Raw genomic sequence first — 288,358 nt, forward strand, 5'->3', positions numbered from 1 at the left:
AGCTGATGGCCTCCAAGGAAATGTGAAAAAAACTATGTTCTGGTCCAAATTCTGTCATTAAATATAATGTGACTGTGGCCCACTCAATTTATCTCCCTGGGCCTCAAGTTCCTTGAGCTCTCACATGGGAGAGCCGGCCTGGATGGCAGAAAAGGTCTTTTTATGATGTTGTCTACAGTGGTAAGATTAACAGACTACTGTTTCATCGAGAAGTCCCTTGAGTCTCAGACTTTCTATTTATTTTAATTAACTTATTTTTTCAAAGATTTATTTTTCTCAAGTAATCTCTACACCCAGCGTGGGGCTTGAACTCACAACCCTGAGATCGAGTGTCACATGCTCTACTCACTGAGCCAGCCAGGTGCCCCACAGACTTTCCACTTTACATGGGAAGAGCAAAAATTCTAACACAAGTGATTTAAGAACATCAACATTTATTTAACATGATAAAAAAGAAATGAGATATGAACATTTGCATTTAAACAATAGTAAGGAGCCTTTAATACTTACATGTGCTCATTGTATAATATATACACAATGAACATAATTACATTTGTACACAAACTAAGTACTGGATTTGAAAACTGCTTATTGCTGTACACATCTATCCCAATTGAAGTATAAGCCCAGTCCTTTAAAATACCTACATTTTAAATTGTATTTTTAAGAAAAAGTAAGCGGTAACATTTGTGTTTAAGCTGACAAGAGTGTGGCAGTAACTGCTGACATTGCAATCTGACTGAGAAATAATTATAGCAGAAAACAGGACGTACTTCACTTAGCAATAATAAAATGACACATTTTAAATATATATATAAAATTTTTACAAATCAAGTGTGAAACAAAGCATTGCAGTAGCCAAAATGGGAAGAAAAAAAAAAAAAGGAAAACAAGCTTCATTGGAAATAATAACTAAATTTCTGTACTGAAAAAGCAGAAAGAAATATAAATCCACCTAAACTTTAGAAACATCAAAATCTGTAAATCAGCAACTAAGTAAGATCTGGCTGTAGACAGCACATTAAAAAAGCACCTTTACTTATGTGCTCTGAAATCATAGCAGCAAGCTGGTGTCAGAACAACAACCTTGAGATTATGGAGTGTACATATGATCCATTAAAGCTGTTTGGAATAAACATTTTCCAGAAGTGATAAAATGATGCTCTGTGGCCAAAAGCATCAGAACTATGAATTTCATAGATTTAAAATATACTGTACAATATCTTCTCACATTGCTGAAGGTCCATGTCTTTAGTTTTGAATGGTTTCAACAGGAGTCGGTATAGCTGAAAAATAGAGACCGGGGAAAATTACTTGACATCTGCAAAGTTAATGAGTGACAATTTCCTAGAGTAACTGAGGGCGGTGTTCTCTAACAACGGAACTGACGAGCATGGCCACGGAAATCCTAAGACATAATACAATGGAAGGACATTTTCTTGTCATTTCATAGGTTTAATTCACAAAGCCAAGAATGCAATTAAATAACAATTCAGAATAAAAAAAAAAGTAACCAAATTTGTGGCTGAATCCAAAAGATCAACAAAATGAGCAAAGATTTGCATAACTTTGCTAAGATATATATTAAGCTGCCTATGCAACAGCGTCATTTATAAACCTTTCCAAAGGTTTATATAAACCTGCCCAAACGACTAAGTCAGCGGGATTACATACACACAGTGAGAAGACAGAAAGTAATACCGCTTTGAGTGCCGAGGCAATAACTGGACCCCATTCCAGTAGGTCATGCCACTAGCTCTTAGAATGAAAGTAAAACGAAACAAAATCCAATAATAACAACTTAAGGAACCTGGAAATGTACTTGAGTTGCAACTGTACATACTCTTTATTGTCAGACAACATTCTTTATTATCACTGGCTGTGTACGAAGAACGGTAACCTGTTTATTGAACCAAAAGATAATGAGACTGGATTTTAATGTACACTTCTCCACTAAGATGGACAGAGGCCATCTATCAAGTCCTTGCACAAGATGAATCAAATAAGCATGCTGACTGTTCCTATTCTGGTATTTTTCTGTCACTAGTGGCAACTGTCACTTCAAAACACAGTAAGTTTAAAAGTTTAAATGCCTGAGTGACAGAGGTAAGACTCTAACAAACAGGTGGTTTGTAACTCCAGAAAGGATGTCAATCCTGCATAAATACCAACTGACAAACAAAGGCCTCTTCTAGGCTCTATGTAGACATAATCTTAAATAGAAGTTACAAATATGACGAGACAGACATAAATCCTTCCGGATGAACAAAAGGACACAGGTTATAGTTGCTACAAAAAGGTATGAATGGAAGAAGATTCTAGAAAATAAGCACTACTGGGTAAGTCAATTTAGTATTTGTACAAATTTATTTTGAGAATCTAAAAGTCAAAGAATATGTTAGCAACAATGTTTGTAGTATCTCTATGTATTTTTGCTGCTTATAATTGTTTAACAGAAACTGGTGATAACCCTAAAGCATACAATATTCCTAGATCTGGTAGATGGTATGAGAAAAAAAATGCAGAAAAAGGCATAACTAACTCCATATCTCAGTTTTCCTGAAAAGTAAAAAAAAGAGTATATATCTACAAATCCAAAACTGCAAATAAAATTTAGCATTTTTCTATAAAATTATTAAAAGACCTTAGGAAATTATTCTCAGCTCTTAGACTGTGGCCCAAGGAACAATGTTCAAGTAAGGATTCCTCCTTTCCCCGGCCCCACCCACAGCTTTTTTAGTAGTGATCTCCCTTACTTAAAAAAAAAATAATTATTTCAAAATAATTTCTGATAGATCTTAACGACTCCATGTAGCTGGCCGCACCACAAACACTCCTTTGTACTTTAAGATAATTAACAGACTCCCCACGCGGTAGACATGTCACATGAACTGTAAAAAACATTACTTGATCAACATGTAATTGCTTCCACAGAATTCTCAGATCCGACTATGGAAAGTAATGCTAAGTGGGAGCACAGCTACAAAACACCGTGAGGCTTGTCTTGGCACAGGCCATCCGCTCTTCGTTTTGCTGTTTTTATGCACGATGAAATAAGAGACAGAGAAATTTTGTCACGTAGCAAATCACTGGAAGGGCTGATGTTGGAGATCTGAGTGATTGGCCATGGCCCAAATACACAGCCTCCTTGCCCTGCCAGCGATCCCTAATGCACAGTCCAGGATCAATCTCAAGTTTTTGTTCACCAAACCAATGAGTGAATAAAACTCCAGTTAAAAACTCAAGTTCAAGCACAAATGCAAAGGGTAACGGACGTACTTTTTCCGGGACTACACACACATGAAATGGGATCCCTCTGTGAGCTGCGGCTGAGTAGCTGGAACGGGCGATGCTGAGGACTCAGGAGATGGGGACAGACTTTGCACTAAAACACACCAAGAGAACGCAAAAGGTAAACATCTTTAGGACACATCTGGAGAAGGAAATCTGGATGCTGTGATCCCATAAAATAAGAACATGCTTCAGGAAGGAATTAATAGCTGTATCTGGGTTCTTTGAAATTGACAATTGATTATTATTTAGCATGAAATGTCTCTTGAAGACTATTTAAAAATTCTTCTTCCTCCTATACCTTAAGCTTAGACATTGTACACAATGTTTTATGTCAATTGTACCTCCACAAAATTGGAAAAGAAAATTCTTGTCGTCGTCCCCCCGCCTTTTTTTTGGCTTTGAGGTTAATTTTTAGGTGTCTACCTATGAATCACTCTTGTTGGGTCTCACTTTTTTTTTAATTAATTAAAACAATTTTTTTAAAAGTACGCTCTGCCTAACATGGGGCTTGAACTCACAACCCTGAGATCAAGAGTCCCATGCTCTACTGGCTGAGCCAGCTGGGAGCTTCTGGGTCTCACTTGTTTTTTTTTTTTTAAGATTATTTATTTATTTATTTGAGAGAGAGAGAATGAGAGATAGATATTTATTTGAGAGAGAGAGAATGAGAGAGAGCACGAGAGGGAAGAGGGTCAGAGGGAGAAGCAGACTCCCTGCTGAGCAGGGAGCCCGATGTGGGACTCGATCCCGGGACTCCAGGATCATGACCTGAGCCGAAGGCAGTCGCCCAACCAACTGAGCCACCCAGGTGCCCCTCTGGGTCTCACTTTTAAAAGCCTTTCTAGGGGGCGCCTGGGTGGCTCAGTTGGTTAAGCGACTGCCTTCGGCTCAGGTCATGATCCTGGAGTCCCGGGATCGAGTCCCGCGTCGGGCTCCCTGCTCAGCAGGGAGTCTGCTTCTCCCTCTGACCCTCTTCCCTCTCGTGCTCTCTCTCTCTCATTCTCTCTCTCTCAAATAAATAAATAAAATCTTAAAAAAAAAAAAAAAAAAGCCTTTCTAGGGGCGCCTGGGTGGCTCAGATGGTTGAGCGTCTGCCTTCGGCTCAGGTCATGATCCCAGGGTCCTGGGATCGAGTCCCGCATCGGGCTCCCTGCTCCTTGGGAGCCTGCTTCTCCCTCTGCCTCTGCCTCTCTCTCTCTGACTCTCATGAATAAATAAATAAAAAAACAATTAAAAAAAAACCTTTCTAGTTCCATGCAGCTAAATACCATCGACAGTCTAAATGTTGTGATTTTAATACACTCACACGCTTTATGCAGTCGTGCCAAAACAAAAACAGAAAGTGGTCTTTGACAATTAAAAAAAAAAGTGAGAATTCCTGTGCATAATGCCTTATAAATGAGAGAGGCAAAAGACAGTGCTTAATATCTGTTACAAGGAAACATGACTTATCACATAAATTTGCACGTTATATGTATATAAATTGTAGAGAATACTGCCAGACTCCCATGTTCTTCCTAAGAACAGTCCCAAATAATTGAATTTCACTGTATTTGCCCTTTTGCAAAATGATGGGGAGGAGGGTGAAAGTAGGGAGGATTACTATTTTTTTTAAAGATTTTATTTATTTGAGAGACAGTGAGAGAGAGAGAGACAGAGAGAGAGAGAAAGAGAGTGCACAAGCAGGGGGAGGAGCAGAGAGGGAGAAGCAGACTCCCCGCTGAGTGGGGAGCCCAATGCGGGGCTCGATCCCAGGACCCTGGGATCATGACCTGAGCTGAAGGTAGACACTTAACCCACTGAGCCACCCAGGCACCCCAGGAGGGAGGATTATTAAGAATGGTTTTTTGCTTATGGACTATGAGAAGCAATGTTGATAATGTGCACTAGTTGTATGATTCCCCCATCCCCATCCCTTCCCAAATATCATAAAGAAAAAAAGAGAAAATCAAATCTGTGAAGGGAAAAAAAAAAGAAACCTGAAAGTAGCATAGACATTTTTATTATTTTATTTTTTAGTTAAAAAAATTTTTTTAGAGAGGGAGGGAGGGTGAGGGGACGGGCAGAGGGAGAGGGAGAATCTTAAGCAGACTCCACGCCCAGCACAGAGCACACGAGGCTCGATCTCATAACCCTGAGATCATGAGTTGACCTGAAATCAAGAGTTAGTCCGTTGCTTAACCGACTGAGCCACCCAGGAGCCCCTATCTTCTGACATGGATGGATGATGGTCTTTGAGAGAAGATCACGATCTTCTATCAAAGAAAAACCTAGGGCGCCTGGGTGGCTCAGCTGGTTAAGCGACTGCCTTCGGCTCGGGTCATGATCCTGGAGTCCCGGGATCGAGTCCCGCATCGGGCTCCCTGCTCAGCAGGGAGTCTGCTTCTCCCTCTGACCCTCTTCCCTCTCGTGCTCTCTGTCTCTCATTCTCTCTCTCTCTCAAATAAATAAGTAAAATCTTTAAAAAAAAAAAGAAAAAAAGAAAAACCCAGATGTGGATTATAGCAGTGGCTAAACAAACCTGTTCTACTAGTTTAGGTATTAAATCTTGTACAGTTCCCAAAGTGGTAGTTTTGTGACTATTCTGAGAATCCAGCCTCAGAGAAACAGGTATGTTTTCCAAGTTCTGGAAGATCTTTTTAGACAAAATTTATGGTATACGTGTTAAGGTTAAGATGAAGAGAGAGTGAGAGAGAGAGAGAAAGAAGTGATCCCCAAGCCAGGACACTCTGTGGATCTAGACCGAGGTCCCCTTTCCATCCTTTCCAGAAGTGGCATCCTTCCTGAAGGTGCATGTGGGAAGGCAAAATATGAATTCAGAGGTTCAGAGGAAACCCCAGGGAGAAAAGTATGAAATGTGTAATATCTACCTGCCATTGTTTGATTTCCTCTAGAAGCCTCAGGAGTTTGTTCATAGGAAACAATCGTTTCTTCCTGCTCATGAAGATTGCCCTTTATATTCTCTTCAGGGTGGCTTTCTGCTTTATGATTTGTGATCTGTATCTCATCTTGAGGGCTACTGAAAATAGATTGATATTTTAAAACTTGTTATTACAAAATACAGTAAATTTTTTTCTTCCAATTTGTCATTATGAAAATGTTTGACCATACACAAAAGATGCCACCATCTATAGCTAGTAACTGCTAACACTTTACTTGTAATCTCTTTTCTCCCCCCTTTATAGAAATTTTTAAACATAAAAAAATGAGAGCAAATAATACACGAAACCTGTGCACTCAGGTAATCCACATTTTACCAATCTTGTTTCACCTAAACTCCCAGTCCCCTACTCTCCAAATTATTTTAAAGCAGATTCCAGACATATCATTTGATCTATAAACACTTCAGTTTGTATTTACAATACCTTAGTGTCATCAAATATCCAGTCAGTGCTCAAATTTCCTGATTGCCTCATTATAGCATTTTACAGTTATTGGTTTCAAAAAGATCTGAAGTCTAGGTATTGTATTTGCCTGACAAGTCTCTTAAAGTTAACTTTAATCTAAAATAACCCATCGCACACATCCTTTTTATTCTTTGCCACTTAGGTGAAAGAACCTGGTTTATCCGTCCTACATAGTTTACCACATTCTGTATTTTGATGATTATATTCCTCTTATTTTTCATAAACTGATAAGGACTTTGAGGCTTGATCAGATTTAGATTTTAGGGGGAAAGGTAATATATTTCATTAGGTGGGGTTCATGCACTGTTGCATGAACAGGCTGTTTCTTTTCGTGATGTTAAAAATGATCAGTGAGTTCAAGGTTTCTTGATCCACTCAATTTCCCTGTCAGATTTTCAGCTTTTCCAGCCATTGAGGAATATTGTTCAAATCCTTTATTTCATTAGGGTTAGCAAAACAGTGGTATTCTCAGTCTTTCACTCCTTATTGAATGAAATTCTTCTAAAAAGAAAACTATTTCCTCGAAAACTTTCTGGCTGCAGTTTATTTGGGAAAGGCAGGATAAACACTTGATTCTTTGCCTTTATGTAGCAGGTTTTGGAATAAGAAGTCAATTCCTTAGCATTGTCCAAAGTGGCCAACAAACTATTTTTTGTTGTTGTTGGGTCATGAAACTCACAGGTTTTAACATACTAGATGTGTTTTAATCTATGCCTATTGACAAAACAGCAGGTTTTTTTCCTTATCAGCTATTGCCAAAAGTTTTTCAAACTCGATCTTGCTATTCATAGAAGAAATAAAGGCATTCCAAATAACATTAAATCACAGCATTTCTTTTTTCCAGCTCTGGTAATTTTTCTAATGAAGGGTGGGATTGAGGACATACACATAAGAAGGCCAGTTAAGAAATACAGCTAAAAAGTAAATAGCGTATCACACTAGCTTTTGGAATACATCAGATACCTTGGTTTTCTGATGTGTGTCTATACGATCCATTATGCAGGCAATGCTGAGGTGCTGGCTTTGATACAGAGCTTATGTATCTTTCTATGCTTTTTAAAGGTCCTTACTGAACTCCTAGGTGCTAAGCATAGAGTTAAGTGCTATACCTGTGTTTTCTTAATCGTCGCAACACATTCGTGATATAGACGCTATTATTATCCCATTTTTACAAGGAAGGAACCTGCAGTTTAGGGAGGTTATGCAAGTTGCTCAAGATCCTACAGCTCTTAAGTAGCTAAGCTGGCACAGGAATCCAAGACTTTTTGACTCCGAAGTTCCCCATTCTTAAGTGTTACATAATTTTGGGAGTGATTCCTTTCTCACTTTCCCTAATTATTACCTGTATGAAACATCCTCGGGCATTTTCTCTTTGTTTCCCTCTTTATCCATCACTTCCTCCGAACTTACTCCATTTGGTTCAGGTTTGAAAAGTGTTTTGGAAAAAATGTCCTCAGTTTTTTTAAACTATAGAATAAGAAGAAAAATGATTCAAAAGAGAAGTTTGTTAAAAAATGATATCCTGTCAAATAGTTACTGAAATACATCTTTAGATTCAAGTATATGAAAAATATTTGCCCAGAGGGATGATGCACATTGCTAATAGCTAGCAGCTCTGAGATATAAGATTCTTTAATTGGGGTTAACAGTAATTTATTCTAGCCTTGATTATGTTTTAAATGTTCAATTAACCCATTTTTTGATGTAGTGAATACATCACTCAAGTTAAACAAAACCTATCATTTCACTTAGACTTATGGTCTCTGCAATGAAATGAAACGTAATTATTTTCAACATTACCACTTGATCTAATGTTCAGAAATCTACCCCTGTGGAATATTTGTTCTAAAATAATCTCTCTACCTCTTTGCCGAAATCCGTATTTGGAGGTTCTGCTTCTTTTAGTCGAAGAATTTCTGCCGTGGGAGTTTCATGGTTTGGCTTGACATCATTTTCTCTAATGACGGTATCCAATTCCTTAATGTTATCATCCCTTCTTCGAGTCTGTCCAAAAGATATATAGCAGAGAGTCATACCACGAAGCCATGTACAGTTTTGGATAGCACCTGTTAGTTTTCACTCACAAGGAGGTTTCCTTATGAAAACCAACAGAGGAAAAAAAATATATACATATATATCAGTATTTCACACATTTTTTCCCCATCTCTTTTAATCATCCATCCTGTACTTTGTAGAATGTGTAATTATTCAACCGTTATTCTGTTGGATCTTTAGTAGCAGTGCCCGCCAGCTCTTGATTAGATGGCAAGGGGATTTCTAGGAAGGAAGAGCAACATTTCAGCTGATACATGTGTACTAACAGGGACAACCAGACAGAAGCCACTCAAACAGATTCCCTAGTCTGCTATCTTTGTATTTATGAATTGGGGTAACAAACAAATCGTAAGAAATGGAATGGTGTCACTTTACAAGGGTGGGGTTGGGATGTGATGAATAGTAGGCTGAGAACTTTTATTTAGAAGCTCTCTCCTATTACAATTTAGGTCATGTTAAATTAGGACAAAGAGTAATACACATTATATTGGAGGGGGAATTGGGGACTATCTTGGCATTTCACAGTTGCTGAAAGCACTTTTATCTTCTTAGTATCTCTGTGAAGTCGATGAGATGGGCTATATCGTCATCTGATTTACAGCAGAGAACAGTGAGTCCACAACTGGTACAAGGACACCCAACAAGTAATACAGCTCTGACTTTTTGAGTTCCGGGCTATTTCCATTTGATTAAGCTGTCTTAGCTTATTATTATGGGAATTAAATAATATAAAATAACTATCCATACTGTAGACATTTTTGAAAACCCATCAATCATGTAACTCCATGATCCTGATTCAAGTGATGTTAGATTTACACAGAAGAATGATTAAATGCAATAGATATACCTGGGTAATCCTAAAGGGATTATCCCTGAAACCTGAAGGACTCTGTAAGGGTGACTGGTCTAAAGCACCAATAACATTTAATCCTTTTTTCTTTTCCCTCAAGCATGCTTGTTGATGTCTCCTTATTCTTTCCATTTGCTCTTCCACAGTCATCCTAGGTCGGGTACTTTCAGCCAAACAGAGCTGTTCCACTGCACTTCTGGGCCTTTCCTTTAAGTTAAACATAGACATATGAATACAAGGATGCAGAATAACTTCTGAAAAGTATGTTGGAATAAAAAATGTTCTAAAATGCATTCATTTTGTTCTCTAAGTCAAAAGTAGAGGCTTGTTAACACCGGAAAGGCAAACTGTTTTATCCTTCACTAGTAATTGGTGATGCATGGTCACTGTAACAGGAAATTGTATAAAACTCAAACTAGGAAAGGGCACAGCTTCTAAATATAAGAGATTTATTTTATTTTTAAAAAAATTTTCCCCAAGATTTTATCTTTAAGTACTCTCTACACACAATATGGGGCTCGAACTTATAACCCCGAGATCAAGAGTTGCATGCTCTACCAACTGAGACAGCCAGGCACCCCAGAGATTTATTTTAATGAAAATGTGATGTTTTAAGTGACACATTTACTGTGAAAAGACCTGCAGAGAAAAATCCTTAGTTCGTGATCAATAACATAACTATTAAAATATTATTTTCCATAAATCAGATGGTTTTATTTGAAAACTTTACATATATATATATATGACCCATTTTTATGGTTTACTGAAGGGTTTAAAAACATTTGTCACATTAAATAACCAATTCTTACTTCTTACTTTCTTACTAAAGATGTAAAACAATATTGGTATAAAATGCAAAAGAAGAACTTCAATATTAGTCATAAGCAAATTTTAGCTTATTTTATATAATAGAACATTTAAAGATTAAACATATGCTAGAATTCATGGCACAGAATCCATAGGTTTCTTTATGTCTCTGGTCTGAGTTGGTAGGGACTGACTGTGAGACACTGGTGAAGCTGCTTGCTTTTGAAAAAACCCAGGGTGGAGGTAAGCATTTCTGTGATGAAGCAGTATATCAGGCAAACCCTCTAAGATCTTTTCTCACTCCCGCAATCTAAAAAATGCCTGGAGGCGGGGAGCAATAGCTCTAGAGCCATTTTCTTTTTTTTCTTTCTTTCTTAATAATGATTTTCTTTTTTTTTAAAAGATTTTATTTATTTGAGAGAGCGAGCACACACATGAGAGCACAAGCAGGGGGAGGGGCAGAGGGAGAAGCAGGTTCCCCACTGAGCAAGGAGCCCCACTTGGGGCTCAATCCCAGGACCTTGGGATCATGACCTGGGTCGAAGGCAGATGCTTAACCAACTGAGCCACCCAGGCGCCCCAACTAGAGCCATTTTCAATTGTATAGAAAAAATATCTTAAAGAGCTCAAATAAAAACTAAAAGGGAGAGGAAAATGAAAAGCCTTAATGTGCAGAAGTGATGGTGATTCTCTTTCATATGTAAAATAAAACACATTTGCTTTGGAAAACAAAACACCAAAAAACCAAAAAAACTATTAAAAAAAAGCAAATTCTAGATACAGATTGGGAATTGGCTACTATAGCATCCCTTTCCTTTTGTTATTTTAGATTTTATTAAGTTTATTATTTTATCCTTTCATTTTTAGTAACTACAAACATGTAGCCTTCCTCGCTTTTCTACTCTTATGCAAAAATGTCACACTGCAACTTCGTTTTCCAAGTTGTCATATTGTAAATATCTCCTGTTTTTAAATGTCAAATATTGTCAATTTTTAGATTTTTTTCTCCAGTGATAACTGGAAAAGAGTATCTCACTGCAGTTTTAGTTAGTATTTATAAATTATTATGGGGTTGAACAATTATCATATATATTTTCCATAAAGAAACTCTTAAAAATAACTGACATATATTCATTCCTCATATATTATGGAACTTGTCTGTTATAGTCCAAGTATTTTAATCTAGCACTGATTTTGCTTATAAAGGTCTTTCCTGTACCAATATTATATAACTGTAGTCTTCCATAATTTTCCTACCTGTATTTGGTTATGTACAATTTTCTACTACTTAAGATAGTTATGTTTTAAAAAAAGATAGTTATAGAATACAAACTCCACTAATATCTTTCTTCTTCATCTCAACACACATTTTTTTTTTTAAGATTTTATTTATTTATTTGAGAGAGAGAGAATGAGAGATAGAGAACACGAGAGGGAAGAGGGTCAGAGGGAGAAGCAGACTCCCTGCTGAGCAGGGAGCCCGACGTGGGACTCGATCCCGGGACTCCAGGATCGTGACCTGAGCCGAAGGCAGTCGCTTAACCGACTGAGCCACCCAGGCGCCCACATTTCAACTTTTTTTTTAATGTAAGCTCTACACCCAATGTGGGGCTTGAATTCATGGCTACGAGATCAAGAGTTGCATGTTCTACTGACCAAACCAGCCAGGCATCCCTTAACATGCATTTTTATTTTAAATTTTATTTTATTTTCTTAAGATTTTATTTTTAAGTAATTTCTACACCCAACATGGGGCTTGAACTCAAAACCCTGAGATAAAGAGTTGCATGCTCTTCCAACTGAGCCAACCTTTTTCTGTTTATTTTAGCATTATAATTTCCAAAGAAAATAGCCTTTCAATCAGTAAAAAAAATGCCTATGAACAAATGATACTATTATAAAACCATGACTGCTAATGGTAATATTGATATATAGAAATTCATTAATTTTTATTCTACAATAATTATTTTTCTAGGTCTTTATAATTTTGTACTAATTAAAAATATATTTCTTGTATATAAATTTGTCAGATGTTTTGGGCATATATTTTGTAGCTGTAGTTTAATATCTTTCAAGAATAACCATAAATCTTATCATTTGTAGTACTTTTCATTCTTACAGTTTAAAATTATCAAATTACTTCATACCAAATTAGTAGAGAATTTATAAAGATGAAAAGTAAAAGTTCTGGGGGCACCTGGGTGGCTCAGTTGGTTGAGCATCTGGCTCTTGATTTCGGCTCAGGTCATGATCTCAGAGCTGTGAGATCGAGCCCCGTGCTGGACTCTGCACTCAGCTTGGAGTGTGCTTGAGATTCTCTCTCCTTCTGCCCCACCCCTGCTAATGCTAAGATAAATAAAATCTTAAAAAAAAAAAAATTCTTGGGCACCTGGGTGGCTCAGTCAGTTAAGCGTCTGCCTTCAGCTCAGGTCATGATCTCAAGGGTCCTGGGATGGAGCCCTGTATTGGGCTCCTGCTCAGCGGGAAGTCTCCTTCTCCCTTTCCCCCTGCCCCTCCTACCTCCCCCCTCCCCTGCCAGCCCCACTTGTGCTCTCTCTCTCAAAAAAAAAAAAAAAAAAAAAAAATTCTTTTGCAGTCCAAATTTCTAAGACTACCTGGTGAAAAGGAGTTAAGTACCCTGATAATCTTCCCAAAATGACCAAGATTAGACTGGTTTACAGCAGGTTGAATTAAATGGATCTCAGATAAGTATGTGAAATATAGAATTTATTTCCCAATCTCAATTCACATTTCTCAGGGTCACCAGAGGACTGGCAAACTCCAAATCTACCACAGCTAAAAGGCCCGCTAAACTCAGGGTAGTCTGGAAATCCATTACCTTGTTGCCTGAAGGACATGTCCATCAGTCTCACCAAAGAAATTCTTAGAGATGACAAGAGATGTAATATAAGGCAGCTATATTCCACAAACTGTGGACGTCAACTCAAGGCTGATCAAAACAAACCTAGATTAGGTACTGAGTAGGTCTGTCCCCTAGGTGCTAATTTCCTGAATGTAATTAAAAAAAAATTAAGATTACTAAGTTTTTCTTAGAGTATGTAAAAAAAGATTTTGGTGAAACACTAAAAAGGAAATTATGTATGAGAAGACAATATATAGGATTAAAAATCCTTCTAGAAATTAACTTCTAGTTAAATACCGTTCTTGAATCCATCATCTTCTTAGTTTTCCTTAAGGTTACATAGGAGGCTATTGTCGAAGATTCAGGTGTTGGTGATTTTGTTCTGGGAGGGACTACTCCAACAGGAAAGTGGGAACCTAAAAATCAAAACAGCAGTGAGTTCTACAAAACATCCTTCACGCAACATAATGCTTTCTTTTGACATACTCAATTCCTGAGGTTTTTATTTATTTATTTAATTTTTAAGTAGGTTCCGTGCCCAGTGTAGAGCCCAGAGCAGGGTTTCAGCTCCTAACCTTGAGATCAAGGGCTGAGCTGAGATCAAGAGTCTGCCGCTTAACTGATTAAGCCACACAGCCACCTCTCTGAGGCTTTTAAAATCAAAAGGCAAATTTATTGGAGCGCCCGGGTGGCTCAGTCAGTTAAGCGTCCAACTCCTGATTTCCACTCAGGTCATTTTCTCAGAATCGTGAGCTTTGTACTTCCTAAGATTCTCTCTCCCTCTTCCTCTGCACCCCCCCTTCCGTTAGCATGCACGTGCTCTCTCTCTCTCAAAAAAGGGGCAAATTTATTTTTATTTATTTTTTTTCAAAATGTCTCTAATTGCCAGCCTCATGTTTATTTTATTTTATTTCATTTTTTAAAGATTTTATTTATTTATTTGACAGAGAGACACAGCGAGAGAGGGAACACAAGCAGGGGGAGTGGGAGAAGGAGAAGCAGGCTTCCCGTTGAGCAGAGAGCCCGATGCGGGGCTCGATCCCCGGACCCTGAGATCATGACCTGAGCCGAAGGCAGATGCTTAATGACTGAGCCACCCAGGCGCCCCTGTTTATTTTTTTAAAGATTTTATTTTCAAGTAATCTCTATACCCAGTAGGGCTTGAACTTACAACCCTGAGATCAAGAGTTTGCATGCTCTACTGACTGAGCCAGCCAGGGGTTCTCTAGGGCAAATTTATTGTTTGAAAAGAGCCAGGGAAAATGTCGTAGCCTTTCATTAATGTACCCCACCTACGGTTCTACAGATTAATAGATGATATCAAACAATTATAAAATTAGAAATACACAATGGATAATATATCCTCACAACAACCTTCTAAAGGAAAGGTAAACGAAGTGCAGTGTCTGCACTGATTTACTTCCTCAAGTCCATATAGCTCAGCAGCAGCGTGGCTGGGTCTTCCCCTTTAGCCTTCTTTCTATTCACAACATTTTCAGAGATTGAAAGGACCTTAATCTTCTCACATATTAATGATCAGGAAAGGCATGGCCCAGAAAGGTTAAGTGATTTACCTAAATGTCCTTAATTTCCATTTGGTCTCTTTTCAGTCACACTGTCTCAATAAAGAGGCCACTAACAACATTATCAATAGTTACCTATAGGTAATCACTGCCACTTCCTCTTTTGTAATTTTAAAACTTTCTGAAATGAACACACACCATAGAAAACAAAACATACAACACAAAATCATTAACGCAACAAAAATAAAAGCTAAAAATAAGTTAACATATAAAATGTATGCATTTATATTGTAGTCATCTTGTTTAAGCAAAATATATGCACTATTATCCACTGAGGACATTAGTAAAAGAACAAATTGTTAATATCTCAATGGTTTCCTTAGGAAAAAAAAAATACCACTCTCTTTGGGCTCACTTACAGTTACAACAATTAAGTAGAAAAAGGAAAAAGGAAGTCTAATTTCTCCCCCAAAGACAAATGATAGGTCAATCATCCAGAACTCCTTTAATTTATACACCAATCTGTAGCTTAGATTTCTTTCTTTTTTTTTAAAATATTTTATTTATTTATTTGACAGAGATAGACACAGCGAGAGAGGGAACACAAGCAGGGGGAGTGGCGGAGGGAGAAGCAGGCTTCCCACCGAGCAGGAATGCCGATGTGGGGCTCAATCCCAGGACCCTGGGATCATGACCTGAGCCGGAGGCAGATGCTTAATGACTGAGCCACCCAGGCACCCCTGTAGCTTAGGTTTTAATATTGTTTATGAACTCTATGAATATTATAAGGTTGTATATTTAAGAATATGAAGAGCTGAACTGATACACAATATAGGTAATTTTGCAATTCAAAGAGAAAGCCTCTATTATCCCAGTTAGTGATCCATTTTTAAAAGCCCCACTTTAAGTCACGTGGCACAAATTATACCATAATTGATCTGTGTACTTCAGACATTTATATTTAGATGAGAGCTTATGATTATAAGTTAAAAAACAAACAACCCAAACACCTAGGGGTGCAAAGCTGGCTCAGTTGGGAAAGCATGCAACTCTTGATCTCAGGGTTGTGAGTTCGAGCCCCATGTGGGTATAGAGATTACTAAAAATAAAAAATAAAAAACCAAACACCTAAGTTTTAAGAGGGAAATTTTGAGGAAGAATTCAAACCGAATAGAGAACATATGTCAGACAAGGTATTTTTTTGTCAGTAAAGACATGCATTGATGGAACAAATAATTATCAACTTCTTTACTTTTTTCAATTCAATTAAATTCCTACTGATGAGTTAAAGTCACTTATTAAATTGCTAAATTTTGTAAACTTGACTGGTCACATTTACCCAATACAGATCATGGGGCATTATGACTACATAGGAGCCAGAAAAAAGAATGGAATAAGATATAAGGTGTAGTTCTTATTTTATTTTATTTTATTTTATTTATTTTATTTTTTAAAGATTTTATTTATCCATTCATGAGAGACAGAGCGAGAGAGAGAGAGAGAGAGAGAGAGGCAGAGGGAGAAGCAGGCTCAGGGAGCCCGATGCGGGACTTGATACCAGGACCCTGGGATCATGACCTGAGCTGAAGGCAGACGCCTAACCATCTGAGCCACCCAGGCGCCCTGTAGTCCTTATTTTATATATGCTCTAAACACTTTGCCCATAGGAATTAAAAATGTTATATATGTGATATACAGCAACTTTCCCCCCATACCCTACCCAAAGTGGGTAGATGCTACTCAGGTCCAGGAAACCAGTGTTGTTGAAACAGGCGCATTCTGGCTAGGTTTATTGAGGTTTTTTTTTTTTTTTTAAATCTTTTATTTTTAAGTAATCTCCACACCTAAGGTGGGGCTCGAATTTACAATCCTGAGATTGAGAGAGTTGTATGTTCTACCCACTGAGCTAGCCAGGTGCCCCTAGATCTATTGAGTTTTTAAGAAAAGCTACAAAGTCCCTATTTTTTTTTTAACCACAGGGAATGTTCCCTTATTTTTATTTTTTTAAGATTTTATTTATTTGAGAGAGAGAAAGAAGGAGCAGGGAGAAGGGGTAGAAGCAGACTCCCTGCTGAACAGGGAGCCTGACGTGGGGCTCGATCCCAGGACCATGATATCACAACCCAAGCTGAAGGCAGATGCTTAACCTACTGAGCCACCCGGGCACCCCAAAATCCCAATCTTTAAATGTTGGCAACCAACAGGGCACCTGGGTGGCTCAGTGAGTTAAGTGTCTGCCTTCGGCTCAAGTCATGATCTCTTGGGTCCTGGGATCAAGCTCAGCTTCAGGCTCAGCACTCAGTGGGGAGACTGCTCCTCCCTCTTCCTCTGTCCCTTCCTCTGCTCGTGCTCTCTCTCTCAAATAAATAAAATCTTAAAACAAAACAAAACAAAATGGTGGCAACAACACATTTTTTTTTTTTTGTGGGCTAAGAAAACTCCACCACATTTATTCATAAATATTAATACTTACAAATATTTATAACTATTAATGCAAAAGTATGAAATAAATCATTATCAAATAGAATCTAGTAGCACCTTAAAGGAAAAATATACCATAAATGAGGTTTATGTTAGGAATGCAAATGGATGGTTTTTAAAAATTCTTTATTTCTCTCTCCCTCTCTCTCTCTTTCTTTCTTTCAGCAGGCTCCATGCCCACTGTGGAGCCCAACATGGGGCTTGAACTCACAACCCTGAGATCAAGACCTGGGCTGAAGAGTCAGACCCTTAACTGACTGAACCACCCAGGCGCCTTGCAAATGGATGGTTTAATTTAGAAAATCTAGTAAATGTAACTCAACACATTAATATATAAAGAGAAAAATGTGATCGCTAGCGAGGCATTTAATGAAATTCAGTATCCTTTCATGAAAAAGGAAAACTTGGGGCACCTAGGTGGCTCAGTCAGTTGAGTGTCTGCCTTCGGCTCAATTTGTGATCTCAGGGTCCCAGGATCAAACCCTGCGTTTGGTCCCTGCTCAGCAGGGAGTCTGCTTCTCCCTCTCCCCACCACTCATTCTCACTCTCTCTCTCAAGTGAATAAAATCTTAAAAAAAAAAAAAAGGAAAGCTTTAGTGAAATGCAAATGAATGGATACTTCCATAATATGATCAATGTAGATAGCCCACACCAAAGCCAGTACCATGATCAATGGGAAAAATTTAAAAACATTTCCACTTAAGTCAACAACAGAATTAGGATATCCACTACCTTCTCTATTAACACTATTGTGCAACTACCGGCTCCAGAGAAGGAAGATACATAAAATGAGGAAAGGAAAATTACAATTATAACATAACTGTATATCTGGAAAATCCCAGCAAAACCACTAACTACTACAAACTACAAAACTACTAACTACTTCAACTACTACTAAAAACATTTAGATAATTTAAAAGGGTAATGCCACTCTTAACTGGGGCAATGTGGTATGCCGTAAGTGGAATCTCACCGTGGTTTTAATCTGCATTTTCCTGTGACTACAAACACTGTACTTTTTTTTTAAGATTTTATTTATTTGTCAGAGAGAGAGACACACAGAGAGAGCACAAGCAGGGGGTAGTGGCAGGCAGAGGGAGAAGCAGGCTTCCCGCTGAGCAAGGAGCATGATGTGGGGCTCGATCCCAGGACCCTGAGATCATGACCTGACCCGAAGGCAGACACTTAACCAACTGAGCCACGCAGGTGCCTCAAACTCTCCAGTTTCTGTCTTTACTGTTCTTTCCTAGTTTTATTGAGGCTAAATGTATAACTAAGATGCAGAGATCTTAAATGCACAACTGGTGAAGTTTGATAAATGCATTCTTATCCCTAGCTGCATATGCATACAACATCTGTATAATCATTTCAATCAAGATAGACCATCTTCGTCACCCCACAAAATTCCCTTCCAGTCAATCCCACCCTTCTGCCAAAGGCAACCGTTTTGTTGTTGTCTATCACCAAGAGATTAGTTTTGTCTATTCTCAAACTTCATATAAAGGGAATCATATACCTGTCTCTTTATGTCTGACTTCTTTCACTTAACGTAATTTTTTTTCATATTTATACATGTTGCTGAGAGTCACACATGTACATCTATCAGCAGTGTTTTTTAATTGCTGAGGAGTATTCCATTATATGAAGATATCACAATTTGTTTATCCATACTCTTGTTTACAGACATATGGGTTGACCCCAATTTTGTTTATAATGAATTAAAACTGCTGTAAAAATCCTTATATGTTTTTTTGAGGAATGATGTTTCCATTTTCCGTAGGTAAATATATAGGAGCAGAACTGTTGGATATGATAATTGCATATTTAATTTAAATTTTGTAAGAAACTACCGAACTGTTGTTCTATCTTATACCACCATCAGAAGTGTGTGTGAATTCCAACTGTTTCATGTCCTAACAAACACTTGGTAGTAAGTCTTTTTTTTTTTTAAAGATTTTATTTATTCATTTGTGAGAGAGACAGAGAGGAAACAAGCAGGGGGAGAGGCAGAGGGAGAGGGAGAAGCAGACTCCCTGCTGAGCAAGGAGCCCGATGCGGGACTCAATCCCAGGACCCTGGGATCATGACCTGAGCCGAAGGCAGAGGCTTAACCATCTGAGCCACCCAGGCGCCCTTGGTAGTAACTCTTAATTTTAGCTATTCCAGAAGGTGTGAACTGATTTTAATTTGCATCAAAACTGCATTTATGACTGATCAGTTGTAAACTTTTTCGTATGTTTGTATACTTTATTTGTTTCCAAGTCTTTTGCCTACTTTTATTGGGTTGTCTTTATTATTGATTTGCAAGAGTGTTTATATATTCTGAATACAAGGCCTTTGTCATATGATATATATACTATTTTCTTCCATTCTAATGGGGAGGAGTTTTAAATTTTGATGAAATTTAATTAATCAGTTTTCACTGAGAGTACAAGCCCTCAGAAGTTTCCAGCTTTACCCGAGGGGATGTCCTATCAGATTCCTAATTTGTTCAGGTTCTGAGCTTTGTACATCACAAGGCATTTTAGTGCTCCACTTAAATTACTGGATTCCTCCTGTTATAAACTCACGACTCCAAGATCAAGAGTCCACATGCTCTATAGACTGAGCCAGCCAGGTGCCACTGCATATAACTTTTGATTCCTCAAAAACTTAACTATTAATAGCCTACTGTTGACCAGCAACTACTAACACATTATTTTGTATGTTGTATGTGTTATATACTGTATTCTTACAATAAAGTAAGCTAGACAAAAGAAAACCCTATTAAAACAACCACATGGAAAATACATTTACAGTACTGTACACTATTTACTGAAAAAAATCTGCATTCAAATGCACCCTCATAGTTCAAATCTATGTTGTTCAAGTCAACTGTGTATTAACACACACACATACAGTTTTTTGTGAGACATGTATACATTTTCCTATATAACCACAATATCACTTACTGTTGATAATCTCTAGAACACACTTAAATTTCCATAATTGTCCCAAGAATCTCTTTAGAGACTTCAAAAAACATTTACTTGTAATTTTTTTTTTAAATCTCTTCACCCAACATAGGGCTCAAGCTCACAATCCTGAGATCAAGAGCTGCATGTTCCACTGACTGAGTCAGCCAGGTGCTCCTAAAGATTTTTTGAAAACCACAATCTAGGCGCCTGGGTGGCTCAGTTGTTAAGTGTCTGCCTTCAGCTCAGGTCATGATCCCAGGGTCCTGTGATCAAGCCCCACATTGGGCTCCCTGCTCTGTGGGAAGCCTGCTTCTCCCTCTCCCACTCCCCCTGCTTGTGTTCCCTCTCTCACTGTGCCTCTCTCTGTCAAATAAATAAAATCTTAAAAAACAAAACAAAACAAAACAAAACCCACCACAATCTAGGAGAGATAGTCCAAGATGGTGGAGGAGTAGGAGACCTTAGTTTCGTCTGGTCCCAGGAATTCAGCAGATAGCTATCAAATCGTTCTAAACACCTGTGAACTTAACCAGAGATCTAAGAATAGCTGCAACTCTCCAAATAGAAAAGCCACCACTTTCTGCAAGAATGACAAGATGGAAAAACTCACCTCAAAAAAGATAAGAGGCAATACTGACTGCCAGGGACCTAATCAGTATGGATAGAAGTAAGAAGTCGGAACTAGAGTTCAGAATAACGATTATAAATTTACTAGCTGGGCTTGAAAAAAGCATAGAAGATACTAGAGAATCCCTTTCTGGAGAAATAAAAGAACTAAAATCTAATCAGACCAAAATAAAAAAGGCCACTACTGAGATGCAATTAAAAATGGAGGCTCTTAACTGCTAGAATAAATGAGGCAGAAGAGAGAATTAGTGATATAGAAGACCAAATGATGGAGAATAAAGAAGCTGAGAAAAAGAGAGGAACAACTACTGGATCATGAGGGGAAAATTTGAGAGATAAGTGATACCATAAAGCAAAACAATATTAGAATAATTGGGATCCCAGAAGAAGAGAGGGAGGGAGAGAGAGAGAGAGAGAGTCAGAAGGTACACTGGAGCAAATTATAGCGGAAAACTTCTCTAATCTAGGGAAGGAAACAGGCATTCAAGTCTAGGAGACACAGAGGACAGCCCCTCAAAATGAATAAAAATAGGTCAACATTGTGGAATATAACAGTGAAACTTGCAAATCTCAGAAACAAAGAGAAAATCCTGAAAGCAGCTAGGGACAGGAGGTCTGTAACCTATAAGGGTAGAAACATTAGACTGGCAGCAGACCTATCCACAAAGAACTAGCAGGCCAGAAAGGACTGGCATGATATATTCAGGGTGCTAAATGATAAAAATATGCAGCCAAGAATACTTTATCGAGCTAGGATGTCATTCAAAATAGAAGGAGAGATAAAAAGTTTCCAGGACAAACAGAAACTAAAAGAATTTGTGATCACTAAACCATACCTGCAAGAAATACTAAAGGGGATCCTTTAAGCAAAAAGAGAGGCCAAAAGTAACACAGACCAGAAAGGAACAGAGACAATATACAGAAACAGTGACTTTACAGGTAAAACAATAGCACTAGATTCATATCTTTCACTAGTTACTCTGAATGTAAATGGGTTAAATGCTCCAATCAAAAGACACAGGGTATCAGATTAGACAAAAAAAGCAAGACACATTGATATGCTGTCTGCAAGAGACTCATTTTAGACCCAAAGACACCTCCAGATTGAAAGTGAGGGAGTGGAAAACCATTTATCAGGCTAAAGTGTATCAAAAGAAAGCTGGGGGGCAATCCTTATATAGACAAATTAGATTTTAAACCAAAGACTGTAATGAGGAAGGACACTATATCATAATTAAAGGGTCTATCCAATGAGAAGATCTAACAATTGTAAATATTTATGCCCCTAACATGGGACCAGCCAAATATATAAGCCAATTAGTAACAAAATCTAAGAAACACATCTATAATAATACAATGATAGTAGGAGATTTTAACACTCCCCTCACTGCAATGGACAGATCATCTAAGCAGAAGATCAACAAGGAAACAAGGGCTTTGAATGACACAATGGACCAAATGGACTTCACAGATACATTCTGAGCATTCCATCCTAAATCAACAGAGTACATATTCTTCTTGAGTGCACATGGAACATTATCCAGAATAGATCACATACTAGGTCACAAATCAGGTCTCAACTGGTACCAAAAAACTGGAATTACTCCCTGCATATTTTCAGATCACAATGCTTTGAAACTGGAAGTCAATCACAAGAGGAAATTTGGAAAGAACTCAAATACATGGAGGCTAAAAAGCATCCTACTAAAGAATGAATGGGTCAGTCGGGAAATTAAAGAAGAATTTAAAAAATTCATGGAAACAAATTAAAATGAATACACAACTGTTCAAAATCTTTGGGATGCAGCAAAGGTGGTCCTAAGAGGGAAGTATATAGCAATACAAGCCTTTCTCAAGAAACAAGAAAGGTCTCAAATACACAACCTAAAGGAACCGGAGAAAGAACAGCAAATAAAGCCTAAATCCAGCAGAAAAGAATAAAGATTAGAGCAGAAATCAATGAAATAGAAACCAAAAGAAAAGTAGACAGATTAACAAAACTAGAAGCTGGTTCTTTGAAAAAATTAATAAGACTGAAAAATTCCTGGCCAGACTTATTAAAAAGAAAAGAGAAAGGACCTAAATTTTTATTTAAGAGGAGAGATCAGGGGCGCCTGGGTGGGTTGGTTGGTTGGGCGCCTCCCTTTGGCTCGGGTCGTGATCTTAGGGTCCTGGGATCCAGCCCCACATCTGGCTCCCTGCTCGGTGGGGAGACTGCTTCTCCCTCTGCCTGCCGCTCCCCCTGCTCGTTCTCTCTCTCCACCCTCCTCTTCTCTGTCAAATAAATAGATAAAATCTTAAAAAAAAAGAGAGAGATCACAACCAACACCAAAGAAATACAATTATAAGAACATATTATGAGCAATTATATGCTAAAAAATTAGGCAATCTGGAAGAAATGGATGTATTCCTAGAAAGTTATAAACTACCAAAACTGAAACAGAAAGAAATAAAAAAGCTGAACAGACCCATAACCAGCAAGGAAGTTGAAGCAGTCATCAAAAATCTCCCAGTAAACAAGAGTCCAGGGCCAGATGGCTTCCCAGGGGAATTCTACCAAACATTTAAAGAAATATTAATACTTATTCTTCTAAAGCTGTTTCAAAATATAGAAATGGAAGGAAAACTTCCAAATTCATTTTATGAGGCCAGCATTACCTTGATCCCAAAACCAAAGACCCAACCAAAAAGGAGAATTAAAGACCAATATCCCTGATGAACATGGATGTCAAAATTCTCACCAAGATACTAGCCAATAGGATCCAACAGTACATTAAAAGGATGATTCACCATGACCAAGTGGGATTTATTCCTGGGCTTCAAGGATGGATCAATATCCGCAAATCAATCAATGTGATACACTACATTAATAAAAGGACCAGAACCATATGAACCTCTCAATAGATGTAGAAAAAGCATCTGACAAAATACAGCATCGTTTCTTGAATAAAACTCTTTACAGTGGAGGATAGAGGGAACATACTTCAGTATCATAAAAGCCATACACGAAAAGCCCACAGTGAATGGCATTTTGAGAGCTTTTCCCTAAGGTCAGGAAGACGACAGGGATGTCTACTTTCACCACTGTTGTTCAAATAGTACTAGAAGTCATAGCCTCAGCAATCAGACAACAAAAAGAAATAAAAGGTATCCGAATCAGCAAAGAAGTCAAACTTTTACTCTTAGCAGATGACATGGTAACTCTATGTGGAAAACCCAAAAGGCTCCACCCCAAAATTGTTAGAACTCATACAGGAATTCAGCAACGTGGCAGGATATAAAATCAATGCACAAAAATACATTTCTAGTTGCATTTCTATACAGTAACAATGAGACAGAAGAAAGAGAACTTAAGGAATCGATTCCATTTACAATTGTACCCATACCTAGGAATAGACCCAACCAAAGAGGAAAAGGATCTGTACTCTAATAACTACAGAGCACTTATGAAAGGAATTGAGGAAGACACAAAGAAATGGAAAAACATTCCATGCTCATGGATTGGAAGAACAAATATTGTTGAAATATCTATGCTACCTACTGCACTTTATTTTTAAAGATTTTATTTATTTGAGAGAGAGAGCACATGAGTGGGGGGGAGGGTCAGAGGGAGAAGCAAACTCCCTGCCAAGCAGGGAGCCCGATGCGGGACCCGATCCAGGGACTCCAGGATCATGACCTGAGCTGATGGCAGTCGCTTCACCAAATGAGCCACCCAGGCGCCCCCCTACCGCACTTTATAAGTTCAATGAAATCCCTATCAAAATATCATCCACTTTTTTTCCACAGAGCTGGAACAAATAATCCTCAAATATGTATGGAACCAGAAAAGACCCCAAATAGCCAGAGGAATGTTGAAAAAGAAAACCAGAGTTGGTTGCATCACAATTCTGGACTTCAAGCTCTCTTACAAAATTGTAATCATCAAGACAGTATGGTACTGGCACAAAAAGAGATACACAGAACAATGGGACAGAATAGAGAACCCAGAAATGGACCCTCAATGAGGGCACGTGATGTAATGAGCACTGGGTATTACGTAAGACTGATGAATCACTGACTTCTACCTCTGGAGCTAATAATACATGATATGTTAATTGAATTTAAAACAAACAAACCACAATCCAATCAAGGTTGAATCACTGCACTGTATCTGGCCTTTTCTATCTTTTTATTCTTGACTACTGCCCCCTCTATCCTTTTTCTTTACAACCCTGAAGAATGATCAGTATTTAAAAAAAAAAAATCAGGGGTGCCGGGCTGGCTCAGAAGGAAGAGTGTGCAAATCTTGATCTCAGGGTTGAACTCACAATCTCCTATCTCCACGTTGTGTGTAGAGATTACTAAATACTAAAAATAATTAAACTTTAAAAAGTCAGAGTACACCCAGTAAGAGTACTACGTCATGGAATTTGTTTATTTACGTGTTTTTTTGGTTAAGTAAACCCTACGCCTAATGTGGAGGTCCAACTCATGACCCCAAGATTAAGAGTCACATGTTCTACTGAATGAGCCAGCAGGGTACCCCTCAGCCCTTGATCTTTTATGTACAATTTTCAAACAGAAGAAAACCAAAATCTCCCTACCCCAAAATCTCAGAAAATGGAAAGCTTTTCAAAAGTTTAGAATGTACTTATTTCTCAGTAAAACCTAACCTGGACTGATATGAAGCTTTTTAGTCTTTATCCCTCTTTGGGTGAATATTCCAGAAATATTAAGTTATTTCAGAAGGGGATGTGGCCTCATGCCTAGCTGAGATGACATGTAATGCATGGTTTATGGGTCATGTTACCTTCCTAATATGTGAAACTTCTGATTTCAGAAGCTCATCAGATTCCAAAGGTTTCAGATAAGGGATTGTGGACTTGTATATATACATACTGGGCCAACATGTAAACTGATTTTATTGTTAAAATGTCTGAAAAACACAGGAGATAAAACATATCCCAAATGCTGACCTTTAACGGAAGTTTCCATTTCTGAAACAGGTTCTGATTTTTCTTCTCCATTAGATTCATCAACTTCTGCCACTGTTGTTAACTCTGGTTCACTCTTGTAGAGTCTATAATCTGGACCCTTGAAAGGAAGACATGTAATTTCAAAAAAAAAAAAAAAATTGGCACAAGTTTCTTTTATAATGTTTACCTCTAAAGCCTCAAATCAAACCCCGAAAACTGAAAGCTTCAGTCAGCTATCTTGGGTACAGGCACAATTGATATATATATATATATATTACAAATAACATAGGAAAAAATCTGAAATATTTTTAACCAGTAAAAGTTCTGGTTTTCAAATTAAGAATATTCTTATTAGGGACAAAGTCATTAGAACATTTTTATCACAGTACATCTGAGGTCTGAAAATAATTATATCATACTAATTCAATTAGCCCTATTCCTTGCCTCCTTAATTCTCTTCTAGCTTACCACATTTTACATTTATTTGTTTAATCCCAAACCTCTTATTTCCAGCTTCCATGGGTAACATCTCTCCTTGGCAATGTCCACATCCTCTAATAGCTTTCCTAGATGAAACTGCCTATATCCCAACCCTTTGATCATTCCTAGCAACAATCTTTTTTCATTCTCACTTCTTTCTGATCCAAAGATATTTTACCTCTAATATCCTGAAATGGTTATTTAAAATATGACTTCTTAGGCAAACGCAAAGTAACCATTTTACAAAAACATTTATTAAAAATATGAAATCATGAAGTATTAAAATTGTAAAAATACAAAAAAATGAGAATGGTAAAACCGAAACAGGAAAAGCACAAATGATAACTACATATAAACAAACAGAAAAACACTGGCTAAAAGTGGGGTTATAATTAACAAAAAGTTTGAGTGTAAAATAAACTTTCAAAAAATGAGAGGGCAGGTACATGATTGATTATTCTGTGGCTGCTGAAGCCACTTACACAGTGAGATCCATTTCTTGGATATCCTTGAACTTGATGACTCTTCTTTTCTTCAGGCAGATGGACTGGGCCCCTGCTATAACAGAGCAAGGAGCTGCTATCACTGGGCAGAGGGGGGATTATGGGAGGCTGCTCTGTAAAGTCATAGGACCGAGGAAGTGGAGGACGAGGTGGGACTACTTCCTCTTCCTAAAGATTGTAGAATAGTCACCTTATTTAGATAAGCATATTGAATTAAGTATATCTAAATTCTTTGCAATGGTAAGTTAACTTAAATTCACTTTAAGATAATTAAAGGGACACTGCCAAGCCAAAAGTCTCATATTGAAAAGTAAATAAAAAATGCAAAGTGTGATAGCCAGTAACTGGGTCTTAAACATTTTTTTTTTCCTGTAACATATGGGTTATTAGCGTTCATCTGAAGCTTAACATCAAAACAGATGTACGAAACTACTGTTATTTCACTTTTAAAAACAGAAGAAAATAATTAATTTAAAAATCTTTTTTTTGGTAATCTTAAGAGACAAAATAAAGAAACATTTTTTTCATTGGTTTTAATACAAAATTCAAGACCACAGATGGTTTCAATCAGGTTGACAGTATCTCTTTGTAGTTGTAATTTCTCTATGGTATGCATGACACACAGCCAACTTATCTATCAACCATCCTACAAATTTTACCAAGAATAAGAAACAATGATAAATATTCAGATTACTTGTATTAGAAAAAGTATGACAATGTTAAAGCTCTAACATAGATGAAAAGTAGTGATTCAATTTTTTTTTTTGCATTAAGGGAAGAAAAATCACATCTGTTAGAAGTATCAAATTACTAATCAGTGAAATTTCAAGATTAAAACAGTAACTTAAATATATTTAGGAAACATTTTTGTTATGAAGAGAAAACAAATTCTAATTCATGTGTTACACATTTAAAATAATTTAGAGATAGATAATCCAAACTTACCTCATTTTTGTACTTAACTGTTGAGAAAGGCTTTGACCCTGCCATACCTAAAAAAAAAAAATGTAACTACTTACACTAAACATATTCTTTAAATCTACATAAAAAGGAATCATTTCATCTCATTTATTTTGTTTTATTTTTAAAGATTTTATTTTTAAGTAATCTCTACACCCAAAGTGGGGCTTGAACTCACAACGCTGAGGTTAAGAGTCGCATGGTCTACTGATTGTGCCAGCAAGGCACCCCCATTTCACTTATTTTAAATGAAGCCTTCAGTTTCTAATCCCTTGTTTATTAATGTTTCCAGAATCTGAAAGCAACTGCATTTAAAAACACAAATTAAAATATCTAGTTTAAACAAGAGTATAGGGAAATGGGTTTTTTTGAAGCACTACTGATGTAAATATAATTCAGTACAATTATTTAGGAGGGCAATCTGGCTGTGCCTTTCAAAATGAAAGATGTGTGCTCATTTCCAACTTCTTGTAATCCCTAGCCTTCGCGTTTAGCTATGTATACAATAACACACACACACACAACATGGTTTATGACAGAAAAAAAACAAACCCCATACCTGGAAACAACCTATATGTCCAACAACAGAAATGGATAATTATAGTTCATCTATACAATGGATTCTTACAGTTATTATTGCACTGTAGTATTAAGGAGGAAAAACCAAATTGTTGAAAAATAAGTATACTATGATTCCATTCTTTGTTGTGGGGAAAAAAAAATCATAAAAGCAAAACATTATGCAGGTGTACAATTATACACAAAAAACAGTAATTTATTTTTGCTGTGGGTGAGGCTGGCAGAACTTCTGCTTTTTACTTTATAAACTTATGTACTTCAATGTTACAAGAGTGCTTGTTTTCTGATGTCAAAAATCCATTCAAATAACAAAAGAAATCCAATTCTATGCGTCATCCTATTTACTTATTTATTTATTTAAAAAGTTTATTTATTTATTGTAGAGTAATCTCTACACCCAACACAGGGCTAACACGGGGCTCAAACTCACGACCCTGAGATCAAGAGTTGCAAGCTCTTCTGCCTGAGTCAGCCAGGCACCCTGTGTCATTCCACCGAGATATAAGATTATGGTCAATTACTGCAGAAAAGCTGATTTACCTGTTTCTGTAGTGCCTCTTTGCTGCTTGTGTTTACTCAGTCCTTCCATGACATCCTGAATTCTCCAAAGTTCTTTCTGAATCTGTGCACGCTGAATTCCTGCTGATTCAGTCTTTCACGAAAAAGAGCCCACACAGAAGGGGAAAAAAAAAAAAGTTGTAAATCCCACTAATTATATATTTAAAAAAATGAGAATTGCAGTGGATTAAGTTTTGAGAATATTTAACATGCTCTATGTGACTCTCCCAATTTTTCAACTTCTGTGGCCTTTGATGAAGCAGAGAAAGAAAAAATTCAATTTCTCAGACTTAAGTGTACTATTTCACATCTCTTCAATAAGCTCTGGCTTGCATTATTGCTGATCACAAGGAACTAAAAAATGGAAAACAAAAAGAAAACAGAAGAAAATAGAAACTCACAAACTCAAATTAAAAAAAATATTTTTAAGGGAGAAGAAAAAAGAAATGGGAAGTATACTAATTTCCTAAGTTCTAGAAATTCTAGAAAATGAGATCATATTGGTTTTCAGTAAGATTCTAACAGAACTCTATGACTTATTGATACTTTGGATAACAAGAAATATCATTTTTTGGAATGTAAATTTATTTATTTATTTATTTAAAGATTTTATTTATTTATTTGACAGAGAGCGAGATAGCGAGAGGGAACATGAGCAAGGGGAGTGTGGAGAGGGAGAAGCAGGCTTCCAGCTGAGCAGGGAGCCTGATGTGGGGCTCGATTCCAGGACCCTGAGATCACAACCTGAGCCAAAGGCAGATGCTTAATGACTGAGCCACCCAGGCACCCCAGGAATGTAAATTATTTTTTAAAAAAAAGGGCAGTGAAGTACAAAACTGTCACATTAACCAGAAAAAAAATATAGCTAAAAAGTCCTCTGAGGGGTGAAAATATGCTTTTAAAGTCTATAAACATAAAGACTATGTGCTATGCTGCTTCAAAAAGGCACTACATAACCTTAGTTACCCAGTTTTCCAAGCCATAGGGCTAGAAATATCAAAATAAAAGGAAGTATTCACACAAGACCCAAACACAAGGATAACCCAGGGATGTGAATACTGATAGAGACTTCTAGGGAGGGAATTTCAATTATAAAAATCAGATATTAGGATACATATTATTTTTGCAATAATTAAAAAAATGTATGTAGTTTTACCTTTCTGAAAGGTGTACAATGAAAATCTCATTTTTGTATTATTTTGCATTTCTCTAATTATGGTGACTCTGAACAATATTTAAACACTTGTTAGCAATCTGAGTTTTACTTTCTATAGATTGACAAGTCACGTTCTCTCCATTTTTCTAATGTATCGCTTCTCCAAATCAAAAAGAAATTTCCTTGAAGATCAAAATAGTCACTCTTGTTGAATTTTAGTGGTTAACAATACTTTTTGCCAGTATGCCATCTTTTAAGTTTGTTTATGTTGCCTTCATTGTTTGCTTATTTAATTATTATTATTATTTTTAAAGTAAGCTCTACACTCAATGTGGGTCTTGAACTCACAACCTCTAGATGAAGAGTCACCTGCTCTCCTGACTGAGTCAGCCAGGTGCCCCGTTTACTTATTTATTTAATAAACATTATACAGTATGTTTTATGTGCCTGATACTATTTTAAGTGCTTCAAAAATATCAACATATTTAGTCATTATAATAATCTGATAGAGGGAGGCACTATAATTTTTATTTTATAGTTGTGAATACTGAAGTGCAGAGTCATTATGTAACTGGTCTATGTGCGATGTTATAGCTCATAGAGTGAGCCTTTTAGTTCTTTATTTTTTCAAAACAAAACAATATTGTGGTCTTCATTATACCTTTAAATATTAGTACTATTTTGATAATTTTTTCACAGAATTCTGGAGGAAATCTGATTAGAATAGAATTTGAGTTTATATGAAGAATTTTCATTGAGAGAATGTTAAATTAGGCCATCCATGAACATGGTATACCAATTCCACTTTTCTATTTATTTAAATCTTATGTCCTATAATATAGACATTACATTTTCATGATGAACATTTTTTGTTAAGTTAAATCAGGTAAACTGCTGTGGCCTGAAAGCTAAAAATGAATTTTCACATCTTAAGGGGTTATAAAAAAAAACAAAACTGTGCAAGATTATGTGACTGAGTATATACATCTGCAACATCTAAAATATTTTAATATCTGGTCTTTTACAGAAAAAGTTTGTTGACCCCTGGGTTATTTCTTAGATATTTCAGGTTTTTTTTTTTTTTTTTCCTACTGTAGTTAGTATTGACCTCAGTGTTCAATATAGAATTCACAACCACACATGTGGGTACTTAAATTTAGATAACTAAAATGAAATACAATTAAAAATTTAGTTTCTCGTCACACTGGCAACATTTCAAGCCCAAAAATAGCATGTAGCTAGTGGCTACTATACTGGACAGCCCAGATGGAGGACGGTTGGTTTTCTAAGAGTCAACTTTACTAACCTTTATTCCTTGTATTGACTTGTCTGTTGAGTCCATAAGGTTTCCAAGGCAGATGGCTAAATTTATCGTCACAAGCATGAAGTGACTTTTACTATTTTCTCGAATATATATTGTCTTCCCTTTCTCAGAGCAACACTTTAAGACAGGTAATACTGTTTCTATTTTACAGACAAGAAAATTAACACCTGGAACTTAATTCCAGATGTGACTTTACAAAACTGGATTCTTTATGCTAAGCATTGCTGCATCTTTCCCTATCCAATAACATATCAAAAGTCAATAGGCCAAAATAGTTTGATAAAAAAGAGGCATTTTATATAGAATGCATTAGGATAAATTATTTTTTTATTTTTAAGTAATCTCTATACCCAACATGGAGCTCGAATTCACAACCCCAAGATCAAGAGTTGCACACTGTACTGACTGAGGCAGCCAGGTGCTCTGGATGAGAATAAATTTTATGAAAAGGTAAGTTATCCTTTATTTGATAAGTCCATTTAAATTCAACACTTCAGTATTACCTTTAACACAGTTAGGCAGGAGCAAAAACATCACAGGGATCACACCATGTGCCCAACAGAAAAAAGAACTTTTAAACAATGAGAAATGGGCTACTTCGTGGGATAGTAAGATTCCTATCATTGAAAGTATTTAAACCTACGTCTTAGGTGGCCAATAATGTAAAAACTGTTAAGGGCATGCATAAATCTTTTTTTTTTTTTTTTTTAAGATTTTATTTATTTGACAGAGCGAGAGCAGAAACACAAGTAGGGGGAGTGGGAGGGGGAGAAGCAGGCTTCCCGCGGAGCAGGGAGCCCGATGCGGGGCTCTATCCCAGGACCTTGGGATCATGACCTGAGCCAAAGGCAGACGTTTAACGACTGAGCCACCCAGGCACGCCATGGGCATGCACAAATCTAACGATGTGGGTTGTACAGTACCAGTCAAAACCAGTTGAGACAATGCAGAAAAAAATTCACTTCTGTACCTGAACTTCACCAAGGCAATCTAGCTGTTCTTGCATCTGGTTCCTGGTAACAGTTACATCGTATTCTAACTTGTCATATTCTCTCCATGCTCGTTCCAGTTCCTAAAAATCAAAGAGCATTAATTACTTTAATGGGGAAAAATGTGCTTTTATATTGTTATCACTGCAACTACAAGCTTTCTAGGCTTTAGAAAATTGTGTAGTTAATACTGGGCAAAATAAAAACTTCTGTAATTCATTTTCCTTTCCTTATAATTCATTTTTCCTTTCCTTTCCTGTTTAAAGCATTATCTTACCTACCCTGGTTAAAATTTCTCCAAAATAAAAAATACTAAATAGGTTCTATTTTAGCATGTTGGATTTTCAATAACACCAGAAGCCTGAGATATCTTTACTTGTAATAAATTTACAGTAATCTAATAAACCTATTTCAGCTAAATAAATCAGTGAATCCTGCTTATAGAGACTCAATATAGACGCTACTCACCTATTTTTTTCTCCTTTGGAAATAAAATCACCCCCAACCCTAAAATCACAGAGAAAATTTTCACATTGGTCTTTAACCACCTGTCATCTACTGAATATGGAATGATTCTACAAATGGTCAAAAATACACTGTCACTTCACTGTTTCAGGATGCTATTCTATGGGAGTGCAGGTACTCTTCTATAGGTTGTAATTACTCTTCAGAGAGTTCAGAGTGGTATGAAGTCAACAAATTGATAAAGTAAGGCAAGGATTTTGATCAGTTTTATTACTAGTATATAGTGTGGTGTTGGCACATGTAACACAAACAACAAAAATATAGGGAGCACTGTTGTAAAATGAATTAGTAACTCTTGTCTAGGAATCTTCCACAACCAGAGATTTCATCCCCTGAACTGTGCTGAATGAAGCCCGCCCTGGGAAACGTCAGTTTAACAACACTAATAGTCTTGGGATAAGGAAAGAAGGTATGGTGTATGGAGGAAAGGTTATTTAAAATAATCTAAACAGTTTTTTTTTTTTAATTGAAGAATAGTTAACACAATGTTACATAATAATCTTAACAGTTTGTTCCTAACGGTTCTCTTTTAAAGTTATTTTACTTCTGGGGCATCTGGGTGGCTCAGTCGGTTAAGTATCTGCCTAAGCATCTGCGTTTGGCTCAGGTCATGATCTCAGGTTCCTGGGATCGAGCCCCAAGTTGGGCTCGCTGCTCACTGGGGAGTCTGCTTCTCCTTCTCCCTGCCGCTCCCCCTGCTTGGGCTCTCTCTCTCTCAAATACATAAAATCTTTAAAAAAAGTTATTTTACTTTGTATATTGTATAACTAGCTTAAAATTACTTGAAAAAACGCAGGCAATGAGGGGCGCCTGGGTGGCTCAGTCGTTAAGCGTCTGCCTTCGGCTCAGGCCATGATCCCAGGGTCCTGGGATCCAGCCCCACATTGCGCTCCCTGCTCGGTGGGAAGCCTGCTTTCTCCCTCTTCCACTCCCCCTGCTTGTGTTCCCGCTCTCACTCTCTCTGTCAAATAAATAAAATCTTAAAAAAAAAAAAACTCAGTCAATAAAAAATTATTCAAGGTACATACTTTTAAAAATTAAAATGAGTGTTAGAGTTTGGCCATTTGGGATAATTGTTTTTTGAATCTAAGATATCTCCTTAAGCAGGTTTTACAGTGAATTTTATTTTTTAAAAAGTAGAGATAAACCACTGGAGATTTTTTTTTTATCATCTCTATATTATATAGATAACTTAGGGAGTCTATTTAACTGATTTCACAAGAATAAAATTTTTAAAAGGCAAAGTGATAAAGGACTAAAGGTTTTTACCTCTTCAATATGGTGTAAATATTAGTCTTCTTACTTGGTTCCAGCAAACTTTTACCTGAATGAATAAGGGTACTGATCTCCTTATTTATTTATCTCCAGATTCCATGGTGGCTCAGCAATTAAGATGGCATTGCCAGGGGTGCCTGGGTGGCTCAGTTGGTTAAGATGGCATTGCCAGGTTAACACCTAACCTCTCTTGGAGAAAAGACAGGTGTGGGGTCGGTTCAAAGACTATAGAGGCATCCAAATGTAAGAACTTTTTTTTTTTTAAGATTTATTTATTTATTTGACAGAGAGAGAGATAGCGAGAGCAGGAACACAAGCAGGGGGCAGTGGGAGAGGGAGAAGCAGGCTTCCCGCAGAGCACGAAGCCCGATGCGGGGCTCGATCCCAGGACCCTGAGACCATGACCCGAGCTGAAGGCAGAGGCTTAACGACTGAGCCACCCCGGTGCCTCTGTAAGAGCATTTTAGGAAGGTAAGAATCCTTGCCTTTCTAATCCTAGAAGTACAGGAAACATTAACTCTAGAGCTAGAAATTATTTTAAGGGTGAAGAAACACAATACACTTCCAAGTTTTCTAGCCTGGAAAGTTCTGCCGTCACTGCACTATAACATTTGGCTTGAGACCCGTAATCCTGATGGGGTTAGCTGTTTCTGCCTTTATCTCTGGGCTCCTCAAACATGATTATGGGTGGGCAGGACACAAATCAACAGAGGACAGCAAGAAAAGTGGCAGCACTGGCATAACATCAGTTTCTTCCAATACCTGGCTGAGCATTTCATTAACAAATTCACAAATACCATTAACAAATTCACAAATACCATGTTGAATATCTTTAAATATGACCTTATGGGGTTTTTTTTTGTCAAGAAGATAATATAAGTTTGATAAGGTAATTAAAAGGGGTAGTGACTTTTAGGGGTGCCTGGGTGGTTCAGTCGTTAAGCGTCTGCCTTCGGCTCCGGTCATGATCCCAGGGTCCTGGGATCCAGCCCCGCATCAGGCTCCCTGCTTAGCAGGAAGCCTGCTTCTCCCTCTCCCACTTGTGTTCCCTCTCTCGCTGTGTCTCTGTCAAATAAATAAATAAAATCTTTAAAAAAAAGGGGGGGTAATGACTTTTAAACATTCAATTATTTTAAAATCACAGGCATTAAGTCAGGAGACAGTACTTTTGATAAAAAGTATGGAGAGTTTCATGCTATATACAGTTAAGAGAATACATGAAACCTTGCAATCTATAGCCACATGGATGACTCTCACAATGTTTTAGTATATGTGCTGCTGAAGCGAGCATGACTCTCACAATGTTAAAAGAAGCCAAAGAGTATATACTATATGATTATACATGATTTATATATATCTGTGATTTATAAAGTTCAAAAATAAGCAAAAAGCTAATGTATAGTTTAAGTCAGATAATGGTGTTCTAGGAAAGCAGTCATTGGGAGGAGAGTTTCTGGCATTCTAGTAAAATTCGGTGTGTTGATAAGGATGTCAGCTACATCTGTGCACTTAAATTGTGTCCTTTTCTGAGAATATGTTATACTCTAACAAAGGTAAAAAAAAATGTGTGTACACATGTAAGATTGTTACAGGGATGGCAGAAGATTTTCAAAAATTTGACTCAGTCTAACTTTAGGATGTGGAACAAGTAAAATGAGGATTTTAATATCTACCAGTAGAGCTATAGTGAATACATATTATCATTTTTATTAAGAAAGTATTAGGACTAATAATTCATTTCCAAGTTTTTAATGTAATAAGACCTTTCCTTTCCTTTTTTTAAAAAAGATTTCATTTTTAAGTAATTTCTCTACACCCAATGTGGGGCTCAAACTTACAACCCCAAGGATCAAGAGTTGGATGCTCTAATGACTGAGCCAGCCAAGCACCCCTCCTTTTCTTGTCCAATATCAATGGCAATTTATAACCAAATCCAGCCATGGGAACAGCTATATAATATGCTACATACACATAAATGTGTAATCTATTTTTATAATCTTTAACTCGTATCTAGTTTCTAATCTCTGAAATAAAAACTATATTCCATCTCAAAGAAAGTGGCTATTTATTGTACAAATTTTAGATGTAATAAATTTGTATAATTATAAATGTAGAAATGCCAAATATAGGGAAAGAAAAAAATACCTATTAATGTACTACACTTTTGTTAGCAATTTTGTGGATTTTCTTTTAATCTTTCTCAGACATACACAACGGAAATTTACAAATATAGGCAAAAGTAGGGCCCACATATTCAACAGTATGGATACATGGCCAGTCTGGTTTCATCTACAGTACTTACATAGTCTATCTTTGTGGGATTATTTTAAGGCAAACATCAAGCATCACATCATTTCATCTATTAATACTTCAGTATGTATTTATTTTTAAAGATTTTATTTATTTATTTATTTGAGAGGGAGTGAGAGAGAGCACCAGTGGGGCGTAGGGGGGAGAGGGGCAGAGAGAGAGAGAGAGGGAGAAGTAGACTCTCTGCTGAGCAGAGAGCCCAACATGGGGCTTGATCCCAGGATCCCAGGATCACCTGAGCCCAAGGCAGATGTTTAACTGAGTGAGCCACCCAGGTGACCCTCAGAATGTATTTCTAAAGAAAAGAAACTAAAATGAAAAAATAACACGGAAATTCTTGCTTTAAAAATCATTATTTATTCCTTAGAATTTTTTTTTTAAGGATTTATTTATTTGAGGGAGAACGAGAGCGAGAGTGAGTTAGAGCGAGTGTATGAGTGGCAGGAGGGGTAGAAGGAGAGGAACAAGCAGACTCCCTGCTGTGTGGGGAGCCCAGTGTGGGGCTCGATCTCAGAATCCCGAGATCATGACCTGAGCTGAAGTTAGACGCTTAACCGACTGGGCCATCCAGGCGCCCCTTCCTTAAAAATGTTTTAAAAAAATTATAACAGTTTCGCCTATCATCCTCTCTATGCCCCTGCTACTTATACGGGGATGATATTGGGTCACTTGATCTGCAGAATTTCTCCTATTCTACATTTTGCTAATTGAATTCCTGGGTATTCCTTACATGCTCTTCTGTTTCCTTTCATTTCCTATAAACTCGTAGTTACATATTGAGGCTTGCTGAGATTTAGATTTGATTTTCTGGTAAAAATGCCTCACATCTGTTGCTAGATACTTTCTACTGCAGCACATCAGGAGGCATATCATACCTATCTCTTTTTGGTAGCATGTTGTATTGTAATTATAAAATAACCATGTATTTAAAAATTATATTGGGGCGCCTGGGTGGCCCAGTTGGTTGAGTGTCTAACTCTTGGTTTCGGCTCAGGTCATGATCTCATGCAGCCAGGCATCAGGCTCAGCTCAGCGGGGAGTTGGCTTGAAGATTTGTTTGCTTGAAGATTCTCTCCCACTGCCCCTCCCTCCACTCATGCACGTGCTCATTCTCTAATAAATAAATCTTTAAAAAAAAATTACCTTAAAATCTTTCAAAACAGATTCCATGCAAATTCATGAATATTGATGGAACTACCAGAAAAAAAACGGCACTATTGTTACCATGATTCTCAGAAACTCTTTATTACCTGGAGAATTGAATGAGTATATGAAGATATTTAATGTGCAAGCTTTTCCCCAGGACAGTTCCTTTGTCCTGCTTCCCTGTCCCTGTAAGTTTATAATCCTAAACTCTAGTATATCCACTGGAGTCTAAAATCTGTTTACTTATGGTTCTCCTAGCTTGAATCCAACTAAGAACACAAATCAGTTTAATGGAAGTCTATACATACAACTTATTCACTGTAATACTGGGTAATCTCTCTGTTTTCCATTTTTAACACAGTAATAATGGTACCCATGCCAAGGGGTTATGTGGATTAAGCACATGTTAAGTACTTAGAATCTGGTACCCAATAACTGCTCCAAGAAATATTCCTGATTACTGTTATTACTTCATATATTGGTATTATTTTTGCAGTGGATAAATGTATAAGCTAACTACTAGCATGATTCAGGATGAATGGGAGCCATTTATACCTGCTTTATGATTTCTGAAATTCCAATTTTGGATTGTTGAGTAAGATAATTTGATTTCAAGTTCCAGAAAGTACATGTTATGTGACCACATAGTGAAATGGACTAGAAAGTACAGAAGTCTAAGAATTTAAAAGTACTTGATTTAGGTGTTGATTCTGTTCCTTACTAATTATGTCACCTACACAAGTCATTTAGCCTCCATGAACCTCAGTTTCTTCATCTGTGCAGTGAGGATAACAAAAATGAAAATAAATGGAGATAATTATTTATTTTGCATAGGATTTTCTTAAAGATCAAACTAGATAATGTATGTGAAAAACACAGAATTACAAATATATTTTGCTGCCATTCTTAGATGAGTCACAAATTATCTGGTTCCTTGAATTGCTGGGTAGAGTAAGAGAAGTACCCATTGAGCTGATAAAGCCCAAGAATAGTTCTCTTATATATGGACATAAGGCCTAATGGAAATTCCAAGAGAGGTGACTGTAGCAGATGTTTTATGGAGCTCCACACTATATCCCCTTTGCCCACCTAATTTCAAGGGACTGTGGTACATTCCATGCACACCAGAGTCTCATGGCAAGCCAGCTACGGCAGTTTGGATGTGTGGGTGAATTAAGGACACTGGGGTAACTTCAACCAATGAATGAGACATAGCCTCTCAGCCTTCAGTAGAAAATTCTGGGGCATCTACTCATTTCCTCAGTTGCAGAGAGTGGAAACCAGCTCAGTAGGGAAACCTTTCCTAACTTTTCTCCCTTCCTGTCTTATTCTCCACACACCCTCATTTCTGCTTCCTGGAATCATCTCCTAAATAAACTATCTTAACCCAGTCCCTCATCTTAGGCTCTGCTTTCAGAAAAGACCCCAAACTAAGATAATGACACACTGAAAAATTTCAAGTGTAACTGACTGTTATTACAACCTTTCTCACTAATCAGGCTTAGGTAAAAAGAAGTAGAAACAAGGTGAGAACAGAGGCACTATGTGCTTAAAGCATGTACGTTTGTTGGATGGGGCTTACAGAGAAAAGATATAATATCAAGAATTAAATAAAACATAATAGGCACACTGCTTTACATGATGCCTTGTGTTAATCCTAATTTTACATGCCTAAATGGCCAACTAGGTGAGGAGAAGATGTTCTCAGAATCAAAGCTTTGATCTTTGGGAGTGTTAATGTTATATGTCTTGTGTCTTTTATACCTCATGACTTGGATTTGAACCAATGACCTCAATCAACTGTGAAAGAATTAGAGGAATCCTCTGGGATTCTGCTAGCATAAATGTAATTCAATTTTAAATCTAATCAACATCGACTGACTGTTAACCATATGCTGTTAGGCTTGAGCTACAAATATGAACAAGTTTACCAAGGCAATGGTATAGTTTGTATTCTATGTAGTAAGACACAAAATATGTTAGAAGAACACACTGAGGGTCTGTAATGACCAATGAATAACGCTGAGGGCAAAGCAAAGAAACCTGGAAAGTGATTATATGGGTAACAACCAGAAAATGGGATATTCAAACATGATTAATTTCTACTAAAACATTTTTAAGCCTACTGGTCAAATTTAAGTTACTAAACCCATTTGGTAAGGGGAAAAAAATAACAGTTCAATTGAACACTCATCCTCAGAATTTTCTAAAACAGACACCAAATCATGAAATAGTTCTCAACTACATTTTGATTTGACTCAGGCTGCCACAGGGATACTGAGCTTTTCATTAGCTTGGCATTGACAACCTAGGCCCATTTTCCCCTTCTAATGTCATATTCCTAATCCTCTACTCCAGTCAGTTACTTTCATTTCTTGTTTCTCCAAACACATCTCTCACATTCTCATCTCTTTGTTGTGGTTCAAGGCATTTTATCCTGTATGGACTACCCTTTTCTGTCCCTTCCCATCCAAATCCTACCCCTGGTTAACTAAGTGACTACTTCCTTTTAGACAACATTTCAGGTGCATATATTTTCTCTGTGACTCTATTAGAGAAAATCTATGTAAATTTAAGTCTTCAGGGTTATGCTCAGAAGACATGGGCTTGAATTCTAGGCATAGCATTTATTAGCTTTTAACACTGGGTAAGTCATTCAGTTCAATCATCACTTTTTTTTTTTTTTTTTTACAGCAGGCTTCTGCTGAGCATGGAGCCCTGGACGGGTCTTGAACTCAGGACCCTGAGATCAAGACCTGAACTGAGATCAAGAATTGGACACTTAAACCAACTGAGCCATCCTGGTGGCCCTCAATCATGAAATTTTTAATGCACATCCTATAGCACTGGATGCTAGAGCTACAAAGATGAATGAGATAGGGTTCTGATTTCAAGGAGATCACAACTGAAAGGATATTAAATTCTTAAAAAATTTATGAACATCACAGTATAATTAAGAGAATCAAATGAAATAATGGAAATATCTAAACTGAGATCACACTGCAGCTATTAAATGATAATGTCAATGGCTTCCTAAAAAAATCATTTCACAGGTGTCTTTTTTTATTGAAATGGTTGGTTAAATGAATCCAATTACCACCTTCCCAAAATTATTCTAACTCCCCTAAAATCCACAAAATACATTTCTTCTCTCTCTTTTTTTTTAAAGATTTTATTTTTAAGTAATCTCTACACCAAACAGGGGGCTCGAACTCACAACCCTGAGATCAAGAGTTGCAACCTCTACCCACTGAGCCAGCCAGGTGTCCCGAAAGACTTATTCTCTTAATGCAATAAATGTTAACATAATAAGTTTTCATTTTAATAATACATAAATGGAGTATTTATCTCCCTTATAAAACAACTATTTCACAAGGAAAAGAATGCTTACTATAAGAGAAATAATTATATTTATTTTGCATCACAAATCACCTCTTAATTTTTATTAGTTAATAACAAATTAATTTCTTGTTATAGTAAAGAATAATCCTAAAGACAGTCAAATTACATAGAAACAAATAGGAAAAAAAAGAAAGAAAAAAGAACCACATGGTATTTCAGTGACTCTTACTAGAAAAAAATCTGCTACTTACGGCAGTGGCTCGAGAGAGTTCTCTACATGTACTGAGCAGTCCGTTTTGTAAATCATCCCTCTGTAACACCACGGTCTGAATGGCTGCTGGGTTATCTGCATTCATTTCTATCTCTTGGCTGGCTGATAGCAAAGCTTGCTCAAGCGTGTACTATTATAATAAAAATAATTACACTTAATGTTCTGCATCATTGAATTAATTCTTTTTACTTTAGTTTTATCAGTGTCCTGATAATAAGCATAAAAAGTAACATCAATTGTAGATAATAAACATAATTGTCCTACTTTCTCCTTGTGGAGTTGCTGAAGTTTCTCTTCCAGGGCATGTACCACTTTATCTTGTTCACATAACCGGCTTAACTTGGCCTAGGTTTTAAGAGAAAATCTGTTAGCAATTTTTTATTTTTCCTGTAATTGGCAGTAGGTAGTCCTGTAACTGAAGGTAGGTGTAACAAGAAAACACATTTAAGATAGCCACAGAATAATACCTAATTAGGTCAATCTTTATTTCAATCAGTAAAATAAAAAATAGCTTTTATTTATTTAGTTTAAAGATTTTATTTAGTCAATCAGAGAAAGACATGTATCATATGACCTCACTGATATGAGGAATTCTTTTTTTTTTTTAAAGATTTATTTATTTATTTTGAGAGAGTGAGAATGAGAGAGAGAGAGTACATGAGAGCGGGGAGGGTTAGAGGGAGAAGCAGGCCCCTCGCCGAGCAGGGAGCCCGATGCGGGACTCGATCCCGGGACTCCAGGATCATGACCTGAGCCGAAGGCAGTTGCTTAACCAACTGAGCCACCCAGGCACCCTGATATGAGGAATTCTTAATCTCAGGAAATAAACTGAGGGTTGCTGGAGTGGTGGGGCATGGGAGGGATGGGGTGGCTGGGTGATAGACATTGGGGAGGGTATGTGCTATGGTGAGCGTTGTGAATTGTGTAAGACTGATGAATCACAGACCTGTACCTCTGAAGCAAATAATACATTATATGTTAAAAAAAAAAAAAAAGAAGATAGCAGGAGGGGAAGAAAGAAGGGGGGGAAATCGGAGGGGCAGATGAACCATGAGAGACTATGGACTCTGAGAAACAAACAGGTTTCTAGAGGGGTAGGGGTGGGAGAATGGGTTAGCCTGGTGATGGGTATTAAAGAGGGCACGTTCTGCATGGAGCACTGGGTATTATATGCAAACAATGAATCACGGAACACTACATCAAAAACTAATGATGTAATATATGGTGATTAACATAATTAAAAAAAGATTTTATTTATTTACTTGAGAGATAGAAAGACAGAAATAGCGACAGAGAGCACAAGCGGGAAGGTAAGGGAGAAGCAGGCTCCCCGCTGAGCAAGGAGAGCTGAAGGCAGATGCTTAACTGACTGACCCACTCAGGAGCCCCCAAAATAGCTTTTAAAGATACAATGCTTAACATGCATATAAAGTGAAAAAGCATTTCAACCGTACTATTTAATCTACATAATTCGAGATACTGTAATTGAGCAGTCTCATATAACTTTAAATCATTTCAATGTGGTTAATATTTTTTTGCCTACCAACTGCTAGGTATGTTAAGTGATATATACAGTCCTTAATGAAAATATAAACTGAATTCTGTTTTTATATTTTAAAATTATGCTCTTATATTTATAAAAGAATAGAAGGAAAAGATTGCTTCTAACTGCAATAATACAAATAAAAATTTGCTAAATGGAGAAAAAAATCATTTTCAATAATTTAAATGTTTGAAACTCTTGGTATTACCCCACTTTTTAAACTATGAAAATATCAGAGGATACTCCATGAAAATTTAAATACTACAATAAACCAGTTGTCCAGATGTCTGAAAATAAAAACCCTGGATAAACTATATATATGCCCCAAACTTGACTGCATAATGACAAGTAGGCAAGAAACTGGAGATTTCACTTTCTTTGCCATAGCTGTTAAAATAATTACCCTGTTTTTGTTAGATGACAAAACTCAAGCTATACCAAAATGGAATATACTGAAATGAGAAAGTATAACGACATGGTAAGTCAACCAATCTAAAATATAATAAAAAAAGAAAAGACTACATTTTAAAAAGTAGTGATAGAACTTTTAGAGGCTGATACTTTCTCTAGAAGACAGGACAATTTTACTTTGTTTCCAGTCCTCCATACTTTTTTTGATTAGAAATGTCTTTTACTTTCCTTTAAGTGATTCTTAGTATGCTCAACTGTTAATTATGGGGGGGGTTGTTATAGAATACATAGAGGAGTGATGATTTAATTTAACCTACGTGTAAAAGAAAATGCTACTTTCTTTGATGTCGTTTTGGAGGGCAAGGGAGGAAGAGGAAGCTTTTTGTCATGCTTATTTCCAATGTTTTGGCAGGGAATATAACAGAGTACTGACAATATATATAGCATACTAACACTTACATCAATATCCACTTCTTCAGGTCTGTATTTATATAATGTGCCTCTACATTCATCTTGTGACAGCTATAGGAAAAAATGTCAGGTAGCAAGTTTAAAAATAATATTTAAAAAATATACTTAGCCTATGTTAACATTTTAGATTTATATAACAATAACAAAAATGGGATTTTAATGATTCTTATACTTTAAGAAATTTAATTCAAACACAGATCATTACAAAAGCAGAAAAATATTTAACAGTGATACAATATGCAAGATACATAAAAATGTTAACTTAAGCTTGTCAAACAAAATAATAACTTGGTCAAACAAATTATAAAGCACCTTACATTTTCCATTTGTAAGACACACATTATTTTAATGAAAAATTGACAAATACAATCATAGCAACTGTATTGAATCAAATATTCAAACCAGGCATATTTCAGCAGTCAAAACCATCCTTCACGGTATACACATAATTACACAACTGTGTATGTGTACACTCAAATGCGAACACATCTTAGTACAACTTTATTAACAAAACCCATAACATACTGTATACATATACATAATATATAAACACACATACACAATATAAACTTATCTTGTTCTTCTGTCTTAAGAACTAAAAGATAATGGGGGAAAAGGATGGGTTTAATTGAAAAGAGGAAACTCATTCAAAACCTCATAAAACTGAAAGCCTATGTTGTAAACTATGGCTAGTCAAATTTCATAAAGAGTTTATATGTGTTCATTGACACCATTTGTCTTATGATACTACAAGAAATTACTGCTTAGTGCATTTAAACATCCTTTCTTTGGCTTCGTCCCAATATCTTTTGGTCAAACAAACCTTCACTTCTGCTTGTGTTAATCAAGATTTCAAAAGCCATCCCTGTCAAGTGATACCACAGGCAACACCATAGCCTTTGCAGGCAATATTTCATGCTCTCTTGTCTTTTGACTTTATATTGACTGCTAAGACAGTAACAAAAACATAGCAGGAAAAATTTACTTGGGCTCACTGCATATTTACTAAATGGCACACTTCTTCTCTAAGTGGGGATGGGAGTAATGTATCCCCACTACATTCTAGATTGGGAAATTAAACTTCACACAAACACATATAAATGAATAAAAATGATAAAAAAGTTATAACTATATATGCCCACTGTAAAAAACTGCTTGCCAGTTACATCTTTAGAAGGAGACATAATTTAAACAGTAAGTATCTTTGGATGGATCTAGAAATGTGGGTATCAGGAGGTTAAAAATGTAAGCATTACAAACATACAATAAGAAATCCTGGATTTATGTGTTTCATTTCAAGACATTACTTTCACGTCCTCATGCAAATGAATCTGTGACTATTTAAGGATATGCAGTGATTAACAAAACTTTCATAGAAATGAATTACCACATGAAAAATGAATTTAATGACAAAAGTCAGAATACTTATGCACTATTTTAAAATAAAGTCATTGAATATGTCCTAAGTGTCAATTGTCTTCTAAATTAAAGCACCTAGATCCAAGAAAATAATTTGTACTCTTATCTGAAAACAAAAGTGATGAAAAATAAGTTTTAAAATGCTTAGATCCATGATAAAAAATTAAGATAATGCCAAAATTAAATTTTCTCATTTATAAGAAGTTAGAGATGTAAAGCCTTTAGCTCCTAAATGTCAAAACACACTTTACTTAATATTTAAAGTTAAATGCAAAACAGCTTTACTAAACCAGGGAATGTAAAATTTTGATGTAACTAGTGGATAGTGCTACACCTAGATTAAAATATGAATTGTATCTTCTATCCCAGGGTCAACAGAAAAAAGCCTAGTATTTTAAAATGGAAATTTAGCAATGTGTAATACAAATTTAGGGTATTGGTATACTATTTGTATTTAGGGAATCTTACTGCATATTCACTTTCACATCAGTTGGGAAATTAATAAAAAATGTGTACTGTGTTGTTACAGTTTAAGAGTGATAGATCCTTATAGCCATATAAATATACTGCACAATACATTAGATTTATTTTGTTGTTTCTGTATTTTTAGTACCACTGAAAAATCTATTTAAACCTTTTATCAAATTATTCAATAAAAATATTCATTATTAGACACTAACAAAATCTTAATATAATCAGCCTTCCACTATACATTGCTTTTACCTATCAGAAGAAAAGAATAAGGAAACAGGATTATTCTTTAAATAATTAACTTTTAAGCATGGCCTATTTTTCATTACTGATAATAATTACTGAGGCTTTTCTAAAGAAAAAATGGATATAGTTTATTTAAAAAATTTCCACCTAGATTTGAAGAAGTGTGCTACTTAGTCCTCATTATGAAAATCCTACTAATAAGAAAAAAGTCATTTCATGAATATTCTCATTAAGTTCTGCCTAAAATGTTTCATGGTAATACTTTTTTATCATTTTTCAAATTCATCTTTAGCAAAAGAAAAAAAAGTTCTGGGTTTGAATACCTTTTTCTGAAGTACCTTAGCAACACTAGAAAAGCAAATGAAAATGGGCTATGTAGAATTATGAAAGGTTGAGCAGTGGTCAAGCTTCAATTTGAGAAGTGTATTATACAGACTTTATTGACATACATATAAGGCTATGTGCTTTATTTAGAAAGCTTTTTCATAATAAAATATCTAACAATATTTAAAAACACTGGGTTGGCATTAGGTTAAAACAAAATTACTTTTGTTAATCAAAATATAACTTTCTACAGTATCCCTTTTAAATATGTATGTATATATTTAAAAATTTATAAATAAATATATATATATAAACCCAAAAAGGATTTTTGGGAAATAAATTTGATAAAATTAGACATTTTATGAGGACTCAAAAATGCTCACAGGACTGTAGGTATTTGCTAATATTAGTCTGTACCTTTAAAAAATAAATAATATTTATTATTATTTTATAAAAACTCTAGTACAAAAATGTAATTGTGAAAGATGGTAAAATGATTAATAAATGTAGAGGAATTTTTCAACACAATGTGGATTGATTTAGCATTTGTTTTGATTCAGTTTTACGTCCTTTTTATATTACCAATTCTAAAAAATTCCCACATACGTAATTTTTCAGGTGTCCTCTTTTTCCTAAGAAAATGCAAACATAAAGTTTCTCCTGCAAGAAAACCCAATGGCTATGATTCAGAATAACAGGTCATAAAACATGACAGTGCCACCTTATTTTCAGGTGTATTTCAGGAACCTATAACACAGCACTGTAATGCAATGTCTGAAGCAAACTGTTAAGAGTGTACAATATAAACTTCCATGAAGATTTCCTTTGCATAATAACACAGTAACAGAAATCTGAAGAAAAAAATAAGATTTAATTTCAATTTAGGCAAATTAATAATATAGTTTAGGAAGTGTGTCTGAAGGTCACTATTATCCACCAGTGGTGCCCTGTAACATTTAAGTACTTTATTAATGGCTGATTTTTAAAAAAGGACTGACTGAAGACACCCCAACTTGACAGGACTGAGAGTCAACACGGATTACCTGGTAATTGGTTGCCTAGCTCATGCCCAGGAATGGCTGCTGATGTTAGCCATTCAAATTTTTCTGTTTTGTACAATTTTAAGTTTTTTTTCTTTCAAGTATTCATATATTTAATAAGGAAATATAATAATGAGGAAATATATTTATATAAATCTATAGGTCTGGTCAGTGACACCAGTATATAAGACCACTCTCAGATATCGCCACACTTTTGGAAAACTCCAATTAGAACTTTTAGTGCAACTAAGTAATTTCAATCAGCAATGACTTCTGCATCATCAACCCTGATTACTGATCAATATAAAGAAGAAAAAGCAATCCAAACCAAACTGAAAACCCACAAATGAAAATATACAAAATATGAAAAGTGAAAGTATAACCTATTACAACAAAATGCTTTGATCTCTTGTCATTTAGCCTTACATAAAATGATGAAGTGACAGCTTCAGATACTGAGAAAGGTATTAATTCCAGGACAAGGGCTAAAGGTTCTCAGCAGTGGAATTTTGGAATGAAGTGTCTAGGTTCTGTAATCTGGTTACTTTAAAAATACAAAGATTTCATTTTCTTTTGAAAAGTAAAGCTGTTTAACTTTAAATATTTAATACTTTGTTTCTTTATTGATAGAAAACTTTGTTCAGAAGTAAGAGTCACCTCACCCTCCTACCAACTGTTTCAAGGCCCATCCATGATGCTGATCCCAAGATGACTAAAGCAAACCCGAGGCCTGTAAAGCCAGAGAGAGTTCAAGGTGCTTTTTCTTTTTTCTTTTTTTCTAAATAGGTGCTTTTTCATATTTTAATAAAAATACATTCATTTTTCATGTTAGTTAATTTTCTTCTTCTGTATGAATTTTAAAGTATTATAACAGGTCATAGGCCACAGTAATTTGAAGGTGTTGAAGTGGAAGAAGCTGATGTTGCAAAACACACAGCTAAGAACATTTAGACCATGAAATACAAAAAAAATCGGATAGGAATGTATAAAATGACTTCTTTTGCAGATCTGCAGATTACCAAGCTCCTAAAAGTAAAACCAGCCAGCTCCATGGCACATATTTTGAGTTAGGGAAAAGAATGAGGTAAGATGATGCATATGATGGCATAAGAATGTAACAATACAGGGAGAAGATATTCCCAGTAGGTCAAGAAGTGGCTATCTTTAGGTCTTACTATACCACAGTACAGAAACTAGATTTAAATAACTCCCATATAAATATTATCTATTCCTAAAACAGTATGGTGGGGTAGGGTGGGATGGGGGCTGCCCCTACAAGGAAAAAAAAATATTTTTAACTTTTCCCTAGAAATCAGTTCTAATGCTTTTAGAGTTAATCGAAATTAATGGCAAACTTGTAAAAATTTTGCAAATGTACTGCAGACCTCCAAGTACATATCAATCAAATACTCTGCACAAAAACTTCAGGAAAATGGCACACTTAATATTCCACAGCAAAATGTTCAGCAAAGCCATGCTAAGAATACTGCAGCATCTTAAAAAGCATGGATGAATTGCACTTTTCCAAATAGACAGAAACAAAAAATGAAATAAGAAAACACTAATGTTATGAGTAACTCTGAGGATAAACCAAAACTGTCACTGAGGGATTTTGCAGATGATAAAGCAGTATCATTCACTGTCCAAGACCTTACTTGCTGGTACAGTTGGGGTCTTAGCGCCGAGTTCTCAATCATTGTGTGAACCATGGTGATAATAGGTTCATTTTCTTTCATCTATTTCAAATCAGGAGGAGCATACAGCAAACATCAGTTTACAGCACAGCTAGATTTGAAAGACGACACTGTAAATATAGCCTCTACTTTAATATCTTCCTGATAGTGCAGTTGTTTACATTTTACCCCACGGTTGTACAGATGTTAACTTATATAAACCATTTCAAGCAAGTATTAAATGCTGTAAAATACTTCCGAGGTTACAGAAAAGCTTACTCATTGCAATACTGCTGCAACTAGGTTTTACTTTATAAATATATTCAATATAGTCAATGAATATTCTTACATATACTAGAATAGATAATAAAGCAGCATGACTTATTTAAAGAGTAAATTACAGGGTGAAAACCTATTTAAAAGGAGAAAACAGTATCATTTTTTTAACTGATTACTTATTTAGTAAAAAAGCTTAAAATGATATTCAGTTCTTTGTATACTGATCAGAAAAATATTAGTTCTCTTGTAATATTAAAATTCTATAATAAGCAGTATATCTCGTCATTTAGGTAATCACATATTTCATTAAGGTTAATTTTGATAGACATCTGTATACACTGTTTTGGATTTTCTTACAGTATAACACAACACGTAGAATTATTTCAAGGATATACAAACTAAAATTTATTTAGCAAAGACTCAATGTATCTCCCTAGTTCCTAAAAAGGCTGAAACCATGTTTCACATTTCCAGCTAATGTTGTACTTAATTACTGCCTCTAGAAAAATATTTGTTTTAGGCGGTCCTGGACTTAAGAGCTAAAGCATTCAAAAGAGAAGCACCATAATATATAGAGAGTAAAAGGCCAATGATGTACCATTTATAAGCAGACAAGTCTGTTTATGATTGCAATTTGCAATATACACTTTACATAATTTTCATCCTGCATATTATAGAAAATAAGCATTTTTATTATGGTTAACAAATATTACTTTACTGACTCCGTTAAATCTACAATAAAAGTTTACTAATCCTGAGACTAATAATGCATAATGTAAGTAAAAGATAAATCTTGAAAAGTGTACATCTAAACAATTTTATTTTCAGCCTAGTTACCAATGTTTCATGTCAATAAACTGTTTTGATTGTCAAATTAGAAACTGGTGACTGGTTTATTTTTTTTTAAAGTTTTATTCAAACTAAATATTTTTTAAAAAATAATTTATTTTAAAATCTCAACATCTGCATATCAGTTAAACTCAAACTTCTTTTTCTCCCCTGCAATGCTATCCAGTAAGGGACTAAGGCATATTTATAGGTGACATTTCATGTACACAGGAAACAGATGTGTTGATATGCAGTTCAGGGCAATTTTTTTTTACAGTGTTAGAAAGTAACTTATAAACAGACAACTACGGATGTAAATTTTCCTTAGGAGAAAAAAACTTATCATGGAAATTTAAGACCTCTTTATGTTTTCAAGAGCCTTCTATGTTTTTAGGGAATGTTAGTTATCTTAGTCAAATGTGAATCTTGGAATAAAGTGTAACTGCTTTTACGTTTTGGCTTACTCATTTGACTATTGATACACACACCTCATAAAACACAAGTAAGCATAGGTCTCTATCCATTTTAAATTTTAATTTTCAAAGCAATTTCATCATTACTATTTTTTAACAGCATACCATGGAAATTAGTCAAAAGAATACTGGACTCAAATTTTTTTGCATTGGGTGGAGGTCAGGAACGTGAATGTTTTAAGAAATAATGGAGATCAGAGAGTATCCAAATGTAGACGATACTCAAGGTCAAACTGAAATTGCCCATTGAGTCTTGGAAATCTGGCACTACAAATTAGCCCCTGTGTCAAAAGGCTAGGTCAATAAGGCTCACACCTCTAAGTGGAGCTTCAATATAGTACAGATTAAGGACAAATGTTCACACTCTAAGCCTGGCAAATTTACTTGAAGGGACAATATGGTTTCTATACAAGGGAAATCAAGCCTGACTTATTTGTGGACTACTTTGAGAGGGTAAATATGCATGTGTGTCAAGGGATGACATATTTGTGATTTAAAAATGTCTGTTTAATTTACATGTCAAAGCTTATTAAATATTGAGTCACTGAGAAGGGTTTTTTTTCCACGAAGAAACTAACTAGGAACAGAAAAACTAAAAGCAAAAATAGTATTTAAATTATACAAACTGTAGGGCGCCTGGGTGGCTCAGTTGGTTAAGCAACTGCCTTTGGCTCAGGTCATGATCCTGGAGTGCCAGGATCGAGTCCCACATCGGGCTCCCTGCTCTGCAGGGAGTCTGCTTCTCCCTCTGACCCTCCCCCTCTCATGCTCTCTCTCTCTCTCAAATAAAATCTTTAAAAAAACTGAATTATACAAACTGTAAAAGTGTTTCAGAGATCATTTCTGAAATGGACCATTTTTCATTATGAAAAATTTCATACATATTAAATCCTAAGTATTAAAATTAGAAGTCATCTCTAGAAACTGACAATTTAGTACAACAAAGGAATAAAAATGTTAGCAGCAATTATTTTGAATTGTGGGACTGTGATTATTTTTTCCTATCTCTATACTTTTCTGCATTTTCCAAGTTTTCCCCAGGGTAGATACTGCTTTTCTAATTAAAAAAAAGTTACTAAAAGTGAGTCAAGGATAAAAATATATAAACATGAAATAAACAAAATTAATGGAACAGTCATATCCTCTGGCAAATACTCTTTGGTGATGAAAAGCTAAGAAAAATCTTAGCACCATGTGTTCATATCATGTTCAAGGGTGGGAATTTAGTGGATGAAACCTACTGGAGTTGTCTAGTGTAGTAAGACCCTGATCTAGAAAACTGTTCTTATAAACCTTTATTCTGTCATAGGAATCTGTATCTACATCCAAAATTTATTAGAAAAAAACGTTAATTAAAAAAAGTAAGCTACCCAACACATTTATAAATACATGTTAACTATTCTGTAATTACCCACCCCCTTTCATTACTACTTCAGAAATCAAAATTCAAGTTTAGACTAGGGGTTCTTAACCCACATCCACAACACTTGAGGAACTTGAAAAGAATACAGAGAGCCTGATTCCCAGATAACTTTTTTTTAATTTTTATTTTTTAAAAAGATTTTATTTATTTATTTGACAGAGACACAGTGAGAAAGGGAACACAAGCAGGGGGAGTGGGAGAGGGAGAAGCAGGCTTCCTGCCGAGCAGGGAGCCTGATGCAGGGCTCGATCCCAGGACCCTGGGATCATGACCTGAGCCGAAGGCAGATGCCTAATGACTGAGCCACCCAGGCACCCCCTGATTCCCAGGTAATTTTAACGAGGAACTTGAGAATCTCTGATGTCATTAAAACACCAAGGTGACAGGATGGTCTAAAGATTCCTTTGGCAGAACTATGATGTTCTCATTAAAGTAAAATATGACTGGATAACAGTGCATGTTCTTCAGCTCATATACTCCCTGGGATCCTGTTTTACTAATAATAGTCCCATAATTACTCAGATGGGATAAGACTATCTATGAAAGGAGAAGCAGCAGGATCATTTCAGAACTCCCCAAGGCACCAAACCTACCTAACCAAGAGCTGTTAGGACAGCTGAGTAGTGGGCTGTTAATGATTTGAAAGTGAGTGGTCCTGTATGTGGTGGCTCTCTCTTTGCGTGTGGTGTGCAACACCTAAAAACGGAATGTAATAATCAGGATCCAATACAATGAGAGCTCGGTCCCTATTAAGCAATTTCACTGATCTGACTGAATTTTCACTCTTTCCAGATTTATTAAATTGGAAATACTAGATGTGCTTTATCTCCAAATACATTCTAGAAATAGGCTAGCGGTTCCTTTCATTAAAACACCTCTCAAATATTCTATATTTTAATACTTAGAAACTAACTTTAAAAAAAAAGATTTTATTTATTTATTTGACAGAGAAACACAAGCAGGGGGGGAGTGGGAGAGGGAGAGGGAGAAGGAGGTTCCCCGCTGAGCAAGGAGCCCAAAGCAGGACTCAATCCCAGGACCCTGGGATCATGACCTGAGCCGAAGGCAGACTTTTAACCGACTGAGCCACCCAGGTGCCCCAAAACTAACTTGTTTCTGTAACTTACATTGAAACAGCATATTCTGACTTTGGCTGTGTAAACTTTATGACAGCTTTTCAGTTAAAGTAGTAAATAATGACATAAAAAATACATAATGCTCCATGAGCAAGTTGGAATTTCATGCTCAAGTTCTTAAAAGTAAAATCCAGTAATTCTCTTCTGATTTGAATACAAGGATCCTAGACGGTATTATGATAGTGATGTTAACAGTTGACGTATTTTGTTTTAGGGAATCAGAGCAAGACTAATTAGTACATGGAAAATGTTTAGTGATTCACTTGAAAAGGAGTTAAATGCTTCACTTTCAAATACTTAAATTCCTTGTTTGAAGTAACAGGTAATATAAATTTAGGTTTCAGCTAATTGATAAATTTAAAGCTACTAGTAAGACTCATCATTTTATACTAATAAAACATAAATGGAAATATCTTGGAAATACACTTAGGTAATGTCAATCTATTTGTTTACAACAAAACCACAAATTTTTACTTGAAGTTTTTAAGTCCAAATGTTTAGACAAACTACCTAGAAAGTCTGGCACTTCATTCCAGCCTCTTTCACATTTTTGAGGTATGCTGGGCTAATATGAACACAAAGTATTCTTTGATGTTACTATCTGAAATCCTGACTTGAAAGCCCATCACCAAAAAGCCTTTTCTTTTTTTTTTTTTAAATTTTATTTATTTAATTGACAGAGAGAGAGAGAGAGAGAGAGAGAGAGACAGCGAGAGAGGGAACACAAGCAGGGGGAGTGGGAGAGGAAGAAGCAGGCTTCCCGCCGAGCAGGGAGCCCCATGTGGGGCTCGATCCCAGGACCCTGGGATCATGACCTGAGCCGAAGGCAGTCGCTTAACCAACTGAGCCACCCAGGCGCCCCCAAAAAGCCTTTTCAACACAATCATATGTAACTAGGTCATACTTACTAGGGTCTTGAACCGAACTTCCCAACTGACACCTGTGGGCTGGGAATGGATTACAGGTGTGGAGACGGGGACCACCTCAGCCCTCAGTGGGCCTACCATGCTGCTGCTAGCACCTCCTCTAGTCCCCACCAAGGTGCTGTACAAATATTGCCACTTTCTTTGTGTGCCATACATGAAAAAGGTTAGAAAGCACTGAGATCGTGTTTTCATTTCAGAAAAACTGGACTTTACTTCTTTCTTTGGTGTTTCTTGTGATAAATCCATCAACCTCAATAGCTCTCAAACCTGACGGACAAAAAAAAATCACCTGCGGACATTTAAAACCAAAGGCAGGGCTGGGCTCTTGGCAATTCTAACTGGGGACTCGAGGAGAGAGGGCCCTGAGTACTGCACTTTCTTTCCGTCTTTCTGAAGATCCACTGATAGTTCTTACAGGAAATCAGCCTTGATAACCATGGTTCCCATCTTGGCACTAACTCAAGTAACTGAGGACTAATTCAACTGTCCCCCAGTAAAGACTTTTTCAAGGTCTCGATGAGTCAGTACTAAATGTTAATCAAGCTATCTGCACAAATATCAAAAGATGAAAAATTCCAAACTAATTATCTAAACACAAGTATTACATTTCCATTAAAATAACTATCTTTGTATGACATATAGCGTTAAGATATTAACCCCCTTAAAAAAAAATCAACTGAGTCTCATTATTAATAATACTGGTGGACTCAGCAGAATCATGGGGGACATGGGGTGTCAGGAATCCAACTGCCAGTTGTTCTATTTATCTAGCAACTCCTAAATATTAGTTTCAAAGTCTTTATATTAGAAATTAGACCAGCTACTAATGCAGAAGGAACAGGATATTCTAACTCATGAGATAAATGCTCCTGAATAATTTTGGGGTAAACAGCAGGAAAGAGAAAGATTAGCAGTGAGCAGAGCCAAGACAATCATTCATATAATTTATCCTTGGAAAAGATTAATTCTTGAATCCTCCTTTAAGTATAAGAAGTGGTTAAGTAGAAGCACAGACCTGTACCTCTGAAACAAATAATACATTATATGTTAAAAAAAAAAAAAAGAGAAGAAGAAGAAGATAGCAGGAGGGGAAGAATGAAGAGGGGGAAACTGGAGGGGGAGACGAACCATGAGAGACTATGGACTCAGAAACAAACCGAGGGTTCTAGAGGGGAGGGGGTTGGGGGGATGGGTTAGCCTGGTGACGGGTATTAAAGAGGGCACGTTCTGCATGGAGCACTACATCAAAAACTAATGATGTAATGTATGGTGATTAACATAACATAAAAAAAGTGGTTAAGTAGTGGCTTAATTGGTCTTTAAAAAGTTTATGTAATAAATCATCTAGAACTGTGTTGTCCGACAGAACTTTCTATGATGATAAAAATGTTCTATATTGGTGTAGCCCAATATTGTAGCCATGTGACTCTTCAGTCCTTTAAATGTGGCTAGTATGACTGGGGAAAAGAATTTTACTTTTATAAAAATATAACTATTTTAAATGTAAATTTAAATAATCACAAATGGCTAGTGGCTATGATATTAGACAGTAGGCTTAGAAATTCTAGACAAGTAAGTTTGATCTAATTTTTTCCCTGATCTGGATCTTATTCCCAGAAGGGGAAAACATTTGGTCAAGTTCTGTCTTGTAACTGAGTTTGAGTCTGAATGCTGTGCTAACAGCGTCCTTCTTTTTGGGAGGAAGCCGTCTGAGATGACTCCTATCTACCCTACAGAGCTTTTGTCCTGATAACCAATGAGAAGACTCATTTCTGTGCTGTCATTTTCTATTTAAATGGAAAATGGACTTTTCCCAAGTTCCTAATGACTTCTTAGGAAAAGAATTTTTAAGGATGAGAATCTGTCTTAACAATAGCAAAAACCCCTGATGGCCTAATCACTGAAGAATTCATTTCTCAAGAATGTCCTCCTGCGTCTAGATCAATAAACTCTTAAGAAGTGTGGCAAGACTAAAACGCTAAAGAATTTGACATGCCTAGGGTGAAGCTTTGAGGAATGCGGGGTTCTTTATAAACAGGTCATTTAGATAATGACAATGTAAATGCCTTAGACTCTCACTCTAGGAACATCTCAAAGTGCAAGAACCTGAGATTGAAGGGTATGACTACCTATTGAAACTACTCATTGTTTAACAGGGAGCAGGGAAATTTGAAGTGACTTTTTAAATAGAGGAATGTAAATAAGTCTCTTTATAACTAATGGGGCAAAGTATGGAGGTCTACTACTGTGAAAATTTTAAAGCAATCTGAATAAACTGTCCATGCTATATAGGTTCTCTAAAAGTAAACTTAGGGAAAATATTACTAATATATTCAGAAGAATCAATGGTACTTTAAAAGATGCCACTAGACAATATATTTTCTCTTTTAGTTCAAGGGAGAAAGATGGATTAAAAAAACAAAAAACAAAAAAGGGACAACAAACTGGGACACTAATATAGGAGTCAAACATATCTGACATTCCCTTAAAAGAAAAAGCAGAAGCATTTCTAAACTGGCTGATGCAGTAAGTACTGGCTTCAGGATCACTGATAAGGCCCACTTATTGAGAAACATTATAAAAATAACCTGAACCCAGCAGGAAAAAAGAAGGGTAATCTCTATACTCACAACCTCATTTAAATTGCTGAATTTTTAGAGCCTCCATTTTGAGAAATATATATACCTCTGATATGTTTTGAAGAAAACTTCGAAGGTCCCAGGTAATGTCTTTCTAAACAATTTACTTATTTAATTTATTCACAGAGAGTTTCACCCCTTTTTACCAAGGGTCTTTTAAGCTTTTTTTTTTTTTAATTAAAATCCTTTTGGCTACAGGATGAACTTTACAGATCTGATTTTTACTTCAGTAGCTTAAACTATTTTCCTTATTTAATGACTCATTCTTTTTCATTTTTTATGAGCCAAGGTGACATTTTAGTGCTCTATAAAAAAGCAAAGTTACATATCAATATTCACTATACTAAGAGGATTTAAGGACTCATTTTTAATCACTATTCCTTTAGGTTCAAGGAACAGATTATTATCTGATGCTACTACCATCTTTATTCCTGGGATTCACAGGAAACCAGAAATATTAAAAGAACTCAAAATTCACTTTGTAAAAATGTATTATTGTGGATATGATGTTTCATATGGTTATATTTTTCTCTTCTTTGCATGGATTTTAACGATACCATTCTTAATTTTTAAAAAAGATTTTATTCATTTATTTGAGAGAGAGAGAACAAGAGAGAGAAGGAGTGTGGGGGAGGGGCAGAGGGACAGGGAGAGGGAGAAGGAGACTCCGCGCTGAGCACGGAGCCCCAAGTGGGGCACTGGGCTCTCCTGGGCTCAGCCCAGGACCCTGAGCTGAAGACATATGCTTAACCGACTGAGCCACCCAGGTGCCCCACCATTTTAAAGGGACAAACATTCCAAGAGTGAAAATCTGGTATCTCTGGTTAGTAAAAAAGGTGTTCGTTTTGTCTGTGGGTAAATCTGCTTGAAAATATATTTGAGCTTTATTATTTTTTTTAATTTTTTTAAAGATTTTATTCATTTATTTGACAGAGAGCGATAGGGAACACAAGCAGTGGGAGTGGGAGAGGGAGAAGCAGGCCTCCCGTGGAGCAGGGAGCTAGATGCGGGGCTTGATCCCAGGACCCTAGGATCATGACCTGAGCTGAAGGCAGACGCTTAACCGTCTGAGCCACCCAGGCGCCCCTAATATATCTGAGCTTTAAATCAAAGTTAAAATATCTTCTAGATACAAGGACCTGGGTTTTATTAATAGCAATTGTATTCTGAGTGACAACTGGTACTGAGTAGCAGATTTCCTACCATTAATTTAAAGATTTATCAGCTTATGTTTTAACTACATAATCACACTCTTAGGTCAATCTTAAAAATGATTTTGGCATTTATGCTCAACTTTATTTCCTTCCTGGGCTTTGAAAATAATTAAAGAATTCTACTTTGTAAGCACTAACTTCCTGCCTTACACACTGAGCTCCATAAATCTTTGCTGAACATTCTGAAAAAATTAATAAAAATGAGATAGAAACAAAAGCTAGTCATTGAACTATAAAAATATTTGCTTTTGTAAATACAAAATAGAACTCTATAAATATTGTGCATTTAGGAGGGGTGGCGAAATTGTTTTCATTTTCCCATCTTGTTAGATAGGAAAATAGAAGAACTCCATTAATTTTGAAGGAAGTCAAACAGATTTAGGAAAAAAGGAAAGAAAACTCCTTAATACAGTGTACTCATCCCAGCTTTGTGATTTTGGGTAAGGCATTAAACCTGACTTATGGGAACAAATGTAACTGGCCCACATGCTACAGAGGGTATATATAAGCACCCAGGTGTGATGACAATGCTCTGGACTGTAAAGTGTTACTTAAGCTGTAGGATGAACAGGTACTGGACAGGTGTACAGTGTAGAGAATGGGATAGCTTTTATTTATTTATTTATTTATTTATTTATTTATTTATTTATAAAAGATTTTATTTGACAGATAGAGACACAGTGAGAGAGGGAACACAAGCAGGGGGAGTGGGAGAGGGAGAAGCAAGCTCCCCGCCGAGCAGGGAGCCCGATGTGGGACTCGACCCCAGGACCCCGAGATCATGACCTGAGCCGAAGGCAGATGCCCAACGACTGAGCCACCCAGGCGCCCCGGGATTGCTTTTAAAGTAGTATTGAGAAACACTGACCTGCTGGCTGGAGAAAATGGGCTCTAGGGTAGGAAGTGTTTCACAGGCTGGGGTGGTGGTGGTAGAGGAGTGAAGGTTTGAATGACAAAACAAAGAGACCTTATTTTGTAGCAAAAAGTTTGGGAAACTTTTGGAGTTAGCTGAAAGACATAATGTGGCAGGTGCTTTTAATTTGCCAAGATTTTGTGATTCAATGGTAACGAGGAGCTTATTTGTACCATTAAGGGTGTTATGATGGCCTCTATTATCCTTACTAAACACCATGCAGATATTGTGTATTCAGCTAAAATAACCTGTTCAGATAGTTCTACAGAATCTCACAATTTTCCTGTTTTCAGTAAAACTGTTCTGAAAGTACTTTAAATTTGAGTTTCATGGTATTTTAAACTTGAACTGTGGTGGTGGTGGGCAGATAAAATATTAGGAGAACATATTGTAACTACAGGAAGCTGTCGGACTTAACTCTTCCGTTTTTATAAATTTGTAAAATTTCCACGCTTAGAGTGGCGGAATAACAGAACTGTCATACCTTGGATCCTTCTAGGTAGGCTGCCATTGGTTTTTCTTTTCATCCTCTAGGCAATCAGACCATCCAAGACTGGTGTCAGGTTCTCCCAAACACAGCTGGAGGAGAAGACTGGGTTCTACTTTTTTCTTTTCTCTTGAGGGCTTAAACCACTTTGAGTTCTAGGTCTAAGCCAATAGCTAAAGTAAAGGTCCTGACCCTTCTCAAAGCCCAGGGAGCTCTTCCCCAAGGATGATGAGTTCAATACATGTTACACCAATGATGTTAAAGGTTAACAATATTTTGAACCATTTCTGCTTTTAGTTTTTTGGTCAGGGAACTGAAGGATAAGATGACAATTCAAATTTTGGACACGTTGTGGTTGTACTGAAGGCAGAATGAGAATGTCCAAGTGCAGATTTCTACAAGCAACTAGAAACACATAACTGGAAAGGCAGAGTGAGAACTTTTAGATACCTTTTGTGCCCTTCTCCACATCCTATTAGCCCATCTTTTATTTCCATTCTTGCTGAGCCAACAATCACTTTGTGCATGGGAACCCACTAGGTGCTCATGTCTGCATAACCTCAATATGCTGGAGAGATAGTCTTGAGGCAGCCCTTGGCCAAAGGAGGATGGGAGTACAAATGCTCCACCTCCTGTTGTTCAGTTGGGCAAGTCTGCAGTGCTTCTTTCATCAACAAGTATCAGTCAGATGAGGCCCAAGTTGCCTCTGGCAGTTGATAATATATTCCCTCCTTCCCTGCTCACTTTCTTTACTCCTGTACCTTGGTATCACTTCCCAAAGTAAACTTCCTGAGAACAAGCCCGTATCCAGGCCATCCACACCACAGACTCTGTTTCCTGGGAGAAATCCAGGGGTTAGAAATGAATAACTAAGAGACAACTAGTAAAATGATGTGTAGATGAATGCTTAGATGAGAGAACACTAAAAACCAGAGAACTTCTACGACGCTTGGGTGGCTCAGTTAGTTAAGCATATGACTCTTAATCTCAGTTCAGGTCTTGATCTCAGGGTCATGAGTTCAAGCCCCACGTTGGGTGTGGAGCCTGCTTAAAAAACAAAAACAAAAACAAAACCCAAATCAGAGAACTCCCCCAGTTAAGGTTGAGGTGAGTGAAAACAGTTAGCAAAAAGGGATAGATTAATTACTAGTAAGAAATAGGAAAACCATGATAATAATGTATAGGCAGTGGACAGGCTAAGAGATCAGAGTTAACACAAAGAATTTTCAATTCTAATCTACCCACTGTCTATTTATTTATATATGATGTCATACACTGCTTAAGAATTTTCTGGGGATTATCTCCCTCTCCCCACGACTTCTGTGATCAAATATGCAGAGGAAGGGAGAGACGGAAAAAGAAGAAAGGAAGAAGGAGGTATAAGGGAGAGAGAGGAAGGATAGCTCTTAATAGCAAGGCATAAGAAAATACAGATATTCTTCATCATGTAACTAGTAGCATTAATGTTAAATAACATACTTTAATTTTTCCAGTTTCCTTTTGCCAAAAGCCTATTCTATATCCCCTAGAAACATGATCTCTCCATCATCCCTGAAAACAGAAGTTCCAAGACCCCTTGAAATATTAGAGAAAATGGGATCTTGCTTAATAGCTCCACAGAATGAAGTTGCTGAATTGACAGGAACAATGAAAGCCATCAAGAATCTTTTCAATCATCTTGTTAGAATTTTTTTCCCTTATAGGAAAGCTGTCTTTCATGAACACAAAGAACAAAATGCAAAAAAGTATTCTTGGATTTTTACCTTGAATGGTTTCAGTACCAATTACATACATTCCGTTAATTGTTCCTTTCTACATTTCTCTTGGCATAAGTATGTTTAAAAGTGGTCAGATTGTGTCTACATAGAGTTTTCTTTCATTATAGTTCCTTGAAAGGATATCGCAATGCTACTACAAAACTTTTGCAAATTAGGAAGTTTAGCTTTCTCTTCAAGATGTTTTAAAAGTTAGTATTAAACCAAAATGAGTTTATCTTCCCCACAAGCATTTGAGGATACTTAAAAAAAAATGTACTGATAAAATAAGACGAAGATTTCGCTATTGAGTCTTGCAAATCTTAAACATTTTTGTACAACAAAGAACACCAGAGGTATGCGTGGGCTGTATTTTTCTTTTATTGTACTATGGCAAACTGGTTTGTCAGGAGAAATTTCCAGTTTTTCTTTGAGAATTTGAGGATAATGAGATCCTTTCGTCATCTGATGTTAAAGAATATACTCTTTGATGCTATATTCGGAAACTTGACTTAAGTGTGTTCTAGCAGCAGGGAGACAGCTCTAGCTGGGTAGAGGTAAATCAGTTTCATTAATTATTGGAACAGAGGCATATTCTTTTCACAAAGAACTTTTGAATACATGGGGAAGAGGCAATCCCCAACACAAATGTGGCTGATTCCTTTCCCATTCCCAAGCAAATGTTTCTGGTACAAGTAATTATGATGATTCCTGAAGGGAGAGGGGTAAAGGCAGAATGCCATAATTTTAAGGGCAATTTGTAAAAGCACATTCAATGTTACAATTTTATATCTGAAAGATGAAAAAAATACTTGCTGCAGTACCAGTGCAAGTAAAGCTCAGATTTGTAGAAGTCAAATTCCATTTTCTGTAGCAAGTATTCTTAAAGGAGGAGGTTGGCCACAGGAGTGCTACAATAAAATCAAGAGGGGGTGAGGAGCCGTGGTGCTGGAGAGGGTTGGTTACATGTTTAGTTTGCCCACAAGGGGGCAGCACACCGACAAAAGGCTTGTGAAGCCCAGCTTCAAGTTCTCTGATCCTTGTGCCCATTCCTACCTACCCTCCTCATTCCCTAGTCTCAGTTCATAGCATCTCATTTTGTTATCCCTGCCTACATGGCAAGCTGGCAGGAAGGTTTTAGGAAGAAGAGAAAGAGAACATCATCTAAATTTTATCACGGTTCCTTTTTACTCACTAGCAGGGAGAGTTAGAAAAAGCATGTGAGGAAGAAAGGAACAAAGGGAGGGAGGAGCTAAAATAGGGGTGAGGAAAATGGATAAAGGAATGGAAAAACATGCTCATTTCCCCATTCCTGTTCATCTTCCCTTCATGACTGACCAAAGAGTTAGGTACTCACTCATTTTCTAAACAGAACCTGGATGAGGTACATGAAGTATAACCAGTTAGGATTACTGTATGTTCACAGGCTATCTTAAAATTCACAATGACAAATAAACCTAGGCTGGTCTTAATAAATGTAGACTGTGAAAAGTCTACTAACTGGGCTGTACAAGCACAAGCAGACGATAATAGGATACTTCAGAATGAAATAAAAAGTAGAAGAAAATTCTACCGTATAATTAGTATAGCTTTTTTATTGTTAAAAACACTTCAGTACAGGACTCATCTTCAAAATGGTGCTCAATTAGAAGCCAAATTATATTGCTCAAGCTATAGGGACCAGGAGTCAAGATTTTTGGACTGACTGTGTAACATGCAGATCTTCAGAATTTCAGAGAAGGCACTTTAATTTTTTATTTGTTGTAAGCACTCTGGTAATATCAGAAGTGAATTTACCTCTGAAGCAGCTCAGAGACTATACTTGGCTCTATTTTTCATGAACAGTGATAGGAATTAAGAGAATTTCCATCAACAGAAACTTTATTTTGACTTTCTCACAAGGGGTAGGAGAAAGACTACATTTTGTTGCTGGCCTTAGGTTATTCTAATGATTTATTTGAGCTAGAATAAGTATTGAAAGTGGGTATTAATTAGTATATGTTCATTTGGTATGATATGTAGTATAAAATGTGACTGGAGCCTTTTCCTCTGACTTTCAGATTTTAAAATCTATTTTTCAATTTGTAGTTATATAAAAACCAGGCAACCACTAATGCTAATAAAAACAACAGACTTGTTAATCTAAAATAGGTTACTGGCAGTAACAAGATTAGAAGCTGGAAATGTTTTTGTTTTTTTTTAAAGCTGGAAATGTTTGAGTGAATGAAAAAAATTTCATTAAAATTCAAAATTAAGAATTTTTTATATAACTTAATAACCTTACTACTGATATAAAGTAAAATATAGAACAGTTCAAAAGTAAATATTTCATTTACATTAAATGTAATTATTTAAAACCATAAAAAAACTTTCATTTATTTAAAGAGAGATTTTCTTTAGGAAACCTTAAGGTATGATACATATATTTAGGCATATGTGAGTTTCTGGGCAAAGCCACCACCTTGTTTCTATATATTGTCTAATTACAGTCTAAAAATGGCCCATTTTTTCCCAACAGAAATAGTCTTATTTCGATTGTGCAAATAAGCATTCAAACAATAACTGTAATTCTTTTCATTACCACAAAATCTCTGCTGACATGTAGAGGGAATAGAGTGGATCAATGAAAAATTGAGATTTTTGGAAGCCACCTACCCTACAGGACCATTCAGATGGTCCTTTCCAACAGCACAGGCTCAGCAGAGCATGCTTAGAGAGGACCAAGGGGAATAGAAACTTTAGTCGGATCTGGGTCTCTTGGGCAAAGGGGAGAAACAGAGATCAACCTGGGAAAAGGAGCTGAGGAAAAGCATCTTAGTAGCAAATGGTGGTATCTTCAATATATTTACCTGAACTTTCCAGGTTTTTTTTTTTTTTTTTTTTAAGTTTATTTATTCAAGTGATCTCTATGCCCAACTTGGGGTTTGAACTCACAACTGGGAGATCAAGAGTCACATGCACTGACTGAGCCAGCCAGGAGCCCCCTGTGATTTTCTAAAGGTCTGTGTCTCTGTAATTCCAGTTTTGATTTATTGAGGTAAGTAACAAATTACAGCAAACCACTAGGTTTATTTCCAGAGATACTATATAACTTCAGATTCACATTTATATCCTTGTTTTTTAAACCTAATTTTTGTAGTATCCCATTATTTTTCAGAACTATCTCTACCTTTATAGGCAAAGGAGCTTTTATGAAAGTTATTTACCATGTATCTTGGAGGCTTTCTGGCAATGTCACATTTTGAGGGAAGACTTATGTTTACCATTTCATTGGCTAACCTGTCTTTATTATATTGCTTTCAAAGTGTACAACGTAACACCGTGGTTAAATTTCAATAGTACCAGTCCCTGGAGACTGGAATTTGGAGTCATGAGATGCTGATTTCTAAAGCATTCCTCATAGGCAAAATCATTATGAAAACATGTTGTGAGAAAATAAATAAACTACATATTAAGAAAAGTATATTTCTTTTAAAAATTAAAAAAAAGGACTGAACATCTTTTAAAGGGTTATCCTAATGCAAAATCCCTCTTTAAATATAACTAAATTAAAGCAGTACATTATTGTTTTATTTGAAGCAGGGAACTATAAATATGTAAACATCTGTCCTACATCCTTTTCCATAGTAACTTCTTTCATTTGGTAAAAATGTTCAAGTTTGAACATTTTGAAACAAACTAAAACAAGTTATGGCTTAATTTATATAGATAAAAAAATGCATTCACTGGAAGAAATTCTGTGTAAGAACATATCAAAAATTCTCACCAAATTAAAATTAAATATTAAGAGAGAGTTTCATAAAAACTAAAATATGGAAGTGTCAGTCCCTATTCATGAACTGCCATTCACCCTAACCATCCACACCCATTGCTACCACTGAGATAATTCGAGGAACGGTAGGCCACTGTAAAACTGACTCTACATAGCTTAGCACAGACCAAACACCAGGAGGAGATGGCAAACAAGGACCCAAGTTACACAATTAAAAATGACCATCACACTCTTCACCCAGAGTTAAACTTCCCTTTGGGAAGTTCCCTCTTGGTCTTCCAACAAGGCATTCATGGCTTGGTACCTATTTGTTTAATTAGGTCAGCTCCAAGCGGAGAGAAGCCTTAATGAGTATGAGTGTTCTTGGGATAAGAAAAGGGAAGTCTAGAGAATTCAGGCTCTCAATTTTCTGGTGACCCAGTATCTGTATTGCCCCTAACACTCACAACTGTCCTTTCTACTTGTTTTTTTATTTTGTTTTATATTTCTGAATTCCCCCCGTTAAGAATCTTATTCTGTCACTTGAAAAAGTCATGCTATTAGCTCTAAATGAATAAAATATCGGAGTAGCCTGGAAAACTGCACTACATTTCAAAGGTTCTATTAGGTATTATAAGCAAAAAAATTCTACAAATCCCACCTGGTGATCCAAATATATGGTGTTCCTTTGAAGATGATGTGAAAGAATTTCATTCTAGTAGGCATCGATCAAGAAACAAAGGGGATAGGGAAAGAGGGTGTAGAATTCATGAAAAGGTCAATTTTGAAATAAAAAAACAGGTAGTTTACCCCAACCTACTATGTCACAGTACACAACTTTCACAGACATGCTCCCCTGTAAACTGTACAGATGACATATTAAATTATAAAATCACACTTAGTTTTATAAGAAATTAAGTAGACATGCACAGAAGCTAAGATATTAAGCAGAAAAATCCTTCAAATGGCTTTAGCAGACTCAGTGTTACAAGTTTTACATGTTAATACTTTTCTGTGACATAGAACTACTTCTTTGGATGTTTCTCATATAACCAGAGGCTATTAAACCCTTTGAGAAATGTTTACGTGTGTTCCTTCTTTTAATCAAGAACAAAACAAATATCTTGAACTTAATCTCTGACATTTAAAAGGCAGTATTATTACAAGTATAACGAATTTTCAACTTACTACTTTCCCGGAAATTATAGGATTTTTCAATATGCTTTATCAGATGTGGAAGCTACATATACGGTGAATGATAACCCTGTTTTGCAGTCTGTATGTGTTTCCTATCTCACGACCAGAAGCTGGTCGGTGGGTGAGCGGGTTGGAAGGCTAGGAAGAATTTCATCCTACCCCTATCTCCCTTTAATGACGTATAAGTGAAATCTCAAAGGGTCAATAAGAGATCATAATGTCGCTGCAATGATTGCATGGGCTCATGCTCAACACCAATGACACCGATCAAACTGATTAATGAGTGGCTCAAAGTGAGTGGTAATGGGAGACGACACATACAAAACTCTTCATAGCTGACCTTTGGGCTGTGGGCCTCAAGTTTCAGCTGCATGAGCTGTGCTAGCGTATGGTCCCGGACACTGTTCAGTTCGGCCTGCTGCCGTCTCAGCTTTATTAGCAGCAGCGTAAGCTCCTCTGGCTGAAGGAGTACAATTTAAGAATCCAAACAGTGGAAAACAGATTAATTGTTGTCTTAAGTGACAGATATTAAACCAAGATTTCTTGGCAAGTTTCCTCTTATGGTTGACATCAAACATAGTGCCGAGGCACTATGAAGAGAGGTCCTACATAAATGCATAGATATCTAGAGAAATAGAAGGAACAGTGTTACTTAGAAGATACAGCAAAACAACAGTGTATTAAGGCATTTTCTCAGAACTCAAGAGAGAATATTTAAATGTTAAGTATAAAAAAACACAATGCCAGAAAACCATTATAAAGGTTTGTACATAAGAGCTATTATTAAAAGATATTTTAAAATGACACCTAAGACTTTCACAGCAACAGAACAATACCTGCATGTTCAACACTCTATTTTAGAGAACAGAAGGCAAATAAAAAGAATTAAAATTCATGTAAAACTTGGATGATATCTTCATATCATTAAACTAAGTACCTGGGATCTATTAATTGCTTCCCAGTTATATTTTTAAATGTCACTGTCAGTGTGTTCACAGGATATTTTAAATGACCAAAAGATCAGTTTTTATTTTTTAAGAAAAAAAAAAAAGACAGCACTTACTACAAACAGAAACATTCCTTGAGTATATAAACCCTCCTCCCACACTCTGGGGAAAGCAGAGAACCTTTTGATTTTTGATTGGTTTCTATGATCCCTAAGGGAGATAAATTTTCAAAGGCAGAGATAACATTCCTTAACAGGCCAATCTGATATATTTTTCTTTGTTAGAAATGCAATAAAGTATGGTCATTGGCAATCTTACAGGTCATAAAATATTATTTGGTGTTTCTCTGAACTTTGTTATGATTAAAAACTGCAGATGGGCCAGAGGGAGACTCTCATCACCTAAGGGCTACGGTGTGCTCTTAAAACTTCCAGGCCAAGAAGCGTTCCTGAGATTGATCTGTCTTGCCTATACCACAGTGCTAATGCTAGCTCTCTTCTGTTCATTTGCTATTGCTCTTTATTTTCTACACGACGCTTCTATACAACGCTTTTAAGGGACAGAAATAATTTTTAACTGTTATCTGAAATTATATTCAAAATTATTGCCTTCACGTGAGAAAAATATCAGAAGTAAACTATAGTTACTATAGGATTCTTTAGAAAGAGCGATCTACATGGATGAGACAACAGTCTTTTATATTAAAGAGTCAAAGAACGTGTATGTGTGGGACTTGAAGAAATTTCACAACAGGAAAAGAATAGCTGCTTTTGCTCTAATGCAAACCACATCTGGTGACCTCATGACTATGGGACAGTCTGTCTTATGACCACCATATCAAGCTCTTGAGGTCTTGCCAAGGGGAAGGCAGGGTGGTGTAAGGCAGGTAGATATTGTAAGACCCAGAGTGATATTTGAAAGAAATACCAAAATAAGGAATCTAGAGACTCTGGTTTATTATTTGCTGAGTTAAAAAGATAAAGAGATTTTCAAAAGGACAAAAGGTTCCAGTAAGTTTCTGATATATTTAAACTCTGAGGCAAAATAAAAAACAGGCACATTTTTGACCGGCACAAAAGGAGGTGATAATTAAATTTTATCCTAAATATCCACTAGAGGGAGCAAGGCAGAAGATAAAAATTCATAATATGATACTTAGCATTATCTTAATGCTATAATGCTCTGTGTCTGTCTCTTTGTCAGATCAACAATCTCATATTTAAAAGTTTTTAGTTTTAATCAAGCAATATTTATAACCTTTAATAAATAAGCTGCCAGTAGTTCAAAGCCAGAATATCTTCCTTATATCTAAGCATGTAAAGGATGAAAGAGGAAATAAAACAATGTCTGCAAAACACATACAACATGAATTTGTTTTGATTCCTTCAGGAGGGGAATTTTAAATGATGAACAACTGTATAGATCCTCAAATCACATCTTCACTAGAACTGAGACTACCTACTAATATTAAAGCACAGATAAAAGAATGCCATTAAAATTAAACGAAGTAATGAAAAGTTGTCCTTTCTCTTTAATGTGAAGAATAATAGAGTCCTGGTGACAGAACTCCTTCCCAATTTGAACATAATACTGAGGATGAAATGATAATGGTAAGTACTTGCTAACACCTCGTGTATTATTATAGTACCTCCCTGCATAAATATGTAAATCGTTTTTTTTTTCCCTTCTAAAGTTGTTAATCTACATAAAAATTCATGGGAGAAACTTCTTAAGAGGCCCGTAGTGGGACTACACACACTACACCACCCTGCCTGGATTTGTTCCACTAATCAACTACTCCAACTTCTGTTTTAAGAACAAGGGAATAAACATCCAGTGAAGTAAAGAAACCCACCCAATTTATACAATAAACTTTGAAAATATAATCCTATATTTAGGCATTCAGACATTTAGGGAGAGTATCCAGTCCAACAATGAAATGGTTACATGATCCCAAATTCTTTTGATGAGCATCTCTTTTACAGAAGTAGCAATGGTTTTTCTTTGGGAGGAATCCCTCTAAAAATTCAAACTTAGAAGCTCTGTCAGAGACGTGCTATTGTATGTAGCACATATATAAAACATGACATGGTAAATAAAAACATTGAACTCACCGTTTTGCCTTGGAGGCTCTGGGGACTGATAGACTGTAAAGTCAGGCCAGCCGGCATTGACCTCCTGTCAGGCACATAGACATGCTAGGAAAAGGAAGGTACAATATAGAATCTGTGGTCAATGTCAGTGACGAGAAATCTGAAGTTTACATTACAAAATATCACTTAAAATTTGCTATTACTGCTTATGAAAGTAGATATTAAAAGTTAGTTGCAGAGTGGTATCTGAAACTGCATCAAGGAGCTTTTCATACTGTTACATTAACACCTACTGGTTTACAGGCATACCTAGGAGATAACTGTGGGTTCGGTCCCTGACTAGTATAATTAAGTGGATATTGCAATAAAGCAAGCCAAATGAAATTTTTGGTTTCCCAGTGCATGTTAAAGTTATATTTAAACTATGCTGTTATTAAGTGTGCAAATAGCATTATGTCAAAAAAATGTATATACCTTAATTAAAAGATAGTTTACTGTAAAAAATGCTAACCATCATCTGAGCTTTCAGTGAATCATAATCACTCATCACAGATCACCATAACAAACAGTAATAAAATGGTTTGAAATATTGTGAGAATTACCAAAATGTGACACTGACATGAAGTGAGCAAATGCTGTGGAAAAAGGGCACTGACAGACTTGCTTGATACAGGGTTGGCTGCAAACCTTCAATTTGCAAAAAAAATGCAGTATCTGCAAAGTGCAACAGAACAAGGCATGCCTGTGTTTATGCTTTAAATGAATTTTTTACCCATCTCTGATTCTGTAATATCAAACACTGGTCATGTGGAAAATACTGGTTCAGGGAGTTATGCAGATGTTGCCACATATCAGTATACAGTTATCAGTAACACACATTTGTTAATACCACCACTGATCTTGAAGCACCGGAACGCTGTCAAACTCAGTGGCAGATACAAGATTTCCACAATTCTAATATTTGCTTGAAAGCTCAAATTTGTCATCAGTGACAAATACTGTTAGTTGTTTCCTAGAAGTGACAGGGTAACATTTCACTTTGAGAAGTGTCTGTCAAATACCAGGTCTGAACAACTATAGTTTGTCTGTCATTCGTTCTTTCAAGTAAAAATGGTGTTTCATAAAAAAAGGAGCTAGTTCAGCTTGCAACTCAATCACACAAATCTCTTTCTGTGAGTCAACCGTAATATTAGTTAGTACTTTGGTACGCAAGAGAAATGCCTTAAGCATATTTCCCATTTCATCAAAGAATATTAAAATGATATATAATGAAAGGTCAAGATGGAATATATTTTACTGCTTCATCAAAGGGTTTTTAAAGTGAAACTGCTACTTTATTTCTACTGCAAGTATGTGGTGCCAATACCCACCATTGTTCTTGTGATATCTGAAAATGGAAACACAATGAATAATGCCTGATTGCCATTATAAAATAGTTTTGAGCTTATTTATAGACTCCCTGAAAGGGCCACAGGAACCCTCAGGGAATCCATGGACATACTTTGGGAGCCACGGATCACACCAAGGAAAACGACAGGATAGTTTGAAAAAATTTTTCTGGCAATGTTTAAGAAGTTTTTGGAAAGAGGAACAGTAGACATTAGTTGACTGGTAACTAGATAGAGAGCACACGCTCATTTATATTTGTTGTTGAAACAGATGATAAATTTTGACCAAGACTATGAAAAATACTAATACCAGGAGAACACTTTTCAACCACACACTAATAAATTGTATTACAGCAGATTTGTCTTAAATATTGTTACTATTTATTTTATTTGTTTGTTTGAGACAGAGCGCATATGCACGCGCACGGGAGGAGGGCCAGAGGAAGAGGGACAAAGAGACTCCACACCGAGTGCGGAGCCCCACCTGGGGCTGGGTCTCCTGACCCTGAGATCATGACCTGAGCCGAAATCAAGAGTTGGGTGTTTCGGGCGCCTGGGTGGCTCAGTCGTTAAGCGTCTGCCTTCGGCTCAGGTCATGGTCCCAGGGTCCTGGGGTCGAGTCCCACATCGGGCTCCCTGCTCCGCGGGAAGCCTGCTTCTCCTTCTCCCGCTCCCCCTGCTTGTGTTCCCTCTCTCACTGTGTCTCTGTCAAATAAATAAATAAAATCTTAAAAAAAAAAAAAGAGTTGGGTGTTTAACCGACTGGGCCACTGAGGTGCCCTATTATTACAATTTTTTTAAAAATCAAACTTGATTTAGCCTTTGGGTATACAAAGTGTTAAAACATCGAACTTTGTTACCATGGAGTTCAAAGTGAGCCTTTTTTTGTTGTTGTTGAGGCAAACTAAAGCTTCCTCCAAAAAAAAAAAAAAATCCTGATTGACTTACTCATTTCTACCTAATGCTTATTTATGGAAAAGTCAAACATAAACTTTATGCAATGTTATAACTGAAGGATTCAGTCTGTCACAAGGATAAGAAAAGGTACATTTTAAAATGGTATAAAGCAAAAAAATTCTTTAGAATTAAAAAAAGAAAATGACAGATTCTTTTTCTTTAAATGATTTTTTTTTAAAGATTTTATTTTTATTTATTTGACAGAGACAGACACAGCAAGAGAAGGAACACAAGCAGCAGGGGAGGGAGAGGGAAAAGCAGGCTTCCCGCTGAGTAGGGAGCCTGATGTGGGGCTCGATCCCAGGACCCTGGGACCACGACCTGAGCCGAAGGCAGACGCTTAACAACTGAGCCACCCAGGTGCCCCGAAAAACTCTTTTTCATTTTAGGATAGACATTAAAGAAATGGCTGCATGTAGGCTGACTGATCAAAATGAGCGCTTTAGTATTATAAAAAGCTAACTAACACAAACCACTCTGAATTCACTCCAAGTAATTTACTAAGCAATGCTTAAACCAACTGCATGTACAAAGTAGATCATGATCTCTATGTATATCTTAATTTTAAAAAAGTATATAAACCAGTAAGCATTATTATTCTAATATTAAGTTGGGCATCTAAGGAAGTATTTCAATAAGCCACATATGCAGCTGATTAGAAGATGAGGCTAGCACTTATCTTAGCAAAGAGCAGGATGAGCTTGATATATGAATGCAGGTATGCTGTAAGGGGGCAGGTGTAGAATTTTCAAGTGTGTGAAGAGCCAATAAATATGCAAGTGGTCTTAACCTACATGGAAAGCTGGTGAGATATGCTATCCAGCACAGAAGAATGCATAAAGCATCTGCCACTTCTTTGCTCTTGAGGGACGATGCATTGCAAGCTTAGGTTTTTATATGTGAGATTTTGATACTGCAGATTATTTTTGCTTACTTTTTAAAACAAAAGAGCTGCCTTGCTTACCTGCTCCCTATTTTGTCTTTTACATTTAAAAGAAGGAACAGTGTGGCCAGAAACAAAACACAGCCTCCACAAAGTAGTAGTTAGCACAAGCTGAGCAGACATCTTACCTTAGGGTGGTGGGCTCTGTGCCTGTGGTCTACCGTCACATCTGCTCTCTGAATTGGGGAAGATACTTCTGATCTGTATGTTCGTTGAGGGGAGTATCCCTGATAAGCAGCTATTGACCCATGGGAAGGTGATGTGGGAATAGAGTGCATTGTCTGATCAGAGATATTAACCATGGTTTTAGGACTGGTCAAAGTACCATGACGAGGGAGGGTGCTCTGCTTATTATAAAACTGGCGCTGCTGCCACTCGTAAAGCTGCCACATCGTGTCATCTCTCATTGATCTCCGTTTCTCTTCTGCTCCAGGTCCCACTGTTTTGTCATGAGTGGAAGGGGTGATGCTGCAGATACTCTCAGGCCTGGTCTTGCTGTTTCTTGGGAGTGTTCTATAACCTTCTGGATAGCGCGCCATAACCTGTGCTCTGTGGCTTGGCATATTTCTTGGTAATGTTTGGTAAGAAATTACTCTAAAATTAAAAAAAATAATAATTGAAATGTAAAAATGAAGAAGAGAGTTGTTTTCCAGATTCTAAATGAGAGTACATTCCCCCCTCTTCTGGTAAGTAAAATATATATCGGGACTTACTTTTAAAAAGTTGATCATGGGATATAAAATATTAATGAACAGATTTTAACCTTTTTATGAAATTCAGTTTGATGAATTTACTACATTAAGTAAAAAAAAAATCTTTGTTACTTACATAAAAGACTATTCCATACAACATACAGTTTGGTTAAAAAAGGGAAAACACTTATTAGGAAGAATGTCCAAGGTCTAATCTCAAGTCTGTCTCCTTATCTTGTTTTCATTATCAACAGACCCCTAGAATCTTTTCATACATCTCACCAGAACAGGTGAGTGGGAATCACTGTGTAGGAATGGAGTACTGAAGGGTGTGAGCTGAGCCTACATGGCCAAAAGACAGGAAATGAACTACCACAGGTGTGTGTGATTCCTCCATTGCAATGCTTCCTTCATAAAGCATCACTATTTCTGGGAAGAAGTACATCAGTACATTTGTGGTTGGAAGAGAAAATTCCCCTTGATAACTTTTTTTAATTTGAAAAATAAAAATGACTCGAAGCTAAAGCTCAAAACTGAACGTAAAGACAAAAATACTCCAACATAACAATATTTAGGTATACAACTGTAAATCTCAGCAATTTCACGTTTCTAGCATAGAAATGAATATTCCACCTTGGTATAAACATTTGTGGGAGGCTTTTTAAAGCAATCTAAAATTTCCCCATAGACATTAAGCATCTAAAATAAAGTTCTTTTAAAATGCCATAGTTTTGGATATGGATACATTAGGCATATTACTAAGCAAAAATTATTCCAGTTTCCTAAAATGAAAGAATAAAGTAGAATTTTAGTTTACAATTTTTTTTAAAAAAGGCACTGTGATAAAAACACTGCTTTGAATTTATCAAAACTATCCTTTTGCTAACCTCATGCCAGTAGATAAATAAAAAGAATTTTCAAAAAGTCAATTAAAATTTTTAAATAAAGTTAGCATTTGTGTTTCCCCACTATCTTCAGAGGTAGGCATAAGGTGCAATTACAATTCAAATTCTAAATGCAAACACAACATTTTAATTAACAGTAACCACAATAAAATCTAGATTTAAAAGATCAATATTGAATCATAAGCATTCATCTTATGCTAGCATCTATATTGGTTGGGCATAAACTTATATCCTAATATAAAATGTAATTCAATAAACCAAATGTGGGAGAGTTGGGGCCCCATAAGCCCAGGTTATCTGACCTCTTCTTTCAATGTTTAGTTAATACTTTTCTTCTGTGTACTGTATTTTCAACACAGAATATATTTTGGAATTGTGCATATATAATTGCATAATATTTTGCTGCCTCCTACTGGATGTTAAAATGCCCAAAAGGTTGGTGATTACATAGACCAGAAAATTTAATGTGTAAGTTACTTGACCATACTCTTCAATCATCTGAGAATCCTTGGCTGACAAGCTGGATGTCAGAGCTGTTTGACCCAAAGACTGTTGTCAGTAACAATGCATACTAATGTACTGCAGTAAGAAAAGACTGCATTGTGATTAGGTATAATGAGCTGGGTGCATTTGAGCTATGAAGTATGGGGAAATAAAAACCCCTGCATAATTTGTGCCCACTAGGGCAATGAAATGATGTTACCTTTACACAAACACCAGAGGTAGTCTCAAATATACCTTTTTGTGGCTTAAAGCACCCACAGAGGGGATAAAGCTGTGAAAACCACAGCAACACAGTGGAAAAAGAGTAAAGTGGAAAAAAGCAGTTGATCCAAAGCCAGGAGGGCCAAGATCCTTGCTCTTCTACTAAGTACAAAGACCTTGGAGTTCATCTGGGACCCAGAGAATGTTAAGAGTGTGTGGTGGGTTTTTTTTGGGGCGGGTAGTATGTGTTTTGAGAACAGGGTAGGAAAGACCAAGAGCACATAACTCCTTTTAATTTTTTTATTATTTAAAGTAATCTATACACCCAACATGGGCCTTGAACTCATGACCCTGAGATCAAGAGTCCCAGGCTGTACTGACTGAGCCAAATCTGGCAAACTGAAACTTTTGGAGATTTGGTTTTATCATCTATAAGATGATCCAATCACAAAACTATCTTATAGTTCTAAACTCCATGTCTTATTATGTATTTGAAATATTTCCAATTCCTTCAACCATTTCCCTCTAAACTAAATCTCCTTCATCATGCTGGTTGTTCTTCAGCTTCTCAAAGTTTTCACTTGTAACAGGCTTGCTCAAAATTGAACATTGTGCCTCCCCCTCCCCTCCCCCCACAATCCCCACAAGAACTATTGCAAGCAAGGCTAATCATCTGATGCCTTTGGAGCTGGAGTAAAGGAGAAAGGTACCCAGTACTCTGGTATAACCAGCATAAAAGTTCACTTCTTTGCGGCTTTCTTGCCACAAATATTTCCTATTTTTTTCTCTGCTTGGTCTTCCTTCCTTCCTATCCCCACCTTCTCTGTTCACACTAAAGCTAGAAAATGGAAAAAGTCCAGAGTTGGCAACCCCAAGGCAATCTGCTTGGGAAGCACAGAAATAGATTCCATCCTAGAAATTCTGTCCTACTACTAAAGCAATTTACCCCAACATACCTTGATTTGGTCATTCACAAATTCAAGAACTATTATAGAAACCTTAATATGCAAAAGGCTCTGTACTAAGCACTGAACTATATCATAGAAGAATATACTAATAATATAAATATTAACTTTATATGCAGTTTGGAAATCTGGGAAAAGATTATTTATAAACATATCAGGATGGGACATACATTGTTAATCTAAAATACTAAAAACTGTCTATAAACTAATGTTTAAATTCCATTTCAGAAAATCTATTGCACTAAACACCCCCCATCAGTGCTCTGAAGCATTCACAACATGTGAGCTGGACCCCCCTCTTGTAGAGAAGTATATGGAACTTGAACTGTTAACATACCATACGATCATTAAGAGGAGGCTAATTAATGATTACAAAGTTTAAAAGGCTCTTCTGCCATCTTTGAAACTACTTTTGAAGAATTTTAATAGAAAGTTAGGTTATTATCAAGTAAATTTATTTTTAGCCCATACACTTTCTAGCATTTTGAGACCTGTTTTTCAAAAACTAGTTTCCTTCAGTGGTTCTCCCCAAAGAAATTCAAATTAAGCAAAGTGTGATTTACTTTTAAGTGAAAGCTTAAGAAATGAACACTGTAAGCTCCTTCATCAGGTTTGGTGCTCCATTCACCAGCAGCTGCCTGTCAAACACCATGAAAACCGTGTCCCTGTGATTCTGCCAGGCAGAACAATGGATTAAGGCACCATGCATCTTAACAGCGCCTGCCACTCACAAAGAAACTTTAAAGCTCTGTTCACAGATGCAGGGATCTACTATTTGATGAAATATTAAACTTTTCTTTCCATCAGAACTTTAAAAGCAAGCCTTTCATAAAGTTTTACAAAATGAATTATACTATGAATAACCGGTAATGCTTCTTTCCACCAATAAAAATTATTTAATTACAAAACATCAACTGTTTTTTAAATTTGAAGTTCATATGATAATGTAGAATTGATCTATCTCAATGATCCAAAGTAGCTTCTAGCCAGTGAATCCAAAGTTGGAGGGGAGAAAAACACAGAGAAAATCTTAGCTCAAAATAAACTTCAGAAGCTGTAGGTCTGCATTCAAAAGAAAGTCACACAGAAAGCCTTTACGTATGTTAATTATAACCATCAAGAAACCCAAAAGTTCTTGAATTCAACTAATATTTATGCTCAACAATTAAAAAAAAAACCTAACTTCCAGATGTCTGTCGAACCTCCTTAACTATACAGTTTCAACTGTAAGAAAGTATGAAATCATTGAGGAACGTGATTTAACTAAGAAGTGAGATTTAATTTGCTGGGTAGAGATTCAGCAAATTTTCTGGCTGGGATTTTTATTATTGTTTCCCTGAAAATGGTTACCTTAAGTACTATCAAACATCCGTTCATCCCCACCCCCTCCCCAAACTAACTCTGGCGTCTCTTCAGCCAGAAATTAACAAATATGTCTCACAATTTTCCCTTGGGAAAATCAGAAAAGTGAGTGCTGCGGGTGGAGAAGAAGAAAATGAAAGTGAACATATTGCGGGAGTGTTTTTGCAGTGCTGGTTGAGATAACAAAAAGTGCACCCAGGCCTTTGAGCTGTTCCTGAAAGGAGAGAGACTTTGGCTCACAGCCGCAGACGTCAGCCACGCCAACTGAGCAAACTGGAAGAACGTTCCTATACCTCACAAGTTTCACTGTTAAGTTAATCTTCATTTAACCGAAACACATTAATGTCATTGTTTTGTGGTTTTCTACTACTGAGAAGTAAGAGTCACAATAACTCCTCAGGTAATTCTTCCCACTACATTAAAGTATTTTTAAAATTTTGCATCACTAAATTCCTGCCTAATGATAGCACACTGTTTCTCATTGGTAGGTGCCTGCTTTTCCTCCCTCTCCTCTGGCCTTTATTTTTCATCTCCTTTGCAGGCCCCCACAATCCGCTTGTTCCCTTAAATGTAAATGTTCTTTCAGGTTTTCCTCTAGAATCTTTATTTTATCCAGCCTCCAGCTGAATGAATTTATCTTCTCTCATCCTTCCCTGTAAGTACTTTTGATATAATGATGATGTCCCAAACCTTACTCAAGTCCAGATTTCTCTTGGGAGCTACAGACTACAGGCACCTCAAATTTAACCTGTCCATTTATTACTTTCTCTCTTTCCAAATCTTCTCCATGAGGTTAAAGGCACCAAACCACCCTTGATGATCAGAGGCTTAAAAGCAGGGTTTCATTCTTGATTTTCCCTAACACTCAAACCAGACTGCGTGTGTTCAGCTTGCAACACTACCTCTTACTGGCTGTGTCTCTGGACACGGTGTGGAAATTTACTGTGCTTCAACCTCCTCTTTGGGAAATGGGGATAATTGTAGCATCAGGGTTATAGGATTGTGTAAGGACCAGATGAGTCAAACTAGACTAGGACTAGTTTGCAATCAAGCATGTCCAAGCACTCAACTAGTCTTGTCAGTCCTACCTCAAATACACCCCCCTTTCTTTCCTTGTTTCACTTACTCCTATAGCTTTTGAACTTTCTCTAATCTGTTCTCCAGATTCTGCAGCTAGACAGATCTTTCTGAAACACCAATGTGAACACATCTCTTCTGGCTTATCTCTCCAGCCTCCTTTCTCCGACACCATCACAGCAGATGCATCTAAGCCATACTGGATTTCTCTGGATTCCTTTTCCTGCTCCCTATCAACTCTGCAGTTTTATAGATCTAAACCAAGATAAATATGCCACTTTTTTTACATTTCATTTTGTATTTCACTTCCTGCAGAAGGGTTTTCCTGGACCCACAGGTTGTGTTGGTTGTCCCTGTTCTTGTAAGTATCATGTTCTTCCTTCATTTTGTCACAGTATACTGGACTTGTTTATTTAATTTTCTTCTCTACAGGGTAAGGACCTCTTTGAGAAATCTGGACAGAACAATGGGAGACAGAGAAAAAACACTCATGTCTGATTACCACAAAGAAGGGAGACAGAAAGCTATAATGTCTAAAAATGCAATTTAAACTACTATTTTTCAATAGGTGTGTCAGAAACCATCTCCACTGACATGGTGTGAAAGAAATCTGGGTTCAGAACACAGAACAAGAAGACACTTACCCCCTGGTTTCTTCTTCATGGCCCCTCCCCTTCTGGATTTTAATCCACTGTTCCAACTGTTGCATTGAGTTTGTCCTCTGGATGACTCGATCAGCCTCTGTGTGTAAGGGCCCTGTATTTGGGTGATTTACACCTCTAAGATCTGCCAGGCTAACATTGACTGTTTTGTTCTCCGAACTATTCACATTGACTGGCCTATAGTGTCCAGTCTGAGCTGGGCATGTTGACCCGCTCTCATATTCAGATGGCAGAGAATTCAACTTTACGCTATTAATTTTTGTTAAAGGTCTATCTTGACCATTCTTCTGAAATCCATACTTTTCAGCTTCCAATGCCTTTTTCTCTTCATTTTTGCTTATTTCCTTGTTTTTCTGGTTATTTTGGACCTCTGGTTTAATCAGCACTCTATGATTGGGAAAGTTATTGATTTCTTTAGTTGGTGCATTTTCAGATGTAATCTTGTCCACTCTGAAATCAGAGAAGAAAATCATAGTAAATCAGCTGAAACAATGCACGTGTTATTTCTTGGATTCAATCTAGGAAAAATGCAAAATTACGTTTGACTTTATGAAAAAAACTGAAAGGGTCATAGAGGATAAGCCTATATAAATCCCTAATGTTGTGATATGAAAATTCAAGTACAACATCAGAATGCATAAATAGAAAGAAGGTGGGGGGAAGAAAACATAAAATACACAGTGTATAAAGCACTGAAGGATAAAAAGTGATGAGTGTCCCCGTTAGAAATCTGGAAATAAAGCAAATTAGGATTACCCTTTGAGAGTAAAACCACAAAATCCACACTTAAAGGACCACAGCAGCTAGTCATTTGAAATAAACAACGTGGCTTCCAGCCAGGAGGGTTTAACTCATCTTGAGACAAACATGAGTCTGGTTTGTGGAAATGGCTACACCAAGAAATTATAGTCTGATGCTGTCGAAGATCTGCACCATATGACTAACTAGTGTGTTTGCATTCAAGAGGACCTGATTTTTGGTTAAGGGCTCTCACAGCCAGACTGTGTGTGTTCAGCTTGCAGCTCTACCTCTTACTGGCTGTGTCTCTGGACAAGGTGTGGAAATTTATTGTGCTTCAACCTTCCTCTTTGGTAAATGGGGGTAATTGTAGCACCAGGGTTATAGGATTGTGTGAGGACCAGATGAGTATATCAGTGACTGCCACACACTTTATTACTATTATCATTCTATCTTATCACACAATTTTGAATTAGAATGTGGCATTCCGTGTCCATCTCCCCACTGGAAGAATGTACTGCTTAATAGTACGTGACCGGGCCACCAGTTTTATTGCTCACCATTCCAGTCATTTTACCTAGGTCTTTTTGATGAGAATCAGCTTCTCTGAGACCAATCACTTCCAGACTCTGACAAGACCAAGCTGAGTGTCTGAACCTGCACGAAATCGCCAAGATCGTGCCATGCTGGGAGGCCTTTCCGGAATTGGCCAACCGTTCACATTTCAATATGTACTAATGCTCCTATGGGATCCTAATGTGGTACTGCTGCCAGTGTTAGTGACGAGTGGGAAATATATAACTCGCACATATACAGTATAGATAGTTTAGAATATGATGAGTGAGGAAAACAATGGAAGGAAAGGTGACTACTTTTTGTAAATTTGTGTATGATCCATATATTTAGGTTGGATATAACTCATAGCTTGTAGATTGGAAACCATATTAGACACTGAGAAAGTTTACTAAGATATGCTATGGAGTTTCTTTCTCTTAAAAGATAAAAGATTTACACTAAAAGCACATTTATCCTTATTAAATTCTAGGAGTGAAAGAGTGGATTTAACACAGAATATTACATACCTGAAAAAAAATTTTTTTTATCTGAAAAAGAATTTTAAACTTAGTTACCTCTAGTTAATTAAAGCTATTTTTTTATTTTTTTATTTTATTTTTTTTAAAGATTTTATTTATTTATTTGACAGAGAGAGACATAGCGAGAGCAGGAGCACAAGCAGGGGGAGTCGGAGAGGGAGAAGCAGGCTTCCTGCAGAGCAGGGAGCCTGATGTGGGACTCGATCCCAGGACCCTGGGATCATGACTGAGCCGAAGGCAGACGCTTAACGACTGAGCCACCCAGGGGCCCTAAAGCTATTATTTTAAATTAGAACAGCATTGCCTTTTTTATCTTGATTTTTCCAAAGACTTATCATTTAAGAAATGTAATAAAAAAAGACATATATACTGACTTTTCAAATGGGAACAAGCGAATTTAAAAGAAATGAACTATCTAGTTAAAAGCTAGATGTTTTATCTCTTAGGTGATATGCTCTGATAAATATCTGTTAAGTATTCTAGCCATACAGGAAAGAGAGCCCATTACCTTAAAACCAAGCAAACAAAATCTCCCTGTACTTATGAAATATTACCATAATTAGGTTCCTTCAGTTTGGGAAATATTAAGTGAGACCAACAAGGCGGGATAAAAATGCCAGCAGCGAGAAGTAGAACAAAAGACATAATTCCTACAGGATAATGGTGACATCAGGCTGGGCACATGGTTGGTCTTCAGTAATTTCTGGCTGAGTAAATTATATCAACACAACATGCTAAAAATTATTACAGGCACATAATCAACTAAGAGCTTGTCAGAAGTCCAACCAAAATACTATCATTTTTATCACCCTAAATTATGAGTAATTATCAGTTTTTAGAGTGGAAAATTAAGAAAAAAATTGAAGTTGAAATTCTGAGATAAGGAAAACATACAATATGAGATTATCTGGAAATCATATATTTAAATTATGACACTGATTTCTTTATTTTAAATAGTTTCTTGAAAATTTTACTCTAAGGTTAAAATTATCTTAAGATTTTCAATTAATTCTTTTCACCTACACATTTTCCCTAGCTATCTGTGTTAATCATCTCCTCTTTATGTCCATTTGGGTAATTATTTTTTTTTAAAGTAAACTCTACACCCATACACGGGGCTTGAACTCATGACCCTGAGATCAAGACTCCCATGCAGCACCACCAATTGAGCCAGCCAGGCAACCCCCATTTGGATAATTTTTACACATGAAATTCCAAAAGCAAATTTTCCTTTTATTAGCTTTCAACTTAGAATATGCAACTGGTTGAGTTTTTTTTTTTTTTAATAGGTGTCCTAGTGTTTAATCCGGGTCTTCCTTTCTTTTCTCTCCTTTTTCCTAGCTCTAATGACCAGTGATTGGTTAAGTTGATTTGAACCTGATATTGAAAAAAAATAAACACAAATATATTTATATAGCATCAACTTCATTCAGTCTTTTAACCAGTCAAAAGACTTTTATTAATATGTACACTAACCCTCCTCCCCATCAAAACTAAAGATTTATATTGTAACAGCCCCCTAATTCCCTGAGAAGAGAGAAAAAAGACCAAGCATGCAAGTAAGCATCTTCCTTGTATAAGATATATGCTCAATTGCTGCTGACTGGAAAAGAACTTAATTGTGTCACAGATTTTTCTTCAAATTACAGGAATACAATTTTTTTAAAGCACATTATTCAGCTGCTATTTAAGTAGTTTTATAAACCGATTTCCTCTCACTAGTTCTTAACATAGTTCATTATTAAAATGATTTAGATGTTCAAGCAGAGAAAAAGAAATCACAGATCAATTTTAGTAGTACATATTTATATTATCAAGGACTCTGAGTACTGAAGTTTCAAAAGAAAGAAGGTAGAATTCATCAAGAAATAGACATATTTAGAAATGATCTTAATGAGTTGTTTTCTGGAGACATTTATCATAAAACCATCAGAATTAACCAGCAAATGCTGAAGAAATGAAACTCATCAAAATTTTTTATTTCTATTTATTACACTCCAAAAACATACAACATAATATAAAAGCACAATAAAATTAATTTCATGAATATAAATTCTATTTGAGGATTTAGGCCTTAAAAACACTGTCTTGTGCAGGTTTAAGATAACAATTAAAAATGTACTTACCGGAAATTAAAGGTAATTCTGTAAGAAGAAAGAATATTCAGTTTGAATGTTAGGATTCTGTATTCACCTCAGTACACTGATAGGTGAAAATGAATAGAGGAAATGTGGAATAAAAATGCAGGTGGTATCTCAAATTAACTAAAGGTGTGTTAATTTAATACAGAATATGAATTAATCCTTGCTTTCTGAGGAAGAAATGATTTCATATCATGACTAATAAAATGATATGTACTATGATAACGATATATACTTGCAGGGCGTGGATTAAAATGTAAGTGACAATCACCATTATTTTCCCTACAAGCCTTTACCTTTTCACAGGTTCTGTCTGTACTAGGGCAGCATCTAACATGGCTTTCATCCACAACTCCATTTCCTTTCCTGTATCAGTGCAGAAATAATAGGTCCGCATGTTTGGATGGGCTGCCTGATTGAAAATGACAGGATCATTGTAGACAGATACACGGGATCTGTAAGAGAAAAAGAAAGACAGTTAAGTGGTTCCCTACATGGATCATTACTATCAACTTTCAAAGAAAGCAGACTTGGCTTATACCTAGTTACAGAAATGACTGACTTAAAATAAATTCAATCTTGAAAAAATATAAATATTAAAATGTCCTCCCAACATTGCCATTTTTCCTTTGAAAATCAAAACGAGGAAAAAAGGTGTATGGGAAGGAAAGGAGGTAAGAAATGAAGTCCCTTGTCATACCTCCTTGCCATGCCTGTTCCATGTATACACCCCTAGCAATTTCCATTTACTACAATTCACACCTCTTTATTCAAGAATGTTCCATAAAAATAGAACTATCAAACAATCCAGCAAATCCCCTTCTTATTCAAAGAAGAAAACACCAATTCAAAGAGAAATATGCATTGGTGGCTCAGTTGGTTAAGCATCTGACTCTTGGTTTTGGCTTGGGTGGTGATCTTGGGGTCATGGGATGAAGTCTGGCATCGAGCACCATGTTGGGTGTGGAGCCTGCTTGGGATTCTCTCTCTCTCTCTCCGTTTGCCCCTCCCCCTGCTTGTGCGAGTGCTCTCTCTCTCTCTCTCATAGATATATAAACTCTTTAAAGACAAAACAAAAAAGAGATATATGCACCCCCACTGCAGCATTATTTACAATACCCAAGATACGGAAGCAACATAAGTGTCCGTTGATAGATGAATGGATAAAGCAGATGTGGCGGATAAACACAGACACACACACTGGAATACTACTTAGCCATAAAAAAGAAATGGAATCTTGCAATGACATGGATAGACCTGGAGGGTATGATGCCAAGTATTACAAGTCTGACAGAAAAAGACAAATATTGTCTGATTGTACTAATATGTGGAACCTAAAAAACAAAACAAATGAACAAACAAAACAAAACAGAAACAGACTCAAAGATATAGGGAACAAACTTTTGGTTACCAGATGCAGGAGGGATTGGAGGGTAGGCGAAAAAAAAGTGAAGAGGATTAAGAGGTACAAACTTCCAGTTATAACATAACTAAGTCACAGGGATATAATATACAGCATAGGGATACAGTCAATAATACTGTAACATCTGCACGGTGACAGATGGTAAGTAGACTTACTGTGAGGATTCTTTCATAATATATAAAGATATCAAATCATTATGATGTACACCTGAAACTAATTGTATGTCAATTATACTTCAATAAAAAAAGAATGTTCTAGAGCAACCAGCAATAAAATTAATAGAAATGTACATGTCATAGTATTTCCCCTTTGTGTTAGCAATTTCTTTAGTCTTCAAAAGGTGCTGCTGTGAAAGCATTTTGTTTAATCCTCATAGACATCTACACACAAAAATAAAAGATTTATAAATGATCCAAACTGGTATTTCCCTTTTGCTTTTCATCTCAAGTGTCAGAGTTAAATAAAATGTAAATGTTTTGGGTTTGAGGAAGGCCTATGTAAGTGGTAAGTGGGTTTTTATTTTTATAGTGGTTCAATCTGCCTCTGTTCCTGAGAAATGGAAGAAAAATGAAATAAAGGCATCAATGAGGGACTGCTATCCCAGGTGTGAGCACTGAGAGCTCAGCTGAGCACGTGGGCTAATGGGGCAAAGAAGGACAGCAGTAGTAGCTGTATCAAAGTAGAAAAAAAGGCCAAGGTAGAGAATTCTGTGGAGGAAACATTCTTAATTTCCATGCAAAAATGCCTGTGACAGTTTCCTATCATACACGGAAAGACAAAGAAAAACAAACAAAGGCTATTTCAGCATACAGTGAGGTAAAGGAGAGTATGAAGTACAGAGTTAGTCCGCTAAATATAAAAATTGGAGAGGAATAAATCTGGAGCCACACACTTTACTCCGAAATCTTGACTATCTGCTTTGTTTACAGTGTCAAATTAGCTTTTTCTAAAAATTTCTTTCAGAAAGAATTAAGACAGAAATAAATTCAACGAACACAGCGATCCAAGTAACGACATAAGCAACAAATCTCACTTGACCTTGTTGGAGATATAGTTTTATATCTAAAACTATTATGGAAACAATTTAATAGAAACAGCTCAAATGCTACGTGTTGTTAAAATGATTAAAGGCACGGCAAAGTATCCCTGGACTGCCTGAATCGGGCTTTAGAGAAATGAATGAAAGACCACTGTCCACATCTGTGATCAAGGGAAGGAACGTGGGGCTAGTGCTAAGAAGCTCGAGGTACAGCCGTGACTCCTTGCTAACAAACCACACCCATGCTTGCCAGGGGTCAAGCAGAAATAGTTGCTAGATGATGATGGAGTCTGCTCTCTAGCTTTAAGTTCCACAATTGTCCATGAAGTTTCTACTCACCATTGTGATAAGCAGTAGTCTCAATGTCAAAAGTGGCTCATAAATTTGGAGGAAACAAACATTGCAAAAGAGAGAATTTGAGAGAGAAATTACTCTCCTTGTTAACAAGTAAAATAAAATTAATATCAAACCAAATAATTACAGAGAAAATATACTTAACATGCATGGTCACTGTTACTGTGATTTCAACATTCTAATATTTAAGAGTCTAAGAATCCAGCAAAAGGTCCTACAAAGAGTACATTCAATGAACTTTTGCCAAATTGATGAGCAAACACAAAAATTGAATTCAAGATCAAATAACAGTATCATACAGTCTTACACGTGGAAGTAACTTTTATCACATTATTATTTTAAGTTAACAGTATTAAATTTTGTTACAGCATCATCAGTACTTAATTCTGTTTCTCTGGTTCACATTGTTAATACAATTTATTGAAATTTCATGCCTTTCCCTTCTTACCCACAGTGTCTGCTCAGACATCACCTTCTCCTTGAGGCCATCCATCACCCCACCCCCATTCTAACTTTCCTGCTTTTTTCTTCCACAGTTAATGATGCAATACGTTAATTAGCAAAAGTTGTAAATCAGCTGCAGTCCTGAGTATTCTTTAAAAAAGTGGATGGGCAGTGAAAATGGAATCAATTTTCTAGGGGTGTAAACATTTTCACTGTTAAATTACAGCATGTGTTACCCTTCCTTTTCCCCTTTCCCTTCAAATGAAATTTTTACATCAAACCTTTCAGAGTTGTTAATTTAAAACTGACTTAAAAAAATAGGCGACCTCTAAAATTTATTTTAGCCACAGCCATAAAGCAAAGAATGCAGTAGGGCTTTTGAAAACAAAAATAACCAAGTTATCATTAAAGTGGCCTTTAACTTGAGGTATTTCACAAACCAGCATATCAGAAGTGGGTGGGTATTGTTAGTCAGAGGAGGGGGGCTCAGGTCTGCTTGGATTTAATACTTTTTAATGTTTCAACATCAATATTATCTCAAAAGTACCCAATGTTCATTATGTACTTAGACCCAAGAACATCTTTGCAAATATTCTCTAAGATCATAAATGTACATATGTTAAAAAACCACAGTTGTTATCTCTTACAGTACTCTTCCCCCAAATTTATTATGAAAAAATTCAAACATACAGTAACCTTTAAAGAACAGTACAGTGATTGCCAGGACACCTACAGCTATAGTTACCAATTATTAGCATTTTCACATATTTGCTTTATCTAAAATCATTCTGAAGTACAGACATAAAGATGCTTGGCCCTTAGATATTTGAGAACATGCTTCCTAATTAAAAGGGTCATTCTCCTACTCAACCTTAAGACTATTGACTTATTTTAAAAATAAAAATGACCATCACTAAAATATCTTTTTGTAATTATCTATGGGTCAATATCCATCTTTTAAATCAGGGCAAGATTCAAATACAGAATTAAAATAGTATGGCTATTTCCTTACCTTAAAAGCGTATTTGCGATTAATGTGATCCTCAGAGGTAAGCATAGCTATTTGAAAACTAGGTAATAGTATGCTTCCCAGGATACCCTCTTCTTTCTCATCTAAGACATAATTGAACATCTGATTAGCATTTTAAATGTTCTCATGAAGCAGAATAAATTTTCTCAAAATTTATTTTGATAAAATCAAAAGGTTCTTATATATAAATGAACTGGACTCATGTGTCGTTTAGATAGTTCTTTATAAGGTTTTAAAGGAAATATTAAATAGCACAAGTGTATATACTTCTTCACTTTCATAAGCTTCCCCATCCTAAGCAAATCAGAAATGGTTCTCACACATCAGAAAAATGTCAATTAGACATAAAAACAGTATACATTTGTTTGGCATATATACCACATTCTACAAACCCCTTCACATGTGATTCATTGAAAATATATTAGCATATAAGTAACAACACAGAAACCTTACAAAGTCAATCTACCCACATTTCTGGTAGGATTTAAATGCCCAACCATTTCAAGCCAAGACAAACACGCAGCTCACTTGCTCATGCCCTCCAGTCTGGCTCAAATGTCTCATTATAAAGCCTTCCTGGACCACACTATTTTTAACTGCTTCCCATCCCAACCCAACCCAGAGCCCTGTCTTCTCTTTCTGGAACTTTACTGCCCCTACCTCCTCAATATCTTAGACATACTATTTGCTTTATTATGTATTTATCAACTCTCTCTCCCCTCTAGAATGTCAACTGAACGAAGACATTTAGAATGACAGTAGATGCTAAAAAACATTTGAATAAATATACATTTTAAACTATGCTGTAAGAATTATATGATTTTTAAAACATATAGCTGTGGTTAGCTTTTACTAGTCATTCTGATACACAACAAAGTTATGGGAATAAATTACAGACCTACAAGGCAAAGCAAATAAAACACACCCAGGAGAATGATAAAACATTAATCTTGGCACAGTATAGATTCACATTATTAACTTGCTGCTTGGGGGCAGAGATGTTTATGAAACTCGAAATATATAGTTCATTGTTAGAAACCCATAAGACAACTTAATTAAGCTGTACATTAGGCTGATGAACTCAGCAATGAGAAAAACCATAAATGAGAAATAATTCCTTTTATTATGCTTGCCATGTTTTTTTATTATCATAAACTTAACAAGGAATTTTATTTTCCCCTCATTTCTAATATATATGGTGAAACTTCCAAAAGAAAGTTGCATTCAACAGAGGTTATTTCTGTAGCTTTTCTCATAAGGCTACAAAATTCTGCCTCTTACTATACTAATAAATGGAAAGAATGAACACAAGCGCAGATTTAGTCTAAAAGGTAAAAAAAAAAAAGAGGTAGAAAGCAGTCATCAATTATGAGAATATGACAATTTAAAAGATGAGTCACATTCTATTTTAAATCCAATTTTGTTTATATAAAGCATATAATCAGAAACCGCTCATGAAGTCATCTTTATTAAAAGATCATTTTTATCAAATAATACATTCTCTTATGTTGCATTACTGGAAATGGTGACTTTTCCTAAAGTTCTTTCAGAATATGCACAGGCACTATGGCATAGGCTGATTTCACTGGATCACCATGAATGGTTTCCCAGATGGACACTAGCAGCTATGAGATCTTGGCAAGTTATCAATACTGGGTATCTCAGTTTCATCAACCATAAAACTGAGGAAAACAGGGCTTACTGCAAAGGACTGTTGTGAGGCTTAAATGAGCTACCAGACATGAAGAACTCAATAATGCACTCAGCCCATTTGAAGTGTTCAATAAATACTGCCCTTATTATATAAAACTAAGGGCACTGCATATATAAAAAATCTTCATCTTTTGTCAAATGACTATCCTAAGAGTTTTTCACTAGATTCTTCAAATGTTCCTAATCATGACATTCTTCTGTTTAGTTCTGTCAAGCCTGACCTAAGTAACTGTCTTTTACCTAAAGGGCTTCATACACTGACAAGCAAAGAGTGGGTACTGATTATCTGTAGAATGAACAAACTCTCCAGGGGGGGTGAGCTGGACCTTTGTTAGACTGGATGATAGCCCAACTCCCTCTGTCCCAACATACTTCCTTCCCTTTCCTGCAGGTATAATGGTCCCCTGAACACTCCCCAATGAGCCTCTTGCACATTAACCTCCATCACAGAGCTCGTGTCCTGGGGAACATAACCTGGGACAAGAACCATAAGAATCTCAACATTGATTAGATTCAAGTTAACATTTTAGACTCCCCACTTCTACTTCAGCTTTAAAGATGTTTGGGTAAAAGACAAAAAACACATATATAATTACAGCTGGGTACGTAAGTTACAGACTGGAATATTATTACTAATTATTATTACCTAGAATACTTCAATACTTTGTTAATTGGTCTCCTGGCTTGTAGTTCAAGTGCTAGGGTGATTTTTCTAAAATGTGCATATGATCCTATTATTATTCTTGCATTTAAGATTTAAGAGTTAAAACTCATTAGGATGGTAAACAAATGACTTTTGTGCCTCAATCTACTTTTTAGCCTTTACTCCTGCTATGTCTGCAGGCATAACTTTCATTCCAGCAACATAAGCCCCATGTGCAATTTTACAAATATGCCATCCTCACACATGCTTTGAACATGCTAAGTCCACTGTCTAGTGGACTTACCCTTCTTTCCTAATTCTTTCCTTGTACATCTGGTTAACACTCATTCAACATAACTGAATACTATGACAGTCTTTCTTAGACTCCTTTAGCTAATCTGTGAGTTCCATGAAGAGAGGAGTTTATATTGTTCACTTCTGTATCTTACTACCTAATAATATATCTGGTATACCAAAAGTGCTCACTGCTAGCTACCACCTTACTCCGGGCCATTATCATTTCTACCTAATAACCCCTAACTAGTCTCTGCTTCTTTCCTTCCTCCTTATAATCCATTTTCTAAGAGCAGCTTGAGTAAGCTTTCCACAATGTAAATCAAAGCATATCATTCGTATACTGAAAAACATCCCACTGTTTCCTTACGGTATTTACAGTAGAATCGAAATTCTAGTAGAGTCTGACATTGGTGCAATCTTCATTCCTCCCACCTGCCTCCCTATTGCTAGTCCTCCAGCTGTGTACAACGGTTTCCTTCTGCTCCTTCAATGTTCCACTTTCCTAACGTCAGAGCCTTTGCACTATTGCTCCCCCTGCCTGAACATTATACTCACTCTGGCTCTTCATCATCATTTAGACCTCGCTATCTAAAACGTCTGCTCAGAGAACTGATCCAAAGAAATCTTTCCTCCATGCGTGTCTTTCATATGATGACCTTATTTTTCTAAAAGGACTTACCATCATCTTTTTTATTTATCTGAATTTATTTACTGTCTCCCTGATTCCTCTAGAATGAAGCTTCATGAGAGCTTTCTTTCACTGTTTTGACAGCACCTGGAATGAAGCAGGTCCTGCTCAATAAATATTTGTTGAATGAATTAAGTCCCATAATAAGTTTTGTCAGCAGACTGTAAAATAAAGCAATCTCAGTGTTCTGTCATAATATGCCCGCTACTTTGCAAAGAACAGTGGGAACTGAGCTTCCATCTGGTATTGGCTGCTAACCTATTATAAAAAATAGCAAATCACTTATTTTGTCTTACTTTCCATATCTGTGAAATGTGGACTGATTTGTCAAAAAATTCTGACAGTGCACTGTGTATGTCACTATACTAGACACTTGGAAAGATACAGAAGAAATGAATGGAGCTGCTGTATTCAGGCCGTTAAGAGAAGAGACCTGTGTAAGGAAAAAACCTGTGGTTAAGAGAAGTGCGTATGTATAAATCCTGGCTCTGACACTTGCTAGTTGTGAGACCTCAGGCAAGCAATATGACCTCACTGTCCTTTAGGGTCCTCTTGTGTGAACAGGCGAAGTAAGACTTCCTACCTTGTTAAATGGCTATAAAGAAGAGATGAAATAGATCATCTATGTTACATGCTCAACATACAGTAAATGCTCAAAAAAATGCAAGGTATTATAATCATCTCACTAAAGTCTGGTAGTTTTTATTTCAAATATGACAATTCCTGTTGATAAAATAGTGAAAGTGTATAATATCATCTACTCATTTCCAACCACCAAAAGTGCAAAAGTGAGTTAAGTGATATTTCTTCCCTTTTTATATTTTCTTCTTTTTTACATTGCTTCTGTCTGGCAAACCATACTAAAATTAATAAATATATTAGGTGTAAAATGCATATGGTTAATAATAATATGGAATCTCATATTCAACATGGCTTCTGAACTCAACATTTACATTTTTAAAATTAGGTTAAAAGTTTTTCTATTTTAGTAATAGTCATAAGCAGTACCTTTCCATGAGCAACGATAGCAAGTTATAAGGAATTCAGTGTTCTTTTTGTTGTAAATTAACATTAAGGAATTTTATATGAGAATAGTAATAAATATTTTCTTGTTCTTATTTAAAGCTCTAAGTAGACTATAAATAAACTGCAAAAGAGAGAACTACAAACTGTAAGCTTAGAAATAATGCCTGAGTTATATATAACTCCTGACTTTCTGAAAGAGTGGGAAAACCTTTAAGGGAAATTGTAGAGTATGGTTGGTACTTAAACTAAAGATAATATCAAACCTGCTGCCTGACCAACATCTCTATGACAAAATGAAATTTTATAGGTTTGGTTAATTCCGACTCAGCAATGCTTCTCAACCATAGTTTGCAGTGGGGGAAAAATAGATGAATACAATTCTAGTAATTTCTAATTTGAAGGTTAACATGCATTACATTGCTCTGACAGATGACCACAGAATTTCATCACACTCTTTTGGTATAATCACAAATTTTAAAGTTGTTAATCAGTTCTAAAATCCTGTTATAGTTTGTGAAATACTTATCTAGAAAAGTTATAAATTATTAAACATGCTTTGACAATCTAATCCTTTAGTGACTGTTTCCAACTGGACTTTAAAAGTAGGAAAGAAAGAGCTACTGTCCAGATTAATGATTTTATATTACAGCCGAAGCAGACTTTTCTTTGCTAGGTACCAAACATGTAGTATCTAACAGATCCATACAAGCACAGAGCACAGACTTCTCTGGACTTTGCTTTAAAATTGTATTAATCAATAACTTACTAACAAGAAAACATATTTAAAAAAGGAGTTTATGATATCCATATAGGAGAAATGAAGACCATTACCCCATACCTAAGATAATACCTTTATTTCCTCTACACCAACATTAACGGCCTGGTATATATCCTTTACACAATTTTCTCCATGTTTCAGGGAGGCTGTCATTGTTTTAAAAAAGAGGCGGGGCAAGGAGGGTGGAGATCATAATAAGTACATTTCTTTGCACTTTAAAAAAAAATTTGCCAATATATCAGAGTAATCTCTGATACTCTCAAGACATTTACTGGGGAGTGTGTTCAATGAATCAATAGCTGGATCTAACAAAGCTGACACATAAAAAGAATCTCAACAAACTAATGACTTTTATCTAGTAGGCACTGAATTCAAGGATAACATTACAGAGTGAAGATTCATATGTTATTTACATAAAACAAATAAGATTAACACAAACTATAGAAACCAGACCAAAACTCAAGACTAATCTGCTTGAAGCACTATACTGCCTTCAGTCCTACCTCAATTACTCAGTATTATATATGGATGAAGAAAAGGTTTTCTGGATACGGTTTGTTGATAATAAAACAGCCAAAGAACTGTAATGATTTTTTCTTTAAAAAAGCATCCATGGGGCACCTGGGTGGCTCAGTCATTAAGCGTCTGCCTTCGGCTCAGGTCATGGTCCCAGGGTCCTGGGATCGAGCCCTGCATCGGGCTCCCTGCTCAGCGGGGAGTCTGCTTCTCCCTCTCCCACTCCCCCTGCTTGTGTTCCCTCTCACGCTGTCAAATAAATAAATAAAATCTCAAAAAAGATTAAAAAATAAATAAAAAAGCATCCACTATTTAACACATTCTGTTGCAGTTATGAAATAATACGCTAAGACAGTTTACGGGAAGCTCACCTCTGTAATAAAAGAGGCAGAGGTCGGAAAGCACGAACCAGCGTTTCTTCCACAGCTTCATGCCGGTACTGTCCTAAATTAAACCAGCATATTAAAGGTTTTTTTTTTTTTTTCATTTCAGAAAATTCAAATTCATTCCTGATGCATTTATTTAAACTAAGTTTTTAAGACAAGATGTATTAGATATAGGCTGGACAGAAACCTAACTAAAAAGCCAAAATATGGAGGACCTTTTCTAGAGACTTGGATCACATGAACATGAAGATATTCTCAAGTATACAGGTTTCTGAAGAGTAATACTCTCACGTGAAAAATACTTTTGACGCAATCTGATTCGGCTTCCTATTTGTAAGCAATTTGAAATTCACTTTTCTGAACACACATGTCTGCTAACATGAGGATGATGTAACTATGCAGCATTGTGGGTATTCTGGTAAACCAGATTTAATAAGTATGTTAATCTTCAACAATAAGAAAAATATGTGATTTGAAACTGTCCCAAAGGTAATGTGATTTAAAATGACTGTGAATAAAGGAAACTTAGCATACAAATACATTTCACAAACATTTGTTCTTCTTACATGTACAGTTTGGGTCTTGCTCATCCTGCAAAAGAGAGTGCCTCTGTGGCAGCTTCTTCTAAGTAATTCAGTTTATAAAAATACCAAGCTCAAATAAAATTACAATTTTAGTAAAAATTACCTTCCCCCATGCAATAAGGCAAAACTGCAAGAGAAAATGAAACACACACACACACACACAAACGCAAAAAAGAGGCCAGTTTGGATATGCGTTAATATTTATTTATTTCTAGTTGTAACCACCTAAAAATGACTTCAGAACTATATATAGGTAAAAATCTCAAAACAAAACATTTGTCCTTAAAATTGACAGTTACACCAAAGGACCAAAAAAAAAAATCTTTTTAATGGTATATGGTATTTTCAGTTTCCTAGTAATATTCTTTAATACAAATAATTAAAAAATTTAGACTTTTAAGTGACTCTGCAAACAAACTCTCTATAAGTCACACACCTATTATAAAATAAACACTCATGGTAGAGAAACTGGTTGGTAACACTTTTCCAATACAAATTAATCAAGGCATCAAGAAATGAGAACAAAAATCATTTTAAAGAACTCCCATATCCTCTATTAGGCTCAATATTATGCTAAGCTATGCGAACATAATTTGGACTCATTAGAAAGACTACTTTAAAAAAAAAATCTTTCAGGGGCACCCAGGTGGCTCAGTTGGTTAAGCTGCTGCCTTCGGCTCAGGTCATGATTACGGGCTCCTGGAATCCTGGAATTGAGCCCTGTATCACAGGCTCCCTGCTCAGCGGGGAGTCTGCTTCTCCTTCTCCTAGCTGCCCACCCCCCACCTGTGCCCTCTCTCCTGCACACTCTCTCAAATAAATAAATAAATAAATAAATAAATAAATAAAACCTTTAAAAAAAATCTTTCAGCTTGGATAAGTTTAAATGTCAGTTAAAATATACAGGATTTTAAAATAAAAATTAAAAATTGATATTCAGGTTATATACTCAATCAACTCAGTGGACACTGGCAAAACTAATTTGCTTGAATGATTGGGAATTCTCTGGATTTTAAGAGGGCCTTCTCTCGGTATGTGTTTAGCTGTCATCCCAACTTTCAGATGGAACAATGAACGTTTCATAACAATTTCATTATGAATTTTAATTACTATAATTATTAGGTAATCTGAAAGCAATTAGCAATATTTGACCGAATAACTAGCACCATCAATGACCTAATATTTAACTTGCTTTGTATCATCTATGTACATGTAGAATCAGAGATAGAGCAAAGACAAAGGTCTTGAGTGCCTAGTACATCATCTCAGTTATCTGGTGGTCACTTGGAAACCCAGCTGCAAACCAGAAAGTAAAAAAGAAAACAGCCTCCAAGCAGTCAAAACAGATGTCGGAAAGTCCAATGTACATGCACCCTTACTAATTCTCAAAGTAATGGCAAGGTTCCAAAAAAGCTTAGTTAACCAGGTTTTCCAAACAACAGAACAATATACACCCCCAACTTATTAGGGTGTCTGAGACTGAACCATGCTGAGAGAGTAGCCTTGAGAGCCTAAAAGCAAAAATTTGAGAAAAATCTGAAAAATCTCAATTATGATCAGATTTCTCTGTAAATTAAAGCAAAGAAGTATATAATTGTACATTTAATGATTTTTATATGAATAGAAAAATGAACAATACCTCTGTATGTTTTCTTCCCCCATTTAAAAAATGTTTCTGCCTGGATAAATTTAGCATATTATTGCTAACATTTTCATGCAGCGTATGTTTAATTTCAAATCCAGAAATACCTATAACAAACACACACAATCTCTGTTCTAAGTAACCATTACCTTTTCTTTCTTTACTGTTCCCCTAACAGTCTTTGGTGGTAATAAAAAGAATCTGATGACTACTCTACAGTTCCTTCTCCAGTTTATATAATTGTCCTAGGTGCATTCAGTTGAAAAGGTCTCTTTTGATTCCATCTTTCTTTCACATCAAATAGAAAATAAACAGAAAATACCTGTTTATAAAGCCAACCTCGTCTGACCACAGGTGCATTAGGATTCCTTTTAATTGAATTCGATCTCTTTCCAAAATTGTGAACTTTTTTTGAAGCCCGTGAAGTCTAAACAGAAAAAAGCAAAACAGAAATTGTGTTATTAGTGCGTAGGTACTTATATTTCACCTTCAAAGTTTTATCTCTTCCGATTTCTCTGAAACTTGTAGGACTTAATCTTTTCAGGTGAATTATAACAACTCTGCATTTGAGGACTTGTTTATTTTATGTGTAAGAATTCACAAAGAATTTTTCCGTCAGGATATTACAAAGAATCACAAGTTTTACAATCTGTCCTTTAAAATTGGGACGTACAATTTTTTTTTTTAAGAGAGGGAGAGGGAACAGAGTGCACATGCACACGAGTTAGGGTGGGGGGAGTGGGGTGGGGTGGAGAGGCAGAGGGAGGAGAGAGAGAGTCTCAAGCACACTCCATGCCCAGTGTGGAGCCCAGCCCGTGGCTCTATCCCTTCACCCTGAGATCATGACCTGAGCTGACACCAAGAGCCTCTTGGTTAGGGTAACTGACTTTTGTCTTCAGCTGAGGTCATGATCTCAGGGTCCTGGGATCAAGCCCTGCATTGGGCTCCCTGTTCAATGGGGAGTTTGCCTGAGGATTCTCACTCCCTCCTTCTGCCCCCACGCCCACCCGTGCTCTCTCTCTCTCTCAGAATAAATAAATCTTAAAAAATATATAAAAAGGCACAATGTATGGCAGTATTTTGTCCTACCTGCTATATAAATTGAATAAACCTTGGGTAAAAATGAACAAATCTTTAAGGATTAATGAAATGTAGAATTTTTTTGCTTGCTATCTGCCTTTAATAGTGTTGTTTCAATTACAGAAAGTGAATAGTGTCAAGTCAGGTGTCAAGAGAAATACTCAGATATAAAATATAAAACATGTCACATCAAGTCAACAAAAACTGGAAGGATCTGCTTAATGTCATGTAGTGTTTTCTCCTTTATGGGCAACTCTGAACTTAAACGATATGAGACAGATGGTGTTTACTGTATTCTTAAAAGTCTACATAAGGATATACAATCTTCTGAAATACTGTTATGTTTAGCATGAAGATTTATTTTGGCAGGAATGGTAGTGGTAACCAACAAAAACAAAGAAGCTGAATTTGAGTTCTCTATAAAAGTTATATTAAATTGTTTCTAATTTTTCAATTTATCTAGAATCTAGCATATTCCACTAGAATTTGTTTTGAAGCTTATATTAGTACATAATAGAATGTTAGACTCCAAGCATGTTTTGTTGATTAATTTTAACTTACTCTTGAACATATATATGCTTAAACACAGTATAAAACTCAAACGGTACACCAGGACCCGTCTACTTCTCACCCCTGGGCTCCAGCACCCAAACAACTTCATGAGGCAACCAACATCAACTGTGTGTATGTGTGCATCTATTCATTTAAAATAACGGTTTTCATAGGTATGGAATATCTTTTCTTCGTCAAATGACTACATATGTTCTACTACTTCTGTTCCACTATTTCTTGGAGCTTATTACATAAAGAAAATGACTATTTACCCACAGTGTTGTCAATGTACTGTGCAAGAAAACTTTTTAACCTCTGAAAATCAGGTATGTGAAAAATGGTATCCTTTTTTGATTTTAATTAGCATTTTTCATATTATGAGTATGAACATCGTTTTCATATATTTAACAGTAACATTCTGTTTTTTGGGAAGTGATTTTACATAATTTTCCCATTTAAAACCTAGGTTGTAAGCCTTTTCTTTATTGATTCACAGAACTTCTTTAATTATAAAGGTATTATTCTTTAATTGTTATATGAATTGCAGATATTATGCATGCATGATAATTAGGTATGGTTCAATCTCTCATTATTTTTATTTTGATTTGTGGGTTTTATGTCATATTTAGAAAGCCCATCTGCATTCTGAGTTTGTTCGATTTTTAAAAATCTTCCATTGTTTTTTGTAGTTTGTTATAGTTTTGTTCTTAACATTTCAGCATCTGATCCATCTGGAAAATTTTTATTGTAAAGTTTGAGGCACAGACCCAACTTTCTTTCCAGATAAATGATTTGTTGGCTGGCCCTCAACCTACCTATCATTTCTCTAGATTTTGATGAAAATATATTAATGAAGCACTATAATGCTCAGTTATCCTACTAGCATTTTATATTATATAAGAATTTAAAATTACATTATTTGGAAATTTACATTAACTTATAATACTCTACAAAATTTCATTTTAAGAACATTAAAACAAAAAATGTTAAAACAGGCATTTAAAATCACTGCCTATTATCCAGTTCTTTACAATAACCATAATTTAATATTATAATTGTCCTACTATATTTATTTATTTATTTTAAAGAGAGAGAGAGAGACCGCACGAGTAGGAGGGCAGAGAGAGAGAGAGAGATAGAATCTCAAGCAGACTCCACACTGAACATGGAGCCCAACGCAGGGCTCAATCCCAGGACCCTGACATCATGACCTGAGCTGAAATCAAGAGTCAGATGCTTAACTGACTGCACCACCCAAGCACCCCTATATTATTTTTTAATGAATATTGTTCTTGTATTATCCCTCGATTCTCTTGCTATCCATTAATTTAAGAACTGAGAAGCAATTTTAAGGCAATTATTTATTCAGATTTAGTAGCATATTTTCCAAGAGTTTGTTAGAATTTTCATATTAAAATTCTGAATTTAAAATATCAACATTGTGGTTTAAAGTATAAAAAGCAATAAGTATAAATTTTTATAGACACAGAATATAGGATCATAGATTAAACAATTAACATTTTTCTTTCTAATTATAAAGGAAAACCACCCACCTCTATTCCCATTTGACTATGGCACTTTCTATATCATGGATTCTAAATACATCAGAGTCATCAAGCACACTGGCATAGGGTTTCCCTTTGGCAGTAAGGGATTTTACATTTATTTTTAAAAAGTTTGTCTGCTCGGGTGCCTGGGTGGTTTAGTCGTTAAGCGTCTGCCTTCGGCTTAGGTCATGATCCCAGGGTCCTGGGATCGAGACCCACATCGGGCTCCCTGCTTGGAGGGAAGCCTGCTTCTCCCTCTCCCACTCCCCCTGCTTGTGTTCCTGCTCTTGCTATCTCTCTGTCAAATAAATAAATAAAATCTTAAAAAAAAAAAAAAGTCTGTCTGCTCAGGGGCACCTGGGTGGTACAGTTGGTTAAGTGTGTGACTCTTGGTTCCAGCTCAGATCATGATCTCATGGTTGTCCGGCTCTGTGCTTTGCACAGAGTCTGCTTGAGATTCTCTCTCCTTCTGCCCCTACCTACCCCTCCCTGTCTAAAATAAATAAATAAATCTTAAAAAAAAAAAGTTTGCTCAACCTAGGCATATATATAACAGTCAGAAAAAGGGATTTGTATGCCATTATATTAACCTTCATCTTTAAAACATCAGTTAATTCAATAAACTGCCATTTTTTCACACAAACATCCATTATATTTGTAAAATTATTCAAAATCTGAACTCTACAATATTTTTTAAAAAGTCATTAAATTATTAAAACATAATCTTATTAGTTTATATTCCACACACCATTGCTTAAGTCATTTACCTCAAATGTAATTAGGTTCATATAAGAGTAAAAATGACATGATTATTCTATAATTTTAAGTCCATTAAGAGTAATAGTAATAGATGCTACCAATTATACCAGTTATCAAAAATTAATAGTTAGTAAAATAACTTACTCTGCCTACAGGACTCATTGGATGCACTGCATAATCTGAAGTCATGTTATAGTTAGAAGCTTCATTTATCATGCTTATAGGTCGTTCCTTCTTCTCTTCAGATGTCATGGTTGCAACGGTCCTGCAAATACGTCAGAATGCTAAAACTTGCTGTATATGTTAACTGCTTTACAATGAAGCTTCCGTAGAGATAACAATGCTGGTGTCCCACTTTTTCAAAATATCTGGATACCAGTTAGAGCTTAATAAGCTCTAGAGTCAGAGCTTAATATTTATAACTACTTTAAATAAAATTAACAGTTCTCCTAAGCACAACATAGGTTAAAATCATGTTTATTTTAATAAGCATTATTACAGATACTCTACTTGGTCATCTAACTGGAAAATTAAAGCTTCAGTTAAAGATTAACTATTCTAATATTGAAAACAATAATGATACCAAGAACTATTTTTTTGTGAACAGATTTATAGCATATAAAGTATTTAAAGTATTTTCACACATACTTCATTGGTGCTTAAAACAATCCTGAGAAATAATTACCACTATCTCTGACTTAAGGATGAGAAAAACTGGGCTCAAATGAGTTTAATAATTTGACCAAGTTTATAGATTTTCTGACCTTAAATTTCAGACTCTTGGGCTTACTATCTATGCTTGAACTATTGTAAAAAGAGTTTCTGAGATGATCTTCGTCAAGAAAGTAAATAGATGGCTTTCTGTTACACTTGACCGCAAATACCCAGATAAGAAAACTGTTAAACCATACTGTACTGAAAATATGGATAAGAGCAATCTTAATACTAATGACATTTAAAATGAAGGCATTCCATGAAATTCTTTACTTACTGTTCATTCACTACAAAAATACAATTGTCCTGTGATGGCTGTCCTGTGACTGGATGTTTACAGGTCACTTTCCTTTCATTATGGCTAAAAGAGAAAAAGAGAAAATGTATGCATGTACTTCTATTATGACAAATGTTTCTCTAATATTCTGGTAGCAAAACAGTGATTTCTTTATTGTAACATTAGTAAAAAAAAAAGCGATGACATTCGTACCTCCCAGGTATGCAATATCCAAATACACCCTTTCTACTATCTACCATGTATACAATACATGTGTGTGAATGCTATTACAGTTTTACCATATAGTTAAATGCACCTCCTACTCCCCACGCCTGACCTCAAGTCTTTCTTCTCACATTTTATAAATAAAGGTAAGCTGATTTGGCTCCATGGTCATTGCATTTTATATTTGAGAGGTGGGCCACCAAGAATGAGTATCTACCTACCTCCATTATTTTGTATCCTAATTTAGGCACATTATAGAGGACTAATGCCAAATTCACATACAGAAAAAAAATGAACAGTACTACTATATGGGTAGTAATAAAAACAGTACCACAGGAAGAGTAATATTTTATGGTGTTTTATTTTATTAAAGAATCTTTATATAAATAATGTAATGGGACTGAATTTTACAATACTTCAGGAAAGTATGTTATAGAAAATGAAATCTGAAGGAGAAAACAAAAAAATGTACAAACAACAGAAAGAAAGAAAAATCTACTTGTTGTCTTTGCTGAAAAAAAATTTGCTTTGAATTAAGGATGGCTATTTCTTGGAGAAATACTATCCTTTTTAGGTGAGTGATAAGATTAGGTCTCCTGCTGTCTTCCTGAAATGAGAGGGAAAAAAAATTCCCAAACTAATTATCTAAACCAAAAATACTAGATGCCAAAAAAATATGTAATATACATTGATAAATTAAATAACAAATATCATCCTTTGTAAATTAATATTTTCCCCGCTGGGTCACATACAATAAGGCAATCTGTAAGGAAGATGTATTGGTGTGCCCGACCTTAGAAAATTTACTTTTATTACAGAGAAAAATTTCAAGATGTTATAACTGAATATTGCTTTGTTAATCTTCAGAGATTATATGTGCTCTGTATTTCAGGAAGTCTATAACCATAAGACACAAACTTTCTGACAGACTTTAGATATTTAAATTCCTTTTCTATATCCTAACTTTCATTAATATTACTTTTATTGGTAACATAGTACTTGAAAGTTTATCCATGAAGTAAAACTAAAATCACAAAAAAGAAAAGGTACAGATACAATTTAAAAGATATTACATATTGACTATTAGAGTAGAATGACTGATGGAATATAATGTGTTTCTATTATTCCTTTAGATAATTGGTTGTTATAACAAGTATATAGGACTACTAAATTATCAGCTTTTCCTTTTTTAAAGAAAATTTAAATTCAATCAATTAACATATAATGTATTATTTGTTTCAGGGGTACAGGTCTGTGATTCATCAGTCTTATATAATAACCAGTGCTTATTACAACACATACCCTCCCCAATGTCCATCCCCCAGTTACCCCATCATCAGCCCGCCCTCTTCCCCTCCAGCAACTCTCAGTTTATTTCCTAAGATTAAGAGTCTTTTATGGTTTGTCTCCTTCTCTGGTTTCGTCTTGTTTCATTTTTTTCCTCTTTTCCCCTATGATCCTCTGTCTTGTTTCTTAAATTCCACATACCAATGTGAGATCATATGATAACTGTCTTTCTCTGACTGACTTATTTCACTTAGCATAATACTCTCTAGTTCCATCCATGTCGTTGCAAATGGCAAAATTTCATTTTTTTGATGGCTGCATAATATTCCATTATACACCCCCCCATCTTTATCCATTCATCTGTTGATGGACATCTGGGCCCTTTCCATAGTTCGGCTATTGTGGATATTGCTGCTATAAACATTGGGGTGCAGGTGCCCTTCTGATCACTACGTTTGTATCTTTGGGGTAAATACCCAGTAGTGCAATTGCTGGGTCATCAGGTAGCTCTATTTTCAACTTTTTGAGGAACCTCCATACTGTTTTCCAGAGTGGCCGCACCAGCTTGCGTTCCCAGAAATTATCCGTTTTTTGTGATGGTTTTGTTTTTATACAAGATTTCATGGGTTTAGAGGCGCCTGGGTGGCTCAGTCATCAAGCGTCTGCCTTCAGCTCAGGTCATGATCCCAGGGTCCTGGGATCGAGCCCTGCGTTAGGCTCCCTGCTCCGCAGGAAGCCTGCTTCTCCCTCTGCCACTCCCCCTGCTTGTGTTCCCGCTCTAGCTGTGTCTCTCTGTAAAATAAAAAATTAAAAAACAAAAAACAAAAAAACCCCAAGTTTGGTGGGTTTAAATATTTATTTGGAGTGATATTTTCACTACAGAAAAGGTATGTGAGTGACTTTCTAACTTGTTGATTTACAAAAGTACAGTGGTAGAAACCTAAGGTCTCATCATGCGGGATACCAGTTTATGTAATAAGCAATAAATTGATTAACAGAACAACTAAGAAAGTATAGCCTCTGGAGATAAGTGGAAAATACTAAAGTACCCAGATGTGATTAACACTATGAATGCGTTGAGGTATGTAAATTCTGATTTTTAACAGAATAAAACACTGTAGGGGCAAAGGGGAAAAGTAATCTGGGATAGGGACTGGGATACCTTAATGATAAAAAATGGAGGATAGCACCTTTTTTTCCTTAAAGTCTCTCCTTGAAAGCATTAAAAAGCCAATGTTGTTGCGTGGTAGAAAGAAGAGAAATACACGAATTCTTAAAAATAAAACAAAACAACAACAACCCAATGTTGCAAAAAGAAAGCAAATAAACCCTTATATATTGCATTTTCCCCCTATGCTGTGTCGCCTTGCCTAGGAGGAATACAGTAGACGCTCTAATCCCAATATTCTGGAAGCTCTAAATTGTAACAACATGGCTCTGCAATGGTTATCTGGCTAACAGACGTCTCTGACATCCTGACCATTAAACAGATATGGGTACACATCAGAAGCATTAGACAAAGACATAAAGGAATGGAGATATTTAACAATGAATGGTTAAAAAAAGAGCACATTCTTTTCCCCGAAGTGGATGCTATTTTCAATTAAATTGATGTTTTTATTGTCCAAGTACTTTTCAGATCACAATGTCTTAAAATAAAACTAAATAAAAATCTTAGTGTTTCTATTTTAAAAGACCAGTGACGAAAATCAATATGAAATATGAATATATTTATGTTCTTTTATTTCTTCGAAGTATCCCATGTATTTTCTTTTATATAATGTTGATATTATATTGACATAAAATTCATATAAAATCTACAAGGACACTCTAACATGAAAGTCTTTTACAGGCATATTTTAGAGATATTGCAGATTTGGTTCCAGATGACTATAATAAGGTGAATATCGCAATAAAACGAGAAATGAATTTTTTGGTTTCTTGGCGCATATAAAAGTTATGTTTACACTATTAAGCACGCAATAATATTATGTCTAAAAAAACAATGTACATACCTTAATTTAAAATGCTTTATTGCTAAAAAATGCCGTCATCTGAGCTTTTAGTGAGTCACAATCACTGATCACAAATCACCACAACAAATGTAAAAATAATGAAAAAGTTTGAAATATTATGAGAATTCCCAACATGTGACAGACATGAAGTGGGCAACTGCTGTTGGAAAAATATTGCCAAAAGATTAACTCAATGCAGGGTTGCCACAAACCTTCAATTTGTTAAAAAAAAAAACAAACACATTATCTGTGAAGCGCAATACAGAAAAGTGCAATGAAACGAGCTATGACCATAATATTTTTTAATGAAAGATATAACTTTTCCCACTACATATATATAACTGTAACATAAAATAAGTCCTCTCAAATGTTTGTTTGTTCTGTCTTATAAAATACTCCTAAAATCTGGCTCCTGAGAACTAATTTATTTATTATTATTTTTTAAAGATTTTGTTTATATATTTGAGAGAGAGAGAAAGCACAAACAGGGGGAGGGGCAGAGAGAGAGGGAGAAGCAGGCTCTCTGTTGAGCAAGGAGCCTGATGTGGGACTCAATCCCAGGATACCAGGATCATGACCTGAGCCAGAGGCAGACGCTTAACTGACTGAGCCACCCAGATGCCCTCCTGAGAACTAATTTAAACAACATATTTATCAAACAGGAAAATCATAGTAATGTTTTCTAATTATTTCATCAAAAACAAATTAAAACAAAAGTTGACAAGCCAAAATATCAATTCCAGCTTTAACTGTTTAAATGTGGTAATTTTCCACCACCTGATAGGACTGTCAATGCTTACTGCTCCTGCAAAAATATATTTTTATGTACATTTGTATATATTTAAAAATGTATTTGCAATACATTTTTAAATTTTAAAATCATTCCTTCTTATGTTGGCATTTATACTAATATTGCATTTTAAAGTAAGTAATGGTAAGGGTAAACATAATTTCTTTCTTTCTTTTTTTTTTTTAAAGTAGGCCCTATGCCCAGCAGGGAGCCCAACCTCACTGAGGCTTGAACTCACGACCCTGAGGTCAAGACCTGAACTGAGATCAAGAGTTGGCTGCTTAACCGAATGAGCCACCCAGGTGCCCCTATAATTTCTAAATCATACACAGAAACTAAAAATACAAGTTAAATGAATGCTGAGAGCCAATTAGTGAAAGTGCTGTAAATGAAATCCAAATGAGTCTTGATAAAAAATCTCCACAAAGCCACCTCTGCTAATGTACAGAATTCTTTGAACACATGATATACTAATTCTTTATTTTATACATATATACATCTCTATGTATATATTTGGTGTTATGCACATATATGGACTGGGCACTGTGGGAGGTGGCTGGCCCACTGTTTAAGTCTCAAGTCAGAGTCGTTGCCTTTGGCACAAAGGAGGACTGACTGTTCAGGACCAGGAGAGAGGGTAGGGAAGACAATGATTCTCAGCCTTCCTTCAATTCTACCAAAGTTTGTTCCTTGCACTGTTTACAAAGGCAGTGTTTTCATCCTACACAGGCTATCTTTTTTGTAGTCCACAAGTTTTTTTTCTTTTTTGGAAGGGGCTCAAAACTCAAGTCAGGAGTACTATCAACTCTGCTGTAACACTTGTGGAAAAGTGAGTTCTCCAATGCGATTCACATGTTAGGGAACAGCTTGAACATCACATAAATTCCGTGTTTATTTAACATGATTTTGTCTGTGATCTCGTTTGTGCACATAGAGGAGTACACCAATTGTACGACTGCACAAGCTCAAACATCTGCCAGTTACTGTAGTTTATCACCTGTTTTATGAAACACACTCACTCACACATAGTGATACAACTTTATAGTTTCAGATATCCTTACTTCCAAAACTTCCCCAAAACTCACAAGCTGAAACCCTCCCAATGTTCACTTCCACATACAAATTGCAGGTCTTTTTCAAGGTGAAGGATATCTGTAGTATTTTTGTGTTTCTTAACCATTTAACAGTAAAACTGTGTAACCGCTTTTATTAGATTCCTATCTTTATTTTTATGTGTAACTAATGAAGTTTTTGAGTGGTCTTCTAATAAAATCATCTTCTACAAAAGCCCCCTGCTTTTCATTGACCGATACTGCATAGTGAGGTAGCTTTTAAGGAGCATATGTGTTGTGTTATAGCAAAACTTACTGTACCCCTAAGTTACAAACTAACATACTTCTATGCTGCCAAAAGTACATTTGAATCTTTAATAGAAAAGATGCCACTTAAAAAATCCTTGCCAGAGGTTTTATACTTTTCATGAATTAAAAGGAAAAACTGGAAAGGTATGACGTTACATAAATTTCTAGAAGTTTCTAAGTTTCTAGAAGAATCCTTATAAAGAAGAGATAAAATTCAGGTCTTGATGTAAAAAACTCTTATGGTCACAGAACAAACTAATTCCCATCTTGTCTTCAAACTCTGTGGCATAGCAGAAGTCCTAACTTAAAAAAAAAATATGACACCAGGTATTCACCTTCTCTTACTTCCAGATTTCTGTGAGGTTTCATTTTTTTTTTAAGATTTTATTTTTAAGTAATCTCTACACCCAATGGGAGCCTAACCCACAACCCCGATATCAAGAGTCGCATGCTCCACCGAATGAGCCAGCCAGGAGCCCCCGTCTGTGATGTTTTAACGTTCTAAGTTGAGACCAGGGGATCTCAACTGGGAGTGATTTTATCTCCCAGGGAACATTTGGAAATGTCTGGTAATATTTTTGAATGTCTCAACTGGGACTGCTATCTAGTGGGTAGAGGCCAGAATGCCACTAAATGTCTTAAAATGCCCAGGAAAGCTTTCCATAGGAAAATGTCAATAAGCCTCCACTAGCCCATCATAGCCCTCTAACAGTGAACTCTGCTGAATAAGCCACATTTATTATTTCTCTAGGTTCCTGTCTTTCTCTCGAGACAACAGACGGAGCAGGAAATAATGGCAGTTGAGAGCACAAGTTCTGTTATCAGACCCCCCAGGCTTGAATCTGAGTGCCCCCACTCACTGCTAGGTATCTAAATTACCTTTCCACACCTTAGTCTCCTCAACTTAGTAGCAGTAGCTGGGTCACATGTTGTTACAAGTTTGTGTTTCAGAACTGCTCTAGGTACTGGGGATAGCAGTGAACAAAACCTAAGAATCTTTGCCCTCACGAAACTTACTTTCTAGTGGAGACGTTTATGAGGATGAAAAGGGTGAGCAGCATAAACATGGCCTGAGACAGAATAAGTCCTTGATAATTTTGCTTATTTTAATTGGAACTACAGGACTTTCAGCATATCACTGTCATTAAATTACTGTTCGGTCCACTGTTTACGTTAAAACAGTTTAAATTAGTACCCACCCAGTAGGCCACGCTCATTCATGGTTTTTCGCTTATTAAGTTTCAGTGACCCACGGGTCAACGGCAGTGATGATCCTTCCGACCTCTCCCCCGGGAGGTCACTGGTAGCCTAATGCTCTGTCACAATACCTGTGTCATTCCCCTCACTTCATCTTATCACATAGGTATTTTATCATCTCACATCATCCCAAGAACAAAGCTGAGTACAGTACAAAATATTTTGAGAGAGTCCGTATTACCGCAGACTGTTATAACTGCTCTATTTTATTATTGGTTATTGTCGTTACTCTCTCTCTCAGTGCCTAATCTATAAATTAGGCTCTACCATAGGTATGTATATTAGGAAAAAACATAGTACACAGAGCATTTGGTGATATCTGTGCTTCTAGGCATCCACTAGGGTTCTTAGAATGTATCGCCTGCAGATAAGAAGGGGCTACTATACTCAGTATTTGTTGTAAATGAATAAAGTTGTAATTTCTCTTAGTTTTCATGCTTCTGGTAAATGCTTCTGCCCCTAATATGTCAAAAAGACAGGAGAAAAGTAATTCTAATATAAAAGTTCTGAAGAAAGATTAGCTGTGTTTTTATGCTAGCAAAGGCAGTATGTGTGAAGGTTCTTAAATAGTGACAACACTTAGAAAAGAAGAAGAAAAAAATCCGAACCAAAGCAAACCAAAAAAACGGATCCAGCTATTCCAGAGTTCAGGGCTGAAAAGAAATAGGTCATATTCACTAGCTCAATCTGAGGATCATGCTCTATCGAAAGTCCAGATAAAAGGATTGAATCAAGGCCATTTTTAGAAAGATATGAAGTAATCGACAAATAGCAACACCAATGGCTTGTTCCTTGGCATTATGCCCTCATCACTATTTATTACCAGACATGTAATCATTTACTAAACTAGAAGGTCAAATGCAAGACCTGCTTATTTAAAGCCTCTATGGAACTACTTCATTCAATAATAATTAGTTTTAAAAGATCTTAAGATGAATAAATTAGTGTGTGCGTGTATAAAATGGTTATGTTTCTATCAAATTATAAAAATAAGTTAAAAATGACGTCTGCTGGAGATAGAATATATTCATTATCCTAGCTTATTCCTTTTCAAATCTTGTATTTGTGACTATACTAGAAAATCTGGATGAAGCTGGGCCATTTTAGGCAGTACTGAGCTTTCTAGCAGCCTACGTAAAAAGGGAAAGCTGAGGGGCACCCGGGTGGCTCAGTCAGTTAAGCGTCTGCCTTCAGCTCAGGTCATGATCCCAGGGTGCTGGGATCGAGCCCCGCATTGGGCTCTCTGCTCAGCAGGAAGCCTGCTTGTCCCTCTCTCTCACTACCCCCTGCTTGTGTTCCCTCTCTCTGTCAAATGAATAAATAAAATCTTAAAAAAGGGGGGGGCAGAACACTGATAAACTACATTGCTCCTATAGCCTCATTACGGAAACAAAGCAATTTACTGGGTTTGAGTCAACTCTTAGTGGCAGGTGCTTTTATATGAAGAATAACTTAAATTGTATGGCTGACACTGAAGATAGAGGATGCTGGTATTTGTGTCCCTTTCCAGGGTCACTGGAGCAGGCATTTTTTGTTCAGTCCACATTGCCAGTCTTCCCTCAGCAGGAGACTTGTAAGGGAGGATGCCACTGACATTGCTAAGGAAATACCCTCTCCACACACGAAGTAGGTGCATAAAAAGCACAAAATTGCACATTTCATATATAAACCTCAATAAAATTATGGGTTTAGAAAGAGGAAAAAAAAGATTTTAAAATCGGATTGTGTGTGTGTTGCTACTGAGTTGTAGGAGTTCTTTATATATTTTGGGTATTCACTCCTTATCAAATATATGATTTGCAAATATTTCCTCACTTGGTAGGTTGCCGTTTTGTTTTGTTGTGCAGAAACTTTTTAGTTTGATTTAGTCTCACTCTTTTTGCTTTTGGTGTCAAATTTTTTTTCTAATGTTTTGGCCAACTAATTGCATTGTTATAGATACTTCTTAGTATTGCAATTTTCTCCTGTGGAAATACTTGTGTGTGTGTGTGTGTGTGTGTTTTAACATCTTTGTTTCATGGGTAATTTCAATGACTGCTTTAATACAAAATCCATTGTTTTTAAATTTAAGAAATATCAAAATTGCTATTAATATGGTCAAAAAACAATAGAATTCTTCTGAGTAATACATTTGACAAAGCAAGCTTTAGTAGTGTTTTATATGTGTAACTCTGGCAATAACGTTGAAAATTCATCCACTGTGCACAAAAAAGACATAGTTTTAGAAAACTGTTCCACAGAGGAGATTTTGGTTGTCTCTTACAAAACTCCGATGCAAACCCCTTTGTATGATTTGTTCTGAATCATGTGTTTCCCTTACGGGGAAGAAAGGAGGATTTAATTTAGTGTAAGAAAAACAGGCTATCATAGTGGTTTGGCAGTTCCTCTGGCAGCTCTGGCAACGAAGGCGGTATCATGACTTGGGGACTTTTACAAGGGCCCAACCCGTAAAAGGTGCCACATAGTCACAGTGTTGTTACACGGGAGCAAGGAGGGAGAGATGTGGGAACTAGGGAGGCTATTTATTTCTGAAATTAGGCTCAAACCTATAGAACAAACAACTCAGATGTGTACTTGTTAACTCTTGGCTTTAGTATCCTTCTACTTAAAAAGGAGTACTGTACATTCTCAATTTATCCTTGGTTTTGGTACACTTTCAGACAATAATCCTCTCCAGCTTGTGTTAGGATTGAAGAGCTTTTATCACTAGAAATCATACAGCTTTGTCACTTTGAGACTCAAAAAGTCTCAAATTAGGTTTTAAAAACATGTTTGCAACAGTGACTTTAGTTATTCAATCAATTGGTTCTATGGTAGTTCACAGTAATTTCTAAAATATTGTTAAATGTTAAGTTTGTTAATGTTTTATACAGATAACTACTTTGTTTTTCTTTTAATAAAAAGGAGAAAATGTTATGTTGAAATCTGACTACTACAATGACTATGTGTGCAATTTATTTTTAAACTGAAAATATGCTGGCATGGAAAACGATGCCTACAGTTAAAGGCAATGTTTTAAGAACAAAAGAAAAACACTACAAGTGCCCTGCCTTTCTTGAGAGACTCAATTCTTGAACCTTAGTTATGTGAAGAAATAACCACTGAGTTAGCAATCTAAAAGGTTGTAATTTTTTTTTTTTTTGTAAAACATGAAAAGTATATATTTCCTTTCCCCGCATTTCGTTCTAAATACCATTTGCCTTTAACTTAGAACTAACTGCTTCCAGACATCCTGCTCAAACCTCAGTGATTCATTTACCCACCATCTCCTAAGGTCTTAACTCTTTATCTTCTGCTTTCTTTTCTCATCATTTAGAAAATGGATCATCTCCTATTTCGGTGGGGGCAGGGGGAGTGGTTAAAAAAGAAAGGATTTCTCAGGTGTGAGTACCTCGTTCATCCTCACTTCCAGCAGTAGGTATTAAAATCACCACCTTCACAATTGCTACCACTTAAGCAGGACAGTGTCACAAGTGTACTTAAAATATGACCATTGATCCCCACATAGACCCTTGAAGGTATTACTATCTTCACTTATATCTTCATTTATAAATGAATAAACTGAGGCCCATAGCATCGACACAGTTGTCAGAAGTCACACAACGACAAGGTGAGGAAGAGACGGCCCCCAGGCCAGAGCGGTGTCCTTTCCAGATCCCCACCTTTCAAGAGCTGCCCCTGCCGTGGCTCTTATCCCAGCCAAAGAGACCTTTCAGTCCTGCCCTACATCTCTGTTTCTGCCCAGTGGTACGAAACAAAACACTCTGCCTTCCTTAGAGGTCCTTCCCCTCTTCCACAGACCAGGGGCACGCAGCCTCCCTCATGGCTCCTCGTCTCACCTCCTGCCTCCCTGCCTAGCATCACCTCAAGACCACATCTATCTGAAGCACAGTAATGACACCTTTCTCGATTTCAATTTAATTTTAGATTCCCCATTTCTTTTCTATCTTCCTAATTCTCTAAGGCCTCACATTTTCCACTCTTAGATGCTCAGACAAAATTATCACAATACAATCATAAATGTTGCCTCACATTTCCCAATTATAGGTACCCAAGACTTTAAGTAGAAATAGTAGCAATTGTAAAGCCTGGGTTTTATAAAAGGCATCCCAAAGGAACTGAAAATCTTGCCTTTTCTCAGTGGGAAAATATGAACATGATGTAATGCTGCAAGTACAAAGATGAAAGCATTATTATGGACTAGGAACACTAAAGAAAAATAAAAAATACAAGGCTTACATACAAATTCACCTGATATAGTTTTGGATTATTAATAATTTCTAAATCACCTTTTAAACAAAACCTCAAATAAAACCAACATATTCATTTATAATCTATAAACACTTTTTAATAGATTTTAAATAATTTTGGAAGGCAAGAATAATTCAATTAACTCCATGCTAGTTATAAACAAAATGTACCTATCACATTAATAACTGCTACATATTCTGACTGTTATGGCACGGTTATGTTTAAGATCACTTGATAAATTACATTATAAGCAAAAATACCTAAAATAACTTAGATAATTCTTTTACTCGTAAGTCATTTCAGTGACTCTTAAGAAGCTTTTAAATGGGAAGGTTAAATGGCACTTAATGGTTAGAACAGAAATATGATTCTTAGAATATACACAGTAACCCACCAAAGTAATTTCCTGCCAAGCATTCAAGAAGGTGACATTTCTGGTTGCCACCCAGAAATCACCCTATGAGAATACACAACTGAAGACATCTCCATCACTGCCCTAAGTGACGACTTTTATGTCCCCAGAACTCTTTTAACAGCATTCAAATTCACCTCATTTTAACTAGGCTCTCTCCTATTTGGAACATCCTCCTCACTGAACCTTAAGTATTTTTTGTAAAATGGGAACTAAAACCCAAACAACAATAACAAACCCTACCCCATAGGACCTTTGAAAGAATAAAGTACTTGGTAGCGCAAAGCTACATTACCTGGACCTAACGAAGTACTCACTAAATATTAGCTAAACTTGAAAACTAAAATTATATCACCTCCTTGCTTTACAAAGTTGTTGGGTCTCTGCTCTGTCTTAAATGTGAAGTACAGTGGTTTGCATATGAGTATAATGAATGAAGAACCTGATAACTTGATCTGAGGTTAAAGTTTACTGTTGAATAATCTATGCAAAAAAGCACTTGTAAAACTACGTAAGGGGGAAAAAAGTGTTAATGGGATATTATAGTGGTTTAAGAGAAGACTTGCTTAAAAAATTACAGTCACTTGTATAAAAAAGTTTTATTTGCAAAAGTCTAACGGAGTTTTAAAATAAAACTAAGTGGAACTCCAACTCAGAAGCATGTTAGTAGTCAGAATATTCTTCTTAGCATTTAAAAGCAATAATGTGGCATTTAAAAAATATATATATATTAAAAACCTGGAATTGCATTAATCCAGGTAACTCTAGTATCCCCTAATGAATGCCAATTACTAATGTTTTATGGTAACATGCATTAAACATAAGTTTACTGTATCATCGGTAAGGAAGCAAACAACAAATTAGAAAAAGCTGAATTTAAGCACTATCTCTTCTGCGTGTGGTCATATACCACTTTAAAAAGTTAACCTAATTCTAACCTACACATAAAGAACCACATAGTTTCAAGATCCAGTTGTTTTATTGTAAATGAAACATTCTTCCCTATAGTCAAATTGACAGAATAGCTCAATTCAAACAGAAAAAAATAATCAGTAATCACTGAACTTTACTCTTCTTCATTGCACAGTGTTTAATCAGTTTGGTACTGCAAGAGCTTTATCTGAACAATCACTGCAAGAACAAAAAGGCAGTTACTAAGTCAAATACCTCTGTGAAACAAAGACTTTGTAAACAAACCAGAAGAGTAATAGAACCATAATGAAAATACAAAGGGGAGGCCAAGTCAGGATTGGTCTTGCTTAGCAAGGGGAAGAACAGGGAAGATGTCCCAGAAGTGCTGCCATTTGAACTAAGCCTGAGAAGCAGCAGTCGGATGTGGCTGGGATTTAGCACCAACCGAAGGGGGGAGCGGTACAGAAACGGGGCAGAAAATCTAGGCTTTGAGTAACAACATACTTACATATAAAACATTTACATATAAGTTTTGTATTTTTTTTTTTTTTAAGATTTTATGTATTTATTTGACAGAGAGAGACACAGCGAGAGAGGGAACACAAGCAGGGGGAGTGGGAGGGGGAGAAGCAGGCTTCCCGCGGAGCAGGGAGCCCGATGTGGGGCTCGATCCCAGGACCCTGGGATCATGACCTGAGCCGAAGGCAGACGCCTAACGACTGAGCCACCCAGGCACCCAGTTTACTATATAAGTTTTGAAGCAATGTATCTGCTTCACTCTTAGGAGCAAATATATATTTTTTAACTCTGAAAAGGTTCAATGCACTTCTGTGACGCACACAGCAGTTAATTAAGGCACCGTTTAGTGAACAAATCATTATCCCTGAGGAGTGAGAAATTTCTCACTTACAGATGAGAAGGGACTGGGGCAGAAATCTGACCCAGAATGGCAGGGTAAGGCCCACTTCCTACAGCAGAGACAGTAAGTAGAGCGACCAATGAAATCGAGTGGCCACTGCAGGCCACGGTGACGGCAGTACTGAATTCCAGAGACACATCTCTTTCTAACAGAGTACCAGGCTATGTACTACCCTATTAGTTGGTTTGACAATTAGTAGGTTTTCATCATCACAGTGAAAATGAAATCTCTCCAATACAAGGATCAAGGGAGTCTCCTCATTCATTTAACTTGCTTAATCAATTCATTTACTCATGGTCAAATATTTACTAAGCATCTATGATGCACAGGTTTTGTACTGTACACCGCTAGAAAACAAATGTATGGTTCAAGACTATGAGCTAAAAGAATACGATTTCATCTGAGTTTTACTATAAGCTAAATTTCAAAAAAGAATAGCACAATTATACTTTTCCATCAGGCTTCAGTATTCATGGAAAGAGTTCCTTAAAGCGTTTATCTTATTCACTAGAAAAGAGACAAGTACTTTATTCTCTACTGTTTTAGACTTCAGTAAAACTTTTGTGTCAATTTCAGGTTATTTTCGCCCTGCAGTTCTGCTTGTCCCTCTCCCCACTCCCTGCTTTTGGCTAGATTTAATTTCCTGTTCATACAAAGAAATTTAAGTAACTTCCCTTCACTTGAACTTTAGCAGCATTTAGGCCAATGACCTCTGATGTCATAATGCCTCAAAAACATCTTTGTTTAAAATGTATACTGAATATATTCCGATTCATCATTACTATAGTAACTTCCTGATAAAGTTTAAAATATAGACTATTTTAAAACCATGTTAAAATATTTTAAGTGGGCTCAAGATAAATTTTTAAAGGGAATAAAAATATTCATGAGTTCTCCATATACTTAAATTTTCTGGCTTTGGGCAGAATTTTCAGCTTCCAGCTTAAAATTTTGCAACTCAATTGAAAAACCGTGAATCTTGAATTAAGGCCATCAAGTCAAATAAAATGAACTTGAGACCCTCCTTCTGTATTTCCATGCTTCCAAAACGCAGAAGTATAATGTATACTTGGAGTCACATATGAGGAAGTGATTGCAAATTCCTCAAATTTGATATTTTTTAAATTCACATATAAAATGATGACTTAGATAATTTCCTTTCAATACTCAATTATGTAATTCACACAAAAAATATGTACAGGCATCTTATTCTTTCAGAAAACTGATGTGAAAATATTTAAAATATTAAGAATTTCCATATTGCCCTTTCTTCAACTAAATTTAAAAAGTAGAAAGTGCCTGTTAAGAGAAAACTTTGTTTGAAAATACTAAAAAACCTTGAAATCACAAGACTACTACTGAACCCGCATAAAAAGAACTATACCAGAAATGGCAAAATGTAAGATTTTAAAGGCTTCAGTTTGTACCATACAAATAGTATGAAATTAAAATAATATCATCCATCTCCTCAAAATGGAGAAGTTATAAGCAAAATAGCTACATACATACAAAAAAAAGTCTTTCCCAGTCTAATCTACTTAAATTAATGCCTTCAAAACAACTAAATCAATAGTGAAACTCAAAGAAAGATGAATATTGTTAATAAGAAATAAATCTTTAAAGGTATGTTGCCCAGCTTTTATAACCAGTGGCAGTAGTAACTTTATTTCTTTAAATGCCAAAATGTTGTCTGTAATAATCTCCTACCATTATATTGCTTTCAAATTTTAGGTTAATGAGCATTCCTATTTTTGAATCACATTACTGAAACAGCCCAAAGAATTAACTTAAATAAATAAACAGCAGCTTCAACCAATTGTTAGTTTAAACTAGTATTAATATACATTTTAATAAAAACATTATGTAATGAATACTGTTAACATCTCCACAGGAATTTCTGAGAATTATTCATTTGGTTCTCTTTAAGGAAAAAAAATATACAATATACAAGCTTCTCTTCTAAGTTAAAAAATAAACAAGATAAATGTAAAAATTTAATTAAAATCTTTAGGCTTGAAAGCAATATACAACTACTATGCATTTATGTAGCTTAAAGTTAAGGAGAGACTAAGAGGAAGACTACATTTTAAAATGCCCAAGTCATTTGAAAACCTAATGATGTACAGTATTTATATTTTTACAAAAACACAATACTTCAGTTGTAGAAACATTTATAATATGTCAATTTTTTTGCATTAGGCACTGTGCCTGGCACTAAGGCCACAAAGATTATTTACCACAGGATCATTAACTGAGAAAAAAGTCCTAATGCTCATTTAGCCATGATTTATTTGTTACTAATACATAAATATATAAAAGTAACAAGAATTACTTACCAGCCTTCATCAAAATCACATTTGTGAACAGACATTTAACTACAGGCAAAAAGGATACTGGAATGAGAATCAGACTCAACTCCTTTGTCTTTGAGCTGCTCCCAAATGAGCACTGTGGGGACTAAGCACTAAGGAAATGCACTGGGGCTGTCAGGCCAGCCTGCCACCCTGCAAGTCTGACACCAGACTGACGTCACGCACCAACATGTCACTGCAGCTGCAAATTCAAGCAGCTTCTCTAGGAAGACTCTTGTGACTATGCATGCCTTCCAGCTGTAAGAGTGAAATATGATTTCAATTCCCTTTAAGACTGGCATACAGCATAGGGTAAAATACAAGCATATACGGTTGCAAACAGTTCTTGAAGAAAACATTCCATGAGTTATTTTAAATAACCTTAGCTCAAAATAAATAGACGTTTCCTGTTAAAACTGTAAGCATACCAATTTAAACGACTCCTCTAAAAACATTTTTTGTTATTGCTTCCAAAGTTTATACACACTTATTTCAAAAAATTCAACCAATAAAAGGCATAAAGTTAAAACAGCTGCTTAGATTTACTGATCACTTACTATGTCAATCACTTTACAAACTCATCTGAGCCTCATAACGCAGTAATATAAGTTCTTCATTTTACTGAAGAAACAGACACAAACTAGTTATGGAATAATGCTACTAAGTGGACTGAACAGGATTCAAACTCAGATTGAGTGTTGCTTACTGCCTACATATTTGATCACTAAATTATACTATCTAGCAGTAAACATACCAGTTGTTTACCTTCTGGTAGACCAGAGTTTGTATATATAAACATATTTCAATATAAGGAAATCAAACTATATATGTTGTTTGCAACCTGCTCTATGCCACAGTTTCCCATGTCAATAAATATATTCTTAACTGTTCCTTTTTTGATGGCTACCCATCACAATTACCTAAACCTGATTCCTCCTGGACACTTATTAATTTTTTATTATTGTAAACAATACTTAATGTATACCACTGTCCAGACGTCTTTGTGCTTTCCTGTGTTTAGCTGTATAGGATTAATTCTTAAAAGTGGGATGGGTAGGTCAAATCATGTGCACATTTTCAACATTTACATGCTTTGTCCTCCAAAAAGAGGTAAAAACTTGTGTATCTCAATGCATTAGATTTCTCCTTTCCCCACAAACTGGGTATTGACAATTACTTTTCTTCTTTACAAATCTAATAGAAAATACATGCCATCACACAGTTCTAATTGAGCATGTGTGTTTGTGTTTTGAGTGCAAGTGATGTTAGCCCTTTCTTCATACGCCCATTCACACAGAAGGCTGTCCCAGCTTCATGGTCACAAGCATGACCATGGAATCAGAGACAGGAGTTAAACTCTTTTTATCAATAGTTCTCTGGGGACAGGTAAGTTACTTTGCTTCTGCATACCTCCACTTCCTTATATAGAAAATAAAGTAACAATTTAATCTTCATGGGATTTTTGTGAGAATTATATGAGAAAAACTACATAAGCAACTGGAACAGTGCCTACCACATAATAAATGTTGAATTAAATGTTATTTCATATTTAAAGGCCAACCAGTTCTTCTGCATTTCATGCCCTTTGCCCAAAATGGTGCTTTTTAAATGAGTACATGAACAAACCATTTTACAAAACATTGTAAATATCTTGTAGGAATGCTAATGTCATAAAAATGTTCAGTTACCTCAGAATGAGTTGAGTTGTCTTACAACTAAATCTAGCATGTAACATAACTGGCGCTACAACACTCCTTTCATATGAAACTGCTACAGCAAAAATTGAAAATAGCATCTCACGTTGAGAAAACAAAATTGTTTCATCATGTAGTTTGAAATACAGACAAGCAAGCCAACACAGTTTGCTATAACCAGAAGGGTTTGCATATGTTTTAGAAAAGTAGTGATTCACAATCTTCCCCATTTTTTCAAAGTGAAGATTTTGCTAGTCTCAATTATGTTCAGTTTAAACTTCTTATACGAAGAAAGAAAACAAAACCCATTCTTGAAAACATCAAAGTAAACAATTTTTCCCACAGTTCTAAAAGTTCCATAGCCCCCTTTATTTTAATTTTTATTAAAGATGTTATTTATTTGACAGTGAAGAGAGCGCACAAGCAGGGGGTGCGGCAGGCAGGGGGCGAGGGAGAAGCAGACGCCCTGGCTGAGCAGGGAGCCCGACGCGGGGCCTGATCCCAGGACTCTGAGATCATGACCTAAGCTGAAGGCAGATGCTTAACCGACTGAGCCACCTGGGCGCCCCTACCATAGCCCCCTTTAAATGACACAAATCATTAACAACCTATAAACAGAATATATGGAGATTAAAATGTATTAAGCTTATCACAGCCCCACTCCCAAACCCAAACCAACCTTCTATTATATATAATGTCTTCAACTGTTCTCATTATCAGGCTGGTTATAACAGAACACCTCTAAAAATACTAAGAAGGAAGTTTTATATTATTCTAGCAGATCTGGTTTAGGTGTATTTATTGTTGTAGATGCTATAAAATTATCCTATGCAAAGGCAGACATTTCTGTAATATGTTTGTAGAATCACAGTGACGTGGTTCTGCATACGGTTGCCAGGAGAAAAACAATAATGAAGCAGTAGAGGTCTGTCAAAATTCTAGAAGATTAACAGGAATACTGAGAACTAACAAGTCGACCAAGCATTTGGTTTATGAAGTTACCAGCACCTTGCACTATTTCTCTAGAACCTGGCAGGCTCGGGGCCCCTCATCACCCACCCACAGCTTACAAGGACTTCCACAGGGAAAAAGAGGGAGTGAGAGAAGGTCCCTCCTCTCAAGGCCTTAACACTTGGAACTGACAGTTTCATAGGGAAAGGAGAGCTGTAAACAGATCATTAGAACATAACCTGGTTTGCACAGCACTGAAAAGAAGTGGCTAAATGCCTGGGGGGAGTCTGGAAAAGGCGTAACAAAGTAAATGACAGCAGGCCTAACTGCTTTGAGAGGAGATTTCAGTTAGAGGTAGCAGTATTGTAAAAGTACATATTTAAGATGAAATCTAAATTTTACACCTACAAAAGGTACCCAATTAACAGAGAAACTGTTCATTTAAGGGAAAAAAAAATGCCAAAAAGACAATTTTCCCAAATGCCTTATAAGAGTCTGCCCTGCTTTTCCTAAATGTCAGTGATAGCTAGTTTAGTTTTCTCAATTCTGCCCAAACCACGTTTTAGAAAAGGAAGCTGAGTTAGACTGTGGATGTATGCCTCACTACTATATCAGAGCTAGTAAACTTCTTTAAATCAGTAGGAAATCTTAAATCTAAATTAATCCTGATTTTCTTTCCATGCATCTCTATGCTATAGGGCATGCTTCATTAAAAAGCCACAGAGGAAAAGTCCAATGAGGGCCTCCTAAGTATTCACCGGCAAATAATGTGTTTCAGTGTATTCTTTAGGGATGTTTATGATAATGACTAAGGATTCAGTTGTGAGGACTATCATTTTTCATGTCTTTTAACTTCACTTCTCAGTGGAATTTAAAACTCTTGACTACACTTCTTAGAAATGCCACTTGATCTTAACCTACGTAACCTGGTTCCCAGGCTTCCCTCTGCAAAACAAGGTGAAGTCCAAACGACTTGATCCAGCACACAACTGTCTCCATAATTTGGTGCCAATTTACTCATCACTAACACCCAAAGGAGTAGTCCTCTTAATGGGTGAGAAACAGATCTACCAATCCCTTTTCCATACACTAATAGTGCTAGAGAACAGAAAGCACTCAAATGTTCCATCAGCTGATTACTGATTTCATCTTCTAGGTCAATAATGCAAATCTCTCAGATGAGAAAAAAACTAGTATAATGAGAAGACCACAAATGCATGTTTCTGACGTGTTTTTTCCAACACCACTAAGCATTGAACTCAATTCGACACCATGTACCTGGAGATGTGTCAGAACCCACAGGTTAAGTAAGGGCTCTGGTCCCACAAGACTGCCTCCACCTTAGATAACAATCTTAAATCCAGGTTGTTACCCGTGCTTCTGACCCACTGGGTATAAACTGGAGGTTCCCACAACCCCCTTCTCAGCTTTGATTAATTTGCTGGAGCGGTTCACAGAACTTACAGAAACATTTACTTATGTTTAAAAATTTCTTATAGAAGATATTATAAAGGATACAGTTGAATAGACAGATGAAGAGGTACACACAGCAGGGTTTGGAAGGGTCCTGAGCACAGGAGCTTCTGTCCCTATAGAACTGGGGTACACCACCCTCCCCAGCAAGTAGATGTGTTGACTAACCTGGAAGCTCATCAAATCTTGTTAAGAGTTTCTATGGAGCTTCATCTGCAGTATGGAATCCCCCAATTTCCCTCTCCCTGAGGTCAGTGAGTAGGGCTGAAAGTTCTCATCATTTGATCTTTCTGGTGACGAGCCCCATCGTAAGGCTATCTAGGGTCCCCACTCTTTTTTTTTTTAATAGTCTTCCAAAATATATTTTATTCTTTCTTTGTTCTTAATTTTTTATTATGTTAATCACCATACATTCCATCATTAGTTTTTGATGTGTTCCATGATTCATTGTTTGTGCATAACACCCAGTGCTCCACGCAGAACGTGCCCTCTTTAATACCCATCACCAGGCTAACCCATTCCCCCACCCCCTCCCCTCTAGAACCCTCAGTTTGTTTCTCAGAGTCCATCGTCTCTCATGTTCGTCTCCCCTCCAACTTACTCCCCTTCATTCTTCCCCTCCTGCTATCTTCTTTTTTTTTTCTCAACATATATTGCATTATTTGTTTCAGAAGTACAGATCTGTGATTCAACAGTCTTGCACAATTCACAGCACTCACCATAGCACATACCCTCCCCAATGTCTATCACCCAGCCACCCCATCCCTCCCACCCCCCCACCACTCCAGCAATAGGGTCCCCACTCTTAATCACCTCATTAGTGTAAGCTCAAAAAGGGCTCCTTATGAATGACAAAGGGTACTCCGATTCCTCAGGAAATTCCATGGGTTTTGAGGAACTTTGTGCCAGGAACCAGGAACCAGGAACAAAGAACGAATGTATTTCTTACACATATCACAATACAATATTCAAAAGCAAAGTTACACCAAAATAAAGTAATAACACCAACAGCCTCTTTTTCCTTTCTCCCAAATTTCCAAATGCATTTATCTCGGCATCACACCGTATCTTTATGACTTAAAGAGAAAGCACCAAAGTAGCACTAATTATAAAAGTATATTAAAAGTAATTCACAAATAGAGTATATCTCTCTCACATATCCTCATTATCTTCAGTTAAAAGGTGGTAACCAGGTAGAGAGTAAATCAACTCACAGAAATTAAACTCACACCCAATTATAGCCTGAGAGGGATCCCAAATGTCCCACAAATTCACTGCACAGGTAAGCACTACAAAACTTGAAGTTCAGTATAAAAACAAACTCTTGTACCACCAAGGAGACAGTCAATGTGAATGCCGGGCCAACAACTTCTAACACTAACTTATTTATCATCATTGGATACTGTGAAAAATTAGTAATGGGAATCCTCACTAGAATGGAGTCAGGAGGTTTTGGCACCGGGAGCTCTCATACCCTACTGTTACTGAATGATCTAACACAGCCACTAACTCCAGAATCGAATGGGTAAGACCTGGTGCACTGTGTGGTCAACCGCTCTGTCCTGTGGAATCCTGGGGAGGCTGGACAAATTGAAAGCACAGCTCCTGGCTGGGTTTGCCAACAATGTTGCTGAACAAACTCGGACAAACCGAGTTTGAGTTTGCAGGAGAAGCCAATAACTTAAAAGATGAGTATTTGGAAAAAGAGAAAAGGGAGAAATTTATTTTAGGTGCTGGCAGCCAGGGAAAGCGGCAGGCTCAAGCCTCCTTCACCGGCAAGATGGAGTTTTATAGATTTTTCTAGCGTCTTAAAGATTTTATTTATTTTAGAGAGTGAGCAGGGAAAGGGGCAGAGGAGGAGGGAGAGGGACAAGCAGACTCCACTCTGAGCACGGAGCCCGAAGCGGGACTTGATCTCAACCCTGAGATCATGACCTGAGCTGAAACCAGAGTGGGCCACTTAACTGATGAGCTGCCCAGGTGCCCTGACACTTAAGAGTTTTGTAAGGAGAGGTTGGGGTGGGGGTACATGCAAGACAGCAGGCAGGGAGCCTGTGATCATGGGTGGGGGTGGGTGTGTGCTCAGCCTATGATCATGGGCAGGGAAGGGGACGTGCTGGGTGGGTATGGTCTTCTAGGCATTCTGCTGCTATCAGAGTTTTTCTGGTCTCCGGTGGCTATAATGTTCTGGTCATTGCAAAACATCTTCATCAATGCCTCAAGAAAGTGTGGCAATAAGAACAGAACAATAAGAAAGAAAAAAGAACAATGGGTTGCAGTTAGAGCGTGAGGTAAGTGGTCTTGTTTATTTCTGGTTTTAACTATTAGGGTCTATAGTTTGAGCATGAGGGCTCACTGACACTACCACTCCTGGTCCACTGCAGACCTAACAGGAACTTGGACTTTGGACAAATGGACTTGACCTTGCATGTGGATACTATTCTACTATTCCAGTGGAGGAAGAGAGGCTTTCTTTATCTCCCCCCACTAACCCCAACAGCTCAGCCAATGAAAAGTCACATACTTCCAACTCCCAGGTTGCTCCAATGGGCTTTTGGTTTGGAACACCCTTCCCAACAAAGCATTCTGCTCCTTTGTTGCCGGGTTTTTCTGCAGCTAGTTTGTCTTGGATTGCAATTTTCTTTTATCCCCAAATAAACTCATTTTTTGTTGGTAAAATAACCGGCAGTTCCCATTTTTAAGGTTAATAATGCTGACATTAGCAGTTCAGATATTCTCCATTTACTACCCATGAAATGTTCAAGGGTTGTTCTATATTATAATCTTGGTTTTCTATTAGAGCTGAACTTTCACAACACAGCAAACTCCTGGAAAAATTGGAAGAACTGAATGATTTAAGAATCAAATTAACCCATAAACACCTGCTTAGGAAGGGACCAATTAAAATGAAAGTCCTTCATACCACTAGAATCTTCTTCCCCAGGGAGTGGTAGCTACTAAAATATACTTGCTTGCTAACAGAACTCAGAGCCTTCTAATTTGAAAATATCCAGTTCGCAGGTCATCAGTGAACAAGTTTGGCTCTTGAAGGCCAGTTTAATAAGATGATAACTTAGCCATTTTATGCTCTAATTTATTTCTTCTAATCCTTTCTAAGTTCTGTCCATTTTTTGTGTGAGATTGACAGCCACAACTTCCTCTTTCTGAACTGTCATAACCTGTGTTATGACAATTTATAGGATTTAGGTGTAGCTCAGATGTTAAGTCTTCAGAGAGATTTCCCTCAATATCCCTCACTGGGGTAGTTCCAGTACTACATATCAGGAACAGTTAGCATAACTGACAAAATATGCAGTCATGCATACTTACATCTCAAAGAATTTGCCAATAGGGATGTATATAAACTAATTTGCACAATAAACAGAAGGTATATACCCATGGAGAGTGGACTAATTCTAATACGTTCATTCATACAAGCAAATACAAACCAAAGTGAAAGATACAATCAAAGAGGCAATAATGATGTGGCCATTAAAACTGATAATCTGTTTCCCTTCTTCTATTATCATATGACACATCAACTTCTGAGCTGTGGGTGAGATGCCTGGTCATATTTACAGCTCCTTTGAATATATGAACTCTTCTCTGGATGCCTGAAGACAATTTCTTTTTTTTTTTAAAAAGATTTTAGAATTATTTGACACAGAAAGACAGCGAGAGGGGGAAGCAGGCTCCCCTCTGAGAGAGGAGCCCCATGTGGGACTCGATCCCAGGACCCTGGGATCATGACCTGAGCCGAAGGCAGACGCTTAACCGACTGAGCCACCCAGGTGTCCTGACAATTTCACTTGATAGGAAAAAAACTGGATTTTGAGTGGTGAATTCTTTAACGGGCTCTGGAATCTTTAACTACATTTTTACTTTAACCATTACAATTCTGAAAAATTCCAAGTCAAAGTGTGTGTGTGCAACAAACATATGATGCAAAATTTAAATTTACTAATTTCATATTTAAACGTGCAATGGTAACTAATAGGAAACTGGATTTGGAAGTACTCGTGTTTATGAAAGATAATCTGAAATTCTAGCACAATAAAAAAATTCAACCTCAAGAACATGTTGATGAATATGATATAATAAATCAACAACCAAGTTATAGTAGTAAGAAAACAAATACAAATTTAGCTAACTTTAGTTTCCTTGCCTAGGTCCTAACTTCAACTCTGGATGAGTATACATCTTTGAACGATAGTTTGTGGCTTATATTCTATCTGCATATCTATTGATTTTCGTTCTGAAAGAAATTATAAAATCTACTACAGAGCCTGATTTACTAACAAAGCATTTATTATCCAAGTATTAAGTCAATTCTATACTTGTACCATCTGCCTGGAAGATACATAGTCTGTTTTTGATGCAGGAATAAAATCAAACATATGACAGTGTTACCAGTTTCATTATCATCAAAAAATAGGCCTCAAAGAAACAATTTTCACGGTTTTGTGAAAACAGAGGAAATCTCCTAAAATGGAGTCAGGAAACCCTGGAAGGGGAGCTCCCATGCACTTCCACTCACATCCCAAATAGGAGGAAGCTTACTTTACATACCTCAGCAGGAGGAGGAATTTCTCCTTGCCCAGCAACAGCTCAGCCAATGAGAAGCTGCCACACTCAGTAGGTGAGAAGTTGTCACCACCTTGAACTCTGTGAAACAGCCCCTCCCAGTGGTCTCCTTTTTTTCATGAGAGCAAGCCCTTCTCCTCTATTCTCCACACTTGTCTATGGTTTGCCATAGTCTGCTTCTCTGGAATTGCAATCCTCTGCTACTCCCAAATAAACTCATTTTAGTGGTAAAATATCAGGCCCTTTTGTTTTTTACAGTCAACAGCTGCTTTGTGTGTTGGCTTGATTTACTCAATAAGAAACTCCAGCTTACTCTCTTGAAAGGAGGTGAGAAAACATGCATTTTTAAAAAAGATGTTATTTATTTGGGGGGGTGCACATGTGAGTTGGGGGAGGAAGAGGGAGGGGAGAAATCTCAAGCAGACTCTGTACCAAGCACGAGCCCTAGCCCTGGTGGGGCTTGATCTCATGACCCTGAGATCATACCTGAGCTGAAACCCAGAGTCAGATGCTTAACCGACTGAGCCACGCAGGCGCTCCAAAAACATGCTCATTTTAAAAAAGTTTTACTACCATAGAACAGGACAAAATAGATTATGGAGACTCAGGATTCAGACATAGCCTTGGGACCTAAGAGATACTTTGATATCTACAACTGACTAGATGAAAGCAACTGACTTCCTAAGTTGGTCCTTTCTCATCATGAGATTTCATTGAAAAATGACTTTACCTCCATTTTGACCTTAGTCTGTACTTTCTAACCAATTAAGTTTTTCTTTCTTTCCTGTATATCTTTTAACTCAGGCAAAAGACCCGATATGCAAAGCATCCCGTGATGGGAAATGAAACTACCCCTCAAGCAATAACAACTGCCCTGATAGCCCACAAGACCCCACATGACTGACCCCAAGACCATGATGACCTGACTGTTACCGCCCAGCTGTATGTACCCACTAACGTTTGTCTCATACTTTCCTTATATAACCCTGGAAGTATTTTCAGCACTTCAGAGACAGTCTTTGAGACATGAGTCAGCTGTCCAGCTGTCTTCCAGGTGTTGGCCTCACTGAAATGAACTCCTTTCTTGTTTCACCACCAGGTGTCTCTTTGCCTTTGGATTTTGTCAGCGGCAAATGACCGAACCTGGGGCCCCCAGAGCCAGGCGCTTTTCTTGTACCCTTGTGCCCCAGTTACAACATAACAAACACATCAGGTGGTTTTATGGCAACAACTCCAACCAAGATCATTTGTTTATCAAAGCCAAGTTTTATTAAGGTATGAGGAGAATTCCCTTAAAACCAAAAACAAAACTGGTTTTAACTTGCCAAACTTCTACACTTACGTTTCTGGCACAGGAGTGATAATTTCTTTTTTTCTTTTCTTTTAGAAAGGAAACAGGGTTTGGGGGAGGGGCAGAGGGAGAAGGAGAGAGAGAATCCTAAGCAGCCTCCACGCCTGGCATGGCCAGACACGGAGCTTGATCTCACAACCCTGAGATCATGACCTGAGCTGAAATCAAGACTGGGACACTCAACAGACTGAGCCACCCAGGAGACCCATCTTTGTGTGTATTTTTTTTTTTAGATTTTATTTATTTATTTGAGAGAGAGAGAGAGAGAGAGAGAGAGAGAAATAGCATGAGAGAGGAGAGGGTGAGAGGGAGAAGCAGATTTTTATATTTCATTTGTACAAATTCCTTGGCCCACAAGTTTTTTATTTTTTTATTATTTTTTAAAGATTTTATTTATTCATTTGAAACAGAGATACAGAGAGAGAGAGAGAGAGAGTATGAGCAGGGGGAGAGGCAGAGGGAGAAGCAGGCTCTCCACTGAGCCAGGAGCCCAATGTGGGGCCCGATCCCAAGACTCTGGGATCATGATGCGAGCCGAAGGCAGACACTTAACCATCTGAACCACCCAGGTGGCCCAAGTTTTTTATTTTAAATGAAGATAGTTTATTTTGGAAGTTTACCAGAAATGTTACACATACTGCTGTACAGTATTAAAAAGAAAAATCAAACAAACAAACTCGGGGTGAGATTTAATTTCCCTGACTATGGTCATTGCCACACACTGCCCACACTCCCTTTCTTGCTCAGCTTCAGGGCAGCAATGCACCCAACTAAATTATTCTGTTTCTGGGCTTCTCTTGCAACTAGGTAAGGCAACGTTAATGAGCTGTACCCAATGAGAGATAGATTAGGAGTGTCTTGTGGGACCCCTGGAAGGGATGCTTAGAGGAAGCTGGCTCAACTAGGAAATAAATGCTTTTGCTCTTCTGATCTTATTCCTTTTGGACATAAGGATAGCCACTTTGGTCCATGAAGTCATCTTGACAAAAGAAGTCTCATGTTAGGATGGTGAAGCAGGAAGATGGAAAGATCTAGGGCCCTGACTCCAATCTTAGAAGGCCTATCCCTGAGACTACTCTACTTAAAAGGAGGAACTACTTTGTGTTTAAACCACTCTCAGGTCATTCATCAGAGCCTAACAGATTTCCCAACTTACAGTGCTAGTTACTAACTGCTGTTAGTACAATTAACTACAACTAAGTTAGTTATCACCACAGTGTCCCTAAATTCGGGAATATGTGTAGCTCAGGCAGACTCATTAGACTATTACAATTTTCAGATGTCCAGGTTCCTTGTTGTATTCCTAGTACCCGGCACAGTGCTTGTTACAAAGCAATCATTCAAGAGAGGGCCCTTCGGGGTGATGAAGCTGTGGGGATGGGGTCTGTGACCTGCTAGGAGCCACTGTTCTACTTCTGGGGAGGAAGCAGGTCTGAGATAATGAGGCCAACCAGCAGTGAGAAGCAGCAAACATCCAGCAGAGTTAAGGGTCACCGTTTCTAAACCTTACTGCCATGCCCCAGCCCAGCCGCACTCATGTCCTCTATAGGGTTTGGGTATATAAGGCATTTATTTTTTTTTATTTTTAGAAGATTTTATTTATTTATTTGAGAGAGAGAGAATGAGAGATAGAGAGCACAAGAGGGAAGAGGGTCAGAGGGAGAAGAAAACTCCCCGCTGAGCAGGGAGCCCGATGTGGGACTCGATCCCAGGACTCCAGGATCATGACCTGAGCCGAAGGCAGTCGCTTAACCAACTCAGCCACCCAGGCGCCCCATTTAATTTCTCTTTTTGCTTAAAAGTTTGAGTTTGACTTCTTTAACAAGAGTCCTGACTAAAACAATGTATTGAGGGGAAAGTGGCTTATTAGGTACACAAAACAGAAAAAAAAAATTAAACAAAAACTTCCTTTTCTCAAATTATAAAATATTTGCCCTATCTACATAAAGCTGCTAAATAAATAGTGCAGAGAAAACAAAGAACAAATTCAAGAACAGCACTTTCACATATATTGCGTATCCTTGATGGTCAGTGTTTTAGTATTAATTTAGCTTCTGAAATGTGAAATTCAAATACTTATTACCAGCAAAAAAAGGTAGCAGTATTTAGAGTTCCGAAGCATTGAGAAATTTAGACATTTGCCCTAGGGTCAGTGGTTCCTCAACTCAAAAACTGGTCGCCTCAGAATCACGGGAGAACTGATTAAAAATACACATTACTAAGCCAAACCTCAGGAGATTCTGATTCAGCAGGTTTGGTTCGGGCATTACATTCTAAGCCACAAAACTACTTTCAGGCAAAAACAGGCTTGAGTAGCTCATAGGTATATGTGAACAAAACTAGTGAATATTTCAATTTCTTTCTTCATTCAGGTAAACCCCTTTATTTATAATTTATATGATGGACTACAGTTACCTCAACTGTAAATGTAAAGATTTAAATAAAACGTCTTACGTTTTTCTACCTATAAAATTATTGAGTTTCACATGTAAGAATTATAAAGCATATTAATAGGCTTTTCACATTTTAACAAAATAGTTCTCATCTTTTCTTTGGTATGAGTTAGGAAGCTGTCGGTAACAGAACGCCCAATTAAAAAATGGGTCAAACAACGAAGAATTTAGTTATCTCCTATGACAAGAGGGGGAAGAGCAGTGTCTGGTCAAATTCAGAGGCTGAGATGCCTCTGTGATTCTCTTCCTTTTCTCTCGTTCCACAGCTGCCACTGCAGCTCCAAGCATCGTGTTCTTCTAGTAAAGGAGGAAACAAATTCCTATCGTAGGGGACTTTTTTTTTTTTTAAAGAAAATGAAGAGCATTTTCCCAGAAGTTCTTCAGCTTATCACTGGCATAGAGAATAGAATTAACTCCCTAAGAATAATTATTATTTAGGGGCGCCTGGGTGGCTCAGTCGTTAAGCGTCTGCCTTCAGCTCAGGTCATGATCCTGGGGTCCTGGGATTGAGCCCCAGGTTAGGTAGGCTCCCTGCTCAGTGGGGAACCTACTTCTCCCTCTGCCCCTCCCTCCTGCTCTTGTTTTCTCAATCTCTCTCAAATAAAAAAATAAATAATCTTAAAAAAATAGATTGAATATTTATACCTTAAGGCTTGGAGGCTAACCTTTCCAAAGTATATGGAAGAAAAAACCATCAGAACAAAACCTGGACTCTCCAACAGGAAGAAAGTTGGAGGGAAGTGTGGAGAGCAATAGCAGTTTGTGAGGCACCAACAGTGGTCCACCACATTCTGTGACAAACTAAGCAACTATATTTAAAACAATCAAAATGTAATTTAGCATGGAGAAACCAGTTCAGTGCATTAGGTGACTTGAAAACATTAACAATGAGCAATAAAAGGAAGATTAAGTTGCTAAAACTTTAAATCCTGCACAACAGAAAAATAAACAAAAGACGTACCCAACTGGAAACTGGAAGGATATAACCCACTTCTTTATGCAGTAAAATTACTGTCAGTCAAATAAAAAACATCTTTAAAATTACTACTCAGGAATGTTCTCCTACTCTAAACAATCTGTATCCATTACTCTCTGATTTCTAAATCTGCTAAATGTTTCAAACGTGTTACATATTAAAGACAAAACAAGAAAGAGAATAGATATTTTAATTTACATAACAGCGAGTTCAGTTTTTCAACACTGATCTTGAAAATTCTGTTCAGATGCCAGAGGATCCATGGCATAACAAATTATGGAAACTCAAACACAAACTTTAGAAATGGACCACTTTCATAGGCTTCCTTTGAAAATCTTCATGAAACAATATACACTAGTGTTACCCAAAAGTAAAAAATCCTGATTGTTCAGAATTTAATCTGGGAGCCCCAGAGACAGTTCAGGATCCCAGCATAAATATTTAGTATTTGCAGTAATGTAAAATAGCACAGGTGCTATGGAAAATAGTTTAGAGACTCCTTAAAAAGTTAAACACAGAATTACCACATGACCTAGCAATTAAACTCTTAGGTATAAATCCAAAGAACTGAAAATAGGTATTCAAACAAGTATTTGCAGACAAATCTTCCTAGTGGCACTACTCACAAAAACCAAAAGGTGGAAACAACCTAACGGTCCATCAATGGGTTAATGAGTAAACAAAATACAGCACATACATAAAATTTATTCAGCCATTAAAAAAAAGCACTGATAGATGCTACCAACATGGATGTACCTCAAAACCATTATGCTAAGTGGAAGAAGGCAGACACAAAAGGTCACATACTATGATTCCTTTTGTAAGAAATTCCTTTTATAAGAAATATTTGGAACAGGTAAATTCCCAGACAGAAAGCAGATTTGTGGTTGCCAGGGGCCAAGGGGAAGAGGGAAATGGGGAATAAGAGCTTAATGGGTACAGGGTTTACTTCTGGGGTGAAGGAACTATTTTGGAATTAGATAAGGGAAATGGCTGCCCACCACTGTGAACATACTAAATGCCACTCAAATGTACATTTTAAAATGGCTAATTTTATGCTATATGAGCTTTATAGCAATTAAAAAATAACTGATGTAGCTGTAATATGAAATATGTACAAACGTGAAGGAAGATGTGCATTGGAATTGAATCAATCCTGGTCAGTACTATTTCCACTTGCTTTAATACAGTATGGTATTCTACAATTCTTCTGATTAGATATAGTCTGGGATCTTCATTCCACCCAGCATTCTCAGATTTAGAATGTTAAGTCTACATACTGAAGCTCAGATTAGTTCCCAGACTACAAATGGAATTGCCCACACAACTTGCTCAGAATAAGGGTAAGTCAAAAGAGCATTCTGATCTAAATCATAAATGAAAGAGACCCTAATTGTTAACTATATGGCGATCTTGGGGAAGTTTCTTGGTAGTTTATAGTTGAGGCCCCTCTGACATCACCTTATTGCTTCCCGTGAGAAGGATGGGGTAAACAGATTGTTTACTACTGCTGTTTTAAAGCGAGGGTCTACAAGGATCAGAGAGCCCTTCCCAGGAGGCAGACCACACAGCCTAATGTAACAAGGGAAAAGAACAAGCTACACTTGCAATTTTTAAACTCCACAAATTCTGTTATTAAAACTCCATTTTTAAATCACTAATTTTATTTGTTTGCAAATATTTTGGATGCAATAAGCAAGTTCTGCCCTGGTCCAGAATTTCTGCCCTAAGAAAAGTAATGAAAGGAGTCACGCACTCCCATGGGAACTGGCCAGGGCTTTGGGGCAGGCAGGAGATACCCCGCCATCATCTCTCCAAAAAGATGGAGCAAACACACGTAGTTCTGGGGTCCTGAAATATTTGGACATTGCAATTCTCACCCTTAGGGAAGCAGAATGGAATTGGCAGTACACCCAATGGCCAGGTACTAGCTTGGCATTTCCTATCGTGTGGAATAAAGGGATTGCAAAAACTCTTCTCAGTGGTTCCCTTATTGTCTTAAAATTGCTGTCCCATTGAGGCTGAAAGAGAGAAAACCCCAATTTTGACAGATCCTAATGTATCTATAAAATATAAAGCATACATATTTCACAAGTTAATGACATATTTTACTCTCAGAATGTACATATATATTTTAAAGCCATATACTTTTTTTTCTAAAAAAAGATTTTATTTATTTATTTGAGAGAGAGAGAAAGAGTGATGGGGAGGGGGAGAAGGAGAGTGAGAAGCGGAGCAGGGAGCCCGACACAGGGCTCGATCCCAGGACCCGGAGATCATGACCTGAGCTGAAGGCAGACACTTAACTGACTGAGCCACCCAGGCGCCCCTGCAGCCATATACTTTTGAAGGATTATCATATTAACTCTAGTTTATTAGACTACTGACTGATAATTATGAAAATGCTTTAAGTGGAAATAGTCACTGAGGTAAACTGTCTACAATTCCATAAGTTAATCATATATACTTAGAATATTTTATAAAACTCTAAATCTGAAGAGCATTTACGTTTAAATTTCTGCAACAAATTCTTTTTAAAAAATTTCCTATGGACACTATTTCGTTATAAAGTTAGGTATAGGTAGGTATTTTCCTTGGGATGATATCCTACCAAGAAAGTAGTCCAAATATAGACAATTGGCTTATCTACCAAATAATAGCACCATCATCCACTGACATTATGGGCATGTGAGAAAAGGAGTTAATTGTAGAATTTTGTCCAGAGAAGCCATTAAACCAGAGTTCTGTCCACTTCTGCCACATCAGAATATCACATATACTATTTATTAAAGATTTTATTTATTTGGCAGAGAGAGAGAGAGAGATAGTGGGAGAGTGGGAGAGAAAACAAGCAGGGAGCAGAGTGAGGAGGAGGCTTCCCACAGAGCAGGGAGTCCAACACAAGGCTTGATCCCAGGGCCCTGAGATCATGACCTGAGGCCAAAGACAGACGCTTACCGAATGAGCCACCCAGGCGCCCCGCCCCTCACATGTACTATTAACAGTATTTAGTTTATATTTAAAAAGCAACTTCAGAAGCTTTATCCTAAACAGCATGTGCAAAATTGCAGGTTTTATCCATTAGCTATATTTTCCAACATGGAACATATATTAAAAGGCAAAAATTTCATTCACATGTTACCTTGTTACATTGTAATTAACTTTAAAATTCTTTCATATAAAGGAGAGGAAGACAGTTGGTTAATATTTTAAATATCCTATCAGGTATCCACACTCAAGGCAGCTAAGACGATCACACAAATACTTCAAATATCACTATCTAAATCTGCATCAGATGGCTTATTGGCATAAGGGAAGTTGGAACTATTTTTTTCATGGTGAACTATTCACTCACGGTGAAATAAGTGATATTCAAAGTATGTGGATAGCTAGAAGGTCTTTGCATAAACAGGAAAGAAGAATTTGGCTAACCCAGCAGTAAACACTTTTGGAGTAGTGCCCATTATAAAATCTCATTTGGTTCTTTGTTCCTCTCAGTGAAGGGTTCTGCTGGCTGAATTCATTAAGTTAGCTGATCCTTCTGTCAGAATGTTGTTTGTTTTATTTGGAGTAAATCTTTCATGTTAAGGTGTTTTTTTTTTTTGAATGCTTAAAAAGGGCACAGAGTAGGGACTTCATTATTCTTTTTTTTTTTTTAAGATTTTACTTATTTATTTGACAGAGAGAGAACAAGTAGGCAGAGTGGCAGGCAGAGGGAGAGGGAGAAGCAGGCTCTCCGCTGAGCAGGGAGCCCAATGCAGGGCTTGATCCCAGGACCCTGGGTTCATGACCTGAGCCGAAGGCAAACACTTAACCGACTGAGCCACCCAGGCGTCCCGGGACTTCACTATTCTTACAGGAATAGGTTAAATGACTGTTTTGTATCTACTTGCTAATAGTGTGTGTGGCAGAATTCAGCCCAGGACTTGTTTTCATGTGCTAACATACCTGGGAGCAAGGCTGCAGGGAAGGAAACACATATGGGTCACGTCTACTTATAGCTGTCAGAGGCTATAGGTACTTACTAAAAGAATTAACAAAGGTGAACGGCCAAATTGGCTTATCTCACCTCGCAACATGCCTAAAAATTATTTTCTATACTACCAATGACATGGGTACGAGGCTCTGAGAAATGCAAAGTTAAACCTTATGTAAAAAAAAAAAAGAGCAATTATTAAATCTAACAAAACAAACAACTATGGCTATAGACTGAGAGTTCCAGATTTCCTAGATGAGTTGCCTGTGTTCAAAACTATTAGCGTATCATCTCACAATAAGAAGCATGCTAAGAGTACCCCTATTTAAGAAGCACTTAAAAAAATCACTTTAATAGTTTTGAAATTGGGAAACTTCTCACATCTCATGGCGTTTTATGATCACTGTCCACTAGGCAACAGTTGTGATAGTCGCATTACCGGTATGCTCAATTGTCAGAAGCATAGTGTGTGTATCAACATCTTGGAATAAGAGCCAAGAGACAAGTAGCAGAGCAAACCTTTACCCTAGGATCCAAAGGTTATGGGGTGGAGGCACTCAGCAACATTTTGGATGCAGGCATCAAAATTAGGCTTGTACTATCTAATTGCAAAGCTATCTGGATAGCATCATAGATCTGACACACTCATTGAAAGAAAAAATTAAAGAAAAAACTTCACTCATATCTACTGCTTCCCCATTTATCTAATAACATCTTTTGATATGAGCTGGTCCACTGAACAAAAACTTTGGCCAAAGCAAACGGGCAGCTACCTCCCTGAAGCATGGTGCTTGATAAAGGGAATGGCACCAGTAGGGTAAGCGGAGGCTCTACCACTTCCTACTATATTACATTTCACTCAACTGTATATATTTATAGTATCTGTCTGGCTCTCACAGGCATTGACCTTGTCATTCCCAGAATTAAAGAGTTATTAAGAGAAAACCTGATGTGCTTATATTTCAAAAATATTTACATATAATTCTGGGTCTGAACCAAACATACATTTTCTCTGGAACTGATTTTCCACCTCCTTTATTTTTTTTTTTAAAGATTTTATTTATTAATTCATGAGAGACAGAGAGAGAGAGAGAAGCAGAAGGAGAAGCAGGCTCCCAAGGAGCAGGGAGCCCGATGCAGGACTCGATCCCAGGACCCTGGGATCATGACCTGAGCCGAAGGCAGACACTTAACCATCTGAGCCACCCAGGCGCCCTCCACCTCCTTTATTTATATATTATTAATTTATTGTTTTTTTGTTATAAGCTATTTCAAATCCTTCATGGGAAAAGGCTGGTTACGAATAAATGGAAGTTTCTAGGACCTGAGCCAGTTCTTCACTCATTCACTATTTTAATCAACAATTACTGAGTGTGCATGGCAAGCAATAGGGGGTGGTATGTGTAAGGTGTGTCATGTGCACTATGTAATTATTACAGCTGAGAACAAAATCATTAAATCAGGCACTGCTTTCATTTTTTTTTTTAAGATTTTATTTATTTATTTGAGAGAGAGACAGCAAGCATGAGAAAGAGGGAGAGGGAGAAGCAGACTCCCTGCTAAGCAGGGAGCCCGATGTGGGACTCGATACCAGGACCCTGGGATCATGACCTGAGCCGAAGACAGACGCTTAACCAACTAAGCCACCCAGGGACCCCGCACAGCTTTCATTTTCAAAAGACAATTCTATCAAGATTTTTATAAAGTATAAAATGTAGCTTTGTTTGAGCATGTTTGCACATTATAATCTCAAAGCTGGACAGATAAAAAAATATTGTTTACTAACTAAAGTCCACAGTTTATTCAGATTCTTTTAGTTTTTACCCAATGTCCTATATCCGTTTCAGGATCTCAACCAGGGTACCACATTATATTTAGTCATCTTGTCCTTAGGCTCCTCTTGGCTAAGACAGTTTCTGAGCTTCCCTGTTTTTGCTGACTTTACTAGAATAAAGTATTTATGCACAGTCTTTTGTCTTTAGTCTTACAGACTCCACTTCTTCCCAAAGTTACTTAGGTCAGCATCTTTTTGCCCCGTCTCCTCCAAGTAAGGTTGTGTCATCCATACAGATTCTTTTGTCACAGCCTGCATTCTATCCTGGGGTCCCTTGATCTCCTGAATGACTTCTTAAATTTGCATAGAGTCTGGTGTCATTCGTTGTGCTGTAAAGTTTAGTGGGTTTTGACAAACGCACAGTGTCACACAACCACAATTACAGTATAACGCAGAATAGCTTCATCAACCTAGTCCCTGATCTTTATATTGTCTCTATAGTTTTACTTTTTCCAGAATGTCTATGGGAATCTTACGCTAGGTAGAATTTTTAGATTGCCTTCTTTCAGTTAGCAATAGGCACTTAAGATTCACCTATGTCTTTTTATGGCTTGACCATTTCTTTTTACTGCTGAGTAATATCCCTATTATATGGATGTACTACAGTTTGTTTAACACCTATTAAAGGATATTATCTTAGCTGCTTCCAGTTTTGGCAAATATGAATAAAGCTCCTATAAACATTCATGTGCAGGTTTTTGTGTGGACATAAGTTTTCAGCTTATTTGGGTAAATACCAAGGAGTATGACTACAGGATCATATGGTAAGACTATGTTTAGCTTTATAATAGACGGCCAAACTATTTTCCAATTTTGCATTCCCACAGGCAATGAATGAAAATTCCTGTTGCTCCACAATATTGCCAGCCAACGGTGTTGTCAGTTATTTGGATTTTAGCTATTCTAATAAGTATGTTGTAGTATCTGACTGTTAATTTAATTTGCAACTTCCCAATGACAAATGTGTTGAGCATCTTTTCATATGCTTATCGGCCATCTGTATATTTTCTTTGGCAAGGTGTCCGTTCAGATCTTTTGCTCATACTTTAATTGGATTGTTTTATTGTTGAGTAAAGACATTTTAAATAAAGGAATTATGTTTTTTTCAGATTTATATAATTTACTACAGAATAGGTTATAAATCAATCTCATCATTTCATCTAGGTCAGCAAAAGTGGAACCAATAGCAAACTACTTGAGTCTTTGATTTTCTTTTTAAAAGCAACACATAAAACTGAATCACCCCAAATGTCACAATCTCACATGGAGAAATGATTAAAGAAATTAAGGCACATTCACAGAAACAGTGAATAGTGAAACTAAAAAGCTTCTAAAGTGCTCATTTAAATTCTGACCACATTTTGGCTTTATAAAAGATTGAGTTGTACTGTTTAAAATATGAGCCATGTAAATGACACAGCGTGTCCACTATCAGGACTTTGGCAAACATCTATGCTTCATTTTCATACTTAAGTCAAGTGTGATGACGCAGATTTCAAGTCGGTTAACTGGTAACTTTCCTCAAGGAGTACCGGGCATTTTATCTGAGATGTGGCTAATAACAGCTTAAAGGAAATTGACTTATTTTCTGTAGAAATTATTAACTGCATTCAATGAGTCAATGTGATGGGAACATTCAACCGAAGGTTAAAAAAACAAACAAAACAAACACAAACTGGAGAGTTTCTTTGACTTCCTTTGTGTTAATTTGTTTTTTAAGGAAAAAAATCAACAAACTTTGGCAAGTGTATGTATTAACTGCTATTCTACCGTGTGTCTGACACAAGCACAAAGTACTTCTACTGTTCCCATGTTTTTAATGACTCCCCCCTTTCATATTCACCAAAACCAAATACATACGGTCTCGTATCAAACATCTAATCCTCCTGAAAAATCCATAGGGGAAAAAATTCAATTAAAGTCTAAGACTAAAAACAATCTAACTGTATTTTTATTTTTTTATTTTATTTTTTTAAAGATTTTATTTATTTGACAGAGAGAGACACAGCGAAAGAGGGAACACAAGCAGAGGGAGTGGGAGAGGGAGAAGCAGGCTTCCCGCTGAGCAGGGAACCTGATGCAGGGCTCGATCCCAGGACCCTGGGATCACGACCTGAGCCGAAGGCAGACACCCAATGACTGAGCCAACCAGGTGCCCCTAACTGTATTTTTAAAACAAGGGGATATATAAAAAGTTATACTAGTAACGAGTACCTAAGTAAGCTTTTTAAATAATAGGTAACTATAAGCATTCACTATAAATTGGTCTTTCCATCTAAATTATGATCATCAATTCAGAGCAGGAAATAAAAAAAAGAGAGAAACAGAAGTAATCGGGAGCAGGACACATCCAAATGATTCACAAATCTTTTATAGTTGTTTCTAAAAACAAAACAAAACAAAACAAAGCACACAGCACATACCCCCAATCAACAACAAACAGAAAATAAAAATAAATGCAGCCCTAATGGATCAAAAACAGAAGTATAATTGACAGATGTGTTAAGAGGAGTGACTGGATTAAGGCTGAAATTACAATTATATTTTAAAGTGTTTTATATTTTATCTCACTACACACATAGTTTCTTTTTTTTAAATGAATATATACCAGTTTTGTTTTTTTTTTAAATACAGAGACATATAGAAGAAAATGGAACAAAAGAGGCCAATGATCCCAATGCCCCAGATAACCTGCTGACATACAAAAATAACTAAATTTGGTAGTTCAAAGCTCATTTAGGTAGAGTGAAAAGTGAAATGCATTTAAACCCTATCTGCCCAAACCAAGCAACCTTTGTTATCAACTGCTTCAGATATACAAATTATTGAAATCCCTTCTTCCCTTTCATAGAGCAAAATTAGTCATACAACTTTAGACATACTTTTTACAGAGGAAATAGTTCATTTTACACGGAAACATTTCTATTCTACAGCATTTTTGGACACAGCTACTAAGATCATGAATTTTTAAATATAAAAGAATAGGTTTTCTCTTGGTCTTGTTGGGTCTAATGAAATTAAGGTTCCCTCAAGTATCATCAATAAAGTACAAACTTGTAATGAGTAGTGAAGAAGCCACAAAGATCTAAAGCATGGTATAATGAATAGACACAATACTGTACTATACTATGTACTGTGGCAAATAGCACTACATCAGCAATCATGTCACAACATATAAATATATCAAAGCAACACACAGTACACCTTAAACTTACCCGATGTTACAGATCAAATTTATTCAATTAAAAAAAAGAAATTAAGGTTCCTTTCCCAGAGAATAAAACATACTTATTTTGGTGTTTAGCATCTAAAATCCTCATCTTGTAGTATTCTTGAGAACTAGATTAAATAGTTGGTATTATAGGGGTGCCTGGGTGGCTCAGTTGTTAAGCGTCTGCCTTCGGCTCAGGTCATGATCCCAGGGTTCTGGGATCGAGCCCCGCATCGGGCTCCCTGCTCCGCAGGAAGCCTGCTTCTCCCTCTCCCACTCCCCCTGCTTGTGTTTCTGCTCTTGCTGTGTCTCTCCCTGTCAAATAAATAAATGAAATCTTAAAAAAAAAAATGTTATTATAAAAAAAAAATCACCAGTCTCCCCAACTTTTTAACTTGCAAAGAAGGTTAAGAGATGGAATTCAGGTAAAAATAATTCAGTTCTATTATGTGACACTGCAGGTTTACAAATTTTGAGCAAAAAGTACCACTAACCTCTGTTACAGCTGTCTTTGGAGCTGTGTCTCTAATGCCTCTCAAATAATACTTATCCCATTCCTAGGTAATTCATGTCCCAACTCCCAGAAAAGCTACTTTTCTGCTAGTCTCAAGTCTCTCAAAAAGTCTCAGCAGATGATCTTTCTCATTTACTGAGAAGACTGAGATAACTGAAGTCATCTAAGAGGGGTCCTCTCAATTACTACACTTACCACCTGTGGTAGTCAGCCTCCAAAATGGCACCTGATGATCCCAAGCCAGAACCACCCAGCTGACCTATAGTAAATTCCTGATCAACAAAAATGTTTGTCACTACTTTAAGCACTACATTTTGCTCGGATTTGTTTTACAGCAATAGATTAAGTTAATGTAATCCGCTTAATTTTCCTATTAGCTTCCAAATATTATTTAAGTTTTTGCAAATATCATTTAAGTTTTTCTCCAATGTAGAAAGCACTTTTCCTTCAGTTCTTTTATCCTTCTCCTTCAGCCAAACTTTTCCAGAAACTCCAACCTCACACGTGCTACTAAAACTGCTTTCTCAAAGGTCAATCGATAGTCTCATAATTGCTACAATAATGGTCTGTTTCTTTCTCATCCCTTTGATGTGTGTGCAGCTTTTGACAATTAAAAATCTTTATATCCCTGGCTTCCACAACGCTGAATTCTCCTTAGTTCTGACCCAGGCTCTGTGCACTAATTTTCTGACTTTCTTCATGTGCTATATTATTTGGGCATACCCCTTAAACACAGGCATTTCTCCAAGATTCTGATTTCAGTTCTCACCTTTCCTTCAAAATAGGCGTAACAGCAACAACGAGCATGACTAAAATTTACTGAACACTAAGGTGCTAGGACTTATGCCAACCTCTTTACGTATCTTATACATCATCCCATACATGTTTAGCCTTTCCATTATAACCCGTGGAGCCTAAATATATTCTATAGTTTGGGTAATCGACCACATTAGTCAAGCTTCTTTCCCTCTCCAGGATTAAACTGTATTTCAAATGCCTTATTCTCTGGTTTACCATCATCTCCCCAATGTTTAGAACAGGGTTTCATATTACAGTAGGTGTTTATGGAGCACATGGTAGGATATTTGTAGCATAAATGACTGGAAAACTCACACATATCCCATTTCTTTTTGAGACAGGGTGGGCTGCAATAAAAAATAAGACTACTGGCTTAGGGCTACAACTATTATAGTAAGTAATTCAATCTGCTTATTGCATTTCTAAAGCATTTATCTCATTTGATCTATATTATAAAGTACCAACATTTCAAAAGTTGTACAAGACTTCTATATAGAAAACTACAAAATACTACTGAGTGAAGTTTTAAAATTTCTTAAGAAATGGAGAAATAAAGCAATGCATAAAATGAAAGCTCAGTATTGTGAAGATGTCTAATTCTAACTAATCTACAGATTTAGTTCAAGCCCAGTCAAAAGTCCAGCATTTTTCTTGTGGAAATTATAACTGATTCAATAGCTTATATGGAAATGCAAAGGACCAAGGTAGAATAATAGTCTTTGAAATGATGATTGACAACACTGCCCTGGTGAGGCCGTGGAACAATGAGAACTTTCTCACAGGCTTTTGGAAGCCTAAATTGATACAGGCACTCTGAAACAATGTTTGACAGTATTTTCTAAAGTTGAACATACACCTATTTTGTGATTCAGCAATTTCTTGAAAATAAATTCAAAGAAAGGTATAAATATGAGCACTGAAAGACATGTAAGAATGTTAACAGCAACACTGCCTATAATAGTTTTAAACTGGAACTAATCCAAATGTCCCTCTACAGGAGAATAAAATGAATAGTAGCATATTTATACAGTGGAACACTACACAGCAATGAAATTGAAGAAACTCCTGCTACGTGCAACCTGGATAAATCTCAAAAGATGCTAATGAGTAAAACAAGCTAGATACTAAACTGCACTGTATCACATCTCATGATACCTTCTTCATAAACAGTTACAACTATACCTTTGGTGTTAGAAGTTAAAATAGAGGTACTTTTAAGACAAGGAGTAGGGCGCAGTAATTGGGTGGAGACATCTAGTGGTCTTTGGGATACAAGCAATATTCTTATTTCTTGAGTAGTAGTGCACAATTATGTTCACTTTGTGATGTTTATCAAGTTATATACTTAAGATATGTGCACTTTAATCTTTATTATACTTCAAAGCAAATGAAGGAAGCAATATTCAGGGAAGACCATGTACACCTGTGGTCCTTGATCAGTATGTATGTATGTATGTATGTATGTATGTATTTATTTAAGATTTTATTTATTTGAGAGAGAGAGCAAGAGCACAAACAGGGGGAGCATCAGGCAGAGGGAGAGAGAGAAGCAGGCTTCTAGCTGAGCAGGACCCTGGGACCATGACCCAAGCCGAAGGCAGATGCTTAACTGACTGAGTCACCCAGGCACCCCCTTGATCAGTTTTTAAACCAGCAATCACAACACTGAAGATGCAGGATTCTTTGAGAGAAGCCACACCTACTTTTTAATTCTCAAAATCCTTTTGTATATATGTATTGACTATAGTAAGCTTAAAAATCATAATGATAACATAGGGTTGAATCATATGGCATTGCCAGTTTTTAGGTCAAAAGCAAGCACAGACTGGCAACTGCTGTTAACTTAGCCAATACTGTTATAAGACAGTTTTACTGGTATGACTCTAAAACACAATCAAAATAATCCCCCATACATGTAATAATAGTATTGAGAAAAGAAGTCTTGGAGGACACTTTCCGGACTGGAGAGAAAGGGGAGAGGTACTAGAAACATGGATAAGACTCCAAGTTATGATGATTAATATTTTAAAAGGTAATAGTTGCAGTAGACAACTGGCAGTAGATCTAGAAAACAGCAGTCCTAACCACAGGCAAATATGCTATGTCCCACTTTCACCTCTTCCCTGTTTTAGAAGGGGGCGTGGGGCCACAGCCACCCAGTCAGTGAATCCCTTATGTGGTCTAGGCTCTGCCTTTCAGTCTGGGCCCTCTAAGATTCCCCTCTATTAAGAAGTGTCCAATGTTACTCCCTTAGCTTTTTCCAAAGGCAGCTGCAATGAAAAGCTATAGGAAGTCTGCCTGTTCAGCTGCAGAAATTTTGTACAGCCAATTGTCTATTATACCACTAAGTGTTCCTAAACAAAAACACACAAGAGAAATCCTTTTCAAGGGATAACCATCTTCTGGATGAACTGACATGCATCTTCTTTCTGAGAGCAAGCTAACATATTTCCCTTTTATACCGAGAAACAGAGGTAAAACCAAAGTCCAAGTGGAGCAATTCTGACTAATGTTGAGCAAACCTGCATTTTATTATTTTCTTTGTTTTATTGGTCATATTGTCCCACCTGACGTTTCCTAGAAAAAAAACAATATAAATAAATCTAGTTTATACCAAACTCAGTATTATACAACTTTTTCTATATCTTATTTATAAGTTGGGGGTTAATTGTTAAATTAACATTTTACCTTTGAAAATACAAATTTAGTCAAAAAACCCAAAACTCAGCACCTCACTGAGCTACAGTGAACTCAGCTCTTGAGCACCAAGTGGTTAGAACAGATTTCTTTAAGCTTGCTAAATAATGAGATTTCTTTAAAAGTGCTAAATGAATTTTCGAAAGAGGTCTCAGAAGATAGGATTAGGTCCTTTATATGGTTTACTATGACATTTTTCAGAAGGATATGAATATATGGTTTCAAATACAAAAATGCTTTAAAAATTTTTTAAATGTAACTTGAAGTGGAGTGTGTCTGTGGATACTGTTATCTGACCTACTTATCTGTACCCCCCTTCCCCTGGTGAAAATCTCAGCTATTAACATGTCAGAGTGCATATTACCCTGGCCATCTCTACATGCTAGAGAGCATTAAACACCCAATAAATAGTTATTCGATGTGTGGATTCTGTTATAGCTTCTGTATTATTTATAACTCATAACATTTTTATATTTCACAGTAAAAATTTTTTTTGGCTAAACTAAACAAGCTTAAACTGACAGGGGTTCCAAGTACTGCACAAGAAGGAATAGTTTTCAGTAAGCAAATAAGTTCTGGAGGGAGAAAAAAAGAAAGAAATATGCTTGCTTTCAAATGAAAGCCAGCATCTACCCATGCAACACTGATGTGATGAACAATTCCTGGTTTCCAGCTTCAGATGGGTTCTTTTTTTTTTTTTTTTTTAAGATTTTATTTATTTGACAGAGAGAGACAAAGCGAGAGAAGAAACACAAGCAGGGGGAGTGGGAGAGGGAGAAGCAGGCTCCCCACTGAGCAGGGAGCCCGATGTGGGGCTCGATCCCAGGACCCTGGGATCATGACCTGAGCCGAAGGCAGACGCTTAACGACTGAGCCACCCAGGTGCCCCTTCCTGTATTTCCTAATCTCACTCCTCTGATTCTCTCATGCTAATCATTTCTTCTAGGTCTCCTCTGCCCATCATCTAGACATTTGGCTTCCTTTAAGGTTTTATCTTCAATCCTCCTTCATTTATACTCTCCATCCTTAAGCGATTTAATCCACTCTTCAATGACTCCTGTTACTATTCAATAACAATATTGGTGTTTTAATTAAACTTGTACATTCTAATCTACATCTGTTACCCTTGTATGTTTTCTTGCTCTGTAGGACTCTATCTAATTTCTGCTCTCTGAACAAAAGGAATATCAAACTCAAAATGCCCAGACCTCTTTATTCCCAATTTCTTTATTCTCTTTATATTCTCTCAATTTCTCATCTCAAATATAATCCAAATGCTGGAGTGCGGTCCTTCCCCTCTCGTTTGCTAACCCCCATCCCAGCTTATGCAACCCTAAGATTCTGCCTCCTTAACTTCCACAGCATCTATCTTCTCTCCCTTTGTGCTGCCATAGTTTAAAATCTTTGTCCCATTTTCAATCATACCAGTTCAAACATTAAGGATTCCATGCTCAATCTCCTCCACCTCCGATTTATCCTCCACACTGCTGCACGTTTATCTTTTTAATACACAGACTTGCCTTTTTCTGTTCTCCTACTTAAACTCTTAAAAATGGCCCACCAATGCCTATGGGATTGTCTGTGCTCTTTGGCATGGCTCATAATATGACTCTGATCTACCTTCCTCATCTGCCTGAGCTTCCTGCCCCCAAGCATCTCACAACCAATACGCTAAAAGCATTGAAGTTGGTTAACTGTTCTTGAAGAGACCTAGAAGACTTTAGTCTCATTCTCTTTAGAGTGCCCCCTTGCCCCTGCTTTTCTGCTTAGTAAATTCTTAATCATCCTTTGTCAAAACCTACCACAGACCCTATGTGCTCTGGGAAGCTACCCACACTCTCACGTCATTGGGCAGGAGTAATCACTTCCTTCTCTGTGGCACCTCTAACTGTGTACACGTCTCCTACTGTCCTCAGCACTTGCCCCAGAGGGATCAGTCACCCATCTTTGTAGACTCAGTCACACCTGGGTCGTGAATGTGTAGATGTTCTTGTGTTTATTTATTTGACAGAAATGATCTCTTTCTAGGCCCTATTCCCCTCTGTTGGATGGGTCAGGAGCTGTCTGAGGCTCACAAGAATCTAGCACAGGAACTGGAATATCAAAAACACAGAGTTTTTCAGGTTAGTGAGAAAAAAAATTTGTAATTACACAAATCTTGGTTTAAATCCTGGCTCTGCTATTTACAAGTTCTATGAACTTGAAACAAAGAGCCATTCTCAACATGTTTTCCTATTTCTGAAATGGGGGTATCTTTCTCATAGTTATATCAGAAAATGGGCACTCATAACTACTTAACATAGTATATGTAATGTTTGGTGAATTTATGAATACATTGGTCATGTAACATTTCAAATGTGACAAGTATTTAAGATTAAAACTAGACATGTGAGCACACATTTTTTTAAAAACCTACTTATCAATATATTTACTTAAAGTTAATATTTTAACAGACACTTTATATTTCTACTAAAACGAAACTGGAACTTTTTTTCTTTTGACTTTAGTTGATGGCTGCTCCATGCTTAAAATCTTTATAATCCTTGTAATAGAAAAGAAGTATGAAATCACTAATTTAATCTATTTCCTCAAACTCAACATGACTGGGTTTCAATTACTTCTTCTACTTCACTACTGAGTAACTCGGATGCTTCAAAATAAAATTAAAAAGAAAGTGACTGAAAGACACACTAAGTTAACAGGCATTAGAAAAAAAAAAAAAACCTGATATGAAAATGTCATTTGTAGTCAAAACAGCTATTACTCAGTAGCAATGGGTTAAAGCTGAGAACATAAAAATCAAGAGTCACCAAAACATTGGTATTAAAAGAGTAGGGTCATGAATGATTTTTTCGTCCCTTTTACTTGTTCATGTTCTGTAACATTTTCTACAATAAGCATGTTCCACTTTTTACAATAAAAAATTTCAGAAAATCTTTTTGAAAATGCTGAAAACAAACTGTCAGGTGAAAATGTAGAATTATAACACTGTATTCCATATGCTCTCAATTACAGAAGAAAATGTATATGCATGGGATCTACATAATGGGGAAGAAAAATGAAAGGACAATGTGCAAAAAACGTTTGGTGAAATTACCAGTAGTTTTTATGGCCTTATATACAGTTTTCTGTATTTTCCAATTTCTTTATAATAATAGAGTACACTTCTTAAAAATAACTGCTTTTTGATTCACATACCATAAAATTCAACTATTTAAAGTGTATAATTCAACTATTTTTGGTATATTCAGAAGACTGTACAACCATCTCCACAATCAATTTTTTAAAAAGATATTATTTATTTATTTGAGAGAAAGAGAGAGAGGGAAGACAGAGGGAGAGTAAGAGGGGGAAGCAGACTCCCCACTGAGCAGAGAGCCCGATGCAGGGCTCTATCCCAGGACCCTGAGATCATGACCTGAGCCAAAGGCAGATGCTTAACCAATCAATTTTAAAACATTTTCATCACCCAAAAAGAAAACCTGTACCCATTAGCAGTCACTCCTCATTACCTCCCTTCCCCAGTCCCTAGCAACCTCCAGTCTATTTTCCAGTCACTATGGATTTGCCTATTCTGGATATTTCGTATAAGTGGAACCATATAATATGGTTCTTTGTGAATGGTTTCTTCAACTCAGCACAATGTTTTCAGGGTTCATTCATGTTGTAGCATGTATCAGCACTTCCTTTCTTTTTGTCACCAAGCAATATTCCATTATATGGATAGAATGCATTTTATTTGTCCATTTTTGAGTTGGCTGTCACTTGCGTTGTTTCCACTTTTTAGCTATAATGAAAAATATGATGCCATGAATGTTCACATACATGTTTTGCATGTACATATGTTTGCAAATCCGTTGCATAGATACCCAGGAGTGGCACTGCCTGGTCATTTGGTAACTCTATGTTTTTTGTTTTTTGTTTTTTTTAAAGATTTTATTTCTTTATTTGAGAGAGAGAGAGAGAGAGGGAACACAAGCAGGGGGAGCAGAGGGAAAGGGAGGGGGAGAAGCAGACTCCCCGATGAGCAGGGAGCCCGATGCGAGGCTCGATCCCAGGACCCTGAGATCATGACCCGAGCTGAAGGCAGATGCTTATTGAATTGAGCCACCCAGGCGCCCCTGGTAACTCTATGTTTTAACTTTAAGGAACTATTAAACTGTTTTCCAAAGCAGCTGCATCATTTTACATTCCCCGCAGCAATGGAGGAGAGCTGCAATTTTTCCATATCATTGCCAACACGTGTTATTGCCCATTTTTTGATTATAGCCACCCTAGTGGGTTTGAAGTCATAGTTCATTATGGATTTGATTTGTATTTCTCTGATGGCTAATGATGTTTAGCATCTTTCAAGTACTTATTGTTCTTTGGCAAAGGGTTTATTCCGATCTTTTGCCCATTTTTAAATTGGGTTATTTGTCTTTTCATTATTGCGTTGTAGGAGTTTTCAAAAATATATTCTAGTCACAAGTCTCTTATCAGATATATGATTTGCAAAATGTTTTGTATTGCATTATAAAGACAAAATAAAAACCCTCCAACTCTTCGGAGAAATCAATTAGCAAACACTGTGGTCAGGGGGTATAACATGGCAATGGCAATTATAAAACAACTTAAAATGTGAGCAGCACTTTATAATTTTCTACTTAATCCTCACATGGATTTGTAATCCTAGATCTGGTTCTCAGGTCAAGAATCGAAGGTCTGTAGAGGTTAAGCTGATTTATTCAAAGTCTTTCCCGATTTACTTTTCTATTACTCTTTTTCTATGCTTCATCTTTCTTACTTGTTTTATTCAAATTAATGTTCCCCCCTGTGTTGTTTCCAAATTTGTAAGCAAACTGTCTTAAATGCTTTTTAGAACAAAGCAGGTACGTTTACACAGAAATTTCCCAAAGACTTATAGCTAAGTAGTTTTAATAATACCCAATACTCTGGGTATCTGGTACAGATCTTCCTCTACTATGAGATTACTCACACACTCTCTGACAGTGTGATAGGTCTGATAGAAGGAACTGTGTAGCCTGACAGAGACTTGTGAGGACTGACATGACAAAGGTGGAAGGTGAGTGATCCCAATGAACCCAGCTCTGTGGCGTTCTATTAGTTTCCTATGACTACTGTAATAAATTACCACAACCTTGGTTCTTAAAACAACAGAAATTTATTCTCTCACAGTTCTGGAGGCCAGAAATTTAGACTGGAATCAGTTTCACTGGGTCAAAATCAAGGTGCTGGCGGCCACAATCCCTCAAGAAGCTCTAGAGGAGAATCAGCTCCTTGCCTCTTCTAGCATCTGGTGACTGCAAGCATTCCTTGGCTTGTGGTCCCATCATTCCATCTCTGCCTCTAGAGTCACAGTGCCTTTTCTTTTTGTGGCTGAAATCTCCCCCTGCCACACTCCTACCTTCAATAAGGGCACTTGTGATTGTACTTAGTCCTGCCCCCATGGTCCAGGTCCTCATCTCAAGGTCCTTAACATCTGCGGTCTTTGCCACATAAGGTAAGCTTCCTGGTTCCAGGGTTTAGGACATTATCAGTACACACTGGAGGTATATGTATGGGTTGGGGGGTGTCCTTACAAGACCCAAGAACAAAGTGCCAAGGGGCAACTCTTCATTATCTTCATAGTTCGCTTGGTTCAGGTAGAAAAACTGCTCTCCCAGGTATGTTCTCTCCTAGCCCTGACACTATCCCCCAATACTGCTAAAGTTACCATCTTAGTTACCCGATCAAGATCATGTAGCTTCAATTACTAAGAACTCTTTCCTACAGGAGAGAACACTACCTAGATGCAAATTTGTTTTAACAAAATAGTTGCAGGAGGAAAAAAGAAACTGAACAAACTACTTTCTCAAAATCATTTACAAATATATGCTATAAACCTAATATTAAGGAGGAATTAGATATTCAATATTAAATCACTCCTCTGCGACCTGAAAGTAATTGAAATGTGCAATACTGCAATAAATGGTTCACATATAGTACAAGTTATGAAATGTACTGGCAATTTCTTTTCTCTTATGCTAAACAGTGAGTATATAGGCATTCTTAATTCATATCCTTTTTGTGTCTGTAATATTTTTACAATATTATTTTATAATTTTAAGTATTAAAAAAGAAAAAGGATACAATGTCATCCTCCCTGAGCCCTAGAAAGCATCCCATGCACTAACCTTCACGTTTATCTCTAGAATTACAGCAGTAATCCTATCAAATGCCATTGTTAAAATCTACAAACAGGTCAACTCTTTGGTTAGGAAAAATTCTTGCTTCTTTATTAACTCTTTAGGGAAGCAGAGAAAAGGTAGTGAAAATGAGAAAGTTTCTAACCAGGGAACAGATATGCTGATTAAGTTGCTGGTCTCCACATGCTCTGCCCTATAATTTCCTGTTTGTTTACACAGAGATTTTTGTGCTATTTACTAAGATTAAGTTATCCATCTCCCAGATGGATTTTGCTGGCTAGATGTTAACTGCTGCAATTCTCCTTTTCTTGCCACAATCAACTTGTCCTCAAAGGAAAGATATGTTTCTGAAATACTTATAAAATCGCTTTTAGAAGACAAATCATACTTTCTCATTGACTTAAGCTGTAATTTCAGAGATTTATTCTTAAGGAAAAAGTATAGCTCCAAGGAAAATTTATGCTTATATCCAAAACATTCTTTCTGACAGAGAAAAAAAAAAATTCCATCATAGTTCATCTCAACTGGGAAAAAAAACCCGAAAGATGTGTGCTAGACAGCAGACAAGCTATGTACCAGACATTAAGGAGACCAGGAGAAGGTCCTGGTTACTAATCCTAAACCTTTTCCATTGGAAACTGTCCATGCTAAATGATGGCTAAGGGGAAAGTTACATCTGTATTAAATTAGTCATAGATCCTGTGCTCAAACTTGTGGTTTGTGGTTTTCTATCTTTACAAAGTAGATTTTAGACTTACACTTCGAAACGTCAGTAATAAAAATCATAGAATATTTGTAGGATTTTACTAACATATGCATTTTCCAATAAAGATTCTCTATATTGCATATTCAATGTCTAGTCCTTTACACTGGATTACACTCCAGTGTACATGGCTTACTAAACCACCAAAATACTGATTCTACATTAAAGCTTCATAAGAAACCCAGTCTATCTCCATTCTCAGAGACAAAACAAGATCAACACTGAATCTGCAGAAGATCCTGGGGGGGTCAAGCAACCAGCCCATCTGAGGTTCCTAAGTAGCTCAGGGTATGAGTCCTCACTCCCGTATCTGTTAATATGTGTACCCTCCCTTCTAAGAATAAATGAGGATTTGAGAACATGTGTACTCATTAGGTTACAGCAAGGAAAACCGCAGTTAATCAGGTTTCATATTTAACAGAGGTGCCAGAATAAGAGCCTCTAAGCTGATAGTTAATCAAATGATCCATTTTTAAAAATAAAATCAAAACGAAAAGTCCTTAAAGTGGGTGGGCCAGGGGAGCAGCCAACAGATATTTCACTTTCATATAAGTCTGATGTGTTTCACTGAAGAGGCAGAAGGCTTGAGACTCAAGTAAAATAAGGGAATGATGGCCATTCTTTAACCTCCTGAGCAGCATTCGGGGTAATGGGGAAGAAACAACACATCCTGAGGGAAGAGAAAAAGTTAAGAAATCCATTTCAGGGCCAGTGAGCTGAGGAGTTGTGGAAGAGAAATCATTCTGGAGTTATTATCGTAAACTGAATTCAAACCGTTTTAAGGCTTAACCCCTGTAAGGAAAATTTGTGACAATTTCGCAAGAAGAGCTTGCCAACGGTTAGTCACTGGAAGGAAACAAAGGCATTCTAAGAACTGCAGAGCCGGAGGGGGCTTGTTTGCATTCTAGCATCAAGCTTAACATGGGTGGGAGGAAGTGATTTCTGTTTGGAAATGATGTAAGGCTATTATTGTTACTGCTGCTGTTGTTATTTTAACTTTTATTCTGACCTGTAGTCTTTACTTTCTATTAATCAGGTAGATGACACCTCAGGAAATCTAGGTTATAGGAAACTGAAAATGTTTATTTTTTTAAAGACTGTATTTATTAGAGAGAGAGCACAAGCACGGAGAGGGTCAGGGGGAGAGGGAGAAGCAGACTCCCCGCTGAGCAGGGAGCTCAATCCCAGGACCCTGAGATCATGATCTGAGCTAAAGACAGGTGCTTAACTGCCACCCAGGTGCCCCAGAAACTGAAAACGTTTCCAGTGAGTTAGGCAGGACTGAACCTGCACATGTGGCTTACTGAAAGATAAGATGCTGGCAAAGATCTGGATATGTAAGTCCAGGAGTAATGTGGAGAAACAGCAAAACAAACTAAAAAACAGAAACCCCAAACCCTGATTCCTAGACTAAATGTCTGAGCTACAGATGCAAGAGAGGACTTGATAAAAGGCTGCTGAGAAGACTCTAGATGAGAAAAGAACCAGTAAGTCAAGAGTGACAACTAAGAGATTGTGGATGCAAGTTCAAGACAATGTGAAATCGAGTGGGAATTTGAGCACCATCAACAAAACATTGAGGAAATTGCAGATGGAGGTTAAACTCACATGAATTTGCTGAGTATCTGTTTAGTGGCCATCTATTAATGGCCTAATTAAAGAGATAAGTTATGTCAAGTTAGGGTAAGTAATGACCACTGTATATATACTTTTGATGTACCTGTCTTAGATCATGGATACCCCTGAGAGCTCATTAAAATAAAGTAGTTTTATATCAAGCCAGCTAGCTGACTTTGAATTTGCCAAAAAGCCATTGTTAGAAGAAGGGTATTAGGGAGAAGCTAATGTACGAGGGCCATGGCCCCAATGACACAGTATTTGACGTGTCTTTCCAACGCCAACCTATGCATCCATTCAATCTCTAACAGCTGAACAATCTTGCTATATAAGGGCTACAATAGGCCAGATTTCACCAAATTTTCAATGGATGAGCCAGAGAGTTCCAGAGTTCTGGGGTATAAGTAATTATAATATTCTATCAAGGTCAGCAAAGAATTATTTACAGTTTAAAAGAAAAAAGTGATATTATCTGCTCACTTACGAAGATTACAGTATGGGATCTAATAGTTTTAATGTGTTTCTTAATAATGGTATGAAAAGGGTTTTTTTGTTGTTGATTGGTATCATCAAAATCTTTTTTAAATTTAATTTTATTATGTTATGTTAATCACCATACATCAGTAGTTTTTGATGTAGTGTTCCATGATTCATTGTTTGCGTATAACACCCAGTGCTCCATTCAGTACGTGCCCTCTTTAATACCCGTCACCAGGCTGACCCATCCCCCCACCCCCCTCCCCTCTAAAGGGTTTTGCTTTTAAAGAACAGCAATCTTCACAAAAATAGAGGCCACAGACACAGAAAATATAAGCTCTAAAACAGTGGTACTGATATGGATTGAAAAGCATGAAAAAAAAATTAATTCAATAAACATTTAGTGAGGCCAATTGTGTGCCAGGCACTGTTGGGTTTCCACTAATTTAAGAGTTCATATTTCACTAAATGTGATTTTATTTATAATAACATTGTTTGTATAGTAATATGAACACATTTGAGGTATTTCTTTAGCCTAAATATTCATCACTTTGTCTACCAGGCCAAACACAGCTGAAACACACAGGTATTTAGCAATTACTCTTATAAAAAGTTGGCTAAGCAAGTGAGACTCTTTTAACATTTTATCATGTATTGAACACTTTGTGAGTGACATGCTGGGTTCTAAATTAAATACTCATAATCTAAAAGAAAAACATTGATGTTTCTGTTTACTACTGAAAACACAAAATGGAGAAAAGAAGATACTTGCCTAGAGTCACAAGTGGCAAAGCTAGATTAGAACCCAGGCCCACCAGATTACAAATACTATACTTATTTGCTATTACAAACCATATTTAAAAAATTAATTTGTCTCTCTATAGGAGTAATCTAGGAGTAACTTTAAGAAAATGGAAGAAAATTGTGAGAATTATAAAAATCTTTACTTGGTCATATCGCCCCCCAAATCCCTCACATAGTGTTTACTGCTTATACTTTCAGTGTTTGGGGGTTTCAAAAATGTAATTTTAGCTTATGTCACTAATACTGTTCCTAAATCTAATCATACCTCTAATCGTAAATTTACATTGTATTTCTAAGATTGTTCTTCTAAATGTAAAATGAGAAAAGAACTGAGGCAATTTTCTGGAAGATCTAAGCAAACCCATAATTCTCCCACTTATCCATGTATTTCAAAGGTAAGGGCTCCAATCAGGATTATTTAAATGTTTGCTATGTGTTTATATCATATATTGGTTTTTCTTTTCAAAAGTAAACCATATTTCAGAGAAAATTAAGTTCTAGAATAAAGTTCTGAACAAGACGTTAAAGGTCAAGAAGTTCTGCTATGAACAAGCCTTTATGGCCCATTATTCCCCAAACTTACTTGACCACTGAACCCATTTTCAGGTAAGACCACTTGGGATCTTTAAGCACTACTGAACTTCACAAATGTTAGGGAACTAAATTATCCTTAATTGGTAGATGTTAAGTTAAATAAGTGAGTAGGCAAACTTAATGATTTGGAAATGAAAAATAACGGGTATGTGCTTCATCTTTAGAACCTGGCAAAGAAACCCTTGTTCACTCTTCTCTTCATATTTCCCTCCTTTCACTCTCCCAGTATTTCTCCATATTTTTCTTTAACAGACTTCAATTGGTTATCGATTTATCTCTAATTGAAGATCTATGATTAGAGGCAAATGAAGATCTATGATTAGAGGACCAAATACATAAGAGAATAGTGTAAAGTATAATTCTGCCATGAAAATTTCATGATTATTCACAGACTAGAGTAAATATGTATTAGCAAATTAGTTTCAAATCACAGAGGACTTCTACATTTTTATTTTTACACATTCAAAATATTTTTTAAAGATATTTATTATTTTTAAGTAGTCTCTATGCCCAATGTGGGGCTCTAACTTGCAACCCTGAGATCAAGGGTCGCATGCTCCACCGAATGAACCAGTCAGGACCCCCGAAATATTTTTAATTAAAAAAGAAAACAGCTGATAGAGGATTCTGTAAAAGCAACACTTGTTTTTTTTCCCCAGTGGCTACCTGTGAATGGCTTACAGCCATCATGAATCTTTGCAATAGTCCCAAGAAGTCATCTTATTACTTTAGAAATCTTAAATGAGTCTCCTATTATTACCACAGTGAAGTACTATACTGAAAATAAGTGGAAATAAAGAGTGTGCCTGCTTCCCAAGGTCACACGAGTGAGTCAGTATGTAAAAGTGGAACAGACTTCTTGAGTACTGTCACTTTAATCCTCATCTCTAACTGCTAACCCTCCCTTTTCATGAATATACAAGTTTAAGTATACACCCACCTCCTTCACATGTGCCAATCCTGGAAAATGGCATAGTGGGGGCAGTTCACAAAATAAAGCTATTTCAGGAAAGCATCACATAAATGCCTGGCATTTGAAGGCACTAAGCCTTTAGTATTCCCCTCCCATTCCTTCCACCCCACCACATTGTTTTTCTAGAACTCTTTAAAACACCTTCTATACCTCAAATCCCCTACCTGACATGGACATTTAGTAATAAACATGATTTTTGCCCAAGGAAATAAATTTGGTAATTTTATGCCTTTTCTTCAAATCTTTAAAACATAATTTATCTCATGCAGAATATGCAATTTTAATTTCCAGAATACCCTGAAGATTTGGCTGCCAAGTTTATCTATGATAAATATAAATCAAAATCATGTTCATTATGAAATAATAATGTATAGACTTTAAATATTATTTGATGAGAACATAATATGGAAAAAATGCACAAAAACTTCCCTCTTTAACTTCACGGTAAAACATGAGCACTTGGATAACACAAACAACCACAAAACATTTCCTAGCAATCACCATGATATGAGCTCAAGAGAAGTAAGAAGAGCCCAAAATGGCAAAACTATTATTATACTCCAAATACTTCCACAGCTACTTCAATAACTAAAAACAGAACGGATTCTAAATATGAATACTGTGTAACTGGAACATATTTCACAAAGTGTTATCAATCTCATTTTATTTTCGGGTACTGTAAATGACCAATTATATTATAAAGCCAACTGATTTTTGAATCATCTATATAAAAATATGTACATATAGAATTACATATCCTCATTGTCTTTCAAAAATTCTTGCTTTTATGCTAAATGAGTCTTACCCACTACTTTTTTTAAGATAAAATGTAGAAATGTAAAAGTAAAAATTACAATTTCATCAAAATACAAGAACAAAAATGCTAAACTGTCCAAACAGACAAATCCTGAGCTCCCTCAGCACACAATTCTGCCAGCATTATTCAGCACCAGTGAGCAAATGAAATTTGTGGAGAACACGAAGGAGTATCATCATAGCAATTTACGAACTTGTCACTTCAGAAATGTACTGAAAATATTTCAAAAGAGTGAGATCTGGGCAGCAGAAACAATTTTCTCCCAATTTCAGCTAAGTTACTTGCTACATAAAGCTTCAGCTTAGTACAAAACAAGCAGCAGATATAAGACACAGCCTTGCTAGGAATTACAATATAGAACAAAACAGCTAATTAACTCACCAAATAGCCTTCTGCTAAAACCCTGCCGCCTTCTTTTTGTCTCAGGGCTCTGGTTTCCAAAGACAAATTACGTGCCCCCTGACAGAATGATGACAAAAGGGCAAACGGTGAGCTCTTTCCTGCTCTTCCCACTAAAAGAAAACTGAACCTCACTGCAGTCTCCAAGAGTAAGTACTTCATATGAGCATGCTCGGTATCTAATTTAAATGACTTGGTATTTCATCTCAGCATGTGATGGCCTACTTCCAAACAAACCCAGAGAGCTGCAAATTCAATCGAAGATCATTAACTGCAATAAACTAAACGGAACTGCCAAATGATAATTGATGTGTTTTTGACTTCATGATTTTTGTGGTTCGTTTAACTTGATATGCCTGGAAATAATTATTTCTATACTTTAACAACAACAACAACAACAACAACAAAAAACCCCCAAATCCCTAGGTTTCAGTATGTCATTAACTATGTCAACACAGGTATTTCCCAAAATACTGGAAATATCAAGACATGCAGGACATGACCCCAAAAAGTAAATCTGACCACTGATAAATTAGGCAAACTATAAGCCATTCATATTTCACTTTTTAACCTCTTATTCTGTACTCCTGGCTATTCACCAACTAAAACAATCTGCAAACTATCTAGTAGTATTTTAATTTTTCCTTTGGAAATATTAGTAAGTATCAATAAACTGAAATGTTCAGTATCTTTATATTAAATAAGTCTGCTATCTTCAAAATCTATCAATAAGGATTTTTCTCATCTACAGATTATACATAATAGCATATAATAGATTATATGCTTATATAATAACAGACCTCACCCAAATGTTGATAGTGATAAATAGGATTAATAATTTTTTTTTGCATTTTTAAGAAAAATTTTTACAAATATGTCACACACACAAATCAACAAAATAGTTTGCATAGGTATGCTTACATAATCAAATAACTAATTTGCCTGGTATGCTGAGTAAGTTGCTGCAAAGGCATATAGTTTTGCATGATGGATATATGGTCAAGAAGCTCACGATGACCATTTAAATCTTTCAGGGAAAAAAAAGAATCTAGCACAGCAGATGCAGCCCCACCAAAAGCAAGCAGATGATTCTTACGAATCCACTTCCCATTTTAACCTTGGGCAGACAACCAAAAATAGGAAGTGTTCGTACAGTTGACACACACCACGCTTGGGACAGCAAACCACAGGCAGAGTGGGGCTAATACGTGTTCACCAGGGTCCATACACTAATTTATGATTTTCCTTTCTTCACAACCAGTCTGAGGTCTTTAATGCCTGAGAAGTGCAGAAGTAACCAACTACCTCACACACAAAGGTCTCATTTCATGAATAGTGGCCTTGCATCCCCTTCCCTCCTGACTCCAAATTAATCTGGAAGACCTGGGAAAATAAGAAGGCACAAGAAACAGACAAACTCAATGGCAGTAGCTAAGGTAAGGCCCCTCATAAATGGTGAGACAAAATCAGTAAGAGGTTCAGAGAAGTTGTAAAAATAAAATGTTAAAAAAGAACAGGAGAGAATTGTCGATGGAACCACACCTACCTAATTCCAGCACCTTCCCTCCCCCACCAAAAAGGTGTTAAGTTCAAAGAAAGCTACCAACACATCATTTTCTTTAGCTTTCTACCAAAGCAACTCATCATTCCCATTGCCAAGAGCATTAGGTAGGTTTAATTGCAAGGTCTGCGGGCAACGTATGCTATATAAGCATTCTCTCTCAAAAGAAAAAAGCCCAGGAAAAAAAGCACAGAAAAAAAACACAGAATAAAAGCAAATACCAAGAGCCATACAATGTATCAAACAAAAAGTGTCAATGTGCATATGTTTTGTGTACTGCTAAGTCTAGTAAGTTTTGCGTACAATAAGTGTCAGGGTGAGGATTCTATAAAAAGAGTTTCTAGAAAACTATGCTCTCTGAAGGAGAAAGGAAAGTTCTTCACTGAAAACAAATCTACCTCTGATCTATAAATATTTATTGAGAACATGTTATATATGAGGCATGGTGCAAGGCAATGCACAGTGGAAACAGAAACAAGGGGACCGTCTCTGTCTTCAGAAGAGCGTACGGACCATGAGGTAAGAGTACGTGACACTAATACAAGATGATCACAGCAGAGGAGACACTGATGGTCTGCTGCGCTGGGGAGTTTAGAGGGATGAGCGAGAGCATTCTGAGGAGGAAAACTTAAGAGAAGATTCTGGGAGGGGGTGACCTTTTGGAAATGCTGTAGATGAAGGCTGAGCATCTGGACCAGAAGGAAGAGGCAGGGAGGAGGAAACAGCCAGGCTGGGGGCAGACAAGTGGGGCAGGAGAGGGCTGGGAGGTGGCGTGGGGACTGGAGAACTTGTGGCACTGGTGTGAACAGCTGGAAGAAGTGTAGGCTGTCAAAACTGGGAGGAGAGGAAAGAGAAACCACAAGCTAATATTCAGGGAGGATAGAATGTGGAAGCAGATGGCAAGAAGGGCTTTACACCCTGGATAATGGAGGAGCTAGGGTCATGTGCTAAACAGCTGAATGACGGAGATAACTTTGGAAAGACAGGCAGATATAAAATTAGGTGAAAGAGGCATTAATTCCAGCACATTGGCATAGCACATCCATTTTTAAACTCACGTTTTGAATTCTTCCATATCACTTAATAGCTCTTTAACCTGAATATTTTCTCTCTCTTAAACATTCAACTTTAGCATTCTGATTTGAAATTGAGGTCATCCTGTAATTACATTTACCTCTGATCTTAATTAGAGGTCCTATTTTTTTTAATCTTTATCTCTCACCACTCTTTAATTTACTTACTTACCCTCTCTCTACCTACAAAATTTGATAAAATGTTTCCCAAACGCTACTCTGATAAGAATGAATGAATCTGCAAAAATTCAACAAAAGATATAATCTATTTCTATGACAACTGAGTAATCTGTGAAGACTTTACACAGTTCTGGTGCATTGCACTGCGCGCGCGCGCGCACGCACACACACACACACACACACACGAGGATAGATGGGTCGCTCCAAGACTAAACATACTTGCCATTCACTGGATACTGAACCACAGGGTAGGAACGGGAGGGAGAACAGAAGTGAGTACACAAGCCTTATCCCAATTTGTTGTCATTTTGTTTTTCACCATAGCTCACAAGAGAATCATTTGTGTGGCTGAAAAACAACTTAAGGCAGACACATTCAGGGTCCAGAAATCTTTCAGGCTGACCAGGGTGGGGCCAGACATTATGAAGAAACTCTCCACATCATTTTGAGGTTCTTCTGGGAAAGAGCTACTGTTCTAGGCACTCACTAGTGCACAGGGTGAGACGCACACAGAAATAATCATGAAGTACTGATGCTACACAACTCGTTGGTAAAAGATTCCTATTTATTGCTTACCACTTCCTCACTCAGAGATCCTCAAATGGTATTTTAAAAAAGTGGAAGCACTTCGCTTTTTTAAAATATTCAATCTTAATATAATGAAATTAGGAATTCTTTTCAAATACGTATAGTAAGAAAGTGAGCCCCGGGAGGCGTACAATGACAAAGAAAAAATAAGTAAAAGAGTCTCTACAAAATCTGGAGCATATATTTATAGGAATCTTGGGCAAAGGGATACATTTCGCATAATAATTTGTCTAAAAAAACCTGTAAATTTTAAAACATATTTCGTAAAATAAACTTACATATCTTAGTGACTTTTACTGCAGTGGTAAACCCTCAGCATCTACTTTGCATGTAGCAAGATAATAAATAGACCTAATTATACATTATTTTGCCATTCAAATGGTCTTTTGCTATAGACAATGCTTAGACTATAAGAAAATCTCTCGTGCTTTACTAGAAAAACAAAAGCAAACACAAAACAATTTTGCTTCTGAATAAAGATGTAAGAGAAGAGTATTTTTAAAATACTGTATTATGTACATGAAAAGAAAAACTGAGGGTGGGGCAGGACTTTCCTGTTCTCTACTAAGGGACAGAGCAGTATTTCTTAATGCCTCGTCCCCAAATCAGAATAGTCATATTTTTTCCCCCATCCAACCTAAGGATATTCTTAATCAGTTAGTTAAAATATTATCCTAAGTATTATAGAAATTTGTAACTCTTAAAAAGCAATTTGGTCTCTTTTGTTCATTTATTCATTCAGTCTACAAATATTTATGGTGCCTCAACTTTATCGGCACTGTTGTACATATTAGGGATACGGTGGGACAAAGGTACAGACCTCTCACAGAGCTTACAGTCTCATGAGGGAAAAGACTCAGTCAACAATATATAAGAAGAAAGATGGGCTGAGTGAATGGCTGGTCAAGAGAAGTCCTGAAGAGGCAGCACTGAAGCGCCAGCTTGAACATTGGCAGTCTGAGGGTTTGCCGTTAGCACAGCTGAAGAGAAGAAGGAAGGCCTCCAGTGACCACAGTGTCGTGGGGTGAGGGGAAAACAGTTAAGAGATGAGGTTTGAGAGGCAGTCGGTCAACTAGAGTTGGCTTTATAAGCCAGAGAAGGGACTCTGGGTTTATTCTAAGTGCTATGGAAAGCCACTGGAAGGCTGTGGTATGATCTGTTTTGCAGTTTTATATTTTAAGATGCCTCTGACTACAGTGTGGAGAACCGATTGTAATGGGTCAAGGGTGGGAGCGGGGGCAAAGCTGCTATTGTCTGGATGAGAGGATAGTGGCACAGATGATCTGGGATACTCTCTGAAAACGGGAGGAGTCAACAGGGCTTACGGATAGATTGGAGAGGAAGGAAGAAGGGTGAGGGAAGGTGAGAGAGAAATCAAGGATGCCTGCAAGGTTTTTTGTTTTCTGATTAGGTCTAGTAGAAATGATGTGGAGAGGTCAGTGAGCAGAGACTTGGAAAAAGGTCTAGGCGGAGATGTAGATTTATGCATGTGATGTGCAAAGAGCCTTGGAAGTCAACGAGGTGACCTAAAAGAGAACACAGGCTAGATGCTATGCTTTCATCAATCAATAATGCCTACTATGTGTAAGGCCCTATGCTAGGTGTTTGGTCTATCCATGGAAAAAAACCCAAAACAAACACAAAAATCCAGATCCTTGCCCTCATGGAGCTTATACTCTATCAGAGAAGATAAACGAACATAATAAATAAGTAAACTATGTAGTACGATAGAAGGAGTAAATGCTATGGGAAAAAGACAAAGTCAGGGATGTGGCTAGGATAATGCCGGTCAGGATAAGGCTCATTCAAAAGAACGGGATTGTGAGCAAAAAAGCCAGGCAGAGTGAAAAGGTCAGTGCTAAGGCCCTGAGGCAGGAATAAGCAAGATCTTCTAAAGCAAATTTCACTGCATATTTGAAGAATGGAAGAGAGAGCAGAATGGCTACAGCAAACAAAAAAGAGCCAGTAAAAGAGTAGCCAGAAAAGCAGCAAGAAACCCAGAAGTGCATGATGTCATAGAAGCCAAGGGGAAAAGGTGTCAAGGACTAACTATGCTGAATGTTGCCAAGAAGTTGAGTAAAATCAGAACAAAGAGGTTCTTAATGTTGAAAGAGCAACGTGGAGTCAACTGAGCAGAGAGCCATCTCCGCAGAAGGGCAGGGAAGGAGGTACGTTTGGCAAGGGGTATATTCATTTCTAGAGGTAATAAGACAAGTTGGCTCTCAGGACTTGACTAAATTCTTGATTGATGGCAGCCAACAAACAAGGATTTAAAAATTTTCACAGTCAATATCTGGCATCCACAAAGTCCAGTCTGCTTATTTTCTCACCCCATTAATTATAAAGGACCCCAAAATCACTACTCTAAGTGATTTTCATAAAATAAAGAAAAGAAAAAAGAAAAAAAAATCACTTGACAGAAGAAAAGCTAAAAACTCATAAGCCAAAGCAGCAGCTTTAGTGGCAACATGATACCAACTACCACTTGTTGAGAATCATTGCAGGTATTGTGGATACAGGACTCATCTTTCTTTTGCACAAGAACATTGTCCGATGGGTTCTGCTGTTCACACTGTATACGAGGAAAGGTGAAAACAGACAGAAGTTATCCAGGGTGGCACTGCCCCGAAACTGAAGGAAGGGGTAAGAGAGAATGCATGTTTTCTCTACTCTGCCACATAGTGTCTCCCTTCTATTCATACTCATCTAAAACAAGAGGGCAAACAGGGGCAGGTTTTCTTGCTTTGTTAGACATTCTTGCTAGCTAGATATGTTAATGTTTATTCTTTACAGTTCTACCATAACCATTAACATTGTTGTACTAACAAATAGACAACTTTCTTGATTTTTTGTCTCCTTCTCTCCTATCCATTTATCCTTTCCTTCATTTTGTAAATACTACTACTACATACAAATAGACACTCTGTATTAACATATTTTAGACAAGTTAGTTTTCTAAAAATAGTATCTTCCAAAATAAGCATCACTATTTACCAATATATCAATGATGGTTGCAGAATTATGTACTTTATTTAAATAAGTTACTAAAATGATACCAGGAATTAGGTTAAGTATCTTAACACCTTTTTTAAAAAAAATATTTTATTTATTTATTTGAGAGAGAGAGAGAGAGCACAAGCAGGAGGAGCAGCAGGCAGAGGGAGAAGCAGGCTTCCCGCTGAGCAGGGAGCCCGATGCGGGATTCAATCCCAGGATCCTAGGATCATGACCTGAGCCGAAGGTAGCCGCTTAACTGACTGAGCCACCCAGAAGCCCTGGTATCTTAACACTCTTTTGGAAAAACTTCTTTCTGATAATTCATGGTTCAATTTTTTTCACTACATATATATAACCATATATAAGATTTACAGTCTAATGACCTATGAAGAGTCAACTTAAAAGTCACTTTTATGTGGTAATTTAAAACTTTGATTGAGATAGCTCATCCCTAAATTTTTAAAAATTATCACTGACATATAAATTATAATTTGCTGATAACTGAGAAAAGAAAAGGAAGTTTAAGAAAGGGTCACAAGACCTCATGATACAGAAACAAAATCCCATTCAAGAAATTATACTCAAAATATCACTGAGGTCATGGAAAGAACATAACCACCATTTTTTTTTAAGATTTTATTTATTTATTTGACAGTGAGAGACACAATGAGAGAGGGAACACAAGCAGCGGGAGAGGGAGAGGGAGAAGCAGGATTCCCGCTGAGCAGGGAGCCTGATGCGGGGCTCGATCCCAGGACCCTGGGATCATGACCTGAGCTGAAGGCAGCTGCTTAACGACTGAGCCACCCAGGCATCCCACCACCATTGCTTTTTAAAATCTAGATTGATAAATAAACTTCAGTCATCTCAATTAGTGTATGCAGGGCAAACACCAGATGCTCATTAGGCCAAGTTATATAAACAACAACAAAGAGAAAACAAGATGCCAAAAGTCACGAGAATAATGAATAGGAAGGACTGCATAAATTAACTTCTGTACTGTGGAACATGTTGTGCAGCTGTTAAAAATAATAGGAGAGAAAGAACTGTGTGTCCTGTCGTGGAAAATATCTATGATGTGTGTATATTATCTTGGGTCAAGGAAGCAGGGAAGAGAACAGTAAATGTTAACAATATGGATAAAGGCTACTTTCACTTTTTACTTCACACCATTTTGTGCTAAACTGTTTTGATACCATGTATTAGTTATGTAATTAACAATAAAAAAAAGAAAGGAAATGGGAAAGGGAAGAAGGGGTGGGAGGAAGGGAAAGAAAATGGAAGAAAATAATATGAGCTGGGAACAAGATGACAGATTTATGGGCTGGCAGTGTGATGTGGAGACATCTGGAGCGAGATGTCCCCAGATTGGAGTCCTACTCCAACTACTGAATTTGGGCAAGTTAAACTCTCCCAGGTTGAGTTTACTCATATGCTGAGTGAGGATAACACTATTTTTTACCCTATGGAGTTACTGAGAGCACTAAATGAGCCAGTTTTTGAAATGCACCTAGCACAAAGCCTGAAATAGTGTGGGTGCCCAATCAATCGTAGCTGTCGCTATTTTCTAAAATTAAAATGCAAAAATAACTTCAACTCTAAATCTTTTCCTCTTGATACCATAATCTTAACGTATATTCTGTTTGGTATAAATTCTTCTTCCTAGTTTAGAAAAGCAGGTTTTAACAACGACCATAAAGTCACTCTGGTAGGGCAACATATGATGGTGGTACTATCGGAAATACATTTCATCTGGGATTTCCTCATCCATCTGCACGTGTGTACCTAGCTCCTCGTCCTTGCTCATACAGCTCTGAGCCCTAAACTTTGTGCTAATTATCTGGAAATTTCATTTATCAATTTGTCTGCAGCATATCATTAAGACTGGTAAGTACCTATATCTCTTCAAGTCATTCTGCAGAATATTACTCATGGGCTTATTCTCAAGACTGTACTTCCATGTTAACCAAAAAAAAAAAAAAAAAAAAAAAGGCAAAACTCTAACCATAAACCAGAACGGATTTCAAAGTAAATAATAAAATTCCTAACTTTTAATTCGGAGGAAGAAATAAATTCAAATGTTTAAACTGGTTTTTCACAATAACCTAATTCAGTCAACATAATGTTCACATTTGTTTTTCAAATGCTGCCTTCATGTGTTCCCACATGGGCCCTATTCAAAGTTCATGAATTTTCTTAATAAGCAAAGTCTTGCCTAATGAAGCATTATTCTTGCAAATCTTATGATATTCTGTCCCTCCCTCTTCTAATTAATAAGATTTTTCTTCTAGAAAAATTAAAAACACTGTTAACATCACACCCTCTTTTATGTTTAAAAGTTTACTTATATGCTACTGTCCTTAGATTTATGCATCTCATCAACATTCCAAAACCTAATCTTGTATTTAAAAATCTAAAATCTAGAGCAGGTGTCAATAAACTTACTCTTCAAAGGATAGTCAATATTTTAGACTTTGTGCACAGTCTTTGTCCCAAAACTACTGCCTCTACTACTGCAATAAGAAAGCAGTTACAATGTGGAAACAGATGAATGTGGCTGTGTTCTAATAAAACTTTATTTATAAAAACAGGCAGCATGCTAGATTTGGTCCACAGGCCCCTGTTGCCAAATCCTAATCTAGACTATGAATTAAGTGGAATGTTATGACAATCTTTTATCTACTCTTTAAAGGTTTAGTAATACAAGTCTCTGCCCAATTGGTTTAATAGGTTATTTTACTTGTTAATGATTAGTATTTACCAATTTTACTGAGAGTAAATTATTTTCTATTCTTACTAATTTCATTTAGGGTCTTCCCAGTATTAACTAATTTTTCATAATTCTGTACTTAGCCAACTAAATAGAACTCGCTTAATCATTCAGTATTTCATCAAGAATCCCATTTTCTTAAAATTTATCATTTTTTATACCTTTAAATTCACTCCAAAATTCCTTCAATACTTCTCTGCAAATGCTTTACAAAATTCAAAAATAAAACAAGAATTTAATGTTTACTTTTTCCTTCATTAAAAATTCAAGGCAATCATTAATAAAGATACCTGTCTATGGTATGGTAGCTAGTCTCTAAGATATCCCCCAAGGATCCTCACCTCCTGGTATTCACACCCTTGTGGTCCCTTCCACTGCAGCTTCTGCCTCGGTCTCTTGGATAGCTCACCGTGGACAAAGCCAGGTGCCAGGTCATGAGGGCACGGAACCCTGTGGAGTGGCCCACATGGAGAGAAACCAACTGGCCATCCCCAACTTGCCAGCCATGTGCTCCTCCACCTGAACTGTTCAAATTTTCAGAGACTGAAGCTCCAGCCAATATGGAACTAAAACCTCATAAGGCACCCTAAACCAGAACTGCCCAACCAAGCAGCTCCAGAATTCTTGCACCACAGGAACCGTGAATAGTAAGAAATGATTACTGTACTAAGTTCGGGGGTGATCTGAGGACACAGTGGATCCTCCTCATCCAATTAGATTATAATTTAGCTTATTTTGTAAAACTTAATGAATATTTTAGTTCATGGCAGCTGCAGTTGATAAACAAAACATCTCCTGTCTTGCAATGAGATGAGTTATTACCAACAACCAATTAGGCGACTGCTTGCCGTTTGTTCAACACCATTCAACGTTAACTTGATGCTTGCTATGTGAAAAGCTTTGTGCCAGGATATAAAAGATAATTTCATTTCTCCATACGAGCACATGACCCATGATAACAGTTACATGCAAAAAATAATCCTTACTTCATCCATCGGTGCCCACGTAAATCTCACCATTGCACAGGTCAGTATTTGTAAACCCTGGTCTAACCCATTAGAGGATAATGAAATGCAGTTAATGGGATGCTTTCTACCAGCACTTTAACATAATGAAACAGAAGAGAAGATACAGGTAATAGGGGGAAAGTATTTTTTCATTTCAGTTTTATGTAAAAAAAAAATTGTATGTGGACAATACATCATGCAATAATACTGTGCATCATGGTCAAAAAAGTTTAAAACCAGTGACCTAAAATACCAATGGTAACATCCTTAGGAACTAAGAATGAGTCACCACGTTCGCAGTTCTCACCCATCACATTCTTTTCTGACTACTCTTCTGCCTGCCTGCGGAACACCTGGGCTTCACTGCTCATTTTATTTTCACGTTGAGATTTTAAAATCCCTGTGGAAATTGGGTCTGGCCCAGTTGTCTTTTTCCTAATCTCAGTCCTGACCATTTTGAAAACAGGGAAGTCCCTTCTCCTTGGGGATACCCCTTTTAAAACACACTTAGTGGCTGACTCAAAAGAGTGATGAAGTAATAAGAGGAAGATCATATAGGGAACTTGAAATGACTCTGAGGTCACTGAAATTTCTGACTAAATGAATCATATTCACTTCTCAAACATGTTAAAAATAATTAGATATGCTGGGCTTATAAGGTTGGTACTCTATAATGCTCCAGAAACAATTATATATTCCGCTAGGTGGACTTTCAGGTTGTTGTGACTTTTATGCAGTACAAAAGTACTATGCTTTTATGACAAGGGCTGCAGACATAGGAAGTATCTTGAGTCCAAGAATTATCTCCCAGCTCTCTCTTCTGTAGCACCTGGCATAGGCTTTGCATTAAACTGATAAATGAACAAATACATATATATATATATTTTAAAGATTTTATTTATTTATTTGAGAGAAAGACACAGAGAGAGCATGAGCAGGGGGAAGGGCAAAGGGAGAGGGACAAGCAAACTCCCCTCCAAGCAGGGAGGCCGACATGGGGCTCAATGCTGGGACCCCGAGATCATGACCTGAGCCAAAGTCAGATGCTGAACCAACTGACTCACCCATGTACCCCATGAACAAATATTTTTAAAAAGATACGTTGGGAAATTAAAAAAAAATTATCCAATCAAATGGTAATTCATTTACCTATTTATAATGGCATTGTTATCCATAAGGAAGTTTTCTTAACTTTAAAACAGTATTTCAACCATTGAAAATAAAAATACTAATAAATAGAGCTAAACATTTCTTTGAACTAATAGGAAGATTTCGAGATTACTCCAAAATGAGTCAGGATAAGCAAAAAAGGTCAGGGTAATGATTCTACTGTGCACTGACGGTTTTCTTTTTACCAAAAAGGCACAATGAAGCTTAAGAGAAGCTATGGGAAAAATGATACTAAGACTCAGGTGACTAATAACCCCTAAAGAAAACAAGCCATAAAGAGGAAATGGGGAATCAACATGCTGTAACCAGACCTCAACATTTAATAAGGAAATGGATTGATGTCTTTGGAAAAGCACAGAAAAGCAAGTAATCAAATTCCTCTAGAATGAGATCAAGAAAAGAAGGGGGGGGGCATTAATTCACAAAAGCTCTAATGAAAAAAAGTTCTGGCTTTTTCCAACGTTCTTTTTCTAAGCAACATTCTGATTTTTATTAATTATTCAAAAAGCAGTTGTTTTTCATGTCAAAAAAATTTTAGCAGTTATGGCACTCCCATCCTATCACTGGTCTACACAAGACTTAAAACTGTCCTCCAGTCTGTTCATTGGCCTAAATTGCAGAATACGCTGGCATTTGCCAAATTTATTTTTCTAGCCCACTCTGAGTTCCAGACTAGTATACCCAACTGCCTGCCTGAAATCTCCCTACTTGGGTTTTCCCACAACCATTTCAAACTTACCTATCAAGAAGCAAATCTCTAGACCTCTCCATCCTTCAATCCACAACTTTTCCCCACTCCCCACCTTGCCTCACCCCCCAAAAAAGAATATGCCATTTTTCTCATTTCAAAATATGGAACTTCCAACCCAGCTGCCAAAGTCACAAAGCCGGAAATTATTCTTCCCATGTAATCCAACAAATCCTGGGTGCGTGACCTCCGAAATCTCTCTCCAGTTAGTCTACTTTCCTGGATCTCTGCTGACACTCCCTTAATTTAGGCGCCACCTTTTCTCATTTGGACAAATGCAACAGCTTCTTAACTATTCTCCTTTTTCTATTCTAAGTCTCACATCATTTAATTTTCCACCCAGCAACCAGAGTAATATACAAAATATCACTCTCCTATTGAAAACCTTCAGTTTCCTACAGCATCTGAAATAAAGTGCTAAGGCCTTAATTGGGCTGTTAAATCCTTGCAGTGTAGCCCCTGGCCCTGTCTCCAGCTGCAGATGGGGAGGGTCCCACCCCACTCACTCCTCCAGGGAACCCAGCTGCTTTCAGACCCTGTGGGTCTTACAGCCTACAAGGCTCTTCCCCAGCCAAATAACTCCCCCTACTTATCTGTCAGGTCTCAGCTTAAGTACCTAAAAATATACTTATATATTTACCACTGTGGTTTTTAGTCTAATGTCCATCCATTTCTCTTCTGTGCTGACAGCTGCAAAAATTCAGTGACAGTGCCTATTTTGTTTAACACTAACCCCAGAAGCCACCAGAGGCTTTGGTATATAATAGAAGCCCAGTATAAATATTTGTTCAGTGAAAGGACTTTCCTTTAAATTTATCTTACCACTAAGATTACATCATGCCTTTATAAGGAAATTATAAATGTAAATAACTATAAGATAAAATAAGAAATGAATAAACTAGAAGGATAAGAATACAGTCCATGAATTAAGTTCTAAAGAAAATAATCTCAATGTATAATGTATTATAAATCTATCCATTTGTCTTTCAGGATTACAGACTTACGAATATATTAATTTCATAAGTCAAATTTGCAAAACAAGACCTTAAAGATAAACAAGCATTACAGCAGGCTATTATATAGTTATTCCATGGAAACATTTACTCTAGGTTGGCTATTACCAGAAGCATCAATAAAACTTCAGAGTCAGGAACATCATTTCTAATATGATTTGTTCCTAAAATGTTACTGAAATGATTAGATGAAGAACAGATCAATACAATTTTAATATTTTAAATTGTCTATATTCTCCTATTTTTCTTAAACATTCGCAATGCTCAAAGTATCATCGTTATATTTTCAAAATGAACATATTAGCCTGAAAACATGTTATTTATGAAAAAAATGTATTAAAACAGAAACCAGGGGAGGAAAATAACTTGGCGGGAAGGTAGCAGAGAAGAGTGACAACTTCAATTTTCCTTACTGATTTTACTTCAAAGTCCTGATGTTCTTAATACTAAAGTAAAATTCTGGTTTAAACACTTTACTCTCAGTTCTGTTCATATCTGATCTTAATAACCCAGCAATGAAGTGGCCACATTCTCCTTACCACCCAATCGACTTTTCATTTTTCATCATGACATTGATGAGACTAGCAGAATTCTGACAGGCTGTAGACTCAGAATGGTGCTCACTGCTCAAATTAAAATATGCAAGTAATTTGACAAAGAAATCTTTGAAAAACAAGCAGTAGTTTCTATAAAACTTGGTCAGCCATCACTAAGCATTCTCTGCAGAGGTATTTCTCACCACTGAGTGGCAAAGAAACGTAAACTGAAATAGATCACATTTAAAAGATAATTAAAATGTTCCAGTCTCACCTTCCTATAAGTATGTTCTCATAAAACTCATTTCTGTTACCATGCTTTTCCTATTTCCCTAAAGTGCTCCATTTAAAAGTAAGGGCTTGGAAACACAGAGAACTTATCAACATTCTCCCAGGAGAATGAAGAATGAAAACTGAAGTGATGATGAGCTGGTCTGATTTTTCAACCCCGTATTTCACTCTAAAATAGTTCCATTTGAAGATTTGCTTGCGTCTTCTTCACACAGGCCCAAAGTCATTGACTACAGGGCTACAACATGTGGTAGCCAACGTACAAGGTGGCCCCCAGTGATTCTCAAGTCCTGGTACTCAAGCCCTTACGCAGACCCCTTGCACATGAAATATACCTGATTGTCCTATACAACAGGATAGTGCAAAAATGACAAAAGCTTGACCTCTAAGGACAGGTCACCGAGAACACTGTGGCTTCCACCTTGCTCTCTCTTGAATCACTCACTCTGATCTTCCAGATCCTCCACCTCCAGTGAAACCTTCAGGTGACTGCAACCCTGACCAATATCTTGACTGCAATCTCCTAAAAGACTCTGAGCCAGAACCACCCAGCTAAATCACTTCCATAATTCCTGACTCACACAAACTATGATATGAAATGTTTGTTGTTTTAAGCTGCTAAGTTTTGAGGTAAATTGTTCGGCAGCAAGAGAACTAAAACACTACACTTCATCATTTTTCACCTATCATATATATACCCAGTTTGAAGCTCAGCAGGCCTAGAAATGTTACATGTAGATAGGAAAACACTTTGTAACCTAAATACAGAATCCCAAAAGTCAGATTGAGACATATTTAAAACATGCTTTCTGGAATTCCATTTGTAAGACCTTAACTATGTTAACTATTGCTACCAAAGGCCAGGATGCCACCACACCAGACAGGTACTGAGGAAGACTGTCATAAAGAAGATGCCCGTTACATGCTTCATAAATCCGTGAACCAATAAATGATGCAGGAATAAAAGAAATGATACCAAGGCTGGTAAGACTCATAGCACACATCTTTATTATTTGTTTGCAATGTTTATTTCAACCACCAGAGGGCAAGAATGGCACACTGTTCTTCTTTGGCCTGAGAGCACTTAACATAATGCCTAAAGCATAAAGCATTCAGTAGGAATAAAATAAAAATTCTGCACAAATGGAGAAAGAGAGAAAGGGATGATGTCTGTTAATAAATGGGAAGAGATAAAATCTTACTACGATGCCCAAAAAAGCTTCCTGGAGTATAAACAGAGTTAGAATATAGGACTTCGTATACCACTATTACTACTAATTCATGTATTTCATAATTCAATACTAATTCTACCCAATTAGAAACTGTTGGCATTTTTCTTTTCTGAAATGTCTGTTTCTATAGGAAACAGTAAATTTAGTATATTAAATTCAGGCACATTCTCACACTATCCACAAATGATTATAACTCAACTTTCTTGTTCTGTAGAACCAAAAAAGGCATCATTATGTACCTAGTAGGAGCTACATCCAATGCAGGCAGAGTGTCCAGAAAGAATCACCCTCTCTGTGGCCAGACTCATTAACTCATACCTATTAAGTTACCAAAGATGTCACAATGCTCTCTGAAATCTTATTATCATAGCAAGTACTTTCCAACTGCCCTATTATTTTTAATGTTGCCTTGTAGCAAATAGTTTTTATTGAATATATTTTTAACTATCCATCATTTTCTACTGAATCGGAAGCTTACTCCTAATAACAAAATTAACAAAATCATTTTCCCTTTTCTTCAAGTCATTTAAGTCAGTGAGAGTCAGGGATGACTTCGTATTTGTGTTTTATGAGGCCTTTGGCAAATAACGTTGCTTTTATGGTTTATGGTCTAAGAATTATGGTTGGCAAGAATATTTATAAGCAGATAGAGACAGATAACGAATAAAATGGAATCCCAACATTTCACAAAGGATATCCTTGCTGAAAGAAGCTGAAGGAGATAAATGGGTTAACTCTTGATTAATCTAAAAGGCATTCATCAAAATATTCCATCCCCTCAATGACAATAAATAACAAGATGTTATATGTATGTTTGTAATGAAGATCAAATTGTCCCAAGGATAACCATTAATTAGTTAATGATAACAATACTGAATCTGGATTTATGGGGAAATCTTGCTGGCAGTAACGTTGAACAGAATAAAGCAGAGGCATTTAATTTGGTTCAGGGGGCCTCTACAGATCTGTAAACCCCTGATCCTTTGCATACTTTAAAATACATAAGCACATAAGGCATTCTCTAGGAGAATGAGACTCTTTCACCCTCAAATGACAGAAAATCAAATTCAAAATAGCTTAAGCAAAAGAAGGGAATTCACTGGCTCAAATAATTGAAAAATCCAGAAGTAGATCCAGCGACTCAACTCATGGTGTGTATCTGTCTCAGCTCCCTCCCTCCCTTGTTCCCTCTCAGTCTCAGAGATGCTCATCCCAGGAGGGCAGCTCTAGGCTTACACCTTTACAGCTTCAATCCAACAGAAGAGATTCTCTTAAGGAAAGTCCCAGGATCAAGTCTCACTGGCCCAGTTACATTATGTACACACACACCCCTGAGGTCAGGTCTGCAACAAATACTCACCCCTAAGACCAGGCCTGACAGTGAGGAAGGAGTTACTATACAAGGAATATATGGATTAGATTCTCAGAAGAATGAACGAATGATGGGCAGGAAACAAAATAAATGTAAGTCATCTATGTATATCCAGTTTCAGAGAGATCCCTGAATGTCCTTCTCCAAAGTTAAAAACCAGTATAAAAAAGGTTTAAAGAAGAATAAGTACATTTCTTTTTTTAAAGACTTTATTTATTTATTTGACAGAGAGAGACACAGTGAGAGCAGGAACACAAGCAGGGGGAGTGGGAGAGGGAGAAGCAGACTTCCCGCTGAGCAGGGAGCCCGATGCGGGGCTCGATCCCAGGACCCTGGGATCATGACCTGAGCCGAAGGCAGACGCTTAACGACTGAGCCACCCAGGCGCCCCGAATAGGTACATTTCTAACATGTTACCTTAAACCTAACACTGCACCACATTGCTCATAGTTAAATAACTAATATCCTAATCAAATCCAGTGCCTTACTTGGCTTCCTTAATTCAGAAGCACAGCATTTCCCTCCACTGGCTCTGTAATTATCTCTTCTTTAAGTTCTGTCTTCTGACTCTGGCTTCCAGGCTATACGTGAGTCAGGTTCTACGGACTCTCTTTTTCAGGCATGCATTCCCCACTTTCCTCCCTTCTTTTTCCATCTCATTCTATCACTATTCTATCTTATCTGTCATTTTACTTCAAATGACGCTCAAGGATGCATCTCCAGACGAAAAAATCCTTTAAAAAAAAACCCCTCCATTCCCACATTTCTAAAAACCAAATATACTACCTCAAAGTCTAGGTGCCATACCCCCAAAACTGAAAACAAACATCTTCTCTTTAACAAGGTTATTTCCTTTGTTCCTCCCTCTCAGTTACCTATCTGAGAAATGATCTGACCACTTCAGGATTCAGCTCAGAGGTGACATCTTCCATGAAGCCTTCCCTCTCCTCTCCCCTCCAGGCGGGGTTATGTGCTCTGGGCCCTGCAGGCCCCATGCCCACCGTCACAGTCCTTATGCCATTTCAGTGTAATGACTGCTCCACTTCCTGAGTTCTTACACTAGACTACACACTCTTGCTAGCAAGGACACAGCCGAGTCTTCCATCCGTATCCAATGTGCCAAGCAGAGGGGCTGGCACACAGGATGCTGCCAATGAATGTTTCATGGAAAAGGGGGGAAAACTTAATTCTTTTTTGAAAAAACTTAACTCTTATTAAAGATCTAGAAGTTTAAACTATTTACTACTTGCTAAAAAGGACTGGCAGGGGAAAAAAAAAAGATTTGTTTGATTTACCATTTGAACAGACTGTGTCTTGGTAAGGTCTAGGCAACGAGACTGCTACCAAAATCTGTAAAATAAAAGTCAGGGACCAGAATTAAAGTGAAAAATCACCACCTTCTTTTTTCCTTCTTAATAAGCCCCAGGGTTAAAAAAAAAAACATGATGGTACACATGGAACACTAGGGAACTCTTCTTTCTCTCCAAGGGGCTAATAACAACACTCCATCACCAGGCACCAGATGTACTTGCTGTGGAGGCCTTAAATCTTTCCTTACAGGTATCAAGCACCCCAGCTATCCCTTGACACACCAAGAGATGGCTTTTTGAGACAGAGCTGACTGGGAATGACTCAGTCCTTTTAACCAAAAGCCTTTGCTTCTTGGTGATATTCTTCCTAACTTTAAAGTGTCTTTAATCCTTATGACCTGAAGTCTGAGACTTCATTATTCACTAGTTTCTATGACACTGACCACATTACTTAATGTCTTAATTAAGAGATTAGGGATCTACTTAATCTGAAAAGTCTAAATTTCCACATCTTTAAAACGGGAATAATCCTAGCCACCCACAGGGTTGTTGACAAAGGTAAGTGAGGGAGCAGGAAAAGCACTCCGAAGCACAGGTGGTGTTCGTGAGAGAGGTACTGATGACACGGTTCCAGTCACTCCCTGGCATTCATAAAGGACATGAAGTCTGTGGGCTTCACTAACACGGCACGTCTTCCAGAGTCGCTCGGTAGCAGCCTTCTCTAACCTACTCCAGGGAGGCATCATTCCTACTCATCTTATTGTACACATAATTTTAAAAATAATTCGTTCCTTCTCATGACTCCTAAAATTGTGTAAGATTTTACACATGCTCTGAATTTCCTTCCTTGAATTTCCTTCAAGTCAACCAAGTTGTGAAGGCATTATTTTCTCATTAGTGTTTCTGTAGACTTTAATAAGCAACGATTAGTTCTCTGTTTCACTGCTATGCACAAACTCAACTTATAAACCTCAACATTACTGTCTTTGGTTTTCTCCTTAGACTATTCACATCAACACCAAGTAGCTGCAGTCTGCAGTTTTTAGCACCATTACACGTGACCTTGGAAACCCTGTCCTACTCAGCCAAAGTCCCTGACAGCAACCACCACAGATAAAAAAGTAAACATGCCATATTCCTGATATTTTATTTATAAGTGTGGGATTGCAGTCCATTTATTTATTTATTTGAGGGGGGTGTCTGAAGACAAAATATTTCTGGTATTTTATTTCCTTTCCATACTTCTGAATGATTTTTGTGGGGATGCAAAGTGACACTGATTTGATATCAAGTAGGCATTAGAAATTTGATGAGGAGAGGAATCTAGTCAATGTCACTTCATCTTGCTATGAACAGAGTACTAAAATTAGATTAAAAAATAAAAAAAGGAAACTTCAGCTTCTATTATTAATCATAAGCAAAACCACAAAACATGTAGATTTGTTTTCTTAAAACTACCTCTTTCCACAGAAATTTTGTCATTTAAATTTCCATATATAAAAACGTTGCAAGAAACTGAAGCTTTTCCTTTTGGGGAAAGATCAACCTATAAGAATAAACACAATCAAAACATTAAAAATGTCAAAACTATTTCTCTCACTGGCAATAACAACCGAAAGTAAGTAACAGCTTGGATGGGAAAAAACAAATCTGCTTCACAGCTCAAACTCCAGAAATGTAAAGAAAAAGTGCCCTCATCTGGCCAAACAAAAAACTTAACATCTAAGAGCACATACTAACTTGCTCAAGCATAATTTTCAGGGCTTTAATTGGTATAGAAATAAATCTGAAGGTTTAAAAAAAATAAGTAGCAAATCCAACAGTATAAACTTTTTTGCTAGGTTTTTTTTTTGGGGGGGTGGCTGTTAAAAAACAACTACTTAACCATAAAATATAAAACAAATTATACAATACACAGTCTCTCCCTAACTGGATATATCAGAAATATAGTAGGAAGAATTTATTTTGTTACCAGTCCTCTTATTTGCAAATCATTAATTATAAAATGGCATAAATAACTTTATATCCTAATGACAAAGCTGATTTATGACTTTCATATGCTACTATCTGGAAAAAAATATCTTCGCAAAACTTTATAGAGTTCATACTTTTTTTCCTGAGTACTTTTTTAAAACTAATACGCCATTCAAAGTTAAATGTTGGTAAAGTACTTAGATTTTCAGCTGACCTCTCTGCCAAACAGACCCAGCAGAGCCCTGAACAGAAATACCGTTTTCAGCAGCGCCAACACTGTTACAACCAAATTGCTACAGATGAGTAATCCTACCATTAACAGTAATGATGATGCGACAATACTAGTATTGGAAATCACTCAAATGTTAGCTATTTGCCAGGACCTGCAGGAGGCAGGCAGAACACTGCCCCCGCCCCCCGCCCCCCGCAGTCCATGGCCTAATCCCCAGAACCTGTGATTGGGTTACCTGACTACCTCACATGGCAAAAAGAGCTTTGCAAATGTGGTTAAAATGAGGGAGAGAGGATGAAGAGACTTGTCTGCATTATCTGGGTGGCCCAATGCAATCACAAGGGCCCTAAAAAGTAGAAGAGGGGGAGGCAGAAGAGTCAGAGGGAGGTGTGACTATGGAAGAAGGGTTGGAGATGCAACATTGCTCTTGCTTTGAAGATGGAGAAAGGAGCTCATGAACCAAGGATACGAGCAGAAGCGCTAGAAGCTGCAAAAGCAAGCAAATGGATTCCAACCTAACAGCCTCCAGAAAGGGACACAGTCCTGCAACACCTTGTCTTTAGCCTAGTGAGTCCTGGGTCGGACACCTGACCTACAGAACTGCAAGGTAATGAATTGTGTTTGTGTTGTTTTAAGCCACAAAGTTTGTGGTAGTTTGACAGCAGCAACAGAAAGCTAATACATTGTGCCAAACTCAGTTACTCCTCATACTAGTGAGGTAGATACTATTATTAATCCTACTTTATTTTTTTTAGATTTATTTATTTATTTGGGGGAGGGAGGGAGGGAGAGAGCATCTCAAGCACACTCTGTGCTGAGTGTGGAGCCCAACATGGAGCTCGATGGATCCTAGGATCCCACGACCCTGAGATCATGACCTGAGCTGAAACCAAGAGTAAGACAGCCAACAGACTACACTACCAGGCACCCCATTAATCCTAATTTAGAAAAAAGAAGCTTATACTTAAAAAGAGAGGGGTGCCTGGGTGGCTCAGTCAGTTAAGTGTCCGACTCTTGATCTCAGCTCAAGTTTTGATCTCAGGGTTGTGAGTTCAGGCCCTGCGTTGGGTGTGAAGTCTATTTAAAGAAAAGAGACAGAGAGAGAGAGAGAGATATTAGGTTGACTTGTCTGAGGTCATACAGCTAAATAAACTTCGGACTTGGACATGTCCATCTCCTATCAGTGTCATGCAAGGATGAGGCCCACCTCCTGCATCACTGCCTTCAAGCTGTAAACATGACCATTGAGCTTTGAAGTGCTCCACTAATTTCTCCTACCCTCCCACCCAATGAGTTACTGCTATTTGAAACTATTTACACCTCACCTGTCTCCTTGTTCGACCAGCCTTTGGATCACTATTATCTTCTATGTATTTTCTATTTTCCACATCCACTGGGCCATGCTAAAGTAGAACAAATCACTTGGGTAAAAAATATTATTCTAACTCCCTCCCTATTACCAGTTCCAGTCACGTAATGTCCCATTCTAAATCTTTCAATAGCTCTCCAGTATATAATCAAGTAAAACCTAATTTCTTTTAGGAGTCTGACTTCAGGAATCCTTTGGGGATCTCAAAAGGATATCATCTTATCTTTCCATCTTCACACTACTGCTTCGCACATATTATAAGACACATCCAAATGCAGTCCTCAGGCCCATATTTTGGCAATGTCTCACTTCTACATCCTTTGTTGTGTTGATATGTATCTAGAATGTGCGTCTATCAAAAACCATACCCACCCCTTAAAAATAGCACACTAGCCACAAAACCCTATAGAATTTTGCTTATACCACTCAGCTCCATTTGGCTTCAGACACTAAGGACCCAGTTAGGCTAAAGGAGGCGGTCTACCCTTGTCATCTTTTAGGTTAGACATCCTGGGTCCAAATCCAAGCTCTACCACTTTCTAACTTTGTGATCTAGGGCAATTATTTCACTTCACTGGTCTAGGTTTCCTTCCCTGAAAAGTGGGAAAAATAATAGTATCCTCCTCATACGGTTGTTTCAAGACTTAAATGGATTACTATATGTAGCTGACATATAGATCCTTGATGTTTACCATAATTCCCCTAAAGAAGTACCCTCCTCCTTCGATCTCAGTCCAGTTTGCCGGTACACAAATGATGTATGCAACTCATGACCCCAAGATCAAGAGTCACATGCCCTGTCAGCTGAGCCAGGCAGGTGCCCCACAAAGGATGTATCTAATCATCACCTTTCCTTCTCCCAGAGAACTGGATCTTGTGATCCAACACAGTGTCAAGCTATGCCTCTACTTCCACCAGATGGATCCCAATTCCTAATCCTTGGTATTACAATACGGAAACCACCACGAATCAGTACCTCCTTTCACGATCTTTCCACTTTTCCCTCCTGACCGATCCCCTCACTCCCAGATCACTTAATACATTTTCTTAAACAAAGATTTACTAATCAACTTAGATACCGTGACTTTAATAACTGCCCACTATCAAGATGAGCTCTATAGATGAGCTTCCCCAGCAAACCCCTTGTCTTATTATTGCATCAGTGAAAAAGGTCAACATGCTGTTATTGTTGTTATTGGCATATGTCTTATTCACCTACACAGTTACAGGTTTCTTGAGAGCAAGGGCTATGGAATAATCATCTTTGAATTTCCCAGACCTAAACACATTTTTATTTTTGATTAAGCTGTCAGATGAAATGAGTCATATGTGACTCACAGCTGAGTACCAATCAGCAAAAATAGCTTTTTGTTTAGCACCCCTTCCCCAACCACTGGTACTAAAATACAAACACACACAAATTTATCCTTGCTTATAATTATAGTAAGTTTTAAAATAAATGACACCACTATAGTTTTCTCAGGTTTTCAGTGACATATCTTTACACTATCTTACCTTAAGTATTTCAGATTTATGTACTGAAATCTGTTCCATACAAAGCTTTTAGAAATCATTTTGAAATATCATAATAATAATCAATATAGCCACATTAATGTTTTCAGTATCACCTTTTATTATATCAAGTTAGTGTATCTTAAGCTTTCAGTCAATACTTCAATACTGTGAAATTATGTGCTGCATTCAACAAGAGACTTCAAATATCTTCAAAAAATAACAGAGTACTGAGGCGGCTGGGTGGCTTAGTCAGTTGAGTGACAGACCCTTGATTTCAGCTCAGGTCGTGATCTCGGGAGTTGTGATCTCAGGGTCATGGGATCGAGTGCAATGCTGGGCTCCGTCCTCAGTAGGGAGTCTGCTTAGGATTTTCTCTCTCCCTCTCTGTCCTGCCCCTCCCCTTCCCATGCTCTCTCATGTGCACTCTCTCTCACTAAAATAAATGGACAGATCTTTAAAAAAAAAATAAGTGTACTATCATTCTGCTTCATTTACTCACATGCTTCTCCTTTAACCTCAGCTTAGTGTTAAATTTAATTTGCTTGATACTCTAAGTCAAATTCAAGTCTAACTCATGCTAATATTGGTCTGTAGCTATCAAATATTCTACTACCTTCTTCTATTTTATTATGTTTAGTTCAGGCCATCTCAAGTAAATAACAAAATTTTCTTAGAGAGGGCGGTGTTCATTTTAATCTGACATTTTCCACAAGATTGAAGAAGTAAAACTAGGGGCCCCTGGGTGGCCCAGTCAGTTGAGCCTCCGACTTTGTTTCAGCTCAGGTCCTGATCTCAGGGGTGTGAGATGGAGCCCCACTTCCGGCTCAGCGTAGAGTCTGCTTCAGCTTCCCTCTCCCTCTCCTTCTGCCCCTCCTGCTCTTGTGCACTCTCTCTCTCTCTCTCTCTCAAACAAATCTTTAAAAAATAAAAAGAAAACTGATTTCTTTTTACAGTTACTACATGATAACTACAAGATTTCTTTCAATTGCCTTTCCATGTGAAACATACAGAACTTTAGAACACTGGCTCAGAACCCTGACTATACATATTATAATAATCTGTAGAGGTCTTTAAAAATAGATCCCCAGGCCCCACGCTAGAGGGGTCTGATTTGGCTGGTGTCTGGTCAGCCCAAGTTTAAATGTTGTTGCTGATGACTTTAGAAGAGCCAGTGAGTAAGAGGCACAGCCTGAGGCATCTTTCCTTTCTTTAAAAGAAAACACTGTATGTCAAAGATCTATATAAGACATATGTAGATACAGATTTAAAATATATATGTGTCATCTATAATCAGTCATCTAATTGAAATAACTCATGTAACAAACATACTTGAAATCATCATTGTACTGCATATGTCTTTGAAAATATAATTGCAGTAATCACTGTCAAATTTTTTCCCCCAAATGATCAGTCCTCACATTGGTGACTTTCTAAAATAAACTTTCAGGTACAAATGTTTGCACATCAAAAGTAATAACACAACACATATTCTAAATACCTTTAATCCTCAGTACTCGGCCAAATCATTCCCTATCCGCTTGTTGCCAATTTAAAATTCACTTTCTGGATTAGTCTATGAAACAAATCCCTCTGTGTTTTATTATTTTTTTGCATGTGGAGCACCCCAGGTTTAGTATGCCTTAGCCTGAGAATGACTCCTCCACCTTGGGCTGATGGAGGAGTTTTCTGCTGGGCCTGCAAAACAGTCTTGAGAATGAAAATGCCCTTGATGACTGTCAAATGACCTAGTCTTTCAGAGTAAAATTTAAATCCCAATGGTGATTTAAAGTCTATATTCAGCTGTTAAGCCCTATTGGACTCAAATAGCAGACACACATAATAAATCTCAAAGCTGACAGTTTGAGATTTACTTACTGCCTCTGGTACTTCTAAGCTCTAAAAAAAAAAAAAATCACTGGCATAACTGCACTCTGATACAAAGCATAAAACCAAGTATAACATTAACTATAGGGTGGAGGAGGGAGGCTCTGAAAGATTTTGCTTAAATAAATGCCATAGTTTCATATATATTTATCAAGATCTATTCTACCTCATTTAAATTATTTATCTCTTTCACACAAAAAAAGAAAAAATACTATTCTGTTACAAATAAGAGGCTGAATTTCCACTCCCTTGAAATTAACTTGCCTGTTACTACTTCAACAAGCCCATTCCTCTTCCATACACCAGGGAAACACCTGTATCCTAAAAATTTACATTTAACTAACACTTCATTCATTTGCAGTTCCAACTGTTTTTCAGGTTCCCCTCCAGTCTTTAGCAATATGCATAAATTTACAAAACTGTGATGATAGTTGTGTATCATAACTGTTTCTTCTGTTTCAATATAAATATAGTTAAGCACTTTTAACAATAATGCATGAGATATTAGAAAAAAAAGGAAAGGAAAAGCATTCAAGAAGTTATATAAAACAGTCAATTTCACATTAAAAAAAAATTACCCAAAAAACTGATTTCGTGCCAACGAATTAAATGTCTTCCTTTAAAATGTAATGTAATCATCAGAGTCATAAAGATTTCTGAAGGCAGTATGTGTCTGTAATTAAAAATTTTCCCTTTCTGGGGTGCCTGGGTGGCTCAGTCGGTTACAAGTGTCTGCCTTCAGCTCAGGTCATGATCCCGCGGTCCTGGGATCGGGAGCCTGCTTCTCCCTCTCCCTCTGCTGCTCCCCCTGCTTGTGCTCTCTCTCTCTCTCTCTCTCTCTCTCTCTGTCAAATAAATAAATAAATAATTTTTTAAAAAAATTCCCTTTCTATTCCCGATCAGAATAAACTGAGTAAGATATGTAAGACACAGATTTCTAGATTTCAACTAGATTAACATATACCAGTCACTATAGTTTTACTTCTTCTCCTTAAAAAAAAAAAAAAAAGCCCATACCTCCTCCACAGAGATGAAGAAACTGACACCCAGTAGGGCAGATGCAAGTGATGCTGCAGTGCAAAGCAAGAAGTTCTACCACTTTGTGCCCAGGATGGATCGATATCACCCCGATGTACCTATCTCCCCAAACAGAAGTGAGCAGTTTCCAAAAGCTACCGATTGTTACCATATTGCCTCTGTACAACATCATCACAATTTATTTCATTACATGGATTTTGTAACTTCAATCATGAAAACTAAGAATAAAATTAACTCCCACTTGGAAAATGTGCTCAAGCATTCTACTGCATGTCCCACTTCATGTAAACCACACTGTGGCAATCTGTCTCTCTGGGTCTTGATTTCCTTGTTTTTCCATAAATTGAGTATGCTGGCCTAGCATTCAATAATCCCCAAATATGCTGCTGTCTTCAACTAACGATGGGATCGGTTTGACATTTTAGCTAAGTCTGTTGCACTGACTTGGGAATAATGACTTCTGAATAAAATGTGCAAATCAAACCAATTTCTGTTACACTTTTATAAATACCTGGCTTGCTGGCAGTGCTTCCGACTTCTCTTCATGTTCCAGGCGCACAAAGTAAATGATAATACTTGGGCAGCACACGGGAGAGACTGCCGGAGTTGGGTTGTTGGCGGGGGGGGGGGGGGGGGTGCTCAATGGCTCCTGAAACCTCATGGTGACATAGCAGGTGTGGGCGCTGTGGGTTTAAGTACAAGATGATGACAGGAGCACAGACTCAACTGCCATAAAGAATGACTGGCTCACTTTCAAAGCCAGAGCCTGTATTTCTAGAGTTAACTCATAAAGCTATGCGATTAGTCACACACAAACTGATCACCAGCATTGGCTGAATCACTGAAAATTAACAATGGCAGCAAAATATTCCTACCCCCAGAAAGAGAAATCAAGCATTTTTGGGTAGGGAAATCATTTATTATTAATTATTCTTAGAATTATAAATGTGTCTATAAATTACAATTATAGATGTTTATGAATGTTGTAACACAGGTCTGATTATTCTAAACTATAGACTGGAAACAAGAAATGGAAGGAACCACCACTTGGGCATCCCAGAGTTCAAACAGGCTCCAGGTCCACTCTCGGTGGGCTTTAAAATCACTACTGTGGATTATATAAGCATTATTGCCAAAAGATGAGGCAGAACTTCCTCCTGAGAAACAGCATGGAGCTGTGAGTGTACAGATGGGCTGGAGTGGGAGATGAAGGGCTTGACTGGGATTTCAAAACAAAGCTCATCTACATGACAATTCTTACTCCCCTCGCCCTTAAGTTTCCTTTACATCAAATAGAACCCATATCATCTTCCTTATCTGGTTTCTCTGAGGTCTGAGGATTTGAGATAATATAAGAAACCCGGTTTCTACCAAGTATATCTGGTACTCAAAAAACAAACTGAGGGTTCTAGAGGGGAGGGGGGTAGGGGGATGGGTTAGCCTGGTGATGGGTATTGAGGAGGGCACGTTCTGCATGGAGCACTGGGTGTTATGAACAAACAATGAATCATGGAACACTGCACCAAAAACTAATGATGTAATATATGGTGATTAACATAACAATAAAAAAATTAAAAAAATATATAAAAGAGAAGAGAAAAAAAAAAAGCATGACTGTAGCCACTGGTACTATTTTATGTGTATTTTTGTTTACTTAACTATAACTTAGTATCTTTTTACAAGTATCTTCACAGTATCTATGTTCAATATATTTTTTTAAGATTTATTTATTTCAGAGGAAAGAGAGCATGAGCAGGAGGGGGAGAGGGAGAGAGAATTTCAAGCACACTCCACGTGGAGTGCGGGGCTCCATCTGAGGCCCCCGAAATCACGACCTGAGCCAAAACCAAGAGTCCGACACTTAACCAACTGCGCAACCCAGACGCCCATGTTCAATATTTTTAAAGGCCACATAATATTCTACCTTGTTATTTCACGGTTTATTCAACAGGAGTCAACTGCTAGACATTTGTATTACTTTTTTTTCCTACTATTATGAACTTTCCTTAGTATCTAGACGCAGAAATGGGACTATGGAGCCAAAGGATAAGATTACTTTTATCACTTTTGGTAAACATATTTCTTAGATACCTCTCTAAATGGAAGACTGGGGTGTATGGTTTCAGTTGCGTAGAATCCTACTGATTTTCAAAACTTTACTACTTGAATCTCAATCACTTTAATTGAATCTTAGAACTAAGCATGCTTTTTTTTAAAAGATTTATTCATTTGAGAGAGAGAGAGATAGAGAGAGAGCCTGCGCACACACAGCAGGGGGAAGGGCAGAGAGACAGAATCTTCAAGCAGACTTGGGGCTGAGCCTGGTATGGAACTTGATCCCACAACCCATGAGATCATGACCTGGGCAGAAACGAAGAGCTGGATGCTCAACCAAGTGAGCCACCCAGGTGCCCCTAAATGTGCTTTTTAAAAAGAGAAATTAAATTATAAAGAAATCAAGAGCAAGCTTTTAAAAATTATTTCAAAATAAGGGGAGATTTCCTCAATTGCAGTTACAAAGCAAAATCATTTTAATAATGAACAAACTTTACTGTCTAAATTTTTTTTAAAAAAGATTTTACTTATTTGAGAGAGATAGAGAACAGGGCGGGGGCGGGTGGGGGGGAAGAGCAGAGAGAGAAGCAGACTCCCTGCTGAGCAGGGAGCCCCACCATGCAGGGCTGGATCCCAGCAGCCTGGGATCATGACCCCAGTGGAAGGCTGACATTCAACTGCTCAACAGACTGAGCCACCCAGGCGCCCCGTTTTAAAATTTTTAAACAAAACAACATATGTGCATAGTGTATATATATCTTTTCTCACAAAATGCAGAAGGATTTAAAGTGAAAAGGAAAGTATCACTGCTCCTTGATACTTCTTATCAAAACTCAATAAAATCTAGAAGTCATTAACATTTTCATTTGTATCCCACTAGAACCTTTAAATAGAAAAAGTATAAATATGTATATCTTTATTAGTATATAAACTGTTCTAAAACTTGATTTTTTTTCTCTCTTGGTAAATCTTGGATTTCAGGACATACAGATCTACTGCTACATATATTCTATTATTTTCTACCATTCGATAATTTATACAACTAGTTCATTAATAAACAACACTTGAGCAATTATCAGTTTTTACTGTTTTGTGTGTATAAAAACAAAACTTCAGCAACCATCTTGTACATCATTATAAAATAGATGAAAATTCAATCTCATTAAATAATACTATGATAGTTGTAGGACAAAGTTGCAATTATAGAATTGATGAGTCAAAGGGTATGGGTACTTTACATTTCACTATTTCCACCAGTTTACATTCCTACCAGTAGTAAAGAGACTATTTCCCTCTGCCTTCACTAATTGGAGGTATTACCGCTTAAAACTTTGCCAATATGATAAGTAAGTAAGGTATCTCATTCTAACTGGCTTTTTTTTTTAAGTATTTTTCTGAATTTCCTTTAGTATGAGTGGACTTTCCTTGTTCCCAACTTTTACCCATTTTCCACTAGCTTGCTCATTATTTTCTTACTGAGAATCAAATGTTTTTATTTAATTAATTTATTTTAAAATTTTTGATTTCATTCTTTTTGATTTAACTTAACTTACATAACTTTAAAAGCAAATGGGAATTATGACATTAACCTCAATATATTCTGTGCCAATAATCCTGGCACATCTTTTCAATTATTTTTTTCCCCACATTCTTTGGTTGTTTTTCCTTAAAATTTTAAATTTGAGTATAGTTGACACAATGTTATATTATTTCAGGTGTACAACATAGTGATTCAACATCTCTGTACAATATGCTATGCTCACCACAAGTGTAGCTACCATCTGCCAATAAATAACACTATTACAATATCACTGACTATAGGGAATCAAATATTTTTAAATACTAAATATTCAACATCACTTAATACAATTTCTCTCATTGCAAAAATAAATCTGAAAACTGGTTGCAGTTTCCTTGTGTTATCTGAATTAAGAATTCTTTTCACTCCCTCTTATCCAACAGAGATGACTGCATGTAGATTTGTTTTTACATGCATAAATCTATTTTATTTTATTTATTCCCCCCCCCCCAAATTTGAAAATAGAGCTGCCATACGACCCAGCAATTGCACTACTGGGTATTTACCCCAAAGATGCATAAATCTATTTTAAAGATCAGAAGACGTGGAAAGAGCTAACAAGGATACAGCATCATGCAGGTGTATAAAAAAGGTCAATAGGCCAGGGTCCATCTAAATCTGGTCTCAACTCTACCACAATAAGCTGAATAATCCATAGGTGCCACCTCAGCCTCAAAATATTAGCTCCTTAACCAATAAAATGAAAAAGTTGGACAGAATGATTCCTAAGATTGTTTCCACATATAAATCCCATATAATGAAACTTGATTATTATAATTAAAAAATTAAATAAATATAACCACAAAGTATATTTTTAAAAAAATAAAACTAAATGATAATAATAACATTATCAGCATGGTAATATCCAAGTTTCTTAAGACATTTGACTTTTCTAAGTCCTCAATATATTAGGAACTTGGTAAAACATACACAAAAAATGCATGCACTGAAAGTATTAACATCACCTTCACTCTGATTTTCTGATAATCATTTTATGAGTAGTTCAGCAGGAATAAAATATAAACCTACTTAAGAGCCCACTGCTATTAAAAGCTTCTTGTTGCTGGAATAATACCACCACTTTCTGGCATTTACGCTATTTTAATTTTTCAACTCTTGCTTTAAATGAGATATGTCTATAAATCAAATTAAGACTTGTATTCAAGTTTACCCCGATGAGCTCCCACCCATGAAATCAACTGAGATTTGTGATCAAGTCTTCATGTGTACACAGATGAAATTATTAAAAACAAATCACCTTTCTCTCACTTGAAGAATTATCTCAGGGCCATGATGCCTACATTTATTCATTTTATAATTTTAAAAACCGTGTTTAAGGAAAAATTGTCTCAAACACAAATTTTATGTAGGCGAAAAATCATTGCTATAGCAACAGTAGCTTTAGTTTATGAGAACTGAAAAGTGAAAAATTCACATTTCCAACCCTTGAAACTTAACTATTTGATTTTTGATGGCTGAGGGGAGAAGGCGGTAGCTCCTGACCTTTCAGCATTACTATCATGAACTGGACCCCAGTGAGACTTGGCCAATCTCAAAGCCTTAAAAGATAAAAATACATGGTGCCTTCTTTAATAAGGTGAATTACTATAAACCAAACATGACACGTTAGGCCATCCCCCACAGGCTGCTCGGCTCTTCTGCCTCCTGTGCCAGGAACACAAAGGAGCTGGTGGGACAGTGACAGCTTCGAATGGCTGAGCAATGCGTCTATCTCTGAGGTCTTCTTGCTAAAAACAAAACAAAACCAAAAACCAAAAATCAAAACACTCACGACATGCCACTGCTTTGTTTGGAGAAAACAAAGCACCGGTCCCAGCTAGCACTGGCATGCCTACCCTTAACTCTGGCTGGCTCCAAGAATGCAGTGAATCTTTTTCTGAGGATCATTTCCCTACTATTCCGATGGGCAGAGGTTAAAAACTAGCAACAAAAAGAAATTAAAACAGTATTTTTCAATAAACAGATGGGAAAATTTCTGAGTATGAGTGTACGTATGCAAGAAAGGGAAATCAGGAGCAACTGTAAAATATTTTTCCCCATTCTACTGTCTAGCTGCAAAACATACCCCTTGCACAAGGGGAATGATCACCACTACTAACTTAACCCAACAGCACATGACTCACTGAATATGGTACAGTAATACAATGTTCATGTAACTCTGTAATCATATTTTCCTGGTTCTGCCCTTTACTAGCTGTGTGACTGTGGACAATTTAGCTAAGCCTCAGATCTGTCATCTGAAAATATGGATAATGATGGTACTATCTTACAGTTTGTTATAAAGATCAAATGAGTTAATATATGTGAAGCATGGATAACAGTCAGTGGCACATGGTAAACACTTAAAGGGAAGAGTTATCTTCATTGTTTTGAGTCATTCTAATAGGGAGGCAGTGGTACCTAATTGTGGTTTTAATTTGCATTTCCCAAAAGACTATTGATGCTAAGCATCTTTTCATGTATTTGTAATATGCATATCTTCTTTCTTGGTGAAGTGACTTTTCAAATTTTTTGCCTGCTGGAGGGTTTGTCTTTTTTTTTTTTAATGAGAGAGAGAGAGAGATACATGAGAGGGGGGAGGGTCAGAGGGAGAAGCAGGCTCCCTTACTGAGCAGGGAGCCCGATGTGGGACTCGATCCCGGGACTCCGGGATCATGACCTGAGCCGAAGGCAGTCGCTTAACCAACTGAGTCACCCAGGCGCCCTGGAGGGTTTGTCTTCTTATTGTTCAGTTTCAAGAAATTCTTTATGTTATTTGGATACAATTTATTTGTCAGGTACATGATTTGCAAATATTTTCTCCCATTCAGTTGCTTGTCTTTTCTTTCTATTATTACAGAGCAAAAAGTTTTTAACTTTGATAAAGTTCAACTTATCAAATTTTTTTCTTTTTGTGGATTATGCTTTTGGTGTCATCTGTAAGGCATCTCTGCCTGACTCAAGATCACAAAGATTATCTTCTACATTTTCTTCTAGATCCATTTTGAGTTTTGTCTTGTTTTTTCTAAAGTAAACTCTGTGCCCAATGTGAGGCTTGAACTCACAATCCCAAGATCAAGAGTTGCATGTTCTATTGACCAAGGCCAGGTGCCCCTTTAGATTTTTTTTTTAAGTTTTATATAAAGTATAAAATGAGTCAATGTCCTCAAAATGAGGATATTCTTGCATAAGAATGTCCAACTGTCCAGAACCACTTGTTAAAAAAAATAAAATCTTTAAAAATCAAACAAACAATTGACGATGTATGGGCCTATTTCTAGATTCTATTTTGTCATACTGTTTTTGTTTTTTGGGTTTTTTTTTTGGTCTATCCTTTCTCTGATGCCACACTGTCCTGGTTACTGTGGCTTTATAGTGAATCTTGAAATCAGACAGTATGAATCTTCCTAATTTGTTCTTTAAAAAAATAGTCTGGCTACAGAAATAAATATATGAATATAAATAAATTCACATAAATTTTAGAAGAGCTAATCAAGCTTTCTCAAGCAGGGTAAATTTATACTTACAAACAACTATGGAACTCATAGCTATTTAATAGAGTGTCTCTTCATCTTTATATTAAAAGAAACACTAAAATCTTCCCAGAGGTATATGAAGGAGCTGATAACCTTCATGTTTCCCAAATCTTTTATCAAAGTCTTATGACAAAATTTAAATACTCATTCCCTAAGTTGATTTCTTCTTGACAATCTCAGTCCTTTCAGGGATAACTTGACATCACAGCCCTCAGCTACCAATGAAGCTGTTTTTCTCTAGCATGTCTCACTATAAGTCAAGCCAGGCTGTTTGGGGTTTCTCCCCGGAGTGGGGTAAAGGGAAAGACTGGGAAAAATATCTCTATCTCTATTCTAATTACAATTTATTCTCATTTCACATGTCAAACTGCAAAAAAATTTTCACTTAAGATTTTATGAACTTCTTCCAACTGCCTTGTTAGCCCAACACCAAAGACATCAGAAATCAGCAACAGTAACAGACTCTAACTATAAATGAGGGTTTTACAGCTGTGGTTTTATAAAGTGCATGGGCTGTGGCACAGTCATCCTCCCAAATAATTCAACTATCTTCCCAGCCAGCGAGGCCGCTCATTTTAAAGCGAACTATGTAAGGAAAGACAACCAAGTTTCAAAAAATTATGTAGACAGAAAGAACAGATGATAAATTATTTAGAAAATCATTACAGGGAGATTTCAATTGTATTTCATGCAGATCCCTGATCTGCATTAACTGGGTTTAAAGGCCTACACCCCTGCCCCTTTACAGTCTGTTTACTGGAGGAAAAGTTTCTGTAAACACATGCAACTGAAAAATCAAAACATAAAACAAAATAATGCCATTAAAATACTCATTTAGTACCTTTAAGGCCAGGTTTTAAACTAACCTCTTATAAATACAAACCATGCCACCTATAACAGGTCAGACAGGCTAGCCATCCTCCCATATTCCACTTCAGAGGTTAAGAACAAACCTTAACGAACCTTAACAATGATTATTCAGTTTATGACCTGATTTTCCCACAATTTAATTAAGCTAAAGCCAATGACTAAGAGAAAAATGCTGTCATTAGAATCTTCTGATTTGCTACCTCACAAGTCTCCTTCATACAATTAAAAGTTTTTATTTCACTCATTCCTAGACTTTCAACTCCTATTATTTAGAAACAAAATACTTGCAGAAACTTCAATACCCAAGTACGGGTATGGTACAGGGTTTGTTTTTTAATTTAAGGAGGAAAAAAGAAACATTCTAGATTAGCAAGCTACAAGATTTTTGTGATCATATAGCCAAGATCACACACATTAATTTTATCAATAAAAGAAAAGGGGCAAGGGGCAGAGCAAGATGGTGGAGGAGTAGGAGACCTGGATTTCCTCTGGTCTCAGGAATTCAGCTGAATAGGGATCAAACCATTCTGAACACCTACGAACTCCACCGGAGATGTAAGAGGAGAGTAGCAACAACTCTCTGAACAGAGAAGGGACCACTTTCTGGAAGGTAGGACGTGCGGAGAAGTGAATCCGAGGCGATATTCGGGAGGATAGACGGCGGGGGAGAGGCCCTCCGATGGCCGCTTCTGGCAAGTGATAGAGCCGCGGAGCATAAAATCGGAACTTTTAGAAGCCGGCTCCGCTGAGGAACGTCGCTCCAGGGGCTAACCGGGGAGTGGAACCCTCGCGGGACAGTGTGGTCTCAGGACCCTCGGGGTCACAGAAAGACTGGGGGTGCCTGACAGCAGCAGAGCTCCCAGGTATCAGAGCGGGGAAGCCGGCTGCAGAGACAGAGCGGAGGCGCGGGCTCTCAGCTCGCGGTTGCCATAAACTGTGATCCACGGTCCAGTCGGGCCACTGCTCCTCCAGCAGGGACCCAACAAGCGGCAGATCCGGGGAGACTCCCCTTCCTCCCCTGGGAAGAACGGCGCAGGAGCGCACCGCAGGGATCGGGTGCCAGAGATAGAAACGCTCGGTCACAGGCCGGGTGAGCACGGAGTGTGGCCAGAGACCAGGGAGACGGAAGTGACTGCTTTTCTCTGGGGGCGCACCGAAGAGCGGAGCCCCGAGTTCTCAGCTCCTCCAAGCGGAGATTGGGAGGCCACCATTTTCGCCCTGGTCCTCCAAAGCTGTACCAGAGCTTGCAGGGAACAAAAGCTCCCGAGAGCAAACCGGAGCAGCTTGCTTAGCCCGGACCGACAAGGGCGGGGCAATTCCGCCTCCGGCAAAGACATTTGGGAACCACGGCAACAGGCCCCTCCCCCAGAAGATCAGCACGAATAGCCAGCAAGCCAAGACCAAGTTTACCAATCAATGAGAACGGGAGAACTCCAGTGCTAGGGGAATACTGCATATAGTATTCATAGCTTTTTTACCAGAATTCATTAGTTTTTCAAAGTTAATTTTTTTAACTGTTTTTTTAAAATTTTTTTCCCCTTTTTAAAACATCTTATCAATCCCTTTTTTAAGAGAACATTTTTTATTTTTCATTTTTAGAGTCATATTTTTATCCCTTCATAGTAGTTACCCTTATTTTTGGCATATATATATAAGTTGTTCTCTCTTTAAAATTTTGAGATACAATTTCTTCTAACAGATCAAAATATACCCTAAATCACTAGTGTATGGCTTTGTTCTAGTCTCCTGCCTGATCACATTTTCTCCCTTTTTTTTCCTTTTTTTTTTCTTTTAAATCTTTCTTTTTAAAAACAACTTCTTATCAATTCCTTTTATAAAATCTTTTATAATTTTCAACTTTACAGTCATCTTCCATCCCTTCATTGTATCAACCCTTATTTTGTACATATATAAGTATTTCTTCCTTTAAAATTTTAGCAGGCACTTTCTTCTAACAGACCAAAATACGCCCAAAATCTAGTGTGTGGCACTGATCTATGTACTAGCCTGATCATATTTGATCATATTCTGTGGTTTTTTTGTTCTGTTTTTCTTAGTTTTTATCTTTTTCTTTTTCCTTTTCTTTCTTTCCCTTTCTTGTCCCTTGGTTTCAGGTATAGAGTATATTTGCTGGATACATTTTTAACCTGTTAGCATTCTGTTCTCTCATTCATCTATTCTCCTCTGGACAAAATGACAAGATGAAAAAAATCACCTCAGCAAAAAGAACAAGAGGTAGTACCGTCTGCCAGGGACCTACTCAGTACTGACATTAGTACGATGTCGGACCTAGAGTTCAGAATCATGACTTTAAAGATACTAGCTGGACTTGAAAAAAGTGTGAAAGTTTTTAGAGAAACCTTTCTGGAGAAATAAAAGAACTAAAATCTAACCAAGTTGAAATCAAAAAGGCTATTAATGAGATGCAATCAAAAATGGGGGCACTAACTGCTGGGATAAAGGAGGCAGAAGAGAGAATCAGCGATATAGAAGACCAAATGATGGAAAATAAAGAGGCTGAGAAAAAGAGAGAGAAACAACTACAGGATCACGAGGGCAGAATTCAAGAGATAAGTGATACAATAAGATGAAACAACATTAGAATAATTGGGAACCCAGAAGAAGAAGAGAGAGAGGGGCAGAAGGTATACTGGAGCAAATAATAGCAGAGAACTTCCCTAAAGTGGGGAAGGAAAACAGGCATCAAAATCCAGGAGGCACAGAGAACCCCTCTCATATGATCCTCTCAATAGATGCAGAGAAAGCATTTGACAGAGTACAGCGTCCTTTCTTGATCAAAATTCTTCAGAGTATAGGGATAAAGGGTACATACCTCAATATCATAAAAGCCATCTATGAAAAACCTACAGCGAATATCATTCTCAATGGGGAAAAGCTGAGAGCTTTCCCCCTAAGGTCAGGAACACGGCAGGGATGTCCACTATCACCACTGCTATTCAACATAGTATTAGAAGTCCTAGCCACAGCAATCCGACAACAAAAAGAAATCAAAGGCATCCAAATCGGCAAAGAGGAAGTCAAACTCTCACTCTTTGCAGATGATATGATACTGTATGTGGAAAACCCAAGAGACTCCACCCCAAAACTGCTAGAACTCATACAGGAATTCAGTAAAGTAGCAGGATATAAAATCAATGCACAGAAATCAGTGGCATTCCTATACACCAACAACAAGACAGAAGAGAGACAAATCAAGGAGTCGATCCCATTTACAATTGCACCCAAAACCATAAGATACCTAGGAATAAATCTAACCAAAGAGGCAAAGGATCTGTACTCAGAAAACTATAAAATACTCATGAAAGAAATTGAAGAAGACACAAAGAAATGGAAAAACGTTCCATGCTCGTGGACTGGAAGAACAAACATTGTGAAGATGTCAATGCTACCTAGAGCAATCTACACATTCAATGCAATCCCCATCAAAACGCCATCCACTTTTTTCAAATAAATGGAACAAATAATCCTAAAATTTGTATGGAACCAGAAGAGACCCCGAATAGCCAGAGGAATATTGAAAAAGAAAAGCAAAGCTGGCGGCATCACAATTCCGGACTTCCAGCTCTATTACAAAGCTGTCATCATCAAGACAGTATGGTACTGGCACAAAAACAGACACATAGATCAATGCAACAGAATAGAGAGCCCAGAAATGGACCCTCCACTCTATGGTCAACTAATCTTTGACGAAGCAGGAAAGAATGTCCAATGGAAAAAAGACAGTCTCTTCAACAAATGGTGTTGGGAAAATTGGACAGCCACATGCAGAAGAATGAAACTGGACCATTTCCTTACACCACACACAAAAATAGACTCCAAATGGTTAAAAGACCTAAACGTGAGACAGGAGTCCATCCAAATCCTAAAGGAGAACACAGGCAGCAACCTCTTCGACCTTAGCCGCAGCAACTTCTTCCTAGAAACATCGCCAAAGGTAAGGGAAGCCAGGGCAAAAATGAACTATTGGTATTTCATCAAGATAAAAAGCTTTTGCACAGTGAAAGAAACAGTCCACAAAACCAAAAGACAACTGACAGAATGGGAGAAGATATTTGCAAATGACATATCAGATAAAGGGCTAGTATCCAAAATCTATAAAGAACTTATCAAACTCAACACCCAAAGAACAAATAATCCAATCAAGACATGGGCAGAAGACATGAACAGACATTTTTCCAAAGAAGACATCCAAATGGCCAACAGACACATGAAAAAGTGCTCAACATCGCTCGGCATCAGGGAAATCCAAATCAAAACCTCAATGAGATACCACCTCACAACAATCAGAATGGCTAAAATTAACAAGTCAGGAAACGACAGATGTTGGCGAGGATGTGGAGAAAGAGGAACCCTCCTACGCTGTTGGTGGGAATGCAAGCTGGTGCAACCACTCTGGAAAACAGTATGGAGGTTCCTCAAACAGTTGAAAATAGGGCTCCCATACGATTCAGCAATTGCACTACTGGGTATTTACCACAAAGATACAAATGTAGGGATCCGAAGGGGTACGTGCACCCCGATGTTTATAGCAGCAATGTCCACAATAGCCAAACTGTGGAAAGAGCCAAGATGCCCATCGACAGATGAATGGATAAAGAAGATGTGGTATATATACACAATGGAATATTATGCAGCCATCAAAAGGAATGAGATCTTGCCATTTGCAACGACGTGGATGGAACTGGAGGGTGTTATGCTAAGTGAAATAAGTCAATCAGAGAAAGACACGTATCATATGACCTCACTGATATGAGGAATTCTTAATCTCAGGAAACAAACAGGGTTAATGGAGTGGTGGGGGGTGGGAGGGATTGGGTGGCTGGGTGATAGACATTGGGGAGGGTATGTGCTATGGTGAGCGCTGTGAATTGTACAAGACTGATGAATCACAGATCTGTACTTCTGAAACAAATAATGTAATATATGTTAAGAAAAAAAAAGAAGAAGATAGCAGGAGGGGAAGAATGAAGGGGAGTAAGTTGGAGGGGGAGACGAACCATGAGAGACGATGGACTCTGAAAAACAAACTGAGGGTTCTAGAGGGGAGGGGGGTGGGGGGATGGGTTAGCCTGGTGATGGGTATTAAAGAGGGCACATTCTGCGTGGAGCACTGGGTGTTATGCACAAACAATGAATCATGGAACACTACATCAAAAACTAATGATGTAATGTATGGTGATTAACATAACCATAAAAAATTATTAAAAAAAAAGAAAAGGGGCAAGAGGTAGAGTTCATAACACTGGGATCAGGGTTTCTACTTGATCTTATTTCATGGTATTTTAATGCAGGGTTGCTACACAGGCTACTTTCTAAAATCATTGATCCACTGAGGGCTAGAGGTTGGTAGGGAGCTCTACAACAGACAGAACAGACATAATTATAAATGCACAGTAAATACTGATAAAGTATTACTTCTACCTATTGCCTTTTCTTTACCTATAATGCTGAACGTTCATTTCTTAGCTCACACCACTGAGTAAGGAATGAGAAGACTGTAACAAAAAGTTTACAAAAAGAGCAGACTCTGGTGGGGGATGTTTAAAATGGGAGATGCTACACATGGGTAGGAACAAAGGGCATATGGAAAATCTCTATATCTTTCTCTTACTTTTGCTGTGAACCTAAAATTACTCTAAAAAAAATAAAGTCTTAAAAAAAAAAGTGGAGAAAGAGTTACACAACAGAAGAAAAAGAAGTACGAGCTATCAGTAATGGCCCAGAAAGATGCTTGGGCCAAGCTCTGCCTAAAAGACTGTGCCCCAATTAAATCTTGACCTGATTTTTACCCAGGCCCTTTCTCAGGAGTCACTGATGGCTCTGTAGGATGCAGAAGACAAGGTTTGCTCTGTAGGATGCAGAAGACAAGGTTTAAGAGGACCTTAATTGTATCAACACATATAAGGTCACCAAAAAACTCACTAATGAGTTCTTCAAATTATATCTTTCCTGGATTTATACATTTTGTTTCATACTTTAATGATTATGAAATTGGGTTCATCTTAGATTCAATGTGTGCATTTTATGTATTAGTTGTCTGTCTGTTTTGTCCCTACAAAAGCCTGTATTTAAACCACCGGCAGATCTTTCAATCAAAGTGTCTCAGAAGACAATGTGAAACTCAAGTCTACCACTGGTAGTCAGCAGCTGCCAATTTAGCACTGTCATACAAATCACTGCTAACTGGATGAGTAAAGGCCAGAAGACACTAGAGGCCCTCCCAGGACTGGGCAGAGAGGGAAGGCTCCAATTCCCTTCAATGTAATATCAGTGGAAATCAAGCAGGGAAGCGACACTAACTTCATCTGTGGTCACTTTAATTTACAACCAACCCCCCCCCTTTTTTTTACACTTGATAATCTTTAAATAGACCTTAACTTAGGTCCAAAGATAAAACTGAAAATTGGTTTAAGTCAGTTAAGTCCTGGGTCTAAAGTAGCTGTACAACATCAGCAAAGCTGCTAAGCCCATTACTGATAACTCAATTTTTCTTTAAGGATAAAAACAGAAGAAAGATGACACATGATTTCTAGGGCAACTACCAGAATAAAATAAACCAAGCAATTTGTTTTATCTTTGATCATTTAATTCAAAATAATGATTGCAACTTATTATTCACATATCTACTATGTGCCAGGAACTCAATCAAAGTATATTACATTAATCCTGTATGGCAGCTGTTAAATCTCACTTTACAGAAAAAGAAACAGAAACTCAAAGAGGTTATATGGCTAGAACTAGGTCCGGGATTCAAAGCCAAGTCTGGCTGATTCCAAAGTCTAGCTCTTTCCTCTTCCCCAAGTTGTCTCCAGAATACATACTTGCTAAATTTTACCATCATTCATTTACCTCTGAGTTTCTGTTTAGAACACATTCTTACAAGAAATCTCAAAATTTGGTTTTATCCACTACTAATATACTCTTTCCCTCATTTGAAGAGTTCTTTATCTTACTAATGTTATATGCAATACAGCATTATGAAAACCGGAATGTGTGTATATATGTGGACTTTCAAGTGTGTGTACGAGGTGGGGAGGGGAATGCATGGGAAGATGAAGATATTGGTATCAAATTTTTGTATCTCCCACCCAAAAGAAATTGTTCGATAGCTATTTCTTTATAAATCACTGCAATAAACTGCCTTCAATTCAGAGTCTTGAGTTTATCACAAATGTACCTGTAGCAATTGATTTGTTTCATCTGTGGCATAAATAAGGTATAACTCACTTTGGCAGCACAAACTCTGAAGTTTATTTTGTATTAGAACAGCTCATTTACACAAGAAAAGAGAATTTTTTTTCTATCAACAGAATCCAAATACATGATTTCAACGAAAAGTAAGTCTCAAAAACACTTCATCAGCCAAGGATAATACTAAAGCAAAATGGCAGCCAGGAGATGGTTCCTTCTGTTTATCTAAAACAGCTTATATGTTAAAGCCAATCTGTAGGTTATCTCCATTCAAAACACATAGCTTTAATGGATTGACACTAAGGTTCGAAGTAATCAGGAACTCCTTCAGTGGCTGGGTGCAGTGGGGACAACAAGTAGAAACTTCCAACTAGAAAGAACCAGTATGAAACAGTAGTCTCTCCACTAATTAACTGTACCATACTTTTAGACTAGAAGGGCCTGCAGTGAAGTATGGAATTATTAATGACCACAAAGAACCCATGCTACCATGGATGGATGCCTTACAGAAGAATGATGACTAGGAAAATCTCCAGTTATCCAATGACAGAAAAGGGCCATCTCAAGAATTGTATCATTTTCCCCAACAGTATTTAGCTTCCCTGGGTAGGGAAGCTGATCCAGGGTTGGAGTTTTTCTGGGGGTTTGTAGCAAAATGGAAAAAAACATGAGGAAATCAAGATCCATGGAGTTGAGAAGATCAAAGGAACATGTAGTAGACATTATTAGTTGGGAAGGCTCACCATCTCACAATTGTTCTGACACTTAGAAGAGCCCCCCAAAACATGACTGTGCTATTAAGCTGAAGCATGAGAAACTGCATTTTCTCTGAGACAAAAACAGTCAAAATAGCAAATTAGTATGATTCAATCTACTACAGATGGCTCTATCCTTCTATCCATCGAGCAAATCAGATTCTCTCTCTGGGGAATTTGCCACCTGTGTGACGACATGGTCACAGCTGTGTCACCCTGATAAAAACACTCTAGAGCATGTTCAGAAGCTCCCAATGCTCAAGGCCCTAGATTCTCGCTGTGTAAAATTTAGCTGTGCAGCAATTCCTTCAAGACTGCAAGCTCCCCAAGAATCCTTTCAATAACCAAATAACTTCTTTTGATGAAGTTTGACTTAGTTTTTGTAACCAAAGGTACCTTAACAAACATGGTAAGCCTGGGAGGTTAGATGCGTGGTTCCACTGGACCCTTAAGTTACCTGTCCAACACCTAACTTTTTTCTTTCTGTCGTTCACAAAACCTGAGCATGATTGCCGACTAAGCAAAGTACATCAAGCAAGGAAGAAAGATTTCCTTTTTCTTTTTTCAGAAGACTTAAAATTGTTACACACATACAGACTTGTTCAAGGCATGTTATGTAAACCGAGAGAGAAAATTATGTTAATAAAATGTCTATCAGGGTTCAAGGACTTTGGTTATTTTCAATAGCAACTTTAATAGTCACACGTTAAATAAATTAAAATGATATAAAGTATTCATTAAAAAAAAAAAACAGGGCGCCTGGGTGGTTCAGTTGGTTAAGTGTCTGCCTTCGGCTCAGGTCATGATCCTGGAGTCCTGGGATGGAGTCCCGCATCAGGCTCCTTGCTCTGCGGGAAGCCTGCTTCTCCCTCTCCTCCCCACTGTGCTCTCTTTCACTATCTCTGTCTCTCTCTCTCAAATAAATAAAATCTAAACAGAAAATTAAAAAAAAACAAAAAAAGTACCCAAACTTATCATGATCTCAATTCGCACTAAAAAGAATCAGCTGGGCAGACTGACCTCCCCCTAACACAGTTAAGAGAGGGCACAAAAAACACAGGAAGTAAGAGTTAAATGGAGCCCCATGTAAATTAGGGGGAGGGGACCAGCTAGGAATATGGAGATTTTTCAAATATGAAAGCAAATCACATTTTCTGAGTCAATAAAAGGGACTTACTTTACCTTCTCCATAATGTGTTTAATGCTTAGTGATGCCACCTTTTGTTTGAAGTAGTGTGGCTCTCTCTCTGCTTCAAATGGCCCAGAGAACTGATACTTTCTACCTTACTCCAACCTAATCACTAATTATTAAGGATATTTTAAAATATGTGGTAAGAGTTTTATATATATTCACACAATCCTATATATTGAACAAAAACACAATTAACAAATAATGCTATTGGGGCAATTAGCCAACAATCTGACCAAAAAAAAGGTTCTATATGTAAAACCATTGCTTGGTGGACTAGAAATGTAAATACCAATAATAAAAACATAAACCTATAGAAGGCAATATAGCTATTTTTATAATTTAAGGGTAACTCCAAGTATGACACCAAATGCTGAAATCAAAAAAGGAAAAGGCTGATTGATTTCACTACAACCAAACAAAAACGTCTTTGGGAATTAAAAAAAAAATGACTGTCAAAATACAAATGAAAAACTTATTTAAAAATGATAAAAATGATTACTATCCCAAACAAAAATGGACACTGAAGGCAATTAATCTGGAGGCCAAAAGAGGAATGTGTATCAAAACCCTAAAAATGGGCTTACATTCTGGCCCATCAAATTCTATTTTTAATAATTTTACCCTACAAAACCAATTTTCTTAACAAGTATATTCATTTTAGCATTGTTAATGATAGCCAAAAAACCTATAAGAAACAAAACCACCAACATTAGCATGTTAAATTATAATTCATCCCATCTGTTTAAAGCAGTAAGGTACTGTCATTAAAAACAGAAAGAGACCCATATGCACTGACATGAAATGATAGTCACCATGCAATAGTATGGAGGAAGGAAAAAACAACAGATTACAAAACAGCAGAAATAATGTGCACAACACGGCATACTGATTATCAAAGTACGTTCTTCCTGGGCACAAAAGCAGATTAGAGTTCCACCTCCAATCCTTACTCCTAACACACCCACACTTTGGTGTGCCTTGTGATTGATTATGTTCTCGGCAACAGAGTGTAAGCAGAGGTATACCTTGGAGCTACGTGTTGAAGCTGTCAGACATAACCCTGGCCCGAGTTCCTGAAAGAAGGCAAGTGGTAAGAAGTAAGAAGCCCCCAGCCAGATCCCAACCTGGAATATCGACCCTGGACTATTATGTGTGAGTGAAAAATAAACTCTACTGTGTTTGTGTCATTACATTTTGGGCTTGTGTCATTACATTCAGTAGCATGGCCTATTAATAAAGTAGAAAGCCAGCAGTTTCCCTTTTGAATGAAATCTATATGCACACATAAATATTTTTAACGATCTGGAAAGATATGCATCCAAGCTTATCTTTATGATATTTAACACTACTGTTGCATGCAGCCGTTAACTACTCTTGTTGCTATATAGTATTTCATTAGGTGAGTATGCCACAACTTGTTTACTACTGATAGGCACTTGGGTAGTTACTAGTTTTTTGCTATTATTATACACCTATTAGATGAACAATCTTGTATATGCCTTTTGGTGAACATATATTCAAATTCCTGTTGGGTATTTACTTAAGAAAGGAATTATTGAGTCACAGGATATGCATGTGTTCAGCCGTAGCAGATAGTAAAAAACAGTATTACAATGTGATGGCACCAATTTGCCCTCCCACCAGCAGTACAGAAGAGTTCTAGCTGCTCTATATCCTCATCAACACTTTGTATTTTTTATTGCTCCCCATTATGGTGGTAGTACCATACACTTCTAACTACTCTCAACATAAAACACTTCATTATTCAAAATTAAAGAAGTTTAATTATAGTATGCCTCAATGGAACAATGTGTTCTTTTAATGATTTATATGATGTTTAGAATACACTAAAGAAAATGGGTTGCCACTCTAAAATTAGTTATACACGTTTGAAACCACCTTCCTCGACTTAAAAAAAACTATCCTCCTGATGCCTGTAATTCCGTTGGAAGCACTGCACGGACTCTGAAGTCAGAGTGCTGGGCTGGGGTCCTGCTTCCATGACATATTATACAGTGTGACCTTGGGCTCTAAGCTCTCTAACCTGCCATCTCTGTGACCTTTGACCACTCAGAGGAATGGTTTTAAGAGCTTGGATTCTGGAAGTAAACTACCTGAGTTCATACCCTGCTCTGCAATTTCATAAATCTCTCTGGGCCTCACCCTCATCTCTAAGTAGAGAACATAAAAGTTCACCTCATGAGACTGGAGGAGAAATAAATGGATGTATATATGCAGAACACACAGAACAGTCTCTGACACGTACGTATTTGCTCTTATCACTGCTACTGTCACCACGGCCACGACCACCAGGTCTCATATCTTAACAGACAAAAAATAAGAAGCCAATGAAATCATCAGAAGGCACGATAACTCAGACCTCGATTCATCCTAGCTTATTCTGAGACTAACAGTTGATTATCTGAGACCAAGTGGCCACAGAGCTAGAGGTTGCTATAACCTTCACTTTCACTTACCTGCGAGTAGACTTAGGGTCCTTGTGCAAGGCAGAGGGAGAGACAAAGTTCCACCATGCAAGTCCCAAATACAAAGCACAAAGATGGTGAAATATGGGCACCATTTTATAACTGAAAATTTATTAAAATGACATTTGCAATAGCTTAATGGGTTTTCCGCCACCTATTCAGGCCTCTCTAATCTCTTCTCTCAGGATGAGCTTTTTGAAACAGAAATGTGATCTTAAAACCCTTCTGCTCTGAGGATAAACACAAAGATCTTGAACATGGCCTTCATGGTCCTGCTTGGAATGACCCTGTAACCTACTTCTCCCACCTCAGCTTGCTTTAGATTTCTCTGTCTACACACTCCAGACACACAGGCCTTCCCTGAATTCCACAAACCCACCATGCTTCCTCTCTCCATGGGGCTGTTTCACTACTCTTCTCTATGCCTGCAATGACCAGCCTTTCCCTCTCTGCCTGGGTAATTCCCATTTATCCCGTGGATCTCAATTCAGTCAACTTCCCTACAGACTAGTCTTATGAAACTGTGCATTTCTCTTCACCAAACTTATCACAGTTGTAACTTACAGTGATTTGTGTGACAACTGATTTAAGGACCAGCTCCCTCATTAAAATGAAGACTCCATGAGGACATCTGTGTTTGCTCAACCACAGTAACCCCAGTGAAGGACATACCACCTAGTGCAAAGTACAGGCTGAATAAACATCTTTTGGTTGACTAAATGAATAAAATGAATGGAAGAAATGAAATAAAAAACTGTGGAGTAATACAGGTCAAACCAATAGGGAAAAGATAGGATTTTTTTTTTATTATGTTATGTTAATCACCATACATTACATCATTAGTTTTTGATGTAGTGTTCCATGATTTATTTTTAGTTTAACACCCAGTGCTCCATGCAGTACGTGCTCTCTTTAATACCCATCACCAGGCTAACCCATTTAAAACCTGAAAAGTGTCAGCAAACTAAGAACCACAAAAGAATTACCTCAACATCAAGACTGAATCTGTCCAGTAGCCATGTTTCCAAAGCAAAAGAAAGAAGCCTTAGAAGACTTGCAGAGTCTTACATAAGCACGAGGCCAACACCAAAATCAAAACTTCTTTCCGCAGTTTCCTAAATCAATAAGGTATTGCATCTGTTGCCACTTTTATCCATTTTATAAGTAAGCTACATTCAGTTCATCCCTTTTGAAAGACACATTCTTTTTAGGTCTCCTTGGTTCCCAGAAGAATCTGAGATCAAATTATTGTTCCAAGGTTACCCTGAAGAATGCTTTCATCACTGATCTATATGCAAAGTGTGGATTGCAAAATGGGAAACAATCCTAAACAGATATAACAATTGGGTGAGCAATGAGGTGGGAAAGGTGGGGCTGGGTGTGTGAATAGTACCATCTTATTAATGAATACAGAGAGTAGGTATTATCTGCCTGTATGAATATATGTTAGCAACTTCTTTCACTTTTTATTTTTTGGTAGTGGAAAGATAATATATAGAAGAGAAATTTTAAAGCCAATGGCTTATTTGATAAATCTGTTAATTCCACTTAAACACAATGTAAGGTGCACCACACAATAGACAAGAGTCACAGAGTGACAAATCAAAGGCCAAATGGTCCACAAAATTAGAAAAAACTAAATTTATGTTGCTATGGTCATTACTACTTTCAAAAAGAAGCAAAGAAAAAAAAGGAAACACACAGGTTTTGGGGTTTTTTTTTTTTAAAGTTCAGTTTATCATTATTTACATTCATAAAAGCTATCAACATGGAAGCTTGATAAACTTACCTCTTAAAATTGCAGAGGCTACAGAAATCATGATCTGGAACTTCTAGACAGCTGACAGCCTTTGTATAGGCAAAGAGAATCAAGCTCTGGATCACAGACATTAGTCAGCTGAGGTATAAAAAGGACAAATGTGGGAGGTGGCACACCATTTTAGGGGTGATAATCAATAATGCATGAAAGCAGAGTACAAACACAAGGATCCTACCCAGGAAAAGATAGCCAGACATTCAAATGAAAAAGAGAGGCAAAAGCAGAGAGAATGACATAACACTGTTATCTTCTGCCATTTGGGTATAAACGTTAGGTACAAGACATTTAGTACCATGACGTGTTTATGTAACTGCAACAGGTTTCAGTGAGGTCAGTAACACAAGGAGTAAGCTAGATAAAATTAAGTCAAGTGTTAAATTTAGGTTAAACTTTCTTCAACCCTGCTCTAATTTGGGGCTTTTTTCTTTTATGTTTTAGCATTAGAAAAGAACTATTACTGTTTTTTTTTTGAAGCCCACACATACTTTATTTTAGAAAAAAGAACATTAGGAGAGACTGCATAGTGTTGCATTGAGAATAATGACTTTGGAGCCAGACCCCAACTTTACCACTTACCATCTGTGGGACCTTCAGGCAGTCACTGATCTCTTTGTGCCTCAGTTTCCTTCTATAAATTATCAAAAACAATCGTATCTACTTCGTAATTACAAGGATTAAGTGAATTAATATAATTTATAAAAGTAAAAAGGCCTGAAACACAGTATGCCTCATATAAGTATGTTAAATAACTATTTTAATATAATTAGGTTAAGTAGCTTTCTAAAATCCCATGTCATAAAACACACGAAAAAAGTATATATTTTAAGAGACCTAACTGCTCATACCTTCACAATAAATTCTATTAAAAGTTGTCCACCTTTTAGTTTGGTTCAACTTAAAAGGAATGGCAACAAAAAAGCTATCACTTATTGAGTACTTACTTTGTGCTATAATACATACTTGTTACCTAGCCCTTACAACAGTCCTATAAATTAGATATTATCCACATTTAACAGTTGAGGAAACAGATTCAGAAAGGTTCAATGACTTGCCCAAAGACACAGCTAGTCATGGTAAAGTGGAAATTGAAATCCAAGTCTTTCTGTTTCCCCAAGTCTGTCTTAACCAAAAAGTGTCTGGTTTCTAAAAACAGCTTTCTTATCTACTGAGTTCAGTAGTCTTTATTTATTTTCTTCCCCTCACCCCAGTGGTCTTTAAATACTTAGCTTAGATACGAGTGGACTTTAAAAAGTTAGATCATCTTAATAAAGACTAGGTTTCTAAACCTAGTAGGTATCACAGAGCTTCTGATAAGCACATAGTAGTTTCACATCTCATAACTACTTCCAAAATCAAACTCACCAATTGAAAAATCATTGTTGTATCACAACACTAAGTTGGAAATGTTGTGTACCATAATTTCAGAGTATTATTTCTGAAAAGAGTGGAAAGGAGTTCTTTTATTTACTTACTTTTCTATTTTATTTTATTGGGGGAAGGAGTGAGATGCTGAGACTTGGGATGTGCACACCTGCGTCCATGTGCGATCAATTTCTAATCCCCAGACGCCTGTGGACACTCTAGGCCCACTTCTCTTTGTGAAAAGCCAGTGCTGCCCCCACCCCCTTGCTTCAAGATGATGCAGAAGCCTCTGCCTTGCAGGATAAGCAGGGCCCCCTAATGGTTTCCTCTAAATAACTGAGGAGTCTTTTTGCCCTGGCTAAATACTAATTTAGCTGGTGTCAATAAAAAACAAAACACTGGGAGTTAAAATGAATAATATCTGAATCACATTTTTATGTTCAAATAGGCCATTCGTGAAAGTAAAATGTGCAAATAATTATAATGGGGACATTAAACGTAATTGCCAACATTTCGTTCCTTTTTTTAAAGGAAGTAAGGAAGAGATAGGAGGAGCAATGCAAAAGACAATAAGCCTCTGGTATCCAGGGCACGAAAAATCTCTGGTATTTCGGTGAACAATGGGGGAGCCATGTTTGGATTTACACTACAGCATCCTGGTTAACCACTTGTTCAGGATGAAATCAAGTTTCTTAGTTACATCTAATTTTCTAGTCTGTAAACTCGTCTAGCACACACATGTACCAATGTTGTATTTCCTAGGATTCTATCACAGTGCCTCCAAAGTCAACCTTCAACAAATCTTTGCTACTGAAAAGTTATTAAATCTTCCACACTTCTATATATTTTACAAATTGAAACCACAGTTAAATAATGGTACGTGGGACAATACTAAATACTTTCCCTTTTGTGAACCCTCTTTAAAATGGCTCACAGTGTAACTATGATGTAACCACACCCCCTAAAGTGGTTTGTGTGTTTGAATAGTTTGACCAAAACATACAGAAATTTTAGAGGATAAAAGACACTACAAGCCACTAGGTATAGGAACTTCCCCCAAGTGGATCCTGCAGGGAATCTGCCCAGTCTTGGTTATAGCACTGGCTAAACAGGTATTACAGGTTTCTGGTTTGAACTCTTTTCTATACTCTATACTTCACACCTCATCTCTGAATATCAAAGATTCTATCGCTACCAACTTAACACTGATTAAGGATGTGGGTGAACTAAACACTGTCCAAAGATCTACAAAAATGATGTCTAGGATGCTAACAATAAAAGGTTCTTAACCAGAAATAAGATTTTTCTGATCCAAGATTTACTCTAGGAATTGAAAGGAAACCAGGATTTAACAAAAAAGAAATGGGGCACTCATATCCTCAGTTTATAAGTAAAACAACCAATGTTTGCAGAGCATCAGGCATGGGTCATAATACACGCATATAAGTCTGACCTAAATGTAGGTCAGATACAGTATAAGTTTCTTACAAAGCAACTTACACAATACCTAAATAAGAAAACCAAACCTTACAAGGTACTTCTTAAAGATGCACAACCTATCCATCTAAAGGAACATCATCTTCGTTCCATCAAGAGAAAAGTTTTCAGTAATTCCAAAATTGTAAACTTTAAGGTGTTTGGCACAATCTGAGTGGGTGTGTCCCAAAGACTGGAGTCTTCAGGGAGGAGAGAGCAGGGTGATATGGGTTGGTTGTTTTGTTTTGTTTTGTTTTTGGCGGGGGGATGGTTGCTTGTTATTTTTGAGGAGAAAAATAGAGGGAAAAATTGGGGGGGGTTGCGGGAAGGTGAGAAGAGAATGTGTTTACTTGGGAGTACTTCAATTTCTCTGATACCCACAGGTAAAATAAAAAAAAAAAAATGGGTTTGATGGTGGAGAGAAAGATGGCTGGAGATAAAAACTCAGGAGGTATCACCAGTGGCTAAGGATTAATGTGAGAAAAGAAGATCACTCAGGGAGAGTGACTGTATCGAGAAGACATATGAAGGACGTGCGCAACAGAGGCCACCAGTATTTACTGTACAACTACGTCTTTGATTTAGTTGTGTTGGCCACACCTCATCCTTTGAATTTCGTGATTTACTTCTCATCACCAACACCAAAACTAATAATGATACCATCTTATATTTGTAAGGTGCTTTGCAGTTTAAAAGTGTTTACTTTCAATTATCTCATTCATTACTCCTGACAACAACCCTCTGAGGTAGACAGAAGAGTTAACTGGCATCAATTTGTATAGAGGAAAAGGTGAGAGGCAGGGAGATGAAATGACTTGTCCCTAGGTCAATTTAATGTTCATTTAGTTATCTTTGTTCTGTAAAGCTGCTGAAGTTCATTAAAAACAAAGACAATGTGTCTCTGTAGAGAAAATAGGCTCCCTTTGCTTTTATTTTTATAAAGCTAATTCAAATGCTGATTTCATTTACATCTTATTTTGCACTGTGCTTTAATTTGCCAATCATTTCACATGTCCTTCTAAAAAGGCACAAGTTAAATTTCACCCATAAATAAGAGAAATATCTAAAACCAAATTAGTATGTAAAAGTACCTAGATCAGTGCCTGCTACGGCCCACATTTCTCCGACTTTCCCTGCAATTCTATATGTACAGGTATAACTTATTTCATTAGAGAGGGACTGTAATTTTTAGACGCAAATGGCCTCTAATTTGCTTTATTCCCTCCATACAAATAGTATCCTAGGGAATCGGGAGGAACCCAGGGACCTGGGTACGGAATTCAGAAAATTCATTAAGTTAGATGGGAGAGAAATTATCCTCTATCTTCACTGATCTCTCACTGAAATTTAGCATTTCCTTCAATTACAAATGCAGACAAGTCACACTTAACATTAGCAACACTTCTCATTTTTATTACCAATAGAATTCAGATATTTTCTATCATATTACAGTCATTGCAGATATCCTGAAATATCATTTACACATCACCACTTCAAAAAACTTAGACTCACTTCTAGACTTTATGTGTTAATAAAGAAGCAGATATTACAATATCAAAAATTTTTTTTAAATGATCACCTATTTCACTTTAATTGGTCTGCTTTGCAACCATAAATATGTGAGTGTGCGTGTAGAACATAAAAAAAAAGGTTAAGAACTTCTGCTTCAGAGGATGGTTAAAATCTTGCAGAACTTCCTCCTGGTGCTCTACTTCAAGAGATTTCCTTCTTATTTCCTCTTCCCCAGTTCTACCTTCCTTACCCAGCTCTTCCATCCTCCCTGGCTCCAAATACAAGGAACTCAGAAAGAGAGAGAGGGGTTTGTAAGGAGTAAAACAGTAAAATGTATGGCTAATTCTGTATCCCTTTTCTTCTCTCTCCTCAAATATGGGCATAATGGTTATGATTTATATCCATAGCCTCCAAATTCATTTTCTCTCCTAAACTCTGAAATGCCCTCTGTTGCTCTTTCCTCCCTAAGCCCTAACACCCAACGTCGGTGATAAAATGTCTGGGGTAGTCAGGGTGCCCCTATGAGATAGCTTAATATCCAAAGAACTACAACCTTTATGGCTATAAAATTGATGGAATGTGATCTACCAAAAACAAGAGAAAATAGCCAGGATAGAGTGGGGGTGACTGTGGAAGGGAGGCTGGACTGTAGAAAGTGTTTTCATTTCTCATCTTCTAGCAACTGGAAGGAAAGAAGAAATGAATAAGGAAAACATGTACACATACATTCACACCTGTAGAAGCCACCACATGGGCTGTGAAATTGCTTTTGGGGAACGAAGAAAGAAGTGAGACTGTGTCCCTATTGGAAGTGGGCCAGGAAGAAAAGATGCACTGGCTGAGTTGAGAGGACAGTGAAAAGAAAAAGAAGATATGTTGGTTAGTTCTTAGTAGTAGGAGAGTCAGTCAAGCACCTAGGGTCAAGACTAAGAAGTGTCCAAACAGGAAGCCCAGGTTTGTTCACATTTCTAGAGCTCTTTTCCACAGCTTCCACATACCCAGAACAAAACCTCCACTACAGGTGCCAGAGCAAGCCACGGGAGTGGTCTGCAGAAGCTAAGAGAGAGGTCTCCATCACATTTGCTTAAGAAGTGATGGGGAGCTCTTTCCAGTAGTGGAGTCTGGAGAAGATGCGCAGAAATGGCACCTCGCAAGGGGAAGTGAAAGAAGGAAGAACAGGTCATCAGCCTTGGACCTCAGGTAGCTGAAGGAGAAAATGTGTTGGTGTCTGCCACATCTTTGCATCCTTCAATGACACTTTCGTCCATGTCACGGATCTTTCTGGCAAGGAAACCGTCTGTCACGTGACTGGTGGAATGAAGGTGAAGGCTGACTGAGATGAGTCCTCTCCCTATGCTGCCATGTTGGCTGCCCAGGATGTAGCCCAGAGGTGCAAGGAGCTGGGCATCACTACCCTCCACATCAAACTACGGGCCACAGGAGGAAAGAGAACCAAGACCCCTGGACCTGGGGCCCAGTCAGCCCTCAGAGCCTTTGCCCGCTCAGGAAGGAAGATCGGGCGGATTGAGGATGTCACCCCCATCCCCTCCGATAGCACCCGCAGGAAGGCGGGTCACTGTGGTCGCCATCTGTGAACAGGATTCCTCAAATTACTGTTTTCTGTTAATAAATTGGCTTTGTGTGAGCTTAAAAAAAAAAAAAGTGATGGGGAAAGCAAAAAAGAAGCTTTACAAGACTACAATGGAGGGATGTACCTGTCCAAAGAAATACTGCAAACGAATTTAAGTTTTCCAGTACCATCAGTACTACACATCATGAGTTGGCTAGTTTGAGGACAGATCTACCTCCACAATGTTGTTTCGATGGGAAAACGTACCAAAAGTTATAAACAATGATTTTTTTTCTAAGATTTTATTTATTTATTTGATAGAAAGAGAGCGAGAGAGCACAAGCAGGGGGAGGGGCAGAGGGAGAGGGAGAAGCAGGCTCCCCGCGGAGCAGGGACCAGTACCCTGGGATCATGACCTGAGCCGAAGGCAGATGCTTAACTAACTGAGCCACCCAGGCATCCCCTAAACAAATGATTTATATAAAGTCTGAGCATAACTCATGACTGAGAACTACTTTTATTAATTACCTCCAAAGTACCACGCAAATGACAAATGTAACAGAAAATGAAGAAGTAAAAGTTTAAGAAATGATGAAAACATCTGAGATAGTGGTAAATAGCACAGACCTGTCTCTCTTAGACAAATAATATATCACATGTTAAAAAAAAAAAAGCTAGTAGGAAAGGAGAAATGAAGGGGGGAAAATTGGTGGGGGAGATGAACCATGAGAGACTATGGACTCTGAGAAACAAACTGGAAGTTCTAGAGGGGAGGGGGGTGGGGGGATGGGTTAGTCTGGTGATGGGTATTAAAGAGGGCACGTACTGCGTGGAGCACTGGGTGTTACATGCAAACAATGAATCATGGAACACTACATCAAAAACTAATGATGTAATGTATGGTGATTAATACAACATAATAAAATTAAAAATGTACTTAGATACTCTATACAAATTTCAGTTGATTATTAATTTAAAATTTTAAATTTATTAAAAACCAGGATACACGTAGCATAATTAAGCTTGAATTCAGTGTATTAACTTAAATTTTAAGAAACACACACAAGTGGGTTATTTTTCTATGCTACTCCCCTATAAAAACATTTTTCAATGAAATGCCTTCTTTTCCTTTTTCATAAACAAAACATTCTGAATTAACCAGAAAAATCAATATAAGGAATACTTTTTACATGATATAATAAAATGCTATTCTTTTAAAAGATAAAGCAAACTTGTGTAGTTATAAGACAGAGAAAATAAAGCTAGAATTTTCTTGCCTCTGATTTTTTAGTAAAAATCAGCTTAGAAAAAACATTGTTATTCTAGCAATTAATGTTCAAATAAGAATACTTAAAACTCAAGTTAATGTAGTAATATCCTACTGATCCTTGAAAATACTGGCATGAAAGGACACATCAAGATTATAAACACTTGAAGAAAATGAAAAAGCCTACTGCATTTTTCCAAAGTAATTGTGAATGCTGACCCTTCTATACTTACTAAATTATAACTTGTCTAATTATACTGTCTAGTTTTTACCTCCCCTATAATTTCAAGTATTATTTCATTACTACCTTGCTAATATAATACTTGGAAGGAAATTTCTATCTGAATCTGTTCATAAGGTCCACATTCTTACAAGATGAAATGCTCAAGTGCTTCATTCTTTAGCTAAAGCCACAAAGCAATCTGACAAGGAATATATTAATACCCTAAAACATTGAATGGCCAGACTAGAAAGTGCGGAGAGAGACTTCCTTTTAATTTTGGTTCCTTTAAATATTAAAACATTACAGAAAAAAATTGTCTTCAAGGAAATAAATTGAAGGGATGAATTATGTCCAGTAATTTCATGTTTAAGAAAAATCAATTTTACCCATAAATAACCTATTTTCTTTGCCTTCTTGCTTCAAAAGAAAAAATTTTCCCAGAAATGTTCAGTATAACACTCTTAGGTAGAAGAAGGGTTAAAATTAAGTATAAACCCATTTTCTATGAAAGAATAATGCAGTAAACTAGGGTCATCATTTTAAAATCACCTAACAAAATGCCGACAGGGGGAAAAAAAAATCAGAGCTTGCCTGACACATAGTAGGAACTCAGTAATTTGTTGAATAAAGGAATTTAATGTTGAGAACTTTCTAGTGGGAATAAAATGAAAGTTGGAATAGCAACTTGTTCCTCTCAAATTACTTAAGTTCTGTACTAAGTAAAAACATTAAACTAAGGCAAATGTATAATAATTCCATTTTATATTAAAACAAACTTGTATTTCGACATAAATACAAAGCAATTCCTAAAGCAATAAACCTAATTGTGAACTTCCTGCATTTCCCCAAAATGACTGCATCATAGTTCAATTGCTTTTCAGAAGTTAAATGATTTCTGATTCACATCAGATGAGTAGTAATTTTTTTTTTTTGGCCATTCACTTAAATGAGTGCGTGCAAATCTATATTACAGGAACAAAAGTAAGACTACTTTATGGCTCCAGAAAAATCTACTCATTCTGTTTTGAAAACGGATATCTAATTTGAATAATTGAGATTATATTTCTTTCCTTTGCCCCAAAGGAAAGAACATTCTTAGTTCCGTTTTGAAGCTGGCACCCACATACTCAATCTTGGTTAATTTCCAAAAGCACATATGTTATAGTAAATTCTCTTCTTTCAATGCCAAAAGTTTTTGCTCCTAGAAATTGTTTTACTGGCATATTCTCAACATATCAGTATCTGAGTACCTGCTAATCCTGGAGAAACAAGAGTAGTCGGCATACTTTAGAAAGTAAAGGCTCCATTTTAAATCTATAAAAGGTTGAACTATTACTTGGAGCAAGATCCTACCTGCAAAATCTGAGAGATCAAAATAGTAGTTCTCAATCTTAGGTGCACATGAGAATCACAGAGTGAGATGGGGTATTGACTATGTTTTAGTATGTAGCTAACTATTAAACCAATTAGCTCTTAATATATAAAGGATTTTCTTACAAATGAGGAAACACTTCAGCCTTTAACACAAAAACATATTTTAGCCAATATGTTTTCGGACATTTGCTGAAGTTTATTTTTCCAGTAAAATAAAAAAAAGAAACAGTAACTGATTCAAAATGAGCTGTGAGAGAATTTGCTTTTCTTTAAAAATATAGGGGTAAAGCTGAAGAGTAAAAGAAAATATTCCATAAAAATACCTAAGTTTTCCTACTCTCTTTCTTTAGGGAATGTTCTGAACATTTCTAATTTAAAATGTTAACATATTGCTGCTAAGAAGGGACTTGAATTTCTAAAAACTTAAATAGTTAAAAAAAAAAAAACCCTGAGTGCCAGACATTTCATAAGACTAGGGTTTCTACAAAAATCCTTTGATTTAAATGAAAAACAAAAGCCTTACTGCTTTCTTTCATAAATGTGAGCTATTAATATTATTATTACTATCAATTTTATTTAATATTTTAGTATTTGAGTAGCAAAAAAATTACTTCTTAGAATATTAAGATTATAAAGCTTTTGTGTCCCGTCCCCGCTCCAGTTAAAGTTTAATTTTAAGACATCTTACTATAAAGTGTCAAGTTTAAAATTCATACTCATTGACCCAGCAATTCTACAACTATGAACTTAGCTGAAGAAAATGCTTTAAGGAATTTATGTTCAAGGATTTTTTTATAGAATTAAATTAATAAAAAGGATTATAAAAACCAACCACTGAAAATAGGACTAATGGAATATATTATGATTTAACTATACAATACAGTGTAATCTTTATAAGAAACTGTCACCAGTGGCTGGAGAAAAAAGGAGGTGAAGAGGTAGGGAAGCGAGCTGAGGAACTTTCCAGTCCTCTTACAGCCTTTATACATTTTTAAAAGAAAAAATGTATTTATTTATTTGAGAGAGAGTGAGAGAGACCACAGAGGGAGAAGAAGAGGGAGAGAGGAAGACGCAGATTTGCTGCTGAGCAGGGAGTCCGACATGGGGCTCCCCGCGACCCCAGGACCCTGGGACCATGACCTGAGCTGAAGGCAGACGCTTAACTGACTGAACCACCCACGCCCCCCCTTCTTTTTTTTGCTTTTATACTTTTTTAAACCTCCTGGGAGAACTATTAAAGGGTAGGTAAATTATGGCCACAACTATATGAAATTGTGGGTAAATCTATTTCAAAAAATTTTAATATTATGGATATATCGATATATCATTGTTTCAACTGAAAAAGATAAGGAAATTTTTCTAAGCCTAAATGCCCAGTTTGCTTCTTTTGAAATCCAGATTTTAAGTAAAGGAATAAAGAATAAAACTGAATGCACAGCTGTTTGCTTCTAGGAATACACACAGGCGGAAATAAACAGAGGGGGGCTAATGTCTGTGAGACTGGGCTAACTACTTCATTCCCAGCTGTGTTTTAATTTGTATTACTAAACAGTAACAAACCCTTCTTACGATCGTCAGAAGCTGAGAATTTCCATTTGTGCCCAGCAAAAGTTAAAGGCACACTAGAAAATACTTGGAATGTTCGATTCAGTAATTTATTGTCTGGTCTGTGTTCTAAGTTGTATAACATCAGTTGAATTATTCAGTTGTTAATTCTAATTTAATGCCATTTAAAATCAGAGATGCCTGCCCACTTACAATTGGCTTAAAATAAAAGAAAAATGGGCAAGATAAAAACCATATCCGACTTGCTGTGGGTAAGATAATTAGGTCAATAATAAAGCAAGCCGGTATAGACTGAGGTCAGTTTATGCCACTGGGTCATAACTGCAAAAGTCCTGTTCCTTTCCCTTCAAAAACCATACAAGATTTCTACTACACCCATAGAAACCAGGGAGGCAGGACTATGTTCAGATGGAGGTGAGGCAATACTTCGGCAGGTGAATGTCTTATTATAGCTACTTTACACTCTAGTTTGGGTTTTTTTTTTTTTTTCCTCTTCTAAATAGAGAACTGTAAAGCCAATAGAAGCCCAGAACCTGTAAGAAAGCAGTGGGGGGGGGGGGGGGGGGGGGGGGGAGGGGGGGAGCATTAGAAAACGTACTAAAAAAGAGATTATTTTTCAAACTATCAATTTTTAAAGCCATCAGCATAAGATGACTACCTTTACACGGGACACTGGCTGTAAGAAAAGACATGAATTTCCAGCCTAATTTTATGGAATTAATTTTTTAAAATTTCATTATAAACTTGATCCTAGGTTTATGACAATAGTTGTATTAGCTGAAATGGGTGGAGTTTTTTTTTTTAAAAAGCTGGTCACTGGGACACCTGGGTCGTTCAGTCGGTTAAGTGGCTGCCTTCGGCTCAGGTCATGATCCCAGGGTCCTGGGATCAAGGCCCTCATTAGGCTCCCTGCTCGGTGGGAAGCCGGCTTCTCCCTCTGCCTGCAGCTCCCCCTGCTTGTTTTCTGACTCTCTCTCTGACAAATAAATAAATAAAATCTTTAAACAACAACAACAACAAATAAAAAAGCTGGTCATAACAGATATAATATTGGTTCTATAAAATGATTAATTCCAAGTTGAGTACCACTCCAATCTTCTATTGCCTCTCTTCTGAATTGGTGGATTTTAAATAATCTGATCCTCTATTATTTATACTGTAGATGAAAATTTTACCATAAAGCTCAACTGCTATAAGATCTTTTCCGGTGGGATCCACACCCACAACTGCAACCTACCCCAAGTTTGAATCCCAGCTCTGCCAGTTCTCTAAGGCTTAGGTTCCTCATTTGTAAAGAGATGAAATGCTTACATAGTGACAGGTACATAAAATGCTCAACAACTGGTGGGAGGGTCCATATGGTGTATGCAATAAATGACATACATAATGCATACAAAATACTGAGCAGAGTGCCTGGAACATAGTTCAGTGTTCCACAAACAGCAGACATTACATAAAACAAGCAGACAAAAACTTAAAATAACAGGTACAAATGCAAATAGTTTCTAATTCAAGTAACCATTTTCTCAAAGTCTTAAAAAAATAAAAAATATACAAAAGCTCTACTACTAGCATGCAATTTGTTACCCTAGTGTCTAGCATTGTATCTAGCAAATAGTAGGTATTAGATAAATGTTATTACATTACTAGTGACTACCAAAATCAATTTTGAAGTTCTGAGAATAACTAGTTTGTAGACCTTGCCTATTTCATCTTTGCATACCACTGCCTGACAGATTATGTAACATAAAAAATTCAGTAAACTTCATCTTTTCTCAATAAAAAATAAACTTATTTAAAATTTTCAAACTTTTTATTTGTAATTTTAAATTCACTGCAAGGGGTTTTGTGTTTGGACTGCAACATATGCAAGGGTAAGGGCCAGGTCTGTCTGGTTCATTATTATATTCCCAATAGACAGTCAATATTTAACATATATTAGGGGCTCAAATGTTTGAATAAATGCATGAATTTTTTCATGTCCTATAGAGAGGGAAACAAAACTGTAATTCCTAAGCAGAGTTCATACCAAACAAATGTATGAGAAGACTATAATGAAAAAATTACTGCTGGGAAGTTGTACTTCAATAAAATGTCTTGGTGTGGTATACATCAATTATATCTCAATAAAGCTAGAAAAAAGAAAAGGACAAGTCCTGGAAATAACAAGTAGAATAAGCTGACCATTACAGTAAGAGAACAACAGCAAGCAGTGTTAATCATGTTGGATGCCAGGAACATTTACTCTAAATGGAATACTGAATTTTTGTGTGCTTTCTTACTAAAACTAAAATAAAAATTCAGTGTCATATATAGTTTCACCACTAAACCTGAGAAACTCTACACAACCAACTTTCTAAAATAAAAAACCAACTTTCTACACTGCTCTACAAAAATTTCCAGTTACTTCCTCTTCTGTTTCACAGAAGTTGTAATGATTGGCTTGGTTCTATTCCTTAAAGAAGAAAAAAAAAAAGCAAGGAAATACTCTACCTTTTTGATTCCTCTGCCAATTAAAGATCGCATTCCAAGGGAGGCCCCTGCAATACTCACTTCGTGAGACAAGAACTGACACAGGAAACTTCAAAGAGCAAGACTGTAAAATGGAACCTACTTTCTAATACAAATAACTGTCTCAGAAAGCAAACAAAAATAACACATACAATGATAAAAATTACCTTCTCCATACACCTGGATCTACCTGTGTGTAAACTGACAGAGAACAGGACCAGTCATTCAGTGCACACTTTTCAGGAGTGTCTCTGAAGATAAACAAGATCTTCAATCAGAGATGAGTTATTTTCAGAGAGCCATGCGAGTTGTTTCAGGGGTTATTAGGACATTTGGGTCACTAAGGTGTTATCATGCTCAGTTCCACAGAAGCCAGAAATTGTTTCACTATTCTTTCCCATGTGTTTGATTCACTGTGAAGATTGTGAGAAAATAATTCTATCATTCATAGCCTTGTCACCCAAGTGGAGGCCTTTGCAATCTTGAGTGCAGAGTAAAACAAATTCTAGATAAAGATTAATATTATATGCCCAAGATTACGATTCACATCTTTAAATGGTTATCTTCTTTTGCAAAAGAAAAGATATTCCATTTGATTCTAAGTAAGTCACATTTAAAGTCCTGATACAGGTGATTCTAAAGCTTATTAAAAAATCTACATGTCCCCAAACTACTCCAGATCAGGAAGATGTCCGACTAAAAACTAACAGAGCAATACACACATAGGACCTGAAGAAAAATCAAGGTTTAGGGACTTAATAGGAAAGACCTGCTTTCTTCCATCGCCAGCAAGAGCTCTTTTACTAATAGAGTTGCAGGGGTTGGGGGAGGGAGGAGACGGAGGGAAAGAATCTTAATCAGCTCCACACCCAGTGCAGAGCCCCACAAGAGGCTCGATCTCACAACCCTGAGATCATGACCTGAGCCAAAATCGTAAGTCACAGGCTTAATGGACTGAGCCACCCATGTGCCCCAAAAGTGTTTTTATTTAATCTCATGATTAAAACAAGTCTGGGATTGTCTGGATTTCCTTCTTGCCAGGTGAAACAGCTGATATTATAAAAACACACCTCAGAGCTTGTGAAGTCTTCCCAATATGTGAAAATGAGCTTTCAGATAAGCACTAAGAGTTCATGCATGCGTCTTTAAATAATCTGTTTAAAGACAGGCAACTGGGGCGCCTGGGTGGCTCAGTTGGTTAAGCGACTGCCTTCGGCCCAGGTCAGGATCCCGGAGTCCTGGGATCAGTCCCGCATCAGGCTCCTTGCTCATCAGGGAGTCTGCTTCTCCCTCTGACCCTACCCCATCTTGTGCTCTCTCTCACTCTCTCTCTCAAATAAATAAAATAAAATCTTTTAAAAAAATAAAAAAGACAGGCAACTGAAGGAAATGGTCAGTGCCAATCTATTCGACCTGCACACCCCTACTAGAATTCCTTCCTTCTTTACTGACTCTTTCTTACTGTTTCTCATCCCCTTGCTTCATTTTTCTCCCTATGCTTCAGCCATGCCTCTATGAACCCAGAGGTTTAGCTCAATACTGATACAGCAAGAAGGAGGTTTTTCACTCTTACCTGGCATTAACTTAACATCAGGAGATAATGCTGGGACATCTGAACCCTTCAGGGTAAAGCCTGATTTCTCTGTACTCACAAGTACAGATCTTAATCCAGATGGTACTCGGTGTTGGCTGAAGTCTTGATTAAAAAATGACATTTTACTTTAAGTCACCAGAAAACCAATATAAATATCAGATTATTAGTAAGAAATTCTAGTTTTTAAGTTTTAACATTCTGCTTCCATTGATGAATACAAACAACAAAAAAGCAAAAAGCATTTAACCAGCATATTTAACTAGCCAACTACACAAAAGAACAGTCAGTAATCCTCCTTAGAATTACTTCTTCCAAAATTATGAAGACCTTTTATCAGGCATTTCCTCTAATAACTTCTTACTGAATTTGTGGTACATACTGAAATTTACGTCTCCTATAAGTCAACTACTAAGGTGAAATGTATTATCTACTGCTATCTAAATATTTGAGGTCTATACTATGTAAAAAATTATATAGCTTATCTTCTTAAAAATCAAAAAAAGCAAGAGAAGTATAAAGGAGGAAGGCATAAATAATTTTAAATATACCAATGATCACAAGAAATAGAAATTGACTAAATTTCTAGATAAAAAAAATGTTTCAAACTAGATAAAAATTTATATGCTATTTAAAAGAGATATGTAGAAAACGGATACACAAAGGTGTTTTTTTAACAGTAAAAGAGTAGAAAAAGTTATATTAGGCAAGTACTAAATAAAAGAAGGCTGGCATGATATATTAAAATCAGACAAAATAGGCAAGGCCCTGAGTATAAATGGAGGTCAAGGTCCCCTTCTAATGATAAAATGTTGAATTCATTCTGATGACACATTCTGTACTTAATAAAATATATCATTCCACACTTGCCTACATCTGCTAACATAATTTCACAAATTAAAAAAAAATGACAGAACTTCACAGAGAAAATGAAAAGTCATCACAACAGTCAAAAATTGTAACAACATGGGCGCCTGGGTGGCTCAGTTGGTTGGGCGACTGCCTTCGGCTCAGGTCATGATCCTGGAGTCCCGGGATTGAGTCCTGCATCGGGCTCCCTGCTCGGCGGGGAGTCTGCTTCTCCCTCTGACCCTCTTCCCTCTCGTGCTCCCTCTCTCTCATTCTCTCTCTCTCTCAAATAAATAAATAAAATCTTTAAAAAAATTATAACAACACCTTTCTCCCAATAATTGATTCCCATCTCATGCAATCAGAACATAAAAAAATGGAATACCCTCCAATTCACTTTCTGGGGCTAGAATGACCTTGATATTAAAGGCAGACAATGACAGTATAAGAGAAGAATATTATAAGGCAATTTCACTCATTATCGTAAATGGGAATGTCCTAAACAAAACACCGACAAATGCAACAGAGCAATGTATAAAATAGAAAGTATATCGTAACCGAGTTGGGTTTACTCCAAGAATATAAGGTTGGTTTACCATTAATAAGTGTATTAACACAATTCACAGTAATTCACTGAGTTAGCAAATTAAAAAAGTCATTTCAATGGATGCAGAAAAAATATTCAATAAAATGCAACACTCACGCAATAAAAGTTCTTATCAAACTAGGAATAGCAGAGAATTTTCTTAACCTGAAAGGGATACCTTTCAAAAACCTTCATTAAATATTCTTTTTTTAAAAAGACTTATTAGAGAGAACGCACATATGCACGCAAGTGCGGAAGGGGCGGAAGAAGAGAATCTCAAGCAGACTCAATCTCACAACCCTGAGATCATGATCTGAGCCGAAATCATGAGTCAGATGCTTAGTGGACTGAGCCACCCAGGTGTCCCTAAATATCATTCTTAATGGTAAAGTTAGAAGCAGTTATTTTTAAGTCAGAGCTGTAGTTGCTTCTATTTATCACTGTACTGGATGTACCAGCCAGCAATACAAAGAAATATAAGGACTAAAATGGAAAAAGACAAAAAGGGCTAAAAAGAGGAAAAAAAATCCCTATCAATCTACAGAAGACTGATAAATAATTACACTAAAATGAAGAATTACGTTCATCAAAAGAGCCCTTAAAGAAAGTGAAAGCAAGTCACAAACTTGGAGAGCAGATATGTAAAAGCTTACTATTTGTCATTAATAGACAAACATAAAAATTCTAAAAGTCATAAGAAAAAAGATGCCAAGAAAAAAAGGCAATATATAAATAGGCATGTCACAGAGGATGAAATACAAATATACAGTGGACCTAATACAAGATGCTAAATTTTACTAATCTGGGAAATCCAAAGTAAGAGCCACAATAAGAAAATATTTGACAACCACCAGATTGTCAAAAATGTAAAAGTTGGACAATATCAAGTGCTGACAAAGATATGAAGCAACAAGAACTCATATACCGCTGGAGGGAACTTAATAGTACCACTTCAGAAAATATATTCAATAAAGTTGAAATGCACATACCTTATAATCTCAGTGATAGTTATATATTCTAGAGAAACTCTTGCAAATGTACATGAGGAGACATACAACAATGTTCACATAATGGCCATAAAATAGGAAACAAATGTCCACTAATCTCGTAAATGGTTAAATTGTAGTATAATTATATAGTGAAATACTACATAGTCATAAAAATAAACCACATCAACTTCGGATAAATCTCATCAAAAAACTGTGTTTAACAAAATTAAATCAGGGGCGCCTGGGTGGCTGAGTCGGTTAAGTGTCTGCCTTCTGCTCAGGTCATGATCCCAGGGTGCTGGGATCCAGCCCTGAATTGGGCTCCCTGCTCAGCGGGGAGCCTGCTTCTCCCTCTGCCTCTACCTCTCCCCACTGCTCGTGCTCTCTCTCACTCCTTCTGTTAAATAAATAAAATCTTAAAAAAATTAAATCACACAAAGAATAACTTTACCACTGTATAGTTTTTAAAAAAACAGCTGGAGAAATTAAACTATGTATTGTATATGGACTCAGACATATGTGATAAAATTTAAGAAAACTATGAGAATGTTATAAACACAAATTCAGGACGGTGGCTGTCTATGACGTGGGGACACAGAAAACACAGGGATGGGACTGAGGAAGGGTATGGAAGAGGGGGCTTCAAAGGTCCAAGACATGTTCTGTACCTAAAGCTGAGCGTCATGTGCAGGAGCATCATGTAAGTATCATCTGACAAATGTATTAATTCAGTATGTATTAAATTTTTTGTAATGAAATAAAACACATACTCAAAAAAGGCTTAAAAATTCTTACCATCAGATATAAGTAGCAGTAAAATAATATTAATTGATCCACAGAGTTTAGACTACTGCTAGTTGCACAAAACAAACTAGATGTGCAGGGAGTTAAATTATATAGATTTTTAACCTGCCTTGTTCCCTTCAGTGGGACAAGTCTGACCAAAGGGTTAAAGGCAAGAAAGTAATTACTATTAATTATTCTTCATGTTACACAGTCCCTATTTATGAGCTTATAATCAAATGCCTTTCCTAAAATTATTTCCAGGTGGTTTCAGGAATTTGTAAAATCTTCCACTACTGTAATTCCTACTCTGTTGTCCATTAGGTAACTTTGTGGTTTAAAGATTATGAAATTTTGTTCTGGTTCACCACACAATTTGAACTGTCAAAGTGATTAGCAGTAAAAAGAAGAGATTAAATTATTTACATTTAAAACATCTACTTCTGCTAATACCAATGCAAAAAACTTTATGACCAAAACACAGACAACACTAATTTGAAAATCCTCATCTTTGGATTTTAGTACTTGATAAACGGTACTATATAAATTCCTGGGCTGACCATCCCCCTTGGTCAAATGAATCATGGCCCCTCTGTCCCTTAGTCCCAGGGTCACTTTTGTGTAAGAGTCTACCGAAACTAAACCCATCAAGCCCCTTGATGCCCAGGTTCACACCATCCCCATTCCGTTCTCAGTCCATCCCCTGACCCAGCATTAGCCCTACAAGGCTTTGTTCTTTCTGTCCCCGACCTAGCCGGCACTCCACCTATTTTGTAAACTAAACCACCTACAGTTATACAAAAATAAGCAAATAAATAAGAATAAACTACTTATGGAAGTGGTGCTCCCTAATTAGCAAACTTTCCTATGGCCTCAAAGTCTTCTCAAAGCATTACCCCAGTATCCTGGCTGTTAGGGACTTTCCCCTGAGGACGTCAGCTCTACTGATGCACAATCTCAAACAGCAGCTGTTTACTCCTACCCCTCAAGGTCCTTCAACCACCAGGGCCAAGCATTCACGCCCATTCAGGCCCACAATGTGGCACATTTGAAATCACTATTCAGTGATCACACTGCATCAACACAACCCTAACCTCCCAACATACTTTCCCTCTGCGGATTCTCTGGTTTTGAGAGAATTTCTATTCCAACCCATCAGATTCTTATTCCACCTCCTTCCTTCCCAGCCTGAAGTCCAATGGTATAACATTTCAACAAATGTATCATACCCTAAACTCTCCTGCTCATCTGCCTTTCATCGCATCATGAAAAAACCCTTTGTGGCTCCCAATGTTTATTTTCTCTGAGCTCCCACTGTCCGTGAGCCTCCTTGCATAAATACTTAATGAGTGTCTACAATGTACCAGAGACAGAGCATATAACACTCCTATCACAAAACTTTTATTAAAACTGTTCAACAAATATTTACTGAGCACTTCCTGAGAAGATGAAGGCACTATTCTAAGGTCTGAGAATTCAGTAGTGAACAGGTCAGAGGAGGTCCCTGCTCTTATGAAGCTTACATCCCAGTGGGGGATGACAAACCACCAAAAAAGTGAATGAACAAGAACCTGAGCCAGTGCTATGTGCCACAAGGAAAATAAAACATGGTAATAGGACATCAAGTGCCTGGTCAGTGGGTTTTAGGTGTGGGCAGGATAGGGGAGGTTTTCTATTTCTCAGAAACACACTGACATCCATGTATCTTCCCCACCCCCGGCCCCCACGACAGAAGCACTAGGGCCCATTCTGAACTTTAAACAGACGTAGCCCCAATGAGACTACCACACCAACTAAACACATCATCAAAAGAAAAAAGATAAATTACTCTACAGGAGTTAGGAACTAAGAGACTTAATAAAGAAGAGAATCACACACACATTCATTTACCTTTCTATCTACTCATAGGAGTACATGATCAGTAGTATGACCATGATCAAGTGTAATCCCATATTTAAGACTGAGGAACCATAAACTTCAGCTGGGTTCAATAATTTTTTTTGGCACATGGGCTATAGAATTACAAAAATGCTCCAATTCTCCACCTCCCACCCCCACCCACCCCTGTATCCACAAACCCTCATAATGCGAGTTTCCTTCAAAAGATGGGAGTCCAGGGGCACCTGGGTGGCTCAGTCCATTAAGCGTCTGACTCTTGGTTTTCACTCAGGTCACCATCTCAGGACCTGGGGATCGAGCCCCCCATCGGGCTCTGCACTCAGTGCGGAGTCTGCTTCAGATTCCCTCTCCCTCTCCCTCTTGCTCTCTCTCTCTAATAACTAAAATCTTAAAAAAAAAAAAAAAAAAAAAAGAAAGATGGGAGTCTGTTTCTCCACTCCTTGAATCTGAGCTTGGCTTTGTGACTTTCTTTGGCCAACAGAAAGCAGTGGAAGTGAAACTATCCTAATTCTGAGTCCAGGCCTCAAGAAACCTGGAATGCTCTGCTCCCTCACCTGGAACTTGCCTTCACCACAGAGGCGAGCCTGGGCAAGCCTACTGGAGGATGAGAGATCATGTGAAAGACAGCCCAGTCCTTCACACCATCCCAGATTTAAGGCCATTCTAGACCAGCCAAAATCAGCAAAATTTCCTACCTGACCCACAGCTAATCTCAGACAAGAGGAAACCCAACCGAAGCTAGATGAATTGCCCAGCCAACAGAGGAATATGTGCAAAAATAGTATATATTGTTCTAAGCCACTGAATTTTTAGATGGTTTGTTATATATAGCAATAACTGATACACAAGATTAATTAAACATAACTATTCACAACTCAGATAATCTGTTATATCTCTCGTTTTATGTTTTTGAGGAATTGAAGCCAAAAACTGTGAAATACTTTAATTTCAGGGTTTTCTGCAATGAGGCTTTAAAAGTAGACCAGGCAGGAACTGTTATATACAGAAAGGATTTAGAACCAGGTCAAAGGATTTTACTTCTCCTACCAATACTACTGCTTATTTTCAATTCAGAGTTTCTTCTGCAGCTCCACTGAGAAAGGAACAGCAGCTGAACTGAAAATCATTCATATTAGAATGGCGGGGCTGACTTGATATTGTAAAAATCTGAATTACTAGGTAAATGTTCAAAATGACCTGGGATCCTCCATAAAAGAAAGATGTAAGTAGTTGATTTTCTTGTCCCTTGATCCTTTTTCTCTGAAGTATAGAAATTTCTCAGTATGAATAGTTTCTGAGACACTTACCTCTTTTTCCAAGTTTAGTAAGGATTTCATTTTTTGTCCGCCTCCTGTCTCTTACCTCCTCCAAGAGTTTTAAGTAACTAAGTTTTGGAAAATAGATAATAATTAAGTATATATTCTATCTGCCCCCTCCCCATTCATCTGGGGAAGCATAAAAGGTTTAGTGACTTGAAGTGGACCAGGGAACCCCGTGGGGTTGTTCTGAGAACCAAACAGGAGGGAGAGAGAGGAACGTGACCACTGCAGCCACTCCTGGTCATGGGCTTGGTCTATGCCAGCCAACAGGGCCTGCCTCAGAGCGCCTGTTTTCCAGCACCTTTGCAGAGCCTGGGTATTAATACATTTTAAATATTTCAAACCTAACATTTACACAGGTGTGGTCCCAATTTTTTTTATTCCTTTTTATTAAAGACAAGGGTTTTAGTTCTCTTAACTTCATCCTTCAGCTGCCCTTTTCTACAATTTATTTTACAGCTAAATTCATTTTTTTAAAAAAATTCATAAAATATATTTTTAAAAAACAGCAACATCTATATTCAAAATTGCCTTTTCATGGTCACTCCTGGGCATACTATATTATATACAGCCCTTAGCATTCTCTCCTTTTAATTCAGTTCTACTTGCCTATGTCAGAGTCCCTAATGTTACAATGTCTTAAATTTTTCATTACCCTGGAGAATATATTCAAGCTAGGTCCTTCCTTTTTAATCTCTAGCCCCGGACAGTAGCAACTTTACTCTTTAAAGAAAGCCTTTCTTAGCACCACCAGGCATTTCACAAATACACTGATTTCTAATTCTTAAATCACAGGGCTTTCTTAAGTAGAAAACAACATTTTATTTTTTTTTTAAGATTTTTGTTTATTTATTGAGAGAGAGAATGATAGAGAGAGAGCATGAGAGGGAGGAGGGTCAGAGGGAGAAGCAGACTCCCTGCTGAGCAGGGAGCCCGATGCGGGACTCGATCCCGGGACTCCAGGATCATGACCTGAGCCGAAGGCAGTCGCTTAACCAACTGAGCCACCTAGGCGCGCCCCAGAAAACAGCATTTTAAAAACCAAATATGTATATTATTAAATGTACACTATATCATCACCAACACTTTTTATTACACATAATAGTGTTGGTGAAGTTCCTACCTTCAAGAGGTTTAAAATCTACACAGAATGAAAACTTAAAATGTTGTTTCTGAACCACTGTTAGTAGGTCATACATCTTAAGTTGTTTCCCAGCATTAGTAACACTGAAATGTATTCTCTTTTTACCCAATGTTATGAACTCACAAAACAAATACCCATGTGAATTAAAATTTAAAAAAAAAAATACCCATGTATTTTATACCTATACCATGTTCTACAGTTTTTCAAAGTCTGTTTACATAAATTACCTCATAACATCATCAGCCTATATAACAGGTAAGGCAAGAAGAAACTGGTACAAAACAGGATTAAGAAATTTTCTTAAATATGGCTAGTAGAAGTAATAGAGCCAAGGTCTGACCCATGGCTACTCTCTATTTCACTAGAGTACTCAGTGCCCATAGACGTACAAATTACATACACACTGTGTCACAGGAAGAAGCACATTCCTCTTGGCAAATCCAACTGGCTGATAAAGGGCCTACCTCATATTGTGCTCTGAACTCGTGGCTTTCCAGGTGGATGTACACTAGACTTCCACTGGGTTGTGAGAAACAATATTTAGCACCCCTATGTACATTAATTTTTAAATCATGGTAAGAAAAAATAAGCTTTACTAATATGTAAGACATGAACTGACAACAATACATGTATAATTTATAAATATACAACGGGGGTGTATAATCAAAAACTATTTGCCTGTAGGAGTACACAGTCAAAATACTTTGGAGATCTCTACTAAGCTAACTGGCTCAGACATCAAAAATACAAGTGAATATGACAGAACAGAAAAACAGAAAAAATACATGGAAGAGGCAATTTACAGAAGACATTCAAACTGGCAACAAAGAGAGGAAATCTTGCCAAGCATAGCCAAAACCAAGAACATGCAAATTCAAACAAGATACCATTTTTTGTCCATTAGATTAGCCAAAACGTTAAGTCTGGTAATACCAAATCCTGGCAAGAATACGAGAGAGGATAATACCATACACTGCCTGGTGTGAGGATAAAATGGTAAAGATTTTTTGGAAGACAGCTGGACTAACTGTAAATCACGAATAGTAAAACCATTTATCTGGATGTGCCTATCAAATGTCTCCAGTAGATGACCCAACTCCAATTCCCAAAGGCATTCAGGAATGGGATGCACTGGTACCTGGGGCTTTCTGATTCATTATGCAGTCAGTTTTGCACAATGTGTCACTTTTTATCACTTTCCTATTTTTTGTGTGACTCCATGGACTTAATGAAAAACAGTGGTTTTTCATTAACCTTGTAAATATGCATTTTAATAATTTCAATATTTAGACCGTATTTGTGATGTACAGCACGATTTTACTATATTTATCAAAAGCTAAAATATACACATGGCCTAATCCAGTTATCCCACATTTAACATTTTCTAAAAATACTTGCAAATAACCACAAAGTTTATGTGTGAGTATGTTCACTACGCACTTTTAGAAATTGAGAAAAAAATTTAAAAACCTAAATGTCCAACATAGGGATATGGTCAAATAATCAAACCATATTTTGTAGCCGCTGAAAGAACGGTGCTGACTTATATCTACTAATATGAAAAGATTTAAGATATTTATTTTTATATATATTTTAAAGATTTATTTATTTGAGAGAGAGAGAAAATGAGAGAGAGAGAGCATGCGTGGGGGAGAGTCAGAGGGAGAAGCAGACTCCCCGCCGAGCAGAGAGCCCGATGTGGGACTCGATCCCGGGACTCCAGGATCATGACCTGAGCCAAAGGCAGAAGCTTAAACAACTGAGCCACCCAGGCTCCCTCTAAGATATTTATTAAATAAAAAGTACATCTAGTATAATCTTTTTTAAATACAATCTCAATTTTGCTTATATATGCACACGTGGATGCAAAGGAAAGGAAGCACAGTATGTGGTGGGAGGGAAAAGTATAAAAAGGAGACTGCACTACTGTATCAGAGGAATAACATGTTCCTTTAAGTCTCCCTTAGAATGCAGACTGCTATAGTGCCTACTTGGAAATACTGCCCCTGATAATTACTGTCTGGAATCATGAGTTGATTCAGAGTTCAAGCTGACAACTCAGTCAAGCACTTAAAATCTCCCCCCACACAAACACACGTGCAAACGCATATGCAGGTGAGACAGTTATCTGTCTTTCTGTCTACCTATCACTGATATACTACATCAACTGTATTGTCAATATGAAACCAGGATGAACAAAAGCTTAAGACTCAATTTACTCAAGTGCTCAAATGTCTTTAAACTTATTCGACCTTACATGCAAGCTCATGAACTGCTTTCATTTTTTAGCTTTATAGCTTTATGATATAAATTCACAGACATTAAAAGATGGTAAATACAACCAGTATACCCACCTCCTAATCGAAACCCTTTAAGCTTATAGTGCAACGTGCTTTCCTACTGATCCAGGAGTTGGTCTCCAAATTCTTCTGAATACAGTGCTTCAAAATGCTATTGCTAATCAGTCAGAGCTGCGATCCTAGATGTAACTTATTTACCATCTCTGGTAATCTATTACATCAATGGTCTGCTATGACCACACCTACTGGTATTCACAGGCTTGTACCTCCCGGCCCCTCCTCTCCCACTTTTGATTTTGGTCTTGGTTTGTGACTCGCTTTGACCAACAGGACATGAGCAAGCATGATGTAAGCAAAGGTTTTATAAGTGCTTGTGTACTAGGGCTTGTCCTCTTGAAATGTTCCTCCTTAGAAGCCAGCTGCCAAGGAGCACCTGGGTGGTTTAGGTGGTTAAGAGTCCGACTCTTGATTTTTGGCTCAAGTCATGATCTCAGGGGTGTGAGATCAAGCCCCGCCACAGGCTCCGTGCTGAGCATGCTCTCTCTCTCTCTGTCCCTCCTCCCAGCTCGTGCATATACTCATGTGCTCTCGCTCTCTCACAAAAAATAAAATAAACTAAAATAAAATAAGCCAGCTGCCATGTTATAAAGAAACTCTAGATAAACCACTAACTGATGAGAAGCCATGAGGAGAGAGACACTGGATATTCCAGCCACAACCGAATTCCAGCTGAATGTGTTTGCTGTGTGACCTCAGTTACATCACAAAGAACAGAAGAACGGTATAGCTGAGCCCAGTCAACCCAAAGAAAGGGAGAAACTATAAATGATTATTGTTTTAAGCCACTAAGACTTGGGGTAGTTGGTTATGTAGCAAAAGATAACTGGAAAACTAATCCCTATTCTAAACCACCTGCATCACTAACAACAATCCATGTAGATTCTCTAACAGTTATCTTTAAATTTCATCTGTCCAATCAAGAGTGTTAACTGCAGGTAATGGAGAAATGGTGGCACTTTCATACGCTCTCATATACTGCAGGAGAGAACATAAATGTATACAAATCTTCTAGAGAGCAAATTGGCAAAATGTTAAGGTACTGAACCTTTTAAAAAGGTCACATCCTTTCCCAATAATTCCAAGTCTAGGAAACAGACATGCATATAAGAATGTTACATGGGATTTTTTTCACAGCAAAAAGCAGGAAACAACATAGCCACCTAAACATAGAGAAGTGATTAAACAATTCTATGTTCACGGGACAGAACATCATAGTTACTAAAGAATTTTCTAATGAATACATAACCATGGGCATACACAATATTTTAATGGAAATAGTATTCAACACTACATTAGCAATAAGACCCCCCCAAAATATGTGCGTACAATTAAGCATATATACTGAAATATTAACAGAAAGTCTCTAAGCACAACAGGACTGGGTGATTTTTCCTCAATCTCCTTTGCTCCTGACGGCCAATAAGCGTAGTTTTTATCGTTTCTCCTTCAGAATTCAACACTTGGACTCCATTCTCCCAGGTCTAGGCCTGACCCATCCTGCTTACCTTTTCAATTACTCCTTCTGCAAGGTACGGCAAACAGCGTCCTTGAGGATCACTTTTACTATCATTCTTGGAATTCTGCAGATGCTCAGGTTCACTGTCCTCCCGGCCCTGCGCATGTGACACTATTTATAAGGGAGGAGCAGCAGACCTCTAATCTCGTAGTCTTTCACACCTTGGTTTCCTACGGTGAATTGGACCTTTCTTTCTAGTCACATGGTTTCTGGAAGGCTTGCCAATAGTTATTTTGGCTGCAGCCAAGGACAGAAAATTACTGAAGACCAGAGGGCCAGTCTTTACCCCAGCAAATGGGCATGTGATCCAAAGTGGTCAAAGTCCTGTCCAAGATTTTTTTTTTTTTTTTTTAATTTGGGAATAGAGAAGAAACCTTGGTTAAAAAACTGAAAGGGTATAATTTGGGGCTGAGGCTTAATTTTTCTGGTTAAGTGGAAAGAAGCTATCTAAAGCAAAAAAAGGTAAGAGCCTTAAAGAATTCATTTGTATCACTCCTGGAATTAATGTGGAAAAGTTTGGGTCACTGACATTTGTAACAATAAGAATCCTGACTGGGTGACAAGTGAGAAGCAGAAAAATGCCCCAGGATGTCCAGATCTGGGTAAAGACTTTTTTTTTTTTTTTTTACAATCTATACTAGGTCTTCATTTCAAACATCTAATCGTCTATTATGTGCCGGATGTGGGAAACATAAAGATTATTACAACTTCAAAGAGTTGGGTGCTTCTGAAGTTACTGGCCACTTCAGAGAATAATTCCCAAACAGCCGAGAGACTACTCCGAAGTGGCTAAGGAGTTCTCCAACTGGCTCTAAAGCTTCCATCATCTGTACCTCATAAGAACTACTTTCTAGGCCCCTCAGTTTTCTATAGGAGCCACTGATGTCTGTATATTGAAGATTTGGTCTACATTCACTTTACCCATACTAGTACAACAGTATAGACTTCCAGATCTCCCTTGCTCTCTAGAAGCCACATTGGCCTGAACTGTGAAAGTTTCTAAATGTGAATGCCATGGCCAATGGCAAGATCTAGATTTCAGCTGCCTTCTGACAGGCATCTCAGGTCCCTGCATTCTCTTGGCTTTGTCATGGATCAGGTCTACCATCAAGCCTCTAGCAGAGCCTACAAAGAATCACATAAACCAAACTCACAGATGATTTGCTAATTCATATTGGGATAAATGTCACATGGACAGGGAATATCGAAATTTCACAAGGAGGCAAATTATAAGGTTTCTGAATAGCATGGAATTAGGCTGACTGTCATCATCAAAGTTTAATCAACAAATATTTATTGAGGAACTACTATAAGAAATGCTTACGCCAAGGGGCTAAAAATACAGCAATGAACAAGACTGCTTTTCATGAAGCTTACCTACCATACCGAGTGTGAGCAAACAGGTATTAAACAAGCATTCCCTTGATTCTAACATGTACTTTTTAAATATACTGTTGCTGAAATGAAGATGGAGAGATTTATTTAATATGGTCACAGTGCTCTCTTTCCCCCTGAAAAGCTATTAAATCAATGGTAACTGATAATCACTGGCAGCTTAAAAGAAACATGATAATTACATAAAAAATTCAATATTTAATCATAATCTTGTTATATGCTAAGAAGAAAAAATATTAGGAGAAAATCTGATGGGGACCAGAACTTACTCTGGAAGGCTCTGTTAGCTCTCCAAAATCTCCTCATAACACAGTAGTCAGAGTGATCCTTTCAAAGGGTGAAGCCGGATCATGTGCCTCCTCTGCTCAGATCTGCAGGGGCACCCTATTTCCCTAAATAACAGCCGATTACACCAACCAATGACATCCCCAAACAGTACAACCCATTAACTTCTCTGATTTCAACTCCTTTCTTCCCGCACTCATTCCTCATCATTCCTCTCCTGATACATCATACCCTGCTCTATTTTTTTCTTACAGCATTTGCATATTATTACATATGATAAAAAGTACTTATTTAACTAAGGCTTACTTTGATATTCTGCCCCCCACCCCCGTCCCATTCCACAGAATAGTTTTCTGGTCTACTATGTTTAGTGATAGATCTTAATCACTAAGGCATATTTAGGAGTTCAAAATGTGTCGAAGAGAATCAGAAGAAAGAATATATCCGTGAACAAGTGATTGGAAGACCTTGCACTGGGACTGAAATAATCATCAAAACCAGTTGGTGAAGCCTTGCTCTCTATTTTTTAGTGGAGAGTAACTTCCTCCTGCAGTTTTTCTCCTTTTACTCAATTCCCAAACCACACCAATCCCACCCAAGTCTTCAGATATAGCAAAATTTTCACTCAGGTTATGGTCCAGTCTCAAGCCCAAGATGCTATTTATTCTTCATTTTTTGGATGATTTTGTACTGCTTTGTACCGATCCACTCTGGGAATTTTACCGCTGAACTTTCAAAGGCAGGCTTACTCCTCGTGTTTGTGAGAAAGTCCTCTTCCAGTAACTCTCATATTGGGCCAAATCCATACAACATATCTGCTCAAAGCATGATGCATACTTCCCAGAGTTTAACACAGTCTACCAATATGTACTTGTGATTTTTTTATTATCGTCTCTCCTACAAAATAACGGTATGCCCTTAAGAGCAAGGTCCATGTCTGTCCTTCACAAAGCCTACAGCGCCTGGCACACAGAAAATACCCAATAAGTATTTGTTGAACGAATAATTGGATGGATGAATACAACATTTCTGGCTTGGATGTATATGCATATACAGTCTAGTCAACTAGGTAGCTGAGATAGGATTTTTTGGGTAGAGTGAGTTGTGCTTCTTGTTTGTGAAGGAGAAACAGAAGATATTGTTGGGAGTCCTTTGGAAAGGCCGATTTTAGCCACCTAAAATGCTATGTCCTCTCAACCAGATCAAAGACCAACTCATGATCAACACTTCCACCTAGAGCTTCTCCCCCCTCCCCCGATGTACTCCCTTATTCTGGTCAAGGGTACCAATCATTCTTATAGCCTCTCAGACACAAAGGCTTTGAGTAGCTTTTGACCTCTTTCTGTCAACCTCCTAGCTCAGCAAGACTCCTAAAGCCTGTCAACTCCTTTTAAATATCGTTGATCAATGGTCTCCTTCCTTTCCATTCCTGCTACTACCAACTTGGTACAAGCAACTAAACTCTCAGATTATTATAGCAACAGATTCAGAACTGGTCTCCGTGATTCCAGGTTTGCCCCTGTCTAATCCATCCTGCCTATATTAAAATCTCCTTAAAACCTTCACTTTACACTACTAATGCTATACCAAAAAAAATCTGCCATGGCAACCTAGAAAATAAAAATCTCAGCCTGACATTTGAAGGCCAGACACAATATAGCTCCAAACAGTATCCCAGCATTTTCTATGTTAACATCACTCACCAGCACAGTAGTTCTCACTAGTCATTACACGCATTATACACGTTTCCACCCCCATGAATTTATCCTACCAGTCATTTATATGAATGTAGAATTCTATCTACACCCTCAAGTCTAGCTCAACTCCCACATCTTCCTTTAAGCCTTTCCCAGACCTCCCCACTTAATCTGCCTCTTCCTCCTGGGCTTTCTTATGACACCATCTGACAGACAACTAGGACCTTTTTTTTTTTTTTTTTTACACTATTAACTCCAATTTACACATACACATATACACATGTAACTTTTCACACTTAACCCCAACTTACACCTATCTGTTATGGAAAAGTAAAAGGGTCACAGGAGAGGTGCCTTCATCAACAAATGCTAATAAACCCTTTATTTTTCCTGGACAGACAAAGGTGGCTATACAGGGATGTTTATATCTGGCTAATCTCCAGGACCTCCAACTCTCACTCTTCTAACCAATTTTGTATTTTTCTACTCCTTGTTTTTTCCCTTTCCTAAACATATACCAGAGCTTTGAGAATAAGAAAAACTAAAGAGGTCTACCACATTAAGGGGAAAAACATTTAAGAAATCCAAAAAGCGTTCTCAAAATGCAACAACCTGAGGTGTGGGGAAGCCTCTTACTCCGTCCCAATTAACTCCTTCAAAGACTAGAAGCCAACATCATCATCATCGACACGACTTACTTAGAGACTGACTGGATGCTATACATTAAGCTACACACTGAAACCACAAAGAGACACTAAGCAGGCCTGGTCCTAGCATTGGTCCTTGGGCTAAAAAGAAGGACAATGGGATTCCACAATAAAATCCACTACGACTGGAAGTCCCAGCTTCCTAATCTTGACATTCTAAATGCAATTCATCATTGAAACTTTCCTGAACTGTCACAGAACACTCTACTTTTCCTTTAAGAAGATACTATTTTTAAATTACATAACTGTTCCAGTTTTTGTTTTGTCTGTTTCTACTACTAGAGTATAGACTCCAGGAAGGCAGTCTCCTCATTGTATTGCAGAGCACCTGGAACAGTGCTCATCATTTACTAAGTACTCCTGAGAGATTGTAAATGAATGACCACATTCTAAGACCCTGTTAATATAATACCAGTCACAAGATTTTTAGGGGGTTAAACGAGCTTTTAGTTGTAGGTTGGCCTACTAACCTAACCACTGTACTTGTTTCTATGAAATGAAACCTGTAGTGTCAGGCAACCCACTTATGGAGAGATACATATCATAGGGCCTGTTTTTAATGCCCCATATTTTTAGGTATAGAGGGGCTTTAGTGCAGAGATCTTAATTTGAATGCTAGTGACTAGTAGTGAGGCTATATGACCTACAATAGGCGCTTAACCTCTTCAAGCTTCAGTTTCATCATCTGGGAAAAAAAAAAAGGAAAAAGAGAACAATAAAAGGCCACTGTGAAGATTAAATTCATCTAATGCTATGCTGAAGGACCTAGTTCCCACCATCTCCCTCTTTAACACACTGCCCGTTTTTTCCTATATTACAGACTCCTTGAAGTTTGAAACCATAGTTCATAGTTGTGCTGTACCTAATGAATTAGCATAAACTGCTTCACACACATAAGAATCACATATTATAGTCTAAAACTCTGTTACGAATATAAAAAAGAAATATAACATCCATGAATTGTTCTGAAACATTATATTGCTATACGCAATTATAATATTACAGTATCAACGTACCCAACAATTTTAAATATCAAATATGTAGTAATATAGTCTAAGATTCTTGGTGGCAGTTATGTTACATTCCCTATCCTTGCTCATAGTTCAAACTGTGATAATCTATGAAGAAACACATTTTTTTTCCTCACTTGCAACCTTAAATGGCTATGTCAAACTAGAATTCCCTTCACTGCAGGTTGGTTTGAAATTCCAAGCACACGTTATATCCAGCTATCGCAGATACTGAAATGAAACTTCATTAGTCAAAAATCAAACACTGCTCTATTTGCATATCTAAGAAAAAGTTCAATTTTCAGAACTTAAAATTTTAAGAAAAAAAGCAATATGAAAATATAAACTCACAAAATTTACATACTACTTTTATTACCCTGCAAAGACGTTTTTTGATTCCCAATTCTGCCGCATAAGACAATGACCTTTAAATAATCAGAACAAAGTTTCTCACTGTTCAGAGAGCATTGTTTTAAGATTTACTTGGCACTTTAAGTTAACCATCTTAAAGCTTTGAAGCACAAATAGTCAGTGACACATCCATTTTAAGCTACTATGACCTGTCATTACAGAGTCATTAAGCAATAATTTCAAGGAGCAAGCAGAAAGCTTTATAACTTTCAAATATATTAAGATTATCTTCTGTACTTCATAAGCTAAGTTATTTGGATATTTAAAGCTACACTTCATAAATTATAAAATTCACTGATAATTTTCTGCATTCTTTCTAAAGATAAATAACATGAATTAACTGTTAAAAAGCAATACAGAAACCCAATAATCAAATCAAACACTATATATATGTGTTTTTATACATACACGTGATGATTTCTAAGCTGGCTAGCTTAAGGAATACAGAAAAAATATTCTTCTCAGAAAGAAATTATTTATCTTTATGATAAATAATGTCCAAATATTAACATTTTTTTGACAAATGGATTTAAAGTAAAATACATTCTCTATATTATCTATTCTTTTACCTAACTGTAAACTTTTATTAAAGAACCAATTTCAAAAATTATATAAAGTAAACTGATTATCCAATTCAACTCTATACAACTCTTAATTCTGACTAGGTCCTTTGTTGACACAGCTCTCCAGAGAAGGTATGTTACAAAGCACAAAATGCAGCAACAGAAAGAAAGCACACACAACTCTGGCACTACCCACTTCACACTCATCTGTGGTTATCTATACAAAGTTTAAAATAGTTGGCATGATAGGAAAGCTAAGTAGCTTTCCATATTTCTCACATCATGTCTTCTTGGCCCTTGAGTGAATCATTTTGCAGACTACTACAAATTTCCAAAATATTATAAAACCCAGAGAAATTTAAAAATGGGATGGAATTCAGAAGTTGCCATTTCCAGCCAGCCTAATTTAAAGGCATGAAGACTGAGCTCCATGGTCTTTAAAAAGGTCAAGACACAGCCTAGCTGTGTCTTACCTCAACTCCAATCCTCTTTCACCTTACTACCCCCAGAGATGCAATGGTCATTTGGTGATAACACCAAAGTGTTATCCAAAAATAAATTTTTTTTGGCAGTATGCCATTTTGAACCACCACCAACATTTGTTCAGAAGAGAAATAATCTGAGAGTTAAGTGTACCTTTGGGAACAAAAGTAGAAACTCAAGCTCTTTAGGTCTTTCTTCTTGTTAAGGGAACCTTCCAGGAGCACCAGATCAGGATTAGCAGGAGGATCAACACATCTTTTATTGATCTATCTTCCCTCTTCCCACAAGAACAAAACCCACCCTGTTCACTATATCACAACGTTTCTTTTAATTTGATCAATAACCTCCTTTCTTCATCTAAGAAAGAACCAACAATGAGAAATACATCCACCAACATCAATCACTTTCCTACTTCAGACTCCTATCCTTTCTTCTCTGAACACTCTAAATATAGTTCACGTTCCTGCTGTTTCTCATCTTGATGTCTTTGCAGACTATAAGCTCCAAAGGCATGTTTCTGTTGTTTTATGTGGTGTGACAATGGAGATAGTAATTCTTCTGACTACTTCTATGAATAAGATGAGATTCAGACATGACAATATATGTGAAAGCACTTGGTAAATGGCAAAGTTTAAGGCAAACGTAGTGCCCCTATCATAAGAGAATGATAAAGCATCCCTAGTTGCTCATATACAAGTTAGCAAAAAATTTCTAGGAAATTATGGCCTACATTAGCAATTTAACTAATCTTAAAAGAAATGAGTCTGATACACCCAGAAAGAAAAAGTAGTAGCACCTAACATTCAGCAAATCATGTATTTGTCAATGATCATTTTACTTCAGAGAAGTTTAATGAGTGATATATTTCTATAACATGCTCAATTTTAGAACAAATCACTTTCAAATATAAACTATTTACTTTCAGGCACAATTATTGGTTGTCTACTAATATCACATGATTAAAACCCCGTAATTTAAAAATGCCATCAGAATTAAAGTAAAATTATTATAGCTTTCTTAACATTGTCCTCATTTTCCTGAGAAACTTACTTGAGCATGACACTCAAAGAAGGTTCTAATTTGTTTGAGTCAACATAAAAGAAAATCTAATCAAATGGCTAGTAGAACAAAAGAAAATTCAGTCTTTTTAACAGCTCAGTTCTGAAATAAAACATTTTCAGCCCACACAGAATAACATTTTGTACTATCGAATAAAACGTTCATCTAAGAATGTACACATTCACAGGAATTAAAATATTATTGAGAATTACATTGTTACTTCTATTCTTATAAGATTAGCTAGGGCTTAAGGTACAGTAAAATTACATTGGATAAAAATAAATAAACTCTATCAAAAAAACTTTCTTCAAAAATATCAATACTACATCCAAAAAAAAGAAGCATCCCTTTTCATGGCAATACAAACTCACTTTAATACAGGATGAAAATAGCCACTAGGAAAATACCTGGTGACTCGGCACTTTATTTATGCCTTTATTTTTTAGGCCATCTAATAATGTATAGCACAATCTCTAAATAAGAGATGTAACTGAAAAATATCCAGAGAAGAATCACATCATGAAATCTTCTATGCCTGGATCTTCTGCCTTCTCTATTTCTATATCCAAATGCAATCATTCCTAATACCTATAAACATCCCTTGACATTTTACATAAATATCATTCTGAAAAATTTTAAAACCGTACTAGTAATTATAATTTAATGGAATTATGGTGTGATCTTAAAAATATCACTTAGTAAAATACCTTATTAGGCCCAATGAAATAAAGGTGACTTTAGCTAGGTATCTGTTTTTATTAATAAAGTATTGGCATCTCAATCAAATCTTGTATTTAAGTATTCTTTCAAGCCTCAGTTCCTTAAAATTAAACAAAAAATTTTAAAACAAGCTCTTAAGTAAATAGTTTCTAATTTAAAACGAATATAAAAACCACCTTTATTTTCCCCTTGGGAGGTAAAAAAAACTTCCTACATACTGTTGACCTCAAGCATTGTATTTGTCTCCAAGTACTACCAAATGAACACAGAACAGAAATTAGTTTAATGTTCTATAGAATTAAAAGTCAGGACAAACTGGTCATCTCTCCTTTGTAAGCTCTAGTGAAAGCCTTTTATTCAATCACAAACAACCATAAAACACTTGTATTTTAAGACTTACATTTAAATAAACTAAGGCAAATTACAATGCTCCAACAGATTTTTGTGAAATAATTATTTATTTGTTTGCTTTTACTTTCAGCCCTGTCATTGTTCATCCAACCATAACCCAGCTTCACATCACTTTTGCTTCTTATTAACAGCTCTGGTCAAAATACACATGAACAAAATTCACTTTAAAAGAAAAAAAAATATGTTAACATGCTAAAGACAAAATACTATAGTGCTCTATCACCCAGGACCAAAAATGTAGTTGTGGCCTTCAATGATCTAATTTCCAAATGTATGAATGTCCAGGCAAATAACATAACTATATGAGTGTCATCTTTCCTCTCAAAATTACAACACTATATAAAGGATAAATACGATAGACCTTAAAAAATTATGACCATATCTAGAGATACAACTATTCAATGGAAGATTAATTACAGCATTCAAATTACCAAGGAAAAAAATCGTAATTAAAAAACTCACTTTATATAGTATCTTGCACCTTCAAAAGTATATGCTTCTTCCCAGCCAGTAGGCAAATCTAAAAAACATACATTTCACAGTTAGTATTACTTCAATGGGATAGCAAAATAAGTTTCAATCCATTTTAATTATTCATCTTCATGATCAGCTATTTTCATTTATTAAGTAAATTTCTAAAAAAAATGTTGGACTGGTAACAAAACTCATAGTCAACAAAATACCATTTTTAGGAAAATGGCGATTCAAATTTAAAGCCACAAGAAAACAAGGAACAATATCAGAGATTATCTTACATGATTATACACTTTAATGATCACTGAAAAAGAACTACTCTCTGGCATCCAAAAAAAAGCAAGGGAAGCCTTCTAATCCCACGTAAAATACCCATGATGGTTGGCCAAAAAAAAAAACAAAAAACAAAAAACTCTGCGTTAAAGGCAACACCTGCTTCTTCTTAGGTATACGGTGTCTATTTTAAGACCAAACCTTTCAGCTACATAAACGAATCCATCCAGGAAGTGTCACTGATGAGAAAAAACTTCCTAAGTCCTTAATTAGGGGGAAAGAGCTCTGCCATCACATACTCAATACAGGTACGTTTCTACAGACTTGACTTCAAGAGATGTGAAATTTCAAGTAATAAACCTGGGAACAATTCAGGTGAATGATGGTCATTTTATGTGCTACACATTACCAATGACAAGTGGCTTGGATTTAACCATAATATCTCTCTGAAATAAAAACCAATGATGTGTGTACAAAACCACAAAGTCAAAGCAAAGTAAACCAAACCAGGAAAAAAAAAAAAGATCGTGTCTTAGAAATTAATGTGAAACCAAAGAAAGAATAAAATTTTTCTGTAGTGTGAATGTTTTCAAATCTGTGGGGGTAAACAGGATACAAATTCGTATTACACATAACCAAAATAAGCATGAAATAATCCCACAAGATGATTAGGATAAATAATTTAAATACCATATTGTCTTTTGTGAAATAACTTTATTATCCATAACGCAAAGAGGCCATGAGAGTTTAAATATATATGCAAAACACTGAAAGGTATACTTAAGTCAGAGACTGCAACGGGCTGTTAAGAAATATGACTGTGTATTAGTCAGAAATGCCTTAAAACTGTAACCTCACCATGCTTGCTACACCAGCTTTCCCTTTCCTCCTCCACCTTTTTGCAAATATGGAAATTAGTCATTTCACTGAACTCCAGAATTTAATAGAAAAGGCATGCTTGTTCAATATCCTGGCAACTCTAAGAGACTCACCGAATCTCAGAGTTGGAGAGAAAGTATCCCAGAGGACTGCTGAAGCCAGCCTCACCTTCGACCCAAACAATTCTCAAGCCTTTCCAATCACCAGAAAGAGAGGTAGGCCAGTAAGAGAACTACATGTTACATTTCAAAGACAAACAAGTTTCACGAATGTAAACAAAGAATGACAAAAGACAGCCAGACCAGCACTGAAGCTACCATCAACCTTTCTCCAGCTCAACTCATATTCAGTATTCAAACAAGCCAGCAAAGGCACCGACCGGAGAGATCTGCTTCCCCGCCGACCCTCTCCAATTAGGGCACAAATGCCCACACGCGGGACACCCCCTAGCACACCCACCGCCTCCTGGCGGTCTGTGCAACCTCTCTGCCGCTGCCGGGGACTTTGAATCTCGCCCGCTAGCAACTGCAGCTGCAAATGCCTCCTCCGGCTCCGGCTGCCGCTCTGGCGGCAGGAGGAAAAGCGCCAAGCGTTTCCTGAGCGATTCACTGTCACACAGAGGATCGCAGCACCCCCCAAACTCCTCTCCTCCTCCTCCTCAGTCACCTACCCACAAGTCCCACCTAGGAGGAGGAGGGAGCCGCACGACTGGAGGCAGCTGTCCGGGGAGCAGGGAGAAGATGTGGATACCATTATCCCGGCGGACGAGTGCCAGGGTCCGGGGCTGCAGGGAGGGCAGTGGGAAAGGACTTCCTAAAGGTTGAAAGGGAGTGAGGTCAGGGGGTGGGGGTGGGGGTGGGGGTGGAAGGATTCAGGAGTGGCTGCGGGAGGAAAAACTCGGGATCCCAGATTCCTGGGAGAGGGGAGTCGGCCTCCCTGGGGGCGTCGGTGGGGGGGCGGGAGGTGTCCAGGTTGGGAAGGGGGAGAGGGCCCAGGAAGAGGGCGCCGTCTCCAAGCGGCGATGAAAGGCTAAGGAAAGAGAAGCGTTCGGAGACTCGAGAGAACTCCCGCGGCGGGGCTCCTGCGGCCCCTCTACCTGCGGCCGCCCCCGCCGGCCTCCGCCCCACTTCGCCGCCTCCCGGGGACGGCGTCTGGGGGCAGGTTGCGGGGACGCGGGCGGGCGGCCGGGGCTCTGCCGCCTCCTCCCAGCGGAGCCCAACTCCGCTCGGGCCCGGCCGGGCTCAGCGTTACCTGTGCTCTGCCGCCGGTGTCCGGTAACCACGGCCTCGCCGGTGACGGGGTGCAGCCAGGTGGTGCTCTTCGCCTCCTCGCTGCACGGATGAGAGAAGGGGCAGAGACGGAGCGTGAGTGGGGCGCCGGAGGAGCTGAAGCGGCGCAGACCCGGCTCCCTCTTCCCCTCCCGCCAGCCTCCCGCACCCTCCGGTCCCCCGCGCCGCCCCCTGTTCTTTACTTGATGAAGAAGACTCGGCCGCCCCTGGTGATCCCGTAAGTCCAGGACCGGGGCAGGGAGCAGATCCACTCCAGGTTCAGATCCGCCGCCATGTCTGATCCCCAGCCGCCGCCGCCGCCGCCGCCGCCGCCTTCTCCTGCCTGCAGCCCCGGCTGCCGAGGGAGGAGGGAGGGAGCGAGCGAGCGAGCGAGCGAGCGAAGGGAGCGCGGAGCGAGCGCGGCCGGAGCGCGCCTCCCCGGCCCAGCGCGCCCCCGCGCGCGCCCTACCCCCTCGGGCGGCGCCCGCCCCGCCGCCCCGGCTGGGTCGGGCCCGCGTCGCCGCCCCTCCGCATCCTCCGCGGCCGCCGGCCGGCCGCCCCGCCGCGCGCTCGGGGGATGGGCGAGTGGCGCCGCGCCCCGCGGCCAGACCCCTCCCTCGCGCCCCCCCTCGCGCCCCTCCCGCGCTCCCCCACCCCGCCCGAACGAAGGTTCCGGGATCGATTAAAAAAAAAAACAAAACGCGTCCTGCCCCCAGGGCTTTGCCCGAAGGCTTCCCAGCCTAGAGCAGGAGTCAAAGGGAGCGTAATCCCTGCGCCCCAGATTGCTCTCTCTTTAGAACAACAGGAACACAGCAGCTGAGCTTTGTTTTTTTAGAGCTCTTGGATATCAGAGAGTTTTCAAAAATACATATATATATCACTTTAAAATAGAAAACTGTTTCATTAAAGCACACGGAAGGCTTTTCCTGTTTGTTTGTTTTGTGTGCCAGATATCGAAGGTTTGACTAGTTACCGTGGGCCCATGAAATATGAGTAGATTCAGACTTGATAAAACAAGTTTGCCTTTTCCTAGGCCCCTTAAATCATATCATGTTTTATAAAATAAAACCTTGACTTTTTCTCTTATTTTTTTTAAAGATTCGATTATTATCAATCTGGATTTCTACTTTCCCATATCTCCCATAAATTACAATGATTGCCCAACTTTATAGAGTCCTTGCGACGGTGCACATTTTAAAATCCCCAAAACAACCCTACGGATACTATGATAATTAATCCCCATTTTACAGATGCAAAAAATGAAGTTTAAAGAAACCGTAACTGGCCCAAGGTCACAGTAGTAAGTGACAAAGCCTGGATTCAAACTAGCTCTAGTATTTAAAAAGTCTATTTGTAGAGCCACATTGCTGTACTTATTTTAAAAAATAAGTCTTGTTTCCTCTGTACCCCACCCCTTTTTTGTTCTTTAAGCAAGCAAAGGGCAGATTTCCATGCAACTGAAATCTCCCCTAACCCCACCTAGGAGTACTTGCCTCTTCTCTTTGTCTCTGGTCCTCTGCCACACTTGAAATTGCTTCTGCATCTTTACAGCAAGATGACTCATTCCAACAGGATACACAGTTCAATAATAATAGTACTACTTGATATGCCTATAACACCTTTTCTGACCAGTCTTGGATGCCTCCTGAAGCTTTATCTCATTTATCTTTCCAGTGCTCAAAGAAGCAAACCATCTCGGGCGCCTGGGTGGCTCAGACGTTAAGCGTCTGCCTTCGGCTAGGGTCATGATCCCAGGGTCCTGGGATCGAACCCCACATCTGGCTCCCTGCTGGGCGGGAAGCCTGCTTCTCCCTCTCCCACGCTCCCCCTGCTTGTGTTCCTGCTCTCGCTCTCTCTGTCAAATAAATAAATAAAATCTTTTAAAAAAAAGAAAAGAAGCAGCAAACCATCTCTTTCAACATTTAAGGAATCTAAGGCACAGAAAGGGTAAATGACCTTGGCCAAAGCCTATCCAGCAACTCAGGTGGGGCCTGGATGAGAATGCAGTTTCATTGGACATTTTCTCTCATACTCTAATTCCCCAAGGCCATTCTGTCTTTACTGAAAAGAAGTCTGCAATTACTGCTATAATTTTCCTGTCCATCTGCATACACAAGGAAAAAAAATCAACACATCACTTTAATGTTTTCTCTTTTTGGTTCCTTTGCATTCTCCTCTTTCATTTTGCTACTTATTACTTCTTGACATCTTATCTCCTGCTCAGTCTCTGGAAAAAGTGCCATTTTTTTTTAAGTCAATGAATAACTAGCAGGAAATGTTCCACATTACCATCAGTGGTCACTGGTTATTACAGAGCAAGAAAATCAAGAGCTATTGGCATTTTATTGTGCTATCATTAGAAATTAAAAAATCGAAAGTGAATCTTTCTAATACCATAATAACTTTAGAAATCTACTGTTAGTCCAGCTACAGTATTTGACTTTTTGACTGGGTACTCTTAAGAATTATTTAGGCTGGCCATGTATTGTATGAGGATTCCTTTTAGCTGTGAATCTTTGATTTTATAAGATTCATTAGTGCTAGGCTTATTTCAAAAAGTGATAGAGATTCATTTAATAAAAATGTGTATCTTGGGATGCCTCTGTGGGTTGAGTGTCAGACTCTCGATTTTGGCTCAGGTCATGTTCTCCAGTTGGTGGGATCGAGCCCCACGGGCTGTGCTCAGTGGGGAGTCTGCTTGAGATTCTCTCCCTCTCCCTCTGCCCATCCCCCCCACCAAAACAAACAAACAAACAAATAAATAAATCTTTAAAACAAAATGTGTATCTGAAGAAATCACATTCGCAGTGTTTAAATGGTAAACTAAAATCTTTTTTTTTTTTTTTTTTTTTTTTTTTTTTTTCTGATTTTTTTTATTATGTTCAAGTTAGCCAACATATAGTACATGGCAATTTTGAGGATCAAATTATCTTTAAAGCAAGAGAAAGGGCCACAGTACTAGTAATCTTGAGTAGAGACTCCAGACTCAGGCAGAGGTAGGGTTGAGTCCCATTCCTTGTGTGAGCTGGGACCAGTAAGCTCCCCGAGCTTCAGTTTATTCACTTGGTATCAGTACTAGGCATCCTCTTAACATAGTTCTTCTGCACAATCAGCTGAAGTCCCTGGAGGGGAAGCCAAAACTCCTGGTGGGAGGGGCGCCAGTTTTTTCCTTGGTTGTACTGGAGAAGAAAACCTTGACTGTTTCTCTCCAGCTCCTCTTCCCATGTCTTTCCCCAAGAACAGCTTGGTTTCCTCTCCTCATTTTCTATCCTTCATTTCTAGGGTCAGGTTTCCTGTTCTCCAGCTTGCAGGCCGGACTGCGGGACTTCCCCGCCTCCATAGCCACGTGAGCCCTCAGCAGGTGGATGAGAAAGTCATTCTGGTGTCTTGCCAAATAGCTTCTTCATTTATTTCTTTCTTCGGCTTCTAACTTTTTTTAAAAAAAACAAAACAAAAAAGGTGGAGGGTAGTCACTGACTCAACTGCCTTTTTCAATATTTACACCTCCTAAAATGCATTTGCGCTACAATTTTCCTCTGAGGACAGAGAAGGTGAGGGACTGACTTTTCATCAGTGATCCTGAGTCGCTCTGCAGCGAATGCACCAGAAGGGCCAATATCAGAAATAGATGTTTAGAGAAGCCATTTCTCCAGACACCGAGCCGTAGTTCCCGCGAGCCTGACCACCGGTAAACTAAAATCTTAAGTACAATTCTATGTGTCCCCAAGTTTAGAAAAGCAGTAAATGACAAACTAAAAGATAGATGTACAAAATGGGGCATGCTTCTGATTTGAGGAAATAATAGCCCTCATGCCTTCAGGGAGCCAATAAAAGCAGCTTCATGCATTAGAATGTTGAGTTCTCTGGATAATGTTTACCCTTAATGAGTAAAATAGTATTTTTCTAAAAATTTTCCTAGAATGACCTTTGTCTGAAACTTTATTGCCTTATCCTGGTCTGTTTTGCCTTTTAGTTGTATGTACTTGTGTGTCTCCTTCACTGCAGGAGTCTGGGACTCATGTCTTCCCTATCACTGAATCCTTCCCAATCTTGACTCAGTACTCAAATGGTTATTGAATTTCATTTTCTTCCCAATGCCTCCACCTCCCAAAGGAGTTATTTCCCAATAACATATCCCTTTTTTATCACCCGGTACCTCTTTAGTAACTGACTCAGACCTAACCTCATATATAACCTCTGCTTTTTATTGCATTTTTTCCATATTTCTATATTATGAGACTATTTAATTTCTCATGTCATGATCTACTTTTTTGAGTAGTATTATCCTATGACTATTGCAGCTTCTCTGAAAAAAAAAGAAGAGGTTTCAGAAGTACTGAGCACTAAAAATAAATATCACTCCATTGATATGTAGAGGACAATCTTTGTCCTAAAGAGCTTCCAGTTCAAACAGAGAAATACACATGATGATAAGAACACCTCAAATGAAATTTTCTTAAAATATGTGAAAGGAAGAAGAACAAGGTGACATCTAGGAAAACAGCAAATCCATGTTCCCCCCTTTTTAATAAAAGGGAATGGAAAAAGCTTGGACTCTTGAGAGAGAAAAATTCTTTTACTATCAAGAAACATCTATTCTTACATATTAGTGTTTATTAAAATCTACCAACAAAGTTTGTGACTTTGATTAGGTTGTCTCTCCAAATATATTTGCATTACCTTATATATTTTGTTACATTTTAGTTCACAAAATTAAAAAATATTGTAAGCAGTTCCTTTAATGAGTCATCTGTAGAGTGTTCTAGATCATGAAAAGTTATAAGGAAGGGCAAAATAAAGGATCCAGTTAGCTTAGTGGAAATCTAGGCAGAAAGGAGGGCAATTGAGGGTCTAAGTCAGGGAAGAAAAATAATATTTGGAACTTGATTTATTAGGGATTTTTTCTTCAAAGATTTTAATTTTAATTTAATTTAATTAATTTTATTATTTTTTTTTAGAGAGAAAGAGAGAGAGAGCTGGGGGTGGGGGAAGAATCCTAAGCAGGCTCCATGGCCAGCATGGAGCCAGGCTTGGGGCTTGATCCCATGACTCTGAGATCACGACCTGAGCCAAAATCAAGAGTGGGACACTTAACTGACTAAGCCACCCAGGCACCCCAGGGATTTTTTTTTTCCATTAAGGCATAAATTGATAAGAGAGTTATGGATAAAATTATTTCGTTCAGTCATTCAACAACCATATATAGGCTCCCTACTATACATGTTGCACCTGCCATTCTGCTTGGTCATAGCGATGAAAAGACTTGGCCTGCTTTGGGCAGCTTAGAAAGGGAGATGGAGATGTAAATATTTAAGTACATTGTGGAAGCAGCATCTCTATCCTTGTCATAGAAATAAACATTCTGTAACAGTTGTTTTCCAAAGGGTGTCCTATGAAGCGCTCAAGACCTATCTCAAACTACAGTCTTTTAATGTTGATGTTTTGGAGAGCTCTTCAGTTACGAACAGGGATAACTGAGGGAAAAATGTAGCAGCACTCGTTACCCCTGCTGCTGCTGGCCGATCCCTCCACTACACGGTACTAGACTCAGTTGGCATCTGCCTGGAGGCTTGGAAAGAATCTTGAAAGGGAGTTCAAAAATGTCTTCAAGGAGCTTACATCTGAACCCTTGGACTTGCTCAGTTTAAACACCTCTTCCTCTACCCTAGTCAGCAAAGCTTCAATCATCTACTTCTCTCTCTGCTGTAAAAGAGGAAGACCAAAATTCAAATGGTGGAGAATTAAGAAAGGAAGTAGATTATAATGCAGGGGCAGGGGGGCAGCATAGAGTGAGTCAGCAGTCTGGCTGAATTTTACGCTTGGTTTTGCCATTAATTAGCTGTATGACTTTGAGCAAATCATTTAAACTCCACTCTTCTCAGACCTCTGAATCTTCAGCTGTAAAGTAAGAACATTGGTCTATTTAAGACATTACTTATGATTCCTTTTCCCTCTAAAGTCTTCTGCTTTCCTGGGTATTATGTAAGACTGATGAATCACTGACCTCTACCTCTGAAACTAATAACACATTGTATGTTAATTAATTGAATTTAAATAAAAAATAAAAATTAAAAAAAATAAAGTGGTCCGCTTTGATGGGGGGTGAGCACTCCAATAGCTGAAAGTGGGGATGTTTTGTCACAGCGCACAGACATGAGTAGGACACCTGCTACATAGAACTGCTTCGGATTTTCTGCCACTCAGATACTTTGTTAATAGAGAAGTTTGGAAGAGCAAATTACAAAGTTCTTTCACATGTAATATGGTATTTAACTTGTACAAAAGGCTCTGTAACATCGACATTATTAACACATTATAAACAAAAAATGGGTTCCATGAAGATACTGCATAATACAGCCATTAACCAGGTCTTCGGATATTCGATTTCAAATTCTGTCCACAAAGTATTCCTGTTCTAGCCAAGCTTTGTTCATTGTGTCCTCTTCTTCCTCCCAGTTACTCTCCTACCTATTGTAGTTGGTGTCTGCTCTCACCACCTCACTGCACCTGCTGGTCCAGGTCACCAGTGTCCCCTTGCAGGCTGCCAAGTCTGGTGGGTACTTTCAGTTCCAAGCTTTCATGACTTCTCTGCTGTATTCACACGTCACCACTTCTACTCCTTTGAGACTTTCCACTTTTGGCTTTCATGATACCACTTCTTTGAGGTTCTCCTGCTCTTGCTATAGATCATCCAGATCATACCAGAGAAGCTTGTATTTGATTATTGATTCCTGAGCCTCTTTTCAGACCCATTCAACCAAAACCTCTGAGGATTAGACCAAGGAATCCACATTTAACAAGCACTTTGGTGATTTGTATGGTAATTTCTGAGAACAATGACCAGTATGAAAATAATTCCTAAAACTATGTTTCCAGCCTAGATCTCTCTCCTGAGTTCTAGACCATATACCTAATTTCTTTGTAGATATGTTCCTTCTGGGATATTCTTTCTGGATGTTCCTCAAGAATGTCAAACTCAACGTTCCAAAACAAGCCACTTTTCCTCCAAATATGCACCATCCCAATGTAGTCCCCTCCAAGTGAATGGTAGCAGCATCCAAACAAATAGCCACATCAGAAACTTCTGAATCATCCTCCCACAACCAGTTGGTTAGTAAATTCTATTAATTGTGCATTAAATATATCACAAAGTTATCTCTCTTCCTCATTTCCCGTATCCACATATAAGCATTCACCACTACTACCAGAATGATCTTTTTAAAAATGCAAATCTGATTCTGTTCCTTTCTTGCATGAAATCCTCTCATGGCTCAAAAAACTTGGAGGATAAAATGCAAAGCCTGTTGCCTGGCATTGGAGGCCCTTCTTGGTCTGAGCCCTGCCCACCTGCATGCTAGCCATATGGAATGGCCTACTGTTCTCGGAACAAACCAGGTTCTTTCAAGTCTCCGTACATGCTACTCTCTCTCCCTAGAATGCCCTCTTCTCTGTTTACCTAACAAACTACTACTTGTGTTTAAATTCTTAGCTCAAAAATTAATTCCATTAAGAAACCATCCCTTATTCCTTTGGGGCAGTCTAGCTACTCCTTCCACCATACATGCTCCCATATCTTCTCTACTGAATTGTTATTATAATCTACATCTCCTTCCCCTCCCAAAACTCCATAAACAAAAACATTGTATTTATTCATCTTTATCACCTCGCTTTCAATAAATGTTAGTTACATGAATGAATAATAGTACTGACATTTACATAGTGCCCTATATTTCACTCCATATTTGATATTTATTTCTGTTTGTATTGCAGCAACTTGCCAGTGAGTCATGTTTCTATCCTTTCTTAGATTTAACATTCTCTTCAGCTTTTTATAGACTATCCCTTATAGAAGAGGAGAAACATGGCATGGGCCCAAGAGCAGCATAGCAGTATATGAAAATAGCTGCTTTCTATAGAGCTGTCTACCTGCCTTAGAAAATACTAAGATTTGTAGTTATACTGAGTAAGATATTGAAGGACAGGAAGGATTCAGCATTATATTTAACCTGGTCAAGGGATCTATGGGGCCATATTTTGAGGGAATTCTTCCTAGAAAAATATTGATGAAAATAACATGCAGTATTTATGAAATCAAATGCTATAGCTAGGTGAACTGGGGAAGAAACACATAGGCTAATACCATAATCACAATTATGTGTATGGCTGTAAGTGATAAAGGTTATCAGATGTCAAGCCCCAAGTCTAAGGAATAAATGAAAGGATGAAGGGTAATCCTTTCCTCCTTCACTATTGGTGTTTTACACAATGCACCAGTACTCTCTGAACAGACGATTTTTCTTTAATGTTTTAAGTCACTATTTGCTTAAAGCAGAAACTTTTTTCCCGCCTGATGATTCATGTCTTTTTAGGGAAAATCACGTACACACACATGTTATATGTCTACTTTTGCAACCACTTTTTCTCAGTTTCGAATTCCTCAGTTTCCAGTTGTTTATTTCAGTTACATGTAGAGTTGGATAACCAGTAATCTGAATTGGAGTATCGTAATTAATTGTAATATATCGTAATAGCTCAAATTAATGAAAATGTAATGTGAATGCAAGTTTTTGTACTATCATAGGCACTGCCTTGTATATAGTTAGTATTCAACAAATGCTTAGTAATTGAACAGATCATAAAATAACAGTGTACAGTGCTAGGGGAAATACTGGAGGCTTTTTAGCAAAGCTTTTCTGTTTGGGATACATTTTTCTTAAAATCAAGCAGTTATAAACTCAGAGGTGTCTCATCAGTGGGATTTCTGATCCGAAGAACACGCATGTTTGACCTATGAAAATGAAAAAAAAGAGTTATGAACAATTACAATAGGAAATTAATAGGTTTACAAAGAAAAGGGCTAAAAAATAAATCACAGCTGCTTAAATTTCTCTCTTTTCACATGGTTGCATCTGGGTAACAGAGGGAAGAAGAGAGACTGAGCTGGAACATATTATGAAGAAAGCCTAGTTGTCCACTGGCAACCTACTCTGCTCCAACAGTGTGAAGATCGGAACCTAGGAAACAACATTGGTTAGAATCCTGTGTGTTACTCTATTTCCAATTGTGTCATTCTGAGCCCAACTTTACCATTTCTATAGAGGAGATAGAATTAGCTATTTATGTTTTTTACTAGACCACTTTTAAGGACTTTCTTTTGGCAATTTTGATAAAAGGGTAATTTTTAGATTTTTATAATTGTCATAACATTCATCATCGGCAAAATGCAATTAATTCTGTTTGTTGGCAATATTAAACATGCTCAGAAAATCAGATGCTATTCTAATTATTGATGAAAATAAAAAAATCACTCGTGTTCATAAGCAAAAAATTTGGTGCTAAATATTTTGATAGCTGGAGAAATTTTTCTTTTTATACTACTACACACTCTATGGTAACTAATCTTTATTACATTTCATTAGGGATCCTTTATCTGCAGTTTGTTTATTCATCCAGTTTAAGTACTAGACACTTTTCACGAATCTAGTGTATATGTCATATACTAGACTAGGGACAGTGGGGACACAAAGAAATACAAATTGAAGTTTTGGCCTTCAAATTGTTACAATCAAGTTGGGGTATAAAGGAGTGGGGAAAAGATAAACACACAAATATATCGGTAATCGATGGTATGATAGATACTGCACAAGATAAAAGCTTTTAAAAAGGGCATCTATCCTGCATCCACGAGGAGAGGTGGTCAAGGAGGCCCTCCAGGAGAAAATGGTACCTGAGTTACTGTTGTTAATCAACACTATCTCTACAAGGACTTCTTGAAATTGGTGAATTGCACCGTAAGCTGATTCTGCCTTTCTTCCTCCCTCCTCCAGCTCTGGTAAGGGCTTAGGTACAAGAGGTCCGAGGCCATGTGTGGCAGAAATGAATTGTTCACCCCAACATTTCTTCTTCTCTATTAGATTCCACCTCCCACCCCCCAATGATTTTTTTGCTGGATGTTTGGATGCTTGAAATAAAGATGTAGTTCTCAGGCACCCTTTTACCTGGATGTGAGCCCTTGGATTGGGTTTTGATGAATGGGATATAAACAGAGAAATGTATGGCAGATTATGGGAAATCTCCTTAAAAGATGGTTGGCAAATACTTGGTCCTGCTCTTTTCCCTCTTCCTCAACCTGCTGCTTGGAATGTGGATGAGTTGTAGCTCTTTGTTGGGTGAAGAAGACAAAGGACACCTAGGGATGCCAGAGCAGACAGCTGGATGTAGCCTGGGTCCCTAAGGATTATAGGCAGTAGAGCCAATGTAAATGCTCTGAACTTACAAGTGAAGGAGAAATCAAATTCTGTCTTGATTAAACTAATACTATTTTGTAGGGGAGGAGAGTCTTCTGTTACTCTCAGATGAACCTAATCTTATCTAATCTGTCATGACTTTCTTATTTAACAGCACTTAGGACATGTTGGGTGTTCAAGATTTTTTTAAATGAATGAATGAATGAACGTACGAATCTCTAAACACATCAAAATTTCATACATAAAATTTGCCTCATGCCTCAGAAACTCCTGATTTTTCTCTTGGATGAACCAGATTTTCTCATTGCTTCCCTTATTATTTATTGAGAGTAAGGCAGACCCTTACAGAAGCTGCTTTAACTCACTCTGGCAATTAGATTATTAATTTCTTTGATATCTTAATTTGAACTACAATTGTCAAAAGTTAACTAACCTTCCAAATATCCATACTACTTTATTCTCTTTATAGGCTACACATTGCCAGTACGTTATATTGCAAACAAAAAGCAAAACTGACAGAAAACTTGAACCAAAATAGGTACCTTTGCCAACTGTGCACTGATGGACATATGTTGTGTCGTATTTATGTTCTGTCTACCCAGCTCTCAAGGAGAGGCTCAGAATACTAACCATGCCAGAATTTCATCAAAATTCTCCCAAAAACATGGTCTGCGGAAAAGTTCTACTTATCAGGGGCAAGACAAAGTTGTCAAGAAGATTTATGTCATATAGGTTGTTCTACATATAATGAAGTCTGAAGGGTAAACATTTTAGAAAACATAAAAAAAGAACTTACACATTGTTCTGGTCCACTACTTGGTAGTGCATTTTATTAAACATTTTGAGATGCAGCAAAGAGCACTAACTCAGAGATCTAAGCTTTGTGCAACTTTGATGCAGGTTATTTTCACTTTCCATCTCTCTATAAAATGGTGGAACTTTTACCCAGCACATTCCGTTATGTGTGTTGAAACAGATAACATCTTGAAATAGCTTGAACTGCTCAGATATAAATGTTTTAAAATAAAGATGGCGTTTTCCTAGCGTAGAGAAGAAAGAAAGGTAATTTAAGTTAGTAGTAATTTACATGCTGTTCCCATCTCTGGGCAGCTTGCTGTGATTTTTCCTCTGTAGCCCATCATTTATTTTCAAAATGATTATTCAAAAATAAAACTGGAGCAGCAGTTGCTTCCTTCTGAGATAGTTGTATATGAGAATTGTCGTTTATGAAATCATACTTAATTTGGAAATGGAGATCAGGTGTTTTTAAAAACAGATAAAGGATGGGGTGCCTGGGTGGCTCAGTCATTAAGCGTCTGCCTTCGGCTCAGGTCATGATCCCTGGGTCCTGGGCTCGAGCCACGCATTGGGCTCCCTGCTCAGTGGGAAGCCTGCTTCTCTCTCTTCTACTCACCCTGTTTATGTTCCCTCTCTCTGTGTGTCTCTCTCTGTCAAATAAATAAATAAAATCTTAAAAAAAAAAGATGAAAGAAGGAAGGAAGGAAGGGAGGAAAGAAGACAGGAAGACAGGAAGAAAGAAAGAGAAAGGAACCACACTATCCAAGATTCTGATTATCTATCAGTTAATGCTTAGGAGCTCAAATTGATTTTTCGAATTCTTTCTTTCTTCTTTTTTTTTTTTTTTCTGCTCAATACCTTCATTATAGAAAATTGTGTAAGAATTTATCATCAGAAGTAACTTTCTTGGGGCACCTGAATGACTCAGTCGGTAGAGCATGTGACTCTTGATCTCGGGGTCATGAATTTGAGCCCTATGTTGAGGGTAGAGATTACTTAAAAAAAAAAAAGGTAACTTTCTCTTTTCCTATCCCTTCGCACTTAAAGGTTAATGGTTGCAATGCTGCAAGAGTAAATATAATCCCGCGCAATGTGGAATCAGAAGGGCAAGGATGAAGGAGGCCACTGATGGAGATGGGTTGGAGAAAAAAGCCAAGTGATTCACAGAAGGAAGGACCTTCATCAAGCAATACCAATGGATCTCAAAATGTTCTCAGGTATTTGTGTATCTAAATAGTAGCCTCCTGTGTTGTATTCAGGAAAAACTCATCGAACCAGAATTGCCATGACTTGAATGGGCTTCATTTTCTTGATCTTGTTTTACAGATGAGGAAGAAAAGGAAGGACCAGCTACATCATCTGTGGGGCCCACAGAAAATGAATATGTTGGGCTTTTTGTTAAAAAATTATTAGGCATTTCAAGATGGTGGCATAAGCCAACCATAGGATACCACTAAGGGCAGAGGCCTGTGGGACTACACAGGTTGCATGCCCTTGAAGCCAGTCCCAAGAAGAGGTCACCCAGGTTAAATTATTGGCTGAAGGTGATGAAACTGGTTAGGAGTGGAACTAATCTCCTGATTCCTTGTTTAGTTTTTCTTTTTTTCCTCTACATTTTATTATTTTTCCATATTCACTTCATGTTTAGCTTCGAATAGTATATACTTATTCATTTTTTCTTTAATAAGTATTTCTTGAACACAGACTGTGCTACAGGCACTATATTAAGCATTGAAGAAACAATTATTAGACAACTCATTTCCGTAAGTACTACTTAACAATGGGTACAGAAAAAGGACATCAGGAAACAAAATCCATTTCTACAGTGGTTGTGGGGGAAGGTGGAACTCTCAGATACTACTAGTGAGAGTTAAATAGGTGTTAATTTTTTAGAGGGCAATTTGGCAGTAATTAACTTTTTGTAATTAGTTTTTCTCTGTATTTAGTTGTATTTTCCAATATTTCCTTTTTTTATTGAGATATAATTGACATATAACGTATATTGTTTTCAAGTCACTCTTTCTTTATTGAGCATATTTTATTTTCATAATGAAACAAAATTTTAAGTACTATCCATATTAAACTTTGGAATTCTGTTATCTTAAATATCTAGAAAAGAAGGGCAGCAATTCTACATTTTACCATTGGAAAAAATTAACGATTAAATTCACATATAAAAGTTCACGATAAACTAAGTTAAATGTCCATCATAAACATGGGTGAATTGAGACATTCCCCTTGTATTTGAAAGAATTCTTCCAGGTCCTATAACCTAATCTCCCAACAATAGAAATTGACTTTGTTATCCCTGAAAGGAGATCTAAACTTAATGAATTTAGAGGTAGAATGTTTTTATTCATGAAATATTGGACATACCTAAGTTACAACGAAGAGAAGCCAATTTGGAATCAGAACACCAATATTCTGTAACCACACTTGAATATTTAGGTAGAATTGTGCGTGGTTAAAAAAAAGGAACTGGTGTGTTCTTGAAACTGTTCCTGAAACCTGAACTGGTGTGCTCTCTAAAAATCCATCCAAATTGAGTAGTTGACTTTTGGCCCCTATACTCTTTATTTAGTTTGTGTTTAGTGTCACCATTCACCCTCTGTTTTTAAATGTATGTATAAGAAAATTAGGAGTACTTCACCCAGAGCACTCTCATAGGGGCTGATCTGCCAGATTCTAGTCATAAAAATACCTAGGACAAGGGCTTCATTTAGAACCTCACTTGACAACTTATTTTTTTTAAGATTTTATTTATTTATTTGACAGAGAGAGAGACAGCGAGAGAGGGAACACAAGCAGGGAGAGTGGGAGAGGGAGAAGCAGGCTTCCTGCCGAGCAGGGAGCCCGATGCGGGGCTCGATCCCAGGACCCTGGGATCATGACCTGAGCCGAAGGCAGACGCTCAACGAACTGAGCCACCCAGGCGCCCCAACAACTTATTTTTGTATTTATGTTATTATGGGTAAAAATTTGTTTTTATAATCATTACATTTTGTAAAGTGAAAAGGCTACTTTTGACGACTTAATATGAAATTATAGAAACCAGAACACACACAAATAATGGTCTGGTGCCATTTTTAAATCCCAATTTTGTAAGAAAAAAGAATATGTAGAGAAAAATGTGTAGAGGATTATAAGAAAATGTTAGTAGTAATTATCTCTGGGGAAAAGCTTCTGATAAAATTTCAGAATAACAAAACGATTTCTAAGAGAACAATTCCTTTAGAGTAATACTGAATGCAACACACTATTGAAAGGAATTGGACACATCATGGGTGTGCTGCCTGAAAGAGGCTATTGCATTGAGCCTGAGCATTCCTTAACTCAAAAATCCCATTTTGTTTTGTTTTTGGTTTTGTTTTTTGCCTGTAAATACCACCTAAATACAGTAGTGGATCTCAACATTTTTTTTTAATTTCAAAAAATGTCATTGATAATTGTTTTCAGTTATTTAGCATCCACTTTGACTGGGATATAAATATATATATACACATATGTATATGTATATCTACTTTGATTCCTAGTAGCTGTCCTCACCCTGCACCCCAGATTTCCAAGACAAATGGTTTAGGAATTACTGTTCTATATCTTTCAGCGTTTGATACATAAAGTTGGTTTAGTACACTGTGTAATGACAAAGATGGTGATGAAATTACTTTTCCTTAAAAATGACAGCTACCAAAGCAACCACAAAAACCTAGGTTTTATTGCTTGGAACATAATTTCTTTTCTAGAAAATATTTCAAAAATATTTGTCCACTGCTGGTCTTCTGTGAACTCTTTGAAACCCACAACAATTCCTATAGCATTCTTTATAACCATCAACTTGACCAACTTTGTTACAATGCAGTCAGATTGAATTTATAAGTTAAGAATTATATCTACATTAGTTTCCTCTCTCTTCAGTTTCCCGGGCACCTGCCAAAACACAAAACAGCTACTGGAAGTCTCTTCTTAGCATCATGGTGTCTTTCTTCTCCTCTCTCCGCTTCCTAGCATTCAGACCCCATGATCCTTTCTGGGCTCTGGGCAGTTCTACTTTTTCTCCCACACACCTCTTTGCTAGCACTTCTTCAGCACCCATCTAATCCTAAGAGCTACTGGGGATTTTTGCCACATTCCTCTTTTTAAAAAAATTTTATTTATTTATTTGACACAGAGAGAGAGAGAGAGGGAACACAAGAAGGGGGAGAGGGAGAGGGAGAAGCTGGCTCCCTGATGAGCAGAGAGCCCAATGTGGGGCTTGATCCCAGGACTCTGGGATCATGACTTGAGCCAAAGGCAGACGCTTAACGATTAAGCCACCCAGGTGCCCCTGCCACATCCCTCTTTTAAAAACGAGGGTCTAGAGAATAGAGAAGAAAAGAAATGTGCTTATTTTGCAGAGGTTGCTGATCATAGCATACCCATTAAAAATAATGTTACTTTGCAACTTAAAAGAATTAACTCAAGGAGAAAATTTTCAAGGACAAATAATGCTTGTAGAATGGGGCAAAGGTGGTAAGTAGAAAAAGTCCTATTGAGGGATGAAATCTATCCAGTCACACAAAAAGCCTCCAAAACCTTGTGTTTATTTCACATCTCATTGTTAAAAGATTTGTAGAATTGAGGGACGTTGGTACGATTTTTAACAAACAAATGGCCTATGTGACGATGTTAACTAATGAAATAAGTAAAGATTATAACAATAATTAAAAGAAAGAAAATGAAACATTGAAGATATAAGTATTCAACGAAATGACTCATTTTGCCTTATCCTTGGGTAGGTAAGAATAAAGGAACTGTCATCCAAAGGGAAAAGAAGGAGGGGGCATCAAGGACACTGGGTAGCATGCCACCTTGAGAAAGTGACCCTGGAGAAAGATTTTGCATTGATCCATGGTTGAAGCTGGGAGGAAGGGGAGCAATCGGGACAAATATATTTTTACTGTCTTTGTTATTTTTCGGTTGTAATGCTATGTGATTATAGCAATCTCCTCCTACCACATCCCAAGAATGTTCTTTAGCCCTAAATATTGTGGAGAAATTGTTTTTCTTATAAAATGATGATTAACTAAACTTCCTGCTAAATTTTACACACTCTTAGTATGAGTTATAGCATAGAATAGCAAAATTCAGACTTTATTAACTTAGCAATTAAGACAAATATTCAGTCACATAAAAAGTAAAAACACTGGTTCCTCAAAAAGTTAAACATAGAACTACCATACAATCTAGCAATTCTACTTCTAGGTATATAACCAAAAGAACTGAAAGCGGGGACTCTAACAGATACTTGTATACCAATGTTCTTGGCAGGATTATTCACAATCGCCAAAAGGTGGAAATAACCCAAATCCATCCAACAGATGAATGGACTTAAAAAATGTGCCGTATACATACAATGGAATACTGTTCAGCCTAAAAAAGAACGAAATTCTGATTCATGCTACAACACAGGTGAGCCCTGACAACAATGCTAAGTGAAATAAGCCACACACAAGAGAACAAATATTGTAGGATCCCATTTATATAAGGTACCTAGAATAGGCAAATTCACAGAGACAGAAAGTATATTAGAGGTTACCAGGGGCTGGAGGAAGAAGGGAATGCAGAGTTATTGTTTAATAAGTACAGCATTTCTGTTTGGGATGATGAAAAAATTTTGGAAACATATAGGGCTGATGACTGTACAACCTGGAAAATATACTTAATGCCTCTGAATTGCACACTTAAAAATGGTTAAAATAGTAAATTTTATGTTCTGTATATTCTACCAGAATAAAAAAAAATATAGTAGTAAGTAAAATAAAAACACTGACCATATTTACCACCACGGAAATTTTGAAAAATGTCATAACCTTATACCAGAAATGACTCTTGTTTTCAAATGTGCATTATATTTAATCTTTCAAAGCAAATAATTCAATTTTAGCTTTAAGTATTTTTCAAACTTTGAGATTATTTTGTTCTTCAAATTTCTCAGCAATCAGGGTCAGACTACTGAACATTATGAAGGGGAAAAATGTGCCATGCTATTAGCTAAACAAAGCTAAACAGAGTCCTTAATAAGCTAATATTTGGTTAAAAAAAAGGGGGGGTACGCCTGGGTGGCTCAGTCGTTAAGCAGCTGCCTTCGGCTCAGATCATAGTCCCAGGGTCCTGGGATCAAGCCCTGCATCGGGCTCCCTGCTCAGTGGGAAGCCTGCTTCTCCCTCTCCCACTCCCCCTGCTCGTGTTCCCTCTCTCGCTGTCTCTCTCTCTCTCTCTCTGTCAAATAAATAAAATTAAAAAAAAAACCCAAAACAAAAAAACAAAACCCAAAAGCAATAAAACTCCATTATAGAGTTTGCTGCCTTTTTCAAATGTGAGTGATTACACACATTTCAGCTTCTCCCTGACCCAGTGTTCCTTGAGACACAGTTTGGGGAATGCTGCCAACATGTCACCTGTATGTTATAACTTCCGGATTGGCCCCCACAATTGATTGATTCACTTATTGCCTTGTCATGCTTTCATTATTTTATTCTTTTATTTGTGGACCAATGTAACACATTTATTGGGTACCAATATTGTCCCAATCAGTATGCTAAATGCCATTCATTCAGTGTCCTTGGTGAACTTCCTATGTCTAGGTATGAATAATCTGAAGTACCCTCTGTTTAGCATTCACAATTATCCCTGATCTCTATCCAATCAAAGACTTGCCCAGTCTCATGTAGATCCATCTCACTTTATTATATGAAAGAGATGGAAGAAGAAGAGCTTCTCAATTGGGATTGGTCGAGGTCTAGGATGTGGAATGAGGATCTTCACCTATGTCCCAAGAACCTTTCTTCCTTTGCCCTCAGATGATGGGGATTGCTTTCTCTTTCAGCCCCACAGGTTCACACCATAGGACCATCTCTATTTTCACATTTCTATTTTTCATTTAAGTGGATCTGGATTTTCCAGGTCAGAAACCTGGGGTGCACTGTTCTTTGGGACTCCTCTACGTTTGCAATCTTGTTTTCTCAGGGGAAGAATCTCCTTGGAACCACATGCCAGGGACTTATTCATTTATTCACCAAAATATATACTGAGTATCCTCTAGTACCTGTATTTGGCTAGGTCCTATGGATAACAAAAAAAAAAAAAAAAGTTCCTTGACTAGAAAATTAGACATATACAAATCTAACAAAAATGCAATGGGATAAGTGAGGCACTATTAACAACAGCTGAGTTATAGCAATTCCAAATATCTATGAAATATACATTATGTGTCTAACATTGTTCCAAGTGCTTTACCTGCATTAACTTGCTATGTATCCAATAACAAACTTATGAGGTAGTTACTCCTATTACCCCCATCTTATAGATAAAGGAACAGGTCCACCGTTAACACAACTAATAAATGGCAGATCTGAGATTTGAACACAGGCAATTTGACTTCAGAGTTGGTACTATTAATCACTGTTCTACGACGCTTCTTTGGTGTTAGTATAAAGAGGCCTCTGCTGTGAAAATCACAATGGAAGTACTACCTGAGCTGAATCTTGAAGGATAAGTCACATTTCATTCAGCACCAGGTAGATGTGTGTATGTGCTGAGGTGGGCAGAGAAGGCCAAGGAGAAGGGAGTGTTGCATATACAGTCGTATCTATTAAGTTGTGCACAGGGGTGCCTGGGTGGCTCAGTTATTAAGTGTCTGCCTTCAGCTCAGGTCATGATCCCAGGATCCTGGAATCAAGCCCCACATCGGGCTCCCTGCTTAGCAGGACGCCTGCTTCTCCCTCTCCCACTCCCCCTGCTTATGTTCTCTCTCTTGCTGTCTCCCTCTGTCAAATAAATAAATAAAATCTTAAAAAAAAAAAAAAAAAAGGAATGCCCAGCTAAGGAAGTGGGGGGAGGGACTGAAATCTATACCCACTCTGCTCACTGAGCTGGCACCTGAAGAGGGGACAATTGTGCATGAAGCTATTGTATATTGTCCTTTCCGTTTGGTTTTGAGGAGTTTTGTGGGATACATCAACTATAGATTAAAATTTAAACTAAGAAGCTTGATTGTCAAGACTCTGTGTTTGTTTTTTGATTCTTGTCTCCTAATTCCAGCCCTTCAGATACGAAGTGTCATCAGCACTGCCTTCCTGTCCTGACTGGTCCTGCCTGGCCTTCAAATTACTCCCGTTCCAAAAGTAATTCTTCCTTCTCTCCAGCCGTAAGAACATTTCCACATTTTAAACTATATCTAGAAACTGATTGGTTCTTTCATAGTTCACACGAAGGTATGAAAGACTGATAATCTGCCCCAAAACTCTAAAAAGAGATTGCTTACTAACAGAAAGAACATGCAATTCATGGAGTTTCAGGTTGGGGCGAGGGGCAGATGTTTTTGGATAGAGGGAAAAATTTGATAACTTGTGGGTAAAATTAAGAGGTCTCTATCCACCTGTGTTTTGTTTAGGTTCAAGAATCTTATAGTAGTGTTTACTTTTGCCTGACCTCTCCATGCAATGGACCCTAGAAATATACTACCAAGTGCATATTTTAGATCATTTCTTGTCCTTCCTTTAGGACCCTGGTCAACTCTGTTTCTTTGTCCTTTTGGGAGGTGGGCTGTTGCTCAGCTAACGACTGCCCCTTGCCCCAGATCCACCCCAGAAAATGTCATCTCCAGCCCTAACCCCAATCCCAGCTTGGATAGACTGAGCCAGACCAAGATGATTTTTTCTGAACATTCAGCATGATGATTTGTCTCCAATCCAGTAACTAATATTGTTTAATATAATCTCCATATTCTGTAGGGGTGTCACTCACAGAGAGCCCAGAAATGTCCTTTTGGCTTCCCTCTTCTTAAGGTCTTTTTTAAAAATGAAAATAATCCAGGTGTGAATCGCATGTTTGACTAATTTACACTCAAGTGTAGGTGATTTTTTTTATGGCCTTTTTCCTTCAGGAGGCACTTTGGCAGGGAGATTAGAGAAGGGACGGGGGAGGATATGGGAAGAGAAAGAGAAGAGAGGGAATGAGCATAATCAAAACTAAAGACTTAATTTAGCCATTTCACAGGTTTTACTTTGGGGACGACATTTTAGAGTCGTATCTGGAAGAAGTGAATTAAATGAGTTTATGCTTCAACTGCTATGTACAAGGAAACCAAGGTTTCCAAATATAGAATTTTTTAAAACAAGTGTTTATATTCATGGTATTTATTACCATGAGAGGCAAATTTTCCTACTCTTGATAATAAAAAACAAGTTTTCCATTCACATATCTCATGGACTCTTGAATTCTTTAAGGTTTGTGAAATAATAAAAACTCTGCCTCAAAGTGTGACAATATTATCCACGCCTTAGGATACGTTTGATATAAGAGACAGATGTCCTCTAAGCAATCTAAAGAAAAGAAGGATCTCTTATAAAGAGGCAAAGTATGTCATAGAACCCAAGGACAGGAAATACAGCCAGATCTCCTGCAGGGCTGGAACTGAGGAGTGGAAACTTGTCAGTGACCAAGGCAAATCTTGGTATATTTTTCCCTTTCCCTCAATCTCAGCCCCTCCACCACTGCATGTTCGCCTTTAATTTTCCTCATCTCTGTGTTTCTGCCCTCTTTTTTTACAGAACAGTGCTCTTCACTTATACATGGCACATTGTATAGGGTTGCCAGATTTAGCAAATGACATTATAGGATGTCTATACTTTGCCTGGCAACCCTATAATCATGCCTCGCCAATCCGTTGCCCTCATTTTCTGGGTCTACCTGATCCATCACCAGAGCTATTTTACAGGAGTTTCTGTGTCCTCATTCAAAATTCAGTAGGGAGAATCTAATTAGTTCAGCTTGGGCCAGTGGCTGGCCATGGTGGATAAGACAGCCAGAGGGCCATATTTATAGGTGGGAAGCATTATCAGGAAAAACGGTAAGTGCAGATGAGTCAGCCCCAAATGTTATCTACTAAATATAAATTTAGGCTATAAGTAAATCTTGCTATACACATAGAAGTTGCTCTTGCAAATTTCTTGAATTCATAGACCAAGTTCTATTGGTTTTTGTGTTTCCTGCTGTCTGGCATCTTGTACTTCGTACATATTGGTGAATTGGGTTAAACAGGAAAAATTTCAAAAAATTATTCTATTTCTCTATTAATTTGAATATCTATGAACATAGATAAGGACAGAGCAACTTTCCAGAACTTAACACATTATGTTACTAATGTGTTGCTTTAAGGTGATAGTATGTATAACAGGGGATCAAATGGAGAATGATGTTAACCTCATTCTGTAGAAGAGAGGCACTAAAAAGCTCCAGAGCACTGAAAAGTTACCAAATGTCACTTAAAAGTACATAAATTATTCCAAAAATTTTGTATATTAGAACCAATCACTAAGAGGGAATTAATTTATTAAAATTTCAGATTGAATGATTTTCTCTTCATAAACAATAAAAATAACACCTCTCTGCTCATTTATTTTCTTGCTTCTCTTTTGGCCACTCATAATATGTTTTCCATGATGATTTACTCTAATTTTCCAGGATGCTTTATGCAAATGGTAGCTAGTGACCTTTACTCTATTACCAATCACTTATATGATGTTAACCACATATGGAATAAGTCATCTATATTATCAACATCTACAGCACTGATGGATAAAAGTCATGGTACCATCAACTCACTTGAGATCATAGTGTTATAGGAAGCAGAACATGGAGGGGGATTAACTGAGCCTGGGTCGCATGACCTGGGCTTGAACACACCTGGCCTAGATTTAACTCCTTGTTCTCCTTACTATTTACTGTGAGTCCTTGGGCTAGTTTCATAACCTCTTTTTGTCTCATTTTTTTAAAAGCAGGGATAAATATGCCTGCCCTGGCCGCCTGCCAGGGTTGTTAATCAAATGAGATAATGTATGTGAAAGTGTTTGTAAACTATAAAATACTTCACAGACATAAGATTCTTCTTCTTGTTGTTGTCTGATAAAATATGTTTATAAATCATGTTAATATCTAAGCAAAAATGTCATTGCTATATTGATGGTTACTATGAGCTAGAGTTATAAGCTCTAAAAAGATAGAATTTTTCAAAGAAAAATAATCCTCCTGCAAAGAATATTACTTTACCTGCCATTTTTAAGGACAAAACTATTCTTATTGCTTATTATTGTTTTTAATGTATAATTTAAGGTGAACAGAAACACACTAGGCTTGGGGGAAATATGAGCCAAAACCAAGAATATCTGAGTAAAAAAAGCTCTCATGGCTGCCACATTGTTAATGGCATTGTTTGAGGCTTCCCTGTTAGATTCCCACACTGTCTCATCCCTTATCATTTTTTTAAAATAAAGATTTTATTTATTTATTTGAGGGAGAGAGAGAGAGAGAGAGAGAGAGAGAGACAGAGAGAGAGCATGAGTTGGGGAGAAGGAGAAGCAGACTCCTTGCTGAGCAGGGAGCTGGACATGGGACTCCATCCCAGGACCCTGGGATCATGACCTGAGCCAGAGGCAGTTGCTTAACTGACTGAGCCGCCCAGGAGCCCCTCATCCCTTATCCTGCTGGAATCCCCACAGAGAAGGAAGACCATAGCTATTAGCGCATCCCTTGCCCTACACAGAGGCTTTAGTATCCGCATCTATTCTCTTCTCATTTCATTTTCCTCCATGGTCTTAAGCCCCACCATTTGGTGAAAATGAGAAATAGCATCTCCTCACAAAATGGTGGGAACTTTGTGGGAAATCAAAGCTTTCTGTGCTGTAGAAGTCTCGTTTCTTCTTGTAATGAGTTCAGAACGTATTTATCTTGTCTATGGTGATTTTCAGCCCCTAACTGAGGCCCGGTATACATAAATGTCCAATAAATGACTAAATGGATGGATACATGGACTAACGTAACTTGGTTAAGTTATTATATTCTCAAGAAGAGAGATAAATATCTTCTTATTAATTAATCCATTTACTATATAAAAATGATATTGCAAATACTGTGACCTTGAAATTGTCTATGAATGCAATACCCCAATATAAAATAGTTGTGGAACCAAATACCATTAAATCAAACATTTGTGACTTGCCTTATTTGGGAACACTTGTGAATATCTATTTTGAATATTGATATAGCAATGTTTATATACCCTCTTTTGTATTAATGATTTTATTATTTTTTTATCATTTAAAATTTTTAAGTCAGTTGAATTCATGTCTAACCAAACTGAATTAAATTTCAAGTCTATGCTGTTAACTTGAAAATGATCAACATTAACAAAGGAAACACGAGCAGGCTATTCAGGCAAATTTTATGTTTACAAGTTGTAGAAAGATTGCTTATTTTAACCAGTGAGATTGATCTGGGGTGATGAACTTTTGAAAAAAGATGGACTATGGCCAATTTGACCTAGAGATAGAAAATGAGTTATGAAAATAAAACATAGGCAGGATAGAGTTGCATTGAAGAGCAGTTTTCAATATGGAGTTTAAGCCTTGGTTATTATTCTGTTTCTTTTGTTAGTTTCACAGATTTTGTAGTTGAAACATTTCAGCTAGTTAACATATTAGGTTTGCTCATATACTTACTGCAGAGTCTGTAATTGTTTGTCATTACATGATGTTTTATTTGTTGCATGCTGTTGTTCACCATTACCATCCAGTCTTATAGAATTCTGCCCCTTGTTTATAGTGTTTGTTTTCTGCTCTTGTGCCTGAAAAAATTATCTCCACTTTGTTGCTTTCTCCTGTGACTTGTCTCTTGCTTAGGTCCCAAGTTTCTGCCTAACTGGTTGGAGGAATACTTCTGGGATTGCCACTGTAATTTGTTTAATCAGGTCCAGGTCATGGGAACAGAGCAATGATTCTGAGAATGATTTGCCCTCAGCTGAGGTCTGGCCACCCCAGAGAACAGACTCAACATTATGGGAGCCACAGCATCCTGTCTCAAAGCAGGGGACATGTAGCCCCGAGAAGTCATTCTGGGAAAAAAGTCTGGAAATTAACCTGAAAATAGGAGACAAGTGGATAGGCTAGAGTAAAATATCTGCTGTGCTTGAAAGGCAAATGCAGTGGTCATATACTTTGGCTCAATTGTCTTGCCTTAGTTAAAATGAACGTTAACATATTTTTTGCTTCTTTGTAAGCAATTACATTTACTTAGCAGTTAAAATTTTGCTCTTTGATGTCACCAAAACTTTTTCTGTAAAATTTTACTAAAGTGAGTTTTGGATTATAATTATTAATTCACTGATCAAAACAATATTTCTAGCAGAGAAATAAATATAATCTTTAACAAATTTTTAGAAAGATTTTATTTGAGGGGGAGAGAGAGAGAGAAAAAGAGAGAACATGACTGGGGGAGGGACAGAGGGACAAGCAGACTCCCTGCTGAGCAGGGAGCCCAATGCGGGGCTCAATCCCAGGACCCTGGGATTGTGACCTGAGCCGAAGTCAGGCACTTAACCAACTGAGCAACTCAGGCGCGCCTAGAAATAGATAAGATCTTTAAAAGAAACAGCAACCAATCTTAGATTATAATAAAGGAAATATTTTGACATTCTCCAAAGTAGACTCTGGGTATTAAAAATACAGACAAAACATTAGAATAATGGTACAGTAACATAATAGCTCTATCTTCATGTTTGCCCACATATACAATAGACTTAGTAATTGCATAAATGTCTTTTGACTCCCATACTTCAATATGCCACTGAGGTTATGTAAAATTACATCTAAGAACCACTTCTGTCCCATTTGAAGCAGAAAAAAATGTCCCATAGAGGGTAATTAAAGATTCCCTCTTTTTCCACAAACTGTTTTGTTAAAGAATGACTTGCTCACCCCAAAAGGATTTGGGGGACAATAAAGCTTAATTACCTAAAATTACTGTGGACCATGAAAATAAAACCAAACTGTTTAAGTATGATTCTTTGGATATTACAATTTTAAATCTGCTTGCTTATATTCAGTTCAAAATACTATTAAGATAAACCTTGCCGTATGCACTGGATTCCTAATGACTGACTTTATGATTGTTGCAAACCTAGCTAGAACATAATATTTGGAAAATCTGGTCTTTATTGGGAAATACTAGTCAAGGGTGGGGGTAGATGTTGTAAGAAATGAGGTTCTCATTACGTTCTCATGAAAGTTCAGTGGCCAGAGGAAAAAAAAAATTTCATGTTCTTATCATGTTTGTGCAACATTAAAAAAAATACTGCTCTAAAATTGTGCAATAGAAAGTAGTCATAGTCAGAGCTTTATACGATTACAATACATGGGACACAGATGTCATTTAATTATATACGATTTACCTGTCCAGACATGTCTTTGCTGTCCCTGGGTATTCATCAGAAGTGCAGGTATAATTACTATTAAGATTTTAAGTACTTGGAAATGTACATAGAAAGCATTTGTATAATTACTTCTTTTTGGTAAAAATAGAACAATAGGTTTGTTTTGGAGTTAGAGACATTAGTACAAAACAAATGGCATTTCTTAAGATTATGCTTCAAGTGTTAATTTTTAGCTGAAAAAAAAAAGAAGCTAACTTCGTCAGTAAAATTCAAATTTTCCCCCCACTATTGCTGAAATTTCAAATATATCAAGTGATCAAGTTCTATCAGAAATGTAAGTAAGTCAACTGTCGGTTGATTTATGGGTTGCACATAAACTGTTGGGCAGAATTTAAAATAGGATAAGCTTGAGATAGTATCCAAACCTTTGTGCCCTCATTTTTGTCCTTCAACTTTTGCTGAAACGGTTAAGTTTTCTAATACTGGTGTACTTGCAGTACACAAAGAAAGAAAATAAGATAATTGACTACTACTTCTATATTGCTGAAATAACCAGAATTTAAAATGAGGGCAGAGAAACTTCTGGAAGCCTTCTTTCTGACTAAACCTACCACACCCATCAGAAGAGGACAAAGTTCAGTCTGTGACTAAGGCTCACAGGTTTTTTTTCAAAGTGGCTCTTTTGCCAATAATATGCCACGCACTCCAGTCCCCTCTTCCCCGTAATAAGTGCCTTTCTGAAGTTTACTTCTTAAGTGGTTCATTAACCAGTCCCTTACTAGCTGAATACCTCCCGAAGCTACCAACAATTTAGTGCTCCAAGAATACAACTATGATGGTTCTCGGGAATTGTCCAATAAGTTTCATGTTGATAGGATGGTACTTAAATGTAAGAAGAGGGGAAAATATACATCTTAAAGCTGATTACAAAAGGAAAAGCATCGTAGAGAAATAGCTATGCTTAAGAAGAAGAGAGTTCTTGATACCAGGGAAAAGAAGAAAGTTCTTGATACTGGGAAGTGATCTCAGACTGTTGATCCTAATAGTTATAAATTGCTGATGGTTGGGGCGCCTGGGTGGCTCAGTCATTAAGCGTCTACCTTCAGCTCAGGTCATGATCCCAGGGTCCTCGGATCAAACCCCGCGTTGGGGTCCCTGCTCCGTGGGAAGCCTGCTTCTCCCTCTCCCACTCCCCCTGCTTGTGTTCCCTCTCTCGCTGTGTCTCTCTCTGTCAAATAAATTAGAAAAAAAAAAAAACTTAAAAAATATTGCTGATGGTTGGAAGAGGAAATGAAGTGTTCTAAACCAGAAAGCATTCTTACCTGCAGCTCCTTCGCAAATGGAAGGTGAATTTGTTTCAGGGTATCATCCTCCTTTGTTTCTGAAGGACTCCTATTTCATGAGTTAGATATTTGCAAATGAAGTAAATAACATTTATTTTAGTTGATTATTTGTAAAAGAAGTCTCTACCATTATCAATGGGGAAATCACCCAAAAGTAGATCCCTAAGTCCACTGAATTCTTTGGGGGGCGACATGCCTCCTTGAAGGTACTTTGATGATGTGACCTGGTTCTGCTTCTTCTAGCTGAGTCTGAGACAGGGGCTGGGAACATGGTACTTGGGAAAGAAAAGAGATGAAAAAGGGAAGTTATGGCTACAGGAGATTAAGTGGATTCTGTAAACACACAAGCCAACTGGGGCTCCAAAAAGGGTTCACTAGGTAATTCCCTGTGAATAGGCATGTCAATAAACTCTAGGTTGTAGGATGAACATTTCACATCAATGTTCATATTTTTCTTTTATTATAATCCCCTATAGCTTCTTCAAGCCTTAGTAAAGTATCCTGAAATGTCTTAGCTGTGTTTGCTGAATTCAAAGTCGCAGGGGCAAAAAACCCATTTCTATACTTCGGGAGGAATCTGTGTCTATACTCTGGGAAGTGCAGGAGCCTGGAGAGCTCCAGCCAGGGGTGATCATGGAGAACTCTGCTGTGGCAGCCTGGAAGGCGTTGACACAAAACACCCCGGATGAATTTGTGAAACCTGTGAGTGCTCACTGCGTATCTTCATAAAGTCTGGGGGAGGGACCCTGCATTCCCTTGGATGGAGGCTCTTATCCTTCTTATTTAGATATCAAAGAGAAGAGTGACTTTGAAAGGCTAGTGACATTGTGTTATATAATTCATGTCATAAGAATATGAGAAATGAAATCCAATGTCACACTGATGTGCTAGCATCTGGCAGTAATGTAATAAGATCATATCAGCTGATTCCAGAACAATTTAGAAGGTAAAGATAGGAAGCTTTAAATATAAAATTCAGTACTTCTCTACTAAATATGACACCTTTTACTGTTGTAGAAGGGCATATACAAAAAATACATAAGCACACAAAGAGAAAATTTTAAATCCACCTTAATAAACAATTATAAAAGGCCAACTGTTCACTCATCATGGTAGGAAATGCAAAAAAGTTAGAAAATATAACCCTGCCCTTGAGAAGTTGAAGTCTCATTTGCATTAAAAACAGAGGGACACATACAAGAGATCAAAGGAAGTATGTGCAGAAATCCATACCTTTCTTCCCAGACAGGACACACTTTCCTAGACAACAGTGATTCCAAGTCCTAGAATGTGGTGACTACCCTCAGACCAGATTTGGGGTCAGGAAGCAGAGACACCAGTCACAGTTCTATAGACGAAATGTCATGTTATCAGTGGGATGCAACTGGACCCTCTGCTGCTTGCCAGAATGCGGGGGGTTGGGGGGTGTGAGGGAGCAGGGCACTGAGAGAGGGGCTGTGTGCTCCAGAAGTCCAGCACAGGAGTTTGAGAGCCACACCACCGGACTTCTAACTCAGGCACGTTACTTCACCAGTCCACTTCTTTTTCTCAAGAAGTGACCTTATTTTTGATTACAACAATCAATTTGGATGAATCACTAAAGGGGTGATGTTTGAAGGCTTGATCTGAGTATTTCCACCTAGGCTCAGATGAAGTCGAGTATGGCAATGCTGGATGGCAATTGGTTTCTACCCACTCTGGATTTATTTGGGAAGTAAAAATTAATCTTGCTAAAAGTAATGGAATTATGCCAAGGTGGATTCCTTCTCCTACAAGTAAGGTTAGTTCTGTGACATTCTAGACTTAGGACACAAGGGACTCAGGGGGAATCTCTAGGATGATTAGCTGCAAATATGTTGGTTAGAGGCTATTGGTGCCATTAGAAGAGTTTCTGTAGTCACCATGTTTTTTCTGCGACAGCCTACCACCTGGTGACTTGGCAGTCTGACAGAGTGAAGGAAACAGTGATTGAGGGAGAGCCAACAGATATTTCTTTGCTGACTGGTATAATATATAAACTGTGCTGTCTTGTTAATTGAGAAGCTCTATAGATAAATAATGGTGTAAGAATACCCTAACTGCAGTATTCTGTAAAACTAAATGAATTCCCTTGGGATCCTAAACTACTTTTTTTAAAAAAAGTGATATTTGATGAAAAGCCGTAGCATTTACATTACATTTAATTTCCTTCTTTTAAAAAGAAAACATGCTATGGTGGTAAAAAATCGTTTTGTGCTACATTTACTTTGTCTAACAATGGTTTTTTCTGTATGTACAGTACTTCTCTGAGCTGACATTAAAAAATGACCTAAAATCCGGGAAAGGAAAGCTAGTACAAAAAGGAACAATAATATAATCAGGAACAAACAAACAGTTCTACACAGGAAGGAGCTACTTACAGAAAGGGCACATAGATGGTGCCTGGGTGGCTCAGTCGATTAAGCGTCTGCCTTCGGCTCAGGTCATGATCCCAGGGTCCCGGGGCCGAGTCCCGCATCGGGCTCCCTGCTCGGCGGGGAGTCTGCTTCTCCCTCTCCCTCTACCCCTTCCCCCTGCTTGTGCTCTCTTGCTCTCAAATAAATAAGTAAAATCTCTCTCTATATATATATAAAAAGGGCACATATAAATAGTATGCTGCAAACATTTTTCTAAAAGTATAGTTCTCATACTTGGAATAGCTCAGGTTAGAATTTTAGGTACTTTACAAATATTCAACCTGCCATTGTTCAAATTTTCTTGAAGATAACACTAACTATCCTTAGGTTAAAAAAAATTTTTTTTTAATTTTTTAAAAGATTTTATTTATTTATTTGAGAGAGAGAAACCGTGAGAGAGAGAGAGAGAGAAAGTGTCACCAGGCTGCCCAACCTTAGTTTTATAGATGGATAATATAAATCAAGAATTAAGACAAATAAATATTGCAAGAAAGAAAGCCAGAACTCCCGACTCTTGATTCCTGCTGTAGTTAATGACACCCTTTCATCTGAGACCTTCTCTCTAGAATCTTAATTGTTATACCCCTTAACATCTCAAAGGCCTGTGGGCTGAGGCTCTTCCTCCTCAGGTGAGGTTTTCTTGGCCTGAATAAGGAAAGCTGTGTCTATGTAGCAAATTGTAGCAGTCTGCATCCTGTGACTGGCACGTTTCTTCACAAGCCTAACATTGGTGAGCCCTGTACTCCTTTGCAAGGCTCACCGGTACTTGCCCTTTTGCTCTGTGGTGCAAGTGGTCCAAGAGGTGTTTGCTAGAAGCTGCACTTAAGTAGAACCCCCTCCCCAATCCCTGATGCTTATTCAGTCGCTCATTCTGGGCAAAGCTGCCATAAGTTGCAATCACCGTTCCATATGACTAAAACCTTAAAACTTCACCATCAGGCTATAGCAGGCAAAACTCTCGGCCCATCTCTTAAATCAGCTTGGCTAATATAAACTCTACAAACCATTGAGGTCAAAATGTCCTGCCCAAATGCTAACATCTAAGGCCCTAAGCCACCTGTCTGGACCCATCAAAAGGTACTCCTGTGTGTATATATTTTCTCCCCCCTAATGTCACTTCTTTTGTTTTATCTCTCAATGTTAGCAGTCAATTCATCAGATTTGGGGGTCTTTGTGAAGATCCACCAAATAGAGCCTTCCTTCCCTGTCTGGATTCTGAACAAATCAAGAAGTAAAAGAATCCAACAGGTGGAATGTCCAAACAATCACCATTATTACCATAAAGCCTTAATTCAAGAACCAGATGGACTTGTCATTCTAAATCCCATGATGAAAGTCGCAGCAATGCTGGGCCCTGCATGGAGTGTTTTAATTTGCTACCCCATTCAATGGAAATGAAGAGAAGGCAGTGGTACTAGCTCTTCTCAGAAGTATCAGATTGGCCCTATCATGTTGTGCTATTTTGTAATTGAAAGACATCTCATTTTGTCCAATAATCTGGAATTCAGCAGGGATTTCACAGGAGCCCTGTCTAGAGTAAGAAGTAAATCAATGGGATCTGTCCTTTGCCTTTCTTATGAAGTTTAGGGTGTAACAACTGCCTTCTGCTAATTACAGAAGCTCTGTTTCATTTTTCCAGAAACACTGGTTAGATCTGTTCGAAATCAGCAGCCAATCAGCTTCACTACTTTTTGTAAACACCGGGCTATGTTCTGCTCCGGACCTGCTTAGACTTTTGGAAGCAGTCGAGTGGCATTTCAGTCTGGAAGATCTGGTTTCTATTGTTGCGGTTTTTGTTGTATTTGTTGTTGGTGGTGGTGGAGTGTGTGTATATGTAGGTAGACAGTGAGGAGGGAAGAATTTTGTGGGAAATACACTTCTTTAAAAAACTGAGAACAGGCTACTGTCATAGGAATGTGCCTTTATGTGAGATAAAATTAAATGCCCTGGCTGAAGTTTTACTGGGAAGACAAGAATAAAATATTGGAGGAAAATAATACTCTGAAATAGAAGAGTGAATATGGAAAAACAAATCTCTACACTGAAAATTTGTAATTTGCTAAGAAATGTGACCTAATCTTTTCTAAATAGATGGAAAAGAAGCTAAGAAAGAGCAGAGATTTAAAAGAATGGTATCATATTTAAGAAAAAAGTCTGCAAACAATAGGGCAATAAAAGCAGTGTTCATCTTACATGAATGCTGAATTAGATTTTTTTTCCTCACAGTGAATGACCGAAGGGATTTTGCCCAACTGTGTAATTTAAAAAGACAGCTTTTTTTTGACTTGCAAAAAAATTATGGTAGAGGTTTTAAAGCTCATTATTATTTAGATGATTATTTATTTTGATTTATTTGATTTGAATGGAGACTTTTCTATCCAGATGTAAGCTTTTATCTAAAAAGAAGTCACAGTAATTCACAATCAATAATTATACCTAATAATAGAAAAATGTATGGTTAAAATACATGCAGTCAATTTAGAATATGTTCTTCTAAAAAGCTACCCTTTGAAGTTGATTTTGGAATTAAAATAGGACTATTAAGGAAAGGCAAGGAAGAAATAGATTTTCCAAGTTGAAACTCATCAAAAATTTTCATCTCCATTCATAATGCTTTTACAAAGAACTACTTTTAGAAAATTACAGGCAATTTAAATTAATGATTGAGCATGGGAATTCATTCATTATACAATTTAACATTTTTACTTTTCAAAAAACATGGTCACTACAAAGTCTGAATTATCTGTGGGAAATAAATGATATGTTATTGAAATTCCTTATAGATGACCAAAACTAACATTTTTTTTGTCTTCTTTCCTGATATTTTTTTTTAAAAAACGAATAATTAGGAAAAAAAAAACCTCAATTCTAACACCTTATTTCTCCCTCCATATGTCCATAATAAAATGAAAAGAGATAATATAGCATTGACCTGTTTTCTTTTTTTTTTAAAGATTTTATTTATTTATTTGACAGAGAGAGACACAGTGAGAGAAGGAACACAAGCAGGGGGAATGGGAGAGGGAGAAGCAGGCTCCCCGCCGAGCAGGGAGCCCGATGTGGGACTCGATCCCAGGATCCTGGGATCATGACCCAGCCGAAGGCAGACACTTAACGACTGAGCCACCCAGGCGCCCTGACCTGAGAGTTTTCTTAAGACAGATAATGTTTTGAAAACTATAGTTAAATAAATTAGGAAACTCTAGGTTAGGTAAAATTAAATGGGTCTTTCTCTTTAAAGTATTGCAGAGATTTTAATATGCTAAAATACATATCCAAGAATATCCAAGAGGTAAACATGTTTCCCAATGGGTTTTATTTTATTACAGAATATTTATTCTCAGGATATCTCTCAAGGCTAGCACCATGCACACAGTATGTAGCTGTTGTTATTTTTATTTAGATGTCTGTGAACAAGAAAAAAGGGACCTGGATAACATGCAAGCTAGATAACCAATGTCAAGTTTAGTAGTCCTTGGGGCCACTTATCAATATCCAATTCTCTTCTCCTTCCTGGCATATCGAATATTGCACTTTCTAGGCAATGAATTTTACGGCAGTGCTGTGAATCACTTCTAGGCCGGAGCATTTATATATCAAAGCAAATTCCTTAGGGTTCTTTCCCTTGACCACAACTCTTGGCTATACCCAAGGGTAGCTACTTGTCAGCCTGGGTCCCAGAATCAGGAAAGCAGAAAGTGGAGCAGAAGATTGAGCAGCACACCCCTCAGCTTACTCTTAATGGACATATAGCAAAAGCAAGGAAAAAAAAATCTTGGTTGTTTTAAATTGCCAAGATTCGGGGTTGTTATCATAGCATAACTTAATTTATACTGATAACTATGACAACTCATCAAGAGTAAATTGTATTTTTAAGCCTAGAAAAAAATCTTCACTGTTTAGTAGAAAGAAATTAGGTTAGAGCTTAGTCAGTGGTTAGACAGGCCAGAGCAGAGAAAGCAAGGATTCAGAGAAGGGCCAGATCCACCAAGTTGGCAGAGATCATCAGGGGAGGTGGTAGCTATAGAAGGAGCCTCAGGAAAGTAATGAAACAGAGTCTTAAGTCAGGGAGACTTATGGGCTGCCAAGAAGGTTCAACATGAGCTGGAGTTTAAGGGCAGGCCCCAAACTAGGGTTGGTCATAAAGAAAAAAAGGAGAGCCTACTTATTAGAACAATGCTTGACCATTGTCCAAGATGATTAGATGATTAATCTATTATTAAATATTGTCCAACTAGGGATATCTTTAATTTTGGAGCTCGTAGTGGGGCTGAATCTACAGATGAAAAATAAATGGCTCATAATTAGAAGAATAGCAGAAAGAAGCTGAGTGAGTCACTAAAATGAAAGATTTTGTGGATGGCTCTAGGAAATGGAAGAATAGGTTTGGGTTTTTTTGAAACGGGTATTAGAAAAATGAGTTTCTATTGATTTGCCACCTGTTAACTCTCTAGGATGGAAAATATTTGGTTATGACATGGTACTGTTTCTTTCTTAAACTTTAGGGTATTTGGTAGGATATTCTGCCTCAAGGTCCCTTCATGGACTTCTGTTTGCCCTTGTAGAACCTTTTATGGCTTCTTGGGCTGACTTGACAGAATGAGGCCATCTCCGGCATGTGTATCAGTTTGCTAGGGCTGCCATAACGAGGTATTACAGACTAGGTGGTTTAAGCGACACAAATGTATTGTCTTAGTTTTGGCGGGGGGAGGAATTTGAAATCAAGTTGTTACAGCGTTTGTTCCTTCTGAGGTCTGTGAGGAAGAATCTGTTTCATGCGTCTCCCCTTCTAGTGGTTTGCTGGTCATCTTTGATGTTCCCTGGCTTATAGAAACATCACCCCAATCTCTGCTTTCATCTTCACATGATGTTCTCCTTGTGTATGTGTGTCTGCCTCCAAATTTCCCTTTTCTTTAAAAGGACACCAGTCGTATTGAATTAGGAGCCCACCCTACTCTAGTTTGACCTTATTTTAACTTAACTAATAACGTCTGCAATGACCTTATTTCCAAATAAGGTCACATGCTGAGGTTCTGGGAGTTAGGACTTCAACATATGAATGGGGGGGGATAATTCAACTCATAACAACACAATCAAAGGAGAAGTTTGTTTTTCCCACCATACCTACTTGTCCCCATTTTTTTCTCTTTCGTGTGGCCTCTTAATGAAGCATTTACAAGCCTTTTTAAAATTTTTTCTAGAACATGAGCTTCTTAAGGTCAGAGACTACACTATTTTAACTTGTTCAGCTCCTGGCCCAGGACTTATCACAAATTAGAGTAGTTCTATCTCCCCTCAACTAGTGACTGCAATAGTCTTATAGTCATGTTACCTGCTTCCCCCACTTTTGGTTTATTCATTCTGATTCATCTTGCACAAAGCTGTCCCCTCATTAAAGATGCCCTTCACCAAACTCCCATTTTCCCTTCAAATCTCAGATCAAGCACTACCATCTCCAATGCCTTTTGTGACATTCCTGGGCAAAATTAGGTAGCTAATTCCCCTGTACTCCCATATAACATTGTACATACCTATGGCAAGCATGAGCTACTCAAAAAAGGTTTGAATGAGTATTTGAATTAATTAAATGTGAATTATTTGTAAGACAAACCCTGTAGTAATTTTTATTCTGAAAATTTTAGGGACGATTTTTCTGTTTGCACTGCTGAATTAAATGGGTCACACTTTAGAATTAGTTTTCTCATACTTACATTACTTTTAAAAATATATTTTTAAAATTGAGATATAATTGGCATATTCCATATCCCTTTAATTCTGAAAAACTACCCATAAGTTTCAAAGAATGTAATTCACAAACAATGTAGCTCACTATACAATTTACAAGTTTTTATAAAAATAAAAAACAAAACAAAATTGTAGAAGATTCTTTCAAATAAAGACTGGTGTGTTTATTTCTTTCAAATAAAGACTGGTGTTCATAAAGTAGCTAAAAGAATACTGTACTATTATCAGTATAACTATCTAGAAATGCCATTAGCACCATTTGACAAATCAGAAAACTTCATCTCTGAAAGAAGACCTTGGAATGTACCACTCCTTAACTATTTAGGTCGTGATGGCCAGGCATCAACTCTTTGGGTAGGGCACGTGAAAAGTGGTAGGTGACAATCGAGTTGGCAGAGTGCATTAGGACAGTGAGTGGAGCAATTCGAGGATGTACTGAAAGCAATTTGAAAAGCTCCACCTCATCATCATTAGGGACAAGTGGGAAACTATTGTTGCTAGCATATCTTGGGTTTGGATTGAATGAAAAAGTGAAGTATCTCCCCTATAAGAAAATGCTGATAACCAAGTTCAGGAACGGCCAAGCCTCCCACCCTCCACCTGCTACCCAGTCTCACATCATCACTTCTCATGCACCCTTCTCCAAAAAGTCCTCTCCATTTGCTGTCCCCATCTTCAATTCCTTTTCACTTTCCTTTAGTCCATTTCAATCTGGCTGTCATCATCACAATGTAAGTGAAGCTATTTTTCTTTTAAATTTTGTTTTTAAAGATTTACACATACATACACAGACACAGACAGACACACACACACACATATGCGTGAGCAGGGGGAGGGGCAGAGTGAGAGAATCTCAAGCAGACTTCCCACTGAGCACAGAGCCCAATGTGGGGTTCGATCCCACCACCCAGGAGACCCTGCTAAGCCCAAACTGATGCTGATATAGTCTGATGCTCAACCAACTGAGCCACCCAGGCGCCCCATTCTTTTCAATTTTTAAAAAATATTTGTTATTATGTTTCACTAGTTAGCTATTTTATGAATACTTTCTCCTTTTTATTACAAAAAACACATAACATGAAACCCCCCCACAAATTGAAACCTACCCTCTTAAGTTTTCAAGTGTACAGTACTGTTCACTATATGTGCATTGCTATTTTTCGTCTTGCATGACTGAAACTATACCCACTGAACAGCAGCTGCTCATTTCTCCCTCCCCCCTAAGCCCTGGCAACCACCATTGTACTTTCTGAAGCTATTTTTCTGGGTCACCACTGACCTTTTAACTACAAAAACCTACGACGTTTTTCTGTCTTTATCTTACTAGATCTTCTGCTGCGTTTCACCCTGATGATGAAATTTTTCTTCCTGAAACTTTTTGTCTCTCACCTTTCCTTACATTTCTCTACCAGTCTCCACTTCCGTCATGGACTCCGGTCTTTCTAACCATCCAGTGAATGTTGGTGGCTTCACAAAACCCAGTAGTCTTCTCTCTCTCACTGGGAGAGAATCCCCCCTCCTTTTGTGTTATATCAACACTGTTTTCTGCTGATATACCTGCTCATGACTCCTCCAAGCCTCAGAGCTATAATTCCTGATGGCCATCTACCTGAACGCCCCAGAGGCACATCAAACTCAACCTGTCTAAAACTAACCTCCATATCCTCACGTGTGATTTCCCTCAGGTGGTGACTCTGACAGTCTTACAGCAACCACACCAAAGGCTGGGGAATCATTCACTGAATTCTACTGATTTTAATTTCTAAGATTTTTTTCAATTTGTTTGCACCTCTCTCTGTCTACCATCACTGACTTAGTCTACGCCTCATCCTCTCTGATCTGAAATTCTGAGGACTTCCAATCCCTCTCCTTGTTTCTAGTTTTATTTTCTTAAATAATCCTCCACAGAGCAGCCAGTTATCTAAGTAAAACACAAATCTAAATATGTTGTCATCTATTGGTCCTTGCCCACTGGTGACTTGATCCCCACCTGGGGATCATTGAGCCTTGGACAACCAGAGTATCCAAGATGGACTCATGAGCTCAAGGAATAGCTACTAGCAATCTCAATAGTTTATTATTATTTTTAAAGATTTTATTTATTTATTTGTCAGAGAGAGAGAGTAGGCAGAGGGAGAAGCAGGCTCCCCACTGAACAAGGAGCCTGATGTGGGACTTGATCCCTTGACTCTGGGATCATGACCTGAGCTGAAGGCAGACGCTTAACCAACTGAGCCACCCAGGCACCCTGAGTTTGGTTTTTTAGATTTATACACACACACACACACACACACACACACACACACGCCTAAATAATACATTCAATAGTAGTTTAGAGGAAAGAATAGCAGACTTGGAATAAGGAGATCTAGAATCTGTCCCTGACTCACCAGTAATTGAATAAATTACTTATGCTTTTGTGTCTTAAACCATAAACCGATCATCACTATTATACTATTCCACCTCCTGCAGTGTTGCTATGAGAATTAAACAGTGTGCAAAGTGCTTTGTAAGTTGTAAGTTGCAATACAAATATTATTTTTTTTGAAATTATGAGTGCTTTGATGGTAAAAATACATATCTTGTTTCTTTTCCAGCTCCAATGTCCCATCTTCTAACCATGGTAGTAGACAAGCAACATGTGTTTGTTAGTAAGATAGAGAAAAGGCTAGGGAGGGCAGAACAAAATCCTGTCTCATGCCCCTGGAGACTATTTGACTATTCCACTTTCATTAAATTATGAAAATTTCAGGTTTCTGAGTATCAAAACTACTTGTCTGTCTATAGAATCTGTCTAAGGTAATGCAAACTGCAAGTTGTTTTGCATTAAGGTTGGAAGATCTCTTTGGGGTGGTAGACAGCAGCCCCATTCAACAAGGGACTTACTTGGCCCAAGGTCTGCTTTCCCCTCACATAGAAATGGAAATGAGAAAACCCAGTCTTCTGTTTGAGCAGCAAGCTGTTAGAAAGCATTTGAAAATAGTGAGTTTTTTTCTGCATGTAAAGTAAAAGCTACTTTTTGTAGGAAGTTTTGACTATATATTAAAGAAAAAAATTAAAATCACCCAGAATTTACATATTTGAAGGTAGTAATTTTTAACATTTTAATGATGATCTTCCTGTTGTGTTTTTTTCTCAATGCAAGAATGAAGGCATGCACAAATGTGACATCCTGATATATATGCTATTTTGTAACCCTTTGCCTCAGTACGCCTAAAAATTCTTTTATGAAATGGTGTTTAATGGCTCCCAAAACTTCAACTAAATCAACAATATTTGTTGCTAAGATCTACCAAGCACTAGCTGTGTACTAGAGCTAGATATAGTTTAAATACTCATTTAATTCTCACAGTAACTCAGCAAGCTCATTTTAACACGAGGAAGCTGAGGCTTAGAAAGTTTAAATAACTTTCTCATTGTCACACAGATAGTGTGTGACTGACTTGAACCCAGATTTGTATCAATCCAACTACTAAGATCCTAGTCACTATTGAGTACTGGCTAGTTTGTGGACATAATATAGTTTATTTAACCAGTTTTGTACTCTTGGACATTTAGGTAATTGCTAATTTGATGATATGAAAAAACATACTGTGATTAACATATTTATAGAGAAATTTATATACACAGGGAGATTATTTCATTAAGTTAAATTTCTTGAAGTAAAATAGCTCAAAGGAACTGCACAACTTTGAAGACTTTTTAAAATACTTATTGCTTACTAGCTCTCTAGAAATATTAAACAAATTTACAGTGCGTGCTTTCCTAAAATCTCCTCAACACTAGATATTTTTTTTTCTTCAGTTTTGGTATAAGGTTTTTGAGGTGTGCTCAGGAAGGTAATAATTCTATATTTTTGAGGGAGTAGATTGTCCTTTTTGAAAAGTTGACAGAGTAGATCTTTATTACATCCACCTGGATTGTATCGGACGAATTAAATAAATAAATAGTTTGGTGAGAATTGGAGCCCTAAAATCAGAATAGACTTTGAAAATTTATGTTAGCAAGCACTCTTCACCCTGATTCATTTAATTTAAGAACTTAAAGCAAACGGAAGCTAAAAGGAGGATTTACTTTGTCTTGGCCTGAGGGGAATATTAATGGTAATGAATCTTCCTTGTGATATATTACATTATATACATCTACACAACTTGATAGGAAGAGTAATTTTTCAATGTCGTTTTTAGTTCTGGGAGATGTGAATTATAGTGTTATGTTTGATCTTAACAAAACTTCTCTTTCCAAACTTCTTTAGATATTTGAGGTCAAAGGACAGGAGAACCAATGTTAGATAAAAATCAGAGCTAAAGGATAGCCAAGTCTAGTAAGATGATGACCTGGGAGCTTCCTGACCTGGCATTTTGCCCCAGCTCCTTTAACCCCTGACCAACATTCTTGGCTTCTTTTGTTATGTTGTCTAATTATAACATATGTTTTGACCAAAGTAGTGATTTTCATACTGCTACAGACATTCTAATAACATTTGATTCAAATTTCAAAAAGGAACTTGTGGACTATTAAAAATTCAGTTGGTACACACTCAGGGTGCTAAATCCTAAACTTTAACATATTTGAGACCACCCAGACATGGTCACATCCACTTCTTTTTTTTGTGTTAACCCTGGAATAAAACTTCCTGTCCTTATGTTTGACTCTTTTATAAATGTGTCATTGACTAAGAAGAATATAGTTCTTGAAAATTCTGCAAATTTTGGCCCAGGTCCACTCTCAGGAGATGATAGAACTGAATACAGAGGCTGCTGTCAAAGAAATGACAAGCAAGTGGTATGCGCTTGTGCCTGGCTGGTTTCCATTCACCATGAAATCACCAGTGGTTGCGTCCAGAGTGACTACTTTCTACATCTCTTTTCTTTTTCTTTCCTTCTTTCCTTCTTTCCTTCTTTCCTTCTTTCTTTCTTTCTTTCTTTCTTTCTTTTTCTTTCTTTCTCTTTCTTTCTTTCTTTCTTTCTTTCTTTCTTTCTTTCTTTCTTTCTTTCCTTCTTTCCTTCTTTCCTTCTTTCCTTCTTTCTTTCTTTCTTTCTTTCTTTCTTTCTTTCTTTCTTTCTTTCTTTCTTTCTCTTTCTTTCTTTCCTTTTCTTCCTTCCTTCCTTCCTTCCTTCCTTCCTTCCTTCCTTCCTTTCCTTTTCTTTTCTTTTCTTTTCAAGATTTTATTTATTTGAGAGAGAAAAGGAGAGCAGAAGCAGGGGGAGCGTCAGACCCCCCGCTGAGCAGGGCCCCCCCCCCCAACTCGGGGCTTGATACCAGGACCCTGGGATCATGACCTGAGCCAAAGGTAGCCACTTAACCGACTGAGCCACCCAGGCACCCCTCTACATCTCTTTTCAATGATGCACTTGGCAGTCTGTTTAAACGCTTACTTTTTCACTTTGAAGCCTTGTTACTTGATCTTTTTGATAAAATTGTTACGTTTGGTGTGCTTTGTGTTTAACTTTACACACACACACATATTTTAGGTAAGTTGGAATAATTCATCTTGCAACTAGAAATGGGTTGTTGATTAAAAGCAGGACATTTAAAAAGCAAATGTGCAGATGGAAATGATAATATTGATCAGGCCCACATTTTAGGATAGACGTGCTGTATTGATTAGACTCAGAATAAAATGAGTCATATTATAAAGTACTAAATGTATCTTCAGATTTTATTGACCAAACTGACAGGAGTATGCAAAATGAAAGCAATATGCAGAAAATCCTCTTTAAAGTCACTATGATACAGGTTTATATTTGTTTGGCAGTTCAGGGTGCCAATAAATTATAGGTACAGGTTAAGGTATCAGTAAAGAGATGAAAACTTAGGAGCACTATTTTTTTTTTTTTTACCATTATTTCTCATTGAGACTTACCTTTGTGGTAATAAGAATGCTTAAATCTTCAATGTGAAATATGCAATGAGATTTTGCAAGATACTTCTCTGTCCTATGACAAGTTACAACACCATTTGGAAATGAAGTTTTGTGAATGTAGACAGAAGGACTCCAGATTCTTTCACTACTGGATAGCTCCTGCCATCAAGAGATGCAATCTGTTTTCCCATCCCTTGAATCTGAACTTGCCTTGTGACTTGGTTAGACTAATACAATGTTGCTGAAGTTACATTGTACAGAGGTGAGGTCTCCAAAGCCATGGATCTCTTGTCTTTCCCTCTTGGAATGCTCTAGCCACCATGAAAAGAAGCCTAGCTAGCTACTGAAGGGTGAGAAAACACAGAAAGAATAGCTTAGCTAATAGTCAGCACCAAAACCCAAGACCTGAGTGAGACCATCTTGGACCTTCTGGCCCAGGGGAAGTCGCCTGATCAACTCAACTACAGGAGTGAACCAGGCAACACTAGTGCAAGAATGGACCAGTTAACTCATAGAATTGTAGAAAAGATGATTATAAACAAAATCATCGGGCACCGGGGTGGCTCAGTCATTGGGCATCTGCCTTCGGCTTGGGTCATGATCCCGGGGTCCTGGGATCAAGTCCCGCATTGGGCTCCCTGCTCTGCGGGGAGCCTGCTTCTCCCTCTCCCACTCCGCCTGCTTGTGTTCCTGCTCTCGCTATCTCTCTCTCTCTGTCAAATAAATAAATAAAATCTTTAAAAAAAATAAAAAAAATGAAAAAATCGTCATTTTAAGCCACTAATCTTTGGAGTGGTTTGTTATAGAGCAACAAATAACCTACAACACAGTAACAAATATGGGAGCAGATTGGTAACATTCTCTGATAACACAATCTAGAGAGGATTTAAGAATACATCTGTTGAACTTGATGTATTAGCAAGGAAGCTGAGATGACATGAATTCTTTACAGTTCAATGGATGATATTGCAAATACTGGGGATCTCAGTTTTGCTGAATTTATGGTTTGTTCTGATGTGCCTATCTGAAGAAGATGTAATGCTCTTCAAACACATGATTCATAGGAACCAGAAAGCAACAATAAGAGTTAAAATCAGTTTTCAAATACTACTAATGTGGGCATGTCTTCAATGACTGTGTAAGAGCTGTGATAGGGGCAAAAGGGCACCAAAGGATCGGTGACTCCTAGAAAAGTTGTTGCCAAAATGTACTTGTCATCATATGTTGTATAAGGCAAGCACTAGCTTTTAAGAAGATGCTATCATCTTCGCACACAGTGTTAGATAGTGCCATACCAATCTCAATCTTATTAAAGCTTACATTTTCAGTTGCTGGCTTTTCAGGATTATCTGTAATGATACGGGCAGTGAGTTATAGAACATGAACAAGCTCATCTTAGTTTGGCAATGCAAGCTCCGGATGAAGATTAGCTACAGGTTAAAGTGTCCATGAAGAAATGGAAACACAATTTAAACTCAATATACAAAATAACATAAATCTGATTATTTTGAGAATTGAAAGAAATGTTGGACAAAATTGTTCCTCAAGCCCAGGGTTTTAAAAAAGACATCATTGAAACACGTCCTAATATAACAACAGATGTTTGAAAATCATTTTTCCACCAAGCAATGACAGCCTGAAAAACCTGTTCATTCATTCTCTCCACATTGAACATATGTCCATTAAGAAATGTTTGTAGATATTATTACTTATTAAATATTGAAACTTCACTTTTCTTTCAAATGTCTTGATTGGTTTTCCTGAATGTGGTAGCTGTTTCTAAAGGACCCAGCATCAAATCTTTCAGCTCTTCTGTATGGACATGCCATTTTCCCGGTGAGAGGTAGAGTCCATTCCTCCCCACCCTTGAACTTGGGCAAGTTTTAGTGACTTGTTTGATCAGCAGAATATATTGGAAAGGAGATTCTGAAATGCTGAAGCCAGGTCACAAGAAGACTTGCAGCTTCTTCCCGGGCTTCTTGGAATGCTCACTCTTGGATCCCTGAGCTACCATGCAAGGAACTTGACTACCCTGTTGGAGTAATCCCATAGAGAGACCCTGAGTCTGCATGGAGAGGGGGAAGGGCCCAGCTAAGCCTACCTACCAGCTGTGCCCACCAAAGAATCACACATGTGAGTGAAGTAATTTACTCCACATAAGGTCATCTATCAGCTGAGTGCCACTGAAGAATGACTCCAGTTAATGCCACATGGAGCAAATCAACCATCCATGTTCTGCCTGAATGCTGGACTTAAGGGAATTATCGTGATTTTTTGGGGGGAGGGGGTAGAGGCAGAGGGAGAGGGAGAGGGAGAGCGAATCTTAAGGAGGCTCTATGCCTAGTATGGAGCCCAACATGGGGCTTGATCTCACGACCCTGAGAACATGACCTGAGTTGAAATCAAGAGTTGGACACTTAACTGATTGAGCCACACTGATTCCCCAGGAATTGTTGTGATTTTTTTTAAGCCACTAAGTTTTAAGGTAATTTATTGTATTGCAATAGATACTTAGAACATTGAATAATAACCTGAGATAACAAGATAAGCTATTAGAAAATTGTTACCATTTCAATCATTTATCTTGTTAATCAAACAATGGAAATGGAGAATACAAAATAGAGAAATAAACTGAGCATCATGTCTGATTTAGGATCACGTGTCTGATATAAGACCATAATTAAAAGCAATAACCTCCAATTTTTAATATCTTTGCATTTGCAAAACAGCTTTATTGTTTTCATTGGTTGTTTCTTAAATAAATATTATAAATTTGAGTTAATTTTAAACTTTTGCTAGTGTCATACCACTTTTATCTCTTGGGGTATCTAATAATATTCTATTAGGAATATTTGATCTGGGAAATAGTTTCTGAATTTGAAATGTTTGAAAACCACTAAATAAAAAGTCTTAGTGTCTCTTTTTAGTTCTAATATTTATAAAATATGTCATAGTGGGCATGATGGGTTTTGAGTGGATTTTGTTTTGAGCCACAATCTCTCTTCGTCAGATACCAAAAAAATTCTTCTTGGTGTTTGGACAGGAGGTTTTTCTTAAAAAAGAAAGCAGAATCTCTTAAAGATAGCACCTTCCTAAGTCGTGGTAAAATGATCTTATATGCCTATATAGGTGTTATAAATCTCAGTCCATAGCTCAAAGTATGTAAGAAATGGACCTTCATTTTCAAGAACTCGATTTAATTTCTGTTTGCACACCCATTCCTCCAGCAGGGTAGAAACTGAATTGTGGTTAATGTGGTTGGTTTCCCTCTATCTCTACTTCTGTTCTCCTTGGGTTGCATTTTTTTTTTAAAGATTTTATTTATTTATCTGACAGAGATAGAGAGAGAGCACAAGCAAGCAGAGCAGCAGGCAGAGGGAGAGGGAGAAGCAGGCTCTCCGCCGAGCAAGGAGCCCGATGTGGAACTCCATCCCAGGATGCTGGGATCATGACCTGAGCCGAAGACAGCTGCCCAACCGACTGAGCCACCCAAGCGCCCCCTCCTTGGGTTGCATTTAAACCCTAGAGAGCTTGCTTGGGTCTAAGCCCTCAGGGCTGAATTGGACATTTGATCGCACATGCATCTTTAAGACACCCATTGCCCCATCCTGTCCATATAGCTCATCATGCATGCATTCTTCATTTCTGCCCAAATGAAGTCTTTAGATCTGGCAGGACTCTCTGCTACATCCACTCTGTTCTAGGACTCTTGAGAATCATACTGCTGCTCCCATGTCATGCTGGAATTTGTAAAGCTCTATGAGGCTAGGATGTTCTCTTGCCAATTCTTTGGGGCCTATTCATAGAGTTGGGCTCCAGTTTCCTTTGCTCTAAGATCCCAAAGACTTACTGGGAGTTTTGCCATCTCAAAGGAGCTTGGTTCTAGGAAAAAAGTTCTATGTCTTAATTACCCCATCTCCCTGTGTGATAGTCAGGGGCTTTATGGGGGCGGGGGGAAAGCCTTGCTCTTACTCTATGTTTTTTCTAAAGTGTTCCTATGTCATGAGTTCTTACTAGTCTGCAGAGGTTCTTCACCTTTCTAGATTCATGATGTTCCCAATTATCAATTCTTTCATGGCATCTTTAGGTCTAAATCAACAAATAAATAACAAGCAAACAAATAAAACACTAAAAACCTCACGGTTCCATTTTTTAAATAATTAGGTTCCAACAAGAAGTTTACAGTAGCAGCTTGTACCCTGGCAGCTCAAAAATTTAAATATGCCACAATGGTCCTGTAAATTCATTATGGCACTTAAGGAACTGTGGGCATAGCCTGCTGAAGCACAAAATCCAAGAAGACCCTCTCTTTGCAGTTATATGCCTTCACATGCACAGGAGCTCCGGAAGGCCTATCTGTTTGGTTGGTAGGAGTGAGCAGTGGGGTTGTGGCAGGGGAATGGGACAGAATAGGGGAGAAAATGCCATAAAAACAAGTAAGTTCAGTGAGGAAATCACAGCCATTATAAGTAGTATTGGAACAAGAGACTTATTATAGGAAAGGGAAGGAGCTTGGTGAAGCGAAGTTTTGGAAGGAGGAAATGAGAAGAGTAGGTAGTCACTAACCAAACTGTTGTGTGGGTGATGAGAAGCTGAGCACCCAGGTCACAATATGTGAGCTCACAGAAGGGCCGATGGAAAACTGTTAGCCCTGTGGGTCCACAACCACGTTTCTGGAGTCACTGTTGGTAAATCAGGACCCCAGAGGAAAAATACGTTCACATACATGCAGTGATGGTAGAGGGGAAAACTAGAAGAGCTGAAGAAATAAAGAAGAACTTTATTTAGGAAGATCAGGAGAGAACATAATATAGCTGAGCAAATAACCTCCAAAGAGAAGAAAGACAACATCAGATTCCAGTGGCTGGAAAGTTTTATAGACAGAACAATAAAACTAAAAAAGCTCTCTTGAGAAGGATTACCTATCTTGCAATAATTTGCACCTCTTTTATTGCCATTACCTGTGGTAAAGTAGCTATTAATGTTCTCAACAAGAATGATTGTCATGTCAGTTGCTAAGAATGAGGGACATCAGGAATAAATGGTGTGAGGAGACAGACTCCTGTTTCCAAGTTCATAAATACAAGAGGAAATCTTCTAAAGCTCTGGTGGTCACAGCAAAGGCAGTTGGTTACTTTATCACCACATTTCCAGACAAACTGGGTCTATGAGTTCTATTTGATGCTATCACAGTTGTAAAAGTCAATAGATGTAGAAAGGATTGCCTTGCCACGTAACTAAATTCTGACCTTAATTACATGAGCATATTATAGTGAAAATACGAATTAAGTCTTCATATCTTTAAGTCACTTTACTGGTAGTAACAGGTTGATTTGGGGTTGGTTAAAAACCACAGTCTGCAGTTCTCGATGCATAAAATCTTGACAAATTTGAGCAGAGTCTGCAGAAGATGGCATTAGTCAACTAATGGTGGATGACAATCACAAACTCTAGTGGCATAAAACAACAAGCATTTATTTCTTGTTCACACATTTGTAGGTCAGCTGGAGTTCAGTGGCTCCAAGCTCTGGCTGAGGGCTGGGCTCAGGGCTCTTCCAAAAGTATTCATTTTAGAGCCTGGGTCAAAGGGGTAATGGCTACACACTGGAAGTTCTTCTCATGACAACTGGAAGGAGCGCAAGAGGGTAAGCCCAAACTCACAGGCACACTTCAAGCTTTTGCGCATGTCATGTATGACCATGTCATTGGTCAAAGCAAATCACATGGCCAAATCCAACATCAATGGGTGTGGAAGTATATTCCTCCCCTGGAAAGGAGAGGGGTGAATATTTCCTTAGCAACAGTCTAACCGAAGATGTTTTATGTATTACTTTTTATGATTCCTCAAATTTTAAATCACATAATTATACTAACAAATAGAGATGAAAATGTATACTTTATCCTTGGAAGTCTCTAGTTGGCCCTGTTTCCTGTGCAAAAATAATGGGTTTTAAGATGTTAATATACTGAAGAACAGCTGTTGGTATAAATGATTGGTAGTCTCTGCCACCCCATTCCGAAGAAACCGCTTGCATTCTCAGCACTACTATGACTATACATGAGATATTTAGTGTCTTACAAAAATGATTGTTAACAGATAAAGACACCATTGATATCAGTCCTTAAATTAAATTTCTGAATTATTTTTAGTTATAGCTGGCAAGCTGCCCAAGGAAAAAGGTAGAGGGATTGAAGTTTTTAACGTATATGTGTATTCTCAGTAACCTTCCAAGTTGTTCCTGAAAACGAATTCCAGGGAAAATCACACTTTTTATTTTCTACTGTAGTATGTTAATGCCAGTGCACAAGTTCTTGAGAGATTTCAGAGAAGAGAACATTTCCTGTCATGAATAAATGGCTGAGATTTTAATTAGCCCATGGACATTGATGGATCACTGCTTTTTGTCATAATCATTAGCCTGTAATCCTGGTTATCCAAGATTTGTTCCCAATATACCTTTCGAGGTCTATCTCACATGAGTCTTTTTCATGTATCTTTATAAAATTTATGAAATGTTGCAAAATATCAAGTATTATACAGGACTTTCTCAAACAAACTAGATCAATTGTGCCACCCAAATATACCCTGTATCTTGCTTTTTTTTTTTTCCACCTATGCTTGAGCCGTCTTAGAAGAGTGACCCCCATCATACCCACTATAAACTTAGCCATTCATTTAAGACTTAAAACAAAAATGTGCTTCCTTAAAAAAGCCTCTCTGGAATTCCACAATCAGAAGTGACTTCTCTCTACATCCCATATAACTGCATATCGTATTCATTCTCTCCTTGATTAATTTACAATTAATGTTTACTGAACACCCACTTGTGTCACTGTGCTGGGTTTCATTCATAGCATTTATAGTCTAGTGAGAGGCATTAATCAAATAATATTTTCTTATGTATATACTGCAACCTATCTCACCTTATACTTCTATTGTTCATCTTGCTTACCCTCACAAACACTGAAAAGATAATTGAAAAACAGTGTCTTAACATCTGTATACTCTTTTGACACCTAGCACTGTGCCTTGCACTGTTGTTACTCAAATGTTCAGCAAAAATATTTGATGAGTGAATATTTTTGGTGCATTTCATTTACTGCTTTCCCTCTTCTCCCAGGGGAGGCAATTCAAAGGAGGAATGTTACTATTAAATTAACTGCTGTAGAAAAATTCATCCAAAATTGAAGCACACATTTTAAAATATATACATGTATCTTCATTACTGCAGTGGTGAGGATGGAGAAAAATCTACAAGACGAAAATCTGGCATTTGCCTTATTAGAAATACAAAGTGTCCCAATGTAAGATTATGTGAATTTCAAGAGACTAAATATCTGGTTCCAGTGTCCAGACTTGCAAAAATTACAGAGATAAAATCAAATCTCTGTCTAATCTTTATATGCCTTCTGTGATTGAAAGAAAGAGCAAACGGTAAAGAAGGGACATTTGGGCATTTCTGGAAATAGTTGCATTCTGCTACTTTCTGGGTCAGCAACCTTTTCCTTGTTTCCTATTTATTCAGGTTTCAGATCTGTGGCATGGTTCATAATTAGGAATCTGGTCGTTCTTTCCCCAACTCGGATTCAATTAGCCATATGTTACAGGCAACAAACACAGTGCCTGTCAAACTTCAGCAATTACCAAGGGAAAAAGAAGGTAGTGGGGTCAAAACTGTGGGCTTCTACAAAGCTGCTGACGTAGAGGTGACTCCTAATTATGAAGCATTAATCAGAATTTTTTCTGGTCATTTGCCAGTCATCTCCATCAACCAGCTCTGGAAATAGCAGCCACTCATTCGCAGGGGACAGAAGCATGGAGCTCTTGGAGCAAAGGTAT

At 37.3% G+C, this 288,358-nt stretch overlaps 1 protein-coding gene and 1 pseudogene across 14 annotated transcripts; one reads left to right on the top strand and one right to left on the bottom strand.

The window, feature by feature from the left end:
- Positions 1 to 425: 425 nt before the first annotated feature.
- PLEKHA5 (pleckstrin homology domain containing A5) lies at positions 426 to 240,273 on the bottom strand. 14 transcript variants are annotated; one of them, XM_027592904.2, is made up of 32 exons: positions 240,043 to 240,273; positions 239,823 to 239,902; positions 237,408 to 237,465; positions 100,020 to 100,103; positions 99,173 to 99,293; positions 95,413 to 95,517; positions 92,850 to 92,922; positions 86,800 to 86,900; positions 82,824 to 82,939; positions 82,513 to 82,530; positions 78,537 to 79,004; positions 72,315 to 72,780; positions 68,920 to 69,003; positions 66,199 to 66,318; positions 65,323 to 65,376; positions 48,821 to 48,901; positions 44,225 to 44,260; positions 43,654 to 43,716; positions 41,505 to 41,585; positions 41,221 to 41,370; positions 32,353 to 32,454; positions 28,885 to 28,996; positions 27,751 to 27,797; positions 26,785 to 26,973; positions 25,823 to 25,940; positions 13,574 to 13,692; positions 9,604 to 9,813; positions 8,565 to 8,705; positions 8,044 to 8,168; positions 6,165 to 6,310; positions 3,280 to 3,385; positions 426 to 1,286 (listed from the first exon to the last, which is right to left on the bottom strand). In XM_027592904.2, the coding sequence occupies exons 1-31, from the start codon at positions 240,132 to 240,134 to the stop codon at positions 3,291 to 3,293; spliced, it is 3,855 nt and encodes a 1,284-aa protein (XP_027448705.1). In that variant the 5' UTR covers positions 240,135 to 240,273; the 3' UTR covers positions 426 to 1,286; positions 3,280 to 3,290. The 14 variants fall into 14 exon arrangements, with proteins under 14 accessions (XP_027448705.1, XP_035585068.1, XP_035585069.1 ...); XM_035729175.1 differs by having other exon boundaries at positions 6,165 to 6,313; XM_035729176.1 differs by lacking the exon at positions 82,513 to 82,530 and having other exon boundaries at positions 6,165 to 6,313.
- On the top strand, positions 207,789 to 208,252 carry LOC113921745 (annotated as a pseudogene).
- Positions 240,274 to 288,358: the final 48,085 nt, after the last annotated feature.

The sequence above is a fragment of the Zalophus californianus genome, chromosome 9 (assembly GCF_009762305.2).
Source record: "Zalophus californianus isolate mZalCal1 chromosome 9, mZalCal1.pri.v2, whole genome shotgun sequence".
In the NCBI taxonomy this organism is placed as follows: Eukaryota; Metazoa; Chordata; class Mammalia; order Carnivora; family Otariidae; genus Zalophus; species Zalophus californianus.

Coding starts and splice junctions, on each gene's coding strand:
- PLEKHA5 (XM_035729175.1), bottom strand. CDS start 240,134: ATGGCGGCGGATCTGAACCTGGAGTGGATCTGCTCCCTGCCCCGGTCC. Junction 69,004..72,314: donor ACAGAGCCCACCACCCTAAG/GTAAGATGTCTG, acceptor TCCTTTTCCTAG/CATGTCTATGTGCCTGACAG. Junction 3,386..6,164: donor AGGAAATCAAACAATGGCAG/GTAGATATTACA, acceptor GGTGTGTTTTAG/TGCAAAGTCTGTCCCCATCT.